Source organism: Neolamprologus brichardi, chromosome 7 (assembly GCF_056152115.1).
Source record: "Neolamprologus brichardi isolate AB-2024 chromosome 7, ASM5615211v1, whole genome shotgun sequence".
Classification (NCBI taxonomy): domain Eukaryota; kingdom Metazoa; phylum Chordata; class Actinopteri; order Cichliformes; family Cichlidae; genus Neolamprologus; species Neolamprologus brichardi.
Genome location: NC_142110.1, coordinates 57,452,806 through 57,741,163, shown reverse-complemented (window position 1 = coordinate 57,741,163; position 288,358 = coordinate 57,452,806). Strand labels below are relative to the sequence as shown.

The following is a 288,358-nucleotide window of genomic DNA, read 5'->3' as shown; positions in this document are numbered from 1 at the left end:
AATTTCAGGCAAACCCGCTCTCTGTCAAGGAAAAAGCCGTTCCATTGAACAATGTTGGCGGCATCTGGATCCAACCTTCGCAGCTGCTCCAGGATGAAAATTTCCTTTTTTGCCTGTTGCAGAATATCAGTACGGTTCTTGTTCACCTTAATAGCCACAGCTTGGTTGGTTTTGGTATCACGGCATTTGGCTACAATACCAAAGCCCCCTTCTCCGAGGAAAGCCTCTACCTTGTAGTGGTTTCTCCCTTCAACTATTTCAAGCTCATCTGAGCTGAAGGATGGGCTGGCTGACGTGTGGACGAATACTTGCTGAGAAAATTCAACCGAGTTTTGAAAACTGCAGTTGATTTTCTCTGATCTCTTGCATTTCAAGTTTGAAGGGTGCTGAAAGACCACAGGGTTTTGTGGTCTTTCAGCACTCATGTCAATGCAAGGGGAACTCTTAGGGTTGAAAAAGGGATGCCGGAGAACCTCCGACGGTGTTATGCGCTGGTTTGCATCCAAGGCCAACATCTGTTTAATTAAGCTTACAAACAAACGTTGGCCATTTTCAGGTCCTCTTCTAAACATCATTACTTGTTCGAGGTCATCGAGACGCGTCAGTTTGATGCATCTTGTCTCCAGGGACTCATATCCTGTCTCGTACTGAAATTGTTGGTCAGTCTTAAATGTCCAGCGCTGTTGGTTGTCGTTGTCTTCAATGAAATAGTCTTCAGTGTACACGCCAGAGTCTAGAACATGATCTGGTGGCTGACCCTGAGTCTCTATGATGAATTTCAAAACATCATAGTCTTCATTTCCAGGGTAGAGTGGCACCCCTGTACCAAGCTCCACAGCTACCAGCCCCAGAGACCACATGTCACTTGCTTCATTGTAAGGAAGGCCAAGCATAACCTCAGGTGCACTATAACCAACCGTCCCCACACGGTCACCAGGCATCACTGCAGATGCAGGACATGCGAGGCCAAAGTCTATAAGTTTGACTTTGATGGGAGACTCATGGCGATTTACAACCATGATGTTTCCAGGTTTGAGGTCAGCGTGCACTATTCCCACAGAACTCAGGTGGGACAGAGCATTTGTGAGCTGACCTAAAACTGGCCTGACTTCGCTTATGGGGAGACCCTGGTTTTTCCGGTCCCGTATATAGTCCCACAGGCATTGATCAAGGAGTTCGAACTTTAAGCAAACCCGCTCCCCATCGTGGAAAAAGCCGTTCCATTTAACAATGTTGGCGGCATCTGGATCCAACCTTCTCAGCTGCTCCAGGATGAAAATTTCCAGTTTTGCCTGTTGCAGAATATCAGGGCGGCTCTTGTTGACCTTAATAGCCACAGCTCGGTTGGTCATGGTATCACGACATTTGGCTACAATACCAAAGCCCCCTTCTCCAAGGAAAGCCTCTACCTTGTAGTGGTTTCCCAAAATGCTCCCTTTAACTATTCCAAGCTCATTTGAGCGGAAGGATGGGTTAGCTGACATGGTGAAATGTGTCGGCTTGGTCAGTGAATTGCTAAGTAACGCAAAATTCTCTCAAAACTCTCCAAAAGGGTTTGCTTACTGTCAGGTCAAGGTCCGTTGAGCAGCAAAGTTTAACTGAGCAAAGCTCCTATTTAAGGGTTTTTTCTCTCAGCAAGATGATGACATCACAATGGATCAAAGGCATTCTACTTTGGATCAAAGGCATTCTACTTTGGATCAAAGGCATTCTATTTTTTCAGTTGGAACACTGAAAAAAAATAGTGTTTCAACAGGGCAGGCTGGCGCCCTGTGGGAGGCAGAGGTGATAGGGTAAGGATGCAGAGGATAAGAAAAGATCTTATCTGTCAGCTCATCAGCGAGCAGCCACAGAATCACAGGTGCAGCTTGGCAGGGGATGGAGAGTGAAGACAAAATCAACAATGACTTATGGCAGGGGTGTCAAACTCAAATACACAGTGGGCCAAAATTCAAAACTGGAACAAAGTCATTAATATTTATTGAAAAAAAAAATCTTCCTCCAGATATAAGAATGAATCTTTTCTTATGGACTCAAATAAGTTTTGCTGGAAAACTGAATATGGAACAAGCAAAGCTTAATACTAAACAATATATATATTAGCTGTATAATACCAGTTGGCCAGCTCTAATAATAATTTGGTATGGCTTCGCGGCCAAATGTAATTAGGCTGCGGGCCAAATTTGGCCCGCGGGCCAGAGTTTGACACCTATGCTCTATCTGCTGGTGAAATATATCATGCAGGCAGCTGTCTATCCATGATGGTTCTTCTCCTCGCTCCTCTTCTTTCTCAGGTTTCAGCTACCTGAGGTACTCACTGAGCACACGGTCAGTTGTGGCCATCTTCCTGTTGTACTGATGTATGTTTGTTGTCTTGTCTTGAACAGTGGTGCTGACAGTCACCAGCCCTCAGCCTCCTCCTTTCTTTTTAGCGTACAGTCTCAGGGTGCTGGATTTAGGGTGAAACCCTCTCCATGCAAATCTCCTGCTTTGGCCAGATTATTATCCCACCAGGGTACCTGATCACCAGCAGGGTATGGGTATTCAGAGCCTGCAATATATTTATGTATCTTGATAGGGTCAAAATATAGTGTGCAATCATGCGAATATGGCAATAGACATTTTCTTCCAAGAAATTTGATTTTTTTTAGTTGCCAATAAACCTTCCTACCCAAAATATCACGTACTGACTGGCGACAAAAAAAGCTAAAAAAAAAATAGCAAATTGAGTTATGCTATTAGGGAAATGGACTGGAGACATGATGGATATTGTAGGCTTGTGGGCCATCTATCCAGGGGGTCATGCTGGGAGCTGTGATCAGTGATCAGAACATCATATAAACAAAACTAGTGCACAGCTCTACACAAGTACTGAACTAAAACAGGAAATGAGACAATTGATCACTCTGGAAGAAACTCGGGAACTGTAGCAGCAAGTAAGAATAACGAAAAGTGATAGTGGTGAGCATACAATTTTACAATCTGATCTCTGTAGCAGAGTCTAAACAGCAGCAGGAACAAAGGGCCTTCCCCAGTACTTCCTCATAAATAGATATAGCAGCCTGCGGCTGAAGGTGCTGCACAGAACACACAAGTTGTCTTGCAGAGGTGGGAGGTGTTGCCCTTAATGGCCAGCAGTTTGGCAATCATCCCCCTCTCTCTCACCACCTCCACTGGTTACTGAAAACACCTCCTCCAGAGAGAGCTGTCTCTTCCTGTCTGCTGCTGTGATAACACTGCCCCAGCAGACCACTTCAAAGTCGCTGACTGATGCCACCAGAGACTCACGAAACACTCCCCTCAGAAAATACCAGAGTGTGCTCTCTGTACTCTGTGCTTTTGAGGTGGGCACCACATCTCAGCCCACTCTGTTCTCTCCCTGAATAATTAGTGGTCTGGTTAGGGAATACCTTTCCATAATAATTGGACTTTTATTACATTTATGTTAAAACTTTAGTTGGTTATCACACGGAGGATGTCAATATGATACTGATACAATACAGATTATATAATATTATATAATTACCTCTATGGAGGTTGTGTTTTTGGTACTTTTTACATTCATGTCATTCTGTCTGTAAACACAACAACTTCAAGAGTTTTGATTGAATTCTGACGAATGGGCCATGTAAACACTCAAATCTGCCTTTCATCCACCAAGGTCTGCAAGATAAACTCAATGGTTTATTGGTCGAAACTATGATTCTTAAAAGTGTGGTGTGTACATATAGAAAAAGTGCTTGTTACATTTGACCTCTGACCTCTAAATTGACCAAACTCAAATAAGGTCAACTTTCATAAAATGCTTTTTTACTTTAAAACTATGCTTAAAAACCATTTCCTTTATTTGTATTGGCAGCATTTAGGAAATTATACAGACATGCAGTGACTCTAAATATCACCTTATAGTTTGCATCCAAATATCAGGCCACACTTAACCTCTAATCCTAGTTTTACATTTGGCAAATCTGGATTGTTTTGACTACACTGCAAACTTTTTAAAGTGCATTTAAAAAGAACAAGGAATACAAAAATGAATTTAAACAAAATACAGTCATTCCTTCAAATGTAAATAGTGCCCAGAGCTGCCTTGGTGGAGGCTTGGGTTGCTGTAGCTCAGAAAGTTGGTGGTTCAGTCCCTGGCTGCTCCAGTATGCTGGGGCAAGAACGCGAACCCCAAGTTGTTATCTATCAGAGTGGGGTGGCTGTAGCTCAGGAGGTAGAGCAGGTCACTTACTGATCGGAAGGTTGGTGGTTTGATCCTTGGCTCCTCCAGTCTGCATGTCAAGTATCCTTGGGCAAGATACTAACCCCAAGTTGCTCTCTGATGCATCCATCAGACTATGAATATGTGTGAATGTAGTTAGAAAGCACTAAGTGTAGATAAAGTGCTTGTGAGAATGGGTGTGATTGGGTGAACGTGGCATGTTGTATGGAGCGCTTTGAGTACTCCGGGAGAGTAGAAAAGCGCTATATAAGAATCAGTCCATTTACCATGAATATTAGATAAAAAGCACTTAAACATAGGGGGAAATGAGGCAAGTTGTATAAAGTGCTTTATGATATGTCTTGTTTACCAGACATATCATAAGTGTACATAATTATTAGGTCCGGTAAAAATATTAATTACTTAAGCTTTGAATTACAGTTTGAATATACAGTTCTCATTCACATCACTGAAATGATTTCTCACCTTGTGTTTTTGTTGGCACAAGCTTCCGTTAGATTATTATAGACTGACAGGAATTCCCAAGAACAAAAAGGAACAGCGACGCCGCCACAGTTCCAGAGTACTCAGACTGAGAGGTTATATTTTTGGTTCTGAAGCTGTTACGTGCCTTAAGGCGTACGGCTGTGTGTCTGTAGATTGGGTTTAATTGGGAAGCAGTGACCTTTTCTACTAGAGAAAACACACACAAACACGTTCGCACAAGCTGTATAAATTCACATTATTAGTTGGAGCAAGGCCCTATCGAGCTGGGAAAGGCACTGAGTCACAGCCTCATGATTCAACGACAAAATTAATTAAGAGGACAGATACTGCTGTGTGGCTAATTCATGATTCATGTTAATAAGCATATAGGGCAAATCCCCCCCAATATGTCTCTTTTACTGACACGTTATAAGATGCAAGATCTGTAAGAAATTATATTTAAATAAAAGTACAATATTTGAATGAATAATTTAGGGTAGTTGTCATGGCTGCTTGTTATATCACCACATTATGATTACTTTCAATTTGAGACTAGATGAAAGGAGACCTTTCTGGGACAGTTAGTGACTGATGGTGGATTACTTCTTTGTCTGGCAAATGCTGTGTTACATTTTTTTTAAAATCATGGCTCTAAAGCTGTTCTAAAGTTAAATAGCAACATTCAATTATAAACACTCTTATGAATGCAAATTAAACCTTTTACTCACTGTGAGTCACATGCTTCTACTACAGTGATTTATTTCCATTGTACTTTGATAGACTTTGTTATCGATATTATTACAAAAACTTTTCTACCTCAGCAAAGTGTGTTAACGTTTTTTTAAAGACATTTAAATGTTAATGGAAATTCACATATAAACAGAAGGCAGGAAACAAACAGCACTGGAATGTTAACACAGCAAAATTACAGGGTAGGCACTAATGATCCCTCCATATGGTTAAGGGACCAAATAGATTCCTATAAGGAAACTATAATGCTACTTATGTAAATAATATCAACATAAAATGACCAATTTCATTTAAATGTACCATGTTTGATATTTTTAATGTATCTAAAATAATAACTAGCAAAGTATAATATGAAGAGCAGTCTCTTCCAGCCAGATATACAGTCACATAAAAAAACAAACATTAGTTCTGAATTGAACTCCGGACTTTCTTGCTGTGAGGCCACAGTGCTAAACACCGTGGCACTGTGCTGCCCTTCTTCTTCTTCTTTTTTCTTTTTAACTGTAATTGCTCATATCACAAAATGGTTTGAATAGCGTTTTAAAAACATGAGGTTTAAGCAAGCAGAATACTGCATCAGTTTTATGACAAGTCCCTTTTGTTTATTTGAATAGCTCTTTGTATTTGAAGTTAGTCATGTAAATGTTAAAATATTTTTGATTTATATTACATTTTATTTTTAAATGCAAAGACTTTTTCTCAGATAAACTCAATGACTGCAAGACCAACTCATAATGAGTTAAGAGTTGACATAGAATGAATTGTTCTCGAGTTTTGAATTTTTAATGGGATATTAAGGATGGGCAGAAAATCCCATCCAGCATCTTTATGATATAGAAAGAAGAAATGACACCCGTCTGGAACACAGTTGTGATTGTTTATAATGAGTTATCCTAATTAACTTGATAGTTATATATGCATTATATATGCTATACAGCCATTACAGTGAACATAGCCTTTTGTCATAGTCATTACCAACAGTAAGTACTGGAAATTCTCACACACACACACACACACACACACACACACACACACACACACAGCCACATTCATAACATTTACATATTCATAATATGAAAGCAAAGCTTTGTAATCATGCATTGTTTGCCAATGATGTTTACAACAGTGCAGACAGTCAGACATCATTACAGTCTAAATACTGTGAATTAAATTAAGCAAATGTGGTCGCCCAGCAAAATGGATTTTCAAATGAATGGTGGCTAACGAGCTGCAGTTCTGTTTAGTTAGTGGAGCGCTGAGCTGCTGTACCAACAGCAAATATCTGCTTATGCACAAGCTGCTGATTCACTTGTTTATTCAGCAAGAAGGGTCATTTTATTTGATTTTTTAAGAAACACAGTGAAAAGTTTAGTTGTACGAGCTACACAGCCAAAATAATTAACAGCAATATCTAACATCAACACTTGATTACCGGCCATACAGACCAAATGAGCCTCAAACAGCAAGACGATACTGAATTAATTTAGGGTCTGTTGTGTCATGATTTAAGAGAATGAATATGCTACTTCATATTTCAAACATACAAAGTACTGCTTTGACTTCAGGGCTCTAGACCAGCGGTCCCCAACCCCCGGGCCTCGGACCGGTACCGGTCCGTGAGTCGTTTGGTACTGGGCTGCGAGAGTTGAGGCTCAGGTGTTAAAATGTATGGTTTTCAGGGTTTTTAATTGGTTTTCAGTGTTATTTTGTTATCGTTTTTATCGTTTACTCGGTTTTCCTGGGTCTTTTCATGTGTGTTATGAATAAATCTTCTTTTTTTCGGTACCAGTACTAGTTTTATTTTGTTGCATTTATCCACGACACATTAAAGGCCGGTCTGCGAAAATATTGTCGGGCATAAACCGGTCCGTGGCGCAAAAAAGATTGGAGACCGCTGCTCTAGACTAACTTTCTGCCACGGTTGCATTGGTGCGCCCCAAATTTTTCAGCCGCATCGCTTAACACCGCAGTTTTATATGTGCACTTTTTTTTTGGGGGGGGGAGGATTGCTGTCTATACAGACAATATTGATTTGTAAATGATTAACCAACAATCTTGTCAGCAGAAAGTTCTTTATTTGGAGCACATTTCTACAAGAAAGATAAGTTACTGAAAAAGTGCTTGTGCTTAAAGTGCGTTGGCACTCTTTGGCAACATTGTAGACAATGTTAAACTTCATCACCTGCTGCCTGCTGCTGAAAGGCAGTGGGGAGAGGGGACACTTGGGCAGTGCAATTATTGCAGCATATAATGTGTTTTCTGGATACACTGTGCTTTTTCAGCGTTCAGAGATTGATCATGTCAGACCACTGGCTATGAATTTCAGACGGATCAGGCCTTAACTTAACAAAATATTTATCAATAGTTCATCTTTTCTAATTACCCAGAGCTACATCCACTTCTGTCAGGCCTAGGCTACTCACCAGCATTGTCCGAGGACATTTAAGTTTAAAAAAAAAGACAGCGGGCGACAGCGCTGTAAACAACGGTAGACTGGTGGGTAATAAGCGAATGAATAATGCCGAAAACAGTTTTGAGATGGAAAACTGTTCTTGAAGTAGACAGAGAGAGAGAGAGAGAGAGCTGTGCATGAAGTGTGATTTTATTGTGGTGGAAGCAAAACAGCTAAAGTAAGGCGGAATAAATGACGACATTGATCAAATATGAAGCGTAGTTTGGATCTTCTTTTGCTGCTGGTTCAGTGAATTTTGGTTGGAGAGACAAAACCTGCAAATCAGAATCTAGCACAAAAAAGACGTAAACACAAAGCGCGGCGGGTCCGCACTCTGTGTTTACGTCTTTGTGGAATCCGTTTACCTGCTGTCATTTACTGTTTGGTGGTTGCTGAAATAGTTTTGTGAGCTTTAACCTGAGATTCTGGTGTTTCTGGCAAAAAACATTTATATTTAAAAGTCGATTCAGGAGTTAATGAATCGATATAGCTTTATTCAAGCTACTCACCTCTCTCTTCCACCTGCACTTTCAAACGTATACACAAAGGACTAAGGGACAACTGCAGGACCACAGCCAATCATAGAGGTCCCGCCCCTGACTATCTCTGATTGGGACACACCATAGGGGCATGATGTGTGTCAGATGTTGACCATACAGAGACTTTCAGAGTTGCCGAGACTTTTTTTTTTTTTTTTTTAGTGGAACAGTTAGTTGTACCAGTGCAACCAAGGATTTTTTTTAGTCGCACCATCAAAAAATTTGGTCGCATTTGCGACCAAATTGGTTGCACTCTAGAGCCCTTGACTTTATATACACTACCGGTCAAAAGTTGTAGAACACCCCCAATTTTTCACCCCAAAGTTCTTTATTGAAAATGATGCAGTTTATTGTCTCATTGCACTCTGAAATGAAAGCATAGTTCAAATAAGCAATTGGAGTTAAAAAAGAAATCATGGAATCAATCAATACCTTTGTACCATTTCAAGCTATTCACTGGACTCGAATGACTTGAATTGCAATAAATAACTGGAAAAATTGGGGTGTTCTAAAACTTTTGACCGATAGTGTATATGTATACCAACAGAGGGTCAATGAAAACCAATTTCTGAATACAAAAGTTGAGGATTCAAAAATTTTCTTAAAGGAAAGTAATGTTTCTTGAGATTTACATAGGTTATTCAACCTTTTGTTTGCACAGATAAGTCATGTTGGATGTTTCTGTGGCTCAGCAACTCATTTATCAATCCCCCAAACAATCTACCAAACCAGCTCTGCTTATTGTCCTCCAGCCTGAATAACAGACACCCCAAATTGAAGCCAGAATCTTCAGTTGCTTTTGATAAAGAGTTTGCCTCACATGGGAGCACAAAGGCCAGCTGTCATTATGATGTAAACCCAAAACCTTGCAACATTCTCCACTCTCCCCCTCTTTCTGCCTTTTTTCACCTGCTTCTCTTTCCTTCTCATTTCCTTTCTCTCTAGCTCACCTCTGATCACCTTTCCCTAAATTTTGACACTGACTCAGAGGAATTAAGCTGGTTTAACATGTGTCTGTCAAACTGACAGGGAATAAATGGGTGTTTTTTTAAGTGTCAGTGAAGAAGGCAAGGTCAAGATGTACGTCAGAGGACAGAACATCTGCTTTGCCCTGATTCCCATGAGTCTTCCTGCTGGCAAAGAGAAGCATCGTGACAGCCGCAGCCAGAGGTTAAAGCACCAATTAGCTACAGTTAATGAAGCCTCATTAGCCTCTGATAAGTTACTCCCCCTCTTTTTCTCTCTCTCTTTCACACCTCTCCATTAGTGCTCAGATATAAACTCTGACTGACCTCGCACAAGAAAAAGAAAGTGATATACAAGCATATAGAGAGACTGACCGACATTATTATTCCACAGGTTCACAATGCTGGGTGCACAGCTCATTTAAAACTTTAATCTGGAAAGATATAATCTAAAAAATTGCAGTGAAACACTTATTTTCAACCTGGTAATAAGTTGCTCTTTCTGAAGGTGAAGCTCCTTGATTAGCAAAGACTTGTGAAGCCTTAAGCTTAATCTTAAGCATTGTCGCTGCCAGTATTTGGTTGTTTTGAACTCAAACGTTATGCCTACGACAGTGGACCATGTGTCATGGACACTGCACCTCGTCAGCAGAGTTTGTTTAATTCCCCTTCTGGAAAAAAAGTGGTGATTAATTTACAACATAAACTCAAATGAGCTAATTCCTATCAAGAAATGTCATAAAAAGGTAAAACATCAAGTGAGTCAAGTGCTGTTTTACAATGGACTTACATACAACTGTATTTCTATTTGCATCTAGATGAGTTACCCCTCATTAGAAAGAATGTAGGCATAAGCAAACTGCACACTGGCTTCAGTCTTCAGACTCAACGTCCATCTTTTATATATAGTCTATGCTCTATCCCATTAAACCTGAATAGAGGACTAACTAGACAGACTGGAAACAGCTGTATCAGAGGTCAGGTGCTTTCAGTGTGTCTTACATAAGTATGTTCTTTATGGTTAAATTCTTATATTGACACAGACACAGAACTTATGTCAACAGCAGTCACATATATTACAGCCATTAACAATGTGCAGTGTTGGGGAGTAACGGAATACATGTACCGCCGTTACGTATTTAAAATACAAAATATGAGTAACTGTATTCCGGTACAGTTACCGTTTAAAAAGGTGGTATTTAGAATACAGTTACTTTGTTGAAATAAATGGATTACACGGCGGTACTTCCCTGTTTCATATTGTGGCGGGTCAGGCCTGTTTGGGTTTTGTTTGACAGCTACGTTCTGTTGTTTCAGGTGGCAGTTGGACGGTTGCCATGGTTACAGGGTGACGCTCTCTCTCTGCGTGTATCCTGGGTGAGAGAGGCCTTTTTGTTGTTGTTGTGCTAAGCTAATAGGCAGAATGCTACCGGTATAACGGGTGGCATGGGGTGGGCATGTGCCACCCTATGATGCTACATAAGAATGTAGCATCATAGGCAGTGTAGTCCGTGCTGCAGGGAGAATGGACTGTCATACCCGTTATGTGTCTGTGAGCGAGGGAGGGAGAAAAAGGAAAAGTACGAGCTGTCATCGAGCAGAAACGGGAGCTGGAAGCATGTAAATATAATAATAACCACTGCAGCCAAGAAGAGAGCCTGACGAGCCCAGTTGTAAGTAAGCTATTAAGACTCGACTGTACACCGTGTTCGTGTTTTCCTCCAAAAACAATAAGTTCCGTTGGAGCAGCCTTTCAACGCCTCTCTCTGTCTCTCGCTAGCAAGGTTGACCCAGACAACAAAGTATAGCTAGTTTTCGGCTATGAGCCTGACACAGAACCCACCGTATTAGCCAGAGGTCCCTTTACTACGGTTCGGAGCCGCGGACCTTCAGTAACAGCAATAGTACATTCATGTAGTTGTAAACAGCATGGTAATATATTAAGTAATCCAAAGTATTCAGAATACGTTACTCTCATTGAGTAACGTAATGGAATACGTTACAGGATACATTTTGGGGCATGTATTCTGTATTCTGTAATGGAATACATTTTAAAAGTAACCTTCCCAACACTGACAATGTGTTTATGTGAAAGGACACCAACTTTAAGAAATAGGATACTCTGACCGTATTCTAATAGCCATGATGTTTTTCCTATTGCATTCTTCCTTTGGGAGTGTATGAAATTACAGCGATGAGTTATTCAAGCAACCACAAAGTTTAGGTAAAAAAAAAAAATGCAGCCTTGCAAGAAAACAGGTAACGTTGGTCAGTAGAATATTGTATTATAAAGTGCTAACATTATATTGCAGGGACTTTGTGGGTCACACTGATTGGAAAGTCAAGAATATTATCTATAATATGAGCTTGTTCATGACAACATGTGCTTAACTCAGGTTGTAGAAACAACCCCACCCCACTGCCTAGTGGATACAGAGCAGAGGTGGGAGCAGAAAAATAAAGCTTGCGTCCAAGCTTGTCCTTCTGCAAAGTACAGACACCACACACACACGTGCACACAGCCATGCATACACATAAGTCAGCATCATTAAATCGACCCCCTGCTAGTTTTTCCCAAACAGGGGAAGGCCCAGAGCAGTGAGAGGTAAAGAAGCTCACATCAATTAACATGGAGGAGGCATGTAGGATGAACTGAGGGACAGAAACGTATTACTCGCATCAAAGGGCGAAAGAGTCATGACCGGTTACGTGTGCGATTCAAAGCACCCCTGCTGGAAGACATATTTTATGTGTGTACGGTACATCACTGCAGAATCTCTAATGATGAATGTTCTACATGCTTTAAAGTGCACTATATATTATTGCTTTTTATGAGTCAATACAGCAAACAGGCAGGAAATGTAGTGGTTTACAGTGTGGCAAGCTTCTTTATTTGTGCAGTTTAGGTGAAAGAATTCTCAGGTGTGTCTGTGTGTGTGTCTGTGTGTGTGTCTGTGTATGTGTCTGTGTATGTGTCTATCTATCTATCTGAGCCACTCGCCTAGCTTAGGAGTCACCTCACCTAGTGCTCCGATTACCACGGGGACCACCGTTACCTTCACCCTCCACATCCTCTCGAGCTCTTCTCTGAGCCCTTGGTATTTCTCCAGCTTTTCGTGTTCCTTCTTCCTGATGTTGTTGTCATTCGGAACCACTACATTGATCACTATGGCCGTCTTCTTCTGTTTGTCTACCACCACTATGTCCGGTTGGTTAGCCACCACCATTTTGTCCGTCTGTATCTGGAAGGGACTTCCAGATACAGATGGACAGATACAGATACAGATGGAGAATGACCGAGCTAAGATCCTGTGTCCCACAGGATCTTAGCTCGGTCATTCTCCACCACCTTTGGGGGCATCTCCCATTTTGACCTCAGGACTTCCAGGTTATACTCAGCACAGATGTTCCTGTACACTATGCCGGCCACTTGGTTATGGCGTTCCATGTATGCCTTGCCTGCTAGCATCTTGCACCCTGCTGTTATGTGCTGGATTGTCTCTGGGGCATCTTTACACAGCCTGCACCTGGGGTCTTTCCTGGTGTGATAGACCCCAGCCTCTATGGATCTTGTACTCAGAGCTTGTTCTTGTGCTGCCATGATTAGTGCCTCTGTGCTGTCTTTCAGTCCAGCTTTGTCCAGCCACTGGTAGGATTTCTGGATATCAGCCACCTCCTCTATCTGCCGGTGGTACATACCGTGCAGGGGCCTGTCCTTCCATGATGGTTCCTCGTCTCCCTCCTCTTTCTTGGGTTTCTGCTGCCTGAGGTATTCACTGAGCACTCGGTCAGCTGAATAGCGTAGTGGTTAGACTACACGCCTTTGGAACAGAGGATCGCAAGTTCAATTCCTGCCTGGGGCGTCTGTATCCAGTAAGGGTCCTAAGGCTAGACCCCCTATGCTAAGCGAGCCTACCGCAGACAGATAAATATGAAGGCATGCCGGCTCGGACGTCGCCCGGATCAACAAGGTCCGCGTCAGGTGTTGAGGAACCAGGGCACCCTGACGAGAAGTGGGCTACTGGAACAAGAAGGAATATGAATATATATATATATATATATAAACCATATAAAGATGCAGTCTTTAGATATTTGTTAATTAGTATTTTGGCTACAGCTATCAGTGTTGGGCAAGTTACTTTGAAAAAGTAATTAATTATAGTTACTAGTTACTTCTTCAAAAAGTTAGTAACTGAGTTACAAGACTCTAAAAGTAATTAATTATAGTTACTAGTTACTTCTTCAAAAAGTTATTAACTGAGTTACAAGACTCTAAAAGTAATTAATAACTTGAAAAGTAACTATTGCGTTGCTTAAAAAAAAAATTTAACCATGGGGTCCAGGGTATAATTGGCCATTTTAACTACTTTTGATTTGACTTCTACATTTCACCTTTAAAAACTATTTACTTTGCCTTGTTTGGTATCATCCTTTTCAGCACAACCTCGCGTGTATGAATTTACAGTTATGTTTTCATTTTGACATACTGTATTAACACAATTGATCTAAAATCAGTCAAAAAACATAAACTCTGAGTAGAAAAAGTTATATTTTTTACTGTAACAACCACAAACATGTTTATTGATTCATATTTCATAACTTTAAATGCAAATATAAATTGTCAATTTTAAAAATCATGTGCACAAGTTTTGCAAACAACAGAGTTATTTGCACCCATTTACCTTTTACCCTTCTTTTATAACCATTTCAAACTATTTACCTAACAATCAGGTGTTCTACATTCAGTACGATGCCACAAAAATTATGTGTGCCACTCCAAAGAAATAATTTCTGTCCACTATATATGACAAAATTATTCAGGAAAAAACACGCATATATATTGTTTATCATGACTCTGGTTTTTACGTGGCCTATCAACACAATTTAAAAACTGGTATATATCACCTTGTTGCTTTGCCATCTTGAAGTGGTCATGTGATTGGCTTACCACGACTACTTTAGTGTTCCTCAGTCAAACAGCAGCACTCATGCGATTGTTCTGCCCCATAGCTCCAGGTGTTATGCCAAAAAGTGATCATCGGGGAGAAAGTGATTGCCGTCCACGAGAGCGCTCGCAGCTGCTAAACGCTGTAGTGCCCAGATTACTTACGTAGACAGCTACTTCCGTGCAACTGATATAAGATGCAAGCAAGCTGCACACAGCTTAGTCCTTAGGGACTAAATAAAGCGCTGTACAAATACAGGCTATTTACCATTTACCACTCCCGTCACTGACTGCTATGTTGTGTTTTTTGGACAAAACTTCAATATTTACACAAAATAAGGAGTGCTTATTTCTCAGCTAATGCTGGCAACTTGGTTAGCAAGATACATGCACTAACAGCAAGGGTTAATGGATGTTAATGGATAGCTATTGAAAAGTACTAGATTTCATTCACCAAAACTGAAACACAAACTTCTTTGCCAGCCTGTGCCACCATATTATTTATCCAATTATTCTACTAAAATGCTAGCTACTGGCTACAAGCCGGTAAATCAGACAACTGTTTGCACCAGATTGTAGACAAATTTTTTAATGTTCTTTAGCCTTTTAACATCGTAGGGTAGATGGAGTCCTCAAGTGACCTCTGGAGGAACTACTGTTAATAACACGTCCTAATAGGTATAATTGGGTCTGGTTAAATAATATTTGTGTTGATGTGATACCTTGCATTTCTAAACCAAACTTCAATATGCTAGTGATCCTATTCACACGTTCCTGCATTTAGGATGCCCCAGGGACCCAATGTGACGTTTGGGGTGGCTGTAGCTCAGGTGGCAGAGCAGGTCAGCCAATAATCAGAAGGTCGGTGGTTCGATCCCAGGCTGCCTCCTGGCTGCATGCCAAATATCCTTGGGCAAGATACTAACCCCATGTTTGCCTACTGGTGGTGGTCAGAGGGCCCGGTGGCGCCTGTGTCCGGCAGCCTCGCCTCTGTCAGTGCGCCCCGGGGAGGCTGTGGCTACAATGTAGCTTGCCATCGCCAGTGTGTGAATGAGTGAATGACTGAATGTAGTGTAAAGCGCTTTGGGGTCCTTAAGGACTAGAAAAGCGCTATACAAATGCAGGCCATTTACCATTTACCTTTGAATCTCTTGCAACCTCATGCAAATTGCTTTTGCCGAATCACTTTTGTTTTGCATTGTTAGTTTATGATCTTGGATTTTTACCAGGTGCTTGCCTGAATTGCTTGGCTGTATAGAACTCATTATTAAAACTACAATTGTCGTACAGTGTTTTATGTGTAACCAGTATGAAGGCATAAAAATGTATGTGTGGACACAGAATCAGAGGTCTGTAATAAAAGTGGTCTATTAGAGAGACAGCTCACTGGTGTCTTAATTGAAAAAGGGGCATCGGGGATCTCTTGTAGTTGTTCACGTGTCGTTAAACTCAGATTACACGCTACACCGTTGGGTTTTCCCACTTTACTGCCTTTGGTGATCAGACAACAAAAGCAGTTACTAAATGAACAAACATTAACACTATGTGTTGTTTGCAAAGCCTCGCCGACCACGAGATGAGCCCTAGAGAAGCTATCAGTGCTAAAGGCATTTAAAAAATATCCTTAGAGGCATTTGGTGTTTCTGATTAAAAAAAAAGCTGATTGATTTGATAGAGCCAGAATTGAGAATGAGTCTTTGGGGTGTACCAGTGATATTATGTAGAAAGGGAATGATGTGCCACACACATAAATACTCTGTTGCTTGCCTAAGTAAGATTTATATGGTGTTATGCACAGTGGAATAAACAAAGCAAAAACATGCACAGTGCTCCGGTGGGTATCTCTGCCTGAGAGAACTTGTTTTCCAGCAAAGAAAATAAAGTCCTGGAAGAATATCAAAGTGGAACTTTGTGCTGCTGAGCTGTGTGCTGGTGGAAGTTGTTTCAATGCTGCAAACCAGCAGGGACTGAAGTCTGGACAAAGACAGCAGCACATTGTTTATTTGCAGCAAGGCCGGTTGATAGCCCTAATCAACAGTCTCCTCTTTTTACGTGACACTTGTTGTTTTTCACACATTGTAAAGTTACATGAACCTCAAGTGACCCAACACTTCCACTAGAGACAGCCAAAGAACAATAAGAAAGCCAGAAAGACACCACAGAGAGCACTAGTTATCAGTGAGTTTACTTTAAACACAATTTTTTTAAAATTCTGTAGAAATTTACATCAAAATAGAACAAAGCACGAGCGCTATATTTGGCAGAGAAGTCTGTATAAAGATACACACCTTTAGTAATCAGGCATTCTGTTTAAATCAAGACGTTTATTTAATCCAACAGACTTTCTGAAGAGAAATAGCTGGATTAAAGCTTCTCTGTGCAAAGGCCATTACATACCAAGCGAACGCACGAATCTGAACTTGTCATGTATAAGTGTTGCATTTTTTGCCCTGAAAAAACATTGAAAAGAATGAAGCAGACAAGTTGACAAGCAATGACGAGTGGGTCCTGATGTTTCTTGGCAAGAAAAGGGAGAAATGGTGTGTCTAAGATAAAGCAGAAATATGTTACTATTTGGATATTTAATTCCAGTGCACATTTTGAGCTATGAGCATGATTGTTGCCAGTCATCTGATTGGCTAAATCTATTTAATCCAAAAAATGATCTGACAAATTTGAAAAAAAAAATCGAGCTTGATGTGAAAAATAAATGCAGCAAATCGGTGTGAACTGCAGCATAGGTAAGTCCAAAAGATATTTTTAACAAGAGTGGCTGCACATGTTAAAAATGATTTCCAAATAATTTCCAGAATCCTTTTTACAAGGGTTTTCCTTCTCTCGGTGATAATAGTTAGAGACAGACAATATTTTCAATATGGTTATCTGAGGTACATACAGTATATCTGGCACTGAGCGCACAGCAACACCAACTCTTGTCAAACTTACAGTAAAAAGCATTTAGCATGCAGAAACTGATTCATATTCCTGATCACAGTGCCTTTAAGTTAATACATGTTCTGGAGGCCAATGCACTGTGCAGCCTGTACTGCAGAGTGTAAGTCAGCAAAATGTTCAGTTGCTGAATTTACTCGTTAAGTCAACAAATGCGTTCACCAATGCAAAACAGGCAGCCTGTCTGCAGACAGCCAAGGATTACTCTGACATGAGCACATCTACACTGAAAGTAAGCTAATTAATCATTGAGTCACGTGCCTCGTATTGCTACTGAGCAGACCAGCTCCCAGAGCCTTAAAGTACGTGATTCCATAATCAAGGGAGCATTCTGATTAAACACATGAAACATTTTCTACTGGTACCCCTGTGTATCTTGTGGGGGTTTAAAATTTTCATAATTTTAGTTTTACAAATATCCCTCACTGTCATTCCCCAGAAACTGTCTTCAGTTATGAAAACTGATATATATATAACATAATATATATATTAAAACTATTATAAAGCTATTTTTCAATTTGCCAAGCTGCGACATGTTCACTGAACAGACTTCCCAGTAACACCATGATTAAAATGGGTGTAGCATTTGTTGTGCTTCATTTACTGAGAATTTTCAGAACAGGTTCAATAGCATAACATCAGTGTCACTGACTCATTGTTACAGTGCAAAGCTATTATTTACTCTTTATTTTACAGGTGAGTAAAAATATCCAGTTTCCCTAAAGGTTATCAAAAAGATTGGTGATGAGGATAATTATATTCTGTTTCAGTATTTCTTATCATTTCCAAGACCGTTCCTTTTAGCCTCACAGTTTTTCAGCCATTATTGACTAAATTTTCAAGTAATAGCCTCGGGGCTTTAGAGGTTAAGCCACTGCACTTTTTGTAGTAAGGCAGTTAATTTCTCCTAAACAACAGATAAACCAGATCATAAAAAACTGCCATAGCTAAAGTAATGAACATTTAATGATACTTTTTTAAAACAGTTTTAATAGGTATTCCATCCCTTTTCTCAGATATTATCAGAAGCTTACGCCTGTTATTTAACTGATGGAATCTGTCATGGTCCTGGGTCTTTTTAACCCAGCGTTTTGTGTTTTCCATTAGTGTGATTGTTGGTTCTGTTCTTCCTCTGTTTAGTGTTTACTCTGTTCTGCTCATGTATTCCTGTGTTTAGTCTGCGTTTCTTAGTCTGTGTCCTTGCATGTGTAAGTTCCTGTTTTATTGCGAAAGTCTGCGTCTTATGTGAGTGTTTTCAGTTTGCCTCCCTAGTCTCGTCACGTTAATCACTCCCAGCTGTGTCCCCCACCGGTGTGTAATCTCCCTGTGTTCTCTGAGTGTATTTAAGTTGTGTCTTCTGTCATAGTAGTTGCTGGTTCGTCTGTGTTGTTCCCCTCAGTCTTCCTGCGTCTCTCCGTCCGTCTCTCCGTGTATTTCGCCGTACCTCCCTGCATCTTCGTTTCTGGTCTGTTTTGTTAGTTTTACCCAGTTTAGGTTTTCCAGTTTCATGTTCACCCACCATTGCTGTTTGTACCCACTCCTGTAAATAAATACTCACCTGCACCAGAGCTGCCGCCTTTTGGGTCCTTTCTACAAACTCCACACGTCTGCCACAACCAGACGTGACAGAATCACTCATCTATTTAAGCTTCTTCATTATATCACTATAAAGTTGGGGTGCTCCTGGTGACAAATTTCCTACATGATTAAAGGCAGGTGGAAAAAACAGACTAGTTAGCTAATCTGACAGTAACTGTGTCATGATTGGCCGTTTTGTGTTTGTTCTTCCTCCGTCTGGAGCCCGTCTCTCCCTCTTCGTGTGTGTGTGTGTGTGCATGGACATGTATTCTCATCTTTATGCCTATGCTGGGATCCCAGGAGAGTTCCCACACACACTTGCAGTTAATCACCTGCGGCTGAGCTTCAGTTGACCCTGGATTGTTGAGTGACTTGAGTTAGTGACAACCCCGCCTATCTGTGGGGACTGTTCAGCGCGTGGTGTCACTTCAAGGAGAGCAACTGGATCGGAATGCGAAAATGCTTCCGCACATGTCAAAGGAACAGGCGTCAGTGGTACAACATGCTGACAAAATCAAAGATATGTCACCCAGGTTCTACCTCCGCCTATTTCCTTGACCACCACGCTGTCTGCCCACTTCCTCCTTCGCCGTCGCTAGGACCCAGTATGAGAGTGTAAAAGCGGAGGTTTTTTCACTCAATGTGCTCTTGTTTTCCACCGACAAAGTCCGAGCTATTCAACTAACTGTGCTAAAAACTCCTTTATGACTGAGTTATTAGGGAGGGATCTCTAGTGGGGCGAAGCGGTTGGACCCTGAGCTATCTTATGAGGAGTTTTTGGCAAAGTTCCACTGTGTGTTTGATAAAGGATCAAATCCCCCAAGCCTAAAGGAGAGGCTGTGGAGGAGTGCATTACGGATTCCCCTAGCCACTTCTACCAATGCTAATTTATCCCTCCACGTTGCCTTTTGGAGCCGAAGAAAAAGAAAGTCACTTCATCCCTAAATATATTCTCAACAATATTACCATAAAAATATACTCTTCCCCTTCTACTCTCTGAATTTGAGCTATTACAGCTCCAAACGTTCCTGGGGTTCGGAGACTTCTACGGTTTATTCGGGATTTCAGCTGAGTGGCTTTACCTTTGACCCAACTGACCTCTCCTAAGGTTCCTTTTCAGTGGTGTCCCTCAGCTCAACAAGCTTTTGAGGCGTTGAATCAACGCTTTGCCTTGATATTGCAAAGATGTCCAGGAGTACGTGTCTGCTTGTTCTACCTGCACAAAACAAGGCTTCCAGTTAACCACCAACCAGCTTACTAAGACTTCTCCCCACACCCAGTCAAGTGTCGTTGGTCTGGGTTCCCTAAACAGACCAACAGCCAAGCGGAGAGGGCCAATCAGGAGCTACAGGCCACTCTCTGCAGTGGTCCTTCTTCTAATCAGTCTTTGTGGAGTTCACAGCTTGCCTGGTTGGATTATGCTCATAATTTACTGACCAGTGTGGCAACTGGAGCTTTAAGTGGGATTAATAATCTTGCGAATGTGTTTTTCTGTGTACACTTTTCGGTCGGACAGAGGGGGAGGAGGTGTTTTCACCCATGTGAGATGCACTGCTGTGCAAGTCCTCTAAGATCCTGACTGCACGTTACTCGAAGCAGATGATGTATATGACTGCCTAATGTTGATTGGTTGATAAGTGGGTTGGAAAAGAGCAGGAAGTTATAGTGGAATTCACCAAACAGGCGAACAGCAAAAAAAACTTAAAAGACAAGAAAATACAGCATTAAAAGGACAGACAGTGAATACATTCACACTTTTCATTGTTTGTAACACTTGTTTCATTTCAGCTCTTTGTATGTTCTAACTTCACCCTCCTTCTTCCTCCTGGCTCACAGACCAACAACAACACAAGCAAGAGCAGCCCGTAGACCAACCCAACACATTGTACACTGCCGCCATCTGACAACAGAGCTCACTGCAGGCAGAGTGACAGTCCTTACAGCGGACGCACTCGCTCTGCTCGATCATAAATGTACATTAATAAAATAAGAATAATTATTTTATCCCACTCATATTTCTAATCACGAGTAACAAGTGCAACTTCTACTAATCTAAACTTGAGTTGATAGACTTTAATAGTAGGGCTGTGCGATATGAACAAAATCTCATATCCGATATAAGAATTCTATCGTCCGACAACGATATAAATCACAAAAACGTAACATTTTCTGTAAATTATGTGACTCTTGGGCAACTCGACTTGCGGGAAGTGTTTCCAGCTGGGCGTCGTGTACCTGGAGTTGAGTGTTTTAACCGATGCATGACACGAGACATTTTTAGACATAAGTTGTAACAGCCGCCGTTTTCTTTGTGAGTATTTATTACACGGCGTGCTGCGGGGAAAAGCCTGTTCTAATGTTTGAGTCTAAGGTTTATTTTTTAGCACCTGGTGGCTTTTTTTCCCCTTCTCATCCGTAAATAATCTGCTCTTTCACGTGATTCAGTTTATTTTGAAAAGTCTCAACAAGATCTTGAGCTTTATTGTGGAACATAAACAAGCGGACAGGCGATTATGTTACCGTCGTTGTTGCTAACGACAAAGCATAAAAACAGTCGCTTGTCTGTCTGTAGTGTGGTTATATTAAATATAAGAGAAAGAGAGAACTTTAATAAATTAATATAGCCACTACAGCGACCATCAAAACAGTGAAAAAATATTGCCGTAAACAGTTTATTTTGCGACACCACGAAACAAACGATAGCGTAAAATGAAACAATAGATGTTTTTATATCATCATCCGATATATATCGTTATATCAAACAGCCCTATTAAAAAGTGGGTTTTCATAATAGACGATACCATATAATATATGTATTCTATGTATCTATTCTATGCACAGGACATGAGTTACACTGAAGACAGCATTAAATTGCCAAATCTTAAACACTTTACAATACAATAAGCAGTACATGACTAAGCCAATTCTGATATTGTTCTGACTAAATATCAGTAAAAAGTTCCCAAAAAACTTTATCCACAGATTGGGAAATATTTGAATTTATTCAATGAACCTTTTTTGGTCTATTTAAAATCAACAATAGGAGGCAATTAAAAGGAATATGAAACGTGTGGGAGCTGATTGCTTTGAATTATTGATTTGTGTGGCTGTCAGGGAGCAGCTTGTGTTTGAGCTATGAGGTGCAGAGGATCAGAGGGCTGTCTCGCTTTGCTCTGTTGTTAGCACTGCCAGTCATCCTCATAGCATACATTCATCTCCATTCAATATGCTGTCATCGTTCTATTCTTGTTCACACAGCATATCCCATTACCCCTCCAACATACACGTTCACACAAGAAGCACGAGGTCTCAGTGCACCGATGCATTAAAAAAAAAGAAGCATACTTTTGTTTCATTATTAATTTGCTTATTTATTCCTATCATCAATAAAACATGGCGATGGGGCTAGAGACCGACGGAGCGATACAGAATTAAATGAGCGTAAACAAACAGGGTTTGAAGGAGATCACATCTCACACAAATTGCCTGCTGCTTTGTTCATGCCAGCTGCACTCACATAGCAGGTGATCATGTTGGGCAAAGTGAATCAGAGTATTTTTCAAATTATGATTTTTTTCTCTCATTTGCAGCAGAAACTCCTGCAAAATGGTAAGGCCATGGAAAGTCATAATTCAGCCTTTCACAATAAAATCTGGACATGTGCGAGGATAACTAAATTCAACTTCATTTAGATAGAAAAATGTTCAAAAGTGTAGCAGACTGAATCAGATCTACATTTTCCTACAGCCCTTCTCTATTACAGGACATAACACAAGAGAACAAGGGGTCAAACTGGCCCTTTAATCTGTTACAATAAAGGGACAAGGATTATCTAACTTACTACTATTAAACATTTGTTTTATAAAAGTAGGTATTCAGTTTTACACCTGGGGCGCTTGAAACTTCAAGGCACAGTAAAATTTGCAAAAGACATCTTCTTGACAAGTGTCTCCAGCGGTGTGATGTGCATGTCAGAATGACATTTCTCCTCCTCGCCAGAAGGCATATGTGACACAACCCTGAGCGGTTGGCAGTGTTCCTGATTTGCAATGTGCTTGCTATTTCGACTGACACTTAATAGTATTACAAATGTGATTTACACACTCCGTTTTGAATAACTGATTTATAGCAAAGAGGGTTTAGTTATGCTTTGTCATCGTTTCCATCCCGCTGTACTTAGTGGCATCCACATAAAATCCTACTAAACTAAACTAAACTCCTAAACTAGATACATTTCAAAATACTTCTGTTAGTAAAAAGAACAATACATTCATGTTTGAGGCAGAAACTGACAAATAACTGTTTGCAAGTTATCCAGTTACAGTTACAGTCACTGTGATATTATTCTTTCATTTTAAATTCCACTTTTTAAAGCTTCAGTGTTTGGTTCCCTTCCAGGGTCGTTTCTTGTGGCCAGAGGTTCCCAAAAATCCAATTTACTCACAAGGACACCAGTTTAAAACATGTCACGCATAATATTTATTGATATTGAAGAATTAATAATACTGTAGCAGTAAATGGAGACCAAAAATGAAAGCTATGAGAGCTGAACAAGCAGCAACCTAGAAAACACTGGTAACATGAACCTTTAGCCAAAATATTAAAAACCAGTCATCCAAACAACTGTCAAACTCGGGACTCGGCACCCAGCAATACACTGGCTAAGTTGATAATGGATCAAGAGAGACAAAGAACAAATGGACAGACAAACAGATAAGGATTAACCAAATTAGTAGTAAGATGAACAAGTTTACTTAAGGTTCATAAGTGAGTAAATAAACCATCAAAAGAAAATAATGGGTGGAATGTTCTCACACTCTAATAACTTACATGCAAATGCTAATGCAACAGTTACATTTACTGGATATCACTTGTTTTTCTTCTTTTTGCCATTTGCATTTTAAATAAACCAATTTGTGACTGAGCTGCAGACTTTCAGCTATAGTTCAGTGCTTTAACAAAATTTTCCATTAACTGTTTTGGAATTACAGCCTTTTTATACATAGTTAGTTTAAAGTAATTGGACTAACTAATTGGATGGAATGGACATTACCAAATGCCATATTTCCTCCCTTCAGGTTATATGCTTGGCCTTAATGCAGCCACCTTCAGTTACTGCTTATCTGAGGGTCTCTCAGTTTTGTCTCCAGTAAAAAAGATGCCAGTGGCAGCCATACACACCCATGCCATTACATAGCCTCCACCATGTCTGACAGATGATACTGCCATGCAACAAGTCATGAGCGGTTCTGTCCTTCTCCATGTGGACTGGTTCGCATAGAGCGCTTTTCTACTCTCAAAGTCTTTGTACAACATGCCTCATTCACCCATTCACACAAGCAATTTTTTTTCTATGCTTAAGTGCTTTCTATCTAAAATTCACACACATTCACACTCCGACGAATGCATCAGAGAGAAACCTGAGGTTAGTATCTTGCCCAAGGATATTTGGCATGCAGACTGGAGCAGCCACGGAGCGAACACAAACCTTCCAATTAGTAGGTGACCTGCTCTACCTCCTGAGCTACAGCCACCCTACAGGCCATACGTTTCTTTCTTCATGGTTTAATCTATCCAGATATTTTTCTTCCAAAACAGGATTTCCTTTTCTTGATTGTAAATTTTTGACAACGATATATCACATCACATTCATAAAATTCGTCAGATAGTAGGAAAGAGTTTTTTCTATGCCAAGGAAAAATTCTGCAATCGTCAATTTTTGTTGTGTAGCCTGGCCTACAAATCCTTCAAATCTACTGTGGTGGTGAGCAGAGATAGGCTTACAAAAAATTAAAAAGTACCACTGTCCACATACTTATAGTCAGGGGTGCACACAAGTGGTCCGCAGGTGCGAATGCGCTGTCAAAATAAAAAACACGCACCAAATAAGAAGTTGCAACGCGCGTTTGCGTACATATACAAGGCACTGTTTTTGTCCGCTAGAGTGGGATTTTCACGGCATATTCTGCACCACATCTCTGTGCATCTCTTGTTTGAAGCCAGCTCACCGCCTGCAACCACTTTTCCGAGAATACACACTTCTTTTGCGGTTTGGACTCCTGACATTTCTTTGCAGGTGGAGGAACACCAAAGTAATTGCTTAAAGGAACTGAAGAAGCTTCTCGGATGAGAGGTGAAACGTCTTCAAGCAACTTAATGAAGTCCAGACGCTTTTCTTTGCAAGCTCCTTTGACTATGATGGCCTGGATGACCGAGAACCTTCACAGACTTAAAGGAGCTTTTTCGACATCTTTAAGAGTTCTAAACAAATGTATGTCCTCCTCCAGAAAATCTTATGTTCGCAAACACGCGTTGCAACTTCTTATCAAGTGCACATTTTTTATTTTGACAGCGCATGCGCACCTGCGGACCACTTATGTGCACCCCTGTTTATAGACCTAACTGCATTGGCACACTGTGTCACCAGCCAGTGAGACTGGCAGTGGGGTGTATTAAGACACACACTTTGCACCCAAACACAAAAGAGACACTTACAGACAGATTCAGTACATCATCTTTATCTTTCCCTGCCAACAACCCCCACACACACTCACACTTGCAAATTAACACTCTTCTGCTGTTTATCATCTGATTCAATTAAAGCAGCGGAGGCGAAGGGATCAGAGCCCCTGGGACAGCATTTTAAATGGGCACAAAACAAATGAGCTGAGGTTCAGCCACTGACATTTAAATGAGAGTAATGAGGCTGCTTGTCATCAACACTCCTCTGCCAGCCAGAATATCAGCTGCTGCTCTGTTGTCGTCTTTTTTTCTGTCTGATGCTCAACTTCATCTCTAGAACTTTATATTTTATCTTTATTTCATCCTCCAATAACATATTCAGAGCAGTCTCATGATGATCTGGGTAGCTGATAAAACGCTCACCTTCACTCCCCTGCTGTGATATTTGGTCTTGTTTCACAGCACTGTTTATTATCTCTGAATCCTGGCCCTGTAAATGCAACACATTCAGCCTGGTTTGCAGTTATCAGCTGAAGCCTTTGAGCCCAGAGTTTAGCATCGCTCCCTAAAAACATGAATCACTGGCTCTTATTTATTCCACAATTGGAAAGCAAAGACTGTAGTGATGGTTCATTTTTAGAATATAGCACAGATGGGGCCAGATGATGCACTTTAAAGCCAGTTATACATTTTTGTGAGATTCGATCATAAAACTCTTGACTGATAAGAGTTTGCTAGGGTATTATAAAGTTCACCCCCCTGAAACCAAACATAAAACTTAAGCTGACAGAATTTTCTCACCCGTTCTGTTAAATAAAACATTCCAATGATTCCTAATTTCTTCCCAGGGACAGAAATGAGGGTATCAGTATACAGTAATAGTCTCTTTCCCTAATGGTCACTGTTTTGTCTTGATTTGATTCACATTACTTTGCAGACTGCAGCAAGCCACCAAGAAGGGTGGAGAAGGTCAAACGTATGTTTTTTTTCAGCAGCCAATCAGTTCTCGCCTAAGCCTGAATTTAAAGAGAAAAAAAAACCTGTATGGCAAAATATCATGGGAGCTCATTACCAGTGTTGGGGGCGGTCACAGCAGTCGCTTGAGAGGTGACATGTTGTAAAATCATTTTAATGAAATGCTGAATCCAGGGGCGAACAAGACGTACATTCAGTTACTAACTGGTGAAAGTCACTCAGACGTACACACAGGCCCAAAAAACTGTGATGAAGAGGAGATGCAGTTAAGCAAATGGTGACTCTCGAAGATGCACAAGGAAAGCTTGATTCTGAGTAATTGGAGTGTCTGGCTCTAACCTCATTTCACTTCAGCAGCGTGTTTATCATGCAAAAAGGTTGGAAATTCCATGTTGTGGACCTTCAGTATTTAAATCATTGATAGTCTGTGTTGGTGGAGCAAAATTACCTCTTACCAACTGGTTACTGCATTTAGTTTTACCTAATAGTTTAACCTCAAATTTTCAAAAGTATAGAAACAAATACGTGGCTCTCATTTTTCTTAGAAACAAAAATTAGGTAAAAAAAAAATCTGGTAATTCTTTGTTTTTACATTCATCAGGTCCCAATCTGCCCAAATATCAAAGAGAAATTAAAAATGCATGCCGTGGAAGAGTTCGGGTCTTAGGAGGATAAAGTTAGTACACTACCGGACAGCCAGAAGGATCGGATTGGCTGGAAGCCAAAATCTTCTTTACATTTTAGATCTATTCTCTTCGATTTTTGTGCCTGGGTTATTTTTTATATCACCTTGCAGCATGTGACTTTCATCAGGGTGATCCTTGCTACAGCCTTTTTTTTCTTGGAAGTTGAAAGTCTAGTTAACTAGTACTAGAAGCCTGTTGATGGAAAAAGTACAAAAGAATGATCGAAGAAATTAAATATTACAATGCACCAAAATGATTGGATATGTTTCAGCATCCGCTTTGCATCTGCTGTCATGAACAATACAATAATAATTCAGAGGTAACATTTTTAATCCATGAGAGTAATATTTTCAAGAAGAAATGATGGAACAAACTTTCAGCTGAGACTGAAGGTGGGAATGATTCAGAAGCATCCAGCAGATTCCAGATTTCCTGCAGCTGACAAGTACAGCATGTACAGGTTACCATGGGCACCATGGCTTACTTCCACAGTACAAAGACATGCAGGTTAATTGGTGATTTGAGACTGGCTGTAGGTGCTTATGTGAAATCATGTGGTTATGTGTCTCTCTGTTTTAGCCCCGTATAGGTCAAACAATAGATTAGGTATACAGACAAAAAGCAAGACCCAGCACATAAAATGGAGCTGGGATGATGTTGGGTTGCAAAGTGGCAACTGTGGTTAAACAGTTGGAACGCATCATCTACAATGCTTCATTAATGGCAATCCACCACTCATTGCTTTGGATTCCTGCTGTTTTGTGTATTCAGGTCGAATGCAAAACGATTTATTTATTAGCTTCTCAGTTATCTTGTCGAAAATCTGTACGTTGTAAGAAGAAGGCCTTGTTTTAATTTTATAAAACTGACATCAAAGGGTGTTGTTTCTAGCTCAACAGATCTGTTGTATAACAGTGCTGTAAATATGCCTGTTTTATAAGCACGTTCATGAATAGGAATGATTCCTAATACATTCTCCCTTTTCAGATATGGTTTACTTGATATTAGACATCATATTATAATTCCTATAACAGCAATAATGTGATAAAACAGGTGAATGTAAAAAAAAAAAAGGTTTTTAAAAAGGAAGGTTAAATCAAACAGAAAAAGGCCAGTGTACAGAATTTTAGCAGGAAAGGCTATTTAGCAGAGATCCTGCTAAACACACTGAGAATGACAGGGGAGTATAGAGCTAAAGAGTAGACAAAAGGCAGCAACTATGGGAGAAGCGCTGTTGCAGCAGCAGAGCATAGTACCTCAGCTTCTCCCATTGATTTCAGCTCTACAACAAATTGGACCATTTTTCACATCATCCTGCAGCGGCACCACTTGCCTTTTTATTTATTCCCCCATTCAGCAGAGCCCCCTGCTCTACATGAAACCAGCAGCACACATACACACACTGTCTGGGGAATGCATGTGTACTGTAAAACATGACACAAATACATTTCTGTCACTGTTAACAGGATGTTAGTCTAATAACAAATAAGGGTGGAGTGTAGAAGAATTATGTTATAGATAAACTATGCAAGTATGTTGCATATGTTATGAACTAATTCCCTGTAGGAGTTTAAATGTGCATTTTAAAACTTACTGTTTTCCTTGTGACTGCAAATCATAAATTAGCAACCAAAGTTTTAGAAAACCTGTCGGCGTTAAACTGGTCCCTAATTCAATAATGAACCCGTAAGTTGTCCTTGGCATTTAATAGGATTTAATTGGATATTGCCCTCGTTCAAAGCTCCACAGTTTGTTTGAAAATGCAAGAGAGAAATGTTCTGCTAACAAAAACTTAAGCCTTCATATTGCTAAAGGGAATATGTGCTCTTAGGGCATTTAGAGAAGAGAATTCTCTCCCTTTTATTTAAATGTTTAGTACAGTACAATACAGTAGAGGGGTGAAAGCTTGGAATGAGATTTCTTGATAAAAGCACATCTGGAGCTTTGAGTGCAGCTTTAAGATCCAGCCAATATATTCCTAGATTTTTATTTCACACATTTAATTTAATTATCCCAAGTCATAGCTGCACTACTCAGTGTTTTCTTATTACCTATGGATTTATTACTGCTCTTCAGCTTTTTCATAATCTTTCAGCTCATTATTTTGGTTTAGTGGTCTAAACTTTGTGTTGCTAAATTTGTTTCTTGTCACAGCATGCACCTGTATCCTCTGCTAAACTCACTAAACCTGCTCCGCAATAAACGAGCAAATGAAATTTACTGACTAGCTTCTGAGCAGCACTGTAAGCTACTCCCGTTTACCTGCCACTTTGGCTGCTTCATCCCACAGTGACTTCTATTAATGCTTGCTGTTATGCCTACTTAGACGTAGAGAAGAAGTCAAAACTGGAAGCAAAGACATTGCAGAGGAGTTTTTTCCTCACAGTTTTTTCCACAAAAATCTCATCTTTTGATACTGCTGCAATATCGCCGGCTGTATAAGTTTCTGTACAGATATATTATTAAAATGCAGGTAAGAACCGAAACAATCATACACTTGTGTCTTCGACATGACTGCAAAATTCAGAGGTGGGCAGCTAACAAAAGTGGATGTAATGTTAATTTGATCATATTTGGTGTCCAGTGCCGTTCACAAGGAAGAGCAAGTTTCTTGTGAAAAACTTAAATCTTTCCTTTTGGAGTTTGTCACGATCAAAAAAGAGTAGAGTGTAATGTTACTTTGCCCACTCATCAGGACTTGGTTGTTGCCATTGTCATTATAAGATTCATAATTTATAATAAGAAATGTATCTGCTGTCCTTCTTTTGATTCATTACAGGCTGCATTTGTAGCAATGAAATTCTAGACTGCAGTCAGTTGATTTCAGTAGACACAACCAATGATACGTGCTGGTTCGCCACAAGCAATCACTATATCAGGAAGGTTCAGGTAGAGTAAGCTAATACTCACATTTGTTATGCTTATGCTTTCACATGTGACAAAACTGCTGCTCCATATGTGGAGTCTATGTGTTTAGTTCAGAACTCCCATTCATACAAATCTAAGCATTTTTAGGGCTTTAGGTTACTGAACTGAAATATAACAAGTGGCAGATGAGTTCCAACTTTATCTTCCACTTCTGCACATCTTGATTCTGTTGAACACAACAATCCAAAAAAAAAGAACTTCTCCAGTCTCTTTTTCACCTTTCTCCTCAATTCAAAGTCACCGTTGCTCCCGTTCTCTCTTTCTGCCTACTTCTACCTGGTTTCTGTATCAATCTCTCTCTGCACTCAGACTGACAGGTCGCCTCCTCAATGCTTTGTACCCCTGGCTCTGCCTGGGGAGGTGTCTTCACCACATCACCTTGGCATCACTCTACTTCCCAACTCCCACTCTTCATCTCTCTGCCTCCTCCTCCTCCTCACAACATCCTATTGTTCTGACTTTAAAAGCCAAAGAGTGATAGAAGACTTAATAGGAGCCAAAGCTGAAGTGACAGTTTGGTGTCATCGCTGGGCGTGAAGTCCGTTTGAGAAATGTCAAACTGTTGTATGTGAAGGTGGTTACTGAGTGTGAACATAATGGATGACTGGCTTCAGGCTCAGTCTGCGAGCTGTCGAGCTGTCCGGCTCAAGTGCTGCCCTGTGCATTGGCCTGCACTACATTGAAAAGTTGAGGCATCTCTGGATGTCTAAGAACTGTTATTTCAAGTTTCTGTTCTCATTTGATTGACCTGCACCTCTGAACTTAGCATGAACCAGTATATAGTACTGGCATAAAGATGAGGATGAAGACGATGATGGAAAGACACATCTGCTCAGACATCTGGCAGAATAAGAAATTTAAATCTTAGAACAGATTTAGTAGAAGAATGGTCTTTTGTGAAAGTTGCAACTTTAAATAATAATGTACAACTTTCAAGTTGCCTTAACACCAGGACAGAATGGTAAATGGACTGGTTCTTATATAGCGCTTTTCTACTCATCTGAGCACTCAAAGAGCTTTACACAACTTGTGCATTCACCCATTCACACCCATTCGCACAAGCACATCTCTCTAAGTGCTTTATAGCTAACATTCACACACATTCATACTCCGATGGATGCATCGGAGAGCAACTTGGGGTTAGTATCTTGCCCAAGGATACTTGGCATGCAGACTGGAGGAGCCTGGGATCGAACCTCCAACCTTCCGATCAGTAGGTGACCTGCTCTACCTCCTGAGCTACAGCCACCACCAGAACACACTAGGATAGGGATACAACTAGGGATGGGTACCGGTATCCGGTGCCATGATGGCACCGGATACCGGTACCCATCCCTAGTTGTTCTGACATAAACGGTAGTAACCAGACTGAAAAGCAGTGCACATTTCGGTGCTTTTTTTTCTATCTGAGATGTGATACACTTTGGATTCTAGCCAATCATTTTACGTTTCCAAGGATAGTAGGCGGGTCCAGGTATGTACCTTCTTTTAGAGCAGAGCTACAGATTAAAAATGCCCAAGGCGAAGCGGTCAAAAGTCTGGCTGTACTTCACAGCAAAAGATTCAAACTCAGCAGCCTGCAACAAGTGCTTTAAGCTGATACTGTGACACTGTGCAAAGGAGGTAACACCTCGAATCTGATGAAACACCTGGCGACGCATAGCGTTTTTTTTAAAGCCGAGAAATGCGCCGTATTTGATAGCTTGCTGCGAGACCTCACACCGAGCACATCTACTGCGGGTGTGGTGCTCGTTATCGGACCCGGAGTTTGCAACATCCCCCAAAAAACCCGAAGAGGAGAGTCCTGGCCCCTAGCCCTGCCAGTGTAGCAGAAATGATGACGGATGATGATGGCAGCAGCAACCGTTCTTCTCTGCGTGAGTAGCTTAATGTTGTTCGTGTGTAATTTACGTTGAGTAGGCTAACCACGTTATTACATTAATGCATGTAAGGTGAACTAGCAAACACCATCATAGCTACATGCAGCTGTCTTCTTGTTTGATGGCAGATACTCCCTTCACCCTGGCCAAAAAGGCTAAAATGACCAAAGAAAAAGTGGAAAACAGTTAAACATGAGAGGTTTTTGGACAAAGGTTGTATTTTTTCCATTGTTTAAGCACTGCTTCCAGCCAAGAATGATACCATATATGCCCTATAGCTGCAGAAAAGGCTAACATTGTTATCTTTTTTACAAAATAACAGCTGAACATGAGAGGTTTTTGGACCAATTTTGTGTTCTCCATTCTTTGAGCACCGGTTTGAGCACCGTTTAAGCACCGGCACCATTTTAAAAGTACCGGTTTGGCACCGGTATCGGATAAAACCGAAACGATACCCATCCCTAGATACAACAATACCAGAAATTAAGCAGCCATTATTAAGAATACCTGTAGGATCACACGGTTCTTGATACCCAGTTCAATACCAACTCCAACTCTGCTCCTCTTATCACTTAGCTGGAGCAGAGCAATTTCAGTATCTGCACTCGTCACCATCTTCCACATGCAGTTTTTCCAGTGGCTGTGGGCTTCTTTCTTTTTCTTCACCATGTAAAAACAGACTAGCACACCTCAGCTATAGAAGAATTGCTAGAAGGTCCTGGGCTTGATTCCATGGCCTGCTGATGCCTTTAATACTTTAAAAAACTGCATTAGCAAGAATTCATGCCAAAAAAGACACTAAGAAGAAGCTATTGATTAGCTGTGGTCAGGGAGGAATAAACCAGTGAGTAGGTGGTTTAGTTTTAATAAAAGGCAAATATTGGCTTCATCTGTTGCAAGGCAATATATTGAATTGGCCTCCGCCTACGTCAGCGCAGGACAAATATTTGCCTTCACAACTCTAAAGATGCCGAAAAGACGGATATATGAGCAGAGGTGTCTTTACTTTTTTTTGCCATCACCATGGTGACCACCAGTGTTGGGACTAACGCGTTATTAAGTAACGCGTTACAGTAACTACGTTATTATTGTGGTAACGAGCACGGTAACTAGTTATTATGCCAAAATCAGGAACGCGTTAGTCGTTACTGGGATTTAGATAGGGTCGTTACTCGTTACTTCGTGTGGTGGCTATCGCGGAGCTTCCACAGATTCTGTAACATTAGCAAGTGGTGGAGGCCAGCAGGTGAATGAGGGAAAGGGGACGCAGAAGGAAAAGAGACCCGAGGCAGCCGCCGGTCCAAGTGTGAACTTCAGGTAAGAAGTTATGATCTGCAGTCTATCTGGGTCAGATATAAACCAAGTTTAGGTGGAGTTTATTTTCGTTATTCTGACTTTTTCCGTACTGCGTACTAGCTAGCATGACGAAGTTTCTATACAGCTGGGTGGATGCTATGAAGTTAATGATGTTGAACTTTATTTTGTCCATAAGTTATTAGAGTTGCCAATCGTCCCGTCTGGTATTCAGAGAAAATATTGCGCGTTTGGTATTGAGGTGAAAAGACACAGTTTGTCCCGGACTTCAGCTGCAATGAAAAAGACACAAAGCTGGAGTTATTCTGTGTCTTTGCTGCACAGCTGCCTCTTCTTCTTTCATTCTCCCCCCTCCCTCTCCCGTTTCTACTTCAATCATGAAAACTGATCAATGATCAGCTGATCGGCTCTCTTGTTTGTTTATCGGCCACTTTGCGCCAGAAAGAGGAAACCAGCCGATGTCGCGCTAAACAACAGCAGCACGTTAAAGCTTGATCAGCTGTTGTTAGAATTTATTTAATATTAATTTCTAGTATCAGCTGATGTTTGCTGGAGCCACAGCTGCAAAAAAGCTGCTGGTCATGATGTCGGTTTGTTTATCTGGTGAGAGGGAAACATGAAGATGAAACCAGGAGATGTCCTTACTGAATCATCAGAGCTGAACAGGTGATGGAGAAACAGGTTTACCTTTTAGGTGACATGAATGAGTTGAAGGGAAGTTATGAACTGTTTTTGAGAGACAGATAACACCAGGATCCTTTTTTAGGTAGCTGACAGCTGGTAACTGTGCAGGTGCGGATCTAGCAAAGTTTTGCCAGGGGGGCAGGTTGGGCATTAACAGGGAGAGGGGGGCACAAAGAAATACTTTTCTTTCTTATTCTCATTTATAATGTCTCGCTTTTAAAAAATAATTATCTGAATCTTACAACAAAGGATTGATAGATTGATGCATATATACCATCAAGACAGTGAACATCACTGTCACAACAGCGTTTGTTTTCATTCAAAGGCTTTATGATTTTTCCTATAATGGTGGGCCAGTCTCTAGTCAAAATGCCTGGGCCGATTTTTTGTCCCAGTCCAGCCCTGTATGCAGCTCATCTGCAGTCTGGTGTTGCCTACATCTTCCTATTCAGAAGGCAGAATTTCCGAGTTCTGAGTACAATCAAAGCACCACGACTGCAGTTTTTGTGTTGGATGTAAAAGGCGCACATGACGCTGTGACGTAGGCTAGAATCGTGGCAGCAGTCAATGACGGTCCAGGCGTGGGATTTCTCTCGTGGAAATATGCACATTATCTTTTCCTTTCTATTGGTAGGTGGCACAGTGCACTTGTGGCAAGTAAGCAAGCTAGAAGACTGGCAAAGTTGTGGAAGCAACACATTAACAAGAGAATTCTGAGTAAAACCAAAGTTACTTTCCCTAGTAACTAGTTACTTTGAAAGTAACGAGTAACTTGAAGTAACTGAGTTACTTTTGATAGAAGTAACTAGTAATGTAACTAAGTTACTATTTTAAAGTAACTTACCCAACACTGGTGACCACATCACTCTATCGCAGGTGTATGCTCACAGTGATTAAACTCTAAGTTGGTTTAACATTCACAGTCAACATCAGCCTACAGGTAACACTGTGTATGTCATTAGACACAGACCCCATCGAGATAAACAGGGCCCTTTGGATGTTGGCCACTGAGCTGAGATAAGTTTTATTGTATTATATGGAGACAGTTTTATTCATTTCTGAGATCAAATGCACTCCATACTGTACAAATCAATTTCTCTAAAACCACTCCTCCTGTTTTTGCATGTCTGATCATAATTATACCAAATTATATCTAATATTTGTGTGCCTCCTTCTAAACAGATTTTTCCAACCACAAACACACAGACACACACATATAGTCACCCAAAATGTGAGAATAAGTATTTCTTTCCCCACATGGTAGACAGATAACTGGAAGCTAACAAGGGGCATGTGGGGAGCTGACAAACACACATGGACACACACACACATAGACAGGAAAACGGGGGAATAAAGAAGCATATGATAGAAAGAAGTAACAGGGAGTGAAACGAAGGAGAAAGTGGTAAATTTGGAGCTTAAAAAGGAAGAATGAGTGAGAAAAAGAAGGAAAGAAAGGGCAGTAGAGGGAGCAAAGAAAGAAAGTGAAGGAAGTTAGGAGCGAGAAGAGATGGAGAGGAATTCAGCCTGGAGCATTAATGCAAACGTCCCCGCATTTATCCATAATGAACCACACTGCAGCTCTTTCAGTTGAACCCTATCGCTGTGGTTGTATGGCACTGTCCAAGTTGAAAATGTTTAAAATCCAGAAGTGAAATATTTAAAGAACCTTCTTTTGCTCAGAATCACTGTAGCAAATGATCAAATAAATAAAGATCAAAGCTGACGACCCAGCAATTTTTAGTGTTCACAACTTTCAACAACTACCTCAAAAACATTTCAACAGATGCTCATGACATGATCGAAACTGAAGTAAAAATTTATCATTCATATAGTAGTGGACAGTAGCCGGCAGTTTAGCATCTCTCAGATACAACAGTAGTCACTGCTACCTCTTCATCAGCACAGATTTTTCTTTCTTTTCTGAATGGAAAACCCTTCCTGCTCAGCACCTTGCTGTTCTTTCTCCCGTTATTTCCAAAAACAGGCAGCAATCTTTACTGGAATATAACCCAAACACTCCAACAATTTTTATATGGATCCAAATAAAACCAAAGATGTACATAACAAAAAAGCAAAGCAAGTTCAATGCATTAAATATCCTATATATTTCTTAACGATTGGCGGCAGCCAGAAGTATTCGTATATTAAAATCCTGAAATAAACAATTCCTCTCATTCCTAAACACATCTTGCATGTTATGGCCCCTGCTAAATGAAACTGAAAAGAACATACAAGTCCTCTATATCGGGTACTATATTTGAACCAAAACACCCTTTGTCATGCCCTTACCCTCACCTTTATGAGAGCATCTGAGCTGGAACCAGAAAGGACAAAATGACAAAGCTGAGGAGAATATGAAGTACCGCTATGTGTGAAAATTGTCCATTTTCAAAGCTCCAATTCTGAAGACAAAGTGATGCATGTAGGTAGGGAATGCATTTTTTTCTAATACTGATCAAGACAGACAGGAGGAAATAAGCTGGGAAATCCTTTCCAATAGATGTAGAGTTTAGCAGAGCAGGTCTCAGTAATGTCTTTTGTTATCTAAGCCTGATATGAAAGACTTTTTACTTCCATGAGGCTGCCACATTCACATGTTATCAAAGTAAAATAATCTGTTTTGTATTCCTGTTCATCTTTTTTCACTATTATTTATTTTGTTTTTCGATAGCCAACACCAGTTAACCTAAAAACAGCTTGCTTGTCAGATGACTGAATGATCATGTTTGTTGCTGTCAGTGTAGCATTTTCATCTAATGTGTTACTGATATTTGAAGGTAAACCAACTGGGACAGATGAGAGTTAAAGTCCTCTTTAAAAGATGTCTTTGGTAAGTTCTTTGTCTCGTTCACAGCTTCCTTTGGTGGAACAAAATATAACAATAAAATAAATAAAATATAAATAGAATAATATAATATAATCTGACAAATCCCCCCTATGTTACTTTGTGTTTATATTGTACTTATATTTATATTACAGTCAATGCAGATTGCAGTGGATGGCTCGCTAAAGTTACTGCTAATTTTAATTTTATATAATGATGGGTATAGGCTTCATCAATTTCATATCACCCACTGGTTTGTTAAGTTTTAAAAGCTAATCTTTGAAAACAAATATCACCAGTGCTGGGCAGTTTTTACCAGAAAAACTGAGGGACACAGGATTCCTACATGCCCACCTGGAGGCATAAACTGCTCTATTGTCTGCTCGCCACTGGAAAGATTGCAAGTTTAAGACACCTCTATATTGGTCTCACCTTTCAGAACCAGAAGTTACTCTCATTTTTTTTTAATTCTTCATACTGTCGTCCAATTAGTTGGACTTTTTCTACACTTTAATTTCTTTGTGCCTTTATTTTTGTAGCTCACTTTTTACATGTCTTAATCCATCAGATAGGGTGGTTGTAGGAGGTAGGGCAGGTCATCTGCTAATTAGAAGGTTGGTGGTTCGATCCTTGGATCTACATGCCAAATATCCTTGGGCAGGATACTAAACCCAAGCTGCTCTGCACATGAGTGTGTGAGCATGAGCTAGTAGTGATGGGATTTCCGGCTCTTTTTAGAGAATCGGCTCACTAAAAAGAGTCTTTCAGCTCCCAACCGGCTCTTCAGGTTGTTTTGTTGCTTTAATTAATTTATTATTAACAACAATATAAAATGATGCACAAAAGGACTTACTAATGTGAAAAAAAATGTGGTTTTATTTATATATGTTTATATATAAATATATACGGTGGCCCATAGAGACAAAGCACATGCAAACTCCATAAAGCATTTCTAGCGTTAGCTGAACTTCCAAAACAGCTACCTAGATCACTTAAATTACACAATTGAAAGCATATGTGTATTGTTTGTGTATTTATACACAAGCACTCATATATATTCAAATAATTAAAAACAAATGTTAATTTACCTGTTACTACCACACACCAAATCCGGTTGTTGGTACTTCCTGGGTTGTGTAGCCACTAGGTAACAAAAGCTCAACACTGCTCCTAGCATAGCAACCTGGAGCACTTCTGTTGTGTTTTGTACGCGTTTTGGAGTTTTTACGTGCTTTCTGGGTTTGTACGTGCTTTGTCTCTAGGGGCCACCATAAATATACTTTTATTTATTCACTCCCATAAAATGTAATAAATAAATCATATAATACAAAAACCAACTATTTACATTTCAACTTTTACCTATTTAAATTTTCGGCTTTTTCCTTTTAAACAAATTTAAAGTGAAACAACACAAAACACTGCGAACCACAACACAATTAAATATAAATATGAAAAAATATGAAAACAAAAAGAAGATCCACATTCTGCATGAATAAACTTTCTGAATCCTTTATCATCCAACTATACCTTTCTAATGTGATGTTGTTGTCCCTGGCTCTCTTTCTCTCTCTTTCCCTCCCGCTCTGTTCCTGTGCTACTGCGAGTGTAACTACCGCCCCTCCCCCCTCTTCCCAGCGCAAAGCACAAGGCTCGTGCGGAGTGAAGCGGGAAAAAAGAGAGAAAGAGAGAGAGGGTGACCGACACATCACCAATAGCTAGAAAAAGTGCTTGTGTGGTTGGGTGTGAATGGGTGAATGAAGTTGAATGAAGATGCGGAGTGTGTGTGTGTGTGTATCTATCTATCTAGAGAGAGATACACACACACACATATATATATTAAGTGCTTTCACGTGGGAAAAGCTAAAGGCTTTAGGAAATCCATATTCAAGGGCTGAATGCATTCCACATGGATTCATTGAGGCTTTCAAAAAGTTATTTTTTTGGCAAAGTGAAAATAAACACATTTTGTATTTTAATTATTTTAATTTAAGTTTGATTTTTATGACAAGCCCAAAGACTCCCCAGCACTCTTTATAAATCCCGTATGAAAATAGATCTGATCCCAAGTGTTCAGCGCTGACATTGAGCTCTCCTATATCTTTGACATGGAGCCATATCTTACTCCTCACTTGCTGAGGGTGTCATGGCAAGTAAAGCCTGGCAAATTTATCAATTTATATTCAGTGCCACTTCAAATCCGAAGAAGAGTAGTCCCAGAGAAAAAGATCAGTTTTCCAGTTCTAGACCTTGGCTTTCATCACATCTCTCCGCCCCTCTCTGTCTCGCTCCCTTTCTCTTTCACTGTGGGTTGCTTTTCTATCCCTCTTTGCACGGACCTGAGAGACGGTAAGTGAAAAAACTGTGAAAGAGAAGCTGGAAGATAGCAAAAGGGTGCAGAGATGAGAGGTTGTGAATGAAGCGATGAGAGAATGTAAACATGGATGTGTCTGAGAGAGAGTAAAACCAAAGGCAAAATAAGATATTTTGGATGTATATAAATAGAAATCACTGTAAAAGCACGAGGCCTTTTCTCAGAAAAGACTTTTTTTTTGAATTCCAAGAGATCTACCAAGAGAAGACGGTGGATGCAGTATACAGTTCCTGATTTTACACTCAAAGCCAAAACAAAACTCTCATGGATTATTTACATGGTAGATGCTACTAGTTGGTATTGCTTATACAAAATATTTGTTGCAAATCAAGAAGTTTTACTCTGGATACTGTTGCACATGTCCTGTGCGGAGTAGTTATTCATTTAGTTATTTTTAGGTTGCTATTATTTTAGTTTTCATTCACTGTACAGTTACATAATAAAATGCTAAACTGCTTCAATATGCTTACAAACTGTGACTAATCCTGTCCTGGTCTCCTGTAGAGTCAGGGCCTGCTAGTCTAGTCAGACTTCTCCATGCTTTGAAAAATGATGCTAAATAAGTAGCTAGCACAGCATTTTAGGTCACATACACTCCATTTTGAGCGCAAGAGAACCAAATTACTAAATTATTCAACTTACAGAAAGAAAGAAAGAAAGAAAGAAAGAAAAAACATTTTTAAATAAGGGGAAAGTATATTCTCTAAACATTTAATGAGCTGATTTGATGCACTAATCAATAAGGTTAAGGAACTGCTATTGCCATGCTTACAAAAAGGAGGAAGATGTGCTAGCTAATCACAAAATTGTGTCATCCATACACACTCTGTTTCTGCCTTTAAACCTGTCATTATTCCTCCAGCCTGTCAAAGGTTCTGTCACTTGAACATAAACAGATGTCACTGTGGGGCATTTGATAAAATGATTGATGCTATTGTTTTCCTTCCAAGGGTGAAGCTTATGCAAGGTTGAGGTGTGAGGGCTCGGGTGATGGATGGATGTGTACTGTCTATGTATTGTGCTTTTGTGTCTTAGCGTTTGCAGGAGCAAGTAATGGACTTTCTTGTTTTTATATTTGTCTCGCATGTGTGCCTTAGACAAATGAACACAAATCGATTAAAGGTCAGTTTTAGGGATGTAGGGATGTTGCGTTAAATGCAAATAAAAACAAAATGCAAATATACAAAGAATCAGTGTATCAAAAACTAAAGGAGAAATTGCATCGATTTCCTCTTTTTAAAAAAAATGTGCTCAACTTGAAATTGACAACAGTAACATGGTGCTGTTGCAGAATCAATACATGCCTGTGGTGTAAATTGCTGTAGTGCAATGGCCCATTAACTCAGCAGGATAGGATGTGGTGCTGGTAATGTTAGAGGTGTGAGTAAGTTCACTGTTTCTCTTATGCTTTTCCTTTCTAGTCTGCATTGAAAAAATCTCCAGCTGATGACTAACTTATGTTCCTGATATGTGTTAACAAACCTCTCTGCATTTAATCATACTTGTTATTAATCTCTGTCTCTCTTCCACAGCATGTCTTTTATCCTGTTTCCTTCTCTTTACCCAACCGACCAGACGAGACGGAAGCTGAGGCTGGACCAGGCGAAGCTGAAGCTGGACCAGGCGAAGCTGAAGCTGGACCAGGCGAAGCTGAAGCCGGAGCTGGACCAGGCGAGGGTGAAGCCAGAGCTGGTGGCGTGGATGAAGCGGCAGCCGGCGAGGATGATGAGGCTGCAGTTGGCGAGGATGATGCGGCTGCAGCTGGCGAGGATGAAGCTGCTGTTGCTGCCGGCGACGTGGATGAAGCGGCAGCCGGCGAGGATGGCGCTTCAGGTGTTGGAGATGGTGGTGGCTGAACGGTCTCACCAGAACCGTCAGCAGACATGAGGACGTGCTTGCTGGGTCCTCCCGGACCCCCAGCTGACGAAGCAAGAGGCTGGACGGGCTCCTCGGGCCCTCCAGCTGACGAAGCAGGAGGCTGGACGGGCTCCTTGGGCCCTCCAGCGGACGAGACAGGAGGCTGGACGGGCTCCTCGGGCCCTCCAGCGGACGAGACAGGAGGCTGGACGGGCTCCTCGGGCCCTCCAGTGGACGAGACAGGAAGCTGGCTAGGTTCTCCTGAACCTCCAGCTGACGAGTCTTGGGGCTGGATGGGCTCCTCGGGCCCTCCAGCTGATGAGGCAGGAAGCTGGCTAGGTTCTCCTGAACCTCCAGCTGACGAGTCTTGGGGCTGGACAGCTCCTCGGGCCCTCCAGCGGACGAGACAGGAGGCTGGACGGGCTCCTCGGGCCCTCCAGCGGACGAGACAGGAAGCTGGCTAGGTTCACCTGAACCTCCAGCTGACGAGTCTTGGGGCTGGACGGGCTCCTCGGGCCCTCCAGCTGACGAGGCCGGAAACTGGACGGGCTCCTCGGGCCCCCCAGCGAAAACAGTCTCAGAACCTGTGGGCACTGGAGCCCCTGGCACACACAGGACAGAACCAGCAGGTGCGGGGACCTCTGGCAGAGACGGAACAGAATCAGCAGGTGCGGGGACCTCTGGCAGAGACAGAACAGAACCAGCAGGTGCGGGGACCTCTGGCAGGGACAGAACAGAACCAGCAGGCGCGGGGACCTCTGGCAGGGACGGAACAGAACCAGCAGGTGCACGGGCCTCTGGCAGGAACAGATCAGAACCAGCAGGCGCACGGGCCTCTGGCAGGAACAGATCAGAACCAGCAGGCGCACGAACCTCTGGCAGGAACAAATCAGAACCAGCAGGCATGGTGGCCTCTGGCAAACACAAAGCAGACTGCAGCTGCACCGAGCATTGACTCAGCTCAGGCAGCGACAGCCGGGTGCAGTCCTCAACTGGCTTCTTAACCTCCAGGGGTCCAGAGTCTGCTGGGGGCCGAAACCCAGCCTCTGGGGAGGCCCTGGAGTGCGTCTCAGTCTCAGAACTGGCCAGCTCTTGAGGAGTGTTTTCATTGTTGTTAGGTTTGTCTCTCTGCTTAGAATAAGAAGTTGTTGAACTGTCCTTTATGGGTTGAACTGTTATGGCTTGCTGTACCAGAGGAGTTGGTGAAGATGATGGCTGAATAGGTGGCTGAGCTGATGATAAGGCTGATGAGTCTTCTACCAACTGAGCTATTGACTGGGCTATGGATTGTAACATAGTTTGTAGTAGGTCTGGCTGTGGTAACGACTGAGCTATGGGTCGTGAGGCTGAATGTGATGGAGGTGACGACTGAGCGGCTAACTGAGCTAGTGGCTGCTGGGCAGCTAACTGAGCTACCGGCTGGGCAGCTGACTCAAAAAACACAGCCCCGGTATAAACAGTTACAAGGTCTGGCGAAACAGACAGAGTGTCTTTTCCACTCACCACTGTGGCGATGGGCGGCGGCGGCGTGAACGTCGCTTCCTTCTCGGAGATAGCTCCGACCGGCCGGGTAATTCCACATCCGGCGGGCCGGGCCGCAGATTCCCCGGCGGGCAGTGCAACACATTCACCGCCGGGCTGGGTCGGGAAGCGGTACCAGCTGGAGGGTGAAGGTGAAGTTCGTGCAGAATGAAGTCCTGTGCGAGCGGGTGAAGAGAGTCCAGTAGCCAGGGGTGAGCAGAAATAAGCTGCTGTAGCCTGGCTTCTACAGCGCGGTGAAATTCCTCTCCCTCATGCTCAAGCCACAGGTTAACCAACCTCGAAACGGAGTCAATCAATTCCTCCCGAAACTCCTGGGAAGGTGCGGATGCTGCTGGGTCCATGTTTGGTCGGCTCGTACTGTCACGGCTGGCGGGGTGAGCCGTGTGGTGTTGGAGGAAAAGGAGGACCCAAAATGCAGGCAGTGACTGATGATTCGAGTCAGGTTTATTTACAAGTGGTGGAGTGGCAAAAACAGGCAGTGAGGGAAGAGAATGTACAGAACAAACCTAAACTGGGATAGCTAAATAACAAACCGGAGATCATACGAATGGGGTGGGAGGCAGAGAGACGCAGATGAGGAACAGGACACCATGAAACACAGACGAGCCGACGAGGAGCACAGGCAGACACGCACTATAAATACACACACCAGGTAATTAGGAAATGGCAGACAGGCGGGGACACAGCTGGAACTAATGGACATAACGAGACACAAACCTACAAAGTAAAACAGGAAACACACAGACTGTTTTACACGAACAACATTAAGCTACTCACGCAGAGAAGAACGGCTGCTGCTGCCATCATCATCCGTCATCATTTCTGCTACACTGGCAGGGCTAGGGGCCAGGACTCCGGGTCCGATAACAGGCACCACACCCGCAGTAGATGCGCTCGGTGTGAGGTCTCGCAGCAAGCTATCAAATACGGTGCATTTCTTGGCTTTTAAAAAAAACACTATGTGTCGCCAGGTGTTTCATCGGATTTGAGGTGTTACCTCCTTTGACAGTATCACAGTATCAGCTTAAAGCACTTGTTGCAGGCTGCTGAGTTTGCATATTTTGCTGTGAAGTACAGCCAGACTTTTGACCGCTTCGCCTTGGGCATTTTTAATCTGTAGCTCTGCTCTAAAAGAACGTACGTACCTGGACCCGCCTACTATCCTCGGAAACCTAAAATGATTGGCTAGAATCTAAAGTGTATCACAGCTCAGGAAAAAAAAGCACCGAAATGTGCGCTGCTTTTCGGTCTGGTTACTACCGTTTATGTCAGAACCGGTGCCATCATGGCGCCGGATACCGGTACCCATCCCTATGTTTTTCACAAAGGAATTTAAATGACAAAACCATCTTTATTAAACAGATCGCTAAAATAAATCAGTCCTTTTCTATTCCAATCCACAAATGTCTGGGATGGCACAAAAAGATGATTAGATTCAATTCAATTCAAATCAATTCAATTTTATTTATATAGCGCCAAATCACAACAAAAGTCGCCTCAAGGCGCTTCATAGATACAGAGAAAAACCCAACAATCATATGACCCCCTATGAGCAAGCACTTTGGCGACAGTGGGAAGGAAAAACTCCCTTTTAACAGGAAGAAACCTCCGGCAGAACCAGGCTCAGGGAGGGGCGGCCATCTGCTGCGACCGGTTGGGGTGAGAGAAGGAAGACAGGATAAAAGACATGCTGTGGAAGAGAAACAGAGATTAATAACAGATATGATTCAATACAGAGAGGTCTGTTAATACATAGAGAGCGAGAAAGGTGACTGGAAAGGAAAAACTCAATGCATCATGGGAATCCCCTGGCAGCCTACATCTATTGCAGCATAACTAAGGGAGGATTCAGGGTCACCTGGTGACAACTATATGCTTTAGCAAAAAGGAAAGTTTTAAGCCGAATCTTAAAAGTCGAGATAGTGTCTGTCTCCCGAATCCAAACTGGAAGCTTGTTCCACAGAAGAGGGGCCTGAAAACTGAAGGCTCTGCCTCCCATTCTACTTTTAAATACTCTAGGAACAACAAGTAGGCCTGCAGAGCGGGAGCGAAGTGCTCTAATAGGGTGATATGGTACTACAAGGTCATTAAGATAAGATGGGGCCTGATTATTTAAGACCTTGTATGTGAGGAGCAGGATTTTGAATTCAATTCTGGATTTAACAGGAAGCCAATGAAGGGAAGCCAAAACAGGAGAAATCTGCTCTCTCTTTCTAGTCCCTGTCAGTACTCTTGCTGCAGCATTTTGGATTAACTGAAGGCTTTTCAGTGAGTTTTTTGGACATCCTGATAATAATGAATTGCAGTAGTCCAGCCTGGAAGTAATAAATGCATGAACTAGTTTTTCAGCGTCACTCTGAGACAGGATATTTCTAATTTTAGAGATGTTGCGCAAATGGAAGAACGCAGTCTTACATATTTGTTTAATATGTGCGTTGAAGGACATATCCTGGTCAAAAATGACTCCAAGGTTCCTCACAGTGTTACTGGAGGCCAAGGTAATGCCATCCAGAGTAAGAATCTGGTTAGATACCATATTTCTAAGCTTTTCAGCGCCGAGTACAATGACCTCAGTTTTATCTGAGTTAAGAAGCAGAAAGTTAGTGGCCATCCAAGTCTTTATGTCTTTAAGACATTCCTGCAGTTTAACTAATTGGTGTGTGTTATCTGGCTTCATGGACAGATAGAGCTGGGTGTCATCTGCATAGCAGTGAAAATGTATGCTATGTCTTCTAATGATGCTGCCTAGGGGAAGCATGTATAATGTAAACAGAATTGGTCCTAGCACTGAACCCTGTGGAACTCCATAATTAACCTCAGTGTGTGAAGAGGACTCTCCATTTACATGCACAAATTGGAGTCTATTAGATAGATATGATACAAACCACTGCAGTGCAATACCTGTAATACCTACAGCATGTTCTAATCGCTCTAATAGGATATTATGGTCAACAGTATCGAATGCTGCACTAAGGTCAAGAAGGACAAGCACAGAGATGAGTCCACTGTCAGAGGCCATAAGAAGATCATTTGTAACCTTCACTAAAGCTGTTTCTGTGCTGTGATGAACTCTAAAACCTGACTGAAACTCTTCAAATAAACCATTCCTCTGCAGATGATCTGTTAGCTGTTTGACAACTACTCTTTCCAGGATTTTTGATATGAAAGGAAGGTTGGAGATTGGCGTATAATTAGCTAAGACTGCTGGGTCTAGAGATGGCTTTTTGAGTAAAGGTTTAACTGCAGCCACCTTGAAGGCCTGTGGTACATAGCTGATTATTAGAGATAGGTTGATCATATATAAGATCGAAGAATTAATCAATGGCAGGACTTCTTTGAGCAGTTTTGTAGGAATGGGGTCTAAAAGACACGTTGATGGTTTGGAGGAAGTAATTATTGAAGTTAACTCAGAAAGATTAATTGGAGAAAAAGAGTCTAAATTAACAGTGCTGAAGAGAAACCTGGGGTTGTTCTTATTTTCTTCAATCAGTGATGAGTAGTAAGCTGTTCTGGCTTTGCGGAGGGCTTTCTTATAAAGCAACAAACTATTTCTCCAGGCTAAATGATGATCCTCTAAATTTGTGACACGCCATTTCCTCTCCAGATTACGAGTCATCTGCTTTAGGGTACGTGTTTGAGAATTATACCACGGGGTCAGGTACTTCTGATTAGAGACCTTAGTTTTCACTGGAGCTACAGTATCCAGAGTCGTACGTAGTGAGGAGGTGAAATTATTAACAAGATAATCGACCTCTGTTGGGGTAGCGTTCAGATAGCTGCTCTGCTCTATGTTGGTACAGGGCATTGACGATGATAACAGTGGCTGGATTATATTCTTAAACTTAGTTACAGCGCTTTCAGAAAGACATCTACTTTGATAAAGTCCACTCTCCACTGCTGCGTAATCAATTATTGTAAATGTAAATGTTATCAAGAAATGATCAGACAGGAGAGGGTTTTCAGGAAACACTGTTAAATGTTCAGTTTCTATGCCATATGTTAAAACAAGATCTAGAGTGTGATTAAAGTGGTGGGTGGGTTCTTTTACATTTTGAGAGAAACCAATTGAGTCTAACAACAGATTAAATGCCATGTTGAGGCTGTCATTTTTAGCATCAACATGGATGTTAAAATCACCCACAATAATTATTTTATCTGAGCTCAGAACTAAATTAGATATAAAGTCTGAGAAATCAGACAGAAACTCTGTGTAAGGCCCAGGTGGACGATAGATGATAACAAGTAAGACTGGTTTCTGAGTTTCACAGCTGGGGTGGACAATGTTAAGCATCAGGCTTTCAAATGAATTAAAAGTCTGTCTTGGTCTACAAAGTGATGAACTGAAGACTTCAAATTTTGATTCATCAGTCCACAATGCCTTCTTCCAGTCTTCAGTAGTCCAGTGGCCCAGGGAAGTCTGTTTGTCTTATTCTTAGCAATGGCTTTCTTGCTGCATCTCATCCTGTCAAACCTGCAGGTCGACGTCTTCTCTTCACAGTTGAAACTGAGACTTACTTACTATGACCACTATCGAGCTGTGCTTGAAGCCGTTGTCATGTGAGCCACCTGTCATGCAAGTTGTTGACTCTCAGAAACTTGTCCTCTGATTCAGTTGTGGCTTTGGGTATCCCTGACCTGTTCCTGTCAGAGTTTGTTTCTGAGTGCCTTTTGATGGTGAAGGAAACTGTACTCACTGACACCTTGACATTCTTTGCAATTTCTCTGTAGGAAAGATGTCACGGGTTACTCTCAGGATCCACACGCAGGACTCTGGAGTTGCGATTTAACAGAGAAGGTTTTATTTACAAGCACTTCACCAAGTGTATTTACAGGCAGTGCGAGGATTGCGCTATTTACAAAGCGTGAAGGGCAGGGTTCCAGGGAGAACAGGGAAACAGGGGGATCACACACACACACGTTCACTCTAACCTCTCTCTCTCTCCACCAACGACCAGTCGCTCCTTCCACACTCCACACGGGGACGGGTCCGGGGAATCTAGAGACACAGAAACACATGTTAACATCTGAAATGGAGGCACGGGAAACTTCGGCTTGACATGTACTGACTAGAGTCTTCACAACAATCCAGCGTCGAACAGCTGACCTCCTCCCTCTTAAATACCAGCTGGTCTGATGAGGCTCAGGTGTTCCCAATCCAGGAAGGCGTGGGCCGAGGGCGTGAACCCACTACGAGTTCCGCCCCGGCAAAACAAGAGAGAGAGGGAGAGAGAGAGATATAGAGAAAAAGAGAGCCAGAAGCAGGGATATTATGATCAGTGCCTTGCTGATCCTGCAGGTCGTGACAGTACCCCCCCCCCAAACCCCAGCAATGTGGGACCAAGGTCGGCTTGGTGTAGGTAGGAGATGGAGTAGGCTGGCAGCGGGCTCGTTGACAGTTTTATACTGGGCACAGGTTGGGCAGGCGGCGATGTATCGCTGGACGTCCTTGGCCAGTGTAGGCCACCAGGCGAACCGCTGGATGAAGGTGATTGTGCGATGAATGCCCGGGTGACAGGTGAATTTGCCCCCGTGGGCCCATTGTAGCACTCATGAGCGAACAGACGTGGGAACAAAGAGCAATCCAGGGAGACCAGTACCTGGATCTGGTTCCGCCCGCTGGGCCTTCCGTATGGCGGACTCGATCTCCCATGACAGGATTCCGATTACACATGTGGGAGGGAGAATAGGAGAGTCACAGGCCTGATCCTCTGAGGCGGTGAATTGGCGGGAAAGAGCATCAGGTTTCACGTTCTGAGAACCGGACCTGTAGGTGATTGTAAAGCAGAATCTTGTAAAGAACAGAGCCCACCTGGCTTGTCGGGCGTTTAGCCGACCGGATGTATTCGAGGTTCTTGTGATCTGTCCATACTAAAAAAGGTTCCGCTGCACCTTCTAGCCAGTGGCGCCACTCCTCCAGGGCGAGTTTGATTGCTAGCAGTTCCCGGTCCCCGATGTCATAGTTCTGCTCTGCGGGAGAGAGACGATGGGAAAAGTAAACACAAGGGTGGAGCTTACCCTCTTGTTGTTGGGAGAGAACGGCTCCAACTCCTACATCCAAGGCGTCCACCTCTACAATAAACTGCCGCTTGAGATCCGGCTGCCTGAGGATGGGACCCGAAGCAAAGCGTTTCTTTAGCTGCGTAAAGGCCTCCTGGGCTCGATCATCCCAGCAGTAAGGTTCCTTAGGGGAAGTTAAGCGGGTTAGCGGCAAAGCAATCTTACTGTAGTCACGAATGAACCTCCGATAAAAGTTGGTGAAACCCAGGAATCGTTGAAGCTGCTTATGATTAGGTGGAGTGGGCCAGTCCAAGACTGCTTGTACTTTAGCTGGATCGGCTCTTAAATCGCCCCGGTCAATGATGTAGCCCAAGAATGACACAGTACTCACATGAAACTCGCACTTTTCTCCTTTAACAAACAGGCGATTCTCCAGGAGGCGTTGCAGGACTTGTCTGACATGGTGTACATGATCAGAGAGAGAGCGGGAGAAGATGAGAATGTCATCAAGGTACACAAACACAAAACGATTGATGAAATCACAGAACACATTATTGACTAGACCGTGAAAAACAGCGGGAGCATTAGTTAGTCCAAACGGCATGACCAAGTATTCGAAATGGCCCAGGTGCGTGTTGAAGGCTGTTTTCCACTCGTCTCCCTCTCTTATCCTGACTAAGTGGTAAGCATTTCGCAAATCGAGTTTAGTGAAGATGGTCGCCCCCTGCAGGAGTTTAAAAACGGATGACAAGAGTGGCAGAGGGTACTTATTCTTAATGGTGATGTTATTGAGGCCCCGGAAATCAATACATGGCCAGAGGCTTTTATCTTTCTTAGTCACAAAGAAGAACCCAGCAGCCACAGGGGATGAAGAGGGGCGAATCAATCCATTAGCCAATGATTCATTGATGTTGTTACGACCCGGCTCAAAAGCTGCAACATAAAAAAGGAGATGAATACCAGAGTATGGGTGAGAAGAGGTTTTATCTTAAAATGGAAAACCAGGTTGGCTAAAATGGCTGATGCCACCAAGGCAAAGACAAGTGAGCTCCCTGGACGCTTGCCTCAGGTATGCTTTTATCCACACCTGACTAGGTGTGGCCAATTAGCACCACCTGAACACACTGAGCAGATTAGAGGCTGCAGAGGGACGTAACAGATGTACTTCTCCATGCATTCACGTTCAGGTTGAGAGAGGCTGTACAAGCGACTAGTGGGAAGGGGTTCACCTGGGAGCAAATCAATACTGCAAACGTACGGGCGGTGAGGAGGAAGAAAGCGGGCTCGGTCCTTACAAAACACTTGGTTGAGATCATGATACTCCGACGGAACGGCTGAAAGGTCAGGGGGCTGATGTGGTGGTGGGTTACATGATGTTTTTACAGGAGTAGCAGCTTTTAAACAGGTCATGTGACATTCCTCACCCCACCCCAGAACCCTCTCCTCTTTCCAGTCGAGTACGGGGTTATGCTGGCGCAACCATGGAAATCTCAGCACTAGGGGTGTGAGAGGAGCTTGAAAAACATAAAACTGTAACATTTCACAGACAGAGTTAGGGACACGGGTTCTGTAATATGAGTTATATTGGGAAGACGCTGACCATTTAAAGCGGTAACCTGCAAGGAGTGGGGCAATGCTTGTGTGTTAACTTTGAGTTCAAGAGCCAGGGAAGCATCCATGAAACTCTGCTCCACCCCGGAGTCAATCAGCGCCTGAAGGGAGTCACTTTAGCAGCTAGCATGAAACGTGGAGGAGAATGTGAAAAGGAGACCTAGTCCACCCGTACCCTCCTTTCTACCGGCGGGCGTGGTCTTTTGGCCGTGCTGGACAGACAATGGAGATATGGCCCTTGCGGCCACAGTAAAAGCACTCACCGGCCCTCCATCGGCGGGCTCGTTCCTTCGGGGAGATATGGGAGCGTCCGATCTGCATTGGTTGCTCATGCTCATCGCCGCGATCCACATCCCGATCGCTAGTTCCGCTTCCGCCAGAAGCTGTCTCCGCTCGCCCCACGGGCCTCTGGGAACTGTAGTTGCCGGCGCGGCGATGCGCCCTCATATGTTCATCTACGTTCACACATAAGGTTATCACCTCCGACAGGGTTTTGGCCAATTCTCTCATTAGTAATTCACCCTTGAGTTCATCACAAACATTGTTTAATAAAGTTCTTATCAATGTGGGCTGCCCCCATCCAGTCTCCTCAGCCAGTGTCCAAAACTCCTCAGAAGAGTCCGCCATACACCGTCTTCCTTGTTTTAAGTTCAGCAAACGGTGACATGCCGCTTCTGCTCCGGTGCCACTTTCAAACACACTTTTAAACTTTGAGAGAAATTCAGCATAAGCAATCTCCGGGTCGGTTTGTAGCACTGCTTGAGCCCAGTTTAAGGCTTGACTGCGGAGTAACTGAACAAAAAAGGCAATTTTTGCTCCATCACTTTCATAAGTCTGCCGCAGCTGCCGCAGCTGCCGCAGCTGCCTAAACTGCAACGTAATCTGTGTTGGGAAACCAGCACACTCCACCGTTGCTCGACACTGCGTGTATAGACCAGGTAGTGCAACATTTGAAAAATATTTGCAGGACGGCACTGTGTAGCGTTTTCCTAAATCCCTCATTTTGCACAGTGCCATATCTTTAGCCAGGTGATAAGTGATAGCTTCCGTAATTTCATTGTGCCTGTGGGAGTTCAACGGGTATGGGGAAGCGCTGTATAAGATTCCCATTATTGATGTTTGGGTGGTTGACCGGGACAGATTTTCTCCTTACTTTCTTGGCCTTTACAGCTTTGTCATATTGCACTGTGCGGGGTGATCGTGGCTCAAGAGTTGGGAGTTCGCCTTGTAATCGGAAGGTTGCCGGTTCGAGCCCCGGCTCGGACAGTCTCGGTCGTTGTGTCCTTGGGCAAGACACTTCACCTACCGCCTACTGGTGTTGGCCAGAAGGGCCGATGGCGCGATATGGCAGCCTCGCTTCTGTCAGTCTGCCCCAGGGCAGCTGTGGCTACAACTGTAGCTGCCTCCACCAGTGTGTGAATGTGAGAGTGAATGGGTGGATGACTGGACGTGTAAAGCGCTTTGGGGTCCCTAGGCGGGACTAGTAAAAGCGCTATACAAATACAGGCCATTTACCATTTACCATTTATGGTGACGTTTAAGGTGGTTATACAAATTCGTAGTGTTAGCTTGTGGTGCTGCTACTATGGCAAAACACAGCTTGCAAATGATATCTTTTTGACTCTCATCGTCTTTTATAAAACCAAAAAACTTCCACATGGAGGAATGAGAACCTTTTCTTGGAATTAATTTTACAGTGGGGTTGTCATTCTCACTGCCGCCAGTGAGCTTTTCCTCTGCTGTCACTGTGTTTTCTCCCCTCAGGCAGTTTCTCTCACGTGCTCTCCGTTGTTTTTTCCCTGCCAGCTGGCTTCTGTATCACGTGGTATAAGGCTCCGCCCTTGTCATTTGTTGAGCAGGAAGAGTGAGCGCTTGTTTTCTTGCAGACTATGTGCCGGATCAAAATGCTGTACAATCGTCACCTTTTTTTTTTTTTTTTTAAATTGTTGTCGTTTAGAAATGAGATTGCACATAAGTATGAATTGAGATTGCGATTTTCTAATGATTAATTGTGCAGCCCTACAATACTGTTCAACTGATGCAACATTTGTATGCAGACAGAGGGGGTTGTAAGTAATCCAGAAAAGTTGGAACACCTTTTCTGTAGAAATTATTAGCGCCAGCATTCACAGCTTGATCAACCTCCATTGCTGCAGAACAGCTTTAAATTGTTAACCCAATTTGTGTTGTGTTAGAAAAAAAAAGCGTTTTTGTATCATTTGAAATGTACATTATTTTTCAGTTTTGGGTGAGCTTACCTTTTCTTTTCTTTTTTTTTTTGACCTCTGGCAGTTCACCACTTACCTTTGTCAACCTATTCAAGGGACTTGGAAAAATTGGGATGTTCTAAAACTTTTGACCGGTAGGCTCCTACTTCTTCACCGGGAACACGAGTTACAAATTCTTTTCATTGAGGTCTGGTTACAGATACAAAGCAAACGTAAAACTTTCACACATTTTGGTTTACAAGGTTACAAAACTCAGTTCACAACTACGCATTTGATTTACAAGTATAAAATATTTATGACCACAATTTGAGCCCATAGAAACCTGTCAATACTAACAGATGAACAAACATATAGGTTGGTGTTAGTATTTTTAGAAGATTGCTTGAAATGAAGAAAAATACACACAGAGCAGACATAAAAACATACATAAATCAGTCTTATTCCATAAGTACAATCACAGAGTGGTATTTACAGTTCTAGTCTTTGTTTCTATGTGTTTATGTGTTCAGGCCAATGATGCCTCAGGGAACATGTGGAACTGGCTGTACTTCATCCCTCTCATCATCATCGGCTCTTTCTTCATGCTCAACCTGGTGCTAGGTGTGCTGTCAGGGTGAGTACAAACTGTGAGGATGGTCTGAGATAAGAATTCCTAAAACTATTCCTTATATTTGAACCCAGATTTATCTTACCAATTCGCTGCACCTTGTTGGCTTACCAAAGATAAGATAAAATGGGGAAACAGAAATCTGTACTGGTTCATTGCTGCAAGTAGTTAAATATTCTTTGAGTCATACCATGTTGAGACAGGGCATGTTCTCACAAAGGATTTGTGTCTACCTGTGTGTTTAAACATACAAATTCTACATTTCAGTTGAGAATTTTTCAAGGCTGTAGACTATAACAAAGACATAACCACAGTGGCATTACCAATTCAATTCATTTTCAAATCAATTCAATAAAACTTTATTGATCCTGAAGGTCACCCCGAAGGAAATTGGGTTAAGGCTGCCCGACCTTTGCCAGAGCCATCTTTGTCAATGTCATTTTTAACTTAATTTCTGAAGCTCTTTTCAGTAACACAGCTTTAAAACATAATTGAATATGAGCATTAACACTAAAGATGCCTAGCTGAACTAGAATAGAACTATGCTTTCAGATAATTTAAAAATTCATCAGTAAATTTGTTGATTGTATTAAAGAGCCAGTGCAGAAATCTTGTGCGTCACATTTGAATGCAGGTCTGACAGTACCCCTTGCACTCTCTTCACATATCTTGCAAATTCAGAAGGATGGACCCACAGAGTTGCATTCATGTTAATTCCCCAGCTAAATGTTAAGGTGATTTTTTTAAGACATAGCACTGTGGATTGACTCTGTCCTTACTCTTAATGTAAACATTTCCCTCCTAATATCAAATCTACCTCACAGTTTCTTTTTGAAAACAAGACAGACTGTCCCTCAAAGACCCTAGTAATTTGTTGTTGTTGCAAAGTAATTGGCAGAATATTTTCTTACTCAACATTAATTCGTGTATATATTTGAATGCTATAATGTGTTGACTTCTTTTTTTTTACCTAAGTTGGACAGCAAGTCAGCATGCCAGAGTCATTCATTTGTTTGATTCACAATGGAGATGTTTTTTTAATGTCTTTTTCTAGTTTTGTGTTTTTATTCTTGCTGTTTTGTAAGTTCTGAAAGTAGGCAGGTTGAGGTATATCCGCAATGTGACTGAAACAGCTTAAAGCCATTTACACCATTTTTGTTTTTTAACCTGATCAAAGAAACATGTTTCAGTGGCTCATTTCCTTTCATTTCCACTCCTACAGTGTGGTTTCTAGTCACAAACAAGCAAGTTTAATTATCTCTCAAGGTAGAAAACTTCGGGGGGGCACAGACAAAAAACCCCAAAACAAACAAATCTTAAATATAGCCTCTTACCTGCATTTCTAGTCTAAACAGAAGAAAAGTTATTAAAAGAAAAAGACTTCCACCTGTACAAATACCAGGTCTGTTCTTTTAAAGGAAGATAGTAATTAAAATAATTAACTAGCTCTTCTACATGCTGAACACTTTATTACACAACAACAACAAGCATGGTCCAGTTTGTTTGTTTGTTTGTTTGTTTGTTAATTTATTTCAAACATGTAAACGATATACAGGTACATTTAGTAAAGAAAATAAGAGAGAGAAAAAATATACAAAAGTCAATACATTTCAGCCTGTCCAGTTGGAACCAGGATGTAAGCGGTGGCTCAGTCAGCCCCGACGCATTCAATCTCCAGCCAATGGCCAGCTACCTGGAGCTTACAAAGAAATAAAAACAAAGGAAAATGAACAGAACCCCGTCCAGGTACTGTGATCACTGGCAAAATTTGCTTGCCAATTCCTATCCTGTTTATTTACAGCAGCTGTAGTTGTATTAGTATAGTAGTATTAGTAGCATATTTGTACATTATATCACTAAAAACAATTTTGTGATGTAAGCTAAGTAATACAAGTGTTTCTTGCCGTGGCATACACTTTAAAATGGTAAGAACTTTGATGGAGATTACAATCACTTTGTTAGGTGCACATTGTTGTAAGGACAGTGCTTCACCAAAAAAACAAAAAGGCTGTATGAGAAGAGTGTTTTTAGACTTTTTTCCATTTAATTTCATTGTCTCTTGTTAATATCCGTTTATATTTTCCTAACATTTATACTTATCCTGTACATCGGTACTGTATAAGCGGAGATAAAGGCTTGACAAAAGCTTCCAGGGACACATAGCTCCTCTTTATGATTATGGTGTCTGTTTCCTGCCATAGAAACTGTCACATGGCTTTATAGTTACTTGTAACATGGAAGGTGACGAATGCTATCTGACATCGCCGTGCGGGGTTGTCATTGTTTAAAGAGCACAATCTGAGCCTCAGAGAATGCAGGAGACCCCCAGTGGAAGTCAGATCAATTCATTCAGTATGGGCAAGCTGGGATGAGCTATGACTGCAGTCAGAGTTGAAGCTACAACTATCTATTTTAGAAACTCTTTCATATCTCTTTTAGAATCTCTTTCATATCTCCATTTTGTCTAACTTATACTTGTGGTATGACCAAGCTGACAGTATCTCTTTTCCAAATAAAAAAAAAAGGAAAATTAGCTCCAACGGGATAGTTGGTTCTTTTTCCAAATTTTAAATAACAAGAATATCTCCACACTGCCAAATTCCTTGGAATCATCTTTTCAACAATGTCCTCATCATGTAATCATCAGGCCAGGGAGTGCTGTTTTAATGGTGACTTGTGTGACAAAGGAATCTGCTGTGATGCGAATAATGTTAATATCTGCACTCTCTTACCTGTCTGTGAAAGTTGGTTTTGGCCATAAAGCTGCTCCAGCAGGTGGACAGGTGGTTCACAGGGGGCAATGTAGCCCTAAAATATGTATGTATTTTAGGAAGGTGTGAAAAAATACTGTAAACAAAGAATACTTTCAAAAAATGAAAGTGGTAATCATTTGTTTTTGTCAATCAAAAACTGCAGTGAATGAACAAAAGCAAAATGTAAATCAAATTAATATTTTGTGTGACCACCCTTTACCTTCAAAACAGCATCAGTTCTTCTAGGTACACTTCTACACAGTTTTTGAAGGAACTCAGCTGGTATGTTGTTCCAGACATCTTGGAGAACTAACCACAGATCTCTTGTGGATGTAGGTTTCCTCACATCCTTCTTTCTCTTCATATAATCCCAGACCCAGTCGATGATGTTGAGCTTGGGTCTCTGTTGGGGCCATACAATCACTTCCAGTACTTCTAGTTCTTCTTTACACTGAAGATAGTTCTTAATGACTTTGGCTGTATGTTTGGGGTCACTGTCCTGCTGCGAAATACATTTGGGGCCAGGAAACAATCATTTATATTTCTGAAAGTATTATAGTGATTATACTGTAAAACAAATATTTTGTTTTGTTTTGTCTTGTTTTGTTTTTTTTAATGGAAGAACTGTGACTCGCTGACTCAGAGACTTATTCCCGTGAACAAAGCAAGACAATCAGAGATTGATGCAATTCAACTTGCAAGGGGAGCCGGTCGGATCAGGCTTTCGGTGCCGAAAGCGTCTCATCTGATCCCAGCCAACCCCAAAGTGTGTGTGTGTGTGTGTGTGTGACTTCCTACTGATCACAAACGGGTCATCTCCCCTTACCCCTGTATATGGCTCAACTCCTTTAACGATCCATCATATACAAGCATAGGCTATAAAGGGCAGGAAGTAAACATCCCTTACCAAATATGGAAACCAGAACCTTACATAGAATGTGCTTGCAGTTAAACAATATAACCTCCCCCACCATCCAACAGGCAGGGACACATGGAAACAAAAGAATGTCTTTGATCATGCAGTTTAAAACAAGGTCCACAGCTTTAAGTACAACAAAGACAACTTTTATCACAATCACCCTAACACTTTTCACTCAAAACCAAACTCTGCACCAGTGAAGCCCTTTATGAAAAAAAAAATATTTGAAAGTGCAAAACTTAAAACAAGAACTGGAAAAGACCAAAACTTCCTACCTGGAAATCGTAGTGAAGAAAAGCCAGGAGAACTCAGACTCAGAGAAAAACAGACTCCAACAAACAAACGAAGAGAAAATGGTACTGCAAGGTTCTGCAAGAGACAGGGAAAACAAAAAAAGAAAAAGAGTCCAATGTTACTGTAACAAACCCACAGCAGACCCCGGTGCACGTTCATGCTTTGCAGCATACTTTATTAATACTTTGACGGTTGCTGTACATCCACACCCAGAGCTGCAGCTCTCCTGCTGCCAGCTCAACATAACACACAACCAACAACCCCAAACACAGGACCCAGTACAATATTTAAGTCGGCAAGGCATGATTGCGGATGCCATGCAGGGAAGGCGGACGCACCTGGTACCTGCAGAGGGTCGGGCAAGTCCTGAGGAGTCAGCTGAATGGTAAGAATTAGAGATGGCACGATACCACTTTTTTTTGTCCAATACCGATATCATAAATTTGGATATCTGCCGATACCGATATGACTCCCATATAGTGTATTTTTTAATCAATAAAACTGTTTTTTAATATCTTGCTGCATTTTGTATAAGTTCATACTCAAGTTTTAAAAAACAAAACACTAAAGCTATTCTCTTATACCTGTATGCAAAAAATACACTGCACCCAAACTATTTCATAGTTCAGCAATACTGATCAATTTAATAAACTTAAACCTACACCATCCTCCCTATTCTGGTATTTTAAAGAGTACTAAGCAGAAATATTAAACAGCTTAACTAATAGGATTGCCCACTCCCAGCAAAAAAAAAAAAAAATAGAGAACCACCCTCCGCCTTGTGATGCTTAATTGACGTAATTTTAAACTTTAATGCACGTGTTAAAAAAAAAAATGCATGGAAATTAATTGTATTTCTACAATAATTAAATAGATTCAACATCTTTCTTCAAATGAATTGCAGACTGCACAGATGATACCTTCCCAAAGGAAAAAGTTCTGTAGCTTAATAGGGTATATATTAGACTTAATAGTTACTATATACAGTATGGACCATACATTTTACATCAGATTAAAACTTTGGGTGCAAGATTCGGATATTTATTAATTAAAAGCTAGACATTTTAAATGAGAATAAGAAAGAAAAATATTTCTTTGTATCCCCCTTTTCCCTGTTAATGCCCTACCTGCCCCCCTGGCAAAACTTTGCTAGACCCGCGCCTGCACAGTTACCAGCCATCAGCTACGTAGAAAAGGATCCTGGTGTAGAAAGTAATATTAAATAAATTCTAACAATAGCTTATCAAGCTTAAACGTGCTGGTGTTGTTCAGCTGCTGCCTTCTTCTCTCTGGTGCAAAGTGGGCCAAAAACAAACAAGAGAGTCGGGAATTGCGACAGAAAAGCCGATCATTAATCAGTTTCATGATTGAAGTAGCAAAAGGAGCGGGAGGGAGAGAGAAGAGGCAGTTGCTCCATATATCGGTTGTTAAGCTTAACGTGGGAATGCTTTACAAACATTCAGAAATGAACTTACACACTTGCTTTACTTCTCTCTGGGATAACTTTCTCGGAGATGAAATGCCGGTTTGGTAGCAAGGCTCCAAATGCTCAACCAGACCACTGAGAGGTCTCGCACACCACAGCCACTCTATCATGTGACGCATACTGCTCTGTAAGGTCATGAGTTGAATTACGCCATGTCGCAAGTTTTGTGAGGTGCTTTTGTGATATTTAATGGATCAGATTACATTTTTATTTCTCTCCAATATCCAGTAATTCCAGGAAGTAATAAAGTAATAAAGGAAGTAATAAAAATATGATATTCATAAAAATATGATATTCATAAAAATATGCTAGTTCATAGCTCATTGCTTTTCCCCCCTAAAAAAGAACTAATTGATTATTTAAGTTTTTTATATATCAAATAGCATTCTTTTATTTTTTAATCCATTAAAAAATAAAAGTTTTTATTTTTTTTATGCTTAAAAAACGCCATCTGGTGGTGGGTCAGCGTATGTGTGTGTGTGCGCGAGTGCGCATGCCCGAGGCTGTGTGTCTGGGCGCGCGCGTGGGCGCGCCTGTGTCTCCGGACCTTGCTGTGTGTCTCGGTCTCCGTGCTTATGTGTGAAAATGTGTTAAACCATAGTAAAACTGCTTAGTTAAACTTTTGCTGCTTTTGTAACGTTCAGTATGGCCAGAAATACAGCCTGCATGCCTTGGGGCAAAACTTTATTTCAATTTATATGCATTTGTTTAATCCGGACAAGGAGATTTAGAATAAAACTCAGAATCGTGAAAAAAAAAATAAAAATAAAATAAAACTCTCGCGATCCCCGAAAAACGCACTCCCAACATAAAAAACTCTTTTCTCCAAAAAAACCCCTGGTAGGTACCCCTCTATTCCCAAAACCTAATATTCGAAAACAGGGGAAAAATCCTGAAAAAATCCTTAGTCTCCCTGCAGCTCCCACCCCGATCCTCCGCGGAGTAAAGGCAAAACTCCTTAAAAAAATCCTCCGCGTTTTCTCCAAAACACCTGAAAAAACCTTACTCGTTTTTCTCAAATTCACCCCGATCTTTAGACTAAATAACCAGGGAAAAACTCCTGAAAACCCTGCTAGCTACCCCTCTATTCCCAAAACCTTATATTCGAAAACAGGGGAAAAATCCTGAAAAATCCTTAGTCTTTTTTCTTCAAACCAGCCCTCTTACCAGCTCCGTCTAAAATTCAGCAAAGCCTAAATTCTCCCTTTGCTCTTAATCGAACCGGGCTGCAGCCGCAGCCAGCGCACAATTTTTCCTTCTTGATCGCTCCACATCTGCTGCTTAATGATTCTGGCTCTTCGTTCGAAATTTGCGCTGGAGACCAACTCCGCCTCGCAGGCGTGCCTAACTTCGCACCGCTGCCAATCACATAACAATGGGGCGGCTCCCTTCGCACCCCGGTTAGCCAATCGGCTGCAGGTCCGATGGAGGAGAGATTCAGGCTCAACACCGGTGGGCTTTGGGGCTATGTTTTCAGCCTTAGAGAGAACGAAATCTATTTCTACCAGCTAAAAGTGGGTGAAAGTTTTGGTCACACCGCGGATCGCCTTTACTTTGTCTGATTGGGGTGTTTTGAGCCTCATCGCTACGCCCGAAGTACAGAAGAGCCTGCGGGAAACGAGCTCACAACAACCACGAACCAGGGATCAACAACTGCCGTCGCTTTCCCTATGTGCATATCCTTCGGTAAGTGTTACTCTTGCATTTTCCTTTTTACCATTCTGTCAATCCTTTCATTTTAAAAAAATATCACAATGGTTTGTAACACGTACAATACACCATCTGTCCATCCATTCGCTTCCGCTTATCCTTTTTTTTAGGCTCGCGCGGTGCGCTGGAGCCTATCCCATGTACAATACACTTTAAAATATATATAAGCTCCACTTTAACTCCCGTAAAAGTTTATACATTACATACATTACATTACATCTACATCACCTATCATGGCATCATCAGGTATCTCATATCATCTTGTAATTGTTATGTTATGCTCCTTTGATATTTTGCTAGTTTGCGTGTTTTAAAACTCTTTTTGTTTTTCTTTATATTTTTAGACTCTGATTTAAGCCAGACGTGTTAACCTGATCCCTGCCAAACACCAGCTCTGCGTGGATTTTGACCGCGAGTGACTGGATGTTGTTTCCGGCCTGAGGTTGCCTGAAATGCCGTGAGGCTCGTTTGAAAGATTGCGCCTGAGGCGTGCCTACCTTTAGCTGCCACCAGTGAGATATCAGAGCCGGGCTCCACATATCCAATCAGGAGCACGAGCAAGACAGCTTTTTGCAGACTCTCCAGAAATATACAAGTCCTTACCAGCTGCTCTGCAACCCAGTGTTTCTGGTCCCCTCACCAACATCGCTTTTTGAGATATTTTTTATGAACCACCAAAAGAGCCATTTTACCCCCCAGTACAGAAGACTGGATCTGAGGGCAGCAGCGGGGACAAATGATTGTAATGAAGCGAAGGACATTTCATGGCTTAGATAATCGTGAGTTATTGTGTCTTATGGTGAAAAGTACATAGTTTTGCAAGAGGCATACAAGCACTGTGGAAAAAGTAATCATAAAACTATGTTTGTGAACACTCTGCTCCCTACGTTATGCTTTAAAAAATGTGATACATGTGATGTGATCGTGAAAGAACATGATTTTTTTTTTTTAACTTTTATTCTTATGCTTTTAAAACTATGTCAGATTATCCGTACGTATTTGTATGTTATGTTTTTCTTACACCATGTGTAATTTTTATAGACACCTTGTTCATTGTATCAATGTGTAATTATGTATCTTTGATAAATAAATAAAATATTTAATCTTGTATTTGTGTACTTTCTGCTGATTTAATAAAAAATTAGTCACATATCGCTCTGATAAACACAGATGGCTGAAAGAAATGTTTGATGGGACAAAGGAAACAAGTGTCTCGCTGCTAAACTTTTAAGTCACCATGGTTTAAATGAGAAAATGCCACTAGGAAACTAGCAGCCCTTTTATGTAAAACATGAAAAACTCCATATCAGTGATATCTACAAAGGTGTGCTCATTTCTTTGTTATGGTACTTTACTGTTCCAATGAAACAAAAAGAAAATCTCATTTTACCAGGTACATTTTTCGGCCATCCTGACCTATTTTCAGGGGCAAGAATGTTGATGTTAGACTGTGTTTTAAATCAGGTTGTGATCTTAAACTAACTATCACAGCACTGATTTTACTGATTACAGTTGTAATCTCAATTAGAATACCAAACTGGCTTTTCTCCAGTCAGTGTTATGGTGAAATTTAACTTGTTCTTTTGTGTAATTGCACATGGCCCATCACAGGACCCCTTAGTAAGCTGTAAAGCATAAGTTTGCAATTCACTTTTGTCAGAAAACTTCACAGTATGAGAAGTTACAGCACAGTTTCTCCAAGTGTGTGCTTCTTTTTCAGTCAGCGTGCTTTTAGAGCATCTGCATTAGCTCACACAGCTTGCTAGGTCGAGCTTGGCTCGAGGAAATTAAATTGGACTGGGGTGAAGTGAAAAACAGTCGTAACAACAGAAAGCTGCACAAGTCAAAACAACAGAAAAAACACTTCAGCAAATGTTAAGTAAACATGAGAATGTATTCAAAGAGGAGTTGGGCACCCTGAAAGGAATGAAAGCTGCTATTCATGTGAAAAGTGATGCCACCCCACGCTTCTTCCATCCACGTTCTGTCCCCTTTGCTATGCGAGCAAAAGTCGACGAGGAAATAGACGGACTGTTGAAAGAAGGCATCATCTCGCCAGTGAAATATGCGGAATGGGCGGCACCAGTAGTGCCACTCCTGAAGCCCACAGGGACAATAAGACTGTGTGGGGATTACAAGCTTACTGTAAATACCGTGGCTTCACTGGAGCAGTACCCCATACCCAGAATGGAGGACTTGTTTGCCACACTGTCCGGGGGTAAGCAGTTCTCAAAATTAGACATGAGCCACGCTTACCAGCAAATCCTCTTGGATGACGAATCGAAAAAGTACGTGACAGTAAACACATCTCGGGCGCTGTTCACGTATAACAGATTGCCTTTTGGAGTGGCCTCTGCTCCAGCAATATTCCAGAAGACCATGGAAAGTCTTTTGAAGGGGATACATCACGTAGCGGTGTATTTAGATGACATCTTAGTGACTGGAGTGGATGAGGTATCCATCTACAGAACCTGGATGAGGTGTTGACCCGGTTGGAGGAAGCTGGGTTGCGGTTAAAGAGGTGCAAGTGTGCCTTCATGCAAGAGAAAGTGGAGTATTTGGGGCACATAGTGGACGCCCAGGGGCTCCAGCCAGTGGAAAAGAACGTTAAAGCAATCATGGATGCACCTACCCCCACAAATGTCACTGAACTGAAAGCATACTTAGGTTTGCTAAATTACTACAACAAATTCCTTCCAAATCTGGCAACCCTGTTGGCACCCTTACATGAACTTTTGAGACACGAGGTACGGTGGACATGGCAAAAGAGACAAGAGGAAGCATTCCAGAAATCCAAGAACCTGTTGAACTCAGCAGAGGTGTTAGTTCATTATTCTGCTGACCGTGAGTTGGTTCTCTCATGTGATGCATCCCCATACGGCGTAGGCGCCGTATTGTCACATAAGATGGAGGATGGAAGCGAGAGACCTTTGGGGTTCATGTCACGCACACTCTCTCCTGCTGAGAAAAAGTATTCTCAGCTTGACAAAGAAGGTTTAGCTGTGATATTTGGCATCAAGAAATTTCACAAATACTTGTATGGCCGAGTTTTCACGATTTACACAGATCATAAACCCCTTATCTCACTGTTCAATGAAAAGAAGCCTATACCTCAGATGGGCTCACCAAGAGTACAAAGATGGGCCGTGACATTGAGTGCTTACGAGTACAACATCAGGTACAAGCCAGGAAAACACCATAAAAATGCGGATGTGCTCAGCCGGTTGCCGGTACCAGACACCTGAGCAAGAGATGGCTGAGCAGGTTTTGATGATGGATGTACTGGATGACACATTAGTGGACACTGCACAGATCAAACGATGGACAGCTAAGAATGTCTTGCTGTCGCAAGTCCACGAGTACACCTTAAAAGGCTGGCCAACTCAGACCGATACCTGTTTAAAGCCGTATCGACAGAGAAAGCTGGAAGTAGCGTGAGTAGCTTAATGTTGTTCGTGTGTAATTTACGTTGAGTAGGCTAACCACGTTCTTACATTAATGCATGTAAGGTGAACTAGCAAACATCATCATAGGTACATGCGGCTGTCTTCTTGTTTGATGGCAGATACTCCCTTCACCCTGGCCAAAAAGGCTAAAATGACCAAAGAAAAAGTGGAAAACAGTTAAACATGAGAGGTTTTTGGACAAAGTTTGTGGTTTTTCCATTGTTTAAGCACTGCTTCCAGCCAAGAGTGATACCATATATGCCCCATAGCTGCAGAAAAGGCTAACATTGTTATCTTTTTACAAAAAAACAGCTGAACATTAGAGGTTTTTGGACCAACTTTGTGTTCTCTATTCTTTAAGCACTGGTTTGAGCACCGTTTAAGCACCGGCACCATTTCAAAAGTACCGGTTTGGCACTGGTATCAGATAAAACCTAAACGATACCCATCCCTACAAAAAACCAAATGAACAATTGCAGTATTCTTTGACTAAACTTAAAAATGTCAAGAATGTTGGTAAAGTTTTTTTTACACTTGCTGTTAAAGACTTATCCTTGAATATGTACCTTATATTTGCATACCAGTGGCATTTGGTGACTTAAAAAACTATGTTAAGTATATAACAATATAAATTCAAACAGTTTAAAAGTTACTATTATTTTAATTAAAATAAAAATTTATTAATTTAAATTAATGTCGCAAGAGAATTTAATTGAATAAAATTCTTCAATTAAATGTTATTTATATAGCACACAGCAACAGTTGCCTCAGTGCGCTTTATAATGAAAGTGCCTACAATAATACAGAGAAAACCCCAACAATCATTAGCAGAGCACTATGAGGAAGTGTTTAGATGACAGTTGGAAGGAAAAAGTCTCTTTAGCAGGAAGAAACCTCCAGCAGAACCAGGCTCAGGAAGGGGCAGCCATCTGCTGCAACAAGTTGGGGATGAGTCTATGAAGACATGACAAAGACATGCTGTGGAACTCAGCCAGAGATTAATAATAACTAATAATTAAATGCAGAGAATTGTATAAACACACAGTGGTGTTTTTGTGTAGCTTATCTGCGTAGCAATTTAATACAGCCAGAGAAACAGGGTGGTTGGGTGATGGTAAGGACGAAGCATAGTCTTAAACAGAAACCCCTGGTCCATGACAAAGCTGTTCATGTGTCTAACTGCTTTCCCCCACTCGGCAACACAGCCGCTGGGGATCAAACTCTGGTAATTAGTGATTCTGTTCTGAGACATGTGAAGCGAGAGACACCAGTAACCATAGTCAGTTGTCTTCCAGGGGTCAGAGCAGGCGACATTGAGGGAAATTTAAAACTGCTGGCTAAGGCTAAATGTAAATTCAGTAAATTTAATCACATTGGCAGTTATGACACCCATTTACAATTGGAGGTCACTAAAATTAATATTGAATTAATATTGTGTGTAACTTTGCCAAAGCAATTTTGGACTCTGCGGTTTTCTCTTGTATGTGAGGAGCAGGATTTTGAATTAAATTCTGGATTTAACAGGGAACCAATGAAGGGAAGCCGATATAGGAGAAATACACTCTCTTTCTAGTCCCTGTCAGTACTCTTGTTGCAGCATTTTGGATTAACTGAAGGCTTTTCAGGGAGTTTTTAGGACATCCTGATAATATTGAATTACAGTAGTCCAGCCTGGAAGTGATAAATGCATGAATTAGTTTTTTAGCGTCACTCTGAGACAGGATATTTCTAATTTTAGAGATATATTCAGGTGACCCTGAATCCTCTCTTAGTTATCTGCAATAGGCGTAGACTGCTGGGGGATTCCCATGATGCATTGAGTATTTCTTCTTCAGTCATCTTTTTCACTTATTAGACCTATCTGCAGTGAATCACACTTGGTTATTAATCTCTGGCTGTCTTCCACAGCATGTTTTGTATCCGTATTCCTTCTCTTTCTCCAACCGGTCGTGGCAGATGGCCCTGCACCTCCCCGAGTATGGTTCCTCCCCACTGTCACCAAAGTGATTGCTCATAGGGGATCATATGATGGGTTTTTCTCTGTGTGTATTATTGTATGGTCTACCTTACAATATAAAGTGCATTGAGGTGCTCTTGTTGTGATTTGGCGCTGTATAAATAAAATTGAATTGAATTGAAGTCTAACTATAGTTAGACTACTTTACCAATTTGAAATTGTTGGTTAAACCTGCACTTATTCAATTTGCCTGTTATATTCAAAAGGACATAACACGAGTTCCACTGCCTATGATTAAAATTTTCATATTAATGTGGTAAATAGGTGATTAAAAGTTTCTTACATCACACATTGTCTAAGGAGCTTGGAAAGAAAAGCGTCTGGACTTCTTTAAGTTGCTTCAAGCTAGGGCTGCTCAATTAATCAAATTTTAATCTCGATTACGATCTGGGCTTTCAATGATCATTAAAAATGACTGAGCCGATTATTAGCACTTCCCTCGTGCTTTACTCTCGTGCTGCTCCGTGTAGCAAATCGAGCGCACCTCTCTGCATTTCTAACACGCGTCACAACAATTAAGAGGACCCGAGGGAAGCTCGTAAAGCTAAGCAGAAGTTATTTGTAGAGGAGAGTGACTGCCGTTGGTTGAAAAGAGAGGTAAAAAAAACCCTTCAGTGGTGTGGAAACATTATGGGTTCGCGGAGTCAGACGTGGATCAACTAAACATAGTGTGTAAACTTTGCTACAGTGTCGTAGCTGCACCACAGAGCAACACTGCAAAGTTCACTAAACATAGACAGGGCTCGCAAAATCGCTAGCCCAACGTCCCGGGGCTAGCGATTTTGCCAGTCAGGCTACCAAAATCTATATCTGCCCTGCCCGTCGGGCTATCGTAGGAAGGAAAAATATATGTCAATGCTTTTGCATTCTTTTGGAAATGTAGCTGGGTAATTATGTCATTGGCATCGGCCACTGTCAGTATGTGACATATTGAAATCGCGTTTGAATTTGCGCTTGTTTTTTGCTTTCACTTTGCAATCGCGCGAACTGTGTATAGAGAGCGACAGCACTGATTGGCGAGTGACGATAATTTGCGCACCAATTCCTCTGACATCGTCTTATCAATCGTTAGCTTACTATGCAAACATGACAAGTGAAATCTCCCGCAGCTTAAACATGTGAGAGGTTGATCGCGCAGAGAATAGCTGAGTGTTATGTGAGTGCGTGTGTAAAAGCAGCAGGATATATATTTTAGTTCTGCTGAGCCAAATAAGACAGGTCAGCGTGAAGGAGTGACAGCCAAAGAAAAGCTTACCACAAATGACAAATCAGACTATAAGGCAAAAAGAAAGTGCAGCTTTATGGTTTCATGGATAAAAGAATTTCTGTGGCTGCAATATGACAAGCTAAATAATAACCAGGGGTGCACATAAGTGGTCCGCAGGTGCGCATTCACTGTCAAAATAAAAAACGCTCACAAGATAAGAAGTTGCAACGTGTGTTTGCATACATAGGATTTTCTGGAGGAGGACAGACATTTGTTTAGAACTCTTAAAGATGTCAAAGAAGCTCCTTTAAGCAATTACTTTGGTTTTCCTCCACCTCCAAAGAAATGTCAGAAGGAATCCGAACTACAAAAGAAGCGCATATTCTCGGAAAAGTGGTTGCAGGAGGTGAGCTGGCTTCAAACAAATGATGAACGCACAGAGACTTGGTGCAGAATGTGCCGTGAAAATCCCACTCTAGCGGACAAAAACAGTGCCTTTTATATGGACGCAAACGCGTGTTGCAACTTCTTATCTGGTGCGCGTCTTTTATTTTGACAGCAAATGCGCACATGCGGACCACTTATGTGCACCCGTGTAAATAACATAATGTTCTGCCGGGTGTGTTGTTGGTTTTCCCTCGATTTCTGAGTCGATAAGCGCCTTTCTTACTGGGACCAGTAATTTTAAGAAAGGCCCCCATTAGAACCCATGAGAAATGCAAGAAATGCATTATTGCTCAGTCTGCAATATCTTTCCCAGAACAAACACCAATTGCAAATAACATACTAAAAATAAACCTGAAAAATCTGTTTAGACCAGCGTACTATGTTGCAAAGAGTGAACTACCACTGGCAAAATTTAGCAGTCTTTGCAAACTTCAAAAAGCTAATGGCCTAGATCTTGGTTCCACCTGCCTCTTACCCGTGACTTCAGTGGAAATTTCAAATTCAGGATCTGACACAGATGGATTCATGTTCTACACAGTTCTTACAAGTTCATAGAAATTTCTGTTCAATTAGAACCAAGTATTTGAATTGATGATTGTAATTTGTGTTTCAACAATTTCTTGATTAATGTTTTGTTTCCGTTACAATATTATACTTTTATACATCAATGTATAATATTGTAACGGAAACAAAACAGGAAACAAAACATCAATCAAAAAATTGCTCTTTTTTAACGGGGCTACTTAAATTTATTTTGGGCTACCAAAAACTGAAGAGTCTCTGCCCAAAGGGCTACCAGGGATTTTGAAATTTTGCGAGCCCTGGCAGGGCTTGGGCCTAGTACTGGGGTGGCTGGGCGGAGGTGAGTTTTCAGGTTTTTTATTTTCAGGTTTCTTTGTTTGGACCGTCTTGAATGTTGCTTGTTTCTTTGGCTTCACGACAGCAGCTAATTGGCTTTTTAGATCAGCAACTTGTTTTTTCAGCTCTTTTAGACTATCTGACTCTGCTTGAGGAAAAATCTGCATCTGTTTCAGTGACTGTCTGTTCATGAGACACTGCTTTTGGTTTTGTGGCGCTAAAGTCTTTCTTCATTCGTGTGCTTTTAATTTCTTGTCGGTTTTCTGCAGTACGAAGGAGAAGCAATAGCTCTGCATAAGTGGGTGGCTCCTTATGCTTTAGCTCCAACTGCAGTTCCGTTAGCACGTTATCATACCAGCAACCTCTGTAAAACTGTTTAAGAAACTGCTTATTTACTTCAAGTGTTTCAAGACCACCTCTGTGCACAGTGTGATTGAGAGCCACCTGCAAACTAAGCAGATAAGCAGAGGGCTTTTCACTGTGATCTTCGACGGTGCCAAAAGCTGAATCCAGAAGTTTAATATAGTCTGCAGTAGTGGCTTCTGGCCCTAGAGGGAGAATGAAGTCAGAAGCAGGAGCAAGGAGACTTTCAAGGATCTTACGAGTTTTTTCCAACTCAGACAAAGAAGATCAACGTTCTCATGTTGACTTGTTGATGGAAGCTTCCATCAACAAGTCAACATGAGAATGCCATGTTTCATAGCCAGCTTTGCTGTAAGGTGTGGACATCTTGCCAGAGAAAGCTCTGAGTCTTAATGTAGAGTGATGTCTTTTCAACACTCTTGACAACATGCTTGACTACTATTTTCTGAACCTTTGGTGGGTTGAGGTCAGTTTGAGGTGTCAAGTTTGGTCTTGGAATGTGCCCCGAATGGGTTCAGGAGTGTGAGGCAGTTCAGTTAAGACTGAAGGTGAAATTCCAAGTTGTGTGGATCCTACCACAGGGCAAGTCTGATCAGCAGTATCATTTTCGGGGTTTATTTCAGCTGTCTCAGCAGCTTCAATGGTCTTCCCTATTGTGGACATGGCCTCCCGCAGCACTTCCTCAAAATCCTTTCCACTTAACTTGGCTAAACCTTTCAGGTTGCTAATATAAGCTTCAGTAACACTGCCCCCTACGGTCTTGGTATAGACGTCAGTTAAGGCTCGAATACGTCGTTGCCCACCTCTCAATTTTAAATACATGTAGACATTGAGGGCTATCAGGAGGGGCTATGCGCTTACCTGCTGCTCTCTGGCAGGTAGCTCCATGCCCTCCTGGGGTTTAAATGCACCTTAGAACACACATGCATCAACACTACATATGAGCGGGCGGAGTCTTCACACACCCCCGTGGAGCGGGGGGGCTAGGAGGAGGAGTTGGCCGTCCGATTGGGGTCTGGAATGTGTGCCCTCCCTGCTGCTGCCGAGTCGGGCAGTCTGCTTCTCTCCACCCCAGGGAAAAGGGTAACACTACCTGGGTCTGGGTGCCGTTTCCCCCTCCAGGGGCAAGGGTACCTAGACCTGGGGCTTAGAGTACGCTTGGGGAGTGTGATTGTGTGTACAGTGTCTCTTTATGTCTGTCTCCACATTGGGTGAGTGTTGAGTAATAGCATATGAGAGCATGAGGGTGGGAATGGATGTCTGTATCTTTGTGTGCCTGTATGTCTGTATCTATATGTCAGGTTGGGTATCAGACGCCATCTCTCTGGGGGACATCTCAGGTCCTCCAAGGTATGGAGGCCGATCTCCCCCCACCACTTCCCCTGCCAGTGGCAGACGCCCTCAGACATCGGTGCGTTGGTGGTTCCTTGGTGTCCGGGGATGGGCGTCCAGGTACACACCGGCTCACTCCTTGGTGGCTGCTTGTCGGGGCCTGGGGCTCGCTCGGGCCACTTTTGGGGGTGGGGTGCCCTCAGCCTCTCGGCCTGGGGCTCGGTCACTCTGGCACAGCTGGCTGCCGGCGGAGCTCACGGGCACGTCACTGCAACCCCCCTGGCTTCTGCTCCGCGGCTGCTGAGTGACCCCTCATCTGGGACTCTCCTCAGCTCCTTCTGGGATAGTGGCACAGCTGTCCCTCTGTTGGTCTTCCTTGGTCTCTTGTGTTCTGAGGGCCTCTGGATGTCTGGAGTTTTGATCTCCTCCATACCTGCTTTATGCCCTGGAGGACGGGGCTGTGGTTCCCCACACCCTCTAGCAGATCAGTACATGAAGGAACCTTTTAAATACAAGCGCGCTCATGCTCACAGGTGTACACACGGGTGCTCACACACACAAACTACACCCTTTTTGGCTCCTACCTCAAAGCACACTGTGCTGTCGATCTTACGTGCTGCACAATAATGTTTAATATTTAGTATTTACTGTTATATTCACATAGATCATCGTGATATTGTTTATTATATTGCTCTCTTTTTCTTCTGCTTGTTTTCTCTTTTTTCTTTCTCAACAGGTGATCCAGGTGATTGATATATGTATTTTTTGTCTGCTTATTTTGTTGTTTTTTGTTTTTTGCCCTTTATCCCTGTCCCTCTTCTCCGCTGTTTTTCTTTCCCTTTTTCTTTCTCCCCTTTCTTTTCCCCAGTCAAGTCTGTCCCGTATTTAGCAAGTAAAATTAAAATAAAATAAACAATAAAAGGTGAATCAAATAGACCATTACGGCAAAGCTGGGATGGTCCGTTTGGTAAAGTAAATCCGTTGGGCATCTTTCTTCGCCTTTAGACAATAATTCTGATGGCAAAAGAGCCAAACGGGACAGGCAAAAAAAAAGAAGAAAAAAAAGTTAAGGCTCGAATGTGGTAACTGACATCTGGATTGTCAGTGGACTGAAAGAGGTACGGCAGCATGGGTGCTTATATTTCAACGGCTGCACTGGACTCAAACTCTACAATCTGACTTATGTGGAATGCAGAAGAGTCATCATCGTCAGCGAGTACTCTACGAATAGTACCATGTTGCACTAGAAACTCAAATGCCTCTTTGTCTTTCTCTCTATCTGAAACACCACTAACAATGATGGCATTTGGTACTTTAATGGCATACTTCTCGACAAAATCCATTTTCACAGTATGTGAGTTGTCTGATTAAAGGTCAAAGAGGATTCCAATGTTGTCACACAACACTCTAGGCTCCTGGCTGGCTCGGCACTTTTTATTTATGTAGCACTGGTGGTGTAATACTGGTAGTGGGCATGTAAGACCTGTTAGCACTACTTCTTGCCTTCTTTGTATGTAGTATAGGCAGTATAGTTACCTTTAACAACAATACCAGAACAGAAGGGAAATATGGGCCAGATCAGACAGGTTCTAGATTCGTAGGAGCCAAGGGTGTCTGACAAAAACGCTCTAAATGACAAAGTTATTATATTATTATATTATTATATTTAATTGCTTTTTATCAATATTTATTCCCATTGTGAAATGAGTATTTTAATCAAAAGAATATCAATATTTATGCTTTTAATCCCGTTTTTAACACTGGGTGTGTTAAATACATTTATTTTACAATTTTACAAACAGCTAATTACAACTACCTACCTACTACAACTCCACTCTTCCAGGAAAGAAAAGAAAACACTAAACTGTAGAGTGAATTAAAAAAACAGACATGGTGCAACAGTTCTCTGAACTCTGACGAAATTAAGGACGTTAGTCTGAGGAGGTGCGTTGACAGCCAATAATTGCTCTTTCAACACTTTGAGGGGCCTTCGCAAATTATGTGCAAACACTAAATACTACACACTAAAATCGTGATACTCCTCCTTCGCCTTGCAATCAGCACACAGCAGGAAAGGCAGACCTTCATCCCAGTCTCTCTCAGAGTCAAGGCAGTTTTATGCAACCTCTCTAGTGCACCTTGTGGTTGGGGATGCTATGGGCTAGAGAGGACATGCACACTACATAAAGATTGTATGCCTGCCTGAACACTTTTGATTGAACATTTCCCTACGTTACCTCTTGGCTGCCTCCTGTGTGTCTCGATGAGAAGGTGTAGGTCTACCAGTGATGATAATCCTTATTGATGTTTTCTTATCAGTTATTTTGTTAAGACAAATAAAATCCACTTGCTCTAGAGCTACTTAAATTTACACACAGTCATAAATGCATTTTACAGTTCACAGACAGCTGTTTTTAGTTCCAGATGTGAGTAAAACAGTTTTGAGTGATGCTATCATCAGTGTCTTTCTGCTTTTTTCCATGACATTAAGAATTCTCTCCTTTTCCTTCTTCTTTCTCCTTCATATGCTTCTTTTTTCTTTTAATGTGAGTATGCTGACTGTACAAAAAATGAATTGACAGCCACCCTACTTGACAGGTAGCACAGTGGCCCAGAGCCCTGTACCCCGTTTCTTGTCATTAGTTTGACCTTTAGCACCCACTAAAAACATTGCTGCAAACCAAACGTACCCACTCCCCACTGGTACTCCTTACAGCAGGAGTCTGCAAGAAAGAACAAAATGCATACCTCAAAAACTACTCAGCAGGTGGTTGAGAAACACCACAAAGGTGACTTGACCTCCAGTCTTCCTAGAATCCAATAAGACCTGTCTAGTCCAACAAACTCAAATAATCCACTGCCATTGTTGCAAATAAATCTTTTGTCTTGAAACAGGACAACAGAAAACTAACATTTACTGTGTAAGAGGTTTTCCAGCTGCTTGTGGTCAAAGAATTTGGCAATAATTTCTTGCTATCATCAGTCACCAGTAGTATTTCAGTATTTAAGGACTGGCTGGAAACTTCAGTTCCATGTAAAATTTAAAGTGGGTTTTTTAAACCCCCATCATCAGTCTAGTTGTGGTATGCTACTATCATCAGCTATACTACACACTGGTGGCGCCAGTGTCCGGCAGCCTCGCCTCTATCAGTGCGCCCCAGGGTGGCTGTGGCTACAATGTAGCTTGCCATCACCAGTGTGTGAATGGGTGGATGACTGGATATGTAAAGCGCTTTGGGATCCTTAGGGACTAGTAAAGCGCTATATAAATAAAGGCCATTTACCATACTATCACAAACACAAACAAATATATTGTTGTTCACAGTGCAGGGTATTTAATGGAACCCATTCCATCTGAAAGCACGAGTATGTCCAATGTGCATGTTATTTTTAGCTTATCTTTTTTCTGTCTTGGCCCATGAGGAGAAGATGGTAAATGGTAAATGGACTGATTCTTATATAGCGCTTTTCTACTCTCTCGGAGCACTCAAAGCGCTCTATACAACATGCCACATTCACCCAATCACACCCATTCTCACAAGCACTTTATCTATACTTAGTGCAATTTAACTACATTCACACACATTCATACTCCGATGGACGCATCGGAGAGCAACTTGGGGTTAGTATCTTGCCCAAGGATACTTGACATGCAGACTGGAGGAGCCAAGGATCGAACCACCAACCTTCCGATCAGTAGGTGACCTGCTCTACCTCCTGAGCTACAGCCACCCCACAGATGAAGTCATTGGTTTTAAATTGCAAATATTTTCTAAAACTGGCCAAGTCAAACATCATCAGATGTTGATGTTGACTTAAGATAATCTCATTTCAATTAGTAAAAGAAAGAACAGTGTGTTTTACCGTTGTGACAGATAGTATTTCATTGTCTCAGTATAAGACCATTTTTCAGTATAGTGTGAGGACAGGGACTTTGCCTCACCTGCTGGAAGACAGCCGGCTGTGTACCCATCAACAGCTGAATGCTCCAGGGTCTATGTTGGCTTGTCAGTTTTAATAACTTTTCTTTTTGTGTGTGTGTGTGTGTGTGTGTGTGTGCATGTATTTGTGTTTTTTTTTCAGGGAATTTGCGAAGGAGAGAGAGCGTGTGGAGAAGAGGCAAGAATTCTTGAAGCTTCGCCGACAACAGCAAATAGAGAGAGAGTTAACTGGGTACCTGGAGTGGATCTGCAAAGCGGGTCAGAAACACAATCATATCTTTACACTGCAGGTGTAAATTTAGTTATGACCGATTTTTACCGTTAGATTTAAATAACAGCTTTGCTTTACTTGATGTTAGCACTATTATGACATAATTGTTTATCATATTTTGTGTTGCAGAAGAAGTGATGCTCGCTGAGGAAGACAAGAACGCAGAAGAGAAATCTTTGGATGGAGCATGGTACAAACGAAAACACAACAACTCTGGTGAGGACTGGTATCTTGAGAATCAGTTTTCAACATTGAAAACATTTACATTTAGAACAACATGCAACCATCATTAAGAAGTTAAATATAAAAAGTGAGCTTAAATCTAAAAATCTTTGGATAAAAATTATAAGACTTACAGGTCCCATATTTTTTAGGTTTTAAAAAATTTATGTTTATTACAGCTTTGTGTGTGGCTATGTGGCTGTGCATACATGTGCCTGTTTGTCTGTTTACATGTGTACTCATAGACCAGACTAGCTCTCATCTGCAACTCACCCAGGATTACAGTTAACCTTTATTATGGTTATAAAGGTGGAAGGCCAATGAGATCAGAATGCAGGAGAGAGGAGGCGGCTCACTGAAGTTAGCATTGTAATATGAGTGCCCTTCATGCAGCTGTGACTCACTTTTCTGTCATTTGAATACTGTCCTGTTTTTTACTCTTCCTTTTTAAGAAATTCTCAATAGCAAACTTGAACTATGTTATTTTACAGAACGCCAACAGCAGCAGAGCAAATTTGGGTGTTATGTCAGCAGAATGGAAAATATTTGTACAACCTAAATTCTTATTTCTTTTATGATAAATATTGCAAGACATTTCACCTCTCATCCGAGAGGCTTCTTCAGTTCTTCTTGGATGAGAGGTGAAACGTCTTCAAGCAACTTAAAGAAGTCCAGACACTATTCTTTCTAAGCTCCTTAGACTACAATGACCTGGATGACTGAGAACCTTCACAGACAACACAGCTTAGCATTCACTGTGTTTATGTTAGTATAATATAAACACAGTGAAGCTTGAAAGTTGAGGGTTCCCGATGGTTAGGAACAAATGCAATGGCATGGCAGGACGCTATAAACGGCCCAAACTTCAGTCAGGAATCAGGAGAACAACTGAGGTAATCCATCCACAATACGAGGTTAGTCATTAATATACTGACAACAACACAGGAATCGAGCAGCTGCCAGAGAAGTCAATATTAATGAATCAATGGTACGGAAGAGGAGGAAGCAAGAAGAATGAGTTGAGTAAAGTTTGACCTATCTGACTGTTTTGTTTCGCTTAATGCGCCTTATAATCCAGTGCATTTTATGTATGAAAACAGACCTGTTCCTTATAATCTGGTGTGCCTTATGGTCCGAATAATACGGTAAATCACTCATGATCAAACCAGTGTTCCTCTCCGGGTATGGACACCCTTGCCATTGAAAAAATGGCAGCCTGCCTGAAGGTGCAGATACATGGTAGATTCCTGATCTGGTGACGTACATCTTCTGTGTACGTCACCAGATCAGGAATCACCGTGTTCCATCCACTTACCCAGAGGTTGTTTTGTTCTCCTAAGATCTAGATAATGTTTATTGTCATATAGACAGTCTGAAGCAGAAAAAGACAATGCTATTCACCAGACCCTATAACACAGGGGAAACTACACCTAGTCTGTATGGGTTTCCTAAGATACTTAAAAAGGCATAACTGTTTAAGAACTGTTAAAGGTATACTGTCAGTTCTGTCACCCCAAAAGTTCTGGATTTGGTCCTCAACCCAGAGGGCTCCAAAACACCACATTCCTGAACACAGGAATGGAGAATGTGGGAAACACCATTATGGAGGGAGATGAAACAATTGCCTCTTAGGATGTTATGTCTCTTTTCACTTTGCCTTCCAGTTGCTGAAGCAGTGCACATAGTTTCTAAGAAATTACAGGATTGTGAAGGGTGCGCTTCAGAACAGGAACACCCTCAACACCAACCAAATATGTCTGCTCTTGGAACTAAGTTTTAAGTTTACATATTTCACATGCAAGGGACAGACAGAGAGAAACATGGATCCACCATCAGCTTCCCAATTTCACCTGGCTAACTTAACAGTAAAAGTACTGTAAATGAACTAATGGCTCTGTAGTTCTCCATTTTCTCCATATTCATTAGTTCAGTTATAGTACTGTGAAAAAGTCTTGAGCCACGCCTCAGTTCTTTATATATTGCTTCAAAAGACGCTCTTGTGGTCTAGAGGAATAGTTCTCCTTTCTAAAGCTCTTTTATACGTTTTTTTTCTTTGGACATTGGCTTCTTTCACTCAGACCAGTCCTTGTACCTGATCATTTTCAGACTTTCAAAAATTGTAAATTTTAATATTGTTGCTGATAGTTTTATATATAAATCCAATCAGTACTGAAAATTATTGTCAATGCCTGAAAAGTCAAGCATCAGAAAAAGAGTTAAGATTTGCTATTGACAAACATCATTCATAAATGTGGTTATCCCAGCTGGGCATTTGTCAAAGTCGGGAACATGCATAAAGAATGATCCAGGCAATCTAGGACAGAAGGACCATTGCTCCTAAAGTAAACACTATTGGTAAGTTTTTATTTGTGAGGAGTATTGGAGCAGGTCAGACACAATTTTTTCAAAATAGAGTATTCTTTGGGCTTTCAACCCTCTATGCCAAAAGTGGTCCACCCCAAGGATTGGCTCCACTGGTATACACAACTGCCAAGACAATTGGTGTGAATTATACCATGGAGAAACAAAAAAAAATAAAAATTGACTAAGCAGATGGCACAGCACAGAAGAGCAACACTTATGGTGCCTATTTACACCTACAGGCAAGTGGCCATTTGTTTAGTGATCAGTGCAATATACTGGATAGGGAGGAAGTAGGCCCATTACAGGACTATATATAAGGACTATATAGAAATTATTTTTTGTGCAAACCCTTTTGCATTTAATATTATTATGGCTTGTGCTGGATGAAACATTTTTCCCCATTGAAAATGCCGTCTCCAGACAAACAGAATCAACTTTGATTTCCTCCTTTGAATTATTGAGTTCTGTCAAGGCAGAACAGCTGAAAAACTGAATATTGCGTGGCATGTGGCAGAGTGTGGAAATCCCCCAAAACAAAACCAGAAGAATATTAATATATTATTAATAATATAATATTAAAGTATATGAGCTGCTTTCTGACTTAGTTCATATTCCTTTTTTATTTTTGTGTTTCCTTGATGTATTTGCAGTGCTAAAACGGACCAGGAAGAGTAAGAATGATCTCATCAATGCAGAGGAAGGGGAGGACCACTTTACTGACATCTCATCTGTTGGTGAGGACAGTGCCTTAGATTTGTGATGGTTCTGTATGTTAAACACACAACATAGCGATTGTCCCCACTGCAAACATTTACATCAGTTAATTGTAACATTAAAACCACTGACAGGTTATGTGATTAATTTTGATTATTTGTTAAACTGCAATATCGTGCTGGAAGACCTAGGGTCTAGGCTTCATATGGCTGTTGCTTTGAAATGTTGGACTTTGTAGGACTTGGTCCCCTCCATAATTGTACCAGCAGGGACATGTTTAGCCACATGGTGTCCTTAAACTGCTTGCTCTCTGGCTGGTGTCCAAAAATGAAGTGGGCTTCATAGATAATTGGGAAATATCCAGCGAAACACTGGACTTTTTTGGGAGAAATTGTGTCCATCCAACTTTACATGGAGCAGCTCTCACTTCTAGAATTCTAGACGAATTTATCAAACACCCCAAAAATGTGACTGTCCAAAGTTTGAGTTTACATTTTACATGCCTCTCTGAAGTTTCGCTCCTCCCCTCTCCTCCAATATCTCATTCCCATAGAGACTGATACTTTTCTTATACTATCAAAAGCCAAATCAAAGAAGAGCAAAAATCAATTTAAGTTTACAAATATGATACCTTCATATTTATCTCTTTATCTTTCAATATAAAGTTCATTCACACAGCTGTTGTTTTGAAATGACACTACAGCTTTGTGAATAAAATAGAATTGAACTGAACTTTGCTGCCTGTAATTGTTTCAGACAGTTTTGCTGTCATGTTCAGGAAACCCTTTTGCTGCAGGCAGCAGTGCCTTCCAGCAGCAGGACAATACTCCCCATCACACAGCACAAACTGCATAGCAAGAGCCAGTGCCTTACTTAGTTGGCCTCCACACTTCTCAGATGATCTCGGGGACGCACCACAGCAAGCCTAATTTTGAGACCCACTGAACCCATAAGGCTAACATATCAGACACTAAAGGAGATAACAATAGACCCTTTCCTTAATAAGTCAGAGATGCTTTGGTAATAAAAAGGGTATCAACCCAAAATTAATTTTAATATTGTTGCTGATAGTTTTATCTATAAACCCAATCAGTACTGAAAACCATTGTCAAGACCTGCAAAATCAAGCATCAGTCAAGCTTGCTTATACTGTCTTAAATCAATACTATGTAATGGCTACTTGAAAAGGAGTTAAGATTTGCTATTGACAAACATTATTCAGGAGATGTTGTCATTTTAATTCTGTTAAGCTGATCGCAGAAAAACAGAAAGTGAAATAAGAAAATCATAAGTAGAGGATGAAAAAGATTATACTGTTTATCAGGGCTTTCTGTGTCTTTAAAGGGTCTTAAATCTCCATCCATTCATTCACTTCCGCTTATCCTTTTTTAGGGTCGCAGGGGGTGCTAGAGTCTATCCCAGCTGTCATAGGGCGAGAGGTGGGGTACACCCTGGACAGGTCGCCAGTCACAGGGACACACAGGGACAGACAACCAGTCGTACCTATGGGCAATTTAGATTTTTCAATTAACCTATCCCCACAAAGTGCATGTCTTTGGACTGTGGGAGGAAGCCGGAATACCCGGGGAGAACGCAAACACGGGGAGAACATGCAAACTCCACACAGAAAGACCCTGGCCTGATGGTGGAATTGAACTCAGGACCTTCTTGAGGCAACAGTGCTAACCATGCTGCCCGGGTCTTAAATCTATTACAGGTCTTAAATGCTTTAACTCAAGTCACTGTAGTATCTGGTGCTGCTGTTTTAGCTTAATTTGCACATGTAGATTATGCACTTTGACTGCTTAAAGACTGTGTTTGGTCCAGGGCGGAAAACATACTCTCTGTAAAGGTGTTGATAAGAAGCGGACCGAAACACAGGTCTCTTCAGACAGAAAACGGTGAATTTATCTACAGTGAAAAACAATAGGGAAAATACATACAAGTCCTGGAACTGGACTTGTATATATGTATATCTCACTCCCCAAGGTGGTGATCTTCAAAATCCCCACACAGTGCTCGCGTCCGTGAACATTGGAATGGCATATATCCAAACTCATATCCAATCTGTCACTCTGCTCCCGTTTCCTAGTAAAGATAAACACAATAAGTCAGCTAGGCAATGTGTCTTCAAAGCAAGGTTTTTCAAAAGCAAGTCCATGGCTGTACTGACGAGGTAAACTGAAGGATCAAGTGTCAACTGGACCTCAGCCACACTGTTAAATAAGACGCTCCTGATGCCGGTAATCAGCAGCAGCTGGCGGCGGCTGACAAGCAGCAGGTGTGGCTGCCTCCAGCACGAGAACACTTCTGGGTCAAAGGATCACCCGGCGCCCAATACTTCCGGGAGCGTGAGCATCAACATAAAAGCACATTACAGGGAGATAGAACAACAAAATACTACACACGACAACAGAATATGCTTAACTAGACCATTGGGCAGGGTGACCCGCAAGGATCGCCAGCCTAAAACACATGGGCCCCCAGACCCAGGCCCATGACAGTCAAATTCAGAAGGCTATACACTAAAGTAGGAGAGCACCAAACTCTATCCTGATATATACATAATTTGAAACATTACCCTTAATTTTAATTGACAATAATTTATATCAAAAATTAAATCAGACCAAATAGGAGTCAATTTAGGCCTGGCAGGCTATTGGGCTTTTCATAAAAGTAGCATGTTTATGAAAAGAGGTCAGAAGGTCACCCCGGGGGGCGACAGCACAAAAGTTCACAGTTCGGCTGTTCTGGGGGCCGGCCATGTGAAAAGTGGCGACGGAGCTGGACCAGACGGTGGCGTGGAGGCCACAGGCGACGGAGCTGGACCAGACGGTGGCGTCTTGGACTCTCCAGTGGAGACGAGGAGGGGCTGGCCGGGCTGACCAGAGCCGCCAGCGGAGACGAGGAGCGGCTGGAGAGGTTCCCCTGAACCCCCAGCGAGAACAGATGCAGAGCCAGCAGGTGCGGAGACTTCTGGCTGAGGGGACACTAACTGTAGCTGCACAGGGCGCGCAGTTGGCTTGGGATGCAACGGCTGGGGCTGTGCAGGGCAAACAGTCTGTCCAAAGTTTGTCAATACCACGCAGTCCTCAGATGGCGGAGAAAGCTCACAAAGGCTTCCAGCTGAGGTTGGCAGTGTCTGAATGGGTTGCTGAGCTATTAACTGGGCTGGTGACTGAGCTAACAACTGAACTAGAGACTGAGCTGGTGACAAAACAGGGAACTGGGCTAATGACTGCGCTATGGACAGAAGTGCAAGTTGTAGTGGTGGTTGCAGTGATGGTGGATCAGCAGGTAGTTGAACTTGTGACTGAGCAGGTGTCCGACTCTTGGCTGCTCTCCTCCGGGGAACAGGAACAGGTGCTAGGCCTGGCCGAACACCAGCCATCCCCACCCGAGGAACAGATATGGTGCAGGGACGAGCTGGGCTCTGGCTGCCTTTATCCTGGGGGCCGGTGTAGGTGCAGGAGCTAGCTGGACCTCTGCCGCTCCCACCCGAGGAACTGAGACAGGTGCAGGAGTTGGCAGGGTCACAGCTGACCTCACCCGGGGAACCGGAACAGGCGCAGGCAACGGTTGGGTGTCCATCAACCCCACCCGAGGAACAGGTATGGGTGCCGGGATGAACGGAGCCTCTGCCAGGCTGGGGACAGAAGCAGGGACCAGCTGGACCTCAGCCACCCTCACCCGAGGAACTGATACGGGTGCAAGGGAAAGCTGGGCCCGTGCTGCCCTGGGAACAGGTACTGGAGTTTGAGAGCTGACCTCAGGAGCAGTAACAGACACTGGGAAAACCAAGTTAGTGGAGCCAAACACAGTTTCAGCAAACAGAGACTTATGGCGGGCTGGTTTTAGCAACTCTGCTGTACTAAAGTTATCCATGTCATAATTAGCAGCCTTTAAAGGTTGGAAGACACACAGTTCATTTTCCAGGAGGTCCCCTCCGGTTTCAGCAGGAACAGGAACCTCAGGACTGTTTGTTTTAATATTTAGTTCACAGGTATGGAACTCAAAAATAGTCTTTTGCTTTTCTAAGGTGAGTTTATCAATCTGTGTGTTAATTACTGCTGACCTGGGAGGAGCAAAGGAAAAACAGTCATTCTCAAACATGGGTGCGAGGGCAGGTAATGCAGGCTCTGGATTAACTGACCCAGAATAACTAGACACCAAGTTAACGGCCTCTGGCATGATTCACACAGAGGTTACAGTGTCAGAATTATTTAATTCAGCCTGAACAGCAGTCTCTTGGGGGACAAAGAACTCCGTCTCATGCTTAATAGGTGCAGAGATGAACTTAGAAATGTTATGAGGCTTGCAAACAGTCATTTTCAAACTTACTATTCCTCTCCGATGAGTTACAGACATGAAAAACTGCGGACTCAGGAACAGAATATTGTCCAATTCGGTCAGGCTCAGAAGTGGCTTGGAAGAAACAGTCAGACTCACTCACCACTGGAGTTTGCTCAGTAACTTTAGAGTGGCTACGGCGTGAACGTAGTTTTTCCCTGGGAATTGTGCTGTGAGTTGCTGGGGCTGTAGACGCAGGCACCTCTAAGACGTCAGCTGACTGAGCCGATTACGGGCCGAGCTGCGTCGAAGAGACAGGGAGCTTGTGCAGCTCCGAGCGTGGAAGTCCCAGGAAGAGCGCAAAGGACTGCAGCGGAGATAGGCTGCTTGTTGGAGGCACGAAATCTCTCCTCGGCCGCCGAGTAACCCTCTTCTTTGTGCGGGACGTGGACGGCGATTGGGGAGGTGAACTGGAAGTTGAGAAGGCCGGAGGAATTGTGGCAGGCGATAGGCTGAATCCTCCAACTCTTATCACCGGTGGACGAGGTGGAGAAAAGGCAGTAGTGTTTGCAGTTTGGAGGCTGCGCGACCCACCTAGAACCAGTCGAGTCCCATAAAAGGCAGACTCGCGCTCCCGGGCGTGCCGAGCCTCCTGCCTTCTCCTCTCGTTAGGAAAGGCGGAGTCTGCACGCTGCCGATTCCATAGGGAGTTTGCTGGGTCCATGACTGGTCGTGTCGTACTGTCATAAACTGGCTGCGTGGAGGCAGATGAGGACCTAAACGCAAAACTCACGGAGACAAAAAGCTGAACTCAAAATCACTGCTTTATTGCAGGCTTCACAAAGAAACAGAACTAAACTGGGAATGCTAACTGAGGACCGAGGGAACACAGAAAGGCACACAGGTTCGGGGAGGAGACAGTCACGACACTGAACTGAGGGAGACATGCACATAAATACACAGACGCTGTGTCCCATTTCAGGGTCTGCACGCTTGAAGTACGCATTTTAAGTGCGGTTACGTCACCGCCACGCGACGACGGCTGTCCCAATTCGAAGTGTACTTCAAATGCATACTTCAAATGCATACTCCAAATGCGCCGTTGATTTCCCCAAATATCAAGCGTGGTCCGGTGCACGCTTCGTGGTCCCATATATCCCACAATTCATAGCGCGGCGGTGGGTGTGGATAATTTTTCCGCAAAATACGGCAGAAGGGAGCGGCCGAAAAGTGAACTGTCAAAAGTAAGTACTGAATATGACCTCACTTATTCATGTGCGAATGTTTAATAATGAAGAACATTAAAACATTGCTGTTGGCCACATGTCGGCAAAGTTATGTGACACTAGTGATGTTTCTACTTTCAGCATTAACTTGGTTTTAAAGCCTCTACTTCTAAATATACATATAGTCGACCTTAATCTTACAGAGAATCTGATGATTTTATGGATAATTAAAGTCAGTCATATATCCACAAACACAACAAGCTGAAAGTCAGTGATATAGATTATATATATATATTAGGGGTGCAACGATACTCGTATCGATATTGAACCGTTCGATACAGTGCTTTCGGTTCGATATGCATATGTATCGAACAATACAACATTTTTAATTTATTTTATCAACTTTCCTTCTGACGATGCTGTCTGTGTTGAGCGCTCAGTGGATCTGCGCTCGACAGTGCAGCCTAGGCGGAGTAGTCGAACACAGATTCACTGGGTGCAGGGCAAGCTAGCGAGACAGAAGCTAGGCTAGTTGCAACATGGCAAATTGAACCTCCCCCACCCTCATTCAGATCTGGCGTTTGGAACTATTTTGGTTTTCATGTGACTTATGACCCTGAAGGTAAGCACTCATGGACAAAAGTAAAACAGTATGTTGGATGTACCAGCAATGCTCAATTGGTGGGAACTAGTGTGTTAGCGCAGTTAGCTCGTTAATGTGTTGACGTCTTCCAGCCCCACTCATGAGGCGATCCGCGGTAGCTCGTTAACGGAGATTTGCCGTGTTGTGACGTTAACGTCATTCCAGATTTACGCTGACAGCACTAGTGGGAACACAACGAATATGACTGCACATTTACTCCGACATCATTCTAGTGCAAAGACAAGTGGAAGCAGACAAAAACAAGCACGCATGCTACAAACTTTACCCGAGTCATTTAGACAGCCGTTAGCACATGATTCTCCTTATGGGGACCTGATATGTTTAATATGCTGCTGAGAATATAGCCCAGAAGAAGCGTATAGTATAGCTTTTATTTTGGAAAGAGACATTTCTCTGTAATAAACTCTCTTTTCCAAAGATGAGTGATTCCTCAATCAGATACAGGGCTCGCAAAATCGCTAGCCCGACGTCCTGGGGCTTTTTTCCAGTCGGGCTACCAAAATCTATCTCTGCCCTGCCCGTCGGCCTATCGTAGGAAGGAAAAATATATGTCAATGCTTTTGCATTCTTTCGGAAATGTAGCTGGGTAATTATGTCATTGGCATCGGCCACTGTCAATATGTGACATACTGAAATCGCGTTTGAATTTGCGCTTGTTTTTTGCTTTCACTTTGCAATCTCATGAACTGTGTATAGAGAGCGACAGTACTGATTGGTGAGTGATGATAATTTGCGCACCAATTCCTCTGACATAGTCTTATCAATCGTTAGCTTACTATGCAAACATGACAAGTGAAATCTCCCGCAGCTTAAACATGTGAGAGGTTGATCGCGCAGAGAATCGCTGAGCGTTATGTGAGTGTGTGTGTAAAAGCAGCAGGATATATATTTTAGTTCTGCTGAGCCAAATAAGACAGGTCAGGGTGAAGAAGTGACAAAACGGAAAAGTTATGACAAATCAGACTATAAGGCAAAAAGAAAGTGCAGCTTTATGGTTTCATGGACAAAAGAATTTCTGTGGCTGCAATATGACGAGCTAAATAACCAGGGGTGCACATAAGTGGTCCGCAGGTGCGCATTCGCTGTCAAAATAAAAAGGTGCACAAGATAAGAAGTTGCAACGCGTGTTTGCGTACATAAGATTTTCAGGAGGAGGACAGACATTTGTTTAGAACTCTTAAAGATGTCGAAGAAGCTCCTTTAAACAATTACTGTGATGTTCCTCCACCTCCAAAGAAATGTCAGAAGGAGTCCGAACCACAAAAGAAACACGTATTCTCGGAAAAGTGGTTGCAGGAGGTGAGCTGGCTTCAAACAAATGATGAATGCACAGAGATGTGGTGCAGAATGTGCCGTGAAAATTTAATAAATGACAAATTAATAAAAAGGCATGAACATTTTTTTTGTATCGAAAAAATATCGAACCGTGACACCAAAGTATCGAACCGAACCGAACCGTGAATTTTGTGTATCGTTGCACCCCTAAAATATATATATATATATATATATATATATATATATATATATATATATATCATAATAATCTGGCAATACTATAATATTGGCCATATTATATTTACATTACCATAGTGAGATGACTTTAGTCTCATGAACAACATTAACTAATTATTATTTACTAGCTAATCTTAAATGACTGTTCAGTACAGAAATGAAGCCCTTGAATCATGTTTTACGGTCCTGTGGTCTCAGCGTCAGATACTCAACTAATCAAAGTGATGTCATGACAAAAATGATTGACCAACAAAACAATTTTCTCCTTCATTTCTGTCAAACAAAGCTGTATGTAACGTGTCTCGTGGTTAGTATCATGATTGCTAGGCAACCTGAACAGCGCAACGAAGCATATACCGTCCCATTTCACAAGCCTATCACTTCCGCACTTCTTGTACTTATAGTACGCACCGTACGTAGTACGCGTAGTGCGCGTACTTCAAGCTTGCAGACCCTGAAATGGGACACAGCCAGAGGGTTAACGAGGGAAGTGGGAGCACACGGGGAACACAGCTGACACAGATAATCATAACGAGACACGGCAGGAGTAACACAACACTGATGGGAGACTGTCAAAGTAAAACAGGAAGTACACAGAGGTGCAGACAGGAGGAGAGAGAGAGACAGGAGAGCATAGGCATAGCGGGCTGGGGAAACATGGAATAAAACACAAGGAGGGGAGACGAGGGCTCACAGATACAGAGGGGCACACACGGAGTAAAAGTCACAAGGGGAAATCAAATAAGGAACAACTTAACAGAGCAACCCAGGAACCATGGCCTTAATAAAGAACAAAATACAAAAATACATGAAAACTAAGAATACTGGGCCAACATGGCCTAGGATCATGACAGGTCGGGTTTAAAATAGAACAGGAAATGATTATCCCACTAGTCTTCCTGTGCCAGTAATAAAATTATAATGGAACCATTTTTCTCCTTTCCTTTTTTGTCCAGTCCCACTTGACATTTGGGCTTAATTTAAGTTACTGAAAGTTTAATATAGTAGAGGCTAAATAGGAACAAGAAAGAATGAAAAAAAAAAACCAGAAGAAAACCATGAATCAATATATGAACATTACCTGATGCTGCTGAAAGTTACAGAGGTTTTATTAGAGACAGAGCTAAGCGCTTTGCAATTTGGCATAATTTGTAAAAAATTTAAATTTCTTTGGTATTGAACAGCATAAATCATGCTTTCTCGTTGGAGGTCATTTTTGAACAAACAAGAAACAGTGGCCGACAGCACTGTGCACAACAGTAAATTGGTGCGTAATAAGCCTGGAAGCACAATAAGTAAGTGAATAATGCAGAAAATAAAATTTTTTGATGGTAAATTGGCCTCTGAGTACACTGAGAGTGAGAGCGGTGGAGGAAGTAAAAGCAAAAGTAAGAGGGAATTCATGACAATGTTTATCAAACGTAAATCGTAGTTTTGATCTTCTTTTGCTACTTAGTAAAATTTGGTTGGAGAGTGACAAAACCTGCAACTCCTCCATGCCCGGTAAACCAGGTTATGCTCTTTGTGTTTGCGTCTTTTTGTAGAATCCGTTTACCTGCTCTCATTTGCGGTTTTAGTTGTTTGGGGGTAAAAACTAGAATTAGTTTTGTAAGCTTTAACCTGAGATTCTAATGTTTCTGCCAAAATACATTTATATTTAAAAATCAATTCAGGATTTAATCAATCAATATCACATTGTTCAAACTAAAATCGATTTTTTTAAACCCACCACTAGTGCGTACTAAAAGTTACATATTATTGGGTTTCAGTTTGTTTTTTGGGATGTTTCTTAAATTAAAGAAATAAGACTGGATGATCTTTGAGAGGTGCCATTCAAAACAAACACTGGTCAAAAATAATACAATGCTTCCTAACAGCTGATTTGATGTTGTTAACCTTGGGCTAAATGTAAAAGCAGACCTCCTTAGCTGTCTGGGCCAAATAAAGTAAAGATGAGGATAAATATAATGAGAACCATCTTAGAGAAGTGCCAGGAATACTAAGCCAATTCTGTAATCTGTCAGTAAGAATGATCAGTCTTCCCTTAATTTACTTTAAGATCCATGGCTCTAGCTGATTATAATCAAACATATCTTGATTTGGAAGGAGCACCTCATTTTTAGACTTGGTAACTTTATTGCAATTTTGTATGTTTTGCTCCAACTGCCCCCCCAGGGTCGCCATATGCTCGGGCAAGTGTGAAGAGCAAGAATGAGAGTTCATCTTACTTCAGGAGGAAAGAGAAGAGGATTCGCTTCACCATCCGGCGTCTGGTTAAATCCCAGAGCTTCTACTGGACAGTGTTATGTCTGGTTGGCCTAAATACACTGTGTGTAGCTATAGTACACTATGACCAGCCTGAGTGGCTTACCTATGCACTATGTAAGTATTCAACAGTTCTATACATTTTAAATAATTTTCTTATAATCCTGTATGTTTTCATGGACCTGTACGTTTTCAAAATCAATTTTAACTATAGTTACTAGTTGCTTAATGTTAAATGTATTTTAACCATTACTTGATATAAAAAAAATTCTCCTATCAGTGCATGGATGGCTTTATTATTTTATTTTGGCGATGATACAGCTTGAAACATGATAGTTGTCAAATTTGATTTCAAGTGATTCTCTACTCATTGTAGAGATGGAGCGCTTTTTAGCCAGTTAAACCACGAAGAGCATTATCAACAGTTGTAGCAGTATTTACATGAAAGTAACTGCAAGTGTGCCATTCAAAATGAAAACATAAATACTCATGCCACTCTTTACCACCTAAAGTAGATAGCTTACACCTGTTGGTTCCATCTTACCAGTAATGTTATAACAAATCAATATTACAGTTGTGGTCAGATGTTTACATTCATTCGTTATGGGAATGAATGTCATGGTAATGAATGTCATGGTAATGAATGTCATGGTAATGAATGTCATGGTAATTTTGAGCCTTCAGTGATTTCTTTTAACTCTTAGTTCTTTCGCCTGGATGGAATTGTTGTACAACATACACATTTAATGACTTTAAAAAGCAAGAATTGGGTGCACAAGCTGGAATTTGGTTTAATTTTTTTTTTTTTAAATCCACAGAATATGAAACATATACATATAGGCTCAATATGTGCACACACTCACAAGTTTGTAATAAGTGGTACTAAAGGTTGAACAATGTCTTTTAACTTGACACAGTAAACATCTATTAAATTGCCATTAATGATCATGATTGACAACAACCAGTATGTCTTTGATAGCATAAAAAGGATTTGTTTTAACTTGATTTTGCACTAATTGGACCTTTACTAAGAATAATGGGAAAGTCCAAGGAATTAAGTGAAGAAATATGGTATCTAACCAGATTCCCTACTCTGGGTGGCTTTGCCTTGGCCTCTAGAATCCTGAAGTAGTTTTTTGACCAAGATATGTCCTTCAATGTACATAATAAACAATTATGTAGGACTGCTTTCTTCTTCAATATCTCTAAAATTAGAAACATCCTGTCTCATAGTGATGCTGAAAACCCAGTTCATGAATTTCTTACTTCTAGACTGGACTACTGTGATTTGTTACTACCAGGATGTCCTAAAAACTCCCTGAGAAGCCTTCAGTAACAAGAGTGCTGACAGGGACTAGAAAGAGAGAGCATATTTCTCCTCTGTTGGCTTCTCTTCATTGGTTCTCTGTTAAATCCAGAATAAAATTTAAAATTCTTCTCCTCACATAGAAGGTACTGTATAATCAGGCGCCAGCAGGTCTTAAAGACCTTATACAGTAGTACTGTATCACCTCAACTGAGCACTTTGCTCTCAGTGTGCGGGCTTACTTGTAGTTCCTAGGATATTTAAAGGGAGAAGTAGAGGCACAGTCTTCAGCTTTCAGGCCCCTGTTCTGTGGAATCAGAGTATTAAAGTGTATAGAGGGCAAAAAGCATGAGCAAATTTCAACAGATTGCTGCATAACTAATAACACTAGGTCACACTGCTGTTTCTTCTCAAAATGTGCCATTTTGTTACATTATGTTTTAGGCTATATCATCTTGTTTTATGTAAAAGGAAAAGGGATGAAAATAATATAATTCACCCTAACATTAAGCACTCCAAATGAAGTGCATAAAAAAAATAAAGAAATATTTATTAAATTTTCAAATGTACAACTATATTTTGACTTTTTTCTTACATTTGTGTAGTTGACTTATTATGTTAATGTCCAAAAATAACATATTACAGCCAGCTGCAACTAAGATTGTTGGTGCCATATTTGGATGCTGGTGGAGGTTTGAGGCTTTAAAGATCATGTTGCTCATCATCCTTCCATTCACTTGAAGCATTCCATTAGAATTATAGTACCAGCTTTATTATGATCCTGGTGAGATCATCTTTCTTGCATACAAAATTGCTGTTGCCTGTATCTGCTTTTTTTTTTTTACTAGTACTCTAATTCCTGTAGTTCTGTGCTGCAGCAACACATGTGTAAACACACATGACTCAAACAGCGTTTTGTAATACACAAATAGTCTCTTTCTGTGTCTTATTCACTGTGGGCATAGCTGCTATAGAATCAGCTATATCTATTTCTTCTGGACAGACCTTGCGGAGTTTGTATTTTTGGGCCTGTTCCTGGTGGAGATGTCCATGAAAATGTATGGTCTTGGACCCCAGAACTACTTTCACTCCTCTTTCAACTGTTTTGACTTCGGGGTCAGTTGCCCACTTCAGTTGACTGTTTCGTCAATTTGTTGTGCATTTTGAGAACATTTATAGGCAAACTAGCATGATTCAGAACTAGTTCTCTAGAAAAGAAATGTAGCGAATTATTGAAGAAAGAAATTCAAACGGTTTTGATTTATCAAACTGTGTTCACAGGTGATCATTGGCAGTATTTTTGAGGTGGTCTGGGCAGCCATGAAGCCCGGGGCTTCATTTGGAATCAGTGTCCTGCGAGCACTGAGGCTGCTCCGGATCTTCAAAGTCACCAAGTGAGTAAATGGAAATATTTGTCTGTGTTCTGTAAAACCGGATTACACAATGGATTCATACTGGTGTGTCTTTGTGTAGGTACTGGAACTCATTAAGGAACCTTGTGGTATCCCTACTCAACTCCATGAAGTCCATTATTAGCCTGCTGTTTTTGCTCTTCCTCTTCATCGTGGTCTTTGCTCTGCTGGGTATGCAGCTCTTTGGTGGCCAGTGAGTAGATTTTTTTCTGCTGATTTATTATTTATTTATTGTGATGCAGCTAATGACAAGACTCTTGGCAGGATTTACTAAGCAGGAAAAATTTGCTGGAGCAGCATTTCAGTAAGGCAATGATGGAGCACATTACTGTACTAAATTCAGTAATTAGACCAGTGGTTCCCAAACTTTTTTGGCTAGGCCCCCCTTTGTTTTACAAGAAAAATGTTTGCGCCCCCCTCCCCCCCTTCTCGCGCGTACACGCGTGCATGCACAAACACTCATATATATATATTCAAATAATTAAAAAAAAAACTTCCTTTACCTGTTACTACCACACACCCAATCCGATTATTGGTACTTCCTGGCTTGTGTGGCACTAGGCAACAAAAGCTCAGCACGGCCCCTAGCATCCTGGAGCATTTCCGTTGTGTCTTGGAGTTTGTACGTGCTCCGGAGTTTGTATGTGTTTTACGAGTGTGTATGTGCTTTGTCTCTAGGGGCCACTGTAAATATACTTTTATTTATTCACTCCACATAAAATGTAATAAATAAATTATAAAATACAGAAACCAACTATTTACATTTCATATATTTCAACTTTTAACTACTTAAATTTTCAGCTTTTTCTTTTTAAACAAATTTAAAGTGAAACAACACAAAACACTGCAAACCACAACACAATAAAATATAAATTAAAATATGGAAAAAAAGGGGGGAAAAACAACGCCCAGATCTTTAATTAAGGGAAAGGTTGCCATTTAGAAATATTAATATCACACTCAACTGACTGCGTTTTATCTTCCCATTGCACTGATGGGTGGACAGTTCTTAGGTGCCTGTGCATGTTGTTTGTGGAGCCGGCTCTATATGATATCCTTTTCTTGTAGACTCTACACTCTACCTTTTTTTTTGTCAATAAGATTGAAATGGTTCCAGACTTTGCTTCTTTTCTTGGTGTCACTCATTTTCTTTACTGTACCTTTCCAATGTGACGGCGTTGTCTCTTGTTGCTCCCGGCTCTCTTTCTTTCCCTCTCCCTCCTGCTCTTGTTGTGTGCTACTGCTGTTGCGAGTGTAACTACCGCCCAGCCCCCTCAGCTCAGTGCTGTGCAGAGGGGGGAGGGGTGCAAACGCAAGGCTCTGTTTGCCGTCTCTGCTCAGCGCAAACACAAGGGTCACTTGCAGCATGAAGCAAAAAAAAGTGAAAGAGAGGGCAGGAGAAAAAAAAAACATACCGGGGGGGCGGGCCCCACAATTTTTCTGAATTGTAGACAATTATAATTATGTCATTACCATTACTTACGCTACAAAGGTCCTTCAGTGGAGGAAGATAAAAAGAAAAAAACATAAAACATGTCTTTCTGAGCATTGGCACTACAATCAACTGATTTAGGTTGGTGTGCAGGCGGAGGACAATGGTGAAGCAATACAGAGATACAAGGATTGAGAAATGGAGATGTGAATATTACATATATTTTGGTTGCACAAAAGGATAACTGACGGCAAAGTGGAAACAATGATTAAAAAAAAAAACACATTATACTGCTAACAGAACTTTGGCTCTTTGCAAGCCTCTGAACAAACAGCATGCTAACGCAATGCTAGCCAAGAACCCTGCATGATTATCTTTTGCCTACATTGGGTTTGAAGCAGGGCCGTGCAGAGAGGTTTAAAGGGGCAGGTGCTCAAAGTTAAAAAGGGGCACATTGAACCAGGCTGAATAACAACAACCCACATTCATCAAGAATCTAATATGGGAAGGGCAGGGCTGTGTTGATCTGAGACTGTAGACATTAAAAAGTCCATAGGAGAGATGGTAGCTGATTAAACAAGTGTCATGAGATAATAACAAAATGCAAAGATTGGTGACAGCGCTTGGAACCATAAAGCAACAAAAAACTGTGAGAAATAATTTAGGCTCTGCCTGTGAATCACTCTTTGCTTCTCTTCTTCCTTCCATCCCATCATTTCATATATCACTCTCCACTTGCTGTCTATCTGAGAACAAGGCACAACTTGCTATTGCAATAAACTATAATCTAATTATCCACACCTAACAACTCTTGCACTTAATCTATAATAAAATGATGACAGAAAAATGTTATAGCACTGCCTTTAGTAGCCTCACACAGCTCCTACTGTTTCCTCCTCATGTCCTTACCAGCCATGTCTGGACAATGTTATATCATGAGTAATATTTTTTTTTAAATCCATCTAAATAAAACACACACATGCACACACAGTGACATTTTAGACCTTCTTCAGAATACTGTGGGCATCACGGTGCTGATCCAGAATCCTTACATTATTATTTATTACTAGAGCTACAATAATAAAGCAATGAGGAGGGGGAAGTAATAAATATGAAATAATGTCATTATGATGATTCCATTTGTTTCACGATCCACTCTGTGCAGGGGCAAAGCTTATTAAACTGTAGAGATACAATCATTTTACTGCTGTAAAATCCAAATTTTGTCTTATTTAAAATATAAATCTAATATAATCTGCTTCTTAATGTATGTTCTTTAAAATACAGCGTGTGTTTTTTAATATATTATAATTATAATAATGCATAATTATGTGGACATGCATATTAGATCGTTTTTTAGTGAAATATAATCCCTCCAGAAAGGCAGGAAAAGCCCGGAAACTTACTTTAAAACTAAATATGTTCCCTAAAACGGTGACAGAGCTGCAGACCCATGACAGCCTTACACAGGTAGCCAGCAGCTATGACCAGCACTACTTGTGCAGTTAATAAAAGGACAGGTAATGTTTGTCGCGCTGTTGCACACACAGCACGCTCGTTTGTTTCAGTTCGTCAGTTGCAACAAGACAGCTGACCAACGTGTACATAATAAGCTAATACTCCTGTGTGCTATACACTACAGTGTACGCTGTACACCTACTTACTGGTTTTGTCGCATCAGTCTGTGTCTCTGAGTTAATTTGTGTTTCTCCTACAGCTCCGGACCGCAAAAAATGCGCGTGCTCTTTGTGAGCTCGTTCCCAGCTCGTAACCAGCGCGTTCTGCCGTCAAGGGCGATCAATGTTAAATGTGATCATGTGACTGATGCAAGCCAGATCCTTTTATTTAGCAAAACTGTGATTAATAGTTAAATATTATTGTTGAGGGGCACAGACAGGACTCCGCACGCCCACACACATTAAAAAAAAAATTATTATTATTTTTTTTTTAAAAAGTTGCCTCAACAAAAGGGCACTTTGGGCACCCATCAGGAAAGGGGCGGGTGCTCAAGCCCCTCTAGCCCCCCCTGTGCAGGTGCCTGGTTTGAAGTAATTAGGTCCCAACTGACAGACACCACTACAAGCCTCTTAAATTTGAGAAGGAAAAATAGTCAGTGATCAACCACGAGGTCTTACAGCCTCAGATGACTCAAATTTAATGATAAACATATATATTTGGAATAATTTACAGGAGTGTAATTGAGAGGACAATAAGTTGCTCAATACAGCAGGAGGTGGAGGATGAGTGAGAGGTATAGTGCTGAGGCTTTGTAGACTGATCACAGTCAGAAACTATTCATCTCCCTGCAGGTTTAATTTTGAAGACGAAACACCGACAACCAATTTTGACACATTCCCAGCAGCCATTCTCACCGTCTTCCAGGTAAAGATCAATTAAGTCATGTTATATTTTTTTATACTACCACTGAACTGGACCCCTAAAGCAGTCTCTGTCTCCCCTGCAGATCCTAACTGGAGAGGACTGGAACGCAGTCATGTACCATGGGATTGAATCCCAAGGGGGTGTGCATGGGGGAATGTTCTCTTCCATTTATTTCATTGTACTTACTCTCTTTGGAAATTGTATCCTGCCTCATATATCAAGATAGATTCCCTTTGTTGACACCAGGCAGCTTTATAGCCCTGCCAAAGTTTTTATTATTGATTTGAAGATTAGCTGGACCTGTAAATACTGATTCTGTGTTTATCAATCCTTTGGTGTTTTCCTGAGAACATAAATAACCAGACACCCTCCTCAATGTGTTCTTGGCCATTGCTGTTGATAATCTTGCAAATGCCCAGGAGCTCACTAAGGTACGATATATTGTTATATATTTCATTAAATTCTTCACCCTTAGTAAAATCTTCCATGGCCTTTTACTTCATTTTTTCTTAATCCTCTGAATCATCCTCAGTCTTAACTTTAACTAAAGGTAGTCAGATTTTTTTTTATCTATTTTTATGCCTGTTTTCTCTAAATAAAGGGCCATGGTGTGATGACTTAGAGCAGGGGTGTCAAACTCAAATACACAGTGGGCCAAAATTCAAAACTGGAACAAAGTCGCGGGCTAACGTTAATATTTATTGAAATATATTTATTCCTCCAGATATAAGAATGAATCTTTTCTTATGGACTCAAACACGTTTTGCTGAAAAACGGAATATGGAACAAGCAAAGCTTAATACTAAACAATATATATATATTAGCTGTATAATACCAGTAGGCCAGCTCTAATAGTAATTTGGTATGGCTTCGCGGGCCAAATGTAATTAGGCTGCGGGCCAAATTTGGCCCGCGGGCCAGAGTTTGACACCTATGACTCAGAGGGTTAAGACACAGCACTGACAAGATTATGATGTGATCATTATGAATGAGTAGGTTGATGGACATCCTTAGATGAAGGATCGAGTTCTTTAGATAACTGGAAGGTGTAGAAGAACTCTTGCAATCTTCTTTACTTAGCCCTCAGGGACATTCCATGTCAACTGGCCAAATGCTTATAACGCTGACTATCTTGGATTTCTCAGAAAAAGTCCCCTGCTAATGCTATAACACCTGGTGTAATACAAAAGCCAATTTTTGTGTTATGCCATTATTAGTTCATAAAATATTTTTTATGAAGTTCTAGGCAATTTCAAGCCTTTTCTGAAGGAAAATTGTATCACAAAAACAAAAGAATAAGAAATATTGCTAGATAGTGTAATCAGAGTAGAACCAAATTTGGTCATTTCTGGATGGTATTCTAATTAATTTAGTTAATGTGCATATTTTTTATTTTCATTTCAAATGATAATTTTTTGATAATCTTCACAGTTATCATTTTCTATTAAACCATATTCACTAAAATGTTATGGTTCTAAGTTATCCTATTAGATATATAATATACTAATGATACTTCTGAAAACTTAGCTTCATATATCAAATACTTTTCAACATATGTATTTAAACAAAGGTCGGTTGACCCACTTTCATTTTTTCACACATAATGTGAAATAGTTAATGTTATAGTATTCTAGTTATAACTGAGAAAATAATTTTGTTAAATATATGCATATCTTGCTTCTAAATTTTAACCAGAGTTTTTAGAATCTTCCGGGGCTGCGCTTGTCAAAATGGTAGCCATTTAAAGCAGATCTTGAAAATGAAACACATGCATATATTTAGCTAACTTGAGTAGTAATTGAGTAGAAATTTAGAATTTAGTTCTATTTTGGTTGCAATATTTACTTTTAGTTTTGTTTTGTGGTATAGCTTGTGATATTTGCTCATGAAATAAAGATTTCTTTTATGAAATAAAGAATTTTTTTTTTTTCATTTTTTGTGACAAAAAAAATAATATTATTCTATATTATAAAATTATTCTGTTTTTTATCATCATTCCTAATGCTTTTGATGTAAAACAAACAAACACAATTCTGATTTTAACTAAGGTCTAAACCTATGCTATATTTAGAAGAAAGGCAAGATAGATATTTTTAATTATTAAAAGGGAAAGGTTTCAGTTTGAATGATCTATTTGTCCCTGATTGCCAGGACTTCACAATTTAATATTACAAAAAATGATATATTCTGATTGTTGGGGGTTAGAGTTAGAATTAGGGTGAAGGCTGGTGTCATCAATAGGTGGCTTAGACCTCAGAGGTTTAATTAAGGGTGTTTTCACACTGTTGGTGTTTAGTCCATTTAGATCAAACTTGTCCTTTTATCTCTTTGTGCCATGTGTTTGATTTTTGTCTGTGTGAAAGAAAACCAGATCACATGTAAAAGGTGAGGAAAAGTGATTTGGAACAGACTAAAGATACTATTGATGTCAAAATGCCCTAAGATGGCAAGCTCAGGATTTGACAAAGGAAAAAGAACCTCGTAATCTTCAGTGATTTTACCCTTATAATATATCCATATTCTGAATGCTCCTGCTAGACTTAAATTTTTTTTGTTCTTTAATAGTGGACTTTCTATCAACAATGGTCACAGCAAAATAAATATATTATAAAGGACTTCTCAGTGCATTGAGCGACTTGTTATTTATTATAGTCCTGAAATAAACACATAAACAAGTTAAAATATGTGTCCATGTATGTTTTTTTCTATACCTATAGGATGAAGAGGAGCAAGAGGAGGCTATTAATAAGAAACTTGCCCTCCAGAAGGCCAAGGAGGTAAAGGAAGTCAGCCCCATGTCAGCCGCTAACATTTCCATCACAGCGTAAGTCTTCTTCCTTTAATGTTTGTCCTGACTTGATAAACTGCATCGTAGTGACTCCCAAGAATTGTGGGTGGTTTTTCTTTAGCTACATTAAGGACCACTTCACAAGTATGCAGTCTAAATCCTTCCAGCCTGTGTCAATATTCAACACACAGAATACATTTTTGCATTTTTGATGTTCATATTAAATCTTTGTCCACAAAATATCATTACAAATATAGAAAAAAAGCAGAAATATGTAACAGCTTAGCACAAAACAACTCAGCTAGAATGGTTCTCTGAGACTGCAGACCAAAGCCAATGCTCAACTCTTCTGTGAAATAACGAACACAATCTTCACAAATATCAGAATAGTATTTCCAAAGCTATTAGATCTGTGCAGGTTGGATACTAGCACTCCCTAGTGTTCAGCTGTTGCAAAATCACTTTGATTGGCTGTGACACATGTTCAGAAAACATCATTTTGTGAGGCTTGATGAGACAATCATCCCTGCCTATTGATAAATACTGGGAAATACATTTGTGACTAAAAAAAATGTAATGTTTGTCAAAACAAAAACGTCAAATCCAGTGTGGCAGAAAAATTTTAACTTTAAACTTTGCTTTATCCAACAAATCAAATCATGCATATGGTTCAGAATGTGTTAATTGTTTATTCGTATTTATATGTAAACAGTTCACAGAGGTTACATGGTCATTATCTGGAACACAAAACATCCTTGACTACTGTTTGTTAATTCAAATTAGACTTTCTCAATATGTTTGTTATCTATGCTAGCGCTTACATCTTGTGGAGATTTACCCACTTGAGGAATGGTCATCTGAAATATATGTACGTGGATGTTTTATATCTAAAACTTTTTATCCGAAAATGATTTTCTTTAAGACATCGTTTTAGAAAGTATTAGCGTGGATTGACCATTGTCAAGGCTAATGGGCTGGTAGACTTTAGCACTGGGCTCGGGAGATCACAGTTCAGTAAGACAAGAAAAGGGAAATGGTCCAGGAACAAAGTGAATCAACACATCCAAAATTTACAGTTCACACTCCCTTTCAACTGAGGGTTAAGCGCACCACACCAGGGAAGGAAATCCAGGGGCCTGTGCACAGGAAACAGACAGTCAAAATCCGAGCAAAAACAGTAGCAGGAGCCAGGGTTTCAGCTAACCGATTAGCCCAATTACCAAACAAAGAGTTATCCTCATCCACTACCTTAAGTAGTGGATTCTTGATAAATATGTGGGTGATTAGAGCAGGTGTGCCTGGCCAGAGTTGGGAACCCGTAAAAAGAGGAGAGAGGGGAAACACAAGGGAGAGCTAGACAAAAAACAAAACCTTGATGTGCAAGCCAAGGAAGACTCACAGTGTAGAATATGACAGTTGCCCTTCTTCCAGTCCCACGTAGTACAGGACAGTAGACCGGCACTGGGATTCTATTGCGATTGGTAAGACGTTTATTTTGCTCCATGGTCCTTAGCAGGATAGCATAGGTAGCCTTCCAGTGGCAGTGCCAACTGCATAGATTATGCCATATGACAAGCTCACCTTCTATGGCATGTCATGACATCATGGGCATACTCTACCAAGCCAGGGGGGAGCTCCAAACGTTGGTACGTTGTGCTTGTCTGTTAGTCTGAGGATGAAACGCAGAAGGCAGGCCAACCTTGGCTCAGAGAGCAGAGCAGAATTCACCTTAGACTGAAATCAAAGCGAGCACATAGAGGCGACCAGGACGACTGCTGCCATGGTCTGGTTTTGTTTGCTGGGCTGATTCAATTTACCAGATAGGGGATCCAATCATTCAGAAAGCACGGACCATGGTTGATTTGTCAGGGGTTTTGTCAAAAGTGGAGAATTGCCAGGAAAGTGGTCTGATGTTTTGTGAGGAATGTCAGTAAGTTATGGTGAAGTTAAACTGAGTGGAAAACAGAGCCCACCTGACTTGCTCAGTATTAAGCCTTTACGCTGTCTGGAGGTATGCAAGGTTCATGTGGTCAGTCCACATGATGAATGTATGTCCTGACCCTTTCAACCAGCACCTCCATTCCTCTAGGGCAAATTTGCTTGCCAGCAGTTCTTGATATCTAACATTATAATTCTGTTTAGCTGGGAAGAGAGAACAAGAGAAAAAGGCACAGGGACGCTTTTTACCTTCTTTGTTTTGCAATAGGACAGCTTCCACACAGCAGTAGAACACATCCACCTCCACAATGAACTGTTGCGTGAGGTCAGGTTGAGACAAGATGGGGACAGATATGATGCGTTGCTTGAGAAGATCAAAGGCACATTGAGCCAATGGTGACCACTGGAACAGAAGATTGGGAGAGGCAAGTTGCATTAGTGGGAGGACTTGCTTACTGAAGTCACGGATGAACCAAAGAAAAACCAAAGCAACACAACTGCTTGTGATTCTTATTGATAGGCCAATCAATTACAGCTTATACTTAATGGGGCCTGGTTTGAGGTCACCCCCACTTACATTGTGGAGAAACATTGTCAACATGAAACAAAGCTTTTTTCAGCACCCCATTTTATCCAATTAAAGGGATGCAAAGGGATGCCAAATGCTATCATTTTCCTGTAAAGCAAATTTACTTACAGGTATAAATAAAGTAACCTTGAATCCTTGGTCATCCCTGGTTACATAATCATAATGATTACGTAACCAGGGATGACCAAGGACCAGAGGAGTAAGAAGGGCTTCAAACACAAAGAAGCTCACATCTTCAGTGTGGTTGCCAGAGAGAGTGAGTGAGACAGTCTGAGTCTTGTGTGATATCAGGGACAGGGAGGTCCTTTTCCATCAAGGGCCATGACTTAAAATACTTTACAGAGGGACATTATTGGGACATTGTTACTGCGGGGGAGAATAAGAGCCAGGAGCATTCTGGGAAAGTTAAATTTTCACCTGTGTTTGCGGACATGGTCATCAATTTTTACACATTGCAATGAGTAAATCCAACAAGAAAGACAGTTGTTTGGCAGCTAGTTCATGTTTCAAATAATCATTTAAACTGTGCTCCATGGAGGGCCTTCTACTATCAGCCCACTTCTTTAGTCAACATCGAAAAGTCTGTTGAGAAGTCAGGCACACTTAAATTTCCTTGATGAGCAGCCAACATCGGGTTTAGACTCAAGTTACATTCCGAAATTTAGGAATGAAATCTTCAAAAGAAAGAATGGGGCTTGCTTTTAGCACAGCCTGTGCCCATTTTAGCACCTGGTCTTAAAATATCTCCACAAAAAAGCAATCTTGGAACAATCTGACTCATATGCCCTTTTTTGTTTGAATACTAGCGAACTCTATGTGTAAGAAATCCAGCACATTTGCTAAACTCACCCATGAACACCTCAGGAGTGGAGAGACAGTCAGTTTACTGATCTGAGGAGGTGAGGGGATAGAGGCTGAAAATGGTGGATTAACCATACCTTTTTACTACCTTTTACCTCTGCGATTTCTTCAGCGATCATGGTTCGCCAATAATGTGGCGAAGTATTTGCTCATGCCAGTCCACTTCCTTTGAAGTGAAAGCACAGCTCACAAGAGTCTGCTCAGTCCATTTTTGTGGTTGTATTGTTCTGTCAGAGATGATTGGCAGGTCCAATAAAAACAGAGCCTTAGCCTCAGCAAGATGTGATGAATCTCGCCAACAAATATAAACATAAAAAACAAGCACAGAGAAACAAGAAGGAGAAACATTAAATACTAAGAGAAAAACAGACAGAGAACAAAACCTGGTGTAGACAGCCAAGTAGGATGGAGGCACCATGGCAGTCACAGTCAGAATGTTCTTTAATTAGATATATTAACATGCACTTAAATAACCAACAATTGCACCAGTTTCTTAAACTGTCATGTAAATAACAACCAGGATAGGGGATTGTAGAACCTTAATTAAAACCTAATTGATTCCCCTTCCTTTTTTGCACATTATCCTATATGTAGTTAGGAAATGTCAAGATGATCAAGAAAACCACTCATCTGAATAAAGTATAATTTTGCCAAACATCCTCTAAGGGTTAGACTCTGTTAGTGTCAGTGGACCTCTGGCTTGAGAATTTGAATCTCAAGGTTGTCTCCAAAAGTTGATTCTGTTCATGTGGACGTAGCGTTTTCAGTGGGAGAAACATTTCGTCATTCATCGAAGTGACTTCTTCAGTCTCAGCTGACTGCAGGTTTCTCCAATCTTATAAACAAGACATTTGCATAATGACTGAAACCAGCCCACTGAAGGAACAATGGGCTGGGAGGTCAGTTCCTTCATCATTACTATGCAAATTCTCATAACCATTGATCAAGAACCACTGATCAATTCACAGAGAGTTGGGGAAGGGTTGCAATCACAACATTGTAAGATGGCGAATGCAGAAACGTTTCTCCCACTGAAAATGCTACGTCCAGATGAACAAAATCAGCTTTTGGAGATTTGCTTACCTGGATGATTGAGCATGCATCAAGATGAAATCTCAAGATTGTCTTATTTCTGCAACATCTCAGAAAAGAGAACCTAAAACACAGGATGCAACAGGCAGAGTAAAGGTTTGCTGCGTATATTCATGAGGTCTCATGGATATAGGCAGGGCACATTATAAATGTGTGATCCTAGAGCTGATGCCAAAATGCTCTGCCCATGTATTTATTCTGTTATGCACAGCAACTTGACCTGATGAATGTCTTCTTTTCACATCACTAGTTACACTGAAATGCTTATGTTTTATTATCTCAGTTAACATGTGCCTGTTGGCCCATTTTTTTTCAGGTTAAGTGTCAATTTTGTTTTGGATCCTCATTGGTCCTCATTTCATTCTCATTTGAGAGGATACTAATAGACAGAGTAGACAGATAATAATTGAATGTTGTCTGGCTGTTTCTCTGACTTCATGCTATATGTTTTCCCCACGTTCCCCTTTTTTTTTTTTTTTTGTGCATGTGCAGTTTTCTAACATGCAGTTGAAGTAATGTGCACTCTAGCAGCTTGTCCATCTGCAGCATTAGCTCACTGTGAGTTATTTTTACAACTTTGAAGTTCTGTCATTAACGTCCCCACATCCCTCTCCTGTTGACGTTAAACACTGTACTCTTATCAGGTAAACCTTTTTGTCATTCTGCCTTTGTGCCTAAAATGACATGGGGGCTCTTATCACTCATACCTTGTGACAGAGTTGTATGTGTCAGTAAAATTACGTGTGTATTTTTTACTGATTTTACTTGTAATCGACAAGTGTCGTGAGTGACTGTCAGCTCTTAACTCTTTATTATTATCACCTTTTGCTGATTTCTTTTCAGTGCCTGCCCTACCTCTTCTGTACAGTTTAGATTTCCTGCTTATAACTGCTTAAACCATGTATGTGGATGTATAACTGCAGGTTTGACTCATTTTCCAAGCTGGTTATTTTATTGTTCAGTGTATGTTGGGGCATAGTGTAAAATGTAAAGGTACAGTGGTTTAGAAATAATTTAAACCTGATATTTAGTTATTGAATTTAAATAGTAGAAAGATAATAAATGACACGTATGAACAATGATAGCTTTTAATCACAACTTTTAAAATATCGAATTATCATGTAGTGGTTTTTTGTTGTTTTTGTTGTGAATATAATTCTGCAAGATTTAAGTGGGTGATTGCAGTCGAGATATTTAAGCACCTGAATTATTGTAATACAAAGTTATTTGTGTTTTGTCTTGCTAAATTAAGGGAGTTCTTCACAAAAAGACATTTTATAGATGTTTGCTTGTGTTGCTCCAGCACCTGAATATGTTGTTAATAGTACCTCTACAGATGTGCAAGTTACCCATGTCAGGTACACTGATGATGGGTACGCAAAGTTCAGACTTTTAAACAAAGTTGTAACAAGTTTATTTCAGTAATGACCAGCATTCTACCAAGAGCAGTGCAAATTAGAAATTCAAAACTGATCATAGTGGATAAAGGAGAAGACTGACCAAAATAATGCAGTGTTAGTACAGGCTTCACACATTTGTTTTCTGGATTGGATTGATTTGAATGCAGGCACAATAATCCACAATGAGTCAGAGTCATTATGATGCTTGCAAAGCAAATAGTTTCTTTATTTTATATGTAACCCATTCATAAATCCAGTCGACTACAGCCCGTTCACCAATCTAAGCAAACATATTAGACATACAAAAACACATAAAAACAACAACAAAAAAATCACTTTTCAACTGTTTTTCGTGCAGATCTCCATAAGTTGTGGTTGCATTTCTTCGGCATTTAGGTAGAGAGTACAAAGGGAATAACATTTTTAGGTGGTGGGTAATTTAAATTAAAACATTTTGAAGATACTTGCTGAAGATACAGCTGCTGTATTTCACAGGGAGGGTGCAAGATATTGCCACTCAAAGATGGAAAAGTTGTAAGAAAGACAGGGCAGGAGAGGAAGGTCAGGACAGTAGGTCATATTTAAAGTTAAGGACTGCTCAGTGCTATTCAGTGAAGTGGAAATTTAAAGCACATGTAATGTCCTTACTTGTTAAATCAGATATTTGATCTATATATGATGTGAAGGTTGTTACCTTTTTTTATTTTTTCGTATTGAAATGTTCTGCAAAACAAACTTAAGTATACTAACTTTGTCATTCAAAAGTTGCATGAAAATCCCCCGCAGTTTAGTGTAGGATAAACAGCTTAGATTGCCTTGCTGTGGTGAATTTATGGTAAAGTACTTGGATGGACTGGTGCCCAGTGGCTGTGGTGTTCATGGACTGATCTTAGGGTTCCCCACCTCCTTTAACCATTGAATATAGTATTATTTTTTTCTGTTTAGGTGTGGAGGCAAAGCCAAAAAAAAGTTTGTGTCCCCATGTTTGATCATGCTATATAAGTTAACTTTGCAAAAGAACAGCTGGTATTGTCCTTCAAACTGCTACTTTTTACTTTCTGTCTTTGAGGGCATTTTTGTACTTTTTGTACCTCTACTATCAACGTTTTGTCAGCAATCAAGAGGACCTGTTATCCTGGCCTTATATTAACTTAGACAGAACTTAGAATGCAGATACTGTTATTCTGAACAGCTGAAAGATACAAGTATGCTCATTACCCATTCCCAGTGGAGTGTCTAGAAAATTTTTGTTGGGGGGGCCAGGTAGGGGCACAGATTTGGAGATGGGTGACAGATGTAATTGGCAGATAATGTTTAAAAACAATTCTACCAACCGTTAACCATAATTCAATAACCCTATAAACCTAATAACCGAATGCGCTTTTAACTCTTATTAGAATGAGATTTTAACCACTACGGTGCAAAGTTTTTAGATACTGCGTTGATAAAGTACAAGAGATACAATCAGTTCTTTGTCAGTGTTTACTCAGCATTCAAGGACAGCAATATTTGCATAGTATTTTTACTGACATATAGTGCACATATGTTTTGGGCAAAAACATTTTTGAATATTAAAATACAAACATCTGTAACAAACAATTGACAAATTAGCCAATGCCAATGTAAAACTTTATCTGCCTATTAAAAAAAGAAGATAATCTTCTCACAAACTGGTGTTTGATTTTGAAACAGGAAAAAAGTGGGGAAACAAATGAAAAGACTAACATTTGAATAAAACCTGAAAGCAAGTAAACTTTCTTTGCTGCCTTATGGTAAACTTTGCTAATATTGATAAAGAACAACACTGGCTGATGATGAAATACAGTCAGCTGGCAAGATAACACTGCCAGTATTAACCTGCAGGGCTGGACTGGGACAGAAAATCGGGCATTTTGACTAGAGACCGGCCCACCAGGTATTAAAGCCATAAAGCCTTTGAATGAAAACAAACGCTGTTGTGACAGTGATGTACACTGTCTTTTTGGTATATGTATGATTTTAAATGAGAATAAGAAAGAAAAGTATTTCTTTGTGCCGCCCCCCCCCCCCCCCCCCCCCCCCCCCCCCCCACTTTCCCTGTTAATGCCCTACCTGGCCCCCTGGCAAAACTTTCCTAGACCCGCCCCTGCACAGTTACCAGCTGTCAGCTGCTTAGAAAAGGATGCTGGTGTTATTTGTCTCTCAGAAACAGTTCATAACTTCCCTTCAACTCATTCATGTGACCTAAAAGGTAAACCTGTTTCTCCATCACCTGTTCAGCTCTGATGATTCAGTAAGGACATCTCCTGGTTTCATCTTCATGTTTCCCTCTCACCACATATCCAAACCGACATCATGACCAGCGGCTTTACAGCTGTGGCTCCAGCAAACATCAGCGGATACTAGAAAATAATATTAAATGAAAAACAAACAGCTTATCAAGCTTAAACGTGCTGCTGTTGTTTAGCGCGACATCCGCTGGTTTCTTGTTTCTGGCGCAAAGTGGGCGATAAATAAACGAGAGAAAAAAACAATCACCTGATCATTGATCAGTTTCATGATTGAAGTAGAAACAGGGGAGGGAGAGAATGAGAGAAGAAGAGGCAGCTGTGCAGCGTAATGACAGAATAACTACAGCTTTGTGTCTTTTTTTTCATTAAAGCGAAAGTACGGGACAAACTGCGTCTCTTCTCAGCTCAATACGAAACGTGTAATATTTTCTCTGAATGAGGAACCATTCCAGTTTTTTAAGGAGCCGTTGGCAACTCTACTAACTAACCTTATGAATAAAATAAAGTTCACTATCAGTAACATCATAGCACCCACCCAGCTGTATAGAAACTCCGTCATGCTAGCTCACGCAGTACGAGTTATTGTAACTGACTGTAAAAAGTCAGCACAACGAAAATAAACTCCACCTAAACTTGGTTTATATTTGACCCAGATAGACTGCAGGTCATAACTTCTTACCTGAAGTTCAGTTCACCTGACACTCGGACCAGCGGCTGCCTCGGGGCTCTCCTCCTGCCTCCCCTTCCCTCATCCAGTTATTTTTACACATTGACCTGCATCTGGCCAATCCACCACCTATCATTGTTCATGCCGTTACAAAAAAAAATAACAAAAAATAAGTCACCGGGCATATGCCCGGTATGCCCGATGGCCAGTCCAGCTATGTTAACCTGCAACCATTGTTTTCATAGTTGTTGCATAGTGGATAACATATAGTATGCCAGTGTTGCTCTGCTTAGCCAATATTGACTTACTGACACATTCTTGTTGAAAATAACAGTTTGACCAATAATTGATGTCCATACCCTTTTTTGTTTGTTTTGTTTTTCTCAATGGCCACTAACATCAGTGGATATCATTTCCTTATTGGCAAGTGGCAGTAAACAACGAAAATGTTGGCCGATGTCTGCCCAGTGAGCGGGTGCCTCCCTGCTTATAAGAGTGAAACAATTTAGGTTTCTTTACAGTTACACTTTACAATTAGGTAAACGATTTATGATTAGTTACCAAGGAACAAATGAAAAATGAATGAGAAGACATTAAAGAGAGAAGACGTTAAAGATATTTAACCAGCTTCAAAAACTAAAGGCAGAAGTTGTTTTAGTACAAGAGACTCATAGGTGTTTTAAGTTAATTTGTAGCTGTGACAGGTCTGAGTTTTCTAATGTTTTCTCAGCCTGCTATAACTCTAGACCAGGGGTTGGCAACCCTAGGCACGCGTGCCACAGTTGGCACGCAAAGGGTTAACTGATGGCACGGCCATAGCTGGACTGGCCATCGGGCATACCGGGCATTTGCTCGGTGGCCCAATGATTTTTATATATTAATTTTTGTAACGGTATAAACAATGAAAGGTGTTGGATTGGCCAGATGCTGGCCGGTGTGTAAAAATAACTCAGTTGTTTGGTGGTGGCATCGCGGAGCTTCCACAGATTCTGTAAAATTAACAAGTGGTGGAGGCCAGCACGTGGATGAGGGAGATCGGAGGCAGGACGAGGAGAGACCCGAGGCGGCCGTCGGTCCGAGCGTCAGGTGAACTGAACTTCAGGTAAGAAGTTATGACCTGCAGTCTATCTGGGTCAGATATAAACCAAGTTTAGGTGAAGTTTATTTTCATTGTGCTGACTTTTTACAGTCAGTTACAATAACTTGTACTGCGTACTAGCTAGCATGACGGAGTTTCTATACAGCTGGGTGGGTGCTATGATGTTACTGATGTTGAACTTTATTTAATTCATAAGGTTAGTTAGTAGAACTGCCAACCGTCCCGTAAAAAGACTGAATCGTCCCTCATTCAGAGAAATTATTACGCGTTTCGTGTTGAGCTGAGAGGGGACGCAGTTTGTCCCGGACTACAGCTAGAATGAAAAAAGACACAAAGGTGGAGTTATTCTTTGTCTTTGCTGCACAGCTGCCTCTTCTTCTCTCATTCTCCCCCCCCCCCCCTCCTGTTGCTACTTCAATCATGAAACTGATCAATGATCAGCTGATCGGCGTTCCTCTCTTGTTTGTTTATCGCCCACTTTGCGCCAGAAAGAGGAAACCGCCGGATGTCGCACTAAATAACAGCAGCACGTTTAAGCTTGATCAGCTGTTGTTAGAATTTATTTAATATTAATTTCTAGTATCAGCTGAGGTTTGCTGGAGCCACAGTTGGTCATGATATCGGTTTGGTTATCTGGTGAGAGGGAAACATGAAGATGAAACCAGGAGATGTCCTTACTGAATCATCAGAGCTGAACAGGTGATGGAGAAACAGGTTTACCTTTTAGGTCACATGAATGAGTTGAAGGGAAGTTATAAACTGTTTCTGAGAGACAAAAAAACACCAATATTATTTTCTAAGTAGCTGACAGCTGGTAACTGTGCAGGGGCGGGTCTAGCAAAGTTTTGCCAGGGGGCCAGGTGGGGCATTAACAGGGAAAGGGGGGCACAAAGAAATACTTTATTTTCATTTAAAATATCTAGCTGTTATTAAATAATTATCTGAAGCTTACAACCAAAGTTTTTAGCTGATGTAAAATGTATAGAAATCATACATATACCAACAAGACAGTGTACATCACTGTCACAATCGTGTTTGTTTTCATTCAAAAGTTTTATGGCTTTAATACCTGGTGGGCCGGTCTGTAGTCAAAATGCCCGAGCTGTTTTTTTGTCCCAGTTCAGCCCTGGGCACGACACGCAGTGAATTAATCTGAGAAGGTGCATCAAAAAATAAATTGCCGCGCCAGCGGTGCACATCGCAAATCAGCTCGCATAGACACATTAGTTGTGCCTCTTCTTAATGACGGTATCTTAACTAACAACGCCAAGTACCAGATTCAACTTGTAATTGGCTAAAAATAACTTAGCCTACTGGTAAGAGGGGCGTTGTTAGCTTTCCACATTCCGACACTTCTAAAGCTTCAGGAGCTGTCCGCTCCGCACAGCATCAGCACCATGGAAATACACGGATACATCCGTAGACTTGAAACACAATGTATTTTTGGGACTTTCAGGTGTATGGACCAATGTTTTATTTTCTGGTCAAACCAGAAATCTTTAATGAGCAGCTAGATTTGTCTCGCATTAACTGGCTGAGTTAACGCCAGTTAATGCAACATTGAAACAGCTGGAATCCACAGCTGTGCGTGTTCATGGAGCTTGCATTTTCACCTGCTGGACATCACCACCTGACAAGTTTAACTGTCTTCAGAACATTGCAGAGGCCTTATTGACAGTATTTGGCTCTACATATCTGTGTGAGCAGATTTTCTCTCACATGAGTGTCCTCAGGTAGCCGTCTGAATGCTGGACACTCGGAGACCTGTGTCTCTGAGTGGGAGACCAGAGATCATATTAACATGTGTGTCTCTGTATTAACAGACATGCCATATTGGCTTAGTTTATTTTTCTTATCATTCTTGTGAGGAGACCATAAATAGCATTTGTATTTTCTGTTGTACAGTCCATTTGCTGTTGTCCATAACAGCAAATGTGGCAAGTCGGCTGGTACAAAAAGCACACACCCAAATTATCATGCCTGCCTTAAAGGGGCAGCACACTCCCTGCCTGGTATAGAGTACTATACCACTATGTCCCTCTTAGTAACAGCACAACTTCAGTGGTGGGTCTCGAATACACCCTGGGGGTGCCTCCTTGAACAACTCTCCCCTCCACTTTCCGGAACCTGCTGTCTTGACCCGGAAAGGTATTTACCGCAAGTCCTGTGGTCCATTGATTTCGTTTAACCTCTTTGTCCTTTAGGAGCACAACATCTCCAACTTGCAGGCTGGCTTGTTCTGCTTGCCATTTCCTTCTCGGCTGGAGTGTCATCAGGTACTCTTGACGCCATCTTTTCCAGAAGGAATCCACAAGGCTTTGAACTTGCTTCCACTGACTTTGGTAGAGATCCTTGAGGTCAATGTCTTCCAAAGGAGCAGACACAGAGTCCACCTTTTGTGTTAAAAGCATAGCAGGGGTGAGTATGGTTGGGATGTCTGGATTGGAAGATACAGGGACTATTGGCCGGGCCTTCATGATGGCTGCGACCTCTGCCATCAGCGTGGTGAGCACTTTGTGTGAAAGACTAGGGGAATGCATCTTGAGCAACATACTATCCAAAGTGCGGCGAGTCATCCCTATCATTTTTTCCCAAACCAACTTGGGTGAAAGGAGGAGATTGGGTCAACCAATCAGCAGGTAAGTTGGACATTTTTTGTTTTTCCAGACTTCCTCTTGCTCGAGTGCCTTCAGTGAGTCTCTCCAAGACATCCACTGTGCCACTTTTTCAGCAGGTATTGGGCTGTCCCAATCGCAATGCTCAGTGCATAGCTCTCTGACTATAGCCTTGCCCTAGGAGCTGCAAACCCCAACGGGTCGAATATGCTGTTAACTGTGGAGGAAATACCTCTACGGGTAAAGGGCTTCTCCTCCTGGGAGACAAGAAAGGTAAAGCTGTCAGTTTGAAGGTGCCAGTTGAGACCTAAGCTTCTCTGCATAGGCAACGGATCCACACCTAGCTCTAGGTCTTTCAGCTCTTTAGCACGTTCCTCAGGTGGAAACGCCTCCACTGCTACGTCGTGGTTGGAGGCTATCTTATATAGCCGTATGTTGGAATCAGCCAACATCTCCTTGGTTTCCTTCAGGACTCGGATGGCGTTGTCATCGGTGGGGAAGGAAGCAAGACTACTGTCCACGTAGAAGTTCTTTAGAACAAACTGTTTTGCCTCTGCACTGTGGTCTTCCTGTCCTTGCAGAGCTGCTCTTCTCAAGCCGTATATGCCAACAGCGGGAGAGGGGCTGTTGCCGAATATGTGCACGGTCATCCTATACTCCGTGATGCGCTTGGTGGGGTCATTGTCCTCGAACCAGAGAAAATGTAAGAAGTCTTGGTGATCATGGTGGACTTTGAAGCAATAGAACATCTGTTCTGTGTCTGCTGCCACTGCTACAGGTTCCTTGTGGAAGCAGATGAGGACTCCTAAAAGTGAACTATTCAAGTCAGGGCCACTCAGCAGGATGTCATTCAGTGAGACGCCATCATGCTTAGTGCTGGAGTTGAGCACTGCCCGTACTTGACCTGGTTTGCGCGGATGATACACTCCGAATATTGGCAAATACCAGCACTCTTGTCCACCAGTGTGAATGTGGGTGGTGGTACTGGTTCAGCATGACCTGCCTCAAAGATCTTCTGCATGAAGGCAATCATGTGTTCTTTCATGTCTGGCTTCTTCTCCAGCATGTGCCGTAATGTCAAAAGACTCTTGACTGCTTGGGCTCGGATGTTAGGGAGTTGGCACCTTGGTTACCTGAAGGGTAGTGGTGCCACCCAACTATTCGAGTCATCCATAAAGACCTCGTTGTCCAATATTTCCAGAAAGACTTTGTCTTCCACAGACGTAGCAGGCTTGTTGTCGTGTGGCGTTTGCAGGAAGACCCCTTTACCAAGGCTGTCTTTCCCATCAAACAGGATTTCGGATGCGTTAGCTCCTGGAAACTGACGATGCTGCTCTGGAGTGTCAAGCTTCTCTTTGATAAGTAGACTGTTAGTGCAAGGGTCGAACAGAGATGTACGACCGTTACTCAGCACGTTGCACTGATAGACGTTTACAAACTCTTGTTTGTGGGCTTTTCTGAGACAAACCTTTCCCACAATCACCTATTCCAAGTCGAGATGCTGGGCGTAGGGGGCATCGTGGGGCCCATTGTATCACTCTTGTGTGCCTGTGGTACATCTCGACCGAGCAAGATCAGGATGCTTGCTGATGGATCTATAGCCGGAATTTTATCCACAACCCGCTTGAAATGTGGATAATGTCTGACGATCTCAGGTGTGGGGATTTCAGACTTATCATCAGGGAGCATGTCACATTCGATTAAGGTGGGGAATTGTCTTGCCATCTAATGACTCCATGATGAAATTGTTGGCTCGGCGCCCTGTTGTTTCAATAACTCCTGAGCAGGTCTTCAAGGTGTATGCTGCTGTGCCCTCTGTAACTCCAAAGAGCTCAAACTCTGTTCTTGCCAAGGACTTATTGCTCTGCTCGTCGAGAACAATGTACGCCTTAACAGCTTTCTCCCTGTGGCCAGCTGGATAAACTCTGAAAAGACAGATTTTGGAGCACGGCTTTGCTCTGATGGTAGTCCCACAAATGTCTGTGCATTTTGCTGTGACAGCTTGAGGAGCTTCTTCTCCTTGCTCCCCGCCTTGCTCTCTTGTGGTTACCGGAGTCTCTGATATCCAGGGGGCCGGCCCTGGGTGTAGCGCAGTAGGGTGGTTCTCACTCTTGCACTCTCTGCACTGAACGGTTTTGTGGCAGTCTTTTGCTAGATGAGTGAATGAAGCACAGCACTTAAAGCAAATATTATTCTCTTTAAGATAAGCTTTCCTTTCATCCAAAGATTTACTCCTAGACCCACGACAGTTACTTTGTTGAAATAAATAGATTACAGGGCGTTTTTTTCCTGTTTCATATTTTAGGCCATGTCCTCTCTATTTTTGGACCCAAGCAAAACACTCATTAAGAGACTGTGTGTCTCAATCATGTCACCTCTACTTGTGGCCCACATAAATGACGTGAAGAAATATTTGTAAAAATTATTATTCAAAAAATTATGTAATACGAAGGCAATAGGCAGAGTGTTTGAGGCATAGCCCTAAAGAATGTGTAGCGTCATGGGCAGTGTAGTCCGTGCTGCAGGGAGAATGGACTGTCATACCCGTTATGTGTCTGTGAGCGAGGGAGGGAGAAAAAGGAGAGTCGAAAGTACAAGTTGTCACCGAGCAGAAACGGGAGATGGAAGCATGTAAATATAATAAAAACCGCTGCAGCCAAAAAAGAGTGCCTGACAAGCCCAGTTGTAAGTAAGCAATTAAGACTCAACTGTACACTGTGTTCGTGTTTTCTTCCAAAACAATAAGTTCCAGCTTTTCAGCGCCTCTCTCTATCTCTCGCTAGCAAAGTTGACCCAGACAACAAAGTAAAGCTAGTTTTCGGCTACGAGCCCGACATGAACCTGACGTATTAGCCAGAGGTCCCTTTACTATGGACCTGTTTTATATACGCACGGAGTAGGTTTATATTAACATTTAAAAATCTAGTTGGTATTGGTATGGCAAGTAACCTTCAGTAATAGTAAAAAAAATCACACAGCAATAGTACATTCATGTAGTTGTAAAAAAGCATGACAATATATTAAGTAATCCAAAGTATTCAGAACACTTTACTCTCATTGAGTAACGTAACGGAATACGTTATAAAATACATTTTGGTGCATGTATTCTGTAATCTGTAGTGTAATACATTTTAAAAGTAACCTTCCCAACACTGAATAGCGTATACAGCTAATTTTATGTGCTATGAATAATAAAATGCATACATACTGAATTTGTCACAATGGATACTCTACCTGTCCATTGGAATTGGTTTTATCATTTGCTGAACTTACAGATTATTGTGACTATTGCATTGGTTTAAAAGTTGATGTTGATGATTCAGAATATATACACTATTTTAGGTTGTAAAATTAATGTTACAGTGGTTATAATTTGTCTTCTTTTTCCATTCTCTAGTAAGGAGCAGCAGAGGTCAGTGAAGACAATGTCGGTGTGGGAACAAAGAGCCAGCCAACTGAGAAAACAGAACCACGCAAGCTGTGAGGCGCTGTACAGTGAGCTAACTTCAGAAGAGCGACTGCACATATCGTCAGCCCTACACATGCGGCCAGACATGAAGACTCACCTTGACCGGCCGTTGGTTGTTGAGCCCCACAGTGGCAGCAGCCAGCACCACCACAAGAAGACTTGCTTGTCAGAGAAGGCTGACACTGCCACGGACCCACCTCCCTCTGTGCCTCACCAGCCCCGCCATCACCACTACCACCGAGACAGAGAACGAAAACAGGAAACCAATGATAATGGTGATAGCACTAAAGATGGGAGACATCACATCCATCACAGCCGCTCCAAAAACCATGACAGCAGCCGGGACAAACGGGGGAAGAGTGAGAGGTCCCACAGCCGGGAGGGAGGCAGGAACCACCGCCATCAGTGTTCAGTGGATGACAGTGCAGGTTGGGGGAACGTAGGCGAGAGAGATCACCACCATCATCATTCACACCGGCAGTCCCGAGGTGGCAACGGGACAGTGAGTAGTGGAGGGAGGGGAGAGCGAAGATCTCGCCACAAAGATGGACATTTGTCTAACAGGAATGGAGATAGGAATTCCAGAGGAGTCAGTGGTGCCAGTGGAGAGAGAAGGCATCGCATTCACGCATCCAGGGGACACTCCACAGAGTCTAATAACAGAGAGAAGACCCATAGTCAGAGGTAAAAACTATGGTTATATATGGTAATACTGTTGTTCTGTTCACTATTTGATTTCAGCTACACAGTGACACTGACAGTGACACTATAAAAAGGCTGGAGCTTGGAATTTGAGCCCAGGGAGGTTACCTATAAGTGTTCAGCAATAAATTTATAACATTTCTTATCTACAATAAAAATGAGGGTAATTAACACTGCCCCAAAAATTGGCTACCCTCTGCTACCCTGGAGGCCATCACCGGAGCTTCCTGTATCAAAAACAAAAAAAAACAGGACCATTTGTTTAACCCGCTGCCCTCTGGTCGGCACAGGTCCTACACCTCCAGACTCACAACCTGCTTCTTCCCTGGGCAATTCGGACTGATAACAAACACTATCCGCTCACACTCTGCCTCTGACAACTCACCTCACCAATTTGAGCCATGGTTTGAGTAACCCTCATCACTCGAGCCACCCACACACAGACTCTAGTTAGACCAAGTTCTTTGCACTACTTCCAAGCACTTTGTTTTCCAATGTACGTCTCTCTTGTTTGAAATATATTCTACTAGTTTGTATATATTCCCCTTAATTTTATATATTTCTCCTGTTTATTATTCATTCCTGCTGTCTTACTATTTATATTTTATTTCTGCACAGTTGGCATGGAGCACCCATAATTTAAAATGCCTAGTTATAGGCATAATGTGTGAACCAGAGTTTCCTTGAGTCTCAACCAGAACAAGGAAAAATTCCTGCAGAAGTCACAACATTACACAGTACACAGTAGAGGAACTAAGATTATATCTCTTCTTTTGGCACAGGTTTGGCGATTCAGAGGGTGAGTCCTTGGCTATCACCCCCCAGCAAGGCTCTGGGGGCACTAGCTGGCCTCCTGATCATATAGAAGACTCAGATAACCAGAGGAATGTCAGACGAACTAGGCAAACCTCCATCCAGATTCCTCCTGTGACTATCACCTCCCCACCTGGAGAGACCACCCTAATACAAAGTCAGTACCTAACCTATTAACATATACAGTGGCTTGCAAAAGTATTCGGCCCCCTTAAACGTTTCCATATTTTGTCACATTACAGCCACAAACATGAATCAATTTTATTGGAATTCCACGTGAAAGACCAATACAAAGTGGTGTACACGTGAGAAGTGGAACGAAGATCATACATGATTCCAAACATTTTTTACAAATAAATAACTGAAAAGTGAGGTGTGCGTAATTATTCAGCCCCCTGAGTCTTTACTTTGTAGAACCGCCTTTTGCTGCAATCTAGAGACTGAAATCCTTGCCCATTCGTCTTTGCAAAACAGCTCCAGCTCAGTCAGATTAGATGGACAGCGTTTGTGAACAGCAGTTTTCAGATCTTGCCACAGATTCTCGATTGGATTTAGATCTGGACTTTGACTGGGCCATTCTAACACAGGGATATGTTTTGTTTTAAACCATTCCATTGTTGCCCTGGCTTTATGTTTAGGGTCGTTGTCCTGCTGGAAGGTGAACCTCCGCCACAGTCTCAAGTCTTTTGCAGACTCCAAGAGGTTTTCTTCCAAGATTGCCCTGTATTTGGCTTCATCCATCTTCCCATCAACTCTGACCAGCTTCCCTGTCCCTGCTGAAGAGCCCCCAGAGCATGATGCTGCCACCACCATATTTGACAGTGGGGATGGTGTGTTCAGAGTGATGTGCAGTGTTAGTTTTCCGCCACACATAGCGTTTTTCATTGTGGTCAAAAAGTTCCATTTTGGTCTCATCTGACCAGAGCACCTTCTTCCACATGTTTGCTGTGTCCCCCACATGGCTTGTGGCAAACTGCAAACGGGACCCCTTATGGTTTTCTGTTAACAATGGCTTTCTTCTTGCCACTCTTCCATAAAGGCCAACTTTGTGCAGTGCACATAAATAGTTGTCCTATGGACAGATTCCCCAACCTGAGCTGTAGATCTCTGCAGCTCGAGTCACCATGGGCCTCTTGGCTGCATTTTTGATCAGCGCTCTCCTTGTTCGGCCTGTGAGTTTAGGTGGACGGCCTTGTCTTGGTAGGCTTACAGTTGTGCCATACTCCTTCCATTTCTGAATGATCGCTTGAACAGTGCTCTGTGGGATGTTGAAGGCTTGGGAAATCTTTTTGTAGCCTAAGCCTGCTTTAAATTTCTCAATAACTTTATCCCTGACCTGTCTGGTGTGTTCTTTGGACTTCATGGTGTTGTTGCTCCCAATATTCTCTTAGACAACCTCTGAGGCCGTCACAGAGCAGCTGTATTTGTACTGACATTAGATTACACACAGGTGCACTCTATTTAGTCATTAGCACTCATCAGGCAATGTCTATGGGCAACTGACTGCACTCAGACCAAAGGGGGCTGAATAATTGCGCACACCCCACTTTGCAGTTATTTATTTGTAAAAAATGTTTGGAATCATGTATGATTTTTGTTCCACTTTTCACGTGTACACCACTTTGTATTGGTCTTTCACGTGGAATTCCAATAAAATTGATTCATGTTTGTGGCTGTAATGTGAGAAAATGTGGAAAAGTTCAAGGGGGCCGAATACTTTTGCAAGCCACTGTAGATGATTAAGTTTAGTTCAGTTGTTACCAATGCTAATTTTTGTATGGTTCTTTGTGGTCTTTTGAATCTGATATTAAAAATACCACAACATCCCCAGGAAACTAAACAAAAGTATCTGTCAGATGTAGCTCTTCCAGGGGTTGTCTTTGAAATGAATATTAGCTCTGGTTCTTTATGGCTTGAAGCTCTCTTGGAAGTAGTTTTGTTGCACAGGAAGAGCCCACAATGAAATGGTTTAGTTTTCACAGTTAAAGGGTATTAGCTTAACTCTTGTCACTGATTTTGAGTGTTAAAGAGACAAGAAATAAGCCAGAAAATGTAAAGAAATCTGAAATGTGAACAAATAAATTAACGTGGGTATTTAGCTAATTTCTTTTTGTTTTAGTGAAGAACACTAAAATAGTGTGATACGCCGTACACTTGGTATCATACACAATAAAAAGAAACAACTTTAAATTCAGTTCGCTTTTATTTATATAGAGCCAAATCACAACAAGTGTTACCTCAAGGAGTTTTATATTGTAGGGGGATAGATCCTACAATAACATACAGAAGCTGAGGGACATCTCAAGCCCTCCAAGGTATAGAGGCCTATCTTCCCCCACCACTCCCCCTGCCAGTGACAGACTCCCTCAGACATCGGTGCATTGGTGGTTCTTTGTGTCCGGGGATGGGCGTCCAGGTACGCACCGGCTCACTCCTTGGTGGCTACTTGTTGGGGCCTGGAGCCTGGGGCTCGCTCAGGCCCCTTCGGGGGTGGGGTGCCCTCAGCCTCTAGGCCTGGGGTTCGGCCACGCTGGCACAGCTGGCTGCCGGCGGAGCTCACGAGCCCGTCACTGCAACCCCCCCGGCTTCTGCTCCGCGGCTGCTGAGTGACTCCTCATCTGGGGCTCTCCTCAGCTCTTTCCAGGAGAGTGGCACGGTTGCCCCTACATTGATCTTCCTCGATCTCTTGTGCTCTGAGGGCCTCTGGATGTCTGGAGCCTGGATCTCCTCCATACCTGCTTCATGCCCTGGAGGACGGGGTTATGGCCCCCCCACACCCTCTAGCAGATCATTACACGAAGGAACCTTTTAAATACAAGCGCGCTCATGCTCACAGGTGTACACACGGGTGCTCACAGACACAAACTACACCCTTTTTGGCCTCTACTTCAAAGCACACTGTGCGCTGTCAATCCTACGTGCTGCAATAATATTCAATATTTAGTATTTACTGTTATATTCACATAGATCATCGCGATGATGTTGTTTATTATATTGCTCTTTTTTTCTTCTGCTTGTTTTCTCTTTTTTCTTTCTCAACAGGTGATCCAGGTGATGTATTTTTTGTCTGTTTGTTTTGTTGGTTTTTGTTTTTTGCCCTTTATCACCGTTCCTCTTCCCCGCTGTTTTTCTTTCCCTCTTTCTTTCTCCCTTCTCTTTCCCCCAGTCATGTCTGTCCCGTGTGTAGCAAGTGAAAATAAAACAATAAAAGCAAAGGTGAATCAAATAGACCAATACGGCAAGGCTGGGATGGTCCATTTGTTAAAGTAAATCCGTTGGGCATCTTTCACTAACCTTACAAAAAAACAGAGCATACAGAAGCTCCAACATTCAATTGAACCCTATGAGCAAGCACTTGGCAACAGAAAGAAAAACCTTTGCATATGAAAAAAACTCCAATAGAACTAGGCTCAGATAGGGACAGCCATCTGCCACAAATGGATGGGGAAGTGAGGGGAGGGAGACAGACAAAAGACACACAGTGGAGGGGAGCCAGAGAATAGTATAAACTAATGATTAAATGCAAAGTTGTGTATAAAAACAGTTCAAATGAAAAGAGGTGAATTAAGAAGAAATGCTCAGTGCATCGTGGAAAGTCCCCAGTAGTTTAGGCCTATTGCAGTATAACTAAGGGAGGGTTTAGGGTAATCTAATAACTACAAGCTTTTTCAAAAAGTAAAGTTTTAAGCCTAATCATCAAAGCAGAAAGAGTTTCTGTCACCTGAGGCCAAACTAGGAGCTGGTTCCAGAGAAAAGGGGCCTAAAAACTGAAGGCTCTGCCTTCCATTCTATCTTTAAATAACCTAAAAACCAGCAGGCCAGACATTCGAGTGCAATTTTAATTTTGGCTTTCTTTTTATTTTGTATATCTTGAGATATTTTTACTTTCAATTTCAGCTCAGTGAAAAACTTTAGCAGAAGAACTTTTTCAGTACCGTATTTTTCGGACTATAAGGCACAGTTAAAATCCTTTCATTTCCTCAAAAGTGTGCCTTATGTATGAATTCTACTGTGCTTACTGACCACAAACTGATTTTATGTGGTACACGGCGCTCAAAAATTTGTCAAAATGTTTAAGTACAACTTTGGTAAGCTACGAAACCGAACCGCTTGATGAATTGTTGGAGCATTACGGCTACTGTAGTCAGGAGCGTCGCAGATTAATACGTACTGTGCTTCAACATAATATTACTATATTGTGTGTATTGTGCACCCCAAAACTGGCACCTGTTAAGAGACATGCTTACAAAGCGGATTTCAAACTCTTATCAGTCACTAAGTAGAACATGAGAATAGAGCAGCTGCGAGAGAATTCAACATTAATGAATCAATGGTATAGAAGTGGAGGAAGCAAGAAGAATGAGTTGACTAAAGTTCATAATAATAATAAATGATAATAATAATAATAAATAATAATAAATGTGTGTCTTATGTTCCAAAAAATACGGTAACTTATCTTCCTTGTAGAAATGTGCTCCAAATAAAGAACGTTGTTTTGACAAGACTGTTAGTTAATCATTTACAAATTAATATTGTCAGTATGGACAGCAATTTTAAAAAAAGTGAACATGTAAAGTTGCGTTGTTAAGTGATGTGGTTGAAAAATTTGGGTGCACCTAACTTTTGTGCTGGTGCACCTAAGAAAGAAAGGTAAAACTGGGTATCATCTGCATAGCAGCAGTGTGTGTATATGCTTTCTAATGATACTCCCTAAGGGAAGTATGCATAATGTAAACTATATTGGTCCTAGCATGGAACCCTGTGTAACTCCAGAAATGAACTTAATGCTTGAAGAGGACTATATATTTAAATGAAAAATTCTGAGCCTGTTACATATGACTGACACCACTGCAGCCTTTAATTTCTATGGCATGCTCTAATTTCTGTAACAAAATATTGTGGTCAACAGTATCGAATTCTGCACTGAGCAGTGGGACAAGCACAGAGACGTGCCACTGCCAGAGGCCATGAGAAGATCATTTATAACCCCTACTAATGCTTTTTTGTACTGTGATGAATTCTGAAACCTGAGTGAAACTCTTTAAATAAACGATTTCTCTAAAGATGATCAGTTAGCCATTTCACAACTACTTAAAGATTTTTTGAGATTAAAAGGAAGGTTGGAAATTGGCCCCTAGCTGGTTAAAGTGATGGCCTTTTAAGTAATGGTTGAGTTACTACCAGCTTGAAGGCATTTGGTATTTGGCATTTGGCATTTGGCCCATTAATAAATATAGGTTGATCATATTTAAAATTAAGATATATGTCGCAATGGCATGACATCTTTGAGTTGTAGGAAGCAATTACTGAAGATCAGCTGGAGAAAGACGGATAGAAATCAGATAGAATCAGATAGGAACTCTGAGTGAGGACCAGGCGGACAATAAATAGACAACAACTAAAAACAGATTTTTGAGTTTTCCAGTCAGGATGCACGAGGCTAAGTGTCAGACTTTAAAAATTAATTAAAACTCTGGATGTATGGTTAAGGTGGAGTGGTGGAGATTGCTGTCACTCCCTCACCCCAGCCTGTGCTATCAGTTAGAATTAGTCAGGCGTGTTAATTCATTTAAACTAACATAATCATCCTGCTGTAACCAGGTTTATGTAAAGCAGAGTAAATCAATATGTTGATGAATTATTAATTAATTTACTAACATGGACTTAGAAGAGAGATATCTGATGTTTATTAATCCACAACAGTTTTTTTTTCATTGCAGTTTTGAATACTATATTGTTACTTTTTTGTGATTTTTTTTTTTATGTTTAAATCATTTATTTATTTTTTATTTTTTTGGGAGGGCAGGCTGCTACATCCAAAGTGAAATGGATGTAATCGTTCCTAAGACCAGGTTTTCCAGAGAAACTTTTCCAATCATCAATAAAGCTCAAATTGGTTGTAGACACCACTCAGACAGTCAGCAATTTTGGGAGAACATGCCAAATATCTCACACATGGTCCAGTTTGAGTGGGGACCAGAAAAAACTGCAGAGTCCGGTAGGGCTGGGCCATATCATACCGTTCACGGTAATACCGGTATAATGTCGGGCAACAATAAGAAAATGAAATATTGCGATAGAATATGGGTAAAACGCGTATGCGCAGTGCCTTTGTTTTCATACGCAAATGGCAGAAAAAGCATGCCGGCAACAGAGAATGAGAAGGGCGAAAGCGGATCGGTGAATGAAACGGATGAACCAGAATTGGTTCTATGTTGCAACTTCAGTGGTGTGGCACTGGTTTAGCTTTCGTCCGTCAGATACACAACAAAGCACTGTTTTTGGTAGCGCATGGTAGCGGGCCGTCGTTATTACCATGTTTTTTGGAAAATATGGCACACTTAAAATCAATCCTTTGATTTTTCTGAAAATTGACAGTGCCCCTTATAATCCCATGTGCCTTATGTATGAATTCTGGTTGCGTTTACTGACCTCGAAACGATTTTATGTGGTACACGGTGCTGGAAAATGTTTTAATACGACTTTGCTAAGCTACAAACAGAGTGATTACGCACTGTGCTTCAACATAATATTACCGTATTGTGTGTGTATAACCTCTTTTTAAGTTTTGTGGATATTATACATGGTTATGCTGAGGATATGTCGGCCAATTTCCACTGGAAATGCCTTTTGGTTAAACTGTCAGCAAGGATTTTGCATTTGCACTGTTAAATTTTTATATAACTTTAATGCACATAAAAAACAGCTGCTTTAAGTGAAAATACGTTGATTTTTTTTTTTCACGAATAAAGTTGTGGAGTTGTAAAGTATTTTGTCTAGTGTCAATTATATCGTCACTTATATCGTCACTTATATCATCAATTATATCGTTAGTTATATCGTTAATGCAAATTTTCAAATGTATATCGTGATAAATATTTTTTGGTAATATCGCCCTGCTCTAGAGTCCGGCATTGTTGTAGCAAAGTTGCACACTGATTCAATGTTAATTTTACTTGCCTGCGATTGACATTCTTGCCAACATGAATTATATATTTTTGCAGAATTTACATTTGTCTTTAGCCAGCCTTTTCAGGGTTCCTTCAGTGCCACCTGCTCTAACCCGTGGAAGATAATTCACTCGCTCGTGTTGGTGCTGAAAGACATTGTATTCATTTTTCAATGCTGCTCTGAGAAATACATTATATGATAGAAATAGTGATCTTGATAATGATGATATTCAGTGCCACTAATGAGCATTATCACGGTCTGATGATCTTTCTTTGCAGTGAACAGTATTGATTGTGAAACAGTGCCCATAAATGAGAAGACCCTGGAGGATCTAGGCCCAAGTGGGCCTAAACCCATCCTGCCTTACAGTTCAATGTTCATCTTTGGACAGACCAATCCGTGAGTTCTGAGCTCTGCTTCCTCCCTCCATATGGTTAGAAGGTGCTACCACACTGAGCCATCACAACATCCTGTGAATGTTAGCCAGTGTAGCTCTTGGGTGGTATTTTATTTCATATCTGTAAAAAAGAACATATTGCATGTCTTACTAAAAGCCAATCTCATGGTACCGATGAGTGCTGACAGGCACCAGTTGTATATAGCATTTTAACACTGCTGGAGTGTGGGAAGGGACAAGAACAGTGAAGCAACAGCAGGTACTTACTTCTTTTTTCTTGGCCTCTTTTTCCTCAGGGTGAGGCGGTTGTGTCACTATATTGTGACTCTGCGTTATTTTGAGATGTCCATCCTGGTTGTCATTGCGATGAGCAGTATTGCTCTGGCAGCAGAGGACCCTGTCTGGACTAATGCACCCCGCAACAATGTGAGACATAGAGTACACAGTAATAAAACTACATACAATACCCACTGTACTCATACAGAACTGAGAGAAGTATTTTTTCTTATCTTTTCTTCTGCCTGAGTCAGGTTTTTTATATACATTTATATATATTTTTTGTCTGTGTGTGGTGCCTAAAAATGGGGCCATACATCTATGATAGACTGGATTATTACGCAAGTAGAACTATTTCAGAATAGTATCTACAGTTTCTTTTCTACTTTGTTGTCTTTGTCAGTATTAATCAAGTCTTTTTACAGGTGCTCAAATATCTGGACTATGCCTTTACTGGTGTTTTCACTTTTGAAATGGTGATCAAGGTAAACACTACCCTTTGAAATTCACTATTGTTCACTGTATTTTTGTATGTGTTTTCATTATATTTTATCAGAAGCAAACTGGTGACTCATTTCAGTTTTTACTTGCAGAAACCAAATAAGTAATACTATATTACGATACTGAGGCAGGAATGTACCTCACTGTGACCAGTGCAGTTCACTCAGTATATCTGCTGCATTATGGTTCTTATACGTATAATCCACAGTATTTAAATCTGACAGTGTTCTGTCAGTGAGAAATTTAACACCAGATTTAATTGCATTTCAATATAATTTAAATCATGACTTTTGTCTTACTCTTCTGCCAGCGAGAGTGATTACACTGCTGTCTCTAACATTTTTTGTTATTTTTTATTTTTTGTCATACACTATTACCATTGTAATAGTGGATACTCATTATGAGCAAAAGTATAAACAGAAGAAAGTCCTTATAACAGTTTATTTTAATAGGTAATTTTAAGTTAAACAAAATAAGCAAAAGAACACAAATTACCTGTTCTTGGTTTAGATGGTAGACCTGGGGCTATTGCTTCATCCTGGATCCTACTTCAGAGACCTGTGGAACATCCTGGACTTCATAGTGGTCAGTGGGGCACTGGTGGCATTTGCTTTTTCGTAAGTTCCACAGCTTCTGTCTTTCTGTGATAAAATGAGACATTTACAGATATTGTTAATCCTGAATCTGGTGTGTTATGTGCAATATACATCAAATACCACACTACACTGAGAGATGACATATAATTTAAATGATAGTGCGTACCTTTGGTTAGCCAAATGTACAGTCATAGCTACAGTCAAGTTTTGATAGTGGCAACAACTGTGTTTTATATACTGTACTGGTTCAGTTTTCATTTAATTATTTTTACATGTTTCTAAGTGAAGAACAATCATTTGCATTTCATGTTTTGCTTGTTCACCTGTTTTTTAAAGATTCTCTTAGGTATGGATCCAAAGTGTTAGTTTGATGCTCTCTCAGCCACTTAGTTATCACGAAGTACAGATTCACAGAATTTCAACAAATTGTTTCTCGTTCACTGGAAGTGGCTGGACAGTCAAAAAGCTCTCAAACTGATCAACTCTGAGCACTGATAAGGTAGGATTGAGTCACCTTTATTCAGGTCCAGAAGCTGATATTGAGCATGCCACAGCAAACTGGAGAAATTATAAAGAAGAGGTGTCATAACCATAAGTACTGTCTCTTTGCACGAATTTGATTGTTTGTTTGTTTTTTGCCAAGGAACTCTTTGAAGCTTATGAAATGATTACGATTATTTTTCACTATATCATTGAAACAAATGGCAAAATGTAGGAAACACAAAATTTGTTCCTGTGCCAAAACGTTTGCCTTGACCATAAACACTATACACATACACTAACCTTACAAAAGCAGATGACCTCTTTATGTATGTTTGAGAGGTGTGTATGAGAGAGTGTGTGTGTGTGTGTGTTATGATATTGTACAATGTGCTAATTTACATAATCCTCTCCCTGTTTCTGTCCTGGTATCGTTTTGAAGGAGCTTCATGGGGTAATGCCTCCTCTACCTCTCTCATCTTGCCTGTTTGTGTCATTATCAGTGCGTATGTATGTGAGAAAGAAAACATACATGGCTTACACTGCAAAAACAAGTAATTTCCTGACATACTCGGTCTTACTTCTTGACATCTAGGTCACAAAGTATAAAGAAATTAAAGTTAAAATTAAAGTCAAATAATCTAAATTTGTCTTTTTTAATACACCAACAACAATCTACCCTGTTTACTATATGGAAATGTATTTGGCCACAATTCTATGAGGGAAACCGGACAAACACAATTTTCAAACTGTATAGAAATTTAAGCCAATACATTTTTCAGCATCCTTTTGTGAGTAAGATTAAATTAACTGCTTACAAAAATATTTTTCTGTTAAAATTGCCCACTTGTTTTGAATCATGCCAGAAGCTAGGGCAAATCCATTTTACACAGAACACAGTTATATTAAAAAGATTGTAAAATAGTGATTGTTGAAGGAAACAATCAGCAATGTCAGAATGACAAATTACAACCCTTATCTGTTTTGTTTTATTTTCTTTTGTTTGTTTGTTTTTGTTTAAGCAGTAAGCAGTATATGTAGTGAAATTGCTTGTGAGAATGTTTCTTTTTTGCAGTGTATAATGTTTTGTTTGGGACACACGCATCTGGTCTACCAGCTATTCATGCGTCATGCAGGTTGAGAACCTGGTTCCAGCACTGTATCATGTTGCTTGGCATCAGGTCCTTGCTCTATAGCCATTTGTGCTATTCGGGGACATGGCACAATAGTGCTCATATCTCGTATCTTCCCTGAGCCTTTGAGAGGTGTTTTTATCAGCACTGTGTTTTGCCACAGCTTTGGTTAGACTGGAATGATCACATTAATTTCATATTGACTGTTCAGCAGAGACTTGTTAACATTACAAGAAAACTGGTGCCAGAGGGCATGAGTAGTCCTCAGAGAATATTGAGCTCGTAGCATGCGCATTAGAGTGTGCATGCTAGTACCATGTGACTGTATGCGTGCTCCTAAATAGAGGTGTTAAATGACATTCCTGTGGCTGTAGTGTCACATGATTTCCATCTACACCGAAATGATAGACAGTACTTTGCAAAGGTCTTGAGCCTGCCTTATTTCTTCATATTTTAAAACTAGATAAAAATTGGTGCAATGTCTTATATTAAATCATGTGGACATATACATTGAAATACAGTATATAAGTACACAGTGGGATGCAAAGGTTTGGGCAACCTGGTTAATAGTCATTATTTGCCGGTATAAATCTTTGGTTGTTACAATAAAAAATGTCAGTTAAATATATCATATAGGAGACACACACAGTGGTATTTGAGAAGTGAAATAAAGTTTATTTGATTTACAGAATTTGCGATAATTGTTTAAACAAAATCAGGCAGGTGCATAAATTTGGGCACTGTTGTCATTTTATTGATTCCAAAACCTTTAGAACCATTTATTGGAACTCAAATTGGCTTGGTAAGCTCAGTGACCCCTGACCTACATACACAGGTGAATCCAATAATGAGAGAGTATTTAAGGGGGTCAATTGTAAATTTCCCTCCTCTTTTAATTTTCTCTGAAGAGTACACGCTCACGCACGCACACATCCTCCAACCACACACACCCATATTTTGCTCCATTGCCCCACACTTTGGGAAGGTCTGGTTTAGGGGAAGGATACAGAAAGTTATCTCAGAGCTTTAAGCTGTCTGTTTCCACAATTAGGAACATATTGAGAAAATGTAAGACCAAAGGCTCAGTTCAAGTTAAGGCTCGAAGTGGCAGACCAAGAAAAATCTCAGATAGACAGAAGCGACGAATGGTGAGAACAGTCAGAGTTAACCCACAGACCAGCACCAAAGACCTACAACATCATCTTGCAGGAGATGGAGTCACTGTGCATTGTTCAACCATTCGGCACACTTTACACAAGGAGATGCTGTATGCGAGAGTGGTGCAGAGGAAGCCTTTTCTCCACCCACAGCACAAACAGAGCCGCTTGAGGTACGCTAAACCAGCTTCATTCTGGCATAAGGTGATGTGGACTGATGAAACTAAAATTGAGTTATTTGGGCATAACACAAGGGGCGTTATGCATGGAGGAAAAAGAACACAGCATTCCAAAATAAAAACCACCTGCTACCTACAGTAAAATATGGTGGTGGTTCCATCATGCTGTGTGGCCAGTGCAGGGACTGGGAATCTTGTCAAAGTTGAGGGACACATGGATTCCACTCAGTATCAGCAGATTCAGGAGACCAATGTCCAGGAATCGGTGATAAAGCTGAAGCTGTGCCGGGGCTGGATCTTTCAATAAGACAACAACCTGAAACACTGCTCAAAATCCACTAAGGCATTCATGCAGAGGAACAAGTACAACGTTCTGGAATGGCCAGTCCCCAGACCTGAATATTTTTGAAAATCTGTGGTGTGAGTTAAAGAGAGCTGTCCATGCTCGGAAGCCATCAAACCTGAATGAACTAGAGATGTTTTGTAAAGAGGAATGGTCCAAAACACCTTCAACCACAATCGAGACTCTCATTGGAACCTACAGGAAGCGTTTAGAGGCTGTAATTTCTGCAAAAGGCGGATCTACTAAATATTGATTGTATTTTTTTTTTTTTTTTTTTGTGGTGCCCAAATTTATGCACCTGCCTGATTTTGTTTAAAAAATTGTTGCACACTTTCTGTAAATCCAATAAACTTCATTTCACTTCTCAAATAACACTGTGTGTGTCTCCTATATGATATATTTAACTGACATTTTTTATTGTAACAACCAAAGATTTATACCGGCAAATAATGACTATTAACAAGGTTGCCCAAACTTTTGCATCCCACTTATCAGTATACTTATAAATATATAAATATGGTGTATAAGGCAAAAATAGTGTTTGTACAAAAAGCCAATATTTTTGTATGAACATCTTTATTTATTGTCAAGAGGCACTTAACCATCTTAGGCAAGCTTTCTTTTAATTTTTCTGTAGTTTTCAGGAATAGTTCTACAGGCTTCCTAAAGGACATTTAAAAAAAAAAAACCTCCTCTTTGGATTTTGACTGCCTTTTGTTCCATTCTCTGTTCAGATGATCCCATGTTGCTTCAATAATGTTCAGATCAAGGCTAAGCCGTAGCTGATAATCCATTTAGTGTTTTTCTGTCAGGTATACTTTTACTGCGCTGGCAGTGTGGTTTGGATCATTATCATACTGAAAACTCCTGTGGCTGAAATGCAGACTCAACTCACAACAGAACCTCCAACATGTTTTACAGTTGGCTATTGACATGTGAATTCATCATTCCATAAGACGTTTAGTCTAGTTCTTGTGTAATTTAGCATTTCCTTCCTTAAGTATTTGGTGAACTGTAAATGGATGAACTGAATGGCCAGCTGTATCTCTCAGGTCCTGTGTCCAGGTTGTTGCCAATGCTCTTTGGGAATCACCCTGTTGGTGGAAAAATATAATAATATTTAGATAATATAATATTTATTTCTGCCTAACTGTGTCATTGTTGGTGTTTTTTTTCTGAAAATGGGAGAAAATGCAGCTAACTTAGACCACTAACAGCTAACTAAGACCATTTTAAAAACATTACAAGAAAATCTGGATCCATGGAAGCAAAACATAAAGAAGTGAGGTGTGGTTCAAGACTTTTGCACAACAGTGTACATTATGTTCCTTGACAGACATCTGTCTAAATCATCATCATTGTGGATGATTTGTTCCAGACCTGTGCTCGGAAAGTAGATACTAGTTAAATTAATGTTTAATGTTTTCAGTGACTAATGAGCATCACTGGCTTCAGTAGAAAATAAATTAAACTTTATGAAACTAGCTGTGGAAACAGCTACTTATTCTATTTTTTTCTGGGATTTTTTTTGTTTGTTTTTTTAAAATATGAAGTAAAAATAATAGAAACAGTGAAATAGACGGGATAATAGGTCAGATATGGAAAAACTTACACAAACTTGAGAAGAGAAGAGACCTCTCCCAGAATAGTTAATAGACAACCTAGATGAAGGACATATAAACTTTACGTCTGTGAAGGTTCTCAGTCATCCAGGTCATCGTAGTCAAAGGAGCTTGCAAAGAAAAGCGTCTGGACTTCTTTAAGTTACTTGAAGACGTTTCACCTCTCATCCGAGAAGCTTATTCAGTTCTAAGGTCAAATGGTGGAGAGTCCCAGATATAAACCTGGTGGGAGTGTCCCCCCACAGAGGGACAAAAGGACCCCCTGATGATCCTCTAATCGCCTGAGCCAAGGTGTGAAACTGGGTGTGGGTCCCAATCAGCCAGAGTTTCGGGTGAGTTCATTGTGAAACCTGGCCCCACCTTATCATGCAAATTCCTGAGGTCAGATGGCCCAGGATGTGAGTGGGTGTTAAGGCGTCTGGGAAGGGATCTCAAAACTGGATTATAGATGGCAGAGAGTTGGTGTCGTAAACCACCGCCTCTGTTCAAAGATGGTCGCTCACAATGGACATAGATGGCTTCTTTCACTCCTCTTTCAAACCATCTGTCCTCTCTGTCCAAAATGTGAACATTGGCATCCTCGAAAGAGTGTCCTTTATCCTTAAGATGCAGATGGACAGCTGAGTCTTGTCCTGTGGAGGTGGCTCTTCTGTGTTGTGCCATGCGCTTGTGAAGTGGCTGTTTGGTCTCTCCAATGTAGAGGTCTGGGCATTCCTCGCTGCACTGTACGGCATACACCACATTGTTAAGTCTGTGTTTTGGCGTTTTGTCTTTCGGGTGAACCAGTTTTTGTCTGAGTGTGTTGCTGGGTCTGAAGTACACCGGGATGTCATGCTTGGAGAAAACCCTGAGTTTTTCTGATACACCGGCTACATAGGGGATGACAATGTTGTTGCATCTGTCCTTCTTATCCTCCCTCGCTGGTGTCTGATCTTCTTTTCTGTGCCTCTTTGCTGACTTTAAGAATGCCCATTTAGGATAGCCGCACGTTTTGAGTGCTTCCTTTACATGTGTGTGTTCCTTCTTTTTCCCTTCAGGCTTAGAGGGAACATGTTCTGCCCGGTGGTGTAGGGTCCTAATTACTCCAAGTTTGTGTTCCAGAGGGTGATGGGAGTCAAACAGGAGGTACTGGTCCGTGTGTGTGGGCTTCTGGTAAACTTCGATGTTGAGGTTGCCATTCTCTTCAATGTGCACAGTCCAGGAAAGGCAAACAGTCGTCCTTTGTGTCTTCCCTGGTGAACTTGATGTTTTTATCCACAGCGTTAATGTGCGCAGTGAAGGATTCCACTTCTTGTGTCTTGATTTTGACCCAGGTGTCGTCTACATATCTGTACGAGTGGCTGGGTACTCTCCCTTTAAAAGAGCCAAGAGCCTTCCTTTCCACTTCCTCCATGTAAAGGTTGGCTACAATAGGTGACACCGGGGAGCCCATGGCACAGCCATGTTTTTGTCTGTAAAAGCCTTCGTTGTATTTGAAATATGTAGTGGTGAGGCAGAGGTCTAAGGATAAAGGACACTCTTTCGAGGATGCCAATGTTCACATTTTGGACAGAGAGGACAGATGGTTTGAAAGAGGAGTGAAAGAAGCCATCTATGTCCACTGTGAGCGACCATCTTTGAACAGAGGCGGTGGTTTACGACACCAACTCTCTGCCATCTATAATCCAGTTTTGAGATCCCTTCCCAGACGCCTTAACGCCCACTCACATCCTGGGCCATCTGACCTCAGGAATTCGCATGATAAGGTGGGGCCAGGTTTCACAATGAACTCACCCGAAACTCTGGCTGATTGGGACCCACACCCAGTTTCACACCTTGGCTCAGGCGATTAGAGGATCATCAGGGGGTCCTTTTGTCCCTCTGTGGGGGGACACTCCCACTAGGTTTATATCTGGGACTCTCCACCATTTGACCTTAGAACTGAAGAAGCTTCTCGGATGAGAGGTGAAACGTCTTCAAGTAACTTAAAGAAGTCCAGACGCTTTTCTTTGCAAGCTCCTTTGAATATAAACTTTACCTTCTATCACAGTGAATTTAATTACTTTCGATAGCTCATAAACTGAAAGATAATTGAAAATCTGTTTTTTAATTTATTTTTACTATTTTTTACTTTTATAACTGGCTCATGTGGATGTGGATGTTACTACTAAGTTTATACTATATTAGATGTATTTACTGGATTTGTGGAGAAAGACAACTGAGATAAAATGCTAAATGTAGTTTTTTTTTAGATGAATATCAGCCAGTCCAAATTCAAAAGCTCTTTATTATGTAATGTGAAAGGATTCAGTAATTATAAAGTAAGCTCAGCATACAAATAAAGTCACGTATAACCTAATCTGACTAGTTTCTTACACATGAGACTTACCTATACCTAGTTACCTATAGCTCTACACTGCAATACAAGAGCAATATTGTTTCCAGTTTTGCAGATCACTACGACAGCTTTAAAAGAAAAATTGTATCACGTTTGTTTACAAGCCTTTTGAATGATTTAAAGAAAAACACACTGCATAATTTTATGCTTGAAATACTTTAAAGTCAACTTGAGTCTATTTTATCAACATAAAGGAGCTAATGTGTGTTAATTTAATTAATTTAATTAGATAATTACCAACAAGTAAAAAGCTCTCCATTTGATCAAATGCTGTTAATGCAAAAAGCCACCGTTTTAAGACAAGCAGGATGAATTTTAATTCCAGTTTTCTTATTTTATGGTCATATTTTCTTTTTTTTCTGGCTCTGATAATTCTTTTTTTTTCTTGCATTTTATTTACAGAATATCAAATACTTGATATCTCTGTAGATGTGATTCTAAATTGTCTTTATAAATTGAGTTCCTTTTGTTTCTGCAGCAGGTTTAGTCAAATCAAAACAAGTAATTTGCAGATGGTTTTTGCTCAAAGTCTTTGCCGTATTGTCGCTATCTTATACCAAGCCTTGTTTGACTGACAGCTGTCATTCTCTCATCATGCATGAATCTTGAACTGCCTACCATTCATTTGATCAAGTGCTTGTCGCATGGACAACAAACCTGAATCCAAGGCCAAATCTTTGAATCTGTCACTTGACCTTCTTGAACTACTCAGACTGCATCATTAAACATGATGAAGCAAACTGCAATACTGGTTTGTAATGTTGGATTCAGATGCAAGTGATAACCCAGTTTTTAGGACTCATGTAACATTTCTTTAATTAGTTTTATTCTAAATGCCGTTATTATTATATAGAAAATTTCCTAAAAGGCCATTGTTTTTCTTATTTGATCTCTTCATTTGATATTTTGGTTGAGACTCAGTAATTGTTGTATGTATATTACAGACAAGGACTTAGCAGCTGCCTGATTTAATACGACAGTTACTATTTGTGTATTACTTCAGTGAAAGGCTACCTCCAGAAATAGCACTTAGAACGCAATCATACCTACAATTTCACTCTTGTTTTCACTGTGTACTGTCAATGAAATAGTTTATCAACTGCTACCAAACAAAATATATTGTTACATTTTTTTTCTTTCTTTCTTTCCGAAACTATGCTGTTGTCAGTTGATGCAAACATATGCCTTATTTTGTTTATGTATGTGAAGCATCCATAAATGTTTTGTACTCTGTTTTACCACTGTTCTCCCCCAAGTAGATTGCAACAAGGTGTGACCAGGTGGGGAACCCCCCATGCAACTCCAATCCACTTTCATCCTACTCCACCCCATTTTAACTTATACCTCATCCTAATACACCCTTTTTAACCACCATTCTTTTTATGCTTAGATCAGCTTCATGTATAAATTATTAAACTCATGCTTCAGTGAAACAAATGTCTTTTTAAACATAACAGTAATGTGTCTGAGTGCCATCAACTAAAACCTGCCTGTACTTACCAAAATCCTTAACTACTTTAATCGTTTCATTTCAATTAGCTTTCAAGTGCTTTGGCAACAGTAGAAAGGAAAACCTCCCTTTTAACACGAAGAAACCTCCGGCAGGGCCAGGCTTAGGGAGGGACAGCCATCTGCCATGACCAATTGGGGGTGAGGGGAGGAAAACAGGACAAAGACACGCTGTGGTACAGAGCCAGAGATTAATAATAACTAATAATTAAATGCAGAGAATTGTATAAACACATAGTATAAGTGAAAAGGGTGACATTCAATGCATCATGGGAAAACACAAATAAGCCCACAGTCTGACAGCGAAGTGCTCTAATGAGGTGATATGGCACTAGAAGGTCACTTATAAGATGGGGCCTGATTATTTAAGACTTTGTATGTGAAGAGCAGGATTTTAAATTTAATTTCTGGATTTAACAGGGAGCCAATGAAGAAGCCAGAAAAATGAAATATGCTTTCTCTTTCTAGTCCCTGTCAGTACTAGTCCCTGTCAGCCTAAAGCTGATAAATGCATAGACTGTTTTTTCAACATCAGATGTGCTGTGGTTAATTGACTGCTTTAATGTGATTCGCATTGGTCAGCTGACTTGGGTTAATGCATGCCTGGCAGACATTAACACAATGTTGTGTACACTGTTGGCTCTTTTAATAAGTCTAATTTTACTTTTTCCCTCTGCTTCCCCACCATGTCTGGGTATTGAGGGGTATTCTTTGAAAGCTATTAGAAATTCCTACATAGTCATTTCCTTAATCCCAAGTGTAACTGTGTATCTAAAAATACCTCATTGTGAATACTTTAATTTATGTGCATTAGAGCAATTTCATTTTTTAAATTATTATTATTTTACTTATTGCTTACATTTCACCTTTGTGTTATTCCTCAGTATGTTCTTTCTTGATTGATTAGTTCCTGTTCCTGTTAGTTTGTCCTGTGTTTGTTTATTTTGTTCTCCATGTTTCCTTTCTGTCCTGTGTCAGTGTCTGTCTCCTGTGTCAATTTCTCTTATGATAAATTCATTCATGTCCCTGTTTTCCCCTTTTTGTTTTGGTTCTCACTTTTTTTTTTATTTTGGTAGTTAATTGGCTTTGGTGTCTTGGGTTTAGTTTAATTTCCATATTTTTCCCCAGGTGTTTCCACTTTCCCTGATTCTCCTTCTGTGTTTGCATATATAGTGCTGATTCCTTTATAATAATTCCTCTCAATGTTTCCATTTTATGTTGAAATCATTTTACCTTTTGCTTTGTAAACTGTATTTTTAGACTGCTTCAATAAGCTTATTAAATGTGTACTTTGATTTAACTCTTCCCTGTTCATGCATCTTGTACATTGGTCCAAACTCCACAACACTTGACGCAATTTTGTAGTTTTGCTTCCACCACAGTTTATTTTAAATCAGACAATCATACAGAAATGAAGAGCATACATTCAACTTTAAATTTCTAAACAGTTAATCCCAAGATTAGTAAAAAACAAACAAACCTTGAGTTAAACTGTCTGTCTGTGTAGGTTCTTAGTGATTCAGGTAATGGAAATCTAAGGAGGTTGGAGAGAAACGTGACTGGACTTTTTTAAGTTTCTTGAGGACGTTTCACCTCTTTTCTGGGAAGCTTTTTCATTTCTAAGACCAACTCAGTGGATACAAACATAAAGGGAAGATACAAAGGATAATAGTTTGCCATTTCTGGATTGTGCTATGCACATTGAGGAGAATAGAACACTGGTCTGCATGTACGGGCTTACGATAAATCTCAAGGTTGACATTGAAGTTTATCGTAAGCCCGTACATGCAGACCAGTACCTTTGACTCCCACCACACTCTGGAACACAAACATAGAGCAAATGTTTTCTTTCTTTCTTTTTTAAATGTTTATTTATAAGATTTTAAGTTCAAAGTTACATAACGTTACACCAGACAAAGGACATAAGATTAAAAAACAATAACATTTAAGCACAGAAAAAAGAAAAAGAAAAAACAGAACCCAAACACAACAAAAAAAGACCCCAAACAGGAAAACAGGAAAAGAAAAAAATTAAAAATGAATAAATAAATAAAAAATACACCAGTTAGCCAGTACAAATCCAAAGTTCAAAAGAAACACCATTGTCCAAAAAATATGATCTTCTGTGTGAGTTTAGACAGGGCAAATAATTACTTAAAAGTTTGGTAGGTATGTTGGTCTTAAAAAACAGAATACCATCAAGTGATGTACCAAAAATTGATTTAGCATTGTGTGCCTCTATCAAAGGCCAAGAAGGACCGCCTCCCTTCTGAACAGCAGGAACAGCTGAAACACTGTTCCAGAAAACCCACGTTCTGGCATTGCAAGCCCAATAGTAGTGCCTGAAAACTGGGAGGCCTAATCCGCCCTCAGAGGAGGGTTTCTGCAAGTGTGCCTTTGAAATTCTATGGGGTTTATTTGCCCAGATGAAAGACAAAATGATAGAGTCGATAGTTTTAAAAAAGGATGAGGTGAGAAAAATGGGTACGTTTTGGAAAAGATGAATAAATTTAGGAAGTACTACCATTTTAATAATATTGACACGTCCAATTAAAGAAAGTGGGAGAAGAGTCCATTTATCTATCTTAGCTTTAATACTATCAATAAGTACCTGAAAGTTCAATTTAAATAGCAGCTTACGGTTTCTGGGAATGTTAATACCTAGGTATTTAAAGTGACTGCTGGTGGTTTTAAAAGGTAAGCTAGAGATGAAGCTAGAGTCGAGCCCATCTGCCAATGGCATGAAAATGGACTTGTCCCGATTAATTGTGAAACCAGAGAGTTGTCCAAATTTGTTAATGAGACGAAGCAGGGGAGGCAAAGAGAGCCTGGCATCAGACAGTGTTAGAGCCACATCATCTGCATATAGAGTTATAGTGGATTTGACAGGACCACAGGATATACCTACAATATCAGAGCTGCTTCTAACTGCAATGGCCAGAGGCTCCATAGCTAGAGCAAAGAGCAGTGGAGATAAACAGCAACCCTGCCTAGTCCCCCGGTGGAGTAGAAACGGATGTGATCTATCAAAATTTGTCAGTACCGATGATCTTGGCCGTGCGTAAACATACGTACCAAAGTTGTAAAATTACTACCAAAGCCAAATTTCTCAAGTGTAGCAAACAGGTATTTCCACTCAATTTGATCGAAAGCTTGTTGTGCATCTAATGAAATAACAGCAGAATTTGGAGGATTTATTCTATACAATACATTCAATAGACGACGGGTATTAGAGAAAGCAAATCTGTCTGGGATAAACCCAGTTTGATCGTGTTGAATTAAAGTGCCCAAAACTTTATTAAGGCGTGAAGACAAGACTTTTGCAATGATTTTTTGATCACAGTTTAATAAACTAAGTGGGCGATATGAAGTCACATTGATGGGGTCTCTGTCCTTCTTAGGGAGAAGACAAACGTGGGCATCATATATACTATCAGGGAAAGAGCCCCGTGCAATAGAGCAGTTCACCATTCTGAGTAAAAGTGGAGCGATTATATCAATATGGGCTTTTTAAAATTCTATGTTGAACCCATCCGGTCCGCAGGCTTTACCGCTAGGGAAAGAAAGGATAGCAGCTTTGACTTCCGTGATGCTGAAGTCAGCTTCAAGTGCTTGGGTGGCAGATTCTGTAAGGGTTGGAATACTCAGAGAGTTAAGAAAGCTAAAAAGCTCAGAGTCAGTGGCGTTCGATTTAGAAGAGTACAGTGTGCTGAAAAACTCAACAAATCTGTCATTAATCAGCTTAGGATCAGTAATTAATTCACCGGTAGAGGAGGCAATTTTGTGTATGGTGCGATGGGCTTGCACATCTTTTAATTGTCACGCAAGTAATTTATGGGGTTTATCTCCCAACTCAAAGTGTCTTTGTTTCAATTTAATAATATCGCTACCGACTTGGGTTCCCAAAATATGATTGTATTCGAGTTTTAGTTTTAGAATAGCATTAGATATGTCCTCAGTATCAGATTGGCGAAGTGCCTCCTCTAATGTTGATAATTCAGACTCAATTTGGGACAGACAATTTAATCTAGTTCTTTTCGAAAATGTTTGAAAGGAGATGATCTTGCCACGCAGTACTGCCTTAAAAGATTCCCAAAGAGTGGTATCAAGGAAATGTTTTCTGATGGTGTTGCAGAATCCTGGTTACTCAAAGCCAGAAAGGAAAGAAAAGGAACACACATATGTAAAGAAAGCTCTTAAAAAATGTGGTTATCCCAACTGAGCTATCATCAGATCAATAACAATGCACAGTAAAAATGGTCAGACATCAACATTGTCATCATTTATGTCGCAGGTTTATCAGAGAAACTCAGGGAGAATCTTCTCCAAGCACGACATCCCAGTGCATGTCAAACCCAGCCACTACTAAAACTGGTTCATCCCAAGGACACAACTCCCAAACACAAACTAAACAACATAGTGCATGCTGTGCAGTGCAGCAAAGAGTGCTCAGACCTCTACATTGGAGAAACCAAATAGCCATTTCATAAACACTTGGCACAACATAGAAGAGCCACCTCAACAGGACAAGAATCAGCTGGACATCTGCATCTAAAGGACAAGGGTCACTCTTTCAAAGATGCCAATGTTCGCATTTTGGACAGAGAAGACCAGATGGTTTGAAAGAGGAGTGAAAGAAGCCATTTATGTCCACTTTGAACAACCATCTTTGAACAGAGGGGGTGGCTTGCGACACCAACCACCTACAATCCAGTTTTGAGATGTGCCCGCTCACATCAAGCGTCAGTTGATCTCAATAAGTCACATGATAATGTAAGGCAAGGTCTTACAATGGTTTCACTCGAAACCTCTGCTGATAATGACACACACCCTTTTTCACACCTTCTTGCATGTGATGAGGCACATGATCAATAGTGGGTCACCAACTCTTTAAAGGGACAACGACTACTAGGGCTTACATACCTGGGTTTCTCAACATTTTGCCTTAGAACTGAAAAAGCTTCTCAAATGAGAGGTGAAACGTGTTCAAGAAACTTAAAGAAGTCCAGTCACTTTTCTTTCCTAGCTCCTAAGATAAATTAGAACTGTAATTGGAATTAAATTTAGGAATTTAGGGTAGCACAGTGGCACGGTCCAGTGCTCCTGCAACCCTGAACTGGATAAGCAGAAGAAAATGGATGGATCCATGTTTAGGAATTATAGCCATTTTTTTACATAGCGCCCCAATTACTTTCCAAGATCCTAATCACAATGATGCTCACTAAGGAAATCTCAAAGATCAAGATTCTTGATGCAGATTCCTAAATATTTGCATTGTATCAGGGCACCCTGACCACTCCCTTATGCTACAATAGGCTTGCAAAAGTATTCGGCCCCCTTGAACTTTCCCACATTTTGTCACATTACAGCCACAAACATGAATCAATTTTATTGGAATTCCACGTGAAAGACCAATACAAAGTGGTGTACACTTGAGAAGTGGAACGAAAATCATACATGATTCCAAACACTTTTTACAAATAAATAACTGCAAAGTGGGGTGTGCGTAATTATTCGGCCCCCTTTGGTCTGAGTGCAGTCAGTTGCCCATAGACATTGCCTGATGAGTGCTAATGACTAAATAGAGTGCACCTTTGTGTAATCTAATGTCAGTACAAATACAGCTGCTCTGTGACGGCCTCAGAGGTTGTCTAAGAGAATATTGGGAGCAACAACACCATGAATCCAAAGAACACACCAGACAGGTCAGGGATAAAGTTATTGAGAAATTTAAAGCAGGCTTAGGCTACAAAAAGATTTCCCAAGCCTTCAACATTGAGCACTGTTCAAGCGATCATTCAGAAATGGAAGGAGTATGGCACAACTGTAAACCTACTAAGACAAGGCCGTCTACCTAAACTCATAGGCCCAACAAGGAGAGCGCTGATCAGAAATGCAGCCAAGAGGCCCATGGTGACTCTGGACGAGCTGCAGAGATCTACAGCTCAGGTGGGAGAATCTGTCCATAGGACAACTATTAGTCGTGCACTGCACAAAGTTGGCCTTTATGGAAGAGTGGCAAGAAGAAAGCCATTGTTAACAGAAAACCATAAGAAGTCCCGTTTGCAGTTTGCCACAAGCCATGTGGGGGACACAGCAAACATGTGGAAGAAGGTGCTCTGGTCAGATGAGACCAAAATGGAACTTTTTGGCCGCAATGCAAAACGCTATGTGTGGCGGAAAACTAACACTGCACATCACTCTGAACACACCAATCCCCACTGTCAAATGTGGTGGTGGCAAAATCATACTCTGGGGGTGCTTCTCTTCAGCAGGGACAGGGAAGCTGATCAGAGTTGATGGGAAGATGGATGGAGCCAAATACAGGGCAATCTTGGAAGAAAACCTCTTGGAGTCTGCAAAAGACTTGAGACTGTGGCAGAGGTTCACCTTCCAGCAGGACAACAACCCTAAACATAAAGCCAGGGCAACAATGGAATGGTTTAAAACAAAACACATCCATGTGTTAGAGTGGCCCAGTCAAAGTCCAGATCTAAATCCAATCGAGAATCTGTGGCAAGATCTGAAAACTGCTGTTCACAAACGCTGTCCATCTAATCTGACTGAGCTGGAGCTGTTTTGCAAAGAAGAATGGGCAAGGATTTCAGTCTCTAGATGTGCAAAGCTGGTAGAGACATACCCTAAAAGACTGGCAGCTGTAATTGCAGCACAAGGTGGTTCTACAAAGTATTGACTCAGGGGGCTGAATAATTACGCACACCCCACTTATCAGTTATTTATTTGTAAAGAATGTTTGGAATCATGTATGATTTTCGTTCCACTTCTCAAGTGTACACCACTTTGTATTTGTCTTTCACGTGGAATTCCAATAAAATTGATTCATGTTTGTGGCTGTAATGTGACAAAATGTGAGAAAGTTCAAGGGGGCCGAATACTTTTGTAAGCCACTGTAGTTCTTAATGACTTTTGCTGTGTGTTTGGGGTTGTTGCCCTGCTGCAGAATACATTTGTGGCCAATAAACAATTATCTATATTTCTGAAAGCAGTCTTTGTTTACAGCAAAGAATGCTTTAAGCACTTCTCCCACCTGCCTAAAACTTTTGCAATGTACTGTATAGATAGATAGCGCTTGGCACTGTCAAGATGGATTGCTCAATATGGCTGGAAAGCAAGGTATGCCCAGTGCGGTACACACTGGGTCCAGCTGAATGAGTGGTGTCCAGCACTAAACCACATCACTTTGAAACTGACTATTGTTAGTACCACAGATTTTAGTGGTACTGATATTTATTTACACTAAATAATCAAAGTTAAATTCAGTAATTACTTCCTGTTAATTATCAGGATGTCTATTAGATCCTCTTCCTACAAGACTTCTTAAAGAAGCCTGAAAGAATTACATTTTAATTAGTACTTAAAATGATAAGTCTATCTTTATTTTACTCTGCAGGCCTTCAAGGTGGTGGTAATAAAATCATTACTTAAAAAACTGTCACTTGACCCAAATGTCTTAACTAATTATAGACCAATCTTGAACATATATTTCAACAATTCTTTAAAGAGTAGTTGTAAAACAGCTGTCTGATCATTTGCAGAGGAATGTTTTATTTGACAGTGTATAGTGGGCTTCCCTTTGTACTTATCCTACTAGAGCTTAGTAGAGCGTTTGATACTGTTGAACATAATATTTTATTACAGCGATTGGAGTATGATGTAGGTATAATTTCTTACGGTCTTCTTCTGACAGTGGACTGAATTTAGCTTTATCTATACATGAAGCTAGATAACACACCAATTACTGCAGGAAGCTCTTAAAGACAAAAAAAAACTGGATGACTTCTAATTTCCTGCTTCTAAATGCAGATAAAACAGAGGGGGTATTGTACTCAGCCCTAAAAATCTTAGAAACATGGTATCTAACCAGGTGCTTACTGTCTTGGCCAGTAACACTTTGAGGAATCTTGAAGTCATTTTAACATTGGTCTTTCAGTGACAAATTAAACAAATGTGCTGGGCTGCTTTCTTACATTTGTTCAATAGTTCTAAAATTAGGAACACCCTGTCTCAGAATGATACTGAAAAACTAGTTTATGCATTTATTACTTTTAGGATGGACTATTCTAATTTACGATCATCAGGTTGTTCTAAAATCATCCTGAAAGTTAATCCACTTAATCCAAAATCCTACAACAGGAGTACTGACAGGTACTAGAAAGAGAGAGTATATTTATTCCATATTAGCTGCTCTTCATTGGCTCTCTGTTAAACCTCTGTGTAGTTTATTTTACGTAATTTTATATATTTATACACACACACACATGCACGCACACACATATATATATATAAATATGTATACATACATATTTGGCATACTTATTCAGTAATGCGCATACATTCTTATATTTGTACATATATTTATTCTTATAATTCTCAGATTCCTATTCTTATATTTTGCTTTGTTCTTATGCTATTGTGTTTTGCACACCTCTGTTGCTTGTGAAGCTTGCACACAAGAATTATACTCGCATGTGCTGTACCAGTGTACCAGCACATGTGATGTGACAATTTGAATAAATTTAAAATCCTTCTTGTCATATGCAAGGTCTTGAAAAATTCAATTCAATTTCATATCAGTTTTATTTATATAGTTCTAAATCACAACAACATTTGCCTCAAGGCCCCATCTCATCTTAAAGACCTCATAATACCATATCATGCCAACAGAGCACTTCACTTTTGAAATTTTGATTTTAATTGTGGTTTCTAAGGTGTTTAAAAATAGAATAGTAGGCAGAGTCTTCAGCTTTCAGGCCCCTCTTCTGTAGAGTAAATGGTAAATGGTCTGTATTTGTATAGCGCTTTACTTGGTCCTAAGGACCCCAAAGCGCTTTACACTATACACAATCATCCACCCATTCACACACTGGTGATGGCAAGCTACAGTGTAGCCACAGCCACCCTGTGGCGCACTGACGGAGGCGAGGCTGCTGGACACTGGCGCCACCGGGCCCTCTGGTAAATGGACTGGTTCTTATATAGCGCTTTTCTACTCATCTGAGCACTCAAAGCGCTTTACACAACTTGTGCATTCACCCATTCACACCCATTCGCACAAGCACATTTTTCTAAGTGCTTTATAGCTAACATTCACACTCCGATGGATGCATTGGAGAGCAATTTGGGGTTAGTATCTTGCCCAAGGATATTTGGCATGCATACTAATCGAACCATCAACCTTCCGATCAGTAGATGACCTGCTCTACCACCTGAGCTACAGCCACCCCACCACAGGTAGGCAACGGGTGAAGTGTCTTGCCCAAGGACACAACGACCGAGACTGTCAGAGCCGTGGCTTGAACCGGCAACCTTCCGATTACAAGACGAACACCCAACTCTTGAGCCACGATCGCCCCACTAGAGCTAGTCCCCAGTTTTGATTTGGGAGACAGACAATCACTCTATCTTTAAGATTAAGCTTATGATGATGATGTACTGGCTGCTTCTTTTTAACCTGTTTTTATTCTGTGTGTTTTCACACTTTGCATCAAATTTTGCATAGACTTTTTGTCCTGTCTCTCTTGGCTGACCTTCCCTGAGCCTAGTTCTACTGGAGGTTTCTTCCAGTTAATAGGGAGATTTTGCTTTCCACCTCTCACCAAGTGCTTGGTCATAGTGGGTTGTCTGATTGTTTGAGTATTCTCTCTATTTTTGTAGGGGTCTTTACCTTAAAATATAAAGAGCTGTTATGATTTAGTGCTATATATATGACATTGAAGTAGCTAGTAGTCAGCAGTCATTTTGCCTGTAGTCACTTAAAGTTGTCAAATGGCATTCACTTTTTATGGTCTCTGGTGACCACGTGACTTCCAGTGTGGTTGAAGCTTTTAATATATGTCATGTTACTTTGCCAGGACAGTGGCTCTTTGTTTCTTCAATTAGACACTCACCAACTTTCTTGGAATGTGTCCTGACTGCAGCACTGCATTTACAAGCATGGCACTGATATTCATCTTGTCATCAAGCACTGAATTTTCTCTGACACTTGCAGTGAAAAAAAATTATCCAGTGGTCTGTTAGAAGTCATACCTTCATGTATAAGCCCATGTCTCAGTATATAAGAATCAAAACTGTTCAGTTTTTTTTATATATTAAAGGGTTAATATTGATTATTAAATTAAATTATGGAGTTTTAAGTTTTTTAAAAACTGTATAATCATAATAAGTTTGAGGGTAATATGCAGGGGGCTAGTTGCCAGATTTCCCTGGTTGTTAAGTTTCATCTCCTCCTGCTCCACAATCCCCTTCAGGCACTCTGATTTGCAGAATGTATGAGCATTCACCCTGTTATCACAGATGCCCACCCAGTACAACACTGCCACATAGTTTATGGTCTAAGCTGATCTGTACTTCTTGACCATCATGCATCGAGCTTAATAAACTTTCATAAAAATATTTCAATTTTTTCTTCATATCCAGAAAGGCTATTGTTGCATCTCTCTGTCACCCAGCTGATCTAAACACACCTCATTCACATCCTACCACAATCAAACCCTGTTACAACATACGGTCTAATTTCAGATATGGCTTTTGTTAGTAATATTGACAAAGATTACATTAACTGCATATTGTTTGTGGATACCTTTTTGTGTGGTCTAAACATATTTGCTGTTCACAGGGGAACCAAAGGCAAGGACATCAGCACTATCAAGTCATTGAGGGTTCTTCGAGTTCTCAGGCCTCTGAAGACCATCAAGCGCCTGCCAAAACTCAAGGTTCTATTCTAGGACTTGTTTAATTCCCTTTGCCTGGCAGGCAGGTCTCCACTTTAGCTCTTATTGCACTATTAAAACTAGTGCGCTTATTGCACTATTTTATACTTAGTGGCAGTAATATTTAAATGGCATGAACACCTAAGTTTTATAATGTGATAACTTGAAAACAAGGTAACATAGGCACTTAAAATTGATGCCATGGGTGCATCTAATGAAGATCTCAGACAAGTTTGAAGCTCAGTGACCTCAAGTTCAAAGGTCAAGTTTTCTGAAAACCTTTTCAATGTGATAACACTTGACAATTTTGAAATTGATACCACAGGCGTGTCTATTAGAAGGCCACTAGGTAGCACTGGCGGTCACCAATATTTTTTCTCCTATGTCTTGATTTTTTTTTTGTTTTTTTCAAGGACTGAAGCTGTGGAGGAGCTTAGTGTTTACTTCTTTCATTTGGTCATTTGTAATTACAGCAAGCTGACTTTTGTCCCCTTTCACTTGTCTTACTTTAATTTCCTCTAAGCTCCAGCTTGCTTGTTATGCTGTCTCTTCCTGTATCTTGCAAAGAAATCTGATTCATACATACAGTGCTCAGCAGAAATGAGTACACCCCCTTTAAAAAGTACAAATTTAATCAGTAGCTCAATGAACAAAAAAAAAACCACTTTCCCAAATTTTCACAAAGCTGAGTTTTAGTGAACACTCCATAACATGAAAATAAGGTTAATAATATAACTTAAATCACAAAATCTTCAGTTTTACTCAAATTGGTTGAAGCAAAAATGAATACACCCTGCAACAAAAACTACTATATCTGGTATTTTGTATTGCAACTGTGATTTTCAAGGACAGCACCAAGTCTTCTAGGCATGGTATGAACAAGTTGGCGACATATTGCAACATCTATCTTTTTCCATTCTTCGAGAATAACCTCTTTTAGAGCCTGGATGCTGCATGGAGAGTGATGCTCAACTTGTCGCTTCAGAATACCCTACAGGTGTTCGATTGGGTTCAGATTAGGAGACATACTTGACCAGTCTATCACCTTCACCCTGTTCTTCTTCAGAAATGCAACAGTAGCTTTAGATGTGTGTTTTGGATCATTGTCGTGTTGGAAAAGTGCACAACAACCAAGTGCACGCAGTGATGGCAGCATCTATTCCTTCATTATAAAGCAGTACATTGTTAAGTTCATGATACCATCAATGAAATGCAGCTCCCCAACACCAGCAGCACTCATGCAGCCCCACATAAGGACACTGCCACCTAGTGATGTGTCGGTCGCGAACGAAATGGCTCTTAGAGCCAGATCTTTGACGTGAACGACGCAAGCCGGCTCCTTATCGCAAGCTGTGTTTTTTTTTTTCTTTCTCTTACGGTGTGTTCACACCGAACGCGATGGACGCGAACAAAAACGCCCCAAACGCCCCTAATTTGACGCGTGCACATTCGCGCCTCAACGCGTGTCCAAGAAAAATCCAACGCGCGTCAAAATATGATATTTTGACGCGCGTGAACCGGAAATGTGGGAGGAAGTTGTGCCAGACCGGTATCTTTGCAAGATGGCAGCTGTCGAGTTAGCGCTTGAAGAGAGAGTCTTCCTTCTGTATGTACTGTGGAGAGCAGAGCAGCGGCGTAAAAGACGCCCTCGCCGTACCTGGGTCCATCAGGTCCTCCAGAGGCATGAGCAGTTTGGTGAGTTTCACCATTTGCTCCAGGAGCTGCGCCTGGATGACGGCCGATTTCAGCGACATCACCGTCTTTCACTCGGCCAGTTTGAGGACCTGCTTCCCCGGGTCGGTCCCAGAATCGCCCGCCTAGACACCAACTACAGGCGCTCAATCCCACCTGCAGAGCGCCTGTCCATCTGCCTGAGGTTAGTAAAAGTATTTAATACGGTAGTCCTTTATTGATACCTGTGCTAATACATGCTAAACCATCCATTTATACACTGCTAACATGGATGTGCTATGCTAACAGTGAATGCTCTCGGTTTTTACTTATAGCAAACTGTGGTACGGAGACGACTGTTTATAATATTTCTAGTGATACTCAGAAGGTCTCATCAAGTCCCGATTTAATTCGATTTATGCTGTTATCAGTGTTTGAATGATAGCATGTCTGTGGTGTCATATCAATGTATGCGCTCGGTGTTTGCTGATATCAAACTGTAGCATTAGGACCACTGAGTTAACCTTTGTAGTGATACTCACTCCTTTTTATTTAGACGGAGCGGAGAAGTGTGTGAAGGCAACGTGTGTTCTCCACAATTTTCTGCGCTGTGTGGACGAGAGAGGGGCACCTGCTGTGGTGGAGCCGTTGCAAGGCCTGGGTCGTATGGCAGCAAACAACTCCTCCAGAGAGGCTGTCCTGGTGAGGGAGAAATTCATGGCTCACTTCTCGGCGGAGGGAGCTGTGTCTTGGCAACCAAAGGAGTAGCCTATTTGAAGTCCGAGTGACTTCCCCACAACGGCCACCCACAAACCTCTAAAGAGTGTTCCTGTCCTTTTAATTTTTTCTTAATAAATGGAGCTCTACTCCAAAATAAACGAACCTGTTTTTACTCTCTTAAGTAACTTGTCTTCACTATGTTCCTATATACAGTGGTGCAAAAGTTTGGGCAACCTTATTAATAGTCATTATTTTCCTGTATGAATCGCTGTTACAATGAAAAATGTCACTTACATATATCATATAGGAGACACACACATTGATATACACTAAATATTTATTTCATTTCTCTTTTTTTGTGTTGCCAATTTATGCACCTGCTTGATTTAAACAGTTATTGCACACTTTCTGTAAACTGCATTTCACTTCTCAAATATCACTGTGTGTGTCTCCTATATGATATATTTAACTGACAATTTTTATTGTGACAACCAATGATTTGTACAAGAAAATAATTACTTTTCACAATGTTGCCCAAACTTTTGCATCCCACCGTATTAGTATGTTTTGTCATTAGTATAATATGAAATAAATTCTACTTGTGTCAAGTCGGGTGCCAATATTTGCTGTGTAGTAGAACAGAGACATTTTGTCATTATAAATGTTTATTTGAAAAAATATATAAATTCATTAACAAAAACATTTATCATAAATATATGAAATTTAACTATTTACAGAGAGACAGGAATAAAAAGGACCCAGCTTGGAGTGGAAGAGCCTCAGGGAGAAGGAGGAGAAAAATAAGAACATTGTTTCTGCCCTGGAGAGCTGCTGCCTCATCAGAAAACTACTGATCATTAGGGTCCAATGTTTCCAAATTTAACACAGCTGTGCTGTTTTCAAAAGCTAATTTATAAATTTGAAATTTCACGAATTCTCGGGTCTGAGGCGGCATGCTCTCCAGAACAGGAACAAGGAACATCCTGGAGTCCCTCTTTAGGGACTCCAGGATGGCCAGCTCCACCGTCCTGGGACCCGTCCCTTGCCCGCCTTCGAGCTGTCCTCCTCTGTGGGCCTGTAAAACACAGCACAAAACAACACAAAGTAATGAGAAGGCTGCTACTAGATTTTCATTTTCAAAATTGAAAATAAAAACATGATATAAACAGATTGGTTGTAGATATTTAGTAAAGGTGATCACAAGGGAATCCAAGCAAGTAAAAAGCTGTCAGTGCTTGATGTTCATACCTGTGGGTGCAGCAGCAGGAGCTGAGGGACCAGAGACTGGAGAGCCAGGAGAAGAGACAGCTGAGGACTCTGCTGCATGATTACTTGACTCTATGAAGACAATATTAAATGTTAACAGGTTGAAGACAATAGTCATAGAGAATATTATATTATTATATACTTATTATTATATACAGTGGTCTCTCATTTATTGCAGCACATGAACAGTAGTCACAGTTCTCACAAGTTGATTCTCAAAGTGAAAACCTTTGTCGATTTTAAAACGTAAAAGTATTATGCCGCGCTTTTTCTAGGGTCATAGTTATGAGTGTTTTTGTGCTGTTTTTTTCTATTGGACGTGATGGTTATCAAAACCAAACATGATAAGTTTGGCAAGCGCAGGAGACACGACATGGAGGAGATTTGTCATTTGGGCTGCAGAATGCAATGCGCATTGTTGAAAGCTGTACGGTGCAATAAAAAAATCAGCGAAAAGGCGAGGCAGTGACGGATGAACAGCGGGACTACTGTATACTGTTTATTAATAAACAAAATATATTCCTGTATGACAACACGCATAAATTAACTGCCTACATTAACTCTATGTAAACATACCTTCTGACTGACACTCCCCTGCTGCCTCTTCGGGCTGTCCCTGGTCCTCGGGGGAGAAGTTCTCCACGGTCCGCACCATATTGCCGCTTGTCTCCCGCGGGGTGAGGAAGGGGTCCAGAAACCCCATGACCGCGAAGAACTTCCATTTTCTCCCCGATCCTGCTGCAGACCCACTCCTCTTCTCCTTCTCTGCCTTCTTCTCCTTATTATAAGTGTCCCTGAGGCTCTTCCACTTTCTCCTGCAGATGTCCTCTGAATAAACGCATTATCTTGTTAGCGGAAAGGTATTTGTACATCAGTGGGAAAATAGCGGGACAGTAGGCGGGCTTGCTAGCTTTTGCGCGGGTTCATCGGGTCAGTCTGAAAATTAAAAAGAAGGAATGAACTTACCAGGTTGCCCGATCTCCTCACTTATGTGTCTCCAAGCTAGGTCCTTTTTATTCCTGTCTCGGTAGAAGTAGCAGCTAGCATCATATAGCTCCGGGTGATTAGCACTGATAAGCTTTTCCTCCATACTGAATGAAGAATCAAGGGCTTTGGCTGGACCTGCCCCTTTGACCTAGGTCAGAGCCACGTCACCAGGCTCCTGATTGGTTGTCGCGGCGCGATTTGACGCTGGAGTTCAGATTTTTCCAACTCAAGCGGTAGACGCGAAACGCGCGTATGCACAAAATGCAACACAAAAACTGACGCGCGTGGTTTTATTCGCGAGTCAAACGCGCCAGACGCGCTACACTGACGCGCGTTTCACGCGTTTTGGCGTTTTCGCGACGCAAATCTGCTTCCGAATTTTCGCGGGACCCACAATCGCGCGTCATCGCGCTTTTCCATTGACTTTACATGTAAACCTGACGCTCTATTCGCGTCCATCGCGTTCGGTGTGAACACACCGTTACCCTCTCTCTCGCACTTTTTTTCCGCCTCACTCCGCATGTAAGCCTTGTGCTTTAAGCTGGGATGAGGGGGGAGGGGCGGTAGTTACACTCAGTAGCACAGGAACAGACCGGGAGGGAGAGAGAGAGAGAGAAAGAGCCAGGGACAACAACGTCACATTAGAAAGGTATAGTAATCATCCACAACTATTTTCAGTTGCAGATGATAAAGGATTCAGAAAGTTTATTCATGCAGGTCCATATGACAGAGAATATGCATCTTCTTTTTGTTTTTATATTTTAATTTATATTTAATTCTGTTGAGGTTTGCAGTGTTTTGTGTTGTTTCACTTTAAATTTGTAAAAGGAAAAAGAAATTTAAATAGTTAAAAGTTGAAATGTGAATAGTTGGTTTTTGTAATGTATTTATTTATTATATTTTACGTGAAGTGAATAAAAATAAAAGTATATTTACAGTGGCCCCTACAGAGAAAGAATGTACAAATTTCAAAACAGGTATGAACTCTGAAGCACGTACAAAAGACAACAGAAGTGCTCGTGTTGAGCTTTTGTTACCTAGTGGCTACACAAGCCAGCAAGTACCAACGACCGGATTTGGTGTGTGGTAATAACAGGTAAATGAACATTTTTTTAAATTATTTGAATATATATGAGTGCTTGTGTATAAATACACAAACAATACACATATGCTTTCAATTGTGTAATTTAAGTGATCTAGGTAGTTCTGTTTTGGAAGTTCAGTTCATGCTAGAAATGTGTTTTGGAGTTTGTATGTGTTTCGTCTCTAGGGGCCACCGCCTATATTTATATATAAAAAATATATAAATAAAACCACTTTTTTTTTTACATTAGTAATTCCTTTTGTGCATAATTTTATATTATTGTTAATAATAAATTAATTAAAGCAACAAAACAACCTGAAGAGCCGGTTTGGAGCCAAAAGAGCCGGCTCTTTTTAGTGAGCCGAACCAAAAGAGCCGGTTCTCTAAAAAGAGCCGGAAATCCCATCACTACTGCCACCACCATGTTTCACTATAGGCACCATGCATTTCTTTTTGAAATCCTTACCTTTACCACACCATACAGTTTTGAAACCATTAGTTCCGAAAACAGTGATCTTTGTCTCATCACTTCAGATTATAGAGTCCTAGTAGTCTTCATCTTTTTCTGCATGGGCCCTAGCAAATTCTAGGCGTGCTTTTTTGTGCATGGGCTTTAGGAGAGGCTTTCTTCATGGACGATACCCATGCATGCCATTCCTCTGAAGTGTGCGCCGTATGGTGTCACAGGAAACGGTCACTCCAGTTTGGCTTTCTACTGCTTTAGCTAATGGCAGTGAACTTGCATGGCGATGTTCTTCAACCCTTCGCATCAGAAGACGCTCCTGTCAAGATGTTAACTTACGTGGAGGGCCTGGACATCTCTGTACAATGGTTGCATTTCCATCTTTTTTACATTTTTGGATCACTTTTGCTACAGTACTTTGACTGATATGTAAAGCTTTTCTGATCTTCTTGTAGCCCTCACCTTTTTTGTGTAAAGAAATTATTTCCTTTCTCAGATTTTGTGACATTTCTCTTCCATGTGGAGCCATTGCTGACAGCATGAAATGGGAAGGGCTTTTCTTTGTTAAGTAATGTCCTTTTATAGTCACCTGTCTGCTGGACATCTCTTAAATGAATCATTAGACTCACCTGTGCTTGAATGCCTGTTAATTCGAATTTTGAAGTCTTAAGCGTGGCTTTTCTCCTAAGACTATAATTGGGGTGTACTCATTTTTGCGACATGGGCTTGAATGAATTTGTTAGGAAAATCACTTTTTTGTGTGCACAAATAAACAAATCTTGTTTGCAATCAATGGCCCACATTTGTGGGAATATTTTGTAGTATAGTATCTCATAGAAAATGTTGATTCTGAAAGGAAACTAAAGGTTTTCTGACAAATGTAGTGGGGTGTACTAATTTATGCTGAGCACTGTAGCAGTTAATTAGTAGTCATTTTGTAGACAGCTCTAGTTAAGAAAGCAGCATAGTAACAAAACAACCAGCATTAAATCATATTTACAAATTTTGTGTAATCTTCTTCATTTAAAATTTAAAATCTGTTTGTGTCCTCAGGCGGTGTTTGACTGTGTGGTTAACTCTCTGAAGAATGTGCTGAACATCCTCATTGTTTACATCCTCTTCATGTTTATCTTTGCCGTCATCGCAGTTCAGCTCTTCAAGGGGAAATTCTTTTATTGCACTGATGAGTCCAAAGGCCTGGAGAAAGACTGCAAGTTGGTCTAAAAAAATCCCTACATCCTCACTTCATATTTCAGAGCTTAAGTAACTAAACTTTCAAATGCTACTTCTTGTGTGCCTGTCTCCACTTGCTTTATTTCTTACAGAGGACAATTCCTAGATTATGACAAAGACGAGGTGGCCGCCATGCCCAGAGAGTGGAAAAAGTATGAGTTCCATTATGACAATGTGCTGTGGGCTTTTTTGACCCTCTTCACTGTCTCGACTGGGGAGGGCTGGCCAACGTAAGTACAGCTAGTCTGATTATTAAAATGTATTCAATGAAAAACAGGGCTTGTCCAGGAATGTAGTTTCTTGTTCATAAATGTAGCCTTACATGATTCCAATGAGAAAACTATTTAAAAATGCAAATAAAACTGAAAATAAAAACTTACCAAGACAGAAGTTCATCCAAATATTCAGAAGGCTCTGGTATGATGTTCAAGCCAACAAGCAGAAAACCCAATACATTAATCAGAAAAGATCATAGCATCATAAAGTTCAATTTTATTTATACAGGACCAAATTACACCTACAAACCCTTCAAGGTTTATATTGTAAGGTAAAGACTATGGAAGCTCGTTTCCACCACACACAAAAAAGTATTCATAACTTGAAATTTTGAGTTATTTACTCGAAATTTCGACTTATTAACTCAAAATTTTGAGAAAAGTAATTAAAAAATTCGAGTTAGCTCTGCCAACTAGCAATCTACATGAACGATGTCATTTTGTTGTTACCTGGAAGGGGTGAACAAAGGCCAAAATAACAAACAAAACAAGCTACTACAAACTACAAACGCTACACCTAACTCCCTAACTGAAATAAACAGGAGAAAACAGTACAAGGAAAAATAATAAGGCAGCTCACCCCTTCTGTTTCAGTGCTATTTACAATGTGCTATTTACAAGTGAAAACTAATGTACACACTAAGTACAAAGCTCAGTAAGTCACGAGAATCACAAATATCACAGAGTTTGGAGGCCAGGGTCAGGTCTATGCTGCTGTCAGTTGCTGCCCCAATAAACTGCTGGTGAGGGATTTTTAAAGCAACCATGATCAGGGGACCAATCAGCAGCCGTCAGCTTATCCAATCAGGGACCTGCAGGGACTTAAAGACACAGACAGAACAAGAAACAGCCACCAAGAGACATTATGGCCAGGGCCATAACTCAAAATTTTGAGAAAAGTAATTAAAAAATTTGAGTTAGCTCTGCCAATTAGCAATCTACATGAACGATGTCATTTTGTTGTTACCTGGAAGGATATGGCTCAGAGGAATGGCCACTCAAAACCGGATCGCAACATATTGGCGCTTTCGAGATTATGTTTTCCGTTAGTAATGCCATGTGATTCGGCTAATAACACAAGGATTTCATCATTTCTGAAGCCACACTGAAAATACTCAGCAATTTGTGCATTCATGACTGGCTATAATACTGGTAGCTTAGCTATGTCATTTGTAGCTGAGGGCTTCAGCTTCCGGGTAACAAGAAAATGACATCATTCACGTAGATTACCACGTAGATTACCGATTGGCAGCACTAACTCAAAATTCCGTGTTACTTATCTCAAAATTTCGAGAAAATAACTTGAAATTTCGGCACTAACTGGCACTAAATGGAAGGAGCATACAACCCCAGCCTCTTTGCACTGGGTCACTGTTCCTTACAGGATCCAATTTAAACTCTTACTTTTTGTTTTTAAGGCACTTACCGGCCAAGCCCCTTCTTACCTGTCTGAGCTCCTAATTATTTTTGCTCTAGAGAAAACCATGAGGTCCAGTTTAAAACTCATGTTGTCAATTCCACGGACTACTTCATTCCTGTGGCGACAGAGCCTTCTCTGTGGCAGGTCGCAGACTTGTGTTGTGCATGGTGAACCAATACAGGAATTGAGCCATATGAATGAATGAATGAATGAATGAAAGCCTTTATTTGTCACATACAGGTTGCCCTGCTGCGAAATGGAGACCCCCCCTGACCTTACACACAAGACACAAACATTACATGGGGTTACAAGTCGGAGATAGGTAGCGTTACAGAAAAACACCGAAATGTCCACACAACGGGAGGGTACAAGAGGAAAAAAGAGACCTCCCCTCATGCTGTGCTTCCATGGTAGGACAGCACGAGAACAGGAAACAAAAAAACTCCTCTGCACAAAAAAGCACATGAATGTCCACGTCACAACATAATAAGACATAACAAGCCACAGGGTTGGGTAGGGGATAAGGAGTAGCCCCAGGCAACACAGCAGCAATCCTTCCACAGCGCCGTCTCTTGTACAGCGCGGGCCCAGACCCGCCTCGTGTTCCCGGGGGACAAGAAGCAACGAAGGCGTTGGAGAAGGGGGGGGGAGATGAGTGAGTGCTTATCAGTGTAAGTGTGTGTGTGTGCGTGTCCATAGTTCAGCTGAGACAGTGTCCTTCGCCCTATCAGGCTAAGTAAACAGTCCTCCAGCCAATCCAGGTGGCCTTGCATGGGATGGGGAGAATAGTCATATCACAGTCGTTATCAGGGAGTGTTTGTCCGGCTTCAGCCTTGGGCCTATACAGCTGGCGCCGTAGTGGTGTCTGCATTTTCATCCCGAATTTGTTGATTTCCTTTCCAAACGAGCAGCTCACGAGAATTTTCAAGCTGATCTTACACTGATGCTGGTCTCTCGATCTCCCGTTGGAGAGCCGCGAGCCTCCCCATGATGGTATCAAACTTCTGATCCGTGGTGTTGTCATTCATTTGAGCCTGAGACCTCACAACTGCAGTGATCCGTTCTGGGATGTGATCCAACTGTCGCTCAAGGTTGTCATTTTGAGCAGGGCCCTCTCTGATGTATCCCACCATACGCTCAATGGTGTTGTTTTGAGCCTTCACAGCAGCTGTAAGCGTCTCCAAGGTGTTATCCATGCTGCGTTCGTTGTGAGAGGTCGCGCCTCGTCCCGTCGCTTCGATTCCAGCGGGCAGCTTTGGGGGGGTTTGAACAGCCGGTTCCGCTCTCTTATTTCTCCGATAAGTCAGGGCCAAGCCAGCTCCGATCTGCAAGAACCCTGTTATCATGGTTCCGAATAGGTAGATATCTTCAGCGTCCTCGATCGACAGTCCCGCCAGGCACATGAGCCTCCATTTCTGCCACCCGTCCATCGTGTAACCGGCAGAGAAAGTCCCTCCGGGGCACTCGGGCTCTCCCGAGCCCAGACTTCTCGTTGAGAAGAGGGTGTCAATAGCATTCAGAGACCAGTTGATCAATTCCATAATTCTCCTTTAGGTTTTAGAGAACGACAGTGAGAGACTGTTCCAGGGAAAGTAATGCACATGAGACAGACAGGACACAGAGGCTAAGCAGGGAAGATAAGGGTAAGGAGGAGAGGAGAAAAGTGCGACCGCCTTCGCTGAGAGCCAAGAGATAAAATATATTCGGTGTGGGGGAGATTACCCTCTTTATGACCAAGGATGTTGTTAAAAACAGTTGTGAGCAGGAGGTCACACAAACGCACCCCCATGACACACACACACACGTGCACACACATACACACACACACACTTAGTGCCTTGTCTTTTGTAACCAAGGGGGATAACCAACACAACACAAGCACCTCCCACCGTAAAGTATATGTCACCACTGATATACTGACCTGTTTTCACCTCTTGTAAATAAAATAGTTTATGCATACCATGAATGGGCTTCCTCTTTTGTTTCAAGCTACTTGTAAAATAATATAGAGAATATAAGAAGCTGCAAAATGGTGCCTAACTCAAAATGAGATGAACCAAACAAAAAACAGCTAAATTTAAAATATCTGACGTTTAAATATTAAATAAATAAAAAATATTTTATTTGTATAGCACCTTTCTAGACAGAATCACAAAGTGCTGCACTTAAGATAACAAATAATCAAAGGGTAAACCAGACAATATAAAACAGGCAGACATTTAACCAAAAACAGTTTTAAAAAGGTGAGTTTTGAGTTGTTTTTTAAAAACAACTACCAAGTCCACAGTTCTTAATGTATGAAGGAGAGAGTTCCACAGTCTCGGGACAGTGGCAAAAGCTCTGTCACCCTTTGTTCTCATCTTAGTCTGTTTTATAGCAAGTAAGCCCTGATCAGATGACCTCAGGGACCTGCTAGGGTCATAGGGCTGTAGCAGATCGGAGATGTAGGGTGGTGCCAGTCCATGCAAGGCTCTAAATGTCAAGACCAGGATCTTAAAATGTACTCTAAATTCAACAGGAAGCCAGTGTAGCTGAAATAGCAATGGTGTCACATGTGAATACTTGGAGGTTTTGTCAACAGCCTAGCTGCAGCGTTTTGCACAACCTGCAGACGATCCAGAAAACCTTTGCTTAGACACATAAACAAAGAGTTACACAAGAGAGATTGACAGACCACGTGACTTTCGCGCATTGCATTGTGAGTACAAGTGGCAGCAAAATCAAAACACTGCATCAAGCGCTAGCATTTCCAGCACCGGTAATCATTAATTCTGTGGTTTTAATCCCTACTTGCATTTTATTTGCCCCAAAAACAGTTATGTACAAAATGACCGAGAACACGGCAGGTCCGTACAAAGACAGACTTCACAAAAAGGTAAAAAATAAATCAAAAATCAAAGGAGTGAAAGGGTTAGACCCATACGTGCATACGGAGTGGAGTAAGGACGTTAGCATGCTCCCCAACTTTCATCACGCACATATTTATTACTATATGGTCCTAAGTGTGAGTGCATACACTCACAAAATGTTTAGTAACTTCAGATCCCTGCAACAAGCCCAGGTCCAGTTTACTTTTATGATTTGGACTATTCCATTTCACAGCTGTTGTTAATTTTCTTTCCTTTATCTCCTGTACAGGCCAACTCAATCTATTTGTCTTTTTAGGTTGTAGTATTACACAACATTTTCAGATCTAATAGAAATAATATAAGTGTTTCGTAATTCATTCAATTTATTGTCTTTATTTATAACTGGCCATATTGTTTCATTCTATTATAGAATCTTACAAGAAAGAGGCAAAATTGTATTCCATTATGCTTTATTAGTAAATCAATAATGCAAAAAAAACCCCAAAAACATTGCAAAATAACATACTGGAAAACAGTTATTCATCACTTGATTGCTTCAATACAACCCTTGGACACATATATACGGGATTTTTCGTGGCTGTTTTGATATCGCTCTCTCTCTTAACCAATCAAATCTCACTGTGGTAGCAGCTTTAAACTCAGTATGACCCAGGTTGATAGAGGGTTCCCAGTCTGGATCGCATTCCAGCATTTAGGCTGGTTTTCCTACAACAGGCTATTGCAGTTAATAATACAACAGCTTCTTGCCATTCTTTGTGTTTCTTTTTATTGCTGTGTGACTGTTTTCATGTGAAAGCCTGCATGCGCTAGTACCGCTTGCCACTCGTACCTACAATCCTTTGCGGTTTTACCCCGGAAATGACGTCACATTTCCAAGCGTGAGGAAATAAATGCATGTATAGCTATCTCCAGTTTCGAGCGAGATAAAATAGGGCTTAACACATTTCTTAAATGATAAAAACAAGACCAAACCAGAAATTTCACATGCCCATCCAATGTGAGAGTCGAGTCAAAAGTGACACCTAAATTCCTGATAGAGGATTTAACATACACAGAAAGAGGACCAAGGGCTTTCACTATCTGGGATACAAATCTGTCCGGAGCACATATTAGTTTTCCCCTCGTTGAGTTGGAGGAAATTTACAGCCATCCAACGTTTGATGGAATCTAAGCAGTCATTTAAAAGCTGAAGGTTAGATGAATCCTGGGGCTTAAAAGAGATGTACAACTGAATATCATCAGCATAACAGTGATAAGAAATGTCCTCAAAAGAGCCCATTATATGCTGGAGGGGGAGAAGATATATTAAGAACAATAACGGCCCCAAAACCGAACCCTGAGGGACATCATAAGTAAGGGAGGCAGAGGATGACCTAAAGTCGGAGACCACCACAGAAAAAGATCGGTTATGTAGATATGAGGAGAACCACTCCAAGGCAGTACCTGATACACCAACCCAATGTTTAAGCCTTTCGAGGAGGATGTGGTGGCCAACAGTGTCAAAAGCCGATGTTAGGTCCAACATAAGTGGGACCGAGCATTTTCCTGCATCATTATTCATCAAAATGTCACTTGAGACCCTAAGAAGGGCTGTTTCTGTGGAGTGAGCTCTGCGAAAGCCGGACTGAAACTAATCGCAAATACTATGTTTGTCCAGAGTTGCTATAAGTTGCTTAGCCACAACCTTTTCTAGAAGCTTAGCAATTAAGGGTAATTTAGAGATAGGTCTGTAGCTACTCCAAAGAGATGGGTCTGGCTGAGGTTTTTTTTTAAGTGGGAGAATAGCAGCATTTTTAAAATAAACCGGAACTATACCAGACGCCAGTGAAGAGTTGATTAGAGTGAGCACAGATGGACCAATAATTAGTGACCTGACACTTAAGGGGAATGCTTACATGAGTAATATGCTAAAATAATATAGCAAGTCAATAAGACTTTACGTCTGTGAAGGTTCTCAGTCATCCAGGTCATCGTAGTCAAAGGAGCTTGCAAAGAAAAGCGTCTGGACTTCTTTAAGTTACTTGAAGACGTTTCACCTCTCATCCAAGAAGCTTATTCAGTTCTAAGGTCAAATGGTGGAGAGTCCCAGATATAAACCTAGTGGGAGTATCCCCCCATAGAGGGACAAAAGGACCCCCTGATGATCCTCTAATCGCCTGAGCCAAGGTGTGAAACTGGGTGTGGGTCCCAATCAGCCAGAGTTTCGGGTGAGTTCATTGTGAAACCTGGCCCCACCTTATCATGCAAATTCCTGAGGTCAGATGGCCCAGGGTGTGAGTGGGCGTTAAGGCGTCTGGGGAGGGAACTCAAAACTGGATTATAGATAATAAGACTTTACAAACCAGGATTTGCTTTTGTAAATATTTTCCTATAAACTTCCTATAAATTTTTTTATACATTTCCCAGTGTTATAACACTGTTACATCATAGTCTTTCAACACCAACTGTCTGCCATCTACAATCCAGTTTTGAGAACCCTTCCCAGGTGCCTTAATGCCCACTCACATCTTCTATCAGGTGATCTCAATAGGTCACATGATAGGGTGAGGCAACATCTCACAATGGTTTACCTGAAATCTCTGCTAATAATGACCCAGACCCTTTTTCACACCTTGGCTCATGTGATGAGCTGTCTGATCAATAGTGGGTCAACAACCCTCTTTAAGGGATAACTCTCACTAGTGTTTAAATACCTGGAACTCTCCATTATTTTTTAATGAATGGTGGAAATGAAAGTTTCAGAAGTTTCACAGATGAGAGATGAAATGTCTTCAACAAATTGAAAGAACTCCAGTGCTTTTTATTTCATAGATAGTTCTGTGAGTAATTTTCTGTAAAACGATATATAACGCTTGGCCAGGACTTCTTCTCAAAATCCATTACAGTGGGTAAAATAAGTATTGAACATGCCACTAATTTTATATTATATATATTTCGAAATGTGCTATTGACATGACATTCTCAAAAGATGTCAGTAACAATCCAACCAGTCCACACATGCAAAGAATCAAACCGCAGATGACAGAGAGACAAAATATTGAACACATGAAAAACAGGAAATACAAAAAGGCATCAAAAGTCATGACACAAGCTGAAATGTATCAGTAATTAGAAAGCAATCCTGCCACTTAGTGCAAATTAATATTAACTCGTTCAGTCTCAGCTGATGGCCTATAAATAGGTGTCTATACAAAAAACATCTCATGATGGACAAACTAGTGAGCTCTCTCAACTGTATAACCTTATTGCAAAATGGGCTGGTGCAATTGGTTACAGAAAAATTTTCTAAACTGCTGAAGGTTCCAGTGAGCACTTTTAGGCCCATAATGTGGAAGTGGAAAGAACATTTCACCATAAACTGGCCACAACCAGTGTTGGGAAGGTTACTTTTAAAATGTATTTCACTACAGATTACAGATTACATGCCCCAAAATGTATTTTGTAACGTATTCCGTTACGTTACTCAATGACAGTAACGTATTCTGAATACTTTGGATTACCTATCATGCTTTTTACAACTACATGACTGTACTATTGCTGTGTGAATTATGACTTTTACTGAAGGTTACTCGCCATACCAATACCGACTAGATTTTTAAATCTTAATATAAATGAGTAACAGTAGGGTGGACATTAGGTAAGGCTGCACTTTTTGCAGCGATTTCCTATAGAAAACGATTCCACGCGTATATAAAACAGGTCCGCGGCTCCGAACCGTAGTAAAGGGACCTCTGGCTAATACGTTGGGTTCCGCGTCGGTCTCATAGCTGAAAACTAGCTTTACTTTGTTGTCTGGGTCAACTTTGCTAGCGAGAGACAGAGAGAGGCGTTGAAAGGCTGCTCCAACGGAACTTATTTTTTTCGGAGGAAAACACGAAAAAAGTGTACAGCCGAGTCTTAATAGCTTACCTATAACTGGGCTCGTCAAGCACTCTTTTTGGCTGCAGTGGTTATTATTATATTTACATGCTTCCAGCTCCCGTTTCTGCTCGATGACAGCTCGTACTTTTCCTTTTTCTCCCTCCCGTGCTCACGGACACATAACGGGTACGGCAGTCCATTCTCCCTGCAGAAGGGACTACACTGTCCATGAAGCTACATTCTTTAGGGCTATGCCATAATACACACCATGTTTTGAGGTTAAATGGGAAAGCTTATCACCTCAAACATACAACCCCAAGAGTGAAGTTTAGAGGAAGGAACATCATGGTGTGAGGCCTGTTTTTCATCATACTGCACTGGCACCACTTATTTTTATTGAAGGAAGGATCAATGGAAAAATGTATCAGTGTATCAAGACATTGTTGATAAAAAATCTGCTGCCATCTAACAGGATGACGGGGATGAAATGAGGGTGGATGTTTCAGGAAGGCAATGATCCCAAACACACACTCAAGGAAACTCTCAACTGGTTTCAGAGAAAGAAAATAAAACTGATAGAATCGTGCAGTCAATTACCTAACCTGAATCCAATCTCATCTATGGAAAAGAAAAATAACCTCAAGGATTTGAAGCCAATGCGTACAACTAGTTTCAATAAGCGTGTTCACTACTTTTTCCCTGTGTCATTTGTCATTAGTATATATAACTTAATTCAGGGATATCAGTGTCTGATTTCTTTGCATGTGTGAACTGGATGGGTTGTTATCAACTTCTGGTAGTAATTCATGTCAACATCTCATGTCAACAGCAACTTCAGAAATATATATACAGAAGACTGGTGACGTGTTCAGTATTTGTTTTACCCACTGTATATACAGCTTATTTCTCGTAACCTGAAGGCTTTTGTTTTATTTTTGTTTGTTTTTTAGTTTTTTGCAATTTGCCTTTATTGGATATTGAAAGTGAGGAGAGGGGGAAGACACACAACAATCCCCAATATCATGTAGTCTGCTCTAGCTAATAGCTAATTTTACTTTGCTTTAACTAAAGAATTGTTTCACTTTGTTCTCTTGGGAAACACACACAGAAACGTTTCCTAGCCTGAGTTATATAGTTTATAATGATTAGCTTAAAGTGATTGTATGGATATGTTCCTGTACCTTCCTTGCTGCAGTGTTCTGAAGCACTCCGTGGATGCTACCTTTGAAGACCAGGGTCCCAGTCCAGGCTATCGGATAGAAATGTCAATCTTCTACGTGGTCTACTTTGTCGTTTTCCCTTTCTTCTTTGTCAACATCTTTGTTGCTCTAATCATCATCACCTTCCAGGAACAAGGAGACAAGGCCTTGTCTGAGTGCAGCCTGGAAAAAAATGAGGTAAAGAGCTCAGAAGTTTAGTATTACAATATGTACCTGATTTCTCTTTTTCCCTTTTTTCTTTTTCTTTTTTAAAAAAAGGATGGATTTGCATAAAAACACTTAGCAATGGTTTATGCTCTCTTTTTTGGCAAAAAATATTAACTTTGTATTATTGTGATTACTATGTAAAATATTCAAATATGGCTACATAAAGTTGTGGGATTTTGATAATTCCCTAGTGACAGCCATAGCTTAATGTTATTCGTTCAAGTAAAAAGTAATGTATTAATAATATTCTTTGTCGCAATGTTTTTGTTGCATTATTGCAAAAGTAAATTAAGTTCTTAAATTTCATGTTACTGAATACTGAATGTTTCATCACTGAAAAATTTCAGTGTAGAAATTTCAGTGTAGGTTCCTGGTATGCAGTATTACTGCATACCAGGAACCTATTAACAGAGTGAGAGGTGATGAACACAGGATAGGTTGCCACTCTACTAGAGTAAGGCAGACTACTCTACTCATCTGTCTTACGAAGTTTGAACATATATAATGATTGCTGTGTAACTTTAGCTTCATAAATCAAATTGCTTTAAACGCTACGTGCAGATGAACAGAATCAACTTTTGGAGATTTACTTACCTGGATGATTGAGCATGCATCAAGAAATTGCTTTAAACTTTCAGAATCAGTCTGCTCTATCTAATAGCTAAAAACAAATCATAATCTGTAATTTGAAAACTTCACCAGGTACATTATTGGCTTGCTAAAATATGAAAAATAACTAAAGCTGTCTATATTCGAGCGCACGATAATAAATGCAAATGAAGAAAATGCTATTTTCATTAAACCTTCATGTTGGATTGAGCAAATATGAGAAACTGAACCACAAAAAAATATTAATAGATTGTCCTATCCAAATAGAACAAAATTCTGGGTTTTCCAGATGATAATTTAAATATAATTCAGAAGATATTTTTGTTATTTAAGTGATTTTTTTGTTTTGAAGACCTTGGGTCAGATTGGGTCTTGCCATCTGAAATCAGCATAAAAAACAAACTAACCAAAGTTTGGGTATGTATTGATCATTTTAGCCTCAATATTTTATGCATTTTTTTAAAAAGACTTCCACCCACTTTCATGCTTTTTTTGTTGTTGTTGCTGTTTTTTAAACAAAAGACAATGTTAGAACATGATCATCTCAAAAACGATTAAAAAGGTTGAAATTTTCACTGATCTTTATTTCCATCAAAATGAATTTGTGATAGAGGCATCAAAAACTGTCTGAACATTTAAAATATGAAAAAAAAATCAAGCAGTCCCGTAAAATCCCCATGTGTGATAACACATAAATAATAAAACTACACGTTGTGAAAGAGAACTAATGATAACTTCTGGATGTTATCTAATATCATTTTAAAATAAATTTAAAAAATGTGTCAAGTAATATTTCTATAACATATTTAAAACAACAGCTGTTGACCAAAGTGCTGTGTGTCAAACATAATCAAATAACAAGGCATAGGACAGAGTGCCCGATGTGACAGATAGTTGGGTCCTAACTTTCGGAACAGCAACTGCAAAGGCCCAGTTTAATCTGAAACTCAGGACAGTTAGGAGAATTTGCTCAGCAGACCTCAGTGATCTAAACGGAATGTGCAAACTTAAAAGTTCAGTGGTAAGACTGCGCCAACCCATGCAATGCTTTAAAAGCAATTAAAATCTTAAACTCAATTCTACAATCAGCTGCCAGTGTAAGGATGCAAATATGGGGGTTATATGGTCTTGTTCGTGTGTACCAGTCAATAAGCAGTGGAGCATATAAATAAAATAAAAAAAGACCCCCATGTGTGTTTTTTTGTTTTGTTTTGGGGGTTTTTCAGGAAAATGTATCCCCAGCCTAACTGGAAAACAAATCTCACTACTATACTAAAAAAGTAAAAAATATCAGTAGATAGTCTAACCCGCAGAGAACAACATTTTGGAGTTTACAGATGGTACATCTGTTATAAGTGAGAAAACAATGTTCTTAAATATATGCATATTTTTCATTTTTAAAACCTACTCTATCCACCTACCATTTTCACACCTACTGCCACGGAGGAGTCTGATAATTCAGATTAAGGTTAAAATATACAAAGATGTATTACAAATACAATCAGCATACTGATCCCCTCTTGCCAGTTGTGGAATTAGGGTTAAAGTTGGGTCACGGGGTCAGGGCGTTAGGGATTCTGTTTAGGAGTTAGGGACAGCATCTTATCTCACTCCTGATCATGCCATTGTCATGCATTGTGCTGTGGCAGGCAGAATGTGGACCCAAATGCAGGTTTCAACACACATGGGGATAACTCAAAGAGGCAGCTTTATTTGCTGTGAACATTCATGCAAAGAAAACACAAAACATAACATAAACAGGAAACTAAAACTAGGGAGCTAGAAAAACAAGAAACTGGGGCGGGGAGTTACCTAGGACCACTCAGAAAAGACCACAGGAGAGACACACAGTTAAATGAAGATACCAACGCGACAACGGACAGAGAAAAACACAGGCAGAGAAAAACACAGGGCTAAATACACAAGGGAGGGAACACAGGAGGAATACAGCTGGGAAGGATCAAACGTAACAAGATGGGGAGGAAGCAAAACTTAATACACTAACATAGGACATAAGACTATCAAAGTAAAACAGGAAACAGGAGACAGGCACAGAAGCATGGACTTGTAAATGACAAACATAGATATATTGAAAAAATAACTTTATGTGTTATATCTAGAATGATTAATATATGTAGAAATGTGGCCTGTGTTGGTTGACTGACCTAAATAATAAACTTCTGGCTACTAACCTTATTTAAATATGAAATATTTTTAAAAATATATCCATATAGTAAAAAACAAGGAACTGCCCAACCAGTCCAGGTGTTTTTGGACTCCTTTTATGGCAAAATTCCCAGGAAGGAAACTGCCATGGGTGCTATGAAGTAGTGGGAGTTTGGTATGATGTTGGAGGATGTGTTCATTTTAAACAGCTAAAAAGCAAGAGTACTTTCTAAATATATTGATATTTATGCTCCCACCAGTACCTTATTACCATTACATTGGAATAAAAACTAGAGCACTGTGATATTTTTTTAATTCCTCAATTGATATTTAATTGTTGTTACAGTAGCGCCACGGACTAAAAAGTCAGGTGCCACAGCTTCTCTCATTGAGTAACGTGGAAGCCAGGTCATGATGTTGACCACAGCATAGTGGCTTTATTGTCATCATTAAAGGGGGTTTAGCCCAACACAGAGCTGTTTCTTGATTATTCTCTTTAAGATGGAGATACATTATCTTTCCTTTGATTTTTTTTTTAGGTTTTAGGGAAAAAATTGTGAACACTCAAGGACACTGTACACAGTAGAATAATAAAAGCAACATAAAAGCAAGTTTACACAATCATAAAAGCATAAGACATAAAACAAATTTAAAATAGAGTGGAGAGGTTATGTGGGATAAGCTATTTTGAACAAGTGAGTTTTGAGTTGGGACTTAAAGAGAGAGAAGGAAGAGATATTTCTTATATCAGGAGGTAGGCAATTCCAGAGTCGAGGAGCAGAGCAGCTGAAAGCCCTGCTCCCCATGGTGGCAAGACAGGGGGAGGGGACTGAGAGAGAAAGGGAAGAAGAAGATCTAAGACACCGAGATGGGGCAGTGATCTGAACCAGATCAGAGAGATATGGAGGAGAGAGATGATGAATAGCCTTAAATGTCTACAAGAGTATTTTAAAATTGATACGATATTTGACCGGGAGCCAATAAAGCTGCTGCAGGACAGGAGTGATGTGGTGGATAGAAGGGGTCCTGGTGATAATATGGGCAGCAGAGTTCTGGATGCGTTGGAGCTTGTGGATGGATTTTTGAGTAAGACCAATACAATTACAATAATCAATCCAGGAGGATTGAAGTGAGGAAGAAGGTAGATGAAAAGATCAGATCCCTGGGGCACGCCACTGCTCAGAGGGTAGGGCTGAGAAGTAAAGGATTTGAGTTGAATAAACTGAGTGCGATCAGACAGGTATTATTTAAACCAGGCTAGTGGAGTATGGGAGAGACCGATGGAGGGTAGCCTACTGAGAAGAATAGAGTGAGAAATAGTGTCGAAAGCAGCACTCAGATCAAGGAGAATAAGAATGGAAAGTAAACCGGAGTCAGCTGCCATAAGAAGATCATTGGCTATTTTTATAATAATAATAATAATGGATTGCATTTATATAGCGCTTTTCAAGGCACCCAAAGCGCTTTACAATGCCACTATTCATTCACTCTCGCATTCACACACTGGTGGAGGCAAGCTACGGTTGTAGCCACAGCTGCCCTGGGGCAGACTGACAGAAGCAAGGCTGCCATATCGCGCCATCGACCCCTCTGGCCAACACCAGTAGGCAATAGGGTAAAGTGTCTTGCCCAGGGACACAACGACCAGGACAGAGCTTGGTCGTTGTGTCAGAGCGCATGTGTAACCGGAAGGTTACACATGCGCTTCCCAACCCCCTGAGCCACGGTCGCCCCGTTATAAGTGCTGTTTCAGTGATATGGGAGGGGCGAAAACCAGACTGGAACTGTTCATACAGATTATTATTAGTTAAATGTGAGTGGAGTTGTGTGGCAACTATTTTCAACAACAACAACAACAACTATTTGTTAGTGATGACAGCTTCAATTCAATTCTCCTGTATGGAGAAACTAGTTGCATGGATTAGTAGGGATGGGTATCGAAAACCGGTTCTTAATGAGAACCGGTTCCCACTGTTTCTTTTTTTTTTCTTTTTTTTCTTTTTTTTTTGCCTGTCCCGTTTGGATCTTTAGCCATCAGAATTGTTGTCTGAAGGCCAAGAAAGATGCCAAGTGGATTTACTTTACCAAGTGGATCATCATGGCCTTGCCATATTGGTCCATTTGATTGACCTTTATTATAATTATGTATTTATTTTATTTTCGTTTTTTTAAAGACTGGACAGACATGACTGGGGGATAGGACAGTGAGAAAGAATGAAAGAAAGAGAGGGAGGGAGAGAAAGAAAAATAGAGGGGAGAAGAGATGGTGAGAAAGGGGGGAAGAAAAAAAAGAAAGAAAAACAAACAAAACACCTGGATCACCTGTATGGAGATAAAATACCAGAAGAGAAAACAAACAACAAAGAGCAACATAATAAAAACAACACCATCACAATAAACTAGCTAACAATAGATAACAGTAGATACTTTTTTAATTTCACCTGTTGAGAATGAAAAAAGAAAACAAGCAGAAGAAAACGAGAGCAATAGAATAAACATCATCAGTTATATGGGAATATAACTGTAAATACTAAATATTAAACATTATTGTGCAGCACGTAAGATCGACAGCGCACAGTGTGCTTTGAGGTAGGCGCCAAAAAGGGTGTCGTTTGTGTGTGTGAGCACCCGTGTGTACACCTGTGAGCATGAACGCGCTTGTTTTTAAAAGGTTCCTTCATGTTTCTTCATGTAATGATCTGCTAGAGGGTGTGGGGAGCCACAGCCCCGTCCACCAGGGGACAGGTGTATGGAGGAGATCAAAACTCCAGACATCCAGAGGCCCTCAGAACACAAGAGACCAAGGAAGACCAACAGAGGGGCAGCCGCGCCACTCTGTATATTTTATATTATTTTATAATTTTACATTTACAATTTTTTTTCCTGGGGACCCTGTGACACCCCATTGAAGAGCCATAGGCTGGATCTCTTAAGATCTCACTGTTGGGTTTGTAAGGCCATGTTACTCAAAAAACTCATGTTACTAAATTTCTATCTTGTTCAAAGAGAAGATATAAAACAAAGTTCTAAGCTAATCGACCTTGGTGTTCTCCTTTTTTAAAAAGAATCGATAAGAGAATCGATAAGAGAATCGATAAAGAATCGAATCGTTAAACAGAATCGAAAATGGAATCGGAATTGTGAAAATCTTATCAATACCCATCCCTATGGATTTGTCAGGTGTGAGCTTCCACACAAACAATCTTCCAATTCTGAAGGTGTTTTGGGCCCCTTCTATGAACTCTGAGCTTCAGTCCTTTCCATAGACTAGATTAGATTCAGTGCAGGTTATTTTGCTTCTATAAAATCACTTGAGAGTTTCCTTGGGTGTGTGTTTGGGCTCACCCATCCTTGTTTTGTCTTCATTATCCTGGAAAATGGCAGAAGATTTTTTTTCATCAAGCATGTCTCTGTACATTTTATCATTTATCGTGCTAGTGCAGCATGCTGTTTTTCAGCATGCTGCACTAGCACATATTTTTGAGGTTGATAGCCTTTTAACCTCAAAACATGGTGTGTATTATGGCATCCAAAGAGTTCAATTTTGTTCTCATTGGACCAGACTATATGCTCCCATGTTCTTCAACATGCTTTTTCTTTAGCAGTGTAGTCATGCTTGGTAGGATGCATGCAGGCCTTGGCAGTTGAGTGCATTACTTATTAAAACCATTGTACCTGCTAATTTCAGGTCTTTCTGTAGTGGTCCCTGGCTCTTGGACAACTCTTCTGATAATTAGTTGCATTCCTCTGTCTGAAATCTTGCAGGGGACACCTGTGGCCAGTTTATGGTGAAATGATGTTCTTTCCGCTTCCACATTATGGGCCTAAAAGTGCTCACTGGAACCTTCCGTAGTTTAGAAATTCTTCTGTAACCAATGCCATCAGCCCGTTTTGCAACAATAAGGTTGCAAAGGTCTTGAGAATGCTTACTGTCTATCATAAAATGTTTTTCTGTATGACACCTTGGTAATGAGACACCTATTTTGTAGGCCAGCAGAAAATTGATAGATTTTAGCACATGTTGTGATTTTCATGTCCTTTTGCATCGTTCTTTCTACATGTGTTCAATACTTTCCCCCTATGTAATCTCATTATTTAACACAATTTATAGCCATCTATTGTTTGATTTCTTTGCATGTGAGAATTAAATGGGTTGTTAATGACATCCGGTTGGAATTTCATGTCAATTTCAAAATATATTGACTTGTTGACATGTTTAGTACCTATTTTTACCCAGTGTATCCCATATACATATAGTCCAGGTCAAAAGTTTAAGACCACACCCGTAAACCCGCCCAAAACAGAAATCCAAAACAGAAAGTTCCAAACATGAACTCAGTAATGAGTAGATCCACCATTATTGTTGATCACTTCAAAAATGTTTGCATTGTTCTTGATGCACAGTGTTTCCATGAGGTGAGTGGGAACATGTCTTTAAGAGGTGAAGACAGCCGCACAAAAGTTAGGATCTGTTTTCCATCATTGTAAACTTCCCTTGCCATCCATCCCCAAAGGTTCTCAATTGGATTTAGTTCAGGGGAACACACAGGATGGTCCAAAACAGTGATGCTGTTCTCCTGGAAGACGTCCCTTGTCCTGCAGGCATTGTGTACAGTAGTGTTGTCCTGTTGAAAAGCACAGTCATTACCACACAGACGAGGGCCCTCAGTTATGAGGGATGCTCTCTGCAACATCTGGACATAGTCAGTGGCCATTTGATGCCCCTGTACCTCCTGAAGCTCCATTGTTCTACTAAAGAAAAAAACACCCCCTCCACTGTGGTGTGTAGAAAACATCTGCTTGTCATGCCAGTAATGTTGGAAGCCATCAGGACCATCAAGGTTACATTTGTTCTCATTACAGAATAAAACTTTCTTCCACCTTTCAATGTCCAATGTTTGGTGCTCTCATGTCCAAACAGTCAGTTCTGTGGCTTTCAAGGAGATGAGGCCTTTGAAGACCTCTTTTGTTTTTGAAGCCCTTCAGTCTCAGATGCCGTCTGATGGTTATGGGGCTGCAGTCGGCACCAGTATTGGCCTTAATTTGGGTTGAGTATCGTCCAGTGTCTTGACGGACAGCCAATTGGATCCTCCAGCTCAGTGCTAGTGAAATTTTGGGGGGTCTTCCACTTCACTTTGTTGTTCCATAACCCTCAGGGTCATTTAAGAAATTCCAAATGCCTGGGAAAGTTTTTTTTAGCCTTTGCCATCAGAAGATCATGACAGTGTGTACAGATTTGGACTTTTAAAGGCATGTGGTCCTAAACTTTTGATCAGCTGTAAAACAGTCTGTTTCAGTTTAAGAGTTGTTTAAGAAATAGCATGCTTAAATAAATGTTTCTGTTTTTCTTGAGCATTGGGATGGGGGCTGGAACCCATCCCAGCTACCATAGTGTGAGCCCTGGATATTCTATAATCTAACAGAAGGCTAAAGCTGGATTGTTGAGCAGGGAGAGCACGCTTGCTGTCAGCTGCACTCCAGAGACTGTCCATCTGCCTACAGTTGTTGTCAGATGGAGGGAATATACAAAGTGTGTGTTACAACCGGTTTTTGGGTTGTAACATACAAAGAGCTCAAGTGAGAACAATTATCTTTGAAGTTTTTTTTTTTTTGTATTTCTCCTGTTCCTATTGAACTCCAGTATTGCTCCCTATCTTGACCCACTTGTCAACTAATCAACATTCAGCAGTCGCGTACATTATCCCCTTCCTGCAACATGCAGTCAGGATGTTAGAGGGCTGATTGGGTGCTCGACGGTGAAAACCCCTCTCCCCCTTAGTCCAACCGAAAAGTGTACATTTGCAAGACTATAAATACTCCTAAACAGAGGCTATGTCCACACTAATGCATTTTCGTTTGAAAACACTTAGACAGCGTTTTCGCTCATGGAAAACACAGCATTTTCAAAACGCTCTTGAAAACGCATACATTTGAAAACGGTGCTTTCGCATCGCAGTGTGGACAGCGAAAATGGAGACTTTCTAAACAGTGACGCATGTCAGTCATATGATGCAGTCATGTGACCAATTAAACAGAGATAGCAGAGGGCATTATACAGCAGTTGTTTTGTTTGCTCTCAATTTTTGACAGCCCTATTAAAGATTGATATCAGTCTGTACATGCTCCAGATAGCTTTTCTTCAAATTCTTTAATTCTCACTCGCTTTTGCAACTTTGTACTTTTGTGTTACTCGCAGCAACAACTCCTCCTCATTGTTAGTCCATTTTAAAAACTCTGTGGTTTTCCTCAACATTTTGCCGGGACATTTCAAAGAGCCAGAAAGTAAATAAGCGGCAGACAGAAATGAGGCAGGTCGCATGCGCAGTACTGAAACGTAAGCATTTTCGGCCGTTTCAATGTGGACGCGCAACTCTGTGAAAACAACTGACAACGCTAGTGTGGATGCGGAGCGTTTTCAGACAAAAACGCTGTTTTCAAATCTATCTGGGCTAGATAGAGAAACAGACAACCATTTTCACTCACATTCACACCTATGGGCAATTTATCCCCAGTTAACCTAACTCCACTAACTGCCTGTCTTTGGACTGTAAGAGGAAAATGGAGCCCATGAAGACCACTGTGCTGTCCTATATTTGATTTTGTAAAGCTAATGACTAAGCTGAGACATTTTTAAGGCAAATTGGAAATGGTTTAACAGAAATGTTCTAAAGTTTTGATAATTTCAGATGAAATGGCCAAGGTCTTAAATATAATCTGCTGCTTAGAGCCATAAGACACTTTCAAAATCTTAAGAGGTCCATGCGTTGTCTTGGTAACATTTGGTAAACATTATTAAGGGTATGGCCACTGACCACTATGTATTTGTTGGTTCAGTATTTTCTCCTTATCTGGCTTCTGTGACTAAATATGCATATTTTTGTAATACATTATTTGTAATATATACCTGTTCTTGGTTAATTTTACTTAACAATGATCCAGTTTTAGCATCTGGGACCTAAATAAACTGTTACCCAAAGTTACAAAAAAAAAAAATGTGGTGTTTGTGCCTAAATAAAATATTTAATTATTTCTAGCAAAGTCAGGCTTTTATCCATACAAAACAGAGTACTGAAGTTCCATTCAAATGATAAAAACAGTAAAGCAGATATGTATTTTTATTTTGTTGCAGAGGGCATGTATTGACTTTGCCATAAACGCCAAACCGCTAACACGTTACATGCCTGAGAACACACAGTCCTTCCAGTACAGGATGTGGAAGTTTGTGGTATCAGCTCCATTTGAGTACTCCATCATGATCATGATTGCTCTCAACACCGTGGTACTCATGATGAAGGTAAGAAAGCATATGAATAATAAAATACACATACATGTGGTTTAGCTTTAGGTCACATGTTCATGAATCATGAATTCATGAACATGTGTTTATAGACTTTTATGTTTTTAGTGTTATATATGAAGCTACTGGTAGCAATCATTAGCAGGGACAGTTGGATGCTCTGGCCAAAAGTAATAAAATCCTCCAGCTGCTAACTTTAATCTCGCTGATTCACTCAGGTCATGTCTTTTTTTAAAATTCTTCTCTTTTTACTAAATTAACAAAAATAACAAAATAACAAACAACAAATAAAAAAGCTGAGGCAATTGTTAGTCAAAAAGAAAATTAAGTTAGCCAACTAGTTGCTGCACCTTCTTAGATGACCCTCTTAAGTTGTCACTGGTGGAAAGCTAATTTTGACTCTAGGCAATCACAATTACATTTTTTAAAATTAAATTATTCTCCCACGTCTTGTAAATCACAGAACAAAGGAAATAATTAGTCTTACCACAACACTGATCATGAGTTGGTCAGACTGGTGAAACTCCCATTTCTGTTGGTGTAAAGCTGTTTATCTACATTTAATCCCAGTTAATAGAAAAATGAGTGTGGTTCCAACAGTACATCACAGTCTGCCCACATGATTTAAAAATGCTGCTGTAGTGAATGAAAGAAATGTCAGCACAACTGTTTGAACTTGAACTGTAATGAATAAATGTGTAAAATTACAGGCGGAAGTTGTTCTACAAAGTTCTATGAAATCACAGAAGATGGCCCTTTTCTGTGGACCCATTGTATTAAAAAAAACAAACAACCAAAACAAATTTATATAGCCAATAGTAATAAAAAAAAAAACGTTAAAAAAAACAGGAAACTTTTTGTTATTTGGTTACTTTCCTGCAGTAGTGAATGGCAGTGGAACAAGTCTTTATCAGCAGAAAAAGGTGTAAAACTTACATGCATGGTACCTGCACAAGCGTATTGTGTTGTGTATATTTACTCATTATTGACCATAGGCTCCAGAAGCCGTTCCTAAGGCTTTTGATCAAGTTAATTAATAATAGCCCAATATTGAGCCTAATACCTTGTGTGTATTAACTCATTGGTGCTTCATCAGTGTTACAATTGCACAAATTGCTATAGTTGAACTAATTAGTGTGTGTAATCTGACTTCATTGATAGATAAAGTTGAGTATCATCTGCATAGCAGTGAAAATGTATGCTATGCCTTCTAATGATACTGCATAAAGGAAGTGTGTATAATGCTGGGCATACACTGTGCGATTTTTGGCCAATTTTGAGCCGATTTTTCAGTTGTGATGATCGGCCCGAGTTTCGCCTTCATTATGTGTCGTGCATGTATCGTGTAGTATACATGGGGTAACGAGAAACTATTAACACCACACAACCAGCTCCCAATCATCAATCGTTTAGTCATAAGAAAATCAAACCTGTTCGAAATCCTGTCGGCCGTCGTGAGGGTGTCAACGCAGCCTCCCACACTGTGCACATGCAAACACAGAAATGAAAGTGAAAAGACGGAGCAGCACTGCAGTGCAGTGTGTAATCTGGACACAAGCGATGAAAGCACAACTTGTAGAACTTTCTCATCAATTCACAATACTGTGAATGCTGAAAAGCATTCACAGTATTGTTATTCAAATATTTACTATTACTATTCCATCTTCTGTACGTTTTTTGTACTCCTACTACTTCAACACCGTTCAACTTAGAAAAACCTTTCAGTCGCTATAGCAACCAGGCCCACCTGTCTGCTTAATGAGCTCTGTCTGTCACTGGCAAGATTAATCTTAAAAACTTACAGTGGGGCAAAAAAGTATTTAGTCAGCCACCGATTGTGCAAGTTCCCCCACTTAAAATGATGACAGAGGTCAGTAATTTGCACCAGAGGTACACTTCAACTGTGAGAGACAGAATGTGAAAAAAAAATCCATGAATTCACATGGTAGGATTTGTAAAGAATTTATTCGTAAATCAGGGTGGAAAATAAGTATTTGGTCACCTCAAACAAGGAAAATCCCTGGCTCTCACAGACCTGTAACGTCTTCTGTAAGAAGCTTTTCTGTCCCCCACTCGTTACCTGTATGAATGGCACCTGTTTGACCTCATCATCTGTATAAAAGACACCTGTCCACAGCCTCAACCAGTCAGACTCCAAACTCCGCCATGGCCAAGACCAAAGAGCTTTCGAAGGACACCAGGAAAAGAATTGTAGACCTGCACCAGACTGGGAAGAGTGAATCTACAATAGGCAAGCAGCTTGGTGTGAAAAAATCAACTGTGGGAGCAATCATCAGAAAATGGAAGACATACAAGACCACTGATAATCTCCCTCGATCTGGGGCTCCACGCAAGATCTCATCCCGTGGGGTCAAAATGATCATGAGAACGGTGAGCAAAGATCCCAGAACCACACGGGGGGACCTGGTGAATGACCTGCAGAGAGCTGGGACCAAAGTAACAAAGGTCACCATCAGTAACACACTACAACGGCAGGGAATCAAATCCCGCAGTGCCAGACGTGTTCCGCTGCTGAAGCCAGTGCATGTCCAGGCCCGTCTGAAGTTTGCCAGAGAGCACATGGATGATACAGCAGAGGATTGGGAGAATGTCATGTGGTCAGATGAAACCAAAGTAGAACTTTTTGGTATAAACTCAACTCGTCGTGTTTGGAGGAAGAAGAATACTGAGTTGCATCCCAAGAACACCATACCTACTGTGAAGCATGGGGGTGGAAACATCATGCTATGGGGCTGTTTTTCTGCCAAGGGGACAGGACGACTGATCCGTGTTAAGGACAGAATGAATGGGGCCAAGTATCGTGAGATTTTGAGCCAAAACCTCCTTCCATCAGTGAGAACTTTGAAGATGAAACGAGGCTGGGTCTTCCAACATGACAATGATCCAAAACACACCGCCCGGGCAACAAAGGAGTGGCTCCGTAAGAAGCATTTGAAAGTCCTGGAGTGGCCTAGCCAGTCTCCAGACCTCAACCCCATAGAAAATCTGTGGCGGGAGTTGAAAGTCCGTGTTGCTCGGCGACAGCCCCAAAACATCACTGCTCTTGAGAAGATCTGCATGGAGGAATGGGCCAAAATACCAGCTACTGTGTGTGCAAACCTGGTAAAGACCTATAGTAAACGTTTGACCTCTGTTATTGCCAACAAAGGTTATGTTACAAAGTATTGAGTTGTATTTTTGTTATTGACCAAATACTTATTTTCCACCCTGATTTACGAATAAATTCTTTACAAATCCTACCATGTGAATTCATGGATTTTTTTTTTCACATTCTGTCTCTCACAGTTGAAGTGTACCTCTGGTGCAAATTACTGACCTCTGTCATCATTTTAAGTGGGGGAACTTGCACAATCGGTGGCTGACTAAATACTTTTTTGCCCCACTGTATGTTTCATCTGCTGCTGTGTGCACAGTGTTTGCTCTAATTTGTGACAGCAGGAACATGAAGAACACATTGTTCCCTTTCAGTCGATTCACTCGGTAAAACACTTGATAGTATGATAGTAGGATATCACGCCCTCACGTGTCCTGGCTGACGAAACCTTTATTCACGCCTTTAAGGCAGATGACGTGTGATGACACGCGCACGGCCCCGCCTGCACATATAGCCGCTGTCATCACACTCATCCCTCAGTTCTTATGCTCTGAGACGCTGAGAACACTTCTGGTGAGTTGAGCTAGCTAGCTGCTGCTAGCTTAACTGCCCCTGTTGGTGTTAGCCTCCACCGCGCAGTTGGTGCGTAGGCTGCCCGCGGAGCGCTAATTTCAAGTTTTCCTGTGCAGCGTTTTGCTTTGCATTTTGGAATGGACTCCAAACCGAAGCGAGCTCCTTTCCGAGTCTGGAGCCCTTGCTTCGTCTGAGTCAGAAGACGAGGATCCAGTCGATGTCCCCGCAATTAGCTGGGCTGACCGCATGGAATATGTTGACAGGTTAGCCGATGAGGAGCCGGAACCATGCAGGAGTGCTGACGGGCTTTAGCCTGGGTTGAAGCCCGCCAGCACTCCCCAGGAAGATGATGACATGCTGGACATCGGCCTGGACATCCATGGTTTGTCGGAGGATAAGCAGGAGAGCTCATTGTCGGCCCAATGTGCCACCCCTGCAGCACCGGTCGGCCATAATGACGCCTCTCTTTTCTCCCTGTTTTGTCGTGCTGCTGAGAAGCTGTAGGTGGACTGGCCCTCTCCTCTGCTAGCTCAGAAGCCGTCACAGTTCGAGGGTTTTTTCCTCCCACCAGAGCCCACAACGGCCAAAAACTGCCTTCCCTAGTTCCCAGACTTTGTCTGCGAACTAACAGCATAATGAGACAAACCTCTGTCTACCAGCATCACTGTGCCCCTGTCATGTGGGGGCTGTGTGCAGGCAGGAGTGGTGATAAGGAGGACCCAATGTGCAGACACTCGGAGGCAGAAAGTAAACTCAAACTCAGATTTATTGCTAGATGGCAAACAGAGAACTAGCAAAACTGGGAATACAAATACTAAACTGAAAATAACAATAACCTGAACTGGCAAACAGACAGAACAAACAGCAAAATGATGGTGGATAAGGGTAGATCACGACACGGACACAGAGAAACACAGGGCTTAAATACACAGAGGGAGCAATCAGGAAACAGCAGGGAAACACAGCTGGGGCAAATCAGGCCTAACGAAGCAAAGAAGCAAAACCAGACGCATTTACATGAGACACGGACTTTCAAAGTAAAACAGGAAACATAACACAGAGACGCGAACTTGACAAGGGGATACAGCTGACAGGGGAGCCAGAGCAACTAGAGAACACAGAAACATAAACCATTAGACAGAACTCTAACAAAGAAACCAAAGACTAGAAATGATAAATAATATAATAAACTCAAAACCCTGGGTCAACGACCCAGGCATCCTAACAGCCCGGCTATGGACAGTACATGGAATTGGACGGCGTCTGGCTTAGCTAACCCACCCCCTATGGAGCCGTCTCTGGCTGCTTATCTGGCCCCGTCCCATAACCATGGTGTCGGCGGCTCTGCAACTCTGCCATCCAAGCACTGCAGATTCTCTACTTCGCAACTGAGAAGATTTATCAGGCTAAGGTCGGCACTGCTCACGCCATGACCTCGGATCGCTGGTTCCTGATGACAGCCCGCTGGCACCTCTTCTTAACGAGGTCAGAGTCGCCACAGATTACATCCTCCATGCGTCTCGCTGTGCAGCGCTCTCACTGGGCAGAGGGATGGCTTCGGCAGTAGTGGCACAGAGGCACCTGTGGCTGACCCTCTCTGATGTCCCGGATAGTGACAGAGCTGTATATATGGACGCACCAGTGTAATCAGCTGGGTTATTCGGACATTCACTTGAAGCCATTCAGGCTAGATTCGATCTGAGGAAGAAGCAGACGGAAGCTCTGCGCGACATCATCCCCAGATGTCAGGCGAAGCCCAAGCCCACAGCTAGCTCTCACAGGCCCGCCGCTCCACTGCTAACTGGCAAGAGACAGGCACCCACCACTGCCGTGGGTGTGCCACCAGCGGGAGCGCATCCTCTGGCCCAAGCTCCACGCCAGTCGGCCTGGAGCAAAGGCCCACTCTCGGGCCCCCGACGGGACCTGACGCCCAGGAGGAAGAAGCCTTAGCCCTCCTACCTGTGGTTTCGAGCGGAGAAGGGGGCCGGTGGCAGGGAGACGCTGCTTTTACCCCTCTGTTGCCGCCCAAGAGGTGCCACTTAAGTTCTGTTCAGGTTGTCAGGCCCAGAAGGCACAAACCCCCTGCACACAAAATGCCTCAGGTTGTAACTCCCTGTTCAGGTGTGTTAAATGTTCAGGTGACCACATCAAGTGTTCCTGCTGTTTTTCATTGTTGTGCCCCAGGAAAGGTGCCTCCAACAAAATGTATGAATGTACAAGTTCCCATGTTACAATCTGTGAACTTTCAAAAGAGCTCACTAATCCCGAGTCAGCAGATTTCTTTCCTCGGTTTGGAAATATGCTCGCTTTCCAGCCGCGCATGTTTGTCGGAGCACAGAGTGGCCACGTTTCATCGCTGCCTCACTCAGTTTCAGGTGGGACGCAGACTGCGTTTCCAGACGATATTACGTTTGTTGGGCATGATGGCATCTATGATCGCTGTAGTGCCACTTGGACTGTTAAAAATGAGAGCGGTGGACTCTCTCTCTCACCGCCTGTGTGCATCGCATTTCATTGCTCTATTGTGGATGGTTTGACATTCCTGCAGGAGCTGCTGGAAAAGGACCTTTCATTTTCGACAATTAAGGTTTATTTAGCACCTATATCTGCTGGTCATATTGGCTTTGATGGGGTGACACCAGGTGCACATCCCCTTGCCATACGTTTTCTGAAAGGGGTTCACCAGCTGAGACCCGTGCTTAAGTCCAGTGTCCCTGCTTGGGACTTATCTTTGGTGCTGGAGGCCCTTTGTTTGAACCCATTGAGTCTGTGGATATGAAATTTCTTTCATATAAGACTGCATTACTTCTTGCTTTGGCTTCGGCAAGGCGAGTGGGTGACCTTCATGCGCTGTCTGTGCATCCCTCCTGCACACAGTTCTCTCCTGATGGCCACAAGATCATATTGCGTCCAAATGCTGCCTATTTTCCCAAGATCATGCCTACATCTTATAGCTCAATGTAGTTTGAGTTGCTGAGCTTTTGGCCATGTGCTATGCACCCACATTGAGCGCACTCAGAATGTGCGTTTATGTGACCAGCTGTTTGTCTGCTTCGCTAATCCAAATAGAGGTAGAGGTTTGTCTAAACAGAGGCTGTCCCACTGGATTATAGAAGCTATCTCACTGGCATACGGCACCAGAGGTCTTGCTTTGCCCCAGGGGGTGAGAGCTCATTCCACTTTGGGTATGGCAACCTTATGGGCTCTTTTTAAAGAGGTGCCTGTAGCTGATATTTGTGTGGCAGCTAGTTGGGCATCACCGCACACTTTTGTGCGGTTTTATCGGTTGGACGTTACAGCCCCTTCGGTGGCTCATACTGTCTTTTCTGCTGGGTCTACCGCTCACTAAGGATGTCTTGGTCTGATTCCGGTTCGGTGGCTGCTCTGCGGGACGTGTATATGTATATGTATGTCCCATACTTATGTGTTGTACCGAGTGAATCGACTGAAAGGGAACGAATAGTTATGTCTATAATTTCTGTTCCCTGAAGGAGAGGAACGAGGTACAACACAAGGTGGCCCCACTGAGCAGTTTGGCTCAGTGAAGAGCGGCTATTGAACTGAGGGATGACTGTGATGACAGCGGCTATATGTGCAGGTGGGGCCGTGCGCGTCATCTGCCTTAAAGGCGTGAATAAAGATTTCTTCAGGCAGGACACGCAAGGGCATGATATCCCATACTTATGTGTTGTACCTTGTTCCTCTCCTTCAGGGAACAGAAGTTATAGACATAACTATTTGTTGTGTAGAACAAGTCCTCGGGATATTCACCTTTTAAAAATGATTTTGATGGGAGTTAGGGTCTTGGATTTAGAAGCAATTGTTCAACAGGTGCACCGAGGCAGATTTGACAGGGTTTTTCCACAGATATCAGTAGTTAGTTCTGGACAACTGGATCAAGCATTCTGATTGGCCCATGAAATTCAGGCTTCTGTTTGATTGGTGGATTTGTTTTTAGCAGATAGGTGGTTCAAACCTGGGCATTTGGAGTCAGTTGATGACTTTAAGAATCATCCTTTCTGACTGGATTATTAAAACTTACAGCATTGATCTTTCTGTAGTGAATTCTCCCACATTTCAGTGATTTGGTGATTAAAAGAATAGGAACTTTTAATATTCATTCAGATGCTTTGTGACTCAAAACTACTTTCAAACTTCTTCTGTGTTAACATCAGCTTTTAGCAGTTCTGCACTTTTGTTTTCAGGTGAATAATTCTGTATTTTTCATCTCATTAAACATTTTTTACTTAAATTCAGCATTTATTTCATTTCAGCTCAAAACATTCAGCTATCAGCAATCACAATGCAGTTTCTTCAGAAAATGGATTTTCTAGTTTTCATTAGCAATTTAGCAACATTGATGGTGGTGGTGGATGTGTCTATGTGTGAGTGAAAGACAGAGAGGGAGAGCGAGAGACAGATTTTGTGTTATAACTTTCATGTTAGACACACGCAAGTGTGAGCACTCGGGCACTAGTGTGAGACCCTGCATTGTGCTCTACGAACTTCTAACCCCTGAGAGTCAATCATACAGTTTGAGCAGGAGCTGAATAACGCGACTGAAAAAAATCGCACAGTGTATGCCCAGCTTAAGGTAAAAAGAACTGATCCTAGCACTGAACCCTGTTGAACACCATAATTAACCTTAGTGTGTGAAGAGGACTCTCCATTTACAAAAAATGGGACTGTTAAATAACACAGACCACTGTCCACTGTCAGAGGCCATAAGATTGTAACCTTGACTTATGCTTTTTCTGGACTGTACTGTACTGTTTCTGTACAGAAGAGAATGTTTAACAATCTAGTGTTTTACTCTTTGCTGCAGTTGTACATTCTATTCTGTCTTTTAATTTTTGTTTAAAACTTTTTTTTTGCTAATTTGTGCTTTGTTTTTGGTGGTCTGGGAGGTGACACAGGCTACTTCCACACTAATGCGTTTTTGTTTGAAAACGCATAGTTTTCTCTCCGTTTGTGGCCTCCCGTCCACACTGAGACAACGTTTTCACTCATGGAAAGCGCTCTATAAAATGCATACATTTGAAAACGGTGCTTTCGTGTTGCAGTGTGGACGCAGACTTTATAAAACGATGATGCATGTCAGATGCATGATGCAGTTATGTGACCAATTAAACAGAGATAGCGGAGGGCATTATACAGCAGTTGTTTTGTTTGCTCTCAATTTTTGACAGCCCTATTAAAGATTGATATCAGTCTGTACATGCTCCAGATAGCTTTTCTTCAAATTCTTTAATTCTCACTCGCTTTTGCAACTTAGTACTTTTGTGTTACTCGCAGCAACAACTCCTCCTCATTGTTAGTCCATTTAAAAAACTCGGTGGTTTTCCTGTGGAACTGTATTCCTTGTTCCTGTGTTTCTTGTTCCTTGCGACTGTGGACGTAGCCACAGTCCCAAGGGGATGGGGTTTTGGAGGAATAATAATCCCATAATAGTCAAACACAAAGGGGCCCGGAGGTAATCCCTGATGAAACCCTACCACCACCTTGAATCTTTCATTTCTACGTGTGAATTTCAATTTTTTTCTAATTTATACCATTGAGGCCTGCTCTTAAAAACGAACATAGATGTAGCACTGTTTTTGTAGATGTTTTAAGAAATATGTGGGCAAAGTTTTTAGAACATGTTTAATTTAGTGGCATCTTGTACAGAACGTGATTTCGCCAAGTTGGTTGGATAGATGCGATTAGTAGAATCAGTTAGCTAACTGAATTAGTTTCTGTTAGCTAACTAGCATCAGACCCAGTTCTTCATTGTCTGACTAGCTACACTGACATGGGAAAATCCACCTGTTAGCCGTAAGGTTCAGGTTTGTAAAAAACGTTTTGAATAAGGACAGTGTGGAAGTGTTTGATTCAGGTGACAGGTGGTTTACCGGGCCAACAAGCTAGAGTCAAAAACTCTTATTTTCCTCATCTAGCAGGGTGTTCAAAGCAGCGCAATCAGGTGATGCGATAAGTGGTATTTTATGGAATAAAACAATCTTTCTTTTCCCAAGCAGATCCAAACAGTTTACACTAGTGATTAATACATTCACATCACATCACAAACATAACTGTGTTTTTTTTTACTGAAGCACAATCAGGAAATACATCAGCATATCTGCAGGAAAAATTGGTTAATATGTGTGGTAGGCGGAATTTCTGTTTCACTGCAACTAGCCAGACAACAGAGAGCCACTGAATGCTTAACAGTCAGAGAAAAGTGAATAGTGTATCCTTAGTTTTAACTTAAAATTCATGGTTGCAGCAAAGGGCAGCACAAAAGTGATCCACTTAAACTGATTTTTAGTTTTAGTGTCCTTTATTTACCCTGAATTATTGTTTTTGTTAGTAGTTAGCTAACACAAACAGTGCCAGTCTATTACTAGCAACTAACCAACCCGGTGATGTCACATGTTTAAAATCTTTAAGCACGTATTTCTTGAGTCCAGCTATAGAGTTATAGTTATGTCAGTTTTTGAGAACAGGATATGTTTTAAATTAGCCTTTCTACATGTAAAGTACTTTGAGTGCTCAGATAGAGTAGAAAAGCGCTAAATAAGAACCAGTCAATTTACCATTCACTCCCGGTGACCTTAACCTCGAGGTCAGAGAAAGTTTTCTGAAAATCCTGTGAATGTAATAACTTGAGAACAAGGTCACATAAGATTTCAAAATTGGTACCATAGGTGTGTTTACTAGGAGGCTTCCTTTGCTCCTTTGTCAACCAGTCTGTGCACTGTTGTCTAAGGTTATGAGTAAATGGAGCCATCTGGAAAACCTTTGTGCCCCCTTTTAGTGATAATTCTTAAAGCACTGTGATGAACAGCATTTAGCGATCTTGAATGTATTGACCTTGTATGCTTTTGCCACATGTGATTGTTTGTAACCAGCTGACTTCCATAAGTGTGTTTAACATTGAGCAATGATATTTGGTGGATAAGTGCTCCCTATCTTATCTGTGTCTAACAGGACAGGCTGCTCAACTTGAGCTTTCTGAGGCTCTTTAGAGCTGCTCGACTCATAAAGCTGCTGAGGCAGGGATACACCATTCGCATTTTGCTGTGGACCTTTGTTCAGTCTTTTAAGGTGCTCATAAACAGTACAATGCTTACACATTCTTGACTAGCCCTGATATTCACATTTTCTGTACACTTCCAAAGCCACATACAGTAATTTCCTGCACACACTTCTACACTGCCTAGAAGAACTCAGAGTGGGTATTTAAAATGAAATACGTTTTGTTTCCTGTTGTTCCCTTTAGGCCCTGCCTTATGTTTGTCTACTGATTGCCATGCTGTTCTTTATCTACGCCATCATTGGAATGCAGGTGTGTGATGCTACTCGGTCAGAGAATGTGATATTCATGCAGTAATTTACCATTACAATATTGTGGCCTGAATCCATGTTTCTGCTCTAGGTGTTTGGCAACATTGAGCTGAATGAGGATACAGCTATAAATCACCACAACAACTTCCGCACATTCCTTCAGGCTCTCATGCTACTGTTCAGGTATACATAACTTAAATATATACATTGGTCCATAAGCACATTAAGCAAATAGTTTTATCACTCAGTCGTAAATGCTGATCGGGTTTGCTGTCATCTCACCAGGCAGTTTATCAATGTGATAGTGCCTTAAGATCGCTGTTCAATGATTGTCATTCACAGTGGACATAGATGGCCTATTTTACTTGTTTCCAAACCATCTGTCCTCTGGGTCCAAAGTATGAACATTGGTAGCCTCCAAAGAGTGTCCTTTATCCTTTAGCTCCAGATGTACAGCTGAGTCTTGTTGTGTCGAGGGGGCTCTTATATGTTGAAGCCATCCATTTATGGAGTGGCTGTTTGGTTGCTCCAACGTAGAGGTCCAAGCGCTCCTTGCTGCACTGCACATCATACACTTTGTTGCTTATTTTGTGTTTAGGAGCAGCAAACAAAAATGTCAGTACAAATATTTACTGAGTGTACATTCCCAGTTTCCCATACAGTTCCCAAAAGTTTAAGACCACTTGAAAAATGGCAGAAAATAATATTTTCGATGATTGGAACTTTTTATTAGCTGTAAAACAGCTGATGTTTCAGTTTAAGTGGTGTTTCTAATAAATTGCATGCTCACAAAAAAGTTTTGTCTCACTCCTATTTCTTCTTGTTGCATGTTGAAGCGCTACTTGGAACCTTGTTAAGGTCCAACCATCCGGGCACTTGGTTATGGCGTTCCATCTTGCACCCTGCTGTTATGTGCAGGATTGTCTCAGGGGCATCTTTACACAGCCTTCACCTGGGGTCTTGCCTGGTATGGCAGACGTGAGCACGTGGTTGGTTGGGGCCATCTTCCTGATATTTGTTGTCTCATCCTGGACCGTGGTGCTAACACTCACCAGTTCCCGGCCTCCTTCCTTCCATTTAGCATACAGCTTCAGGGTGCTGGACTTGGACTGAAACCCTCCATGAATGATCAGGAGCTTCCTTGTCTTGATGTCAGTGGCCTTCTATGTCCTCCTTTCCCCAGCTTATTGTCCCAGCAGGGTTAATCCCCATCTTCTCGATCTGATACACCAGATCGTGTTCTTACCGTTCAGCTGACTCATCAGGACTTGCCTGACCCTCTGCAGGTACTTGGTGGTTGCAGCTTTCCCAGCAGCCTCATCATGGTTTCCATTTTCTGTGGGATCCCCAGGTATTTGTAGTGGTCCTTTATGTCTGCATTGTTGCCTAGTTCGATCCCATCAGTTCTGACTACCTTCCCTCTCTTTGTTATTGTTGGGTCTGTGTTTCCACAAGCCCCGCTAGTTTAGAGACTTATTCATCATGAAGAACACAAGACAATCAATCTCCTGGAAGCCTAATAGCACAGCTCTCTGCGCGATGTCTGTTGTGCTGAAGGTGATCTCTGATCCTCCTGAAGCCTCTCTCCTGGCCTCAGCTTCCATCTTGTGGACAATCTTCCTTACTTAGGGGCAACCGTGGCTCAGGGGGTTGGGAAGCGTATCTGTAACCCGGGCTCTCTGTCCTGGTCGTTGTGTCCTTGGGCAAGACACTTTACCCTAACGCCTACTGGTGTTGGCCAGAGGGGCCGATGGCGCAATATGTCTGTCAGTCTGCCCCAGGGCAGCTGTGGCTACAACCGTAGCTTGCCTCCACCAGTGTGTGAATGCGAGAGTGAATGAATAGTGGCATTGTAAAGCGCTTTGGGTGCCTTGAAAAGCGCTATATAAATCCAATCCATTATTATTATTATTACTTGCTTCTTCTCATGCTACCTCACGACACCTGCAAATTAAAAAATGACACTCCTCTTGTGCCACACGGCTCTCGCCATGTGTCAACTCCCCAATGAGACATGCACAAGAATGTTGCACATTCTCTCTAAAACAATCTCCAGGGTTTCCCACTTGGAGCAGCTTCACTCCAACCTGTAACCCTGTGTAAAAACATTAGTCAGCAGTTACATGTTTAGCTTGTTTAACTCCCAGCTCCACCCGGAGCCTGTATCCTGGAAGACAAAGTCTTTAAGTTTTAAACAACTCACATTTGCAACCAACTGCAACTCATAAGTGTAATAAAGTATTCAGCATCACAGAGACAATGATCATTGCAGGTTTATTCTAACCTCATTAAACTCCTACTTTTTCCATAATTTGCTCCAAATCATTAAACATCTCATCGTCATTCCACATTGTAATCAGTGACTTTCCTTAAGTTTGTCACTCACCAGGAGCCCCAATAGTGGTCTGATAATGAGCCCCATGTGACTATTCTGTAACCACTGCACATCTGTTCAATTGTCACTTGTCTGTCTGTGCTGAATCCTTTACAAGCACTCTTAAAGGAAACACAAACATTAGCTAAATACACGATTCATCCTGGTGGTCAGGCGTCGGTCATCCAGATTCCAGAGGTGCTGTAAAAGGTCATAAAGTTAACACTCTGCTGTAAAAAGAAGTAACACTGGTGTCAAACACAGTATCACACTGTATTCACTTCTTCCCTGTAACATTCACATTTTCTCCAACAACACAGTGTAATTTCATCACCAACATATAGCCTGTAACCACAGTTTTCTTCACACAAAAACTCAGTAATCCTGTTGTAGAAAAACATCAAGTTGTGTGTCAATACTGTATGTAAATCACATGATTAAATCACATGATTAACCCTCTGCTGTAGAAAAGAAATGTAAATGTTAGCGCTGCGCAGGTGTATACACACTTTCTCACAGTGACTTCTGTGAGCAACACAAGCCCATGAATAACACACCACTGGTAAATTCACAGACACAGAAAGTGGCATTTAAAGGTTAAATCGGCACGGCCAAAGCTCATGCAACCTAGGATGCTGCTGTCATCTTTCTGCTCCTGTAAAAAGAAACACACATAGATTCATCCACCCTTTGTCCTGTCTAGGTGGAGGTTAACCTTGAGTAGTGGTCAAGTCAGTCAAGTCTTGTGAGCTTTTGTCAACTTTTACCAGTCAGTCAGTTTTTTTTCACTCATTCATTCACTCATTGCTTCTTAACTCAGATAAAACTGAGGTCATTGTACTCGGCGCTGAAAAGCTTAGAAATATGGTATCTAACCAGATTCTTACTCTGGATGGCATTACCTTGGCCTCCAGTAACACTGTGAGGAACCTTGGGGTCATTTTTGACCAGGATATGTCCTTCAACGCACATATTAAACAAATATGTAAGACTGCGTTCTTCCATTTGCGCAACATCTCTAAAATTAGAAATATCCTGTCTCAGAGTGACACTGAAAAACTAGTTCATGCATTTATTACTTCCAGGCTGGACTACTGCAATTCATTATTATCAGGATGTCCAAAAAACTCACTGAAAAGCCTTCAGTTAATCCAAAATGCTGCAGCAAGAGTACTGACAGGGACTAGAAAGAGAGAGCATATTTCTCCTGTTCCCTTCATTGGCTTCCTGTTAAATCCAGAATTGAATTCAAAATCCTGCTCCTCACATACAAGGTCTTAAATAATCAGGCCCCATCTTATCTTAATGACCTTGTAGTACCATATCACCCTATTAGAGCACTTCGCTCCCGCTCTGCAGGCCTACTTGTTGTTCCTAGAGTATTTAAAAGTAGAATGGGAGGGAGAGCCTTCAGTTTTCAGGCCCCTCTTCTGTGGAACCAGCTTCCAGTTTGGATTCGGGAGACAGACACTATCTCTACTTTTAAGATTAGGCTTAAAACTTTCCTTTTTGCTAAAGCATATAGTTAGGGCTGGACCAGGTGACCCTGAATCCTCCCTTAGTTATGCTGCAATAGATGTAGGCTGCCGGGGGATTCCCATGATGCATTGAGTTTTTCCTTTCCAGTCACCTTTCTCACTCACTATGTGTTAATAGACCTCTCTGTATTGAATCATATCTGTTATTAATCTCTGTCTCTCTTCCACAGCATGTCTTTTATCCTGTCTTCCTTCTCTCACCCCAACCGGTCGCAGCAGATGGCCGCCCCTCCCTGAGCCTGGTTCTGCTGGAGGTTTCTTCCTGTTAAAAGGGAGTTTTTCCTTCCCACTGTCGCCAAAGTGCTTGCTCATAGGGGGTCATATGATTGTTGGGCTTTTCTCTGTATCTATGAAGCGCCTTGAGGCGACATTTGTTGTGATTTGGCGCTATATAAATAAAATTGAATTGAATTGAATTGAATTCATTCATTCATCCATCCATCCATTCTTTCTTTGCTGATAGTGGAAACTATCGTCGCATTTCATTTCCACCCTCTGCAAAATGACGTCATTTCAAAAAAGAAAAAGAAGAACTTTAAATCGGATTACCTCACTGAATCCTTTTTGGGCAGGAACTTACTTTCCTAATTGTCCCAGATAAGTGACTTTCTCCCAAGCCCATTGTAATGTTGGAGAAACTCACATCTAACGATTTTCTCGACATGTTATATAGCGCTTTTAATTCCCATCGTGCAGCTCTGCTTGGTGCCATGGTAAAACCTTCCCCATACATCAGAAACAAAAAACAAAACCAAAAAACTAAGAATCTGATAGTTTCACTCATTTTAACTCTAGCTGCAGGATTCTGGTCACCCCTGCAATCATATTCCCCAAAATAATACTAATTTACTCTTCTATGTATCACTTCTCAACCCACTCAATGAACCAGACAGGATGATGGTAACAGTATTGCCTACTTAACTTGACTTACGTGATTTTAATGAGCTTCATTAGAAGTGTGTGTGTGTTAGTAGGGTTAATACATTTTCTATTTCTGTGTGTCTTTTTATATACCTTCCCCCTTTTTTCTGAAACAAAACTCTGTTCACTCCAAATTTTGTTTCAGAAAGATCTAAATGAAAAACTCTGTCATAGTCAGGCACAGCTAAACCCCAAATGCTTGCAGGTTACCATCTGCAACCACGCTGCTTGTTGTTAACCCCTTCTACAAATACCCTCTTTTGATGTGTTACACTTCATGTATAATTTTGTGCTACCTCTAGTACATATCATGTGCATGTGTGGTGTTGCCTTTCCGTTTTCTCTAACAGTACACTTGCATACCTCAGTGCTTGTCTTCCTCCCCCTTTTGTGGTGGTCTGGACACTTTGTCAATCCTCCACTTCAAGGCAGTCGTTTGTCTCCCCAGATTCCTTAACCCAATTTGATTCCCCACACTAAAACAGCATTCCTCTGTCCTCACCTGCTCCTTTCACTCGGTTCTCTTCTCCCACTTTGCAGTCCAGTGGCAGTCAGTTCTCTTCAGCTTTGTCCCATGTATGCTCCCACTGTCTCTTTCATTGCCATCTTGCTCCAAACACGGCAAATGTTAAACTCCAACAATCTTCTCAAAAGTCCTTCACACACAGTGAAGTTGCAGCTTGCTGGAAACGCATCTCCATTCATCCAATCAAGATGATGGATCTTCTCTTTCTGATGCCATTTGGCCATAGTGCTGCTGGACCTCTCTGCTCAGGACTCTGGTATTGTCTCTTGGACTGCTGTCCACTGTTGATGTTCATGCTTGTGCTTCTGGAACTGCACTCTGTGTCTTCAAGGAGAGCTAAGCTTCCTTGGAGCTTGCTTGTTCAGGATGAGGACGGGAAGCTGCAAAACAATTCAGCCAAAAATTCTGGCTGGGTGTTTCTATTTTTTTTGTTGTTGTTGTTGTTTCTAATGATTTTAACCTATAATTTTCTTCCGACTGCTGCCCGTGGAGAATTGATCCAGGTCTGTTCCCCACCTGTAATCGACAGACTGAGAGACTTCCATTATTCACTGTGACTGCATATGTTTTCATCACTCCTAAAGCAACACATCTCCGCTTATTTTGTTTTGAACTCTACTGACTTTAAACCCCAAAAATGAAATTTTTATTTGTTCTGAACCGCAAACACAAAAAATCTTCTTGATGTTGTTATTAATTCTTTTCATCCACAACACTACAAACTATGTTTTTTTTGTGTGTCCAACAGGGGAAGAAGGCGACCTGTAGTATCACTTCCCCCAGTTGGAGACAATTTCCCACTCACACTTCCACACTTTATATTTTCTTTTCATCATTTTCTTTCTCTTTTTACCCCATTGTTTTACACCCACACATTAACCTGTTAACTCACTCCTCCAAGCTCATTCTCCTTTCTCCCCAACAGCTCTCATGCAGTCCACAATGAAATTCTCCATTCATCCTCGAGTACTTGATCACCTTTAAATGTCACTGTTAATTTTATCAATTTATTTATCATTACCTTAACACTAATCCACTGTTTAGTTTCATCCATCCATTCGCTTCCGCTTATCCTTTTCAGGGTCGCGGGGAGCGCTGGAGCCTATCCCAGCTGTCATAGGGCGAGAAGCGGGGTACACCCTGGACAGGTCGCCAGTCTGTCGCAGGGCCAACACACAGGAACAGACAACCATTCACACTCACATTCACTCGCACATTCACACCTAGTGGCAATTTGGATTATCCAAATAACCTATCCCCACAAGCTGCATTCTTTGGACGGTGGGAGGAAGCCGGAGTACCCGGAGAGAACCCACGCAAACACGGTGCTAACCACCTTGCCACCGTGCTGCCTAGTTGTCTTTATTTATTTTAGTTCACTTTCTCCTATTTGATCACTTTGATTTCTTGACTATTATTATTTCACAGAAAATCAACTAATGTACTTTTTCTCCCTTTTTGTCATCAAGGAATTCACACACACACTCACAGGCTGGTCACTCGCCCCCACCTTTCTCTCTCTCTCTCTCTCACACACACACACCTTTTACTTCTCCTTTGTTCCACCTGTGAACCCGCCCCTCGAGGCTGGCTCACACACACCTCATGCTTCTCGCAGTCCCATTCAAACTTTCTGCGTTCCTCTGCTGATTCAGGACAATGCCCTGATCAGCACACTGAGCGGATGCCGTCCACTCACACTTCACAAAACTAGGACAATTAGGCTCACAATCTTCAGATCGCGCCACATTTGCCTCACGAATTATTCAAACTGCGCCACGGACTTGATTCTCTTCCCCAGAAAAAAATAAAACCAAATTCAACCCCCCAATTGATTTTACAGTTTGCAACAATTCGTGACACGGCCTCCTGCCGCAATTTCTACACACCACAAACACACACTTTTAGACACAAATTCTTTTTGTTACTTTAATTGACTCCCGTACTTTGGACAAGACACAGACTCTAACTGCGCTTTCACACACACTACACAGTCTACACACACTGCAATCAGTGGGCTGAGCCAAGCAGTCGCACTCTCACTAACGAAGCAACTTGCCCCCACTCTCATGCAGGTTATCAACCGCGACTAGGATCCAACACCTAGCTTTAGTTATTTAAGGCGTCCCCGGTGCCTAGGTAACCACCCTGGATCTCCTGCCCTCACAGGTCCTACCCCCGTGTCCGAGAATAGGTGGAGCAACCAAGCCCGGAACACATGCGGCCCTCAGCCGGTGACGAGGCCTTAAACCCCGCTTTCTAACTAATAGTAACACACGTTTCCTGCTTTAAAGCATGGGGACGGGTCACAACACCGCCACTTTTTTTTAATAACTAAGACGGATCACACACCGCCGCGGATGAAACACCGATTCTACTAATCCGTAACAAACGTCTCCTGCTTTAATGCACTGAGATTTTCTTACAATGCACTAAACATCGACCTGAAGTTTTTAGCAAAAGTCTCTTGCTTTAGTCGTGCTGGGACGGACCCTAGCCACCTCTTTATTCTACTGAGTGAATTTACACTGCGATACGTTCAACTTAGCAAACAGATAATTTAGGCTTTAAACAATATGCACGGTTCGAAAATAAATGGGTTGTGCTTACCTTTTAATCATGTGAGCTACCTCTCTGTTCACCTCGTTTCACGATCTCAGCTCTGCCAATTTATCCTTCCTGGGCCTCAAGCGAATCCCCGGGTTTCACAGCACTAAAACTGTTGCGAAATCAGTTTCACCCCGATTCTTTTTATTCCTCGGGCATCCAGAGATGGCACCGGAACTCAGTAGTCATTTCACAAAACCTTTATTCATCTTTATTCATCTTCATTTAAGCATGCATCTTCTAGAAAGGGAGATGTGCAAGGCCGGTGTCCCTCTGCAGATCTTCACTGCTTTGTCTGTGAAACACAGTTTTGTAGAAGTGATCCCATCATAAAACCCCCATGGTGTGCTGCAAACTCTGTGTCTGTGTGTATGCACGAGCATGTGAGTGCCTGTGTGTGCGTGTACCCGTATGTCTATGTTAGTGCACGTGAGTGAGTGTGCGAGTGTTTAAGCACTGTGTAGGGTAAGACACTTTACCCTACCGCCTACTGGTGTTGGCCAGAGGGGCCGATGGCGCGATATGGCAGCCTCGCTTCTGTCAGTCTGCCCCAGGGCAGCTGTGGCTACAACCGTAGCTTGCCTCCACCAGTGTGTGAATGTGAGAGTGAATGAATAGTGGCATTGTAAAGTGCTTTGGGTGCCTTGAAAAGCACTATATAAATCCAATCCATTGTGTGTGTGTTTCTGCGTACGTGACTTCCTGCCGGTCATAAAAGTAATCTCCTAAGCTACACCAAATTCCTCTACACAACAGAGAAAACAGAGTTAACATATTACAAACACTGAGACCCCCACCCAGGTCTCCCCTGGGGAATTTCCACTCAACATTAACTTCTCTTTGCCTTACTTTCACAGTTCAAAGTGGGGGAGGGCCTCCTAGAAATCTACTCCTAAATTCATGACACACTCAGGCCTTTATTGCATCCAGGGCAGTGTCAGTGTCGCTACAATAATTCTACATCCTACCTAACACATTTTTAAACCCTCAAATAAGCTACGCATATCTTCACTTACCACACAAGAATCAGATCTTTCAGATAGGATGTATCTGCAATAAAACCTCCCCCAGCACAGGGTGGCTGGAGAGGGGGTCAGAGACAAAGGAATGGCTTTGATCCTACTGCTTGAACTAAACCTTTACAAATTTAAGAACCACAATGACACATTCAACAATTTGACTTAACAGTTATCATCCGACTACACTTCTCCAGTCCAAACGACATTCCAATGTTATAGCTGTATATCTTAGTGGTGTGGATCAGTGAATCAATGTCTTGTTCGCTCTTGCCATACAGCTTGATGTCATCCATGTACAAGAGGTGGATGATATCAAGCTTCATTCTGTAGTCAGTATCCGTAGCCAGCCTCGTTAATGATCTCCCTGAGGGGATTCAGGCCCATGCATAACAGCAGTGGGGTAGATATGGCACTTGATGGCAACTTGTGCTATCAGCTTGAAGTTGGCCTCTATTGTTTTTTGCCATACCCCCATGAGTCCCTGATGAAGGCTCTTCAGGTCCTGTTGATCTTGTACAGTTATAGGCATTCCAGGATCCAGGTGTGGGATATTGAATCATAGGCCTTCTTGTAGTCAATCCAGGTGCACAGGTTGGTCAGCCTAGTCTTGCAGTCTTGGACGACTGCTCTGTCTGCCAATAGCTGGTGTTTTGCTCCTCTGATATTCTTGCTATGATGTCTGACAGGCGCTTCCATGTGGTACTGTTATTCAAGATTCAAGATTTTTATTTGCCATTTGCACACAGGACCAACAGTCCATACACATTGGAATTCTTGTGCATAGCTCTCCAGGTCAAATTATTTTTTACAAAGTAAAAACAAAGCAACTAAAAAAGAGAATAGAAATAAAGCAAAGAATGGAGCAATCATTGTATTTACTATATACAAAACACACTGTACAGAGAGGGTGGTAATGCACTTCTTAGGAACATATAATATTGCACATTTTCACAAATCTGTTTCACAGATCTGTTTCAGTGAATATATTGCACATTAATCAGTGATTTATCCCATTGTATATTGAAATGAGGTGAGGTAGTGCTGTGTTATTTTAAGTGTTCAGTGTTTTTTTTATGTTATGCCATCAGTCTGACTGTTGTATGTTGAGTGTTATGTTGAATATTCAGTGTTTGTGTTTTGCCATCAGTCTGACAGTTGCGGGGAAGAAGCTGTTGAAAAAGCTTGTTCTGTGTGTGATGATGCTCTCAGCTCTGTTGTGTCTAAGGAAGTATATACACTTTTTGTGTCTGAGCAGAGGGTGAACTAGATGGTGTGGGTCCCTGGTAATTCTCTCTGCTCTTTTTCAGCAGCGTTGTGTGTACAGAGAGTCCATGGAAGGAAGTTTTGTTCCTATGATCCTCTCCGCAGACTTTATGACTCTTTACTGTTATAGGACTTTTCCCTTCTGGGGGTCCTTGGGGATCAGGACTGTCTGGCCTTCGGTTAGCCATTCTGGTTGTCTCTCATCAACTAGCAGCTGGTTCATTTGTACTGCCAGATGCTCGTGGAGTGCAGTCAGCTTCTTCAGCCAGTAGGCGTGAACCATGTCAGGCCCTGGTGCTGTCCAACTCTTCATACTGGAGACCCTTTCTTGGATATCTGCCACTGTGATGGTTACTGAACCCTGTTCAGGGAGGTCTCTGTGGTCTGCTCTTTGATCCACTATCCGCTAAATATTGCTGTTATGGATGGCGTCCTTCTCCCATATGTTCTTCCAGTATTGCTCGGTTTCCAGCCTTGGTGGTGCTGCTCTTATATTATTCCCTTGCCACTGAGAGTACACCTTGGTTGGTTCTGTGGAGAAAAGCTGGTTTATTCGCCTGCCTTCAATCTATTTGGTGTACCTCTTCAAGCGGCTGGCCAAGGCTGTGAGTCGTTTCTTGGCAGTTTCCAAGGCCTCAGGTATGGACAGCTTGCTGTACTTCTTAGGCACCTTCTTCATTGCACATTTCTGCAGCTCTGATAGTTGGCTAACCTCCCTCCCTGCTATCTTGATCTTGGTCTCTAGTCTCCTTCTCCATGGTCTGTACTGCTTCTTGTAGCTGTTCAGCTTGTAGCCAAGCATCTAACTGATCACCGTTGCCGTGGTGTAGATCACTTGGTTAGCCTTGGTAATAGTTGAGGTAGGTAAGGTTGAGGTAGGCTGTATTCACAACATCTAGTAGATCTAGGTTACTTCACGTAGGGTACTTCACGTAGTCTTGATAACCGGCTACGGAGGATCCAGGTTTCAAACTTCACCATGATTCTAGTCGTGTCCAAATTCATGGGCTGCATCCTCCTGAGGACCCGGCCTTCGCGGTCTACGTGGGCCGGGTCCTCAGTAGGTTGGGTAGGCTGGAAGTAAACGACTGTGAAATTGGACGGTCTAGCCTTCTGATTAGCGTCACCGCTGTCTCGGTGGAGTTTAATAAACTCGGCCTTCTGCTCCTTGCTATCTAAAATATAACAGGGCACTGGCGTAAATTCTCGACCGTCTCACACTTCTGTTTAATCAGTTTTCTGTTTGACGTTTATTCAGCTATGTGAAAACCACCCAGGGCATTAATAAAGTTTTATCTAATCTAATCTAATAACTTTAATCTCAGCCAAACCGATTTACTCACGAACAAATGAAACACTGAAAAAAGGCTAAAAATAACATTTTTAGATTATCTAAGTGACTTATATATTTAACCTGAGTAGCGAAAGTCCGCGGTGATCTGAAAATGATGTGCCGGGAGTGGTGCCGCTCTCAGCGGCTCCAGTGACCCTCGAGCTCCCGGCTACTTATCGAGCTGGTGGGTAACAGACGTCTCCGAAAACGTCGGAGCACTTTTGCAAATATGCGATGTCTTGATAAACCAAGCAGATATTTGAAGTTTACACAGCTACATTCTCGCCTAAAAAATATGCTAAAACTGTATTTTGTGACCCAGAAAGAGTAATAAGAGTAATATTAAAAACTTAGTAGCGGCCGCCATTGTTGAAAACTGGAATTGGCTTGGCCACGCTATGAATTCTGGGATATGGTGGGCCACGAAGGACACACCTGACCCATTCTTCAAATTCGGGGAAAAGGAGGACACATTTGTCGGCTGCATTCGGAGAAGTCTACGAATTTGGACAGCCTTCGTCGCGTCGCTGTGACGTAATCGGTCTACAAATGCGTCCTCAGGAGGATGCAGCCCATAAATTTGGACACAACCTCTATCTCTCAGGTCAGTTCCTCTCGTACTCAACAATCCTTCTTCCATCGCACTTGGGGCTTGCTACCGTGATATATATATATATACATATATATATATATATATATATATATATAAAAATAAGAGCCTTCATCAGGAACTCAATGGGGATGTGGCGTACAACACTAGAGGCCAACTCCAAGCCCATAGCACAAGTCACCATCAAGTGCGGGATCTACCAAGGAGATGCTCTGCCCCCACTGCTGTTCTGCATAGGCCTGAACCCCCTCAGTGAGATCATTAACAAGACTGGCTACGGATACCGACTACGGAACGGAGCAGTTGTCAGCCACCTCCTGTACATGGATGACATCAAGCTGTATGCCAAGAGTGAACGAGACATCGATTCACTGATCCACACCACCAGGATATACAGCAATGACATTGGAATGTCGTTCGGGCTGGAGAAGTGTAGTCGGATGGTAACAAAGAGAGGGAAGGTAGTCAAAACTGAGGGGATTGAACTACCAGAAGGCAACATTGCAGACATAGAGGACAGTTACAAGTACCTGGGGATCCCGCAGGCGAATGGGAACCATGAAGAGGCCGCTAGGAAAGCTGCAACCATCAAGTACCTGCAGAGGGTCAGGCAAGTCCTGAGGAGTCAGTTGAACGGTAAGAACAAGATCCGGGCCATCAACACGTACGCCCTGCCCGTGATCAGGTACCCTGCTGGGGTAATAGGCTGGCCAAAGGAGGAGATAGAAGCCACTGACATAAAGACAAGAAAGCTCCTTACCATGCATGGAGGGTTTCACCCCAAGTCCAGCACCCTGAGGCTGTACGCTAAGCGGAAGGAAGGGGGTCGGGGACTGGTGAGTGTCAGCACCACAGTCCAGGATGAGACAACGAACATCCAAGAATACATCACGAAGATGGCCCCAACTGACAGCGTGCTCAGTGAATACCTCAGGCAGCAGAAACCCAAGAAAGAGGAGGGAGACGAGGAACCATCATGGAAGGACAGGCCCCTGCACGGTATGTACCACCGGCAGATAGAGGAGGTGGCTGATATCCAGAAATCCTACCAGTGGCTGGACAAAGCTGGACTGAAAGATAGCACAGAGGCACTAATCATGGCAGCACAAGAACAAGCTCTGAGTACAAGATCCATAGAGGCTGGGGTCTATCACACCAGGCAAGACCCCAGGTGCAGGTTGTGTAAAGATGCCCCAGAGACAATCCAGCACATAACAGCAGGGTGCAAGATGCTAGCAGGCAAGGCATACATGGAACGCCATAACCAAGTGGCCGGCATAGTGTACAGGAACATCTGTGCCGAGTATAACCTGGAAGTCCCGAGGTCAAAATGGGAAATGCCCCCAAGGGTGGTGGAGAATGACCGAGCTAAGATCCTGTGGGACTTCCAGATACAGACGGACAAAATGGTGGTGGCTAACCAACCGGACATAGTGGTAGTAGACAAACAGAAGAAGACGGCCGTAGTGATCAATGTAGCGGTTCCGAATGACAGCAATATCAGGAAGAAGGAACACGAGAAGCTGGAGAAATACCAAGGGCTCAGAGAAGAGCTCGAGAGGATGTGGAGGGTGAAGGTATCGGTGGTCCCCGTGGTAATCGGAGCACTAGGTGCGGTGACTCCCAAGCTAGGCGAGTGGCTCCAGCAGATCCCGGGAATAACATCGGAGATCTCAGTCCAGAAGAGCGCAGTCCTGGGAACAGCTAAGATACTGCGCAGGACCCTCAAGCTCCCAGGCCTCTGGTAGAGGACCCGAGCTTGAAGGATAAAACCGCCCGCAGGGGCGTGCTGGGTGTTTATATATATATATATATATATATATATATATATATATATATATATATACATACACAGTGGCTTGCAAAAGTATTCGGCCCCCTTGAACTTTTCCACATTTTGTCACATTACAGCCACAAACATGAATCAATTTTATTGGAATTCCACGTGAAAGACCAATACAAAGTGGTGTACACGTGAGAAGTGGAACAAAAAATTATACATGATTTGAAACATTTTTTCAAATAAATAACTGCAAAGTGGGGTGTGCGTAATTATTCAGCCCCGAGTCAATACTTTGTAGAACTACTTTTTGCTGCAATTACAGCTGCCAGTCTTTTAGGGTACGTCTTTACCAGCTTTGCACATCTAGAGACTGAAATCCTTGCCCATTCTTCTTTGCAAAACAGCTCCAGCTCAGTCAGATTAGATGGACAGCGTTTGTGAACAGCAGTTTTCAGATCTTGCCACAGATTCTCGATTGTATTTAGATCTGGACTTTGACTGGGCCATTCTAACACATGGATATGTTTTGTTTTAAACCATTCCATTGTTGCCCTGGCTTTATGATTTATGTGATTGTCCTGCTGGAAGGTGAACCTCCGCCCCAGTCTCAAGTCTTTTGCAGACTCCAAGAGGTTTTCTTCCAAGATTGCCCTGTATTTGGCTACATCCATCTTCCCATCAAATCTGACCAGCTTCCCTGTCCCTGCTGAAGAGAAGCACCCCCAGAGCATGATGCTGCCACCACCATATTTGACAGTGGGGATGGTGTGTTCAGAGTGATGTGCAGTGTTAGTTTTCCGCCACACATAGCGTTTTTCATTGTGGTCAAAAAGTTCCATTCTGGTCTCATCTGACCAGAGCACCTTCTTCCACATGTTTGCTGTGTCCCCCACATGGCTTGTGGCAAACTGCAAATGGGACTTCTTATGGTTTTCTGTTAACAATGGCTTTCTTCTTGCCACTCTTCCATAAAGACCAACTTTGTGCAGTGCACGACTAATAGTTGTCCTATGGACAGATTCCCCAACCTGAGCTGTAGATCTCTGCAGCTTGTCCAGAGTCACCATGGGCCTCTTGGCTGCATTTCTGATCAGCGCTCACCTTGTTGGGCCTGTGAGTTTAGGTGGACGGCCTTGTCTTGGTATGTTTACAGTTGTGCCATACTCCTTCCATTTCCGAATGATCGCTTGAACAGTGCTCCATGAGATGTTCAAGGCTTGGGAAATGATTTTGTAGCCAAAGCCTGCTTTAAATTTCTCAATAACTTTATCCCTGACCGGTCTGGTGTGTTCTTTGGTGTTGTTGCTCCCAATTTTCTCTTAGACAACCTCTGAGGCCGTCACAGAGCAGCTGTATTTGTACTGACATTAGATTACACATAGGTGCACTCTATTTAGTCATTAGCACTCATCAGGCAATGTCTATGGGCAACTGACTATACTCAGACCAAAGGGGGCTGAATAATTACGCACACCTCACTTTTCAGTTATTTATTTGTAAAAAATGTTTGGAATCATGTATGATTTTCGTTCCACTTCTCACGTGTACACCACTTTGTATTGGTCTTTAATGTGGAATTCCAATAAAATTGATTCATGTGGCTGTAATGTGACAAAATGTGGGAAAGTTCAAGGGGGCCGAATACTTTTGCAAGCCACTGTGTGTGTGTGTGTGTGTGTGCGTATGTATGTATGTATATATATATATATATATATATATATATATATATATATATATATATATATATATATATATATATATCGCTTTAATAAGAAACAGACTGTACTTTTTCTGCAAGACATATTAGCATCAGACTGATCTTCCTTCACTGAAAATAGTCAAAAATCAACCATGTTATTTTAAGTCAAGTCAAGTTAAAATTTGTTTCTCTATACCACATAAAACAGATTAGTGTACATCAAAGTGCTTCACAATAAATTTTAAGTTTGTTGAAGCTGAACTGGGGTGATGCACAATGTTGTCAATGTCTTCATTTAACCATTTCTGTTTCTCTTTTTCCTCTTCTCTCTCTATAATGTATCAGGAGTGCAACTGGAGAGGCTTGGCATGAGATCATGTTATCGTGCTTGAGTCACCGTACATGTGATGAGCGATCAGGGACCCACGGAAAAGAGTGTGGCAGCGATTTTGCCTATTTCTACTTTGTCTCTTTCATTTTTCTCTGCTCTTTCCTGGTCAGTACTGAAGCCTAAATGTCGCCATTGCAGCTGACACATTTGATTGTTTAACTATTGGCCAAAGAGTTTAACTACCTCTTACTTCTGCTTTTTTATAATATTTACGTCTAAATTGCTGATCACAAAACAGAGTAAATATAAAACTTACTGTAAAACCTCGCAGCTGCCCATCTTTAAGCCACCTAGTCAGAAATACGCATGTGCTAGTTAGTCACCACACATATATTTGGGACAGAGTAATGATCATTACTGGTCATTTTCTCAAATTTTTAATGAATGAATAAATCAACACTTGTTAATGAGTTTTTGTTAGTACAGGATTTGTGCTCCCTGAGAAGATACACATCCAGTATTCCAGCTGTTTAATTTTTTACATACATGCCAGATCCAGTATGTGTAATCGATACATGATACTTAAAAATGTGTGTTTTCAAGCCACTTAAAAATACAAAATACAGCATATATTTTTAAAGTAGCAACAGTTATATTGCTAAAATATAATATTGACCCTCCTAGGACCTGGCGTCCACATATATGGACATCACATTTAGGGTTATTTAGACCAACATATACTCAATTTTGCTCTACAAGGGCCTGATATCTACTTACGAGAACATTATACTGCTACTGTTATACTAAAATTTTAAACGAATATCCTCATATGTGGCTCTAATTTTTCTTAGAAAAAAAAAAATCTGGTAATTCTTTGTTTTTACATTAATCGGGTCCTAATCAGCCCAAATATCAAAGAGAAATTAAAAGTGCATGCTGTGGAAGAGTTCAGGTCTTAGGAGGTTAAGATGTATGTCCTCTGTGTTTTTGGCATTATAAACTTCATTATAAACTGCTGTTCCATTTGTAATAAAACATTAAGACAGCATAAAAACAATGAAAGTGAAAAGTCATAATCAAAATATAAGAAAAGGTTCTTAAAAAATGGAAACAAGAGTAAATCAGAATCCACAGAATGCATAGAGGTGGCTTAGAAGTTATTGAATTAAAAACAGTGGAAACAACGGTATTAAGCTTTTTTTGAAGCAGTTTTTATCAGATTTGACTGGGGCAAATATAGATAGATATATTCTAAAGGGAACTGTGGGCATGTTTGCACATGTTTGCAATTACAGTACTTAAGTGTTTTTGCTTAACATCGATAATACTGTGAAGAACTATTTCAACATGTTTACATCAGTATCTTGTCTAGTTAGATAACATTTCATCTGTGAAATCCTAGAATTTAGTGTTAGCTTTTATTAGAATATCATAAAACATAAAAATAAATGTCTGTTATTTTTAATATTTCAAAACAACAGGTCTAACTACCTTATGTCTGTCTTCTAGATGCTGAACCTGTTTGTGGCTGTCATAATGGATAACTTTGAGTATCTGACCAGAGACTCGTCCATCCTGGGGCCTCATCACCTCGATGAGTTTATCCGGGTTTGGGCTGAGTATGACCCAGCTGCGTGGTATGTTCAAGCCTTCATCTGGCCCCAGAGAACAGAATACACAGTAAAGTGAAGGAAAAAACTCTCTAGCCTTACTCCTCTCTCCCCTGTTTGTGACTACGGTGACTGAACAAGGCCTCATTCCTGTACCTTGTTGTTTGCAGTCAGCCCTCTGATAATTATTGGGATTTTGTTTTTTTGTTTATTGTTTTGTTTTGTTTTGTTTTATTTTATTTTGGAAGCTGTCCTGAACGGTTGTTTATTTATGTGCTTGTTCTTTTCCGCAGCGGACGGATTTCCTATAAGGATATGTACAATTTGTTACGCATTATCTCACCCCCCCTTGGCTTAGGGAAGAACTGCCCTAATAGGGTAGCATACAAGGTTTGCAAATACCAGACATTTCCGTCACTAGGGTGCTTTGTGTACCTCTATGCCAAGAGAATTTTAACTGAATGGCTGTGCACCAATGAAATCGCCTTTACACTAGCACTTGCCCCTTCAAACTGTCTGGCTTTGGGTGATGATCCTGGAGTGGAAACAAAGTTTTCAAAGCTGCGGCACTGTCCCAACATGCTGCCTGCCATAAGACTTTCTTCTGTCTGTAATGTTTTAACTGCAGACTGCAATTTACTCTACAAACTGAGCCTTCAAAAGTCTTAAATTCAATTCAGTTATGGCAAATCAAAACCATCAAGAACAATGTGATCTTTTTTGTACATGTCTGCCTCGTGAAAGTTAGGCTATGAGCAACCACAGCAGATTTCAGGCTGGCATTGAAACCTTTGTCTCCGTACACCCTGGTTGTAGTACCAGTGAGATGTCTGCAAGCATGCTGTGGCAGACATCCCCATTACACTGCTCTCATCTCTCTTCCCTTTCATCAGCATCCTGTGTGGGTCTGACCATTGTCCCATTTTTCTCCCCTCCTCCCCTGACTCACTCTTTACCATTCCATGTTTCCTCTCAGGAATCCTGAGCTCCGTAGCGATGCATCCATCCCTGCGCCCTGACACAGTGGCCGAGGATGGCATATACCTTCCATCTCACTCAAGGAAATCTATTAACAACAGATTTCTGTTTTTCCTTTCCATCATTCTGCTGTTTTGTTGATTTCTTTTTATTTATTTTTCCCCTTCTCTAACTTCCCATCCTTCTCTGTTTGCATTCTATTTATGTTTTGATTTCCTACCCTGTGAAGTGGCCGTATCAAGTACCGCGATATGTATCAGATGCTGCTCCACATGTCCCCACCCTTAGGTTTGGGAAAGAAATGTCCGCCAAGAGTCGCCTACAAGGTAGACCCTCCTCTTCCGCCACTTTCTTCCCTCTTCTCAACAATCTTTTTTCCATTGGCGTGAACTCAAGCCAATGTCTTTGCTCTGCACTATTACCACATTTCTTTGTTTTGCTAGTGCTCTGATAGTGCTTGAGTGTAAGTCACTCATCTTTTCTGTCTTACGGTTTTGCTAGTAGTGTCTGCAGCTTTGGGTTAATACCCATCCCTAATTATAAGAACACAGCCCTTAATAAAGAATGCTTGATTAAGATATATAATGTATAAGGAGGGAAATTGCTCCGTTGCATCACTATTTCCTTTCAGTGGTATACCCTAGTTGGGGTTTTATTTTGTGGAGCAGTGAGTTTTGCGTGCGTGCGTTTGTGTGTGTGTGTGCGCGTGCGTATGTGTGTGCAATTATGTATGTCCAGGTGTGTGTGTGTGTGTGTGTGTGTGTGTGTGTGTGTGTGTGTCTAGCTTCTGCTGCTTTTCTGTGGAAGAAATGTTTTGTATATGTGCTTTTGACTCTGTGGTTCTGTCTGTACTGCCCATTTTTTTTCTCTCATTTTTCTGTCATATCATCTCAGTCTGTTCACTGTGTGGAAATATCTGTTGTGTGCATGTGTCTGTGTGTGTTTGTTTCTTTCTTTTTGTGTTAGAATATTAGAGGTGCTAAACCTTGATTTAACCTCTACACTATTTCTAGCTGATCACATTATCTTTATCCGGATAGCCAATCTAAATAATGAAATTTGCATGTTAACACAGGGGCAAATGCAAACAGTGTAGTCATCATCACATTCTAGCTATGCTTTGAGTTATACAGTGACTAAGTTACATTTGAGGAAATCTTTACACTGTGGTCAACTTGTTTACAAGGTTTAAAGACATTGCACTGGAATTTCCAGCAGGATTTCTGTATTGATTACTCAATTACTCAAACATTTCACCAATGTCACAATTATTACCAAAGACAGTCTGAGTAAACTAATAACAGAAAAGGCACATAACAGAGTGGGACTCATGTAGGAGCAAAATGACCATAAAAAAATTCTGAGATTTTTTTTTACACATTTCAATAATTTTTTTCCATATTTGTTAGTAAATTGGCGATCCTCGCCCCATCTTTACTCCTAAAGGACCTTTCTTGGATGCTGCTTTTGTACCAAATCATAATTACAATCACCTGTTGATATCACCTGTTTCAAATCACATCATTATTTAGCCAATTTACCTGATTACTAGCCCTAAATTGCTCCTGTCCCAACCTTTTTTGGAATGTGTTGCAGGTCTGAGTGACAGGTAAGGATGTATATTTACAAATGAAATGAAGCTGACCAAACAAAACGTAAAATATTTTGTGTTCATATTGTCTGCAATGAAATACAAGTCAAAGTCAATTTAGAAATCACTTTCTTTTTTTATTTTCTGTTCGCCTATTTTATTCCAGTTAAAACTCACCTCAGGTAATGTTACATTACATTCATAATGGTTGTACAGTACTAGGCAAAGGTTATAGGCACTTTAAAGAGTCTGGAATCTTTTATGCTCTACAATAACTCTAAAAGGTTACAGTTTGTATTTGTCAGAATAATGAGCCAGGCAGCCAGCACAGTTGAATTCAGTGAAGCTTTGTTAGTTAATTTTCGCTCCAATTATAAGAGCGTGCAAATGCGTAGCCATGTAAACAAAAAATTAAATTAACATCTCACACCACTTACCACTTACCTTGTTGTGTGAATGCCTCACAGCCATTCACACTATTGAGATCCTGTTTCTCTTTATTCTTTATTTTTCCTTTTCTAGTTGCTTCCGTACGTTTTTTGCCACTTAACTAGTCCCTCAGTTTTTATGCCATTATCACCATTCAAATTTTTACAGTTTTTATCAATTCTGCTCTTTCCAGCTCCCATTGAAGTGAATGGCACACCTCCCATAAAACACTCTAAGTGGCATGTTTTTGAACCTTAACTACTTCCACATACTTTCACCTAGAACCACCATTCCACCTTTAAACTATTCTCCTGTTCTTCTGCTACTATTGTCTAATTCAGCTTTTCCATAAGTTCTACCATTTCCCTTAAATTAATTTTTCGCTTTTGTATGAATTATGAGGATTTGCATGGGTTGCTATCGTTGATATGGACTGAGTTAGAGTACGTGCACTCTAAGCTCTGAAACCCTTCTTCATGTACGAACAAACTCCTGTTGCTTACTCAACTTTCGCTGAACCCACACAAATTATACATCAAAACGTAGGTATTTTTGTTGGCTTTAAGACAGTGTCACTATCATTATCGTGCGAGTGACGTTTTTTTCACAATTTGCCTCGAAGTGACACAAGGTCTGAAAACTTCCCATTCAAAGTCTATGGGGAGGTTGTGAAACTCAGAGCTGAAATTCTGTAACTGGAGGCATTTTCAAATCGTCATATCTCCTTAATGAAGCAAAGTTAAGACATGAGGCTTGTGCCAATATATCTTCAGACACTTTGAGTGTACTAAACAGTTTTTACAATTATCTTACCGTTGAGCGATGAATTACGTTTGTTTGAGGGGTGGAAATCTGTCCTTCTCTCAGTTTTCAAACTCTGGAAATGAAGCCGTGTCTTCTCTGGTCATATCTCCGCGACGGAGGTACAAAGACCTATGTACCTCTGTCGCAGTGAAAGTTCACCAAAGTCTGCTGATTCACCCAGTACAAGAATTATGCTTCTATCCCACCTACTTTTTGAGTTACACGACGTTTTGTAACACCAAAAAACGGCATTTTTCGCCTCTCACCGCAATCTAATTCTGACTCCTCATCACTCTGTTTTCTGAGCCTCCCGCCCCTGTTCCAGGTGGCACAATTGGTTATGACACGGGTCTTGGGTTCAATTCCACCTTGTTCCACAGTTTTTTTTTCACTACAAATTAATACACTATCACAGTCCTGTAATTTACATTGCTAATTTATTACAATTCTGCAACGTTTTATAATTTTGGCAGCATTTCTAATATGGACCTCAGATTCTTGTTAATGCTCCATGGCAGAAATACATACAAGTACACAGCCTGATGAAGCAGACAGAAGAAGTACCTCTGATTGGTGGACTGAAATTGAGCAGAACCAGGTTGTTCTGCCTCTTTTCAGCAGAAGGTTCAGCGTTTTCACCTCTTATCAGCACAAATCTCAGCCTCTTCTGCTTTTTTTTAATAAGAATTTTCAGCTTTTTCACCTTTTTTCAGTTACGTGAGAACCAGTTTGGCTCAATGAGTAGCTGAAAAAATTTCAGCCTCTTCTGCTCTTTCAGAAGAATTTCAGCTTTTCACCTCTTTTCAGCACAATTTCAGCCTTTTCACCTTTTTCTAGCATACAGTTCTGCTTCTTCACCTCTTTTCACAACAATTCAGCTTCTTCAGCCCTCTGCATATTTTTTCTCTCATCATATCTCTCGTTGAGACAAGAACTGCTATGGCTCAGTGAGATGAACAGCTGCTGTGAGATCTGTTGGTGCAGGTTTGAATCCTACTTGTGGCTGTTAGCACACTTCTGCTCTGCTTGCATGCACTCTGCTTTAGTGACACTGTTCAGTGTACCCTTTTAAATAAAGCAGTTTTCTTCTTATTCTGCTGTTTTCAGATTCCACTACAAGGCATTCGCAGGAAATGCAACTTTTTCTAGTTTTTAACTGTTTGCCACTTTTTTGGATGGATGGACCTTTTGCGCATTAATATACCGTTTCTTTAATGATACACTGGAATGCTTTTTTTTTTTTCAAGATTCTTCAAAACTTGAAAATGCTCTGCCTTTAGATTTATGTTTATGTTTTTTTTAGCTTGTAAGCTTTGCCTTTGAGACCAGCTCTGCAATAAAAAGGGTACGCGGAGATAGTGAAACAATTTTAACACTCCCTGGATTGTACTTATACCTACTACCTGAAAAAGTTTGTTATGCCTAAAAGTAAATGTAAAAAAATACCCATGTTATAATTAGCCATAAAAAATTACAGCTCTATTAACTGCTAAATGCAAGAAGGATTGAACATGACCTAATGTGCTGAAAAGCATTGGAGCGGCTCTGCTGAACAAACACCATTTTCAAATGGTTATTTTTCTGCAAAAAATAATTATTTAATTGCATAAAGGACAAAAGATATGTTGCTACAGGTAAATCTTTAATAGGTCAATGACTTCTGTTATTGTTAGAGTGGTTTGAGTTAAGGATTTTTTCTTTCTAGCTGATTGTGCAGCCTATAATTGTGTGTACATGTGCTAAAGTGAGTGTGTGACCATGTGTAAAAAGGCCTGAGTGTGTGTATATGTTTGGCCCTCAGTTCTCCATCCCCGTTTCATTCTGACTCTGGTCTTCTTATTCTCTGCACTGCCACTGATAGCACATGTAGGTGAATGCTTTTTGTGTTCAGGGGAGCTCAACTCTTACAGCAACAATCCCATAGCATCCTTTATGCAAATAGTGGTTCCATTAATCAGAATCAGAATCAGAAACTTTATTGTCATTGTCACAGGTGTATAAACCAAGTCTTCCTGCTAAGTCTGATCAAGCTTGGCGGAATTAACTCTTTGATGCTAGCATCCACTGTACATGTAGAGCATACTCAGCTTCTCAACTCCAAACTGATGATTGCTGCGATGGCAACCACAGAGTCGAGCTCCTGCGACTGTTGAAGCACCTTCATGGTTATGTGTTACATGCCTTCTCTCGCCTTTTTTTCGGTCAATGTCAGTCTTGCACCAGTGCCCTTTGACTTGCAACATAGTGCATACTGTAGCTAGTAGCAGTGTATGTCAATGTCTAGTTTGTCTCCTGTATATTCTCGTAGAGAAGGCTTTTTGTGTGCTGAAATATATCTCTGGAGCATTTCATCAATCTAGAGAAACTTGCACATAATAAACCAAATTTAGCAAAGAACCTGAATCATTTGAGGGGATAGGATCACTTCAGCACACAGACTGATTTCTCTGGGTGAATTTTATGTTTTTATTAAACAGTTTGCTATGATCAGTGACCTAATGTCTCTTTGTCTAACCCTCAGCGCCTCGTCAAAATGAATATGCCTATTGCTGATGACAACACAGTTCACTTTACCTCCACTCTGATGGCACTGATTCGCACAGCACTGGAGATCAAGTTGGCGTCAGGTTAGAGGCACATAATTATACACTGATAACACTGTGTAGACCCAAAATGGTCTAAGTAATCTTCAATGTTAACCTTATCTTTGGAGCAAAGCAAAAATGACAGTGGGGGGGGGGGGGGGGGGGGGGATAAATAGTTTTTGATGTGTGTCAGTTAGAATTATTACTTTTTTGTCCCCTGACTGCCAACACTTGGGAAAACATTTTTTGAGCCTGGTTCTGCCAGAGGTTTCTTCCTGTTAAAAGGGAGTTTTTCCTTCCCACTGTCGCCAAAGTGAGGAGATTGTCTGATTGTTGGGGTTTCTCTGTATTATTGTTGGATCTTTACCTTACAATATTAAACGCCTTGAGGTGACGGTCATTATGATTTGGTGCTATATACATTTAAGTGAATTGAAAGAACCAACATTTTCTGATTGCACAGAGTTAAGGTTATCACTATTATGACAAGAGGTTGAGTCTCTTTTAATCTCTCTTGATTTTGTACTTGTAGGAATGGTAGCCCAGCGATTATGTGATGCAGAGTTAAAAAAGGAATTGTCCACAGTTTGGCCCAACCTTTCCCAAAAGACCATGGACCTGTTGGTCACACCACATAAACGTAAGCAAATTATCAGAATTTTAATTTTCTATTCATCTATAGATGACATACATAAAAAAGTAGTCTTTTTCTTTTTTTTAAATTGTGGCACTTAGAGTTGATGCTAAAGAGAAAATTAGTACAAATAATTAATTGACTTTTAATTGAACATTATAATACCATTTCCAGACTCCTTTCATAATGTCCTTTCATAATACTATATTCATATTATATTCATAATACTCTTTAGTACACTATAGTATTAATACTCTGACTAGCAATTTTATATGATGGATTATGCAGAAAAAATTGAATTGGGCTGAAAGGTCTATTACATTGTTAAGTATTCAGGTTGTGTGTCATGTTTTTAAAAAGTAACTGAGTAATAAAGTAACTAATTACTTTTGAAAATAAGTAATTAGTGAATTAACAACATCCATTTGTTGGTGAAGTAATCAGTAATTAGTAAAAAATTTTCAAGCAATTTGACCAACACTGGTCATCATGACTTTAAAATTTTCTGACCCAAGGTGCAGACAGTGACTACAATCAAGTATAGGTTTAATTTAAAAAGGCAACGGGCAAACAAGGCTTAGGAGTAGGTACCAATTAGCAGGTGGAGAGCTGTGGTGAGTGGCAGGTTTTCAGTGGAGAGTGGGCAGGTAGGCAATTTGCAGTTAAGTCAATGAATCCATAGGAAGTGGTGGGCTATGAGAGTGACAAAGGCTTATAACCAGCTGTGAACTACTGACTCCTCAAGGGAAGAGAGGATGGCTTTCCAAGTGATGGAGGACAGACTTCAGCTGGTCCACAGCTGGTCCTTAAATATACTGCCATAAAAAGTAGATGCACAGCAGCTGTGAAAGCTTTTTCACCCAAAAGGTATCCCTAAACCACCCTATAGTGTGAGTCACTGTGTGCATGTGGCCATCCAAGACTTACTTTACAGTTGATTTTTGTTGCCACCTTTTGCCAAGATGTGATCACCAGATACTGCAACTACAAAAAGGCATTTTGACTCAGTAGTGATTGTTCTGCTTTTCTTTTTTTTAGTTACTTACTGTAAATTAACAAACTTGTTCACCATAAGAATTCCCTTTTCTTTAAACCATTAGGGAGACATGCAGTGCACAGAGATGCATTGAAATAAGAAGGAATGAGTCAGTTACTACTTCTTTTTATGTCTTGTCATTTCTTAAATAATTTCTTCTCACCTCCTCAGCCAATGAGCTCACAGTAGGGAAGGTTTATGCAGCCTTGATGATCTTTGACTACTATAAGCAGAATCGAGCTAGGAGACTGCAGCAGCAACAGAGCGCTTTGGGCTCCCAGGTACAACACCCTCATTACATATGCAGACATGCAAGGAAGTACACACACAATGGATGGAGTTCAAATCTAGATGCATGGGCCCACATACATGCTTGCAAACTTGCACACTTTGAATGTATGCTGCATGTAAACACACATGCACAGAAGATACTTTGTGTTCACTAGTAATTCACTGGTAATTTGCAAAAGCTATCATCTGTTTCCCCAATTTATTATTTTTAATATAGAAGTACCAGGAGAGTTGTTACTTGCTGTTGTTGTATTAATCTTTTAACAGTTACAAGGATAACATCAACCTATCTGCGGCCAAGGTCGAGTAAATTCTCATACATTTTGGCATTAATTTATCTGTAAAAACCTTCTGAACCTTCTGAGTGTGCCAAGTGGGCAGAAATTCTATAGAAAAGGGACAGACATGTTCTAAATAGGGGAAATGGTAACCAAACCTAAACCTTAACCCTAATTTTTGAGGGGTCACCAGTAACCTAGTGGATGTTAAATGCTTAATGACACTCTTGTCAGTTTCAGTCAGACAATTGACAATCAGTCAATCAGAGAATTTGGCTGCTGACAGATGTTTATCAGCAACTTTGCACGTATACCCTACTCGTGCATGTTTCCACACTCCCACATGCACATAGATATATTGCAAACAAGCATGACTACAAGCAAAGAATATTGTGGCCTAAGTCTCCACATCCAGCCCTGAGTGCCTGTTGTCAGACCTGGGTCCAGCAATATTCTGCCTGCTGCCTCTGGATTTCTTCAGCATGTTGCCATCCGTCTCTCCTCCACAGTGCAAGGTCGGGGCTCTATTTAAGCCATTGCTGCCTCTGACTCACATACAGGAGAAAGACCTCCCTAAGATGTTAAACAGTGTGGAGCCTCCCAGCATGCTTAGGTACCAGCCTAAATCCCATGCCAAGTCTCATCCACAGACCAGACCTAGCTCCAACTCCCTCAACAATGGAGGCACTCTGTAAGTTCAATACTTCAGGAAAAACGCATAACAGATTCTTTTTTATATTCTGCTTGTGGTGTCTTGTGATCCTGTATTGAATAAGCAGATAGATGGATGGATGATAGATGGAGTTGTGCTGCTTAACCCTATAATGCCCTTTGTTTCATATTTGATACATGAGTTTCTGAGACTTCTATCTAATCAACATGATCAATACTTGCCATAATTTCAATGCTATAATGTTATGGGAAAAAATATTTTTTTGTGTGAAATTAACATTGTTGTTAACATAACGTTGCCAAAAATGCCCAGTGTCACAAATGCAATAAAAAAATATATCATAACTATATCATAAAATTATATAGTAAACAACAAGATATAGCAAAAAATGTAGGTTTTGTTATAAAGGTTATTAAGTGTGCCTATGCCAAGAGGCACACTTATTACTATTTCTCGGATTTATTATTAAGTGTGCCTATGCCAAGAGGCACACTTATTACTTTGTGCGGCTGGATCTGGAATGGTGTGCTATGACTTTTGGTGTTTATGACTTTTATAGTTTTTTAAATATTAATATTTTAGTGCATATTTTCCCGTGCTTATCTGTCGCACAGTTTTGAGACAAGGGTCATATATGTTATATCATTTTGTGCGGCTGGATCTGGATTAGTATGCTATGACTTTTGGTGTTTATGACTTTTATAGTTTTTTAAATATTTAGATTTTAGTGCAAATTGGGAAAGATTCATCTTTTGGCGCCATTGAAACAGACTTCATGCTGGGAGTAGTACGGCCTGTCTAGTAGTGATGTGCGATACCACTGATTTCCTTTCCGATCCGATACCAAGTAATATTCAGGGTGGTATCGACGATACTGATCCGATACCGATACTTTGTACAAAAACTTATTTTATTTATTGTATCTCAAATTATAGCGTCATAATGATTACAGGACATCAGATTACTTGTTCTTATCACTTAATAATGCAGAGTTCATCATACAGAAATAAAAATCTGAAGTTGTGCTATTTGAACACCTTGCCTGCCTGCAGCACTAAAGGACTCTGTGAGAGACGTCTGTCTCGCCCTAGCAGCACCTGTCCCTCTCTTCCTCTTCAGTTCACCTCAACATACACGCCTCATATTCTGTGATATGATTTACTCTGAGGTGTTTGACGAGGTTAGTGATGTTGCCACAACCATACATGCCAACCCTCCCGATTTTTCCGGGAGAATCCCGGAGCCACCATTCTCTCGAATTTCCACCTGGACAACAAAATTGAAAAACCATATCGCAGAATTCATAGCGCGGCCCAGCCAATTCGCTACTCGGGTTAAACATGATATATAAGTCACTTTGATAACTTAAAAATGTTATTGTTTGGCTTTTTCAGTGTTTTATTTGTTCGTGAGTAAATCGGTTTGGCTGAGATTAAATTTATTAGATTAGATTAAATTAAATTTAACTTTATTAATCCATCGGGTGGGTTCCTCCGGGGTTTTCACACAGCTGAATAAACATCAAACAGAAAACTAATTAAAGAAAGTGTGGGACGGTCGAGGGTTTACGCCAGCGCCCGGTTATATTTTAGATAGCAAGGACCAGACGGCAGTTTCACTCCACCGAGGGAGCTTGTGACGTACTACCCGGCTTTCTTTAGACCACGAAGGCCGGGTCCTCAGGTGGAAGCTGCCTCTGAATTTGGACACCCCCGCTGTTTCCGGGCCGGCCAATAATAACGGTGACATTTAACGTATTTTATCCGATAAATAAACACTGTAAAATATATTTATCACCCCCCCCAACAGCCCTTTTGAATGTCTCCCTAATTCTGAGGTCTCAAGGTTGGGAAAGTATGGCCACAACACCTCACTCTTGGAGCACTTTTTTTGCCACATGTATCGCAAACCATGACTCAGCTGTTTGCGGAGGTAAAATACGTCCGCACAATTACGCTCAGTCATTGTTGTGAGTGCGCGCGCCAAGGGGCTGCGAGACATTTATACAGCCGTATTTCGCACATGACTATGAAAGGCGGAAGAGGAAGTAGTTCCTTTGAATGTAGACAATCCGAATGTTATAGTTTCTTTCCACTGTGTTCCTGTTAATGATAAACTACAAATTAACCCTAAATTACTAAAATATCGATATTTTAATGTGAGAATCGATTCTAGAACATAAATGACTGGTATCGGAGGAATCGATATTTCAGGATCGATCTGCACATCACTACTGTCTAGCCTTATTTGGATTACCGTAGTGATGACAATATCAACGGCGCGCACAGCGTTGCTGCTTTCAGGAGCCATTGGAAGTTTAAAGGTTGCGCGAACCATTGAATACTTACGGTAAGCGAAAGGATGTATGCTTGGTGGAAAACTCCAAATCCCACAATTCATAGTACGCCTCTACCGAGTGAAACAATGGCGGCTGCCACCTCGTTTTTATATTCCTCTTATTCGTGTTTCTAGGTCACAAAATAAACTTTTAAGATATTTTCAGGCGAGAATGTAGTTGTGTAAACTTCAAATATCTGCTCGTTTTATCAAGAAGTCCCATATTAGCAACAGTTTTCTCACGATGTTACTTCTAGCGCCGCATGGCAGCTAGCCGGCTAGCTGGCTAGCGCGGCTTGGCTGACACCCAGGCTGGGCTGGCTGACACCCAGGCCGGCTCACGCTCTCGTTTCACCCCCTAGTCTTTCGTGATCACTCTTGGTTGGCTGCTGGACTTGGACTGGGCTGGTGATTCATTTATTCATTTTAGTAACAGTAAAAACAGTGAAAGGTGGTGGATTGTCCAGATGCTGTTCGATGTGGAAAAAATAAGTTGTTTTGTGGTGGCTAACGCGGAGCTACAACAGAGGGCAGCTAGCCACCGGTGTATGACAGAAAGGAGATGGGGGGGGGGGGGGGGGGGGGGGAAGAGAGATGCGAGGTGGCCGCGAGCGACTGGCCCTTGCTTACACCGAGAGCGGTTCTCTGTCTCGTTTCACCCCTCTCTCTGGTACGAGTGTCCGGTGAACTGAATGTCAGGTAAGATGTTATGTATATTTTTGTTGTGCTGACTTTTTACAATCAGTTACAATAAGTCGTACTGCGCGCTAGCTAGCATGACAGATTTTCTATACAGCTGGGTGGGTGCTGTGTTACTGATGGTGAACTTTATTGTATTCATAAGGTTAGTTAGTAGAGTTGCCAACCGTCCCGTGCAAACGGAATCATCCCGCATTCAGAGAAAATATTAGCAATTCGTATTGAGCTGAAAAGGAACACAGTTTGTCCCGTACTTCAGGTAGAACAGAAGAATACACAAAGCTGGATTTATTCTGTCGTTATGCAGCCTCCCCTGTCATTCTCTCGCCTGTTGCAACTTCAATCATGAAACTGATCAATGATGGGCTTTGATCTCTTGTTTGTTTATCGCGCTAAACAACAGCTGCACGTTTAAGCTTGATCAGCTGCTGTTAGAATTTATTTGATATTAATTTCTAGTATCAGCTGATGTTTGCTGGAGCCACAGCTGTAAAGGCGGCTGGTTGGAACCAGGAGATGTCCTCACTGAATCATCAGAGCTGAACTGGAGATGGAGAAACAGGTGACATGAATGAGTTGAAGGGAAGTTATGAACTGTTTCTGAGAGACAGCTGGTAACTGTGCAGGGGCGGATCTAGCAAAGCTTTTGCCAGGGGGCCAGGTAGGGCATTCACAGGGAAAGGGGGGCACAAAGATACTTTTCTTTCTTACTCTCATATAAAATATTTAGCTTTTATTAAGTAGTTATCTGAATCTTACAACCAAAGTTTGTATAACAATACACAAGATTGGCTGTAGACCATTGTTAATCATTCAGAACACTGTGTAAAAATAACAAAAAACAAAAAGTGAATGCAAAAGTGCACAAATATTTATTTTACATGTTTGATGTGTGTGGCGCGGCGTGGACTGCAGTGCCGCTGCAGGGGAGGTGGACCCACCTGAGCGGCATCTGCAATCACGCCTCTCAGGCATAAAGTCTGTGCTTTCTCAGCTGTTCTTTTTTTTTGGTATGTGTTGGGCTGTGAGATGAAAAGCTACAGCCGGCTGTGTGGGTACAGTAACCATGTGTGAAAAGTGGTCAATAAAGTAATGCTACAAAGCGTGTACATGCAAACATTGCCGGGTCTGCCGTGGTACAATGGGACTTCTGCTCATGAACCTCTGTGCACAGCGTCTGCAAATCGGGGCTGTACGAAGTCACCTCATCTTTACACAAAACTTTAAGCTGTCATCTGTGAGGCGCGAGCGGTGTTTGTTTTTACCATAGTTCATGGTGGACAATGGCTGCTCTGGTGAGTTTTGCTCTCTGTAGCCGTATGAATGGCAAACTACACTGATTAGCAGCGGCATAGGCACACTTAAAATTTCTTCTGAAATTTTCGCTTTCTAGTTAAACATCTCAGTTCCAAAAAATCAGAATTTTCTGGCTATTTTTGATGGGTTGGGTCTTAAACTTAGGTAAAAGATCTGATTACTTCTTTCATAACTGCATGCATTTATGTTGCAGTGGCCCTGCAGAGTTTATTCTGCTATGCCAGTCTTCTATAAAATTGTGTGAAGGTCATAGTGGAGAGAAAATCAAAACTGAAATAAATGTAATACTTTTATGTGCACATTCTTTTTACTCCAGTACCTTCTTTGCCTCTAGGAGGTATTTGCCAGTAAAATTAATGGCTTCATAGACAATAGCTACTTATTTTAAAACTAAATAAACTAATGTACTGTCTTAGTCTACTGACAAATGCAAGAAGACATTTTACTGATGAGCAAAGGGCTGTTTGTTGTGTTTTAGCATTAGTTTAGCATCATACTACAGCACATACTCAGCTCTGTAACCCATTGTGAAGCCGGAGCTGTTAACCTATGGAACGCCAGGACTGCCATAATGAATTAATTAAATACACCATTAAATAATTAATTAAATGTGTCAATAATTAATTAAAATGGGAAATAATTAATTAAATAAATAGTTATGACACATGTAATTAATTAATTATTGACACATTTAATTAATTATTTATGTATTTCACATTTTAATTAATTATGGACACATTTAATTAATTATTTAATGATATATTTATTTATTTCATTTTGGCAGTCCTGGCGCCTGGCTCTCATCATGAAATAATTTTATCTGTCAACCTCACCCATCAAACGCAGGGGGCGGGGTTAACGCTGCCCATGCAGCTTCTCTAACATTTGATTGGTTGCCGTGCAAAGTAAGTCAAAACAGGTCGATCCTAGATAATCGATTGCTTGTGTAGACTTGGGGCAGCCAGGTATCCCAGAATGCATTTCAAATCACAGGCAGCAATGTTGGTGGTGTAGTTTTAAAATACCCCGTTTTTCTGTCACCAACTACACTTTTAACAGTGTTTTAGCCGCGAATGTCGCGCAGTAATCTTCACATGTCTGGTCAGGTTGTCAACATAGAACATGTTTGCAAAGGTGCTCAGATGTTTTCAGAGATTTCAGTAGCTCTGCTAACAGTCAGCATGCAGAGTGCACCGAGGGGGTTACGTTAACCGGTTTGTTTACATATTCCACTCTCCGTGTTCCACGTGTTGCATTCGCAGATTCTCATTTTCACCGAACGATCGTCTCTTTCCACCTGGTCTTGTGTCTCTGTGCTTCCGTAACATAAAGAACGAGCTGACATTTTTCTCACGAAACCAGCGATCAGCTCAACAGACCCTCAGTTTACCTGCATGCATCCTCCTCCTCACCTGTCAGCTGTTTAACACCTGCTGCTAATTCAAGAAACACGCCCACGTTACCTGGTGATAGTCACAGTTTAATTGGGCAGCCGGTGCTCGATATTACGCAACGTCAGCACATTTTTCTGCACAAGATAAGTAAATATAGTTTTTCCCGAGCGCAGAGCTGCTGGAGCTTGTTTCCCAACAGAGCACTTTATAGGCGAACCCACTTCATCAGCGGCTGATGTCCAATCACCGGCACAGCTTTGAAACCTCACCTGAGTTTTAGCTCTCAGTGGTTAAACGCTGGACTTAATTCACTCAGGTTCTGTCTGTCGGGTCACGTTTACTTGGCTGTTTTATTTACAACTGAGCAAATCGGTTTGGCTGAGGTTAAAGTTACGTTTCAGAACTGCACAGTTTTACAGACGTTTAATGGTTCACTGGCACATGTGTTAGACTGAACTATTTATCTGGTGTGTTTTGGATTTAACAGTAAATTTTGAGATTAAACTGACTTTTAAAATGTTTTTATACAAAGAGGAAAGAGAAGGCGCATTTCCACCGAGAGGAGCAGAGTTTCCAACTACATGTTCATAATGCAGACTCCAACCTGGACAGAAATATTATATCATCTGTTTTTTAATAGGTTTTCTAAGCACCAGCGATCTGTTAGAATTTTTAGAGTTTACTTAACTAAAAATAAATGAGGTTAACATATAATTTGTGTGATTTTTTCTCTCTCTCTCTTTTTATTTATTTTTTTGCTTTTTCGGTCATGTTATGTTTAACTGTCAAAGGTTTGTTACAAACTATGAAACACATGGTGCAGACTTCTGGATGTTAGAAGAAAACTAATACTGCTAATAAGGCAGGAAGGTGTCCTTTAAAACTAAACATGTTAGTAGGACTTTAGTATTTATATCATAGTTTATGAAATAGCACGTGTATTTCAGTAATAGCCTACTGATTTCAGTGTAGTGGTGAACAGTCACACAGCTCACGTGGGTGTTATCTGTGATACTCCTTAACTATAATTTATCCAGGTTAACTTCAGTTAACTCTGAGCGGCTGGATCGACGGAGGTCAGACAACAATTTTACATGTATGATCTTAAAACAGGACACAGCCATTATCCGTCCTGGCCTTATATCAAATGTGAACGCAGACGGAGTCTATGTTTGACGATTGCTTTATATCTAATCTTCCTCTCAAACATTTAAACAGTCTGCAGCTGAGGGAATACAAACTCAAATTGTTGGAACAGGTTTGCTCGTTTCTTGCGTTCATTTGGTAATTTATTAAATGTATAACTGTTATAACTGCTGAGTCTCTTACGCTGATGAAAATGCAGAAAACACAGATCACGAACACCTGTTCAACCAATCACTTTCATTCCACTTTCACAAACTGACGGTTCATCTACAGTGTTGCGTTAGACTGCTATATTTGTGTGTTCTTTATGCTGTAGATGTTCACGTCTCTGGAATAGTTGGCAGTATTAAGGATGCTTTTCTGTAAAATCATATTGATATGAGCCGTGAATTATTCGTAGATGACAGTTAGATTAGTCAGCTGGGAAACTCTGTGTTACCTCAGAGAGCTGAAGATATCGTGGATATGCTGACCTCGCTCTGTGGTGTACAGGTCCATTTACCCTCATGATTAATATTCACAATAAAAATATTAGCCGAACATCATGAAGTCTGTATGTGTGTCATAGTTTCGAACAACCTTTGTACAGTTAAAGCCAGCAGTTACTACATGACGGAAACACCAACGTTATCTCTTTTATGCGTTTATACACAGGTCACGCTGATTACTGAACAAAAACAGATCAGCTGTTAATCGAATTTATTTGCTCTCTCTCCTCCTTAAACATGTTTTTAATGTTAGTTATAATTCAGAATTGGCGACTGAAACATGTATGACGAACATCAGGAAATAAAACCCTGATAAATATAACCTCAGTAAAAGAAGCCCGTGTCAGCGGGGGTTATTACAGCTGTGTACCGGGGCCTGAGCTTTGTCGGTGGTAATAACAGCTCGTTTGCTTGCGAGGCGAGCGGGTCTATCCACGCTTTGCCGTGAGACTGGGCAGACATCTCCGAAATCATCGAAGCACTTTTGCAAAGAGGCTCTATCTTGACAAACCGACCAGACACATGAAGATTAAACCACTACATTCTCGGCTAAAAAAATATTAAAACTGTATTTGGTGACACACACAAACAGGGTTTTCAAAGTTCAGTTCTGTTAGTTTCCACATGCTGGTTGTTGCGTGCTAAAAACAATGGCCACCAGGCCAAAGCAATGGTTTTGAGTCGATCAGCGTTAACCCCGCCCCCTGAGTTTGATGGGTGAGGTTGACAGATAAAATTATTTCATGATGAGAGCCAGGCGCCAGGACTGCCAAAATGAAATAAATAAATATATCATTAAATAATTAATTAAATGTGTCAATAATTAATTAAAATGTTAAATACATAAATAATTAATTAAATGTGTCAATAAATAATTAATTAAATGTGTCAATAATTAATTAAATGTGTCAATAATTAATTAAAATGTGAAATTCATAAATAATTAATTAAATGTGTCAATAATTAATTAATTACATGTGTCATAACTATTTATTTAATTAATTAATTCCATTTTAATTAATTATTGACACATTTAATTAATTATTTAATGGTGTATTTAATTAATTCATTATGGCAGTCCTGGCGTTCCATTTTAACCCACCATAAAAATTTTGATGTAACCTTATGTGTATTCCTCAGCTTTTTAAACTTCTGCCACGTTTATTATGAGCATCCCCTAGTGTAATAAGAAAAAGCATTATAGGTTTTGAGATCACCAAAATCACATTGATATATTATTACAAGTAAGTAAATCCGGTTTACCTGTGAGTGTGTGTCAGTTCTTCAAAGTACAAATGGTGCGTTGCAGACCAACTTTCTTATTTGAGACCTGGTTCTTGCAAAAAATTTAAATCTTAAAGTTAGATGTAAAGGAAGTTTTTGGATGTGAGATCCGTGAGCTCATCTTTGGGAAATCTTCTAAAAATCTGATTGCTTTTACCACTTAAAGAATATGAAATGACCCAGTTGACTAAAAGGCCTGAAAGACAATGGGAAATTATAGTGGAGTTATAGCTGTTGTATAATATAGCTGTTTAATTAACAAGAAATAATGCTAATTGATCAATGTGTCAGATATCCTAAAATAGTTTTACAGCTAGTTTTGAATACTTGAGACTTCAATGACAACAGGAACCGCTGACCTTGTAAAAGTTAAACTGAACTGTGATTATTACACACAGGCCAAGTCAAGATCACACCATCAAGCCATCATCTTCCTGGGTGATTGATAAACCCAAAGAAGTGCCATGGGCTAAGAATAAGAGAACGATGTCCCGGGGCCCATCTGAGGACACTTCAGACACTGCCATCAATCAGGTAAAACATATGGATTCATGTTCAACATGAGCTGTGAAAGTATTTCAATGTTTACACTATATTCCAAAGATCGTGGCAGAAATAAGCTTCTTTTGGATGCTGGCTGTCCTCTTAAAGACAGGCTGAGGAGCTTGATCAGGAGTAGAGCCACTTTTTCTCCACATTGAAAGGAACCAATTTGTCGTGGGTCAGACATCTGACTAGAACTCAACTGACTAGTTGAGCAATTTTAGGAAAGCCCTAGGCAGTCTACTGGGCAGACGCAGGACTTGCTCGAGTTATGTCTCTCAGCTAGCTTGGGCACAACTCAGTATCCCCCCAAGATGAGGTGGCCGTGGTAAGGGAAGTGTGGGCTTCTCTGCTCAGACCCAAACCCAGATAAACAGTAGAAAAAGCATGGCCATATAGAATAATGTTTGCTATAAAATGATTATATCAATTTGATTAAATATGGTAATTCATGTCAAAGCAAGACTTCACATAGTATCCTTACTATTTGACTATTTTCATTAATACTACAGCTGTGCTCATGTCATATTCACTAGGTTCTGCTCTTCTTACTTTAACACAGAGTAAGAAGAACTTATAATCTTGTAATCCGTGTACAGATGATTGTTTTCATTCACAAATAATTCACTTTTGCTTTACTCTCAGTGAGAACAGCATAGTGGTTAGAATTATATTACAAATAATACAAGTCTAGCCTATCTTTAAGCCATTGTGTCATGGTGTCTGTTATCTCAATACTGAATTAAAGGAGCAGTGTGCAATCTCAAGACAACAATTGTTGTTTGTTGTTGATTGTTGTTAATGACACAGTGGGTATAATTAAGCTACAGAGTAGTAGCGGGTAGAGTCTGTGTTCTGCTAGTAACATCAATTGTTGATGTCAGTGATTAGTGGACTCTGTTGCTAAGAGACCATTAGCTAATTGTGGTGTTATAGAGATACGGCGGGTCCAGAGAGTTCCAGTAGTCTTCTCAAATTGAGTCCAAATTGCTTAATGCACCTCCAAATGTCATCATTGCACGCTGATGAGGCAGGGTTTTGTTTGTATTTGTATGCTCAGGAGTCGGTAGAGATGAAGAAGATGGAGACCAGTGTGAGCAGTAGAATTCCATTCACTGGCTCCGGTCTGGAAAACCAGGGCCGAGCTGCTTCGATGCCTAGACTCAATACTGAGCTGCAGGTAACAGCTCATCTTCACCAAACTTACTTACTTACCAAATTTACTTATTGATTTCATTCCTTATCGATTCTCTTATTGATGCTTCTATTGATTTTCATTTGGTTGGAGGTATTTCCTCTCGTTTTTGTGATCAGTGTTGGGGTCGTTACTCAAGTATTTTATTACACAGAAAACCTTTTTTTAAAGTAATGCAGTACATTACATTAGCGTTTCGCCAGTCTCTTATAATTACTATTTAACAATATAAAGCTATAGGTGTTGTTAATATAAACCTATACCAACACAAATCGGTGTCCTAATGTGTACACACAAATAGATTCTCCCTCTTAGTATCTAGGTATTGACCACAAAGGCAACGGCAACAGGTTGTTGCCATGGTGGGTCACTGCAAAAAAAACAAAATAGTATTATTTTACTATTTCGATTTCATTGTGGATTCAGTGTTTGAGTTAAGAGTGCACATACAGTGATCTGATTGATCAGATTTGTTTATTTGGATTTCAGATTTGTCTAATTTCCAAAAAATTACAAAAATCGATCTTGGTTCAAAGCAAAAAGAAAATAAATGCCGCATGTTAGTACAGTCAAATTATTCGATGGGTGTGAATGGCTGCATTAAGAATACGTGAGTCTAAAAAATATGTTTAATGGACAAGGTGTGGCATATCTGTGATTAATTGATTTTTTTTCCCATCTATAGGCCACACGGGTACACAGCCCATCAATGGGGGCCATAATTCTGGCTGGGTTGTAGTGGATTGAATACTCCTTTCACTAAATGACATGCAAATCAATTTATAACTTTTACGTGATTTGTTTTTTCTGGAATTTTGGTTGATATCCTGTCTTAATCAGATCTCAGTTTCGCTCAGAAGTAACATTACTGTTATTTTTCTTAAAAGTAATGCAGAACGTGACTTTCCGAGTTAAGTAATAGATTAGAGTATTTATTACATTACTTTCACATTATATCTGTCTACTTTCTCAGTCATCCAGGTCATGGTAGTATTGAGAGCTTGAAAAAAGACGGCAGTTAGACTTCTTCAGGTTTGTGAAAATGTTTTACATCTTATCCAAGAGACTTTGTTCTAATGACAAATGGTGGAGAGTCCCCCCTCTGGGGCTTGTCTCCTTTGGATGTGAACCTCAGGGTTGTTGACAAACTATTAATTATATGAGTCATCACCTGAGAACAGCTGTGAATAAATGTTTGCTGCATGACCATAGCCAGGCTTAAGGGTGAAACCCACCCCATAATGTGATCATAATGTGGTCTCCAGTCGCATGATAGCTGAGTCCAGGTAAATAATTTTCCAGCACGTGTACGTTACACATGCTATTTTTTTTTAAAAAAAAATATGATTATTACTTTGCTAGCTATCAAACTCGCTGAAGAAATGATTGAAATGAACTGAGTGTGATGCAATACGGCAGCGCTATTATTTTTTGGAGTAAACTCTAGCTTTATGAAACCAGCTTGGTTTTTACAATACTGCGTCAGAACACTTTAACTTCTTTTATTCAATTTTAAGGGCTGAAACTTGTATTGAACTTTTCTGCTCTAACTTTTTTTTTTCATTCTTTTATTTTTCAATACCAAACTGTCATAAAACACACAGGTACATATAGAAGTAATAATCTTTTTCTTTTTCTTTTTTATAGCATACAAAAAAACCCATAAATGAGATGAGTACCTGAATACCCCCCACTCGCTCCCAATAACGTAAAAATGAATATGTTACAGAGAAAATGAATTGACCCATGCAAAAAATACAAAACCCATACAAAAAAAACCCCAAAACAAACACCAAACAAACAAACAAAAAAATCAACAATAAGATAATAGTGTGTATCCTTATAGTTTAATATTAACATTAACATCTGCTAGCCTCAAAAAACAAGGTCTTAACATTAATCAATATTGATATAAATCTTAACCAACAATAGTAACAATATTAATATTAATGGTTACTTGCTCCTTGGTCAAAACAAATTAATAATGCTGGAATATCTTTAAATAGAGTATTCTTATAAGGTAGAACAGCCACTGCCGGGAATAGCAGAAAACTTTGTACAATGTCATATGGTGGACTACAGAGAGATTTCTCGTGCTGGTAACTTTTCTAAATATTTAAGTAATGGTTTCCAGTGAGTAAAAAAATCTATCCGATGAGACTCTGATGGAGAATTTTCTCTTCTCCAATTTTAAGAGTCCTAAGATATCCTGTAGCCAGACTTTCATTAATGGTGGCTGAGATGATTTCCACAACAACAAAATTATTTTCCTAGCTATGAGAGAAGCAAAGGCAATAAGGTTATTTTGAATAGCTGCAGTATGAAGGTTAATTGGTGGTTTGCCAAATATAGCGATATGTGGAGTCGGAGTCAATTTTATACCCAATATATCCAAAGTTATTTTGAAGAATTGATGCCAAAATTCAGACAACCTAGGGCACGCCCAGAACATATGAGTAAGATTGCAAGATATCTGTGAGCATCTGTTACATTTATCATCAAATTTATCTGGGTATAATTTTGACAATTTTTCTTTACTGTAGTGTAATCTGTGGAAAACTTTAAATTGTCTGGCACAACTACAAGACAAATTAATGGCCCTTACCGCTCCCTCCCAGAACAACTCAGAAAAACTCATATGGAGTTCTGACTCCCATTTCATCTTGGTCCTGTATAAAAGAGATTCACTAGGCAGAGAAGCTAGTTTATAAAGGTAAGAAATATGACCCTTTACCAAAGTTTTGGCTCTGAGAACCAAATCTATTCCACTGGAAGCTGGGATTTGTGGGAATAAAGTTGAACATTTCTTTGCAAAGTTTCGCAACTGGAAGTACCAAAAAAACCCATAATTTACGCATTCAAAGGAGCTTGCAAAGAAAAGCGTCTGGACTTCTTTAAGCTACTTGAAGACGCTTCACCTCTCATCCGAGAAGCTTCTTCAGTTCTAAGGTCAAATGGTGGGGAGTCCCAGATTTAAACCTAGTGGGAGTATCCCCCCACAGAGGGACAAAAGGACCCCCTGCTGATCCTCTAATCGCCTGAGCCAAGGTGTGAAACTGGGTGTGGGTCCCAATCAGCCAGAGTTTCGGGTGAGCTCATTGTGAAACCTGGCCCCACCTTATCATGCGAATTCCTGAGGTCAGATGGCCCAGGATGTGAGTGGGCGTTAAGGTGTCTGGGGAGGGAACTCAAAACTGGATTATAGATGGCAGACAGTTGGTGTCGTAAACCACGACCTCTGTTCAAAGATGGTCGCTCACAGTGGACATAGATGGCTTCTTTCACTCCTCTTTCAAACCATCTGTCCTCTCTGTCCAAAATGTGAACATTAGCATCCTCGAAAGAGTGTCCTTTATCCTTAAGATGCAGATGGACTGCTGAGTCTTCTCCTGTAGAGGTGGCTCTTCTGTGTTGTGCCATGCGCTTGTGAAGTGGCTGTTTGGTCTCTCCAATGTAGAGGTCTGGGCATTCCTCGCTGCACTGTACAGCATACACCACATTGTTAAGTCTGTGTTTTGGAGTTTTGTCTTTCGGGTGAACCAGTTTTTGTCTGAGCGTGTTGCTGGGTCTGAAATGCTGCTGGGATGTCATGCTTGGAGAAAACCCTCCTGAGTTTTTCTGATACACCGGCTACATAGGGGATGACAATGTTGTTGCGTCTGTCCTTTTTATCCTCCCTCGCTGGTGTCTGATCCTCTTTTCCGTGCCTCTTTGCTGACTTTAAAAACGCCCATTTAGGATAGCCGCACGTTTTGAGTGCTTCCTTTACATGTGTGTGTTCCTTCTTTTTTCCTTTTTTCAGGCTTAGAGGGAACATGTGCTGCCCGGTGGTGTAGGGTCCTAATCACTCCAAGTTTGTGTTCCAGAGGGTGATGGGAGTCAAAGAGGAGGTACTGGTCCGTGTGTGTGGGCTTCCGGTAAACTTCGATGTTGAGGTTGCCATTCTCTTCAATGTGCACGGCGCAGTCCAGGAAAGGCAAACAGTTATCCTTTGTGTCTTCCCTGGTGAACGTGATGTTTTTACCCAATGACGATTTGAAAGAGGAGTGAAAGAAGCCATCTATGTCCACTGTGAGCGACCATCTTTGAACAGAGGCGGTGGTTTATGACACCGACTGTCTGCCATCTATAATCCAGTTTTGAGTTCCCTCCCCAGACGCCTTAACACCCACTCACATCCTGGGCCATCTGACCTCAGGAATTCACATGATAAGGTGGGGCCAGGTTTCACAATGAGCTCACCCGAAACTCTGGCTGATTGGAACCCACACCCAGTTTCACACCTTGGCTCAGGCCATTAGAGGATCAGCAGGGGGTTCTTTTGTCCCTCTGTGGGGGGATACTCTCACTAGGTTTAAATCTGGGACTCCCCACCATTTGACCTTAGAACTGAAGAAGCTTCTCGGATGAGAGGTGAAACGTCTTCAAGTAACTTAAAGAAGTCCAGACGCTTTTCTTTGCAAGTTCCTTTGACTATGATGACCTGGATGACTGAGAACCTTCACAGACATCATTTACGTATAGATCACCTAGAGTACCAAGTCCTTTATGTTCTAAAACAGAGAATCTTAAGTCCATCTTTGCTACCACAAATAAGTGATTGTTGCAGATCGGGGTTGCAAGAGGGAGGGTGAGCCAACCAAAGTAACATCTTATTTGTGACCAAATTTTTAATGTTTCAGTGACAACTGGGTTCGAAGACCGGCTTAATCGGGACGATTGTGAGGTATTGCATGCTAAAGCACGTAATGACGAGGAACAGGAGGCCGCTTCACTCTGGCACCAATTAGTATAGGGAGATGTACACCACAATAATATATTATACATATTAGATGCCCAATAATACCCAATTAAATTAGGCAGTCCTAATCCTCCAGCTGATCTATCCCTATAAAGAAGCGAGCGACTAGCTCTTGGACGTTTACCGGCCCAAATAAATGACGTCATTTATAGTTCTGAAAAATGATTTAGGCAGATAAATGGGCAAACTCTGAAATACATATAAATATCTAGGTAATACATTCATTTTAATAATTTGAATCCTACCAGCTAAAGACAGCGGTAGGTAGTTCCATCTTTGAAGATCAGACTTAACTTTCATTGTAAGTAAAGTAATATTCTGTTTCTGCATTAATCTCAGAGATCGTGAAATTGCAATTCCAAGATACCCCAAATTAGCCATTTTAAAGGGTATAGTTGATGTTGGTATGTCTGCAGCCATTTGATTAACTGGAAAGTATTCACTTTTGGAGATGTTAAGCTTATATCCCGATAAATATCCAAAAGAATTTAATACTGATAAAATGTGTGGAATATTTAGTAGAGGATAATTCACATAAAGAAGCAAATCATCTGCATAGAGCGACACCTGATGTTTTATACCCCATCTATCAATCCCTCCTAATTCTTTCACCATTTTTAAAGCTACTGAGAGTGGTTCAATCACTAATGCAAATAATAACGGGGAGAGTGGGCGCCCCTGTCTTGTCCCCCGGAAAAGTGGAAATGGAGTGGAGCATTGATTGTTTGTACAGACAGAGGCACAAGGAGAGGAGTAGAGTAATTTGACCCATGAAACAAAATTATTATTAAAGCTAAATTGTCTTAAAGAAAAGAAAAGATAGGCCCATTCCACTGTATCAAAGGCTTTCTCGGCGTCAAGAGATATTATAGCTTCTGGAACGTTAGAGGATGATGGAGAAAGAATGACACCAAGAAGTCTTCTTATGTTAGAGTATGAACGTCTTCCTTTTATGAATCCCGCCTGGTCCTCTGAGATAATTGAGGGCATAATCGATTCTAGTCGCCGGGCTAGGATTTTTGCAAGAATTTTAACGTCTACCGGGAGGAGTGATATTGGCCGATAGGATGTGCAGCTCAGTGGGTCTCTGCCTTTTTTAAAAATTAGAGAAATAATGGCTTGCATGAGTGTAGGTGGCAGAGTTCCTTGCTTGAACGAATAATTAAACATTTGCAGTAGAAGTGGAGCTAGCTGATCTGAAAAAACTTTATAAAACTCAACCGGGTAGCCATCTAGACCTGGTGATTTACCGCTATTCATTGATTGTATTGATTCTTTAATTTCTAAAATTGTAATAGGGGCGTCTAATTTTAAATTATTTTCAGATGAAACTTTAGGTAGATCCAATTTTTCAAAACTATTTAATTGGCTTTCATCTATGAAAGATTCTGAGGTATAAAGTTGAGTAAAGAAAGATCTGAAAGTATCATTAATTTTATCTGGATCTGAGGTTATTAAGCCTGAATCATCGGTTATCTGTATTATTTGATTTGACGCTGTTTTAGTCTTCAGTTGCTGTGCCAGGAGACGGCCAGCTTTATCACCATGTTCATATACTAACCCTCGAGAGCGGAGGAGAAGTTGTTCAGCTTCTGAAGTAAGAAGAATATCTAGTTCCGCTTGAAGTCTTATTCTTTCTTTATAAAGATCAGGTGTATTTGTAAGAGAGAGAGACAATTCTATCTCTTTTATGGCCTTCTCCAAATCTTTCTCCTGGGATCTACGTAGTTTATTAGAATAAGACGTAAAAGAGATAATTTTACCTCTATAGGCTTTTAGAGTGTCCCATAGGATAGATGGGGAAGTTTCATTATTTTTATTAGTTTCACAAAAAAAAGTAATCGACTCAGAAATATATTTACAAAAGTTGGTCTTCGCCAGCAAGAGAGGATTTAGCTTCCAATATCTACAGTGGGGCAAAAAAGTATTTAGTCAGCCACCGATTGTGCAAGTTCCCCTACTTAAAATGATGACAGAGGTCAGTAATTTGCACCAGAGGTACACTTCAACTGTGAGAGACAGAATGTGAAAAAAAAAATCCATGAATTCACATGGTAGGATTTGTAAAGAATTTATTCGTAAATCAGGGTGGAAAATAAGTATTTGGTCACCTCAAACAAGGAAAATCCCTGGCTCTCACAGACCTGTAACGTCTTCTGTAAGAAGCTTTTCTGTCCCCCACTCGTTACCTGTATGAATGGCACCTGTTTGACCTCATCATCTGTATAAAAGACACCTGTCCACAGCCTCTACCAGTCAGACTCCAAACTCCGCCATGGCCAAGACCAAAGAGCTTTCGAAGGACACCAGGAAAAGAATTGTAGACCTGCACCACCGCCTACTGGTGTTGGCCAGAAGGGCCGATGGCGCGATATGGCAGCCTCGCTTCTGTCAGTCTGCCCCAGGGCAGCTGTGGCTACAACTGTAGCTTGCCTCCACCAGTGTGTGAATGTGAGAGTGAATGGGTGGATGACTGGACGTGTAAAGCGCTTTGGGGTCCCTAGGTGGGACTAGTAAAAGCGCTGTACAAATACAGGCCATTTACCATTTACCATTTACCAGACTGGGAAGAGTGAATCTACAATAGGCAAGCAGCTTGGTGTGAAAAAATCAACTGTGGGAGCAATCATCAGAAAATGGAAGACATACAAGACCACTGATAATCTCCCTCGATCTGGGGCTCCACGCAAGATCTCATCCCGTGGGGTCAAAATGATCATGAGAACGGTGAGCAAAGATCCCAGAACCACACGGGGGGGACCTGGTGAATGACCTGCAGAGAGCTGGGACCAAAGTAACAAAGGTCACCATCAGTAACACACTACAACGGCAGGGAATCAAATCCCGCAGTGCCAGACGTGTTCCGCTGCTGAAGCCAGTGCATGTCCAGGCCCGTCTGAAGTTTGCCAGAGAGCACATGGATGATACAGCAGAGGATTGGGAGAATGTCATGTGGTCAGATGAAACCAAAGTAGAACTTTTTGGTATAAACTCAACTCGTCGTGTTTGGAGGAAGAAGAATACTGAGTTGCATCCCAAGAACACCATACCTACTGTGAAGCATGGGGGTGGAAACATCATGCTATGGGGCTGTGTTTCTGCCAAGGGGACAGGACGACTGATCCGTGTTAAGGACAGAATGAATGGGGCCAAGTATCGTGAGATTTTGAGCCAAAACCTCCTTCCATCAGTGAGAACTTTGAAGATGAAACGAGGCTGGGTCTTCCAACATGACAATGATCCAAAACACACCGCCCGGGCAACAAAGGAGTGGCTCCATAAGAAGCATTTGAAAGTCCTGGAGTGGCCTAGCCAGTCTCCAGACCTCAACCCCATAGAAAATCTGTGGCGGGAGTTGAAAGTCCGTGTTGCTCGGCGACAGCCCCAAAACATCACTGCTCTTGAGAAGATCTGCATGGAGGAATGGGCCAAAATACCAGCTACTGTGTGTGCAAACCTGGTAAAGACCTATAGTAAACGTTTGACCTCTGTTATTGCCAACAAAGGTTATGTTACAAAGTATTGAGTTGTATTTTTGTTATTGACCAAATACTTATTTTCCACCCTGATTTACGAATAAATTCTTTACAAATCCTACCATGTGAATTCATGGATTTTTTTTTTCACATTCTGTCTCTCACAGTTGAAGTGTACCTCTGGTGCAAATTACTGACCTCTGTCATCATTTTAAGTGGGGGAACTTGCACAATCGGTGGCTGACTAAATACTTTTTTGCCCCACTGTAAATCTCTTTGGCTTCATTGTAAACTGAAGATCTAATACTACTGTGGCATGATCTGATACCGTTAACGGTAGATACTGAGTAGAAACAATCTCAGGAATAAACCTTTTATCTATCAGAAAATAATCTATTTGCGAAAATGTACGATGCACATGAGAAAAAAAAGGATATTGTTTTGCAGTAGGATGAGCAAAACGCCAAGGGTCGATAAAGTCATATTGGTTCATAAATGTAACAAAAGCCTGGAATATTTTTGTAGGTGCAGATGAACGCGGACTAGATTTATCTAATGTTGGATCAATAACACAGTTCATATCTCCTCCCATTATTAAAAGGTGAGAATCTAAATTTGGAATAGTAGCAAACAGTGAAGACACAAATTCATGGTCGTCCCAATTAGGAGCGTAAACTGAAATTAGGATAACCTGTCTTCCATATAGCTTTCCCGTGATAATGACATATCGACCGTTTGAGTCTCTAATTACTTTATCCGTGGCAAAATTTGTGTTTTTCCGAATTAGTATAGTTGTGCCCCTTGTTTTCATATCAAAATTAGAATGAAAAATTCTTTAATATGTCATAACTTTCGTGCGTTTTATTGTGGCATTTAACCCTCCAGTATTTAACGAAATTATCCTCAGAGCCTATCCACCAGTGGTTTCCCCTTTGGTTACAGTGGCCATAGTTTGGTGTCCAGCAGTCATGTTATCGTATCATTCTCGACGAGCAAGCAACCGCAAGTAATTAAAGTCTTCTGAGCAAAAATTACACGATAAAAAATAAGTATACACATGGCATCGAATTTAAAACAAACAAAATTATATAACAGTAAAAATATTTCCTTAAACATCAAAACTAATCCCCAAGTATCGTACTTCCCTTTCTCCATCTCCTTTCCTCTTCTTTACCCGTCTCAGCTTTGCAGCTTTTTAACAGTACAACTAAACCCCCATATTAACAAATATAAACTTTAAGCAAACAATCAAGACATCTATTCAGTTAATTAAATGGTCCAAGTAATTAAAAAATATATATATTATCAGAATTTTCATATAATAATGATGTAAAACTGAAAAAGTTTAAGGTTAAAGTAAAAATACCCCACAATCACCCAAAACTGAACTCACATTGATCTGAAAGGTTAGCCTCTGTTACTTTATAACATTTTATTTTAATTCTATAATACCTTTTCAAGCTTTAACCTTGAATATGAAGTATAATATAAAATAAATTACAACATTTTACACAGTCCTAAGTTAACTTTAAGTACAAGTTAATTCTGAATCAACTGAGACAACCCTTAACCAAAATAAGTAAAAAATAACACCGCCTTTAGGCTGATGGGTTTACATCTGTCAAAAATTCTGGTACATTGGAATAGTCCTTGAGGACCTTTAAACTGAACCAAATAACAAACATCGCAGTTGTCCTTAGGATAGCAACAATAGATGGTGAGACTTTTCAGGCTCCCGTCTCCGTTTAAAGACTTACCGAAACAGAATCAGTTCCTCTTATTAGAAACGTAATTGGCATTACTCACATTACCTTAAAAGAAACAGCATTAAGGTTTTAAAGTTTGTTAAACTGGTCTTCAGACAACAATTCTGACGGCTAAAGAACCAAATGGGACAGGCAAAAAAAAAAAAAAGGTGAAACAGGTCCCAGGGTTTGTTGGTATTTTCCCACGAAAGAAGTGGCTTCCTCCGGTGATGAAAATCTCTTCTTCTCGCCGCTCTCCAGAGTAATCTGTAAGCGAGCTGGGAAGAGAAGCGTTGGATGAAGGGCTAAGTTGTAGAGGTCAGCCTTGAGTGTGATTATGTCACTGCCACGCGACGCCGGCTGTCCCAATTCGAAGTGTACTTCAAATGCATACTCCAAATGCGCCGTCGATTTCCCCAAATATCAAGCGTGGTCCGGTGCACGCTTTGTGGTCCCATATATCCCACAATTCATAGCGCGGCAGTGGGTGTGCGGTATTTTGCAGCAAAATACCGTATTTTGCGGTATTTTGCTGCAAAATACGGCAGACGGCAGAAGGAAGCAGCCGAAGATTGAACTGTCAAAAGTAAGTACTGAATATGATGTCACTTATTTATGTGCGAATGTTTAATAATGAAGAACATTAAAACATTACTGTTGGCCACATGTCGGCAAAGTTATGTGACATTAGTGATGTTTGTACTTTCAGCGTTAACTTGGGTTTTAAAGCCTCTACTTAAAAAATATATATATAGTTAACCTTAATCTTACAGAGAGAATGTGATGATTTCATGGAAAATTAAAGTCAGTCATATATCCACAAACACAACAAGCTGAAAGTCAGTGAATGCTGCTCGGTTTGCAGTCCTGAATATCACAGCACAAGCAGGATTCACTGCAATGTTAATGTTAGCTATGTTATATTGCTGCCTCTGTTCGGTGGTGTCGAGCCAAACGGACTTTAACGTGTGTTTGAACGAGCTGGCGGTTCACTTGTTAAGCTGAAAGAAAGATGCTTTAATCACAGGAGTCACACATGTGTCCACTGTACCATCTGGGAACTCTTCTTGTTTAGCACTGTGTTATTACAATGTTTAGCACATTGTAATAACACAAACACTAAATCCTCCTTCTCTTGTGCTGTTTTGTATCAGTGTATACACCTGAGACTGTCACCTGTCTGTCTGTCCTGCACTCTCTCTCTTTTTTGTTCTCTCTGATTGTGTAATAAAAGTATGAACATGTATTTATAATTTACGCTTGTGTTTGAATCCTGCAGCTTATCACACATTTGATTTCCATGTGTGACAACTGCAAGTGTCCAGAGTGAGGACAGACTGAGGGACCCACTGCTGCACATCATCTGTGAGGCTTTGCACCCCTGATGATCCACCAGGACAAACTCCGCAGTGTGTGAGGAAGAGGAGGAGGAAGAGCCAGCAGCAGCTGACAGATGGAGGGGATAGACAGACTGTTCCCTGTTTGTGAAGGACTGCTAGAAAAGTTTAAAATAACTAATTTTCTGTCCTGAATCAGTCTGATTAGGTAATGTTCAAAGAATTATATCATTCCAGTGTTTTCAGTGTGGGAGAAAGTACTCAGGGCCTTCAAGTTAAACACTATAAAAGGCAGCAACAAGTTTAATATTCAGAAACCTAAAGTATGTATCAGCAGCAGAATGGACCTAAAAATAAATGTTTGTTTCAGTTCTATGAAGCTTTGAGTATTTTGGATTAGTAGTACTGCTGTGTTTGTTGCATCATATTGCTGTAATTGTTTATATGCTTTATATATTCGGAGGTAAGTTGATCTATAGTGTTACATCATATTCTATAAGGATGTTATGTGTTTTTATACTTTCTGCCCAGTTTGACCCATTTAGCAGAAGTCAGCCTGTTTAAGGCCCTGATATCTATTCTGTATGACTTAAAGCAGTTATGACATGGTATAATTTTCTCACCCAATAAAGGAATATTTAATATATCAGTCTGCTCTTCATTTTATCAGACACAGTTATCACAGCTCGTACTTTTCCTTTTTATACATATATGCAAGCATTGAGCCAAATGTAATGTAATGCCAACATATTAAACAAACAATATTTGTCTCTTATGTATAATACATCTGTATATACACTGTCAAAGGTACTTGTCTTTGAGTGAAGATTTAAGGTGATAGGAAATATAAATAACTGCAACTTGAATCTTTGACCCAGAGTTCAAGCTCACTGCTGTAATATATCCTGTAATAAATAAATAGATAAATATATATCTATGTATCTATGTATCTAATATTTACATTACCACAGTGAGATGATTTTTAGTCTCATGAACAACATTAGCTAATTGTTATTTACTAACTAATCTTAAAATGACTGTTCAGTACAGAAAGGAAGCCCAACAATCATGTTTTACAGTCCCTTTGTCTCAGCCTCAGATACTCAACGAATCACAGTGATGTCATGACAAAAATGAATGAACAAAAAAAAACATATTTTCTCCTTCATTTATGTCACACAAAGCTGTATGAAACGTTTCTCGCGGTTAGTATCATGGTTGCTAGGCAACCTGAACAGCGCGACGAAGGCTAGACCGTCCCATTTCACAAGCCTCTCACTTCCGCACTTCTCGTACTTATAAACTGTGTCCCAAAACGTCGGCTGCATCCTTCGGAGGACCCGGCCTTCACGGTCTACATGGGCCGGGTCCTTCGAAGACCGAGAAGGCCGAGGCCGAGAAGTGCGAGGTTGTGAAATGGGACAGTCTAGCCTTCAGATTTGCGTCACCGCTGTCTTGGTGGAGTTTAATAAACTCGGCCGTCTGCTCCTTGCTATCTAAAATATAACAGGACACTGGCGTAAATTCTCGACCGTCTCACACTTCTGTTTAACCAGTTTTCTGTTTAATGTTTATTCAGCTGTGTGAAAATCCTGGAGGAACCCCCCCAATGGATTATGTTGCGAAATCAGTTTTACCCCGGTTCTTTTATTTGTTGAAACTTCCAGAGACAGCACCGGAACTCAGTAGTCATTTCACAAAACCTTTATTCATCTTTATTCATCTTCATTTAAGCATGCACTTCTAGAAGGGAAGAGGAGGCCGGTGGATCCCTCTGCAAAATCTTCACCCCTTCCTTAGTTACAGCCAGCTTTATAGAGGCAACCCCATCATAAAACCCCCCCACGGTGTGCTGCAAACTCTGTGTCTGTGTCTATGTGCACGAGCATGTGAATGCCTGTGTGTGCACGTACCCGCGTGTCTATGTGAGTGCTCGTGAGTGACTGTGTACGCATACCTGTGTGTATGTGTGTGCACGTGAGTGAGTGTGCGTGTGGATGTGTGTGCATGACAGTTAAAACACTGTGGGTGTAGGTGACTCCCTAGAAGTCATAAAAACCCATCTCCCTTCCAGACCACAGTTATCCAGTTACAAATGTTGAGACCTTTCACAGTTCAACTGGGGGAGGGGTCTCCTACAATCTACTCCTAAGTTCATGACACAATCAGGCCTTTATTACATTGAGGGCAGTGTCAGTGTCTCTACAATAATTCTACATTCTATGTTAACACATTTCTAAACTCTAAAATAAGCTAAACATTCCTACAATTAATAAAGTTTTATTTAATCTAATAATCGAATAACTTTGATCTCAGCCAAACCGATTTACTCCGGAACAAACAAAACACAGAAAAAAGGCAAACAATTACATTTTTATGGTATCCGAGTGACTTATTTATCATGTTTAACCTGAGTAGCGAAAGAGCGGGGATCTGAAAACAATGAAGCCGGGAGTCCGCTGCTCTTGCCGGCTCGAGTGACCATTGAACCCCCCGGCTTGCTATCGAGCGGGTGGGTAACAGACGTCTCCAAAAACGTCGGCACACTTTTGCAAATATACGATGTTTTGATAAACCAAGCAGATATTTGTAATTTACACAGCTACTTTCTCGCCTGAAAATATGTTAAAAGTTTATTTTGCAACCCAGAAAGATTAATAAGACTAATTTTAAAACTTAGGAGCGGCCGTCATTGTTGGCAGCTGAAATTTGGCTGGGCCGCGCTATCATATCAAATCAAATCAATTTATTTAGATAGCACTTTTCACAGGATAAAAACCACAAAGTGCTTCACAGTAATATAAAACAGAAATACATAAAATACATTAATAATAAAACACAGCACAAATCTAACCCCAGCTATAAATTCTGGGATATGGTGGACCACGAAGGACACACCCGACCCATCCTTCAAATTCGGGGAAATGAAGGACGCATTTGTCGGCCGCATTTGAAGGAGTCGACGAATTGGGACAGCCTTCATCGCCTGGCTGTGACGTAATCGGCCTTCAAATGCGGGCCCTTTCTCACCGAGAATGCACAGGAGTATGGACTCGCAATTTGTACAATTGGAACGCCAGCGTACTTGATGATGTCACAGGTCCGGAGCTTTTACTGCTGTCCCCTCTTAATTTAACTGTGAGTAATATGTTATGAAGCTTAACTTTAATCACAGCCAAACCGGTTTACTCAGGAACAAATAAAACACTGAAATAAACCAAACATTAACATTTAGAAGTGATCTAAGTGACTTATATATCATGTTTAACCTCTGTAGCGAAATCTCTATTAATAAAAATAGTGTACATGTACATACGTGTACATACTTTAATAAAAACAAGCAGGTGAGATGTTAGAACGCTTTTATTTTTATTTTAGTGGACATTCAATACAATAGAAAGCTACTGGGGTTTGGGGTTTGTTTAACCTGAGTAGCGAAAAGACCGCGGGGGGGTTGAAAACGATCTGCCGAGAGTCCGCTGTTCTCGCCGGCTCTAATAATCCTCGACCTCGCTGTCTGCTATGGAGCTGGCGGGTCACAGACGTCTCCGAAAACGTCGGAGCACGTTTGGAAATATATGATATCCTGATAAATCGAGCAGATATTTGAAGTTTACACAGCTACCTTCTCGCTTGAAAATAACTTAAAAGTTTATTTTGTGACCCAGAAAGAGTAATATTTAAAAGTTTTTAGCCCGTCCGCCATTGCCGCGTTTGAGTTTTGGACGAAATGCATTCTGGGATATTTAGCTGTACCAAGTCCACACAAGTCACCACCAATGCATGCTCGATAAAACGGGCGGAGCGAGAACACATCCGGGACTTTTTCGCGTTCTCGGCTTGATGCGTACTTCGAATTGGAGCAGTACTTAGTCTCCGACTGATGACGTATCACGAGTACACGAGAACGCAAGTACACGCAAGTACGCATATTGAGAAAGGCCCGTGGCCTCTGGAGGATGCAGCCGACCTTTTGAGACACAGCTATAGTACGCACCATACGTAGTACACGCAAGTGCGCGTACTTCAAGCGTGTGGTCTCTTAATTGGGACACAGCCTACGTACAGCAGGTACAAAGTGCGGAAGAGAGAGACTTGTGAAATGTGGTCTAGCCTTCGCCGCGCCGCCCAGGTTGCCTAGTAACCATGATACTACCGCGAGAAACGTTTCATACAGCATTGTTTGACAGAAATGAAGGCTAAAAAATGTTTTTTGTGCATTCATTTTTTTTAATGACATCACTGATCAGTTAAGTATCTGAGGCTGAGACAAAGGGACTGTAAAAACATGATTGTTGGGCTTCATTTCTGTACTGAACAGTCATTTCAAGATTAGTTAGTAAATAACAATTAGCTAATGTTGTTCATGAGAGTAAAGTCATCTCACTTTGATAATGTGAATGTAATATGGCCAATATTATATTTATTGTGAGAATATTGTGATATATTACAGCAGTGAGCTTGAATTCTGTGTCAAATACTGAGCTTCGGTGAAGATTCAAGTTGGAGTTATTTATATTTCCTATCACCTTCAATCTTCACTCAAAGACAAGTATCTTTGACAGTGTATATATAGATGTATTAGGGCTGTGCGATTTGACCAAAATCTCATATCCCGATATAAGACATCTATCGTCCCGATAACGATATAAATCACAAAAATTTAACATTTTCTGTAAATTCTGTGAATCTCAGGCAGCTCGACTTGCGTGAAGTGTTTCCAGCTGGGCGTAGTGTACCTGAAGTCGAGTGTCTTAACCGATGCATGAAACTATACATTTTTAGACATAAGTTGTAACAGCCGCCGTTTTCTTTGTGAGTACTTATTACACAACGTGCTGTGGGGAAAAGCCTGTTCTAACGTTTGAGTCGAAGGTTTATTTTTTAGCACCTGACCTTCTCATCCGTAAACTCTCTGCATACTCTATCACGTGATTCAGTTTATTTTGAAAAGTCGCAACAGGATCTTGAGCTGCATTGTGAAAGGTTTATGTGGGAAATAAACAAGTGGACACGCAGTGGTTTTACCGTCGTTGTTGCTAACAACAATGCATGAAAACAGGCGCTTGTCGGTCCGTAGTGTGGTTATATTAAATATAAGAGAAAGAGAGAACTTTAAGAAATTAATATAGCCACTACAGTGACCATAAAAACGATGAAGTTTATTTTGCGACACCACAAAAACGATCGGGTAAAATGAAACGATAGACGTTTTTATATTGTCATCTGATATATATTGTTATATCGAACAGCCCCAAGATGTATTATATATAAGAGACAAATATTGGTTGTTTAATATGCTAGAATTATTACATTTGGCTCAATGCTTACATATATGTGTAAAAAGAAAATGTACGAGCTGTGATAACTGTTTCTGATAGAATGAAGAGTAGACTGATATATTAAATATTCCTTTATTGGGTGAGAAAATCATACCATGTCATAACTGCTTTAAGTCATACAGAATAGATATCAGAGTCTTAAACAGACTTCTGCTAAATGGGCCAAACTGGGCAGAAAGTATACAAAAACATAACAGCCTTATAGAATATGATGTAACACTATAGATCAACTTACCTCAAAATTTATAAAGCATATAAACAATTACAGCAATATGATACAACATACACAGCAGTACTACTAATCCAAAAATACTCAGCTTCATATAACTGAAATAAAGATGGACATTTATTGTTAGGTCCATTCTGCTGCTGATAGATACTTTAGGTTTCTGAACATTAAACTTGTTGCTGCCTTTCATTGTGTTTAACTTGAAGGCCCTGAGTACTTTCTCCCACACTGAAAACACTGGAATGATAAAATTATTTGAACATTACCTAATCAGACTGATTCAGGACAGAAAATTAGTTATTTTAAACTTTCCTAGCAGTCCTTCACAAACAGGGAACAGTCTGTCTATCCTCTCCATCTGTCAGCTGCTGCTGACTCTTCCTCCTCCTCTTCCTCACACACTGTGGAGTTTGTCCTGGTGGATCATCAGGGGTGCAAAGCCTCACAGATGATGTGCAGCAGTGGGTCCCTCAGTCTGTCCTCACTCTGGACACTTGTAGTTGTCACACATGGAAATCAAAAGTGTGATAAGCTGCAGGATTCAAACACAAGTGTAACTTATAAATACATGTTCATACTTTTATTACACAATCAGAGAGAAAGAAACAGAGAGAGAGTGCAGGACAGAGAGACAGGTAACAATCTCAGATGTATACACTTCTACAAAACAGCACAAGAGAAGGAGGATTTAGTGTAGGGCTGGGCGATATGGCCTAAAAGCCATATCACGGTATAATTTGAAGCATGTGCTGCAACGATATATATCGCGATATATTCCTTTCTTCTGTATAAGATATTTTACACACTATAAGGCACACTTAAAATCCTTTAATTTTCTCAAAAATTGACAGTGTGCCTTATGTGTGAATTCTGGTTGTGCTTACTGACCTCGCACCGATTTTATGTGGCATGTGCAGAAATCTGTCAAAAATGTTTTAGTACAACTTTGGTAAGCTTTGAAGGCGCACCGCTTGATGGATTGCCGGAGCATTACAGCTGCCGTAGTCACGAGCCTCACGGAGCAATCCGGGTCCAAAACTCCGTCCCCTTCAGGTCCCAAAGTCAAACGAACACTGCAGCATCACTGAGAGTTAAAAACTGTCTAAATTCTTTCATCTTTAATAAAATGATCAGCGTTGCTGCTTTACCAGGTGTAACAATCAAGTTTAACATCCAGGCATCCATAAAAACAGAATTTATTAAATTCAACGGAGTTAGAAGCTAGCAGGAAATTAGTTCACTAGTTTCCACCTAAACATGATATGCCATGTTCTGACTGATTTCTGAAAAAATTAAAGTACAGCTCTGCTATCACTTCCAACATAAATGAAGACTGAAAACGAAACAGCAGTGACGTTTGTAGGGTTACTGAAGTTGAGCTAGCTGGTATATAATGATGTGCTACGCGATTGCTAGCAAAACCGCTACGTTAGCATAACATTAGCACAGTGAAGCTCAAGGATGGCCGCTAACCTTTTTCCACTCGATAAAAGTTAACGTGAGGGTTTCTGGTGGTTAGGGACAAATGCAATTGCATGGCAGGATGCTATAAATGGTGGACCAAACTTCAGTCAGGAGAACAACTGAGATAATCCATCCACAATACGAGGTTAGTCATTAATATACTGCAACAACATGGGAATAGAGCAGCTGCGAGAGAATTCAGCATTAATGAATCAATGTTAGGGAAGTGGAGGAAGCACAGTTTTTGGCTTTCCCCATCTTCCAAAAGTGCTTCGTCTAATTGCTATTACTGTTGCCCGGCATAATTTGCGGATAATGTTGTTTGCAGCTACTGCAATACCAAAACAGGCGCAGCTTGATGACACCATCAACATGTGCTGTCGTGGTAGAGAGGTATAGTCAAAATTAGGGATGCACCGATACCACTTTTTTGAAAACGAGTACGAGTACTTGCATTTTAGTACTCGCCGATACCGATACCGATACCGAGTACTTAATAAAAACATGATTTAAATTTACAGGTAACAGCTTTAACAACAAGCTTTAATTTAACAAAAAACAAACAAACAAGGAACTAGTTTGCAATTAAGAACATTTATTTAAAATGAAAAGCTTGTTGTATGCAACATATTACAGAATAAATAATTATAAAAAAACAAAATTTAATTTTAAATTTGTTCGTCTGTTTCTCTGTTCAGAAGTCATACTAGCACAGTCACAGCTGGGATGACATCAGAGGCTAGTGCATCATAGCTGCTCACTTTTTTAGTTAGTTCCTCAAAGGGGGCGAGGAGGGCAACAGCCCTCTCCATAAGAGCCCATTGGTGAGCAGTGAGATAGTTCAGGGAGTTCATGCTCGGACACCCCCAGCACTCGCTTTTGCTCAATGAGGGACTGAAGCATGTAATACATGCTGTTCCAGCGCGTCTGTACGTCCTGCTGCAGTCTCTTTATTGGCTGGTTGAGCTGTCCCTGAATGTCCTCGAGGCGGGAGTAGGCGGAATGTTTAAAATGCCCAACTATTTTCCGTCCCACTGCTATAGCATCAGCTATGCTCCTCTGTGCTAATAAGCCCTCGTGAACAGCCAGTTGGAGCGTGTGCGCGACATATGGCAGACTTGGGAGCCCTGCGTCATTCATGGCTTTAATCATGTTTTTGGCATTGTCACAAAGCACAACATGTACTGATGTCTTAGGTATACCCCATGTCTGGAGCATTTCCTCAAACACATGCGCTATAGCCTAGCTGGTGTGCGAGCCGCGGAATTGTTTGGCATGTAATGGCTCATTGCGGCGTGAAACTCGTCTATCCACTGGGAGGTTAGGCTAATCAGCGACACGGGGCTAACACTGCTTGTCCAAATATCCGTGGTGAAACTAAACGCAGAGGAGGCTTGCAGTAGGCTGTGGATATGTTTTTTCACGGACTCGTGTAGCTTAGGCAGCTCCGTGTCAGTCATGTAGTGGCGGCTTGGGACATCATATCTGGGCTCCAGAACATGGAGAAGACGCAGGAATCCAACATTTTCTACCTCCGAGAGTGGCTGGTCACTCAATGCAATGTACTCGATAATTGCCTGTGTTATTTTCACAGCACGTAGATTGTCTCTGGACATTTTCTCTCGTCTTGCAAGAGTTTGCTGCAGCGTGGGTTGTGTTGGTTTAGAAGCGTGGGTAAACTCCTTGTACTCGTGATTTTAGGTGCTTGATTAAATTGCTTGTGTTAAATGCGCTACCTTTTGAGCCTCTTCTGGACAATTTCGCTGAGCACAATTTGCAGTCCGCCTTTGTTTTGTCGTCTTCATTCACTTTGAAATAGTTCCACACGGCTGACATGTCTCGCCTCCCCTTCTCCCCCGCTCTGAGCTGCAGCCGGGGCCTGGGGGCGGGCACTCGGCGCCTGTGATTAACCCCTTACATGCCACTCAAACATAGACATTTCTCAGACCGTGGTATTGGTCCCCGGTATTGGGGGACTTTTAACGAGTACGAGTACTTACGTACTGAAAATGTGATATTGAGGCCGATACCAGATGCCGGTATCGGTATCGGTGCATCCCTAGTCAAAATCTCTACCGTTGGCCAAATTTATATCGTTTCTACCGTGTACCGCTTATACCGCCCACCCCTAATTTAGTGTTTGTGTTATTAGGAGTGCTAAACAAGAAGAGTTCCCAGATGGTACAGTGGACACGTGTGACTCCTGTGATTAAAGCATCTTTCTTTCAGCTTAACAGTGAACCGTCAGATCGTTCAAACAAACGTTAAAGTCCGTTTGGCTCGACACCACCGAACAGAGGCAGCAATATAACATAGCTAACATTAACAGTGCAGTGAATCCTGCTTGTGCTGTGATATTCAGGACTGCAAACCGAGCAGCATTCACTGATTTTCAACTTGTTGTTTTGTTTTTTTTTTTAATATATATTACTGACTTTAATTATCCATTAAAATTATCACATTCTCTGTAAGATTAAGGTCAACTACTGAACGGCATATATTTTAAAGTAGAGGCTTTAAAACCAAGCTGACGCTGAAAGTACTAACATCACTAATGCCACATAATTTTGCCGACATGTGGCCAACAGTAATGTTTTAATGTTCTTCATTATTAAACATTTGCACATAAATAAGTGATATCATATTCAGTACTTTTGAAAGTTTACTCTTCGGCTGCCCCGGTTCAGCTGAAGACAAACAAGACAAACAGCCAAGACAGGGTTTGCGCCAAGACAGTGAGGTTGTGGCTACACCATTTAACTCGTCAAACACCTCACTATAAATCATATCACAGAATATAATGAGGTATGTTGAGGCGAACTGAAGAGGAGGAGAGGAGAGGGGTATGTGCTGCTAGGGCGAGACAGACGTCTCTCGCGGAGTCCTTTAGTGCTGTAGCCAGGCAACATGCTCAAATGGCACACAACTTCAGTTTTTTTATTTCTATATGACAATTCTGCATTATTAAGTGATAAGAACAAGTAACCTGACGTCCTGTAATCATTATGAAGCTATAATTTGAGATACAATAAAAGATACCGTAAAAAATGTTTTTGTACAAAGTATTGGTATCAGATCAGTATCGCCGATACCACTCTGAATTTTACTTGGTATTGGATCGGAAAGGAAATCAGTGGTATCGTATTGCAGTATTTTTCGGCAAAATCAACCACACCCACCGCCGCGCTATGAATTGTGGGATATATGGGACCACGAAGTCTACACCAGATCACACTTCAAATTTGGGGAAATCGACGGAGCATTTGTCAACCGCAAACTAAAAGCAAAGTTGTCACCAAGTACTGTTTACATTTGTGTGTATTGCTGCAGCTTTTTTAAGTATTAACTTGGTGCCTTTGGGTGAAATAATGGTAATATGAGGGACCGATCCAAATGGTCACAAAGAATAGCCACTTGTTTCTGTGCTACCAAAGTTATACCAAAGTATGTTTGTCGTCAGCACCTACACATTAAACTACTTAAACATAAACAAATGGCTTCAAGCTCACACTGAGACCTGTGGGCCACTATCAGCCACTGAGACAGTAGACACATTTATATGTGGTTTTTTTTTTTTTATATGAATATTTCATACTTTAAGGCTGCCTGTTTATTTAAAGGAGATGAACAAAATACATTAGAATTGTACATAATAATATCATAGATTATAGATTAAATAAATATATTTTAAGTAGATGCTTGTGCATTCTTGAAGTCTTATATGTTGAATTGAACTATGTGTTCTCTAGCATATTGAGACTATCTCTCCACACCGTTACATATTCCATATGTACGGGGTACGACCCCCCCTTGGTTGTGGTGTGTGGATATTTCTTTAAGACACTCCAGCACACCCGGCTACGCCCCACAGCTTATAAAACAGCTGTGGAGACGTGACACCGGTGATCGTTGATCTCCACTTGTTGTGTGTGTGTGCGAAAGAGTGCTTACCTTGAGAGTACTGTGTTTGTGCGTCTATTGGAGCGTGCTTCGGCATCCTCCGTGGGCGATGTATTTCTCCCTTCTAGGTCCCCTGGTAGCCCCGGTATTCCCCTGGTAGCCCCGGTATTCCCCTGGTATCCCTTTGCTTGGTTCCCCCTAGCTGGCCCTTGCTTCCCCTTAGTTGGTCCCCCTTCCCTGGCATGTCGCCTCGAAAAAAAAACAGGCTTATGCGCCGGTCGGACCATGCTGTGCAGCTGCCGGCTAGCGAGTAGCTCGGCTACAGTGAGGAAACACGGCAGGGACACGGCTTCAGCGTTCAAGCATACGCTGTCGCCTTTGCACTGTGCAGCTCAGCTGCTATGTGTGTTAACACTGCTACTGCTGCAGGCTGTGTTTCCCTGGCATATTGCCCGCGCTTCACCGGTTTACGTGCCAGCTGGACCTCGCTGTGTCTGATCCTCAGCCAGCGAGTGAGTGTTCTCCAGCCTGCAGCGCTGGAGAACAGGCTCTCTGCAGGCGGTTCACCCGTTACACGTTAGCCTGGCCTCGCTGTGTCTGATAAGCCAGCCAGCGAGTGTGTTGTGTTCCAGCCTGCGGTGCTGGCTGTCCTCAAGTGTCTCATCCTCAAGTTCACTCTTGTGGCTCCCCTGTCTACGGACAGCGCTCGGCAGCCACTTGGCCCTGGGGCCCTGCAGGTTGGGTTCTCTGGAGTGTTGCCCGCATTCGCTGGCTTGCCCGCCAGTCGGTCCTCGCTGTGTCTGATACGTCAGCCAGCGCATGTGTGTTCTCCAGCCTCCTTAGCCAGTCTCTGTCTGGCATATAGGCTGCTGCGGCTGCAGGCTGTGTTCCCCTGGCGCGTTGTCGCATTCGCCGACTTGCCCGCCAGTTGGTCCTCGCTGTGTCTGATGCCTCAGCCAGCGGGTGAGTGTTCCCCAGCCTGCGGCGCTGGCTCCCTGTCTGACGTTGCCCGCTTCTTGCAGGCACCCAGTAGGGTCTCCTCTCAGCGGCTCGATGAGCTACGCTTCCTCTCCTCTTCCTGCTCCTGGGATTCCAGGTTCGGGCCCTGGGCTCTGAAGGCTCCAGCTGGGGATCCTTGGGGAGTGTATGTGCGGGCTCGTCCTAGCCGACTGCCCGTGCTTCTGGCCTGTTGTCGCGCCAACCGCATGCCGCGGGTTGAGCTTGTCAGACCTTGCTGTGTCTGACATTTTGGCCAGTGAGTGAGAGGTCCCCAGCCTGCGATGCTAACTCCCGGTTGGTCCTTGCCTGTGTGTTACAGACTTACAAGGCCAGCACGGGGACACCCAGTAGCTGGGACTTTGTGAGTTCACTCTTGAGGCTCCACTGTCTGCGGACATGCACGTGGTGATGGTGCTGGGGGTAGACTGTCGGGTCGTTGCTTTGCTCAGCCCTCCACTTACGCAGGCGTACACGCCAGTCGGATCTCGCTCTGGCGAGTGAGAGCTCTCCAGCTGTAGTGCCGACTTTCTGTCTGGCATTGCCCGCATGTCGTAGCCCTATGCGACCAGCGGGCTGTTACTTGGCGGTTCGGTGTGCTGCGTTCCCTGACTATCTGCCTTGCGGTTCCCGGGCTGACCTTGCACTCCTGCATCCTGCAGGACCGGTTCAGGCCAGTCTGGCATCTGCAGATTGCTGCCTCCACCCCCTGGCTCGGCCTTCGCGTCTGGCTTGGCCCTGACCGGGGTGGTGTGTACATATGTGTATTTGTACATAGTTCTTTGGTCTTCACTCTCGGCGGTTCGGTTGCACTGTCTCCTTGCGGGGTGTCTTACAGAGTTACCCCGTACATATGGAATATGTAACGGTGTGGAGAGATAGTCTCGATATACTAGAGAACGTACGGTTACGGTGTAACCTTGGTTCTCTTAGTGAGAGACTATCTCTCCACCGTGAGGCCACTCGGAAACGCGTTCCGATCAAACGATCACCGGTGTCACGTCTGCACAGCTGTTTTATACGTAAGCTGTGGGCCGTAGCCGGGCGTGCCGGAGTGTCTTAAAGAAATATCCACACGCCACAACCAAGGGGGGTCGTACCCCGTACATATGGAATATGTAACGGTGTGGAGAGATAGTCTCTCACTAAGAGAACCAAGGTTACACCGTAACCGTACAATCTATTCAAAACCTCTCCCAGTCAGGGCTGTTCTCCATGCCTCTCTGACTGTACATGATGTTATTAGCACAAACACTTTAAAGGTGATCATTTAGGACTTCAACAATAATACAGACAGCAATGTAGTTAAACATCTTACAGTTAGTTTTATTGGTTCCAAGTTTGTGTTCCAGAGGGTGATGGGAGTCAAACAGGAGGTACTGGTCCGTGTGTGGGCTTCCGGTAAACTTCGATGTTGAGGTTGCCATTCTCTTCAATGTGCACAGCGCAGTCCAGGAAAGGCAAACAGTCGTCCTTTGTGTCTTCCCTGGTGAACTTGATGTTTTTATCCACAGCGTTGATGTGCGCAGTGAAGGATTCCACTTCTTGTGTCTTGATTTTGACCCAGGTGTCGTCTACATATCTGTACCAGAGTACCCAGCCACTGGTACAGATATGTAGATGACACCTGAACACAAACTTGGAGTAATTAGGACCCTACACCACCGGGCAGAACATGTTCCCTCTAAGCCTGAAGGGAAAAAGAAGGAACACACACATGTAAAGGAAGCACTCAAAACGTGCGGCTATCCTAAATGGGCATTTTTAAAGTCAGCAAAGAGGCACAGAAAAGAAGATCAGACACCAGCGAGGGAGGATAACAAGGACAGACGCAACAACATTGTCATCCCCTATGTAGCCGGTGTATCAGAAAAACTCAGGAGGGTTTTCTCCAAGCATGACATCCCGGTGTACTTCAGACCCAGCAACACACTCAGACAAAAACTGGTTCACCCGAAAGACAAAATGCCAAAACACAGACTTAACAATGTGGTGTATGCCATACAGTGCAGCGAGGAATGCCCAGACCTCTACATTGGAGAGACCAAACAGCCACTTCACAAGCGCATGGCACAACACAGAAGAGCCACCTCCACAGGACAAGACTCAGCTGTCCATCTGCATCTTAAGGATAAAGGACACTCTTTCGAGGATGCCAATGTTCACATTTTGGACAGAGAGGACAGATGGTTTGAAAGAGGAGTGAAAGAAGCATCTATGTCCACTGTGAGCAACCATCTTTGAACAGAGGCGGTGGTTTACGACACCAACTCTCTGCCATCTATAATCCAGTTTTGAGATCCCTTCCCAGATGCCTTAACGCCCACTCACACCCTGGGCCATCTGACCTCAGGAATTCGCATGATAAGGTGGGGCCAGGTTTCACAATGAACTCACCCGAAACTCTGGCTGATTGGGACCCACACCCAGTTCCACACCACAGGCGATTAGAGGATCATCAGGGGGTCCTTTTGTCCCTCTGTGGGGGGACACTCCCACTAGGTTTATATCTGGGACTCTCCACCATTTGACCTTAGAACTGAAGAAGCTTCTCGGATGAGAGGTGAAACGTCTTCAAGTAACTTAAAGAAGTCCAGACGCTTTTCTTTGCAATCTCCTTTGACAGCTTGTTAAATCGTTCATTGCTAAAACCACTGAATGAAGTACCACATTGTCACTGAAAGGTACATGCATTAATTTAGTGATGCAGAACATGTATAAGTGTTGTTATGCTTGATTTAATCTGCTGCTAATTCTGTTTTGCACTGCTGGAATTGCAGCTACTAGAAGAAAGACACCAAGAACACCTGTTCAATCAATACAATTAGTTTCACTTTGACTTCCAGACAAACAATTTCTGCATCGCCTTTGTTAGGCTATAAGACAGTAGTCTGCATTCAGTTTAAAGTTTTAGAAATCTAATCTGAGACAAATCACCTTAGAAATAAACAGCAACACTAAGCGTGCACTCAGCAATAAAGTAATATACTCAAATTAAAATCCCAAGATTAACAATTTTCTGCCACATTAATCTGTCTTATTTGCAACAGAGTTATGTTTTACTGCTATATTTTTTCTGTTCTTTATGAAATTGTAGACGACATTCTATCATCATTATGATCAGATAATGTCTCTGACCACCAAGGATCATTTTGGGCAAAACCCCACTCTTTGAATGCAAGGGCCAGTCAGCAACAAACTGGTGTTCACTTAACCTAATCCTAACAGGTTTTTGTTACATCCAGTTAAGCATGCCAATCCAAGTTGTTCCTGTGGTGTGGCCAATGTGCATGTTGCAGCTTGTGGAGGCCCGCAAGGTTTCATTATTGATCCATTCAAAGCTGAAAATCTCTAAATGAGTCTTTCACAAGAGCCTAAGAAATATAAGAAGCATCTCATTTCCTGCGTGATCTTAATCGATTCATGCATTCAAAGTGCCCTGCTCACCCACAGCCCTATGGGAAGAGCTGCTGTTGATTCTTCTCTCACAGGAGAGGTGAAGTCTAACGTAATCTGATTAGATCCTGGCTCACTGCCTGCTGTTTGTACAGTATTGTTTTTCTTCTGCTGCCAACTGAAACTTTGATAGCTCTTCCAAATAGCTTTGGATCCCAAATTTACAGAAAGAGGAATATGGTAATTGCATTACTGTGAAGAATAAAAAATTTGAAATGGAGGATTAATGGCCTTTTAGAATGTGCCTGCTGCACATGTAGGATTACTCTTGTGCCTCTGATTCTCAGTAGTATCACTTGATCTTGGTTGGAAAAGTATGTGCAGATCTGCTTTCATTTTCAGGGTATTCCCTTGTCAGCCCGTCTTGACAGACAAGAACAGAAGGAAGAGTGGGTGCCATGTTCTTTGATATATCTGTGACAATCACAGAATGCAGGATATACTGGAGGGAGCAGATGAAATGCTGGATAGAAACACACAAAAATATTACCGAATTTATAGTCTTTTATAAGTGACCAAGGGGCCTCCGTACTGTAGGAGTCATAGCCATTTTTGTTTTGCGGTTGAGGAAATAATGGATAGGTTGATTGTGATTTTATTCCTAACATGAGCTAGCCTCAGTGGGGTTTGTATGTACAGCACCCGGCCTCTCTCTAGTTGCTTGCTTTCCCCTCGCCCTTGTGATTAGATCTGTTAGTAGACATATTGGTGCCCTCTGCACCAATTTTCATTCCCCATTCCCTGTTTTTTTGCCTCTTTAGTGGATCCCTTGTTGGGGGCTCTGAGCCTACACATTTCCTCTGCTGGGCTACAGTGGACCAGCAGGGGAAACGGATGGATGCTGGATCTGTTGGGTGGGATTGCAGGGGGGGAGGTTGAGCGGGTGGTTGTTGGCTCTGCTGTTGCTCCCGGGTATCTAACCTGGTGGGATTGAACTTTACCTGTATTGCTTCTTACAATTTTTATAATGTATAGCAAAAGCCTAGCACATTCAAACATAAGATTCATAATGACTGTATTTATGTAGAGGAAATTAGGGCTTCCTATAGGTTTTGGGGGTTAGTTGGGATGGTGGTGGGAAGTCATATCATATGGCATGTGGGGGGTAGTGATGAGTTGATTCTCCCCTGCCCCACCTGCCTTTCAATCTAATGCAACTCAGTGATCCCTTTGCACACTTAGGTGGGGCTCACACAGAGAAATAAAAATTAGTCAACTAGAATAATATACGTAATTAGCTATAATAATTTATAGATGTTCCCCAATCAAAAAATTGGTGGACATACCTGGATATTATTTTGTCCTCATCTGTATATCATTTCTATCTTAATATTCCTAATATTCATCTCTCCTTTCTTTTCTTTCTGTTTCTCCCTTGCATTACAGCGGAGCCATTCACGCCACTCTCCAGGGATTCATCTAGCTGTATGTACATTCTGCCAAACAATATTCTTCTTTACTGCTATTGACAGTATGGTTAATTTATAGGCTCAGGCTTGATGGACTCTTAAAATCAGTGCTATAGGAACAAATCCAGAAACTCTGATGTTACCATCAAGACTTACACTGACACACGTCAATATTAGGTCATGGGAATTATCATGTGTAAGACGATACATTAACCCGATATATATTAAATACTGCTTTAAATTTGTCTCAGCAGAGTCTTAGCGAAAATGTGTTTCACTCATTAGCTAGTTCTGATTGAAACTACTCAGTTTATTTTACTTTGCATAAGTTAGGGTAGAAAAACACAATTATCCCATGAAACATACTTATGGTTAAGTATACAGAAATTGTCTGAAAACATGCTTCAGTTTTCCTGGTCAAACTTGGAAGGAGATATGTTTAGTTTCAAATAATAAAACTATCACAAAGAAAAGAAATCCCTATTGTTAGCCCCTCCATGAATCGCTATCTTATCGTGGTGGAGGGGTTTGTGTGACCCATGTTCTCAGGGGTTTCCGTAGGGGTTGGATGTATTGTGTGTTAAATGGTGGACCGATTCCTCCGTACTGAGACTACCTTTTGGGACATGGGATGTCACCTCTCTGGTGAGGAAAGAGCCTGAGTACGTGCATGAGGTCAAGAGGTACCAGTTAGATATAGTAAGGCTCACCTCATTGCATGGCTTGGAAAGTCTGGAACCAGTCTCCTGGAGAGGGGCTGGACTCAGTCTGGAGTTGCCCCTAGTGAAAAGCAACTAGACACTGCTTACTCCCAAAACACCTCCCACAGGACACGAAGGACAGGATCGAATACCTTCTCCAAGTCCACAAAACACCCGTAGACTAGTTGGCCAAACTCTCATTTACCCTTGAGAGGGCAAAGAGCTGGTCCGCTGTCCCACGACCAGGACGAAAACCGCATTGTTCCTTCTGTATCCAAGGTTCGACTAACGGATGGATTCTCCCACCCCGAGACAGACTCTCCCAGGGAGGGAGAACTTTTATCCCTGTACAGTTGGAGCACAGCCTGCTGTCCCCCTTCTTAAAGATGGGAACCAATCTAGAGTTTACCAGCGGCACTGTGGTTAGCACTGTTGCTGTAGAGCAAGAAGGTCCAGAGTTCAGTTCCACTGTCAGGCTGGGGTCTTTCTGTGTGGAGTTTGCATGTTCTTCTCGTGTTTGTGTGGCTTTCCTCTGGGTATTCCGGCTTCCTCCCACAAAGACATGCATGGTGATAGGTTAATTGATTAATCTAAATTGCCCATAGGTGTGAAAGCGGAAGTGAATGTGAGTGCGAATGGTTGTCTGTCTCTGTGTCTTAGCCCTGCAACAGACTGGCGACCTGTCCAGGGTGTACCCCGCCTCTTGCCCTATGACAGCTGGGATAGGCTCCAGCACCTTCTGCGACCCTGAAAACGATAAGCGGAAGCGAATGGATGGATGGAGGTTACCAATCTAGAGGTACCGCCCCTTATCTTCACACAACTAGGGCTGGGTATCGTCACTGATTTCTAGAATCGATTCAATTCTGATTCAAGTCGATACATATATATCCATATTTTTATATCTATAAAAGGAAAGCTGACACTTGCTAGAATTTATCAAAGGTGTAAGCATCACAGCAGATGCCTTTGTGTCAAAGTAACTGAGGATAAAACACAGAAAAACATGAAGAAGATTTTCCTGACCTGGGATTTTATAGCAGATGACCTTAAAAATATTCTGCAGTAGATCAAAAACAAAAGAAAACCATTAGTCAACATATGAACATTACCTGATGCTGCTGAAGTGAAGCAAAGCAAAGTTACAGAGGTTTTATTAGAGACACAGCTAAGTGTTTTGCAATTTTGCATAATTTTAAAAAAAGTTAAAATTTGTTCAGTAGCCTATTCAACAGCAGAAATGAGGCTTTCTTTTCCTAAGTAAGTAAAAAAAAAAAAACAGCGTCCGACAGCGCTGTAAACGACGGTAGACTTGTGCGTAGTAAGCAAGCAAATAATGCAGAAAACAGAGATTTTTGATGAGAAACTGTTCTCAAAGTACACTGAAAGAGAGAGAGAGAGAGAGAGAGAGAGAGCTGTACATGAAGTGTGATTTTTATCATGGTGGAAGCAAAACAGCAAAAGTAAGAGGGAATTCATGACAATGTTATGTGAAGCATAGTTTGGATCTTCTTTTGCTGCTGGTTCAGTCAATTGTTTGGAGAGAGATAAAAGTACAGCTTCCGAATCTAGCGCAAAATGGATGTAAACACAAAGCGCCAATGCATCAGAATCGGTGAGCTGTCGGCTTTCAGCCCCGACCGTGTCCGTGCAACATCTCACTGATTCTGATCCGTCAGCGGGTCCATGCTTTGTGTTTACATCTTTGTGCAGAATCTGTTTACCTGCTCTCATTTACTGTTTTAGCTGTTTGGTGGTTGTTGAAATTTTGCTAGGTTTAACCTTAGATTCCGGTGTTTCGGGCAAAATAAATTTATATATGAAAAAATCAATTCAGGAATTTAATGAATCGATATCACATTATCCGAGGTAGAATCGATAATCAAAACCCACCCCTACACACAACATTGTAAAGGTGTGTCAACCAAGACAGCCCTACAACATCCAGAGCTTTCAGGAACTCAGGGCGAACCTCATCCACCCCACGATCTACCTGCATGATACACGGTGCAGTCACGAGCAGTGGGTAGAATGAGACTGCAGATACAAGCGGCGGAAATAAGCTTTCTGCAAACGGTGGTCGGCCTCTCTCCTAGAGATATGGTGAGGGCTTCTGCCATCTAGGAAGGGCTCAGAGTAGAACTGCTGTTCCTCCGCATCGAAATTAGTCAATATGGGTGGTTTGATTATCTGGCAGTGATGCCTCCTTGGCACCTCATGGCTGAGGTGTTCCGGGCATGTCCTACCGAGAGGAAGCCCCAGGGCAGACCCAATACACTCAGAGATTATATGTCTTGGCTGGCCTCTTAACGCCTTGGTGTTGCTCCAGTAGATTTTCTTAGTGTACAGGCTGTGATCAACTGACCTGCTGCTCTTTGTGAATATACACAACTGAATTCAACAAGATGTGAGCAGATGTTTCATGAGTTGTAAACTGTTTATGTTTTCTTTACATTAGACACTACACAGTTGGTATGAAGGTGAAATTTAATGAATCTAAGCATCATTAGCTAAAATTCAAATGAATCTCTGCTACATTTGATTAACCTCACTCCGACCATGAAACCACAGCCAGTGTGCACACACTGTTCTTTACTTTAAATTCATCACACAGGACAGGAATCTAATCTGTTTCATTAAGCTACAGAGTATTTTCATGCAACCTTTAATAAACACATGTTGTCCACATTACTTTTTTTTTTCTCAGCATCTGATTTAAAAACATGAGGACATACATATATGTCATGGTCCTGGGTCATGTGACCCAGTATTCTGAGTTTCTTGATGTTTTTGTTATTCCTTTCAGTCTAGTTTCATTTCAGTTTATCTAGTTACATTCTGTCATGCCTAGGTCACAGTTTTAATTCATGATTTTGTCAGGGTTCCTGGGTCGGTGACCCAGTGCTTTCCGTTTTGTTCACGTTCAGTTTATTTCGTCACTTCCTGTTTGTTCCTGTGTTAGCTCGTCTCGTGCCGTTAGCCAGATTATGTTCAGCTGTGTACTCACCGGTCTCTCATTACCATCCTCATCAGTCTGTGTATTTAAGTCTTCTGTTTCTATTCGTTCTTTGTCGTGTCATTGATGATGTTCATGTGATGTTGTCCTCCCCGTGTTCTCTCAGTCAGTCAGCCATTCAGTGTTCCAGCCAGTCAGTGTCCGTTCACCCTCTGTTCCTCCACTCCTTATAATAAACATCCACCAGTCTTCACCTACCTGTGAGTCCTGCGTTTGGGTTCCTTCTTCCTCGCCTCCACACAACGCCTGACAGATTTATCAAGCTCCCCATTTGTCTCATCCCTGTGTTAAGTCTTCGTGTGTTTATCTGTCATGTTTCATGTCCAAGTTTTCTTTGTTTGTCTAGTTCGAGTCATGTCTGGGTCTCGTTATGTTTCCCATTTTATTTTGAAGGATCCTTGTGTTTATTGTATTTAGCTTCACGTCCCCTGTCCTGTCACTATGTTAATTGTTGTCAGCTGTTTTCCCCATGTGATTCCGCTTCCCCTGATCATTCCTTATGTGTACTTAATCCGTGTGTTTCTGCTCAGTCGGTGTCAGATCGTCTGTTATCCTCACCTCATCTTTTTACCTCATCTTTTTTGTTATTGTGTCACTGTTTCATAGCCTGCCTAGTTACTCTGTGTTCATAGTTTTTTCATAGTTCTTTCACAGAGTGTCATAGTCTTTTTAGTTTACACAGTGTTCTTAGTCTCCTTAGTTTTCCCAGTTTCAGTGTTCTCTGGTGTTTTTGTCATGCCATCAGCCACAATAAAGGCTCGCTTTATTTTTGGAAACCTAGTTCTGTCTGCATCTGGGTCTACCTCTTCTTCACACCGGCGCACCCCGCCGTGACAATATAAGCCTTACATTTCTAGTTTATCAAATACCAGTGAGCAGTCCTTACCTTTAAATATAGTATAACCTCTCTTCTTCCTGTCCTGTCTTTCGTATCTTTCTCCATCTCGGACAAAATTAGCTCCATCTCTTCATTTAAAAAACAGTGCTAGCTAAAGCTAGCTACATCTATATCTGTACTTTACACATTAGTGTACTTTGTTATTTCTGACCTCTGAAAATCAGTTTGTTTGTTTTTTTTAGCTATTGCTAAATACAGAGTTTTTTTTCTGGAACTAGAAGATGTCTCTTCAAAAGTCTTATTCACCCTTCACTATTAATTTAGACTTTTATATATATATATATATATATATTAGGGGTGCAACGATACACAAAATTCACGGTTCGGTTCGGTTCGATACTTTGGTGTCACGGTACGATATTTTTTCGATACAAAAAAAATGTTCATCCCTTTTTATTCATTTGTCATTTATTAAATTTTCACAGCACATTCTGCACCACATCTCTGTGCGTTCATCATTTGTTTGAAGCCAGCTCACCTCCTGCAACCACTTGTCCGAGAATACGCGCTTCTTTTGTGGTTCGGACTCCTGACATTTCTTTGGAGGTGGAGGAACACCAAAGTAACTGCTTAAAGGAGCTTCTTCGACATCTTTAAGAGTTCTAAACAAATGTCTGTCCTCCTCCAGAAAACCTTATGTATGCAAACAGGCGTTGCAACTTCTTATCTTGTGCGCGTTTTTTATTTTGACAGCGAATGCGCACCTGTGGACCACTTATGTGCAGCCCTGGTTATTTAGCTCGTCATATTGCAGCCACAGAAATTCTTTTGTCCATGAAACCATAAAGCTGCACTTTCTTTTTGCCTTATAGTCTGATTTGTCATAACGTTTCCGTTTTGTGGTAAGCTTTTCTTTGGCTGTCACTTCTTCACCCTGACCTGTCTTATTTGGTTCAGCAGAACTAAAATATATATCCTGCTGCTTTTACACACGCACTCACACAACGCTCAGCGATTCTCTGCGCGATCAACCTCTCGCATGTTTAAGCTTGCTGCGGGAGATTTCACTTGTCATGTTTGCATAGTAAGCTAACGATTGATAAGATGATGTCAGAGGAATTGGTGCGCAAATTATCATCACTCACCAATCAGTGCTGTCGCTCTCTATACACAGTTCGCACGATTGCAAAGTGAAAGCAAAAAACAAGCGCAAATTCAAACGCGATTTCAATATGTCACATACTGACAGTGGCTCACCGATGCCAATGACATAATTACCCAGCTACATTTCCGAAAGAATGCAAAAGCATTGACATATATTTTTCCTTCCTACGATAGGCCGACGGGCAGGGCAGGGCAGCCCGACTGGAAAAATCGCTAGCCCCGGGACGTCGGGCTAGCGATTTTGCGAGCCCTGTATCTGATTGAGGAATCACTCATCTTTGGAAAAGAGAGTTTATTACAGAGGAATGGCTCTTTCCAAAATAAAAGCTATAATATACGCTTCTTCTGGGCTATATTCTCAGCAGCATATTAAACATATCAGGTCCCCATAAGGAGAATCATGTGCTAACCGCTGACTCCGGTAAAGTTTGTAGCATGCATGCTTGTTGTTTTTCTCTGCTTCCACTTGTCTTTGCACTAGGATGATGTCGGCATAAATGTGCAGTCATATTCGTTGTGTTCCCACTAGTGCTGTCAGCATTAATCTGAAATGAGGTTAACGCCACAACACGGCAAATCTCCGTTAACGAGCTACCGCGGATTGCCCCGTGTGTGGGGCTGGACAGCCAACACGTTAACGAGCTAACTGCGCTAACACACTAGTTCCCACCCATGTAATTGAGCATTGCGTGGCACATCCAACATACTGTTTTACTTTAGTCCATGACACGCTTACCTTCAGGGTCATACATCACATGAAAACCAAAATAGTTCCAAACGCCAGATCTGAATGAGGGTGGGGGAGGTTCAATTTGCCATGTTGCAAGGAGAGCTTAACTTCTGTCTCGCTAGCTTGCCCTGCGCTCAGTGAATCTGTGTTCGACTACTCTGCCTAGGCTGCACTGTCAAGCGCAGATCCACTGAGCGCTCAACACAGACAGCACCGTCAGAAGGAAAGTTGATAAAATAAATTAAAAATGTTGTATTGTTCGATACATATGCGTACCGAACCGAAAGCACTGTATCGAACGGTTCAATATCGATACGAGTATTGTTGCACCCCTAATATATATATATATATATATATATATATATATATATAAATTTTCTGTTACAGATCATTCCAGTTGGGTGTTCCATATATGTGAAAAGTCTACAGAAAGTTATAAAACCTGAAACTAATTCTATCTTAAAATAGGTTAATCAGCTGAATGAATCAGCTCCTACTGGTATGAGTGAAACACCTGGTCCTTTGCCTTTAATTTCCCCGTCGTGGGCTCAATAAAGTCTTATCTTATCTTGTCTTGTCTTGTCTTGTCTTAATACTTACTTACTATTTACTAAGACAGAGTTGTATGGGCAGATTGGCCCTGTGCTCCTAATACTGATGCATTCTTTAGCTAAATGTAAAATGTTTTCACTCCCTTTGTTGTGTCATGTGGGACAACAGTCAATTATTCTAAAACACAACACAAATTATTACATTTCTGCTGTAATGTATTTTCTTCATCAGATTAAGCAGTGGGCAATTACTGTGTGGATTAAATAATTAGATGCAGTTGTTACATGAAGCTGGGGGGGAAAACAACTCTAAAATGACTGACTGGCTTTCTATATCCGTCTTCCTCCTTCAGTCTGTCCCTGATGCCAGCCCTATGAAGCGCTCAGCCTCAACTGTGACCCCACAGCGGCCCCAAGAGGTCAACTTAAGAGACTACACCCTGGAAAAACCAAGCCAGGAGAGAACCCACCACCATCACCATCACCATCACCGTCGCTGCCACCACCGTAGAGACCGAGACAGAGATAGAGACAGAGAGAACAGACAGAGGTCTTTAGATGCACCTTTGGCAGGTCAACCACCCGGTTCTGCTGGTAAAGTCAGTCAGAATTTATTCACAAGCACTATCAAAATCACAGTGTACAAAAACATTCAGTATCATCTAGTCCCACTTAGTATTGGACTGTCCCATCATGATATCCTATAATTTTATGTGATTGTTTTTAGTTCAGTTGCAATTCATTTATATGGTGCCAACTCACAAAAATAGTTTCCTTTAAGGGGCTTTATATTATAGGACGCGTGATCTGCAATATTAGCAAGAGCCCCAGCTACTCACTAAGAACAAGGACTTGAGTGACGATGGGGTTGAAGAAGTCTCTTTTAACCAGAAAAAAACCTCTAGAGCAGTAGGAGAATAAAAAAGCGGTGAAACAAAGGATCTGGAGGAGCAGTGCACAGTGGATTGTGATCCCCAGCAATCTTAGTGTGAAGACTCTGCTTCCCATTCTACTTTGGAATACTCTGTGAACTACAGGTTTACCTGCAGTCTGAGAGCAAAAGGATTTGGGGAGATTTATTAGGATTTATTTAAGATAAATGATAATGACTTAAAATAGAGAGCCAATAAAGTGAAGCTTAAATGGAAGACATATAGCCTCCCTCACATCCTAGTTTTTCAGCATTACTAAAATGTGTTCCTTATTTTGATAGTATTGCACAGATGAAATAAGGCAGTCTTGTTTCTTTAACATGCAAGTTAAAGGAGACAGACGTTTGGGTCAAAAATAAAACTTAGAAGCAGAAAATGACACGTATTCCAGATATCCAGACTTTCATAGTCTAATAGCACTGGGTATCTGCATGTCAGTGGAATCACAATGTTTTCTGTTAACATCACCTAAGTGAAGCTCATTGGGTGAGCGTCACTTTGGTGATGGTCAGTAGGTTCACTCAACCTACTGAGTTCCTGTTTCTTTAATCTTTGACACTTAGCACAAAAACTGTGGGAGTAGTTATTTTCACCATTCAAATTTTAAATTGTTCTGCTATTTCTGCTAATGCCAGCTACAGGGCTCTAGAGTGTAACCAATTTGGTCGCTTATGCGACTTAATTTCTCAATGGTGTGACTAAAAAAAATCCTAGGTCGCACTGGTGCAACCAGCTGTTTAGTACAAAAAAAAAGTCTCCACAACTCCTGAAAGTCTCTGCGTGGTCAACAGTAGACACACATTATGCCCATAACATGGTTTAAACCAATCAGAGATAGTCAGGGGCGGGGCCTCTCTAATTGGACATGGTTCAGATATTGCTGTAGTCCTTTGCGTGTGTGCGTTTGAAAGTGCAGGCAGATAGAGAGTGGTGAGTAGCTTGAATAAAGTGATATCGATTCATTAAATCCTGAATCAACTTTTAAATATAAATGTATTTTGCCAGAAAGGCCAGAATCTCAGTTTAAACCTCACAAAACTATTTCAACAACCACCAACACGCTAACAGTAAATGAAAACAGCTAAGCGGATTCCACTCAAAGACGTAAACACAGAGTGCGGACCCGACGCATCAGTGAAATGTCAGCTTTATCACCTGACGGCATGTACATGGACGCGTTGATGCTGAAAGCTGACAGCTTACTGATTCTGATGCGTCGTGTCCATGCTTTGTGTTTATGTCTTTTTTTGCACTAGATTATGATGCTGCAGGTTTTGTCACTCTCCAACCAAAATTGACTGCAGCAGCAAAAGAAGATCAAAACTTTCTCTCTCAGTGTACTTCTAGAACAGTTTTCTTTCTCAAATCTCTGTTTTCTGAATTATTCATTCGATTATTAAGGACAAGTCATGTACAGTGCTGTCGGGTGTTGTTTTGTTTTTCTCCAAAAATGACCTCCAACAAGAAAGCCTAATTTCTGCTGTTTAATAGCGAAGAAATGTAAACTTTTTTTAAAATGATGCCAAATTGCAAAACAAGTGTCCCCTCTCCCCACTCCCTTTCAGCGGCAGGCAGCAGCAAACAGGTCATCAGAGGCCGAGATGATGATTAAGTTTAACATTGTCTACAATGTCTACTACTGCCTAAGACTGCCAAAGCACTTTACGAACAAGGAAAAATTGTAAAATAATTAATTTTCATACCGTTTACCGTTTTCCCATGAATTACGTTTGTTTCAGGATAGGAAATCTGTCTTTGCCTCACTGAGATGAGCAGGCACCCTGAGAGTGGGCAGCACAGGTTTGAATCCTACTTGTGGTTGTTGCCGCATTTCTTTCCCACTCTCGCTCCTTCTGCTTTTTTTTTTCTTTCTCGCTCCTCTTCAGTGTACCCTTTGAAATAAAGCAGACAGTTCAGCTTCTTCAGCTGTTTTCAGCAGATTGTTCCGCTTCTTCAGCTGTTTTTGGCACATGATTTCCACTACATGGCATTCACCCAGTATTTTTGCAGGAAATGCAACTTTTACTAGTTAACAAAGCAATTTGCAGTTCTGGAAAACAATAGATAAATGAATAAATAAACAATCAAGAAATCCTCAGATTTTCTTCAATGCCACCATCAGGTTAGCGTTTCCACTTTGCCATAAGTTTTTTGCTGCTTAGTGGCAGTTGGTTTGCACTGACTAAAGGCTCACCAAAGTAGTTCAGACTCTTGTCATCTGTCAGCCTTACAGTAGATTGCATTGCAACATAGTCACTGAAATATCTCTTCTTGACAGATATTTACCTGTTCAAATGTAAACAGATACTCATTCATATTCGGAATCAAAGGTTTCAGATTCTGACACCTTTTGACAAGAAGGGCAGCTCTCTAGCACAGGGGTCCCCAATCCCAGTCCACGAGGGCCGGTGTCCCTGCAGGTTTTAGATGTGTGCTTGATCCATCACAGCTGATGTAAATGGCTAAATGACCTCCTCAACATGTCTTGAAGTTCTCCAGAGGCCTGGTAATGAACTAATCATGTGATTCAGATGTGTTGACCCAGGGTGAGATCTAAAACCTGCAGGGACAGCGGCCCTCATGGACTGGGATTGGGGGCCCTTGCTCTAGCATCTTACCCCCTTCTTACATACCACTTCAAATATAACATGTACTGTCAGTTTAATATAGTTAAAAATAGTGACTTAACTTAAGTCACCTATAAAAATCTCTGATTTTAACGAAACATTTGACAAAAAATGCTTTTTGATTTTAATGTACAGTGGGGGGAAATAATTAATTTTTCCACTCCTGAATTTTCAAGTTTGCTCACTTACAAAGAAATGAACAGTCATCCTGTAGATTTCTCGACTACTGCTTGGCAACTCAAAGCTTGACCTCTGTCCATAAAATTTCTATAGGTACTTAGCCCCATCCTATGGCCCCTCAATGTATTGAAATCTTCCTGTAACTTTAGCAGAAAAACAGACCCAAAGCATAATGTTTTCACCTCTGTGCTCGACTCTGGGGATTTTGGGGTTAAACTAGACATTTCTCTTTCTCTAAACACAGCAGCTCAAGTTTATGCCAAGAGTTGGGTTTTTGTGTCATCTGACACAACACTTTCTCACAAGCCTACTTGTGAGAAAGTAGGCTTGCTCACAGGCAAACTTAAGATGGGCCTGCAATGTGCCTTGTAGATTTTAGTCTGCTTAGTGTGTGACTATTGCTGTTCTGTCTATAGATCATTAACAAGCGACTCTTATGCAGTTTTAATCTGATCCACCACCTTTCTCATGATTATCCACAACCCATGAGGCACAATCTTGCATGGAGCTCCAGACCAAGGACAGTTGATGCTCATTTATATGTCTTCCATTTTTAAAAAAGCACGCCAACAGTTGTCACCTTCTCAGCATACTTCTTTCTGATAGTCTTATAGTCCATTCCGGTCATCCAGCGTTGCAACAGGTCTACAGCCTGTCCCTAGTATCTTTAAATAGCTTTTTATTCTTACCCATGGTGGATAGTTGTGCTTTATACACACAACAAATTAAGAATACCTGAAATAGCTGTATTTGATTTATTGATAACAATCTGTGTGCCCAACACGTTCTCACTCCCAAAGCGTAACATTTTATGCTAGGTGATTACGCCTCCGGGCACCCACACATCCCTATATTATGACATTGGAAAAATGAGGAACCATGAGAAATATTTGGAATGAATGTATGTTCGTTTTACTTAACTTGCTTTGGAAAACAATATCTAACATTGTTAAAGTGCTGGTTAAGGTTAGGGATAAGGTTATGGTTAGGGCTGGAATACACAGCTGGAACGTGTATGACCGCAGAAGCGTCATTCTACTGGATTTCATCCATAACCTGGCGCATAGCATAAGAACGCGGAATGTCACCTTTCGCGTTCTGCAAAAGCGCCTCGGGACTTGTCAAATCGTCAGTATATTAAGCCTCGGAAGTGAGAACGGTCTGGTGTGCCACATGGGCAAACAACCAATCCTTTGGGAGCCAGAATTCTGATTGCGGTTAAGGGGATAAAATATTAATTTATATTGAAACAATATATGAGTCCCTTTATGGCTTCTGGACCATGAAGAGACCCAAAACACTACTGGTGCTTTTATTGGTCGAGGAACTTTTCAGGCAAGGGATTTGCCCCAGTTTCATCCTTCTTGTCCAAGAATGAGGTGCTTCTTGTATATTCCAGGGATTTGTTGCTAGCTCTCTGGCATGGGGGGGGGACACACTGCTGAGGAGATCAGGAGGATTTTGATCTCAATGACCCCTCAATAAAAACCAACACACTATAAATAAAGCATAAAATCTAAACATATAAGTGCGAGGAGTTGCAAAAGAACAAGCACAGAAAAATGGTAAAGTCAAAAAAAAGGACAAAACAAGAGCAACATCCATCAAACGGTTAGTTACCACTTTGTCCCGAGGTTTGTTGAAGTCCTGAATTCTGCGACTTTTCAGGAGCTCAGCTTCCCTTCTTTCCTAACCTTGAGCCCTCCACTGAGCAGTAGTACTTCTCTGACTGTAGCAGATCACTCCTGTTATTGCTTCCAAGGTTGCTCTGTTAGAAGCTAAGGGTTAAAACAATTAAATTTGCACAATTAAATCTAGATACTTATCTAGATACACAATTAAAGTGGATACTTATGTAAGTATCCACTTTCAAAGCAGTACCTCCACAACCTTCGTGGGCCAAGTAAATCATGTTAGCATCATAAAGCACTGTTTTAAACCATATTTATTTACAATTTGGAAAAATAAATTTGGTTAATTAATTAGCAGTTATTCTGCTTTATTTGCTGTATAGCAGTATAAATACTAAAAAAAGGACACTGAAATCTTAAAGAACAGAAGATGTTGAAACTTTATTGCAATTTATTGTTTGATAACAGCATTTTGGTTATTTTGTAAGTGATTTAAGTGTTAGTCACATGTTTAGTGAGAGCTGTTAATTATAGATTTAATTTTCTGCTAAAGGGGAGCATTTAACAGGTATTTTCATTAGAAAACGGCGTTTCCCAGAATCCTTTGTGGTAGACGAAAGTTACTCTGGGGTTTTTAGCTAGCAAAGAAAGTTTCGGGAAGCCATTATATGTTGCTCTGATGTCGAGAAGTTTAATTGTTGTACATTCCCATTTTTGAAGCATTATATAAAGACTATCATTTCTACAACTGATGTCCGATCCATTTTTTTGCCTAAGTGGATTCGCCACAACATTTTTTGGTGCCGAAACCCGGGAGAAATGAGCGAACAGGACTTACGTGGAGCCGCCGCTGCCGAAGCTGCGGGAGTGGCGGATGACGAGCATCAGAGAGAAATGGAAAGAACAAAACGGAAACGTGGGACGATAAGAGGTGCTACCACACGACTTGTACATCAAATTGACTCCGAAATGGCTAAACCAGATCCGGACACTGACCATCTGAGCACATTACTGGAAATGCTGTCGGCAAAGGAGCTCAGCTTGTATGCCTTAGATAGTGAAATAGAACGTAAAACAGCTCTGGATGACCTGGAAATGGAGATCGAAAGCGCAGAGGAATATAAGGAGCGCATCATCCTGTCCAAGAGCTGTGCACGGCACAGAATTAAAACAAATGAGGATTGCTGCGAACTATGGAGGACCACAAGAGCCACGCGCATCGAAATAAAAAATCCTGTGCTTAATTAATGAATTGTAGAATAAAATCTGCATTTGTAAATTCATTTTTGAATTCCAATTTAATAAACTGATTTTTAAAATGCTTTTTAAGTCTTCATTTCAAAAAACATTTTCGAATTGCACTTTAATAAACTTCATTTCAAAAACCTTTTTCGAATTGCACTTTAATAAACTTCATTTCAAAAACCTTTTTCGAATTGCACTTTAATAAACTGCATTTCAAAAACCTTTTTCGAATTGCACTTTAATAAACTTCATTTCAAAAACCTTTTTCGAATTGCACTTTAATAAACTGCATTTCAAAAATCTTTTTCGAATTGCACTTTAATAAACTGCATTTCAAAAACCTTTTTCGAATTGCACTTTAATAAACTGCATTTCAAAATCCATTTCCCTTTCCTGTTCGCTCAGGGATTAACATGTGGATTAGCATTTGGATTAGCAGTTGGATTAACAACTTCATTTTAAAAAACCTGCTGCTATTCAAATGAGCCACACCGTGGGATGTAAGGAGCTCTCTGATTGGTTGGTCAGACACAGGCTGTCTGCCAGCCTGGATGTTTCTAGCTCATAACTTCGCCCTGCTAAGAAGCCTGTGTGCTTGTACAAAGGCCGTTCAGCCTCGGGATTTACACTCGGCTCGACACGGATATGTGAAGAATGAAGGGACCCTGCAGCAAAGGGAGAGCCCAACCTCTGGCTGAGTGCCTGTTTACAAAGTCTGACCACCTGTGAAGGTAACGTGCTAACGTGGCTAACGCTAGCATCACCGCACGTAGCCCCATTATTTTAAGGTCATTTTAGCTTATGAAAGTTTTACGTCGCAGCTGTACGAGCTAGCTACGTGTTTTGTAAGCTGCTGTGCTCTTCACAAATAAAGCTGGAAGCAGCTCAAACTATTAGAACCAGCACTGAGGCCTGTTACATTTATACAGTGTTAGAGCAACGGCTGCAGCCTATAGCCTTTAAGCTAGCGATTAAAATGCTGACAGTAAACTCGTCAGTCCAGATGTTACCACATTACTTTGTGATACTTGTGAGTTAAAACAACTGAAACAGGCTGATTAAAATAACAGCTTTCAGTTCTCTCATTCAGCATATAAAGACTGGAGATCACACTACTGATTTCAGTTCATTTAATATGTGAGTGCAGATTCATTCAACTGGACATAAACGATGATCAAAGGTTGTATATATGATGAATTCATCAAATCCCAGCCTGTAACACAGTGCGCTGAATCTTAGCTTTGAATGTCCAGTATATTCTAATCAGTGTAATCTAAGCATTCACTGAACCTACAGTATCTACACCTGTGTGGCAAATGTGTGGTAAAGCTACAGATAATGAAATGTAATTATTAATACAATATACATCATGAGAAACGAAAGCTGAAATTGATTCAGTTTAGTACTTTTCTCTGTATGCTCTGTGATCATAAAGGCCTTAAATCCTGTGATATATATATACTGTAAATGATTTTCACAGAGGTCTTAAAGTACTTAAATCACTGCTGATAGTCTGGTTGTTTATATTTTCACATGTTTTTGTGTCTGTAGGGCTGTTTGATGACGATTTGGACTCCTCTGGGAGATGAGGACACACCCACACCTGTTCCATACTGCAGCCATTGATGGTGTTACGGCTCTGAGTCAGCTTTGGGCCATCAGACGCACACACTGGAAAACCAGCACCTGGACTTCATGCAGGAGAGACGGCCTCAGTGATTTACGTTCATAAGCAAGTTCAAACATTTCTGGCCTCTTATCAGATTTCTTAATCTTAAAAGTGAATGCATTTAAAGCAGGAACTGCACACCTAGCCATCAGAAGTGTGGCAGCATGAGTACTGTAAAGTTTTTTAGGGTCCTTGTTAAAAATTCCACAAGCACCACACCACATTTGTCATATAAAGTTCCATTTTTTACAGTACAATGTTGAAATTATAAACTATATATTCTAGTTGTCCACTTGTCAGTAATTTTTGAGTAAATGGATGTCAGTGATAAATCAGTGGTGATTCACCTGCAAATGTTTTTAACAAACTTTGTTTTTTGTAGAATTCATCAGCAGCTGTGGAGAGATGCATTTGAATATCTTCTGGTTCCACTTCTCCTTACCTGGAAGCTGAGCATTGCTCATTTCTGACAAGGACATACACCTCAGTGCTTATCATGGGTGTTACATCCTCCGTGCAGCAATTCCAGAGAAAACAAGAGAGCAACGACCACTCATTAAGACCAGCCAGAAATCTGTCCCTTTCTGGCAGCTGTGGAAACTTCCAATAAGAAAGTTTGCATTCTTAGAACAATGCTGGATCATGTGTGATGTGTCATCATATCAGGATATTACATTCTGCTCAATCTGTTTTGATCGTTGATCCAGTATTTCAGCTTTGTGTTGTGCTGCAAGTTTAAAACCCATTGTCCTCATGAGCACAGCATCTAACAACTCTCCTTGAAAAAGTCGATTGACTTCAACTGGACACAATGGTTTCCAGTGGGAGATATTTTCATCACTCATCCGTGACACTGGAGCAGTCACCTGAGTGAGTGATAAAACAATTTTCCATGGAAAATCCAGAGGCACTAAACTTTGTTGTTTCTTTGGGCTCTATTTCAGCTCTAGCAGCATCTCTCAGAAGAAAACTGTTTTCCCAATAATCAGATGAAAAAATTGAACCAGGTGGTATTCTCTGGAGTTTAAGACCAAGACTGAACTCAAACAGTGAATTGACATTAGACTGGAATTCATAAGATGAATAGAAATACTGCTGAAGCTGAATGATTCATTCATATATGATTTTTTTTTTTCTCCAATTCACCAGGTCTGTATAGTTCAGTATGACTGTGGTACATGATACAAAAGAATAAATACAGAAGAATAAAAACTTTGTGAATAACTTTACTCTTCTTAAAAATAACTAATAAAACAAGTAAAAGTACAAATGTGTACAAGTTAGAGACTTCCTCACTAAGATTTTAATTGTGTGTTAAAGAGAAAGAGATTAGGAGGTAAAATAGACGATGCAGAGTCCATCATCACTGAGGCCGTCTCTCCTGCATGAAGTCCAGGTGCTGGTTTTCCAGTGTGTGCGTCTGATGGCCCAAAGCTGACTCAGAGCCGTAACACCATCATTGGCTGCAGTATGGAACAGGTGTGGGTGTGTCCTCATCTCCCAGAGGAGTCCAAATCGTCATCAAACAGCCCTACAGACACAAAAACATGTGAAAATATAAACAACCAGACTATCAGCAGTGATTTAAGTACTTTAAGACCTCTGTGAAAATCATTTACAGTATATATATATCACAGGATTTAAGGCCTTTATGATCACAGAGCATACAGAGAAAAGTACTAAACTGAATCAATTTCAGCTTTCGTTTCTCATGATGTATATTGTATTAATAATTACATTTCATTATCTGTAGCTTTACCACACATTTGCCACACAGGTGTAGATACTGTAGGTTCAGTGAATGCTTAGATTACACTGATTAGAATATACTGGACATTCAAAGCTAAGATTCAGCGCACTGTGTTACAGGCTGGGATTTGATGAATTCATCATATATACAACCTTTGATCATCGTTTATGTCCAGTTGAATGAATCTGCACTCACATATTAAATGAACTGAAATCAGTAGTGTGATCTCCAGTCTTTATATGCTGAATGAGAGAACTGAAAGCTGTTATTTTAATCAGCCTGTTTCAGTTGTTTTAACTCACAAGTATCACAAAGTAATGTGGTAACATCTGGACTGACGAGTTTACTGTCAGCATTTTAATCGCTAGTTTAAAGGCTATAGGCTGCAGCCGTTGCTCTAACACTGTATAAATGTAACAGGCCTCAGTGCTGGTTCTAATAGTTTGAGCTGCTTCCAGCTTTATTTGTGAAGAGCACAGCAGCTTACAAAACACGTAGCTAGCTCGTACAGCTGCGACGTAAAACTTTCATAAGCTAAAATGACCTTAAAATAATGGGGCTACGTGCGGTGATGCTAGCGTTAGCCACGTTAGCACGTTACCTTCACAGGTGGTCAGACTTTGTAAACAGGCACTCAGCCAGAGGTTGGGCTCTCCGTTTCGCTGCAGGGTCCCTTCATTCTTCACATATCCGTGTCGAGCCGAGTGTAAATCCCGAGGCCGAACGGCCTTTGTACAAGCACACAGGCTTCTTAGCAGGGCGAAGCTATGAGCTAGAAACATCCAGGCTGGCAGACAGCCTGTGTCTGACCAACCAATCAGAGAGCTCCTTACATCCCACGGTGTGGCTCATTTGAATAGCAGCAGGTTTTTTAAAATGAAGTTGTTAATCCAACTGCTAATCCACATGTTAATCCCTGAGCGAACAGGAAAGGGAAATGGATTTTGAAATGCAGTTTATTAAAGTGCAATTCGAAAAAGGTTTTTGAAATGCAGTTTATTAAAGTGCAATTCAAAAAAGGTTTTTGAAATGAAGTTTATTAAAGTGCAATTCAAAAAAGGTTTTTGAAATGCAGTTTATTAAAGTGCAATTCGAAAAAGGTTTTTGAAATGCAGTTTATTAAAGTGCAATTCGAAAAAGATTTTTGAAATGAAGTTTATTAAAGTGTAATTCGAAAAAGGTTTTTGAAATGAAGTTTATTAAAGTGCAATTCGAAAAAGGTTTTTGAAATGCAGTTTATTAAAGTGCAATTCGAAAAAGATTTTTGAAATGAAGTTTATTAAAGTGCAATTCGAAAATATTTTTTGAAATGAAGACTTAAAAAGCATTTTAAAAATCAGTTTATTAAATTGGAATTCAAAAATGAATTTACAAATGCAGATTTTATTCTACAATTCATTAATTAAGCACAGGATTTTTTATTTCGATGCGCGTGGCTCTTGTGGTCCTCCATAGCGAACGAGCCGCGCATCAAAGGGTGAGTGACGCTAGCTCTGTTCATTCATTTGCACAGAGAGCATCAGTAAAGCTTCCTAAGCTGATTATTCACAAATATGATGGAGATGCCAGTTTGTGGCAGGAGTTTTGGAGTCAATATGAAGCTGTTATTCACCACAATGATGCACTATGCAAAAGAGAGAAGTTTACCTATTTGAAAACCTATCTCACTGGCCAAGCAGCAAAAGCAGTTGCAGGACTTATGCTGACAGATGAAAATTATGACAACGCAATTGAGTTACTGCAAAACCGATTTGGAAGAAAGGATGTAGTAATTAGTACGCACATGTCAAAACTGCTGAACCTCACCCCTGTTAAAAAAAATCATCTGATGTGCATGCTTTGAGGCAGCTGTATGATGAATGTGAAATTCAGATCAGAAGTTTAGAGTCATTGGGTGTAGTGTCAGAAAGCTACAGAAGCTTGTTATGCCCAATATTGCTAAAGATGATTCCAGATGATATAGCTCTTGAAATACAGCCGTCAGAGAAATGGAGATGAAGAGTGGAAAGTGTCAGAAATGGTCACATTTCTACAGAAGGAGGTTCAGAGCAGGGAAAGAGCGCTGCAAATGACAAAGTCGTACAACCCACAGAAAACTGAAAATAAACTGTACAAGCCACCGTTCAGTGATGTGAGGTTTAAAAGGCCTAGCATACAATCTACTGCTGCCCTGTACACAGCCAGCCAGAAACAAAACACCTGTATATTCTGTGAGTGTGCCGATCACAAATCGGAAAACTGCCCAAATAATGACACGCTTCAAAGAAAGGACAAGTTAAAGAGAATGGGGAGATGTTTTGTTTGTTTGGGACAGAAACACACTGCAAGATTCTGTAAGACCAAGAATGTGTCCTGTGAGAAATGTGGACGGAGACATCACGTTGCTGTGTGCGGTGGTGAAAGGGTGGATGTACAGGCCCCATCCCAACCAGAAGAAGCAGTGGTCTCCTCCGTGCTCCCTCATTCAGTAAGAGTGAAACCAGGTGAACAGAACACTGTGTTGCTACAGACTGCAAAGGTGTGGATTGAAGGCCCGACAGGCAGAAGGGTAGCTCGTTGCTTATTAGATGGAGGCAGCCAAAGAAGCTTTATACAGTGGGGCAAAAAAGTATTTAGTCAGCCACCGATTGTGCAAGTTCCCCCACTTAAAATGATGACAGAGGTCAGTAATTTGCACCAGAGGTACACTTCAACTGTGAGAGACAGAATGTGAAAAAAAAATCCATGAATTCACATGGTAGGATTTGTAAAGAATTTATTCGTAAATCAGGGTGGAAAATAAGTATTTGGTCAATAACAAAAATACAACTCAATACTTTGTAACATAACCTTTGTTGGCAATAACAGAGGTCAAATGTTTACTATAGGTCTTTACCAGGTTTGCACACACAGTAGCTGGTATTTTGGCCCATTCCTCCATGCAGATCTTCTCAAGAGCAGTGATGTTTTGGGGCTGTCGCCGAGCAACATGGACTTTCAACTCCCGCCACAGATTTTCTATGGGGTTGAGGTCTGGAGACTGGCTAGGCCACTCCAGGACTTTCAAATGCTTCTTACGGAGCCACTCCTTTGTTGCCCGGGCGGTGTGTTTTGGATCATTGTCATGTTGGAAGACCCAGCCTCGTTTCATCTTCAAAGTTCTCACTGATGGAAGAAGGTTTTGGCTCAAAATCTCACGATACTTGGCCCCATTCATTCTGTCCTTAACACGGATCAGTCGTCCTGTCCCCTTGGCAGAAAAACAGCCCCATAGCATGATGTTTCCACCCCCATGCTTCACAGTAGGTATGGTGTTCTTGGGATGCAACTCAGTATTCTTCTTCCTCCAAACACGACGAGTTGAGTTTATACCAAAAAGTTCTACTTTGGTTTCATCTGACCACATGACATTCTCCCAATCCTCTGCTGTATCATCCATGTGCTCTCTGGCAAACTTCAGACGGGCCTGGACATGCACTGGCTTCAGCAGCGGAACACGTCTGGCACTGCGGGATTTGATTCCCTGCCGTTGTAGTGTGTTACTGATGGTGACCTTTGTTACTTTGGTCCCAGCTCTCTGCAGGTCATTCACCAGGTCCCCCCGTGTGGTTCTGGGATCTTTGCTCACCGTTCTCATGATCATTTTGACCCCACGGGATGAGATCTTGCGTGGAGCCCCAGATCGAGGGAGATTATCAGTGGTCTTGTATGTCTTCCATTTTCTGATGATTGCTCCCACAGTTGATTTTTTCACACCAAACTGCTTGCCTATTGTAGATTCACTCTTCCCAGTCTGGTGCAGGTCTACAATTCTTTTCCTGGTGTCCTTCGAAAGCTCTTTGGTCTTGGCCATGGCGGAGTTTGGAGTCTGACTGGTTGAGGCTGTGGACAGGTGTCTTTTATACAGATGATGAGGTCAAACAGGTGCCATTCATACAGGTAACGAGTGGGGGACAGAAAAGCTTCTTACAGAAGACGTTACAGGTCTGTGAGAGCCAGGGATTTTCCTTGTTTGAGGTGACCAAATACTTATTTTCCACCCTGATTTACGAATAAATTCTTTACAAATCCTACCATGTGAATTCATGGATTTTTTTTTCACATTCTGTCTCTCACAGTTGAAGTGTACCTCTGGTGCAAATTACTGACCTCTGTCATCATTTTAAGTGGGGGAACTTGCACAATCGGTGGCTGACTAAATACTTTTTTGCCCCACTGTACATGAAACGTTGGTGAAGAGCCTAAATTTACCAGTAATAAGGCAAGAGACATTGACACTACACACATTTGGGTCCTCCTTTCCCACAAGATCACAGCGCGGCATAGTGAAGGTTATGCTACAAAATATCTGGGATCCTAGCCAGAGTATTGTAATAGAAGCTGTGGAGACCCCACAAGTGTGCTCGGCAATAATGAAGGTTCCTGGTGAACAGATCCAGCATGAGCTTAAGAAAAGAGGACTACAACTGGCTGACTTCCCAGGATCCAATGAGGAACCAGAGCACGCTGTCCTCATAGGAGCTGACTACTATTGGCAGATCGTGACAGGAAGGGTGGAGAGACTTACAGAAACATTGGTGGCACTGGAGAGCACCTTCGGATGGTCTGTTCAGGGTCCAGTCTCTGCATCAACTGTTACAGAGGCAACCTGCATGTTCATTCCTTGTGAGGAAGAGAAACTCCTCTCCAAGCAACTGAAAGCATTCTGGGAAAAAGAGTCTCTGGGTATTACAAATGAGACAACAAAGAACCCAGAAGATGATGAGGCTCTGCAGATGTTTGAGAGAACGACTATGTTTAAAGATCGACGATATCAGGTGGAGTTGCCATAGAAGCCAGAAAAGGTAGAGCTCTCAGACAACTACAGAGTTGACAAAAAATGGCTGGAAGGTCTGAGTAAAAGATTTAAGAAGAATGTCACACTCTTCAGCAGGTATAATCAAGTGGTGGAGGACTACTTGGACAGGAACATTGCAGAGGAAGTGACACCAGACCGCAGCACAGACTCTGTAATGTATTATATGCCTCACCATGCAGTGCTGAGAGAGGACAAAGCAACTACAAAATTAAGAGTGGTCTTTGATGCATCGTCCCATGAAGAAGGCTGTCTGTCGCTGAATGACTGCTTATTTACGGGGCCAAATTTGAATCCAGATCTGCTCAGTGTTCTCCTTAGATTTAGGGAACACGAAGTCGCCTTTCTGGCAGACATAAAACAAGCATTCCTGCAAATATGTCTTGCAGAAAGGGACAGAGATGCAGTCAGGTTCCTGTGGTTCTCAGGTGCACCGCATGGAGAAGTGAATGAGCACTTGCGCATTCTGAGGATGACGAGAGTGGTGTTTGGAGTTACGCCAAGCCCGTTTCTGCTTGCAGCGACAATTCAAAGACATCTAAAACAATATGAAACAAGCCAACCACAAGTGGTGAATACAATAAGGGAGTCACTTTACGTAGATGACTTCATTTCAAGTACACGCTCAGTGGAAGAGGCGTATCACATAACGACGAATGCCAAAGAAATACTGGCGGCTGCTGGTATGGAGCTTTGCAAATGGATGACAAACTCAGCCGAACTGAGGCAGAAATGGGAGAAGAGCTCCACAAACTACATGATGTCACCTGAGACGATTGGAGTAGCATTAAAGGTGCTTGGATTAGTGTGGAGGCCTGAGCCTGATGATTTCACCTTTGACCTTAGTTCACTAGTGAGGCTTCTAACAGAGAAGAAAGGAACCAAACGAAGCGTGCTGCAGTCCTCAGCACGAATTTATGACCCACTTGGGTTTCTGAACCCCTTCACCATTAGGGTCAAGTGCATGTTCCAAGCAATGTGGGAGAGGGGGCTCTCCTGGGATGAAGAATTGCCACCAGATCTGGCACAAGAATGGCAACAGTGGTGTTCAGAGCTTACTCAGTTACACCAGCTCGCCATACCAAGGTGGTACCAAATCAATATGCAACAAGAAAGCAAAGAGGGCTTGGAATTACATATGTTTTGTGATGCCAGTGAAAGGGCATACAGTGCTGTGGCCTATCTGCAAGGCAAAACACGAGAAGGAGAAACGACAATGAGCTTGGTCGCATCTAAAGCCAGGGTGGCTCCCCTAAAGAAAATGACGTTGCCACGTCTGGAATTCATGGGAGCCGTGATTGGGGCCAGATTGGCGAACAACTTGATCATCTCGCTGAAGATGGAACAAGCCCAAATAAAAATGTGGACTGACTCCATGATCACTTTGCAATGGATTTGCAGTTTGGCACAAAGGTGGAAACCGTTTGTTGCAAACCGAGTGACTGAGATCCAGACTCTTACAAGTCCATCTTCATGGTCACACATCCCAGGGAAGGCTAATCCCGCTGACCTGGCCACAAGAGGACAATTAGTGGACTACAAAATCAGCTATGGTGGAATGGCCCCAGTTTTCTTGTATCAGAAGATCGGATACGTGAGTCTGAAGATGAAAACATTTCAGACTAAATGAATGTAGAACTTAAATCCAGTTATCAAATAGCCATGCAGTTTGCTGCTAATGACACTGTTATCTGTGAACCAATACTGAAGCTTGAGAGGTACAGCAAACTGAAGAGAGTGCTCAGAGTGACAGCATGGATTAGGAGATTCATAGCTAATGCAAAAACAACGATGCAACCAAAGATGCAAGGTGAGCTGACAGCAAATGAGCTTCTTGATGCTGAGAAGTACTGGATTAAGGTTGCACAACATCACAGTTTTCACCAGGAGGTCCAGAGACTGAAGGTAGGAAAACCTATGATGAATGACAGGAAGATTCAGGAACTGAAACCCTTCCTTGATGAAGATGAGCTGCTTAGTGTTGGAGGCAGGCTGCAGCAGTCGGACTTCACATTCAGAGAGCAGCATCCTTGGATTCTGCCAAACAAACACAGATTTTCAGAACTGCTGATAGAGGACTGTCACAAAAGGGTGATGCATTCAGGAGTGAGGGACACTCTTGTACAAATAAGAGAGAGATATTGGATCATCCGGGCCCGGCAGCTGGTTAAGAGCATTGTGACCAGATGCACTGTGTGTAAGAGGTTTAAGGCAAAGGCTGGGCATCAGCTAACTGCACCTTTGCCTAGGGACAGAATATCCGAGTCACCACCATTCGAAGTTGCAGATGTGGATTTTGCTGGGCCGCTCTATGTGAAAACAGAGGATTCTGTGAAAAGATCCTACATTGCCCTATTTACCTGTGCTGTGACACGAGCGGTCCATTTAGAGCTTGTGTCAGATCGGTCAACTGAGACATTTTTGCTAGCGTTGAAGAGATTCATTGCCAGGAGAGGGCTATGCAGAGTTATCTATTCTGACAATGCCAGAACATTTAAGAGAGTAGACCAAGATTTGAAGGAGCTGTGGAAGATAATTAAAGACCCACATTTGCTGGAGTTTTTCTCGGAAAGAGGAATTACTTGGAAGTTCATTGCAGAAAGAGCAGCCTGGTGGGGTGGATTCTGGGAATGTCTTGTCAGATCAGTGAAAATCTGCCTCAAGAAGGTGTTAGGTAGAGCTTCACTCCACTTTGAAGAAATGTGTACTGTGTTGGTGGAAGTCGAAGCGACTCTGAACTCTAGGCCTCTCACCTTTGTGCACAACGAGGTAAATGAACCGCAACCACTTACTCCAGCCCACTTTTTGGTGGGCAAACGACTGACATCTCTACCACCCAAGTCAATCCCGAAGGACACACACCATCCAACACCTAACACCTGAAGAAGGGACTATCTGTTGGAGCTAAAGTCAGCTCATTGCTGTGATGCTTCAAAGCCTACACCCCTAAAACTAGGGGATGTCGTGCTCATTGGGCATGACAACCTCCCCAGACAAGTGTGGAAACTTGGAAGAATTGAAGAAATGTTTCCTGGTCAAGACGGTCTTGTTAGATCTTGCTTAGTTCGCACGACAACGGGGACTCTGTTAACAAGACCGATTCAGTTGTTGTATAACCTGGAGCTTTAGATGAACAGATTATTCGTCAGGGGGAGGATGTTGTAACTTTATTGCAGTTTATTGTTTGATAACAGCATTTTGGTTATTTTGTAAGTGATTTAAGTGTTAGTCACATGTTTAGTGAGAGCTGTTAATTATAGATTTAATTTTCTGCTAAAGGGGAGCATTTAATAGGTATTTTCATTAGAAAACTGCCTTTCCCAGAATCCTTTGTGGTAGACAAAAGTTACTCTGGGGTTTTTAGCTAGCAAAGAAAGTTTCGGGAAGCCATTATATGTTGCTCTGATGTCGAGAAGTTTATTTGTTGTACATTCCCCTTTTTGAAGCCTTATATAAAGACTATCGTTTCTACAACTGATGTCCAATCCATTTTTTTGCCTAAGTGGATTCGCCACAACAGAAGAGTTCTAAAGCAACTTCTGAAACCTCTGTACTACTGTCCCATTAGTCCTGTTATATATTATCATATACCTTTTATGAATAATTGAATAAAAAAAAAATTAAAAAAAACGGTAGCCCCTTCTATTACTAGAACACGTTGCAAAGTTGCCTTCTGGTAGTTCGATCTCCTCAGTTCTGACTACCTTCCCTCTCTTCGTTACCATCCGACTGCACTTCTCTTCTATATATACTTCTACATGCACAGGAGTCTGATTATAATGCAGATATTGCACGTAACAGTTAAGATATGCACATTTCTGAGGTTGTGTTGTGGTGTGGGGTTATTATTGCACATCCAGGTTTCAAGCTTCACTGTGATCCTATCTTTCAGGTCAGTTCCTCTTGCACTCAAAGATCCTTCTTCCGGTGCACTTGGTACCCAATCTCGGGTGGGGGTGATGATACTTGTCGTCCTGCCTCCCCTTTGCTGTTGCAATCTCTAGCCATGAGAGTAGGTCTTTCTTCTGAATGTTGGAACACCAGTTGTTTCGCCGTCAATCTGGATGCTGGGTATCAAAGATTCCATAAGTCCCTCATCCTATTCATGTAACCCCTTCTGCTGGGGTTACTTATGTAGTAGCATTGCAACAGCACCATGTTTTTTATTTATTTATTTATTTATTTATTGCCCACTTATGCCTCCTTGTTCCAGTAGCCCACTACGCTATCCAGCAACTATCTGCCTCTTGCTGGCTAGCAGCTAGGATAGGCTCCAAATATTAAGCTCAGCATTCAGGCCAAAAAGTTCAGTCTTTGTTTCATCAGGCCAGAAATTATGTTTTTCATGGTCTGTGAGTCCTGGATGACATCCTGCCCTTTACTGAGGAGCGGCTTCTGTCTAGCCGCTCTACCATACAGGCATAATTGGTAGAATGGTGCAGAAATGGTTGTCCTTCTGGAAGACTGTTTTCTCTCAACAGAGCAACTCTGGAGCTCTGTCAGAGTGACCAGAGTCATCTCTCTGATTAAGGCCTTCCCATCCCAAACTAATTATAACCTATTAAACGCTTAATCATTAATTAGATTAGAAATGACCTATGCTGTTTCTGTAATGACTGTTAGAATCTTTACCCCTACTGAAACACTGTATTAAACACTGTGGGGAGTAAGAAAATCTTAGGACTTGTCAGAAACACCCAGCAATATTTTCTTCCTTCACAGGTGCAGTGGGTGAGCCAGCATCGGAAACAACAGCCTCCAGAGAGCGAGCCCACGACCGTGGACGCTCCCATGAAAGGAAACACCATCATTCCTCTGCAGACAAACAGCGCTACTACTCCTGTGACCGCTATTGCAGCAGGGGACAGTGCCACTCAAAATCTTCCACCGCCAGCTGTGCCGCCTCTCCAAGTGAAGGGCTGGAAACCAGCAACAAGCAGGTGGGCAAGCATGTTCTTTTTGACTAAGGTCATCTTTGAGCTTTCATTTTTTTAATGTCATTCTTGTTAGTTTAGCTTAAGGCTTCTTCTTTATTTGCAAATTCCCCCAATTTCCACCATTTCTCCTCCTGCTCATCATTCAAATCGACTTGGGCTTTCCATAATGACGATTTAGGTATTTGTTGCTTTAGGGGGGGGGCAACACATAGGATAATATATTTTTCTGTTTTTGTTCAAATCAGGCTCTATTGTCCCAATTTTTACTTTCTTTTGAAAGAATTTATAAATGCAACTATACGGTTTGGATTGTTTTATACCTATGATTTGGCCCTTGTCTTCAATGATAAGTATGGCTTGGGCAACTCACTTCTTTTAGCCATGGACATATGTCACACTCTAGAGTATTACACAGTCCAGCTTCTCGTAAGATATACTCACAAGTACAGTCGATGTTACAACAGGAATATTTGACTGTAGGATCAACTTTCAGGAGACAGCCATACAGCATTTATACAACATGCCTTATCCAGCTTGGTGTTAATGTTAAATAATCTAATTTGATAACTTAGAAGGAAAAGTGTGCTATCATCCTGGGTCCATCTGCCTGTCTGTCCATCTGTCAATCCATCTATTTTCTTCCACTTATCCGGGACTGGGTTGTGGGGACAGGAGTCTAAGCACAGATGCCCAGGTATTCCTCTCCCCAGGCATCTCCTCCAGCTTATCCTGGGGAACACCAAGATGTTTTTAGGCCAGCTAAGAGATGGAATCTCTCAAGCATATCCTGGTTCTGCCTCCAGTGGAACATGCCCGAAGAAACTCACAGAGAAGGTGCCCAGGAGGCATTCTTGACAGATGGCTAAACCACCTCAACTGGGTCATTTTGATGTGGAAGAGTAGCAGCTCTAGTCTGGGCCCCTCTCAGATGGCTGAACTCCTCACCCTATTTCTAAGGGAGAGGCCAGCCACCTTTCAGAGAAAGCTGTTTGTACCTGTGATCTCATTCTTTCGATCTCAGTGCCATTCCTGGTCTTGTTGTCATTTGCCACATGAGTGTTGCAGTCTCCCAGTAGGATGACATTCACCAGATAGAGCACCATTGAGCACCCCACCTAGTGAATCCAAGAAGTCTGGGTACTCTGAACAGTTGCATAAGTGCAAACGACAGTCTAGACCTGTTTCTGACTCAATGGCACAAGGAAACAGCTCTCTAATGCACCGTTAAAAACCCTATGTACCAGTAGCTAGCCAAGTGGAAACAATAATACCCACCTCAGCCCGCCGTCACTCATCAAGGGCAACTTCAGACTGGAATCGAGCCTAGTCCCTCTCCAGGAGACTGGTTCCAGAACCTGAGCAGTGCGTTGAGGTGACCCCAAATATATTTAAGTATCTCTCAACCTCTAGCACTAGTTCAGGCTCCTTCCCCACCAGAGAGGTGACATTTTGTTTTCCGTTATCCAGCCTTGATAGCCAGGGATTGGACAAGCAGGGCCCCCAACCTTGACTGCTGTGTGACAGACATTGAACCCAACCCCTAGTGCGCCTCATGCAGGTAGTGGACTTACAGGATGAACTAAAATAAGTAAACTGGAGAGTATTTTGTTTTTTTAGCTAAAATATGTGAAGGTACATTTATAGATTATTTCAAGTGATTAAAAGAGCCTGATATGAAAGATGTGCTGTCTAGCTTGACCAATACATTGGTCTATTTATTGCTCCCTTAAAAGCAAGAGAGGCACAAGCTGATCTGATTGAGTAGGACATGAAATGGTGGAATTTAGAGCAATTTGAAAATAAATTAGTTGACTTAATCTGAAAAATAAAGGTTTACATTGAAAAAGTCTCTTACCACAACTCAACTGCACTCTCTCACAACACAGTGAGAAATAATGAAGTAACAGATAAGTGAGATTAAGAAAAGCGAGAAAAAAAACAATGCAAATTGGAAACTTTAAAGAATAGCAAAGCATAACACTATTTATCACATAGTGTTATGCGACAGTTTTTACATCATATACACTTAACCTGTGCATGTATTTTAGATAACTGGGAACCTTTTCCATTTCAGCTGGGTGTTACAAGTCAATTAGTGTCAATTAGATATTGATTAGACTTATCAATATCAGCATTTAATATAAATACAATATATAGTAAAAGTCTTGAGCCACCCTTCATTTCTTTATATTTTGCAAGAAAATTTTAAATAAGAGTAGTAATTTATTGAAACATACAAACAAAGACGGAAATACAGTATATATGGCAAACTAGTGTTTGTACAGTTAAAACAAGTTTAGAACTCAGTATTTTGTACTAATGTCTAAATGTTCCCTACAAAACTTGATTCTTTTCATTTTTTAAGTATTCTTCAGGAATAGTTCTCCAGCTTTCTTGACCTGTTTTTTTTTCAGTTATTTCCAAGATGATCAAACTTCACTTCGGTATTGTATTCAGTATTCAGTATGCTTTTACTGCATTGGCAGTATATCTGGGTCCATTTTCATGCTAAAAGATGAAGCTCTTGCCATTCAGACGATTTTAAGATTTTGTTGCAAATTGCATCAAAATCTGGCTCTGCTTTTCTGCTCTCATAATTCCATCAGTTTTAACAAGATCTCCAACACCATTAGCTGAAATGCAACCCCAAACCATGACAGAGACTCCACCATACTTTACAGATGCCTGTAGACACTTACTCTTGCAGTGAATATGTGTTCCACTGTAAACTTTGCATTACTTAAGTCAAGTTGAATTGACTTGATATATTTAAATAAAAGCAGAATAAAAGACTGCTTTTTGTCTGCATATTACCATATATGACAGAGCATCAGCAAATGTGTGATATAGACAAGCAGAAATTAAATGCAGACTGTTGTGATTGCTCTGCATGTTTTTAGTGCTTTCTTCTCTGTCTGCTTCCAGTATAGCCTCTCATGACCTTTCACTTTTCTTCCCACTTTGTCTTTTTCATCATGTCCCTCTGTGATTATCTATCCATTTGTGCGTCTTTATTTTTGTCTTCTCTGTCCCTATTATGTTTGCTGTTATCTTACCATGTACATGTATTTTGGTGTCTTTCTTTTCTTTTCTTCCCTTGGGTGGCTCTGTACCTATACATATTCTTCCCATTTTCCTTTCTTCTCTGGCATATTTTCTTTTTCCTCATCATTTCAAATTGCTTGTCCAATTTTCATCTAGGGCAGTGGTTGGGTTAAAGGCAGCCCAGTGGCACTGAGCTCCAATACTAGCACGCCAAGCCGTGGACGTCGGCAGCTCCCCAAGATCCCCCACACCCCGCGACCTGGGGTGGCTTACAAGACTGCCAATTCCTCTCCTGTGCATTTTGTGTCCAGCCAGACCTCTCTGAGTCCCGGCCGGCTAAGCCGTGGCCTCTCAGAGCACAATGGCCTCCGTTACAGCAGCTCTCACCACTTCCCCTGCCCCGTCACTCGTATCAGCTCAGAGCCCTTCCTGGGCCAGGGCCAGGGCAAGGCCCTGGGTAGCCTCTATGGCAGCCTCCGGGACCAGCTGCAAGTCTTCCAGGATATGGCGGCGCTGTCTCCCAGCCCCTGTGGTGGACACTCCTCTTGGAACGCACTGCCTCGCATGATGGGAGCGTTGTCTCCTGCTCAACAACAGAACATTGGTATGCCCAATGGGTACCACATCAGCTTTGGGGGTAGCACCAGCCCAGGCTCTGGCGTCAGGGCAGCCAGGTGTTACCAGGAGGCAGTGAAGGATGAATGGTGCTAGCATGGCTTTAAACAAACCTTTTTAATGCATTTTTGAGGAATTGTGATGAGTTTTATCATCTTCTTGGAAGGCTTTAGTTTACATCATCACTGTGTGTGTTTTAATGCTTTATTGTAATCCTAACTTGGAGATCTTAAGTTATGGAGAACACCTGAGGAGAATGCTTTAAGGGGGTAATATTTGAATGTGAATAGAAAAGTATCCTCTTTATCAAAGCGCTTGTAGCAGAAAAGCAGACTTTTTGTCAATATCAGATGTCTTACAGTGTCTGTTCTTGATTTGCTATTGACACCACCATACTGATCCTGAAGGAACTTTCCATATATATATATATAAAAATATATATATATATATATATATAAAAAAATATATATATATATATAAAAATATATATATATATATATATATATAAAAATATATATATATATATATATAAAAAAAAAAAATATATATATATATATATATGGAAAGTTGCTGGTAAATGGTAAATGACCTGGTTCTTCTCAAATAGCGCTTTTCTACTCTGCCCGAGCATTTAAAGCATATATAGCAGTTATGCAACTTACCACATTCACCCATTCATACTTCTATTTTTTTCCCATGCTTTTTATGCAAGTGCTTTCTATCTAACATTCCCTCCAATAGATCCATGGGAGAGCAACTTAGCTAGTATTGTGCCCAAAGATATTTGGCATGCAGATTGGAACAACCACAGATCAAAATGCAAACCTTCTGCTTTACAGATGACCCGCTCTGACTCTTGAGCTATAGCACCCTCTTAGTAATAAATACTAATTTATTCTGCTGCTTCATTTCTTGTTGTTTGTGATTGCTGATCTGTTATCCTAGACAAGATTCAGTTTATTTTTGTTGTTGTTTTCTTTTAATGCTCCACTAATTTATTATCTAGTCTGTAGTTGTGGCTGCTGCCAAACAGGTAGTGCTCAATGCTTGTCAATGAGAGTCATGAGACCCAATGCTCAACTGTAGTGTATACTACACCTATACATATCCTTCCCATTTGATGGACAGGCTTGCTTAGCAACTGTACACATATTATTCACATTATTATTTAATGTGAATAATAATAATAATCATCATCATCATTTGTTGTGGTTATTTTATACAGTTTTACAAAATATCAGCCACATGTTCAGAATTCGAATTAATAACAACAAGCAATTCAGCTGAACTTAAAGAACACAAAGAATGAACTGAAAGGCCTAAGCAAATGCACATTTGCACAAGCATGCTCACAGCCACATGCCAAGATTGCCATGCAATTAGCATAGAAGCTCCTCTCAATGAGTGAAGATAAGCTAAACCACTGGGCGGTACAAATATGTTTGTAACAACAAACCTAATCAGACACTTAAATCTTCTCCACCAAGCTGAACATAGACATTTTAAATAAGTTAACAGAGGCAAAGTGGCTAGGATTAAAGATAGCTCAGAGCCAGCCATAAGTAAGCTGCTATAAGCAAAAGATCAAAGTAGTTGCAAGGACAATTACAGATATAGATAAGAGAAAAGGCCACAGCGGACCCGCGTGCATGTTCATGCTCTGCAGCATTCTTTATTTATACACAAACACACACAGAGCTGCAGCTCTCTCCTGCTGCCAGCTCAACAAGTCGGCGGGGGTGATTGCGGATGCTGTGCAGGTGCGTCCACCTTCCCTGCGCTGCACCGCAAGCCACGCCCCGCCACATACCCCCATCGCCTGACTGAGGCCGGGGAGCGATCCGGCCGAACCTACTCCCCCCACCGCGAGCGCCCCCTGGCCCTGGCCAAGCGACAGGGGGGTGTCTGTTCTGGTGGCCGCCCACCCATCCAGCGGCGCCGGTGATGAGGTGGGTCCGGGTGTCACCCACGTATCCAATTGCAGCCCCGGAGCTGGACCGGGGGCCACCCGTGCGGCAAGCAGCGGCGCTGCATTGAGCCGGGGCTCACGGGCAGCTGGGCAGGCATCCAGCATGCCGGACCACACGCCGGCCTCTGGGGGAGGTGAGGACCCTCCCGGCTGGAGCGGCTCCCCGCGCTCCACCTCCGCCCCTCCCGGCTGGAGCGGCTCGTCGCGTGCCACGTCCACCGCTGCCAGCTGGAGCAGCTCGTCGCACTGTACCTCCGCCCCTCTGAGCTGGAGCGGCTCATCGCGAGCCGCCTCCGCCGCTGCCGGCTCCTCGGCCTTCTTCCGAGGCGCAGAAACGGGCACCGGCGAGGGGTGGGACCGGGCGCTGTGGCAGGCTGCGTGCTGGCTGGTCGCACCCTTGGGCCCGGCACAGGCGCTGGAACGTTCCGGACGTCGGCCACTCCCATGCATTCAAGGGATGCCGGTGGGGGTGGCGGCGGTGGCGGCCAGAACTGGATCTGAGCCGCCAGACTCGCGATCCTCTGCACGCGGCTCTCAACCAGGTTCAGATTTAACCTATTTGAGCTACCCTACTAAGTTCTCAAGAGAGGACATCCTGGCCTTTCCAATTTAGCTCCAAAGAGGCAGGGAATCACACAAAAATAAGTTAAACTGAAAGAGGTTCTCAGGAGGCTATGACCATTACTTGGTGTCAGTTGTTGCATTTCAGAGTCAGTATGGTGGTTTCAACACTGTAAGTCACAGGATCAGGACAAAAATCAAGTCAGTAGTTTAATGAAATGGTATTTGAAAACCTCAGACATGACACTGATTTTAGCAGTGTCATGTCTAAAATCATGACACTGCTAAAAATAGCTAAAGATAGCTGTGCTGTGCTGTCTTTAGCTTTGGACTTTACCATTCCATGATAATGCCTAATCCTTTTCAACATTCCCTCAGTGTCAGTGGAAAAGATGGAATTCATACCTCTGCAGAATTTAGGAATGAAGTAGCGCATGGTAGTGGAAATAGTTTTGTTTGTTTGTTTCATTGTTGTTGGGATTTTTTTACCTTAAATTTTCCTTTCCTTGATGTTCTCTCTCCATTGTGCACATTTTATACAATATGAGGAAAAACAAAGGAGTGTTTTATGTGAACTGCTTACAGTTTGCCATTGTTTCAGGTCTAATGTTTCTTACAGACTTCTTTGCGATGTTTTAAGACTAAGTGCCTCTCCTTTTAGATATACCGTAGAAAAAGATGCAATGTCACTGTCACTGATGCAGCCACATGAAAATAGATGTTGGGTTCATTATATATATCTAGCTCTGCAGGAAAATGTGTTGTATAGAAAGCCTTATCTGCAAGCAGAGTCAATATCTACACTTAAAAGACAGGAGTGAAAAATGAAGTTCTGTTTTTTTTTGTATGTGGTTGTTTTTGATACCATGTAGTCATGTGGGTGGGAACTTAAGGATCAGCATTGCGGAAACGCTATGGTGGGATTTAATTATGAAAACTATAAATATATCATTCAATTTAAATTAAAGTCAGAAACTTAATTTGCATGCTAAAATGTTAGAACTGGTTAACTACCTGATATAACCTCTTTGTATATTTTTGGTAACGATGTCACAGTGAGAGTCACAGTTCAAGTATCTTATTCAGGTGGTAGAGTGTGAGTTGGGTCAGCTGCAGTGGATGGGTGTAGTTGGTTGTGGCTGTTTACTACCCAAAGTAGCAAGGATTGCTACTTTTTTTTTTATCCATTTTTTGTCCATTTTAATGGACACAAGCTATGTCTGTGACTGTATGTCTGTGTGTGTCTGAGTGTGCGCATATCAGTTGTTGTTCAGATACTTGACATTTCTGGGTAATTTTTTTCACCTTTTCATATGTATCAAAAAAATTATATTGTAACGTCATGCCCAGTAACTACTGTATAATGCAGTTTTACAGCAGTGGGCCAATTTCTTTAGAATAATCATTAGAAAAAAAGGTCTTATACCAGCCCCTAGCTTCACAGAGTAAAGAAAATAAAAGAGGCAGAGTGAATTAGTTTTTCTTTGTTTCTTTTCACCAAATTTCATGTCTGTGCCTTGAGCACTTGAGCACCAACTGAATATGGAGAAACATATCAGTATATATCTTTTCTGGTCAGAAGGATAAACAACACTTATAACCCTTAATTATGTATCCAATGTTTTTCATACTAAGCCCCACAAATGCTATATGGACATTGTGGTGAGTCAGAATTAACACTGGCTGGTAGACAGTGTGACTTTTCATATGATCACCAAAAGAATTTAATTAATAATTAATTGTGAATAATTCTGACCCCACACAGCGTTCTGATAGTTGTTTATAATTTTTATTTATGCTACACACAGAAGCACTCAGTTTTGGCACCAGCGTCCCAGCTTTTCACCTGACCTCACACACACCTCTCTCCTTCTGGTGTCTGACATCACTATAAAGAAGAAAAGACCTCATTAGATGAATAACCTTCACCTGTGCCTCCAACCTCCCTGGTACTGCCCCTTGAGCTCACTGCACCACACCTTCCCTGCAGCCTCCGCCACAGCCTATTAATGTGGCGGAGGATCAGACCTCCGCCACATTAATACTCAACAGTGTATGATTACAGTGTACACCATTTTGGCCTGACAAACATTCTGCAAGAGCTTGTTTGCTTTCTAGTTAAGTGCAAAAATTGCACTAAAATGATCAGCATTTCCACAGTCAAACAATTAAATTGCTTGCTTTTTCCAGCAAATTACCTCTCCTCCAGGTAATTTATAGGAAAAATCTAATTTTCAAAATAAAATCCCACATGGATGGTTTAAGGAAACATTACATCAAGAATATAGTGTCATTTGTAAAAGGGCATTGATGTTTGGAGCTCTGAAGTAAGTGTGTGTGTGTTTTGTTTTTGCCTTTGCTTTTTGTTTTTTAGGGGGGTGGTTGTCTACATTGTTAGATATAAAATGTATATATATTTGTCTTGTCACATTTCAACTCCACTCAATATTTTAACATAGATGCAACAATAATTAAACCTCTGAAACTCCAAATATCAGGCAATTTAACTTTTCATTTTTTTCATTTTTCACGTTTCATTTTGAAACCATTAAAACATATGCCATTTTTGCAACTATGACTCCTCCTAAGACATCACTCAAGACATACAATAAATCTATTGTACACAGCTGACCGAATATGGAAAATATTTTTTTCTAGCCCAAAACACAAATTTGCACAGTATACAACATAGTCAAGTACCCTTTTGCAGCAAATATGAAGTTATTGCTTAATGATAATGTTGAACTGCTTGGTAGCAGCTCATAATAAGCCAAAGTGTTACCTTCATCTGTGTGCAGGTTATAACACTCCAAATGTGACTTAGGGCGCAGTTTAGGTGATAAATGTCCTCACTAGAGGCACTCATGTCCAAAATGTTTAAGTTTATTATTCTTTTTTTCTGTTGTGATGCTCCATAACTATGTTTTTAATTGCAAGTTAGAGAATCATACAATTCCAATAATTTTCAGGAACCTGAAACTACTTATTGTGGTGGTCTTCTGTTGTGCTCTTCTTATACATGGTAGTTACAAAACCCCCCACTAGAAAACAATGTTTTCTTTCCTTCTGATTGCTTGTGATCAGAAGGTTTTTGGCTTAGTTTGAAAACTGCACAACCATCATGTCTCACAGCTTCCTGGATTACATATTTCTTTAAAGTTACCTGCAAGAATAGTGTTTTAAGTGTTTCCACATCTTTATCTGTTTTTACAAATTTGGCAGGAGGTGCTGTTTTGGCTACGTTCGCACTGCAGGTCTTAATGCTCAATTCCAATTTTTTGATCAAATCTGATTTTTTTGTCTAGTTGTTCACACTACAAATAAAATGTGACAGCAAACACTCTAGTGTGAATGGTTCACGGCCCTGAAAGCTGCCCCATGCGCAAAAGAAGACGTCACACACAATGGCGGCTACAGAGCTAGTAGGTGTTGTTGTAGCAGTCCAATTTCTGCACAGTCGTAACCAACAGAATTTTGACAAATTAATTAGAGAAAGAAGGACACTGAGAAAAAAGAGAGCCCGTGCTTTAACAATGGCCTTGTTTGGAGCAGTGGCTGCTACCTCCGTGCAGAGGCATATATGGACACAGAGTCATTTAGCTTGAATAGAATCGTCTCCCCATATGCTAATCAAGTCCAAAACCTCATTTTCTGTCCATTGACTCGCTCTGTTTCCAGTTTCCGCCGCCATGCTTTCTCGTTTGTCTCGTTTGGCACTGTCCGGCATCTGTCTTTTGTCAGTGACGTAAAAGATGGATTTAATGTGACATGACCATTCAAACAGCAGTCACTTTCTAAAACATCATATATGTATCAGATATTGGACATGTGAAAGTGACCTAGGTCGGATTTGAAAATATCGGATTTGTGCTGTTCAAACTGTCATACCATGATCGGATATGGGTCGCATAGGGTCAAAAAAGTGGCATTTGATGCGCTTTCACCTGCAGTGTGAACGTAGCCTTTGTTGCAGCATCCCCAGTACCTCTACTTCCTATGGCCTTGCTTTTAGTCACAATCTTAAAAAGGCTAGTGTTGCTATATTGATGCATATGCAAAAGTCTGGTGACTTCCAAATCATTCATAATCTTTGAAAGCATGCTGCTTACACATAGAAATGTTGTATTTCATTTCAGGGTTGTACCCAGAGCTTGCAGATTGTTGACTAGTTGGCTTGTACAAAACACACTGAGAGGATTGTAACCAGGCAACAGATCCACCTGACCACTGAATAATTCTATCATAACCCAAAAATGCTAGATTCAAAAGAACACTAATTTTGAAATATTCAAGTAGAATCTGTATCAAACTAACAATACTTCCACATTGATAGTAGCATATTAGTGTGCAATTAACCTCCTAAGACCCAAACTCATTCATGGCATGCATTTTTAATTTAACTTTGCTATTTGGGGTGATTGGGACCTGATGCAAAACAAAGAATTATCTTTTTGCCTGATTTTTTTTCTCTCGCAGAGCTCGATATCCACATATGAGGACATTTGTTTTAAATTTTGACAGAACAGTGGCAGTATAATATCCTTGCAAGAGTTCAGGCCCTTGTGGAGCAAAATTTCGTTTTGTGGTCTAGACAACCCAAAATGTAATGTCCACATATGTGGACACCAGGTCCTACGAGGTTAAACATAGTTTATTTCCAAACCCCATGCGTGAGATATTTTGTCCTCTGCATTTGCAGAGTTGCAGTCTTACACGCCTCTCTGCAGCTTCTCTCCTCCTGCTACCCCCCCAAAAACCCATCTCCATAGAGACTGTGTCTGCTTCCAAAAAGACAAAAAACAAACTAAAAACCAGCAACAAACAACTTAAACATTTACAAAGAAAGAACAATACAGTATCCACATCTGAACCAAAGAGTAAAACAGTGAAATGTGGATTATTAAATATTAGGTCTCTCTCCTCCAAGTCTCTGTTAGTACATGACTTAATAATTGATCAACAAATTGATTTACTCTGCCTTACAGAAACCTGGTTGCAGCAGGATGATTATGTTAGTTTAAATGAATCAACACCCCCGAGTCATTCTAACTACCAGAAATCTCGAAGCACAGGTCGAGGGGGCGGTTTGGCAGCAATTTTTCACACCAGTCTATTAATTAATGAAAGACCAAGACAGACTGTTAATTCATTTGAAAGCCTGATGCTTAACATTGTCCACCCCAGCTGTGAAACTCAGAAACCAGTCTTACTTGTTATCATCTATCGTCCACCTGGGCCTTACACAGAGTTTCTGTCTGATTTCTCAGACTTTATATCTAATTTAGTTCTGAGCTCAGATAAAATAATTATTGTGGGTGATTTTAACATCCATGTTGATGCTAAAAATGACAGCCTCAACATGGCATTTAATCTGTTGTTAGACTCAATTGGTTTCTCTCAAAATGTAAAAGAACCCACCCACCACTTTAATCACACTCTAGATCTTGTTTTAACATATGGCATAGAAACTGAACATTTAACAGTGTTTCCTGAAAACCCTCTCCTGTCTGATCATTTCTTGATAACATTTACATTTACAATAATTGGTTATGCAGCAGTGGAGAGTGGACTTTATCAAAGTAGATGTCTTTCTGAAAGCGCTGTAACTAAGTTTAAGAATATAATCCAGCCACTGTTATCATCGTCAATGCCCTGTACCAACACAGAGCAGAGCAGCTATCTGAACGCTACCCCAACAGAGGTCGATTATCTTGTTAATAATTTCACCTCCTCACTACGTACGACTCTGGATACTGTAGCTCCAGTGAAAACTAAGGTCTCTAATCAGAAGTACCTGACCCCGTGGTATAATTCTCAAACACGTACCCTAAAGCAGATGACTCGTAATCTGGAGAGGAAATGGCGTGTCACAAATTTAGAGGATCATCATTTAGCCTGGAGAAATAGTTTGTTGCTTTATAAGAAAGCCCTCCGCAAAGCCAGAACAGCTTACTACTCATCACTGATTGAAGAAAATAAGAACAACCCCAGGTTTCTCTTCAGCACTGTAGCCAGGCTGATAAAAAGTCAGAGCTCTTTTGAGCCAACCATCCCTTTAACGTTAACTAGTGATGACTTCATGAACTTCTTCACAAATAAAATTTTTATCATTAGAGAAAAAATTACCAATAATCATCCCACAGATGTAATATTATCTACAGCTACTCTTAGTTCCATTGATGTTAAGTTAGACTCTTTCTTTCCAATCGATCTTTTTGAGTTAACTTCAATAATTACTTCCTCCAAACCATCAACGTGTCTTTTAGACCCCATTCCTACAAAACTGCTCAAAGAAGTCCTGCCATTGATTAATTCTTCGATCTTATATATGATCAACCTATCTCTAATAATCGGCTATGTACCACAGGCCTTCAAGGTGGCTGCAGTTAAACCTTTACTCAAAAAGCCATCTCTAGACCCAGCAGTCTTAGCTAATTATAGGCCAATCTCCAACCTTCCTTTCATATCAAAAATCCTTGAAAGAGTAGTTGTCAAACAGCTAACAGATCATCTGCAGAGGAATGGTTTATTTGAAGAGTTTCAGTCAGGTTTCAGAGTTCATCACAGCACAGAAACAGCTTTAGTGAAGGTTACAAATGATCTTCTTATGGCCTCTGACAGTGGACTCATCTCTGTGCTTGTCCTTCTTGACCTTAGTGCAGCATTCGATACTGTTGACCATAATATCCTATTAGAGCGATTAGAACATGCTGTAGGTATTACAGGTATTGCACTGCAGTGGTTTGTATCATATCTATCTAATAGACTCCAATTTGTGCATGTAAATGGAGAGTCCTCTTCACACACTGAGGTTAATTATGGAGTTCCACAGTGTTCAGTGCTAGGACCAATTCTGTTTACATTATACATGCTTCCCCTAGGCAGCATCATTAGAAGACATAGCATACATTTTCACTGCTATGCAGATGACACCCAGCTCTATCTGTCCATGAAGCCAGATAACACACACCAATTAGTTAAACTGCAGGAATGTCTTAAAGACATAAAGACTTGGATGGCCACTAACTTTCTGCTTCTTAACTCAGATAAAACTGAGGTCATTGTACTCGGCGCTGAAAAGCTTAGAAATATGGTATCTAACCAGATTCTTACTCTGGATGGCATTACCTTGGCCTCCAGTAACACTGTGAGGAACCTTGGAGTCATTTTTGACCAGGATATGTCCTTCAACGCACATATTAAACAAATATGTAAGACTGCGTTCTTCCACTTGCGCAACATCTCTAAAATTAGAAATATCCTGTCTCAGAGTGACGCTGAAAAACTAGTTCATGCATTTATTACTTCCAGGCTGGACTACTGCAATTCATTATTATCAGGATGTCCAAAAAACTCACTGAAAAGCCTTCAGTTAATCCAAAATGCTGCAGCAAGAGTACTGACAGGGACTAGAAAGAGAGAGCATATTTCTCCTGTTTTGGCTTCCCTTCATTGGCTTCCTGTTAAATCCAGAATTGAATTCAAAATCCTTCTCCTCACATACAAGGTCTTAAATAATCAGGCCCCATCTTATCTTAATGACCTTGTAGTACCATATCACCCTATTAGAGCACTTCGCTCCCGCTCTGCAGGCCTACTTGTTGTTCCTAGAGTATTTAAAAGTAGAATGGGAGGGAGAGCCTTCAGTTTTCAGGCCCCTCTTCTGTGGAACCAGCTTCCAGTTTGGATTCGGGAGACAGACACTATCTCTACTTTTAAGATTAGGCTTAAAACTTTCCTTTTTGCTAAAGCATATAGTTAGGGCTGGACCAGGTGACCCTGAATCCTCCCTTAGTTATGCTGCAATAGATGTAGGCTGCCGGGGGATTCCCATGATGCATTGAGTTTTTCCTTTCCAGTCACCTTTCTCACTCACTATGTGTTAACAGACCTCTCTGTATTGAATCGTATCTGTTATTAATCTCTGTCTCTCTTCCACAGCATGTCTTTTATCCTGTCTTCCTTCTCTCACCCCAACCGGTCGCAGCAGATGGCCGCCCCTCCCTGAGCCTGGTTCTGCCGGAGGTTTCTTCCTGTTAAAAGGGAGTTTTTCCTTCCCACTGTCGCCAAAGTGCTTGCTCATAGGGGGTCATATGATTGTTGGGCTTTTCTCTGTATCTATGAAGCGCCTTGAGGCGACATTTGTTGTGATTTGGCGCTATATAAATAAAATTGAATTGAATTGAATTTAACCCATTCATTTAATAGGAAGAAAGCTCCAGCAGACCCGGGCTCAGGGACAGAGTCAGTAACATCCCCAACCAGTCACCACAGATGGTGCACTGCACTGCACTTTGCTCTGAATTTCATATGCAGGCTGACTTACACACAAGCAATCTCTGTTATATGCAACTTGGTGGATTGTCTCTGATGAAATGCCTATTGATGTGCTTTTACATGAAGGACAAGATGTTAAACTCTGAAGCACCTGACTGACTAGTAGAGGAAGAGAGACTCTGACCCTTCAGCTGTTAGGAGGGAACAGCCAGGGGGTTTGTTTAACCACAGCAACACACACTACAGGGGCCTGACACAAGCTAAAGACAGTTGACTAGGGCTATGCAACAAGAAAAACTGGTTTCTCCATCCATCCTGTAGCATTACATGCTGGTCTCTTCAGATTTAGGCTTCAGCATGACTGTGACCAAATATTTTATAAAAAAAAAATGCTATGAAAAAAAGTGAAACACAAACAAAAAAGATTTCAAATGCATAAAGGCACAAAGCTTAAACAAGAATATTTAAAATTGTAGCAACTTTGTATGAATATTTGCATGCATAACATTTACCTTTACACTTTAACTGTGTCAAATGTAGATCCCATAGTTCCAAGAGGGATGAGGTGTGTCCTGTTAGGTCACCATAACAGGTTTTCATAAATAAACACTGTCATTCTTTTAGTCTAAGATATATCCTTTTGCAGATACAATCATTATTTTAACAGTTTCAACATATAATGCCAAAAAGAAAAAAACATCTCAAAATACCTGTATTGTGTCTGTATTACATTAAAGAAAAATATACCTTTGACCAAGTCTGGACCAGTCAGCCTCCACACATTAGAAGCAGTCCAACAGCTTTATTCCTAAATAACACTGACGGTGTAAATGTGGGTTTTCTTCTTGAAAAAATACAGACGTATGCATGTTCTAACAGTGTATGTGCATGTAATATACTTACTTACTTTTAGATATCATGTGTCCTTTTGTTGTTACTTTTTAATATTTGATATAAACTGTGGGGTTTGTTGAAAAGACAAATTTCTATTGAAAAAACAGTATTGAACATTACTGGTAGTT

The 288,358-nt window shown here is 41.2% G+C and overlaps 3 protein-coding genes and 2 long non-coding RNA genes across 5 annotated transcripts in view; 2 read left to right on the top strand and 3 right to left on the bottom strand.

The window, feature by feature from the left end:
- LOC148102249 (uncharacterized) overlaps positions 1 to 1,558 on the bottom strand; it is a 2,378-nt gene extending 820 nt beyond the window's left edge. Inside the window, exon 1 of the mRNA XM_087842718.1 lies at positions 1 to 1,558. This exon is cut by the window's left edge and continues 820 nt beyond it. Coding sequence (XP_087698844.1) covers positions 1 to 1,484 — 1,484 coding nt within the window. The 5' untranslated portion in view covers positions 1,485 to 1,558.
- A 50,747-nt stretch (positions 1,559 to 52,305) lies between these two features.
- Positions 52,306 to 276,916, top strand: LOC148102245 (voltage-dependent N-type calcium channel subunit alpha-1B-like). Its single transcript, XM_087842717.1, has 39 exons — positions 52,306 to 52,370; positions 52,746 to 52,849; positions 73,759 to 73,874; positions 74,017 to 74,103; positions 77,124 to 77,207; positions 87,055 to 87,261; positions 89,454 to 89,566; positions 89,732 to 89,844; positions 89,924 to 90,055; positions 93,604 to 93,676; positions 93,759 to 93,876; positions 94,040 to 94,107; positions 96,394 to 96,500; positions 112,393 to 113,148; positions 113,949 to 114,136; positions 121,209 to 121,329; positions 121,624 to 121,753; positions 122,029 to 122,088; positions 122,615 to 122,721; positions 142,137 to 142,233; positions 149,475 to 149,635; positions 149,747 to 149,884; positions 175,114 to 175,369; positions 180,237 to 180,353; positions 180,529 to 180,594; positions 180,685 to 180,776; positions 196,612 to 196,762; positions 198,107 to 198,234; positions 199,415 to 199,511; positions 204,531 to 204,636; positions 205,127 to 205,234; positions 206,436 to 206,545; positions 207,343 to 207,524; positions 216,570 to 216,705; positions 217,775 to 217,894; positions 246,042 to 246,080; positions 253,418 to 253,658; positions 272,655 to 272,872; positions 276,071 to 276,916. Exons 2-39 carry the CDS (start codon positions 52,767 to 52,769, stop codon positions 276,623 to 276,625), a joined length of 5,781 nt encoding a protein of 1,926 aa, XP_087698843.1. The 5' UTR covers positions 52,306 to 52,370; positions 52,746 to 52,766; the 3' UTR covers positions 276,626 to 276,916.
- Positions 145,831 to 147,317, bottom strand: LOC148102248 (uncharacterized). The gene is made up of 3 exons (XM_087843933.1): positions 146,854 to 147,317; positions 146,464 to 146,715; positions 145,831 to 145,959 (listed from the first exon to the last, which is right to left on the bottom strand). The coding sequence occupies exons 1-3, from the start codon at positions 146,975 to 146,977 to the stop codon at positions 145,850 to 145,852; spliced, it is 486 nt and encodes a 161-aa protein (XP_087700059.1). The 5' UTR covers positions 146,978 to 147,317; the 3' UTR covers positions 145,831 to 145,849.
- Positions 260,268 to 262,018, top strand: LOC148102247 (uncharacterized). Its single transcript, XR_015719309.1, has 3 exons — positions 260,268 to 260,410; positions 261,231 to 261,411; positions 261,731 to 262,018. It is a non-coding gene; the product is annotated as an uncharacterized LOC148102247 (long non-coding RNA).
- Positions 262,559 to 263,916, bottom strand: LOC148102246 (uncharacterized). Its single transcript, XR_015719310.1, has 2 exons — positions 263,700 to 263,916; positions 262,559 to 262,879 (listed from the first exon to the last, which is right to left on the bottom strand). It is a non-coding gene; the product is annotated as an uncharacterized LOC148102246 (long non-coding RNA).
- Positions 276,917 to 288,358: the final 11,442 nt, after the last annotated feature.

Excerpts from the sequence above, each read along its gene's own strand:
- LOC148102245 (XM_087842717.1), top strand. The coding sequence starts at position 52,767 with ATGTGGAACTGGCTGTACTTCATCCCTCTCATCATCATCGGCTCTTTC. Across the intron at positions 142,234-149,474 it reads AGCGCCTGCCAAAACTCAAG|GCGGTGTTTGACTGTGTGGT; the intron begins GTTCTATTCTAG and ends TTGTGTCCTCAG. Across the intron at positions 198,235-199,414 it reads GAGTATGACCCAGCTGCGTG|TGGCCGTATCAAGTACCGCG; the intron begins GTATGTTCAAGC and ends TACCCTGTGAAG.
- LOC148102248 (XM_087843933.1), bottom strand. The coding sequence starts at position 146,977 with ATGGAGGAAAAGCTTATCAGTGCTAATCACCCGGAGCTATATGATGCT. Across the intron at positions 146,716-146,853 it reads TGAGGAGATCGGGCAACCTG|AGGACATCTGCAGGAGAAAG; the intron begins GTAAGTTCATTC and ends GCGTTTATTCAG. Across the intron at positions 145,960-146,463 it reads AGGGGAGTGTCAGTCAGAAG|AGTCAAGTAATCATGCAGCA; the intron begins GTATGTTTACAT and ends TTGTCTTCATAG.